The sequence below is a fragment of the Cebidichthys violaceus genome, unplaced genomic scaffold, assembly GCF_023349555.1.
Source record: "Cebidichthys violaceus isolate CVI_PGR_0920_01 unplaced genomic scaffold, fCebVio1.0.p SCAF_95, whole genome shotgun sequence".
Taxonomy (NCBI): Eukaryota; Metazoa; Chordata; class Actinopteri; order Perciformes; family Stichaeidae; genus Cebidichthys; species Cebidichthys violaceus.
The window spans coordinates 177,501-407,500 of NW_027176981.1; the positions used below are offsets into that span (position 1 = coordinate 177,501).

At 42.5% G+C, this 230,000-nt stretch overlaps 7 protein-coding genes, 1 long non-coding RNA gene and 1 pseudogene across 9 annotated transcripts; 4 read left to right on the forward strand and 5 right to left on the reverse strand.

Moving 5' to 3' along the window:
* Positions 1–12,351: 12,351 nt before the first annotated feature.
* On the reverse strand, positions 12,352–86,484 carry LOC137868054 (ras-related protein Rab-26). Its single transcript, XM_068704565.1, has 9 exons — positions 85,799–86,484; positions 83,757–83,867; positions 54,578–54,619; positions 52,371–52,437; positions 41,576–41,628; positions 19,830–19,895; positions 18,816–18,872; positions 18,028–18,104; positions 12,352–14,958 (listed from the first exon to the last, which is right to left on the reverse strand). The coding sequence occupies exons 1-9, from the start codon at positions 85,973–85,975 to the stop codon at positions 14,856–14,858; spliced, it is 753 nt and encodes a 250-aa protein (XP_068560666.1). The 5' UTR covers positions 85,976–86,484; the 3' UTR covers positions 12,352–14,855.
* On the forward strand, positions 25,380–27,251 carry LOC137868055 (uncharacterized). The gene is made up of 2 exons (XR_011102199.1): positions 25,380–25,831; positions 26,651–27,251. It is a non-coding gene; the product is annotated as an uncharacterized lncRNA (long non-coding RNA).
* A 3,062-nt stretch (positions 86,485–89,546) lies between the features above and the next one.
* On the reverse strand, positions 89,547–113,781 carry lmf1 (lipase maturation factor 1). Of its 2 annotated transcripts, XM_068704555.1 has the most exons (11): positions 113,570–113,781; positions 112,460–112,769; positions 111,699–111,709; positions 107,705–107,853; positions 100,125–100,190; positions 96,574–96,741; positions 95,958–96,138; positions 93,943–94,096; positions 92,699–92,882; positions 92,078–92,190; positions 89,547–91,618 (listed from the first exon to the last, which is right to left on the reverse strand). In XM_068704555.1, exons 1-11 carry the CDS (start codon positions 113,778–113,780, stop codon positions 91,432–91,434), a joined length of 1,734 nt encoding a protein of 577 aa, XP_068560656.1. In that variant the 5' UTR covers position 113,781; the 3' UTR covers positions 89,547–91,431. The 2 variants fall into 2 exon arrangements, with proteins under 2 accessions (XP_068560656.1, XP_068560657.1); XM_068704556.1 differs by lacking the exons at positions 111,699–111,709; positions 112,460–112,769; positions 113,570–113,781 and adding an exon at positions 111,610–111,682.
* Positions 113,782–114,594: 813 nt separating this feature from the next.
* sox8a (SRY-box transcription factor 8a) lies at positions 114,595–117,484 on the forward strand. The gene is made up of 3 exons (XM_068704557.1): positions 114,595–115,117; positions 115,570–115,835; positions 115,950–117,484. Exons 1-3 carry the CDS (start codon positions 114,732–114,734, stop codon positions 116,675–116,677), a joined length of 1,380 nt encoding a protein of 459 aa, XP_068560658.1. The 5' UTR covers positions 114,595–114,731; the 3' UTR covers positions 116,678–117,484.
* A 3,118-nt stretch (positions 117,485–120,602) lies between these two features.
* Positions 120,603–140,791, reverse strand: LOC137868044 (arf-GAP with dual PH domain-containing protein 1). Its single transcript, XM_068704553.1, has 11 exons — positions 140,480–140,791; positions 130,585–130,712; positions 127,447–127,538; positions 125,225–125,307; positions 123,303–123,415; positions 123,055–123,201; positions 121,674–121,755; positions 121,485–121,549; positions 121,262–121,333; positions 120,937–121,165; positions 120,603–120,728 (listed from the first exon to the last, which is right to left on the reverse strand). Exons 1-11 carry the CDS (start codon positions 140,568–140,570, stop codon positions 120,700–120,702), a joined length of 1,131 nt encoding a protein of 376 aa, XP_068560654.1. The 5' UTR covers positions 140,571–140,791; the 3' UTR covers positions 120,603–120,699.
* Positions 140,792–142,915: 2,124 nt separating this feature from the next.
* Positions 142,916–143,844, forward strand: cox19 (cytochrome c oxidase assembly factor COX19). Its single transcript, XM_068704567.1, has 3 exons — positions 142,916–143,096; positions 143,269–143,380; positions 143,474–143,844. The coding sequence occupies exons 1-3, from the start codon at positions 143,015–143,017 to the stop codon at positions 143,565–143,567; spliced, it is 288 nt and encodes a 95-aa protein (XP_068560668.1). The 5' UTR covers positions 142,916–143,014; the 3' UTR covers positions 143,568–143,844.
* Positions 143,845–148,343: 4,499 nt separating this feature from the next.
* LOC137868046 (RNA-binding protein with serine-rich domain 1-like) lies at positions 148,344–152,197 on the reverse strand. The gene is made up of 7 exons (XM_068704554.1): positions 152,126–152,197; positions 151,134–151,280; positions 150,812–150,976; positions 150,535–150,637; positions 149,810–149,963; positions 149,567–149,708; positions 148,344–149,218 (listed from the first exon to the last, which is right to left on the reverse strand). Coding segments are annotated over exons 1-7 (813 nt in total). The 5' UTR covers positions 152,128–152,197; the 3' UTR covers positions 148,344–149,118.
* A 35-nt stretch (positions 152,198–152,232) lies between these two features.
* LOC137868045 (solute carrier family 2, facilitated glucose transporter member 11 pseudogene) lies at positions 152,233–155,910 on the forward strand (annotated as a pseudogene).
* Positions 155,911–186,054: 30,144 nt separating this feature from the next.
* LOC137868059 (transmembrane protein 100-like) lies at positions 186,055–187,865 on the reverse strand. Its single transcript, XM_068704571.1, has 2 exons — positions 187,788–187,865; positions 186,055–187,618 (listed from the first exon to the last, which is right to left on the reverse strand). Exon 2 carries the CDS (start codon positions 187,421–187,423, stop codon positions 186,959–186,961), a length of 465 nt encoding a protein of 154 aa, XP_068560672.1. The 5' UTR covers positions 187,424–187,618; positions 187,788–187,865; the 3' UTR covers positions 186,055–186,958.
* Between the last annotated feature and the right edge of the window lie 42,135 nt (positions 187,866–230,000).

Genomic DNA, 230,000 nt, shown 5'->3' on the forward strand with positions numbered 1-230,000 from the left:
GGTCGCTGACGATACATTTTAAAATTGGCCAGAATTTCTGCCAGATCTCTTGTTGTTTGGCGTTCAGTTTGAGGGGGTTGGTGTCATTGCCTATTGGCTGTTCGACAATTGGATGGATATCTGGCATGGTCTCGCAGTTTGAACAGTTCTGTAATTTTTTTACACGACTGCAGTCATAATATCTGCATCTTCCCTGCCATCTACTGTTCCAAAGCAGGCACGAAGTGACGCTTTCCAATCTAATAAGGGGTTCATATTGTGAGCATAAAAGTTTGAACCATGAAACCAACACAATTTATTAAACTACCGTTATCACAAGGCAAACAATGGAGTGTGCAGATCAGCAAAGTCAGTGACGGAAGCAGTGTATGTTTGGCATGTGTGCTGTGGAAGTGCAAAACCAAAAGAAGGGTAATGCAGGATGAACGTCAAGCTGTGAGAAGATGAGAGAGTCAACGAGCACCAGCTTTGTAATCTGGAAGGCCCAGGTGAGCTTAATCAAGCTGACGACCCTCCCTTGTCAGCCAACTGCCTGCTGATGGTGGTGAGGACAGCCTCCAAGACAGTGGGAGGGGCTTGACAACACACATATACATACAAAACACACACACACACACACACACACACACACACACACACACACACACACACATGTCAAAATAAATAAATTAAAAGTCATAGTTTTGGATGTCAAAAATAAGTTATAGAAACCCAAAAAAGACTAAGCATAGTGTGACAACAAAGTATAGTTTGAATAAAAAGTCATAAAATAGTCATTGTGTTGTGAGTCTAAAATGTCTAAAAAGTAATATTTAAGTATGTCACAAATATCCTAAAACAGCTATGGTGAGGTATGCCAAAAAAGTCATAGTTTAGTATGTCAAAAAAGTTGAGTATTTTATCTCAAATAAAGTTGTAATCAAAGCCAAAAAAGTCATGGTTTAGTATGTTAAAGAAATATGTAAAAAGTCATGGCATAGAATGTTGAAAAATAATTTTAAAAAGCCATAGTTTTGTTTGTCAAAAATGCAGAGTAAAGTAATTCAAAAAAAGTTTTAATTTAGGAAATCAAAAAAAAATCATAGAATAGCATGCAGAATTTTTTTTATTAAAAGTCATAGTCATGTCAAAAAATGTCATGTTTCAGTATGTCCTAAAAGTCCTAAAAAAAAGTCATAGCATAGTATAGTGAAAAATGCTCAAAAATTCATAGTATAGCATTTACGAAAACGTAAAAAAGTAATAAACTGGATAGTGAGTAAAAATAAAGGTCAAAATATAGTACTTCGAAAACGTGAAATTTTAAATATTATACCATGACTTTTAATAACTTTATCTACACACTATACTTTGACTTTCATGACCTACTTTTAGACATACTATTTAATGTTTGACATGCTTTTTTTAATCAAGACTGACAATCTGTCAGATTTGACACCACTTGTCTTAGCTTGGAGTCGTTAGGCCTCTATCATTCTACCTTGGAGTTTTTTCTTCACCTCTTCCGTGGATATTTCCAGGGGTACGTTTGAAATCACTGTGACGACATTCCTGTTATGTGCGCCGTTATCTTTCTACCATCAAGGTAAACTAATTACAGAATCCCTTCTTGCTAGAATAGAATCCTTCTATTACTAAGCAATTTGGTATGCTTTAGTTTTCCAATTTCCTTCTCTGTTGCTTTAGTCAATTGGACTGGATGGATTTATCATTACTGAGTGTACAACAACTTTCTGTTGCTCATGAACTTTCTGTTGCTCATGATTCCTTTGTAATTTGGTCTACTCTTATAGGCCGTATAAGAGTACGAGTAGTATAAGAGCTCTCCTCAACTACTTCCTTCAGACCGTGACTGTTTCCTTGTAAATTTTGTTTGGCTAAACTCCTTCTCTGAAGGCCACTTGTCTCCGTCAGAACCATCACCCATTGCTACACTCTCACGATACAGCTTGCTTTCCAAGAACTTGTGTGACACATCTAATGATAATGAGAACCTCATATTCATTCCAAAGTGTAATAAAAAGTTGGTGTATTCTCAGGAATTCAAACCGGCAACTTTCTAACAAACTATCAACTAAATCAGACTGAATTTGTGATGCCTTTGAGCTTGTGTTGTTCATATTTTCATGTGGGACAACTTCCCAAATGCACCTCTGGGAATTCATCTAAAAGGTCATTGGTGAAGTAAAAGGCCCCAGGGGACTGATGAGATTCTAGTCTGCATGCCGTGCATGTCTGCAAACAGCAATTTATTCCAGTCTGTGACTCATATTCCAACACAGTCCCGAGGCTATATGTCCACATCGAACTAAAGCTGCATTGTGAGTGACGAATGCACCTAACTTGCCCGTGCACGGCTGTAAGACATTGCTCCATACTGGATGGATCAGCTGAGTCTTTCTTCTGGGCTAACTTTAGCTGCTTAGTCGTGAGGCTGTCGGTGGTGTGGCTGTTTTTTTACTTGGCTTTTGGAAAGCAGGTAGAGAGGGCTCTAAAGTTGTGCTAATTCCTGTTGGAAAATACCTCAAATCCACAATTTCGACTGGATTCATTGAGTAAATGAGCAAAACTACAGAGGTAACTATGAGAGCATGTGGTGCCAATTCAGACTTTTGTTTGGACAATTGCACTGCCTTCATGTTTGTATGTTAGTCTAAAGCTCTGTACGGCTATATTTTCAGTTCAATGATAAATAGCACAATGCTAAGATGTGACAATGTTAACATGCAGATCTTAGTGATTACCATGTTCACTATCTTTGTTTGGTGTGTTAGCATGCTAACATGAGCACATAACACAAAGAAAATAACACAACAAAGGATGAAAAATAGCTGATCTGGTTCATAATGACAAAGGCTGTGAATTAATTAAAATATACTGAGATGGGCGAAGACAACCAACTTTGTTCTCACCACAAAGCAACGGGAAAAAAAACATTAGCACATCTATTCAGTTTTTTTTTTTGTTACATTTATCCCAGTAGATGCACCAGCAATCATTCCTCTACCTTCTCCCTCATCAGCTTCGGACAAAGATGCATCATGACTCCACAGTCATCATGGGACCAAATCGACTTGCAAATGCAGACAATGGATTCAGTCCTCATCAATCGCAGGGCTAAAAATACTGTCCATTAAAATCATGTCCCATCATCTCTGTACTTACAGAGTGCGCTTTCCCTTTTGAAATGACTGCGGGATTGAGACCCCACAATGGCACAATCACTCTCAAACCTGCTGCCACAGTCATGCTACCCTCCTTTTAAAGCAGCTAAGTAATTTCTGAGGTCACTAGATGGTTGCGAACACCAACCTGATTGTTCCGGGGGTCACAACTTGAAGTGGTTGAGAACCACTGCTTTAAAGTAGCAGCAGAGACTGCACACCGTAAAAAACGAACCCAAACAGTCCAAGCATCTGTTAGACACAGAAGGCTTGCTGAATCCCTCTTTCCATGGCAGATTTTTTTATATTGGATTACAGCTTCATTCAACCTTCTCTCGTCAATCACCAATGCAACCCCGTACACATACACAGATACACACTTATCTGAAAGTGAGGTAACTTGCGTCCATAAATCCTCAATGGGGAAATACCAACACTCGACCAGCCAATGGTGTGACTTCATCGCTCAGTCAGTAAATCAGGAACAGACTTTTGCGTTTATGGGGCTGGCCTTGCTTGCTGCGGTCCAGCCAAAAAAGAAAGGCTAAAATCAAATGTGGAGAATTACCTGCACTTGCAGACTTAACTGACTTGTATTCATAAGGTCTAGAGTGCAAAGAGCTGTACTCAGCAGGGGCTTTTTTGCTTTTTGCTGAATTTTTCTACACATGAATTTGTCACATATTGTATATATTTAGTTAGATATTCTAAGATGGATTACACGGTCAAGATTAATGTCATTGGTCATATTTATGGCATCCTTATTGCGAATTTAGTGCATTTCAATGCCCAGTGCCCTTACAGACCTGATACGATGACAGTAAGCACTTCCAACACATCACACTAAAAAAGACAAAACGGGCCCAGTCCATAGGACTAACTGTGGAAATATCTGGATTCAGCCACATTATAAGTTAATTGGATAAATGTAAGCTATACCTGTTTATAGCATGGCTTTGTCTAAGTCAAAGTCAATATTTTCTTACAATCATTCTTATCTAGTTCTTATTTACATTATAAAAACTGGATAATGGACTCAAAGATGGCGCTGATCCATTCAAAAAGAAATTGCTCGCGCAGTGTATATGCCGAAAAAAGGTAGCTTTCTGTCTTTTCCGCCATGCGTGGCCTTCCGTAAATGCGAGATTTTATAATGGGATGACGGGTTGAAATTCATAATACAGTCACATCTGAGTCTGTTTGTCCTGTCAGCAGTTCTCCAAACGATTATGCAATACCACAGTTGTGCAGCCTTGTAACCACAATATGCCTTTCAACTATCGGACAGCTAGCTTGCTAGCTCGCCCCCATCCGGTCATAACCAGTTAGGACAGTTTATTGAAGAGACATACCATCAACTGTCTCATTGCAGTCTGCAAACCATGTATCCTCTGCTCATTAGTGTGTGCTCTGAGCAGGGTTGTTTGAAATCGGATTGTGCAACATAGCTAATGAGCAATGAAAGCATCCTCTGTTATGGACAATGTGATTTCTTGTTCCTCATAGATCACCACTGTCACAACAGTTTGCTTAAGCCAAGAGTGCAAGTGGATTTTGACAGTTGCCTTGCTGGTTAGCAAATGTAGCAGTGTTTGTGTATATAATGTAACAAATGAAAGGTCATCATTTGTGTGTTTTGTGTTATCAGTGGCTCAGTGTCTCGTGGATAGAGGCAGCGGTTGGGAGGGAGGAAAGTTTGTGTCACACTAACATGTTTTCCTCTTGCCTGCATTTTTATCTCTCACCTTGCTCTCCATGCACGCCCTGCCCCCCCAACAGTCCTTGTGTTAAATGTGAATGAACACAGTACAGTAGATACACGCGGCCCATCCTGACTACTCCACAGGAAAGCAAACAAACCGGGCAGAGCCTGTGTGTGTAATGTGTGTGTTGCAGTGGGAGGTTCTCCTCACTGTTTGTTGACGTTCTTCAGCTGAGTGGAAAGGAAGCTTATCTTAATGGGACTGCATTGCTGGAAGGCCAGTCGTCTCCACAACATAAATATGGGAAACCCATGTCATATACTGTAAAACAATGACAGAGCAAGGACTTATCATATTCTATCCATTACATTTCATAGATCAAATTGTAATTTAACTAGTAATATATTTGTACAGCTATCTCTGTTATCTTTGTGCCTCGTTTATTCCAACAGTCTGTTTGTTCTATGAATGCAGTCCACTCAGTTCCCGTCCAGTACAATCTAATCCAATCAATCCCAGACAGGACCAATCATTTACAATCCAATATAGTCCAATCCAGTCCAGCCTCATCCATTCTGGCCCACTGTAGTCCTCTTATCAAACCCAACCCAATCACAGTCCTGTAAAATGTAGTTCTTCCAGGTCTAGACCAATCTAGTACAATTCATCACAATCTAGTCCAAACCAGTCCAGTTCAGTCCATCCCACTCTAATACAATCAAGTGAAATCACGCCCAGTTAATTTCCAGTGCAATGCAATCGAGTCTGATCCAATCCAGTCCAATTCAGTGCAGTCTAGTATTCAAGTCTAATCAAACATTATGTCCTGTTCATTTTGGTCTGTTCCAATCTAACCAAATCGGGTCAAGTCCATAGCAGGCCAATCCGGTCTATTCAAATCCATTCCAATCAGGTCCAGTCCAATCTAACCCAATCTACTGACCCAGTCCACTTTAATCTAGTTAAAATCAGTCTGGTCCACTCCAATCCAGTCCAGTCCAGTTGATCCCTGGTCCAATCAAATTCAATACAGTCTATAGTGTAGTCCAGTCCAGTCTCATTCATCCCAAACCAGTTCAGTCAAATCCAGTCGACTCCTGTGCAGATCATTCTTCCAATCCAGTACGACCTAATCCAATCCAGTCTAGTTCAGTGCCCTCCATTCCAATCTAACTTATAACATGATGTGACATGACCCAGTGAGGTTACAGACATGATAGATACAGCAAATAAATGACACCGTAAAAAATGATATATAATGTGGAAATATGCCTTGGAAATTCATCTGTAGTGCACACAATTGCAGTCTATGCACTACAGACGGCCCCTGGCACATTGTGATATGACTTAAAGCACTGTTAGGACATTGTAAAGATAATAACAACAATGAAAATGAACCTGGGCGGTCGCTAGCTTAATCCTCACCGCATGCAGTGCCTTTTATTAATGTAACATCAGACGGTAATCATGCTGCTGACTTCACTGTCTGCCATTGCAACAAGGTCCAGTGACTCAGGAGCAGACAGACAGTAGACACGGACACAGACAACGACAGCAACAAACCCAAAAAAAGAACAAAAAGACCACCATCCTCCTCATTACTCATTCTCTGTTCACTGTCTCGTCCTATAAATAGCCCAGATCTTTGTCTGGTGGAGATACATGTAGTGTTACTGCTCCAGGCTACTTCACATACTGTGAGCAGGGCTCTTTCAAAACAGCACAGCTTGGTTGCTATGCGAGTGTGCACAGTTAGTACGGAGCACTTAAAGGAGCTGTATTTAAGATTCTGAACATTACTGTAGCATCAAACAACTTTTGTCTGTGTAAAGATATAAGGGAGTAATGTCTACCTGAGTAAAGGATGAAGTCATCTCATAGGATGAAGTCATCTCATATCACACATAGATCCATCTATGTGTTGATATGTGCATCTACGAGCTTCTCTTTGCTATGTTGACTTATAGCCGGGGAGGCCCTGCTCTGCACTGCTCTCATACAGCGTTTAAAGATGACAACGCCGTCCAGACCGACAGCGTCGTGGCGGACGCAGATCCCCCACCCTCCAGTTCCCCTTCGAGGAAACACTGTTCGCTCTCTCAACACTTTTGGCGTAGTTTGTGCTGTTAGCGCCATTAACAATATAAACCCGTGGCTCACTGTCGCCATGTTGAGAGCCGTTGAGAGGCAATCGAGAATGCTCCCAATCTCAGATATTGCACCTTTAATTAAGAAAAAAAACGTAGAACACCTTCTTGACAACCTGAAGCCAACAGGTCTTGATGTTCTCTTGCTCACCTGTATGACATTTGTTTGTGCCGGACTGTGTTGACCGTGGTCCTCCTCCTCCTCCTCCGAGGAATCAGCATTTCTACACACACACACACACACACACACACACACACACGCACCACATGGCTTTGTTTGGGGTTCCTGGTCCCTTTAGTGCAATAGAGTGGACTGCTTGGCAACTCATGATGGATGAGACTACAGGAGAGCCATCAGGGTTATGGTGCCCTCAGGTCGGGTTAATGGCACATTTAACAGATGGCCCTAAGTCATATGAGGGCCTCTGTTAGGCACTATGACCCTCTATTATTTACTTATTCACACCATTGCACACATTTACACATATTCGCGCAGCATGGTCACTCCTGGACTCATTCTCTGTCTCCTGCTTGCCTCTCTGTTTCTGTGGATGGAAATAAAAAAATAAAAAAGTGGAGCATTTATGTTCTCATGATTAGGCTCCATATACGAATAACTCTTATAATAACTTTTAGACAATAAAAACGTACAATAAACCAAGACCCTCAGGAGGAATACAGTGTGGAAGTACTTCACACAAGGCAGGGAACCAGGGGGAAAATATTTGCTTTGACCCCTATCCAACCCATAGAATGGACCAACCACTATATTCCTATGCTGGAGTAATGGTACCTGCCCCCAGGCTCCCTTTGTGTCAGTTTGATTGTGATAATTTAATTAATCACAGCATTATCTATGAAAATGCACCTAGTGAGCACAATATGAATGAAGGTAATCAAACTCTCAAAACTAGATATTGTGACAAGGTCGGTCCACAACAATGATCCCCAATCTTTAGATTATGACACCTTAAAAAGAAGCCACGTCTACACGTGACCCCTCATCATTACTTAAGCGTGACGTAACATCACCTCCTCGATTGTATAAATTACGTGGCCAGGAGAGTAGCTAATGCAAGATATTGTATGGTAATGGTGCAAATTATATAACCCACTTGCAATAATTAAAATGACCGTCAGGCTAATTCAGAGCAAATTGATGTAAAGCTTTTAGTACGTGCAGAGATGGCAAATAGTGGTGCGGCTGGAACGCATGAAAATGTGACAGCAGACGTGTGGGGGGAGAAAAACTGCATATATAAGCAGATGAGACTGGGAGCGTACCAACGCTGTTTAGTAGTTCAGAAATGTTTCCTTCACAACATGGTCCTAACACAAACACCAGAGACAGGATGTAACTTAATCACACTGTAGGATCCATTTAGCTGTTAAAAATGTAAAATACAAAGTTGCAGTCCCTTCCTTGTTCAGGAAATCTTTTCTCTTCTCCTGATTTCTTACATCAGTTCAGTCTTTAGTGAACAACACAGCAGTGAGCAACAAGTGCTGCCTGTGGCTCCATAGCAAATCTGTGGTACAAGTCTGACCCCTGTTGAGCATAGAAGGCATTGCAGCTTGACCCAGTTTGACTGCAGAGGGCCACTGTTGATCTGATCACAGCGGTGGAAGAAGTATTCTGATCTTTTACATAAGTTAAAGTACTAATTACAAATATTTAAAGTATTAAATGTAAAATTACTCAGTGAACACAGAAAGTCTTCACTTTTGAGGAGCTGGAAACGGGACATTTTATCACATGAAAAATGACTGGCTAACTATTTAGCTGCACTTGTTCTATGTATTGTTGAGTGGCGTAATTTATGATTATATTTGAGGAACTCTTTTTATGTTTTATGTGCAAAAATCTTCATCAAAGATAGTGGTAACACAAAATTGAAACTTACATTGTAACTACAGCTGTCAGATAAATGTAGTTGTAGTGGAGAAGAAGTACAATATATAAGTATGAATTGGCATGAAAAGAGTACCTCAGATGTGTACTTAAGCACAGTAAATGTACCCTGTTAGAGCTACCACCACTGCCTGACCATCAGTGTGAAAACTTAATTTCTGTGTTGCATTGTGGAAGACCAATATTGATGTGTGATCGTATGAGATTGTGATTAATTAAGAAACACTAGAGGTATATGTGAGGTCCGTAACAGCTTGGGAACTGTGGCTGAGGAAATGAATGATCAATCGGTCACACTTGAAATACTTTCAAGCTTTGTCGAGTTGCAGCGCGGTTGCCATAGAAGATCAGGTCAGCGTGCCTGCTACTCATCTCTAATTAAAGTCATTGTTCCATGACCCAATGTGTGACAACACTAATTCAGGTCAGGCCCACCTTCTAATGAGTGCCACTGAATGTCGTATACAGGAGAGAGAGAGAGAGAGAGAGAGAGAGAGAGAGAGAGAGAGCGAGAGAGAGAGAGAGAGAGGGGGGAGATGTTTGTGGGCGTCATTGTCATACTGTACCAGGCTGGGACGTTTTAAGGAAATTGGAATAACTATTAGTCAGAGTCTGAGTCAGAGACCCGTCGATCACGTAAGCATGGAAAAGTATGTTCCCCTCGCAGCGAGGGACACATTAACACATTAACAGAAAGAGAACACTAGATTGAGCAAAAGTGGACAGGAACGCTATTAAGATGAATTATGTGTTCGTCTTCACCATCAAGTGGTGGACAAATTGGTCTAACCTGAAAGCCTGAAGAAAATTAACCTCATTCAAATTGCTGTGTTAACAGTGTAGAAAACTGAGCTCAAGACAAGACTCCTAATAGTTGGTTAGTGGAGGTTCTTGGAGCATCTCAAAGCACATTGAAGGATCCTAAAATCCTAATCTATCTTAATGAACATGGAATCAATTTGTACTCATTTCAAATGATATAATATTATGGCGTTATTCATCTGAGCTTGCAGATTTCTCCGAAATCAGAACTAAATTGTTCATAGCATGTTGTGCGTAACATGCAACAACAGTGCAGTATGCATACACAGAACACACGTCTATGTTTACCAACTGCAACATTGCTGCAAAGAGGACTACACTATCAAATGGGGACATGGTAGATACTTTTTGAATAGTCATTTGTGTCTGATATGGTTTTATTAACAAAGAAAATTCAGTTAAAATACACACATTTGGTTTGATTAAACTGTTTGAATTCACTGAGTACTTTCATGTCAGTGAAGTGGATCATATAGTTGTTTTTTTTTAATGTATTCAAATTAATTTCAGGACCATGCCTCTCATCATGAGGGGTCAGTATTAGATATTATGAGGTCATAATTAGTGGGATTAATTAAAATGAGCCATGTATTTGCATTGTTATTTACAGTAGTAATATTATTTTTTTAAATACATGCAAAAGCTTTGGTGTGTTTTGCAAGAATGTCCGTGCTGCTAGCGTGGCTGAAAACATTGTATACTGAGATTCTCATGTTGGGTCTGCAGTCCCCACTGATTAAAACTTCACGATTCTTTTCAGTGCGAAAATGTACAAAATAAATAAAAAAATAAATAAATAAAATAAAATAATATATATATATATATATATATATATATCTAAAAAGCTATTTTGACTTCCTGCAGCAGGTCATGATGTTCTCTTGCTCACCTATGACATTTGTTTGTCATAGTCATACTGTGTTGACCTGCTGTTGGTCCTTCTCCTCTTCCTCTTCCTCCTCCTCCTCTTCCTCTTCCTCCCCCTTCACTTTGTTCTGCCTTGTTACAGAACGTCATGGTGGATTAGGTATTGACCGTTGAAGAGAGGCTCTCAGGTTAAAATGTTCCTGCACTTGCATTGTGTTCTGTCTGAGTTGGAAAAAAAACGTTATTTTTTAATTTTTTTTGAAACTCCCAATGTTCCACACCCACACTGTTACACACCATGCCCCGAGGTTAGTTCGGCCTGGCCTCACAGTCTCCACTCTCCCTCCCACCTGCTTGCATAATGAAGTTTCAGGTATCATAAACATTTTACTGGCTGCTTCACAGGATGAAGTAACACTTAAATAGCAGAAGACTGAACAGTTAATTACACATTTACCACATTTCAACTGACACTTCATTCCTTTTCAGCAGCCTTTGAGGTATATACTTTGCTTTATTCCAGAGGTCGAAACTAACTATCAAGTCAATGAAGATATATACAATAGAGCTGCTACTTAAAGGAGTCGTTTTTTTAGGATTAAAGGGGATCGTCTGGCAGAAATGGAATATAATTTTGTATATATTCAGTTGGTTGCAATATGCAACCTCACCACTAGATGCCAATAAATCCTACAAACTGGTCCTTTAAATAAGCACAGCAAAAAGCCTTTAATGCACCATGGTGCACTCTGCATCGTTTAACAACATAAGAAAAAGCAACCCTATATTTCTATGAGACCTGGCTTCATAGAACGATTTCAGGGTTTGTACACATTTCTTTCTTTCTCTTTAGGTGTGATTCATTCTTAATCTCAACCCTTGCTTAGCTTGTCTCTTTAAATTACGTCCAAGACATTCTCAGACCTAATACAAAAAATGGAAATCTCCACATGGATGAAACACTGAGATGTGGACTTTTATTAATCAACGATGCAACAGCGACCATTAAGAGCAGAGGTAGTAAAACGGGACATAAATGTGTACATTGTTTTTTATTGTGCATAGACAAATGTTTTGTTCAGACATCAGCTGGTAGAGTGTTTTTTGTTTTGAGTAATTTTGGCTGAACAGGACTGTATTGGTCTTTTGTTCGGCACGCTGTCTTCATGTGTTCCGGTCACTTGCTTTGGTTATAAATAACTAAACATGTGTGGTAATTAAAGTTTATATGTCCAGTGTACTGTACATCCATGAAGCCATGAAACTGTAAATAAAGAAAAGTAGAGACACATTTAACTTCTTCCTATATTTTTAATATACCAACCTGTATTCAAGCCACAAGATTCTTGTCCCAGTGCTGATGGTAAGACTTGCTGACCAGTAGAAGCCACTCTTCTGGTCTCTGATGATCCGGAGTGCAGTCGGTGTTACGGTGTGTCCAACAAAAGGGGGGCCTTCAAAGAGTTCCAGGTTAAGTCTATTCCGGACCTGAGACCATTAAGGGGGTACCAGAGCTTGGAAAAAAAAGAAAAGAAGGTGAAGGGAGCAAAACGGGTCATGTGTTGAGAGTGTGTGTAGCCGTAAAAGCAACACAAACCGGATTAAATGTTCCAAGGCAATGTAACGAGATGGCGCTACATCAAACCTATCAAACCAGCCACTGTCCATGTAGTAATAACAGGACTCTGCCACAAGGCGGCGGTGTAGATCTGCAGGCAAGAACAACTCATTCACTGTAGATTTGATTCTTTATTTGTGAACACTGGAGATTGATACAATACAAATCATTTCAGTGAAGATACAGTATACAGATAACAAGTTTACACTGAATCAATGACTACTGATTCATACTGAAAATCTATTGTAAAATCTGGATATCAAGATGAAGTGTAGCCACTTATTGAAAGCAAATGTATTTGTATTTATAGTATTTCATGGTACAATTCATATTTTCAACATGGGCAGAATGAAACCATCTGTGATAAAACATTTCACAAAAAAAGAAAAAGATAACAATGACCGTGGAATGCCATAGTTCAGCAAAGAGCCAATAACAATTGGTACATCTCTACGCAACAACAGGTAAGCTATTACAAAACCCCAGGAGGGAAAAACAAGTGAGAAAGAGGTTCAGTCAAACCTTCCTCTAGGATTCACAAATTCTAAACACTTCTACGAGATTCACTTTTTTACATTTTCTGATCATGATTGAACTGTACAAGACTGGCACTTTGCATATGGGTTGTGTTCATGTTCATTTTATCTTGCTTGGACATTTTTAAGCATTGAAATTAAGCCTGGCGAAATAGAGAAAAAAAAAAACATGTTTTGTTTAACATTAACATTTATACAATATTCTGTATAGTTGAAAATTCAAAGTATATGTACAAAAAGTGGAGGATAAGAGATCTTATATAGAACCTCTATCTCAAACCAGCATTATTCAACTCAGTCCACTTACTAGCTTTATCTGCAGCTTTCAGCCACATCTCACGGTCTTCATCTGAGGATGGAGTAGATCTGTTGAATATTTAATAAACCAATATTGTCAAGTCATGTTTAAGCTGACCGAGTCGATCCCGACTTCATCAGAAGGTCGACCCCATGTGCTGATGAAGAGACTGAGATGTGACAAAAAGCTTAAATCCCAGTTAAAACCAGATTTTACATGTACCCTGTTGCTTTGTGTCACAAAAACGATGTTATTTGTCTCTTGCACTTTTCTTTCCTTTTCTCAAGAATGACCATGCTGGGAGTGATTTCTTTGAAAGAGTAGCACTCTCCTCTTGCAATGAAGCATGTAACTGATTTCACCCCAAATCTGTCAGCCGCATTGGATATTATCAGCCGATTAAATGGCCGCTAACAGTTGTCATAAGGAGCATAGATGTAAGGTGGTATTGCCCTCCTCTACGTCCTAATTGGCTCAGCAGGATGTTATCATCGATTGTAAACTGGATTACCGGAGGTTCATAATTGTTTGGTGGTCGTAGTGATTATGACGGGAGCAAAGGAGACGGTCAGCCGTCGTATAAAGAGCAGCAAAGTCTGCTTATTGAGAGGAGGTCGGTGTGGAGGGATGGGTCAAACAAACACAGGACTTTCACCCAGGAGTGTTTGTGTCCCGTGTGAAGCTAAAAGTCAACACATTTTATTTTACATAACATGTGTAATAAACGTAACATACTACGTACTTATCTTACGTATATTACTTTAGTTACATCACCACAATACTTATTTTAACCCAAACCATGACCTTTTCCTAAACCTTAAGCAGTTTTGTTGAATCTAACTACATACTTTTGTTTCAATTCACATTGTTAACCACATGTTAAAAACTGCTACCATCTCACAACGTGCACGTAGTTGCAGTTTTCCCCATTTAACCCTGTCTGAAGCATTATATTGGAGGTGATAACAGCTGGTAATGGCGGTTTAATGGGCTGATAACATTCAAAAAGGGTGAATCGAAACAAGTAACCCTGTAGAACTTAGAGTAGAGTCCGTCTGTTTGCTGATGATCTAGGTTTTTTATTTTTTATTTCGTCTAAAATTACAGAGGGAGGTTCTTAATGTTAAAATGCTTCACAGAACAATCTGCGTATAAAAGGTAAAGAGCTCAAAATAAATTCCACACATTAGTATAATGACAGTCATGACCCCAAAAACAGTTATCGTGTGATATCCTGTGCACAACGGCACACAGTGCCATTTGGCAGCTTACATTAGGTGCAATGTTGTATCTGTACAAATACGTTCATTAGATCCATTCATTTCTATTTACTGTCAGATTGATTTGATATTCAACATATTTGTGTCTGTATTCTTCTGTTTCAACAAGACAGGCATTTACAAACTACAAAGCTTCAGGGCACCAAATTAAATTTACATTTAAAATATGTACATCACACTCACGAATAAAATGGATTGACCGAGCTATGCAGTAGACATACAAACATAGCCGTACGAGTGTGTCCGTGTGTGTACATGGATGTGTATGTGCAAGCATGTATGGGAGTTATATTACATTCACAGTTGCAGAGGATAGGTGGGTTGGGAGAGAGAGAGCATACTGGCCATATCACCACTGATAGAAATATCACACTGAGAATTGCATGATAATTCCCAGACACATCGGATTAATTACTACTTTAATGGAATGTACCCATTCTCTCTCTCTCTGTCACACACACACACACACACACACACACACACACGCCAACAGGCATAAGGATATGGTCTACGAGCGGCAGCAGCCGGCAGTCCTCATTTCTTTGTCGACGTACTGCTGCAGCTGAAACTTTGGCTCATCGGGCTCCTTCATGGTCCTGTGCTTCAGTTCTCTGAGAGAGAGGGAGACAGTGGAAACATGAGGCTGCGCTAACTGCTACTGATAGGTGGCAGAGCTGTTTTCAGATCGCTCGTGGTTTTCCTCATTACAAAAATATCACAGTTTCCCCCATTGGTGAACGCGGCAGTCAAATACCCCCAAACAGAACGTGAAAATACAAATTTTTCCATTAATTTCAGCTCTTTGAAACTTGATCGAGATACTTACTTTATCAGTTTGTGTCAGTCGGTACTATTTCAAAACTGTGTTTGGTGCACATTGTTGATGAATTCAAGGAGGGCCTGACACGACCATCTGATTTTACAGTTGGGTGCTTGTAGCAAGAGGAAATATGTCTGAATTATGCTGTCTTTACAGTAAAGATCCCAAAATGTATTTTATACATTTTTTTCCACAATTAGTTTGACATTTTAGAAAATACAGTGATTGTCCAAAGTAAGATAAGACGATGTTTATGACTCTCATATCAGTCCGATAGATATGAAGCAACAGCCAGAGGGAAAACTCAATGTTCCGGTCTTAATTAGCTCATTAGCTCAACAGAATGGTGACCTTTTGACCTCTGTATAGAACATTAATCGAGAAACCTGGATTATCTTTCACCGTAAAAAAACTAAAAATCAAAGCAACAAAAACAAGTGAGGAAGAAAAAAAATGCTTTTACAAAGAACAATTAAAGCATGATGCTTATGTCACAGTAGTCAATTAATGAATAGTGTGACGATGGACCATTGTTGTTGACAAGCATCATTATCACGGTTTCCAGGTGACTCATTTTTTTTTTTACCCATTTTTTTAGGCTTTTAGTTAGCATAAAACACTTGTGTGTATTATGCAAATAAAGCACTCACAAAGTGAAATGGACTAAAGCACGATGGGGTGGGAGAGTGACGGATGAGAGGGGATGGAGAAGTTTGGAGCGATCAGGCAAAAAAGAGGAGGATGCAAAAACTGAAAAGGTGTTAAGATGAGGACGGCAAGGAGAACAGAGCTGGTCTCATTTTCAGTATCTGCATGGTGCAGTGTGCCAGACTGTCATGCTATTCTTGGCAACACCCCACAATGCCAGCCTGTTGCCATAACGAGGCTATGAATGTAAAACAACTCCCACACAAACTGTCCGACATCACACATTTAACTGAGACACAGAGTTAAAATAGCATCCTCATTATAAAGAAACATGAGATGGAAATAATGGAAGAAACTATCGGATGTCTTGTTGTCAATATAAACTTTAGGTTTTGATAATTATCTTATTATAACAGCTGGATTTATCATTTCTGTCTCTTTGAATGCATAAGATAACATGGCTGCAGGGAAGGAATACAAATGTACATTGCGTAAAAGAAAAATCTAAAATCTTAATAACCCTCCTGTCCCCTATCATTACCGGACCGGACTTTCATACGTTGTTGGTATTGCAAAAGTCTTCCATCTGCACCTGTCCACCATTAGCGATGCAGATGAACATAAAAGACCTCAAATAACTTCACACAAAATGCGTCGCCTGTTCAGAAATCCCTGGGTTAGTTAGAGCAACACTGCAGCAGAAGTTCAGCTGATCAGACCTCTAAAAACGGCCTCATCCGTGCAGCTGACAGAGCCATTGTTCTGTACTCTGTGGTTTATGGAGTTTACCTGCTTTAGCATTTATGTGTTCCACTATATATATATATATATATATATATATATATATATATATATATATATATATATATATATATATATATATATATATATATATATATATATATATATATATATATATATATATATATAACTCAAGACAGAGGGCATTGTCCTTTCTTTAACAGTTAAAGGCATTAGGCCGATGTTCTCACCAAGAGAAGTTCTAAGAGCTAAAAGTTTTACTACACGAGGGGTTTGGGTGGGTTGTTTGACACATGCACTATTTAAAAATGATGCGTTCACAGGAAATAACTTGGTAAAGTTTCGGTTTGTGGTTAAGATAATTAAGTAACCACTTCTAATAACTTTACTTACGTAACTTAAAATAAGGCAAGGTTGCCTTTTGTTTTCACACGGGACTCGAAAAGGGTCTCCTGAGTGAAAGTCCTGTTTATGATCGTATATCACGTCACATGACTTCCTCCTTTACTCACACCATAACTACCGGACCTAGAGCACCATAGTTTGACAGGTAGGGTCACTGACCGAGCTGCCGCTAACGAGTTGGCATTGAGAACGGATTATTGGAAGTTCATCATTATTATTAAAATGTACTTTTCTCCACATCATGTCTAGAGCAGCAATTCATTCTGATATCAGTTTAATATTAGTTTAATATCAGTGTTCAGGAAAAAAGGAGAGCAGGTTCACAAAAATGCAACACATTCATGCACCTACTTAAAACGTATGCAGTATAATTTCTGCTGAACAGCGACCACAGGTGACATTTGAACCATCCCACTTACTGTTGATAGAAGTTTCCCATTCTCAAAACGTCACATTTTCCTATTCTAGCACGGCACAATTGTAACGATGGTTTCCACTCAAAAATATATTTTTTAAACAATGTACTTTTTGATTTCACATCAAAGTAAACAAAAGCAGGATTCTCTTGGGTAACAGATGGATTTTGTCTGCCGAAATGACAACTGTTGCTATCAGCTTCAGCTAGCTACCGTGAGATAATGGCAACGGTGAAAGCAAAGGCAGGAAACAGACCCCTGTCTGGTGAGCTACAGCGTGATAACTTTGTGTTTTACTTTTGTGATAAAACCATTGAAATGTTTATCTGTGACGTGCTAAAAGTAGAGGATTGTCACAGTGATATCTATCTCATGTTTGCTAAACCTGGTATTGCATTAGCCAACATGAGCTACTGGTCCGACCACGTATTGAACTGAGGAGGCGTGTGTTTTAATGCTTTAACATTTGGAGGCTTGTCGCCTATACTGTTCGTGCAACACCAGAGCTATTGAACGACGGGGGCCAGTACTGTTCTAGTTTTCATCACTTAGGAACTTTTGAGAGTTTGTGCGCTCTGCCATTGTGTGTTCCTTCATGCTGTGGTGTTTTGTGTTTGTGTGTGACTCACTTGGCCACTGCAGTGAAGGCCAGCTCCACATTCAGTCCAGATTTAGCACTCGTCTCCATGAAGGGCACTCCAAACTCCTGCACAGAGAAACATCTGTTATTAGGGATGTGTGTGTGTGTGTGTGTGTGTGTGTGTGAGAGAGAGAGTGTGAGTTCCATGATGTGGACTTGGCACCCTTTGTGTCTGACGCCGAAAGAAAAATTAGGTTTTAGATTAACTTAGGTTTAGGTCGATACCAATAATTCAACAATCATTTTGATGGGTGCTGATGTTTCTGGCTTTGAAAAACAAATGTTCTGCCCTCTTTGTTGTAACTTGTAAGTTAGTGTAGTCGATGAAAGATGCTCCCAGGTATAGCAATCTCATTATGTCTGAGTGTGTGTGTGTGTGTGTGTGTGTGTGTGTGTGTATGCATGTCAATATTCCCGCTGTGTGTGTCTCCACCTTGACAGCTGCAGTGCTTTTCCCACTTCTCTTCATGTTTACTCTACCACGCCTCTCAGAGCTTATCTGAGCGAAACATGGCGTGGAAAATTAAGTCAGCAAGCCACCGTCATTTATTCCAAACAATAACAACATTATGTGCCTCCATGAATACGTAATTGCACACTCTGATCAAAACACAGCAGCTACATGGGGGGGGGGGGGTTTAGAGTCCACGTGGCTGCGTGGGCAGAGCACAGCATGTCTTTTATACTCGCTACATGTGTCAAATTGAATGTGAATGTGTGTGTGTGTGTGTGTGTGTGTGTGTGTGTGTGTGTGTGTGTGTGTACTAGGAAGCTCACCTTTGCCAGTTTCTCTCCCTCCTCTCGCTTCACCATCCTGTCATGCGTGGAGTCGACCTGGAAAACGATTTTGTTGAAAAGTTTGTTGTCCATGTTTGACATATACATGTGTATCATTACTTTGTGTTATTTACTATTTTTTGTTATATTTTCACGACCATCTCTCCTGAAAACAAAATTCAGAATTTGGAGAAAAATGTCAAAGAAATAAGATGTATAAGACATTGACTGCATTAAATACTTATTTTGGTTCACTTGGATGCAGAGCAGCTTCGTAACAAGCAAAAAATACTACAGCTGACATTTTATCGCTTTACAAAACTGCTATGACTAACGTGCAAACAGTTGCCTCATTTACAATTTTAACAAACACAGAAACATTTGGAGTTGTATTTCTGGCTACCTGAAAAATGTAGGTTCATTTACTCTTTCTTCAGCTTGGTTTTGGTCTCCACCAACTCCTGAGAGAAATACCTGGCTCAATAGCTTTAGCTAGCTTTTTAGCTAAACACTCCACAGTGTTCAGCAACTAGTTACATTCATTTGGCACTGGGCGGGTTGAGTATACTGAATTAATCAGAGCTTTTGCACTGAAAACAGCTGCCTCCTGAGGCCACAACCAAAGTGGATGAGAGCGGTGAGAGTGAATCAAAACAGCGCAGTCAAAAACTAAAAGCTAAAAGATGCTAAGAGTGGAACTGTAGAGCTGTGTGATAAATCTCTTTGGCTGGGCACTGTTTGCATTACACATAGCCATTTGATATATTGTTAACATAAAATGCCATATATTATATATTATAGATAATTTGAAGTTACTGTCACTTCTCCAACAGGATCCGTTGAAATGACCAGTAACAACTCCAAAGTGATTTTGAACATCTCTTTCCCTCCTTCCAGACACAACCATAAATCCACTCCAGCTCCCGCCATACCTCCCTCCATGATCCTCCCCTTCCCTCCCTCTATTGAGTCCATCTGTCCATCCATATCCCAGTGTTGGCAACAGGGTCTCACCTTGTTGCCCAGCAGCATGACGACCACGTCCTGCTGAGCGTACTCATGGATCTCTGTCAGCCATGCCTGGAGACGGAAAGAGGGCACAGAGTGGTGAAGCGATCCAAAGCGAGAAGTGAAAAAAAAGAGAGGAGATAGACATGATACGAGGGAGGGATTGGAAAAAGTGTTGAGAGAGGAGATGGATGGATCCGCAGAGATGGAGAGAGGGAGAAAGACAAAAGATACATTTATTGTTCACTGGCTGCAGTTCATCTTGTTCATCTACTCCAGATCCCCTCTTCATCGTTCTTCTCTCCTCCTGCATCTCTAACCATCCGTCTTCTTCCAATTACAGTGTCTTGGCTCTCCATTACCTGGCTTTGTTAAAAAGCACTTCATGTCTCTGGGGGTCTTCAATGCTCTGATACTCTAACTCACGCTCACTCTCCTCAGAGATTTAGTTCACTTTGCATTGAGACAAAGAGCGTTTCAATTCCACTTTCACACAACGGTTTCGCGAACTTTCGAAATGCGGCGGGAGCAGCTAAGAAACCGACTTACACAAGGTGACGAATGTAGCTGAAATAAGGAGAGTGAGAAATGGTTGCAGTCCATCCAGATCTGATTAGTATTGGACAGGTCAGTCTTAACTGTCAGATGATATTTCATCTAATTTCATCAAATATTCCAGCACACTGATTAAAGTTAATACAATGATGAGGGGCTCTGTGTGTATGTGGGATCAACAGAAGTAGATGTGGCATTTCTGTGAGGCCTTGATGGACGTATATTATACATAATTTGGATTAAAAAAAAATGCATTTACCATTTGGGAGATTCCCAAAGGGGGTTCTGCGTCCGTCAGACGGTCTGAAGGGGACACTTCCATATCAGCAGAGCAAGAACTTACTGCTGTCCATTATATTATTGCCAGTTGAATAGGATTGTAGTTTTTTTTTCTTGAAATATTATGACTGTATTCTCATTAAATCACAACTTTATTCTCGTAACATTACTTTTTCCCTCAAAATAATACGACTTCCCAGAGATATGTGGGAAATGTGTGTGAAGTTTGGAACATGAGCAGAAACACAATCTTGCTGAAACACATATGGGCTTTTAAATAAATGAATACAAATCAATTATGTATCATTTAGGCGGACTTGCGCGGCGGCCTATGTTTAAAAACGTATTTGTGATACTTCAAAAACAATCATAACGCGGGAGAAAATATGTTGCCCAAATCACATTGACGATGCAATTTCGTTGTCCGGGAACGTAATGTTTAGGAGACCGTGAAAAAAGATAAAATAACTTTCCACCATTGTGCAATGTCAAATTACAGTCTACAACTTCAAGTGTTAAAGCCTCCAACGTGGAACACTAAAACTCTTCACCCTAATCCAGACTAATAAAATCCATTCATATCAGCATTTGCTAAATAGTTAAAGAGACAAAAAGTGGAAAAACCTTCTGGTTTCGACCAGAAACAGGATTTACTCATATGTAGCTCCGCTCACCCCAGAATACGAAACAGGTAGCTTATCATTGTGGTTGTGTCTCGTCATGATGACCATGAGCCATTATTAGAAAAGGATTGTTAATGCAGGCTGCACTAATTTGCATTGAAGCCGAGAAGCTTCCCTACTTTCATGTCTCTAATAAACCCAGATGATTATGGAAATCATTTCAGTGATGGTAATTACTGTCCCTTAACATTCTCTGAGCAGATACTGTATTGTGTGAGTGTACTTTTGTGTGTGATGAAATCTAAATCTGATCTTGCTTTCAACCGTTATACGTGGAAAATCCTGAAAAGTTTTTTTGGGCAGTGAAATGAATTTTCAGATAGTGAAGATACTAAATAATGAGCCACGAAGGATCACAGGATTTGTATTAACTTTCCAGCCTGCCTGTTTTTTTTTTTGGTTCATGCGATATCGTAACGGACATAGATTCCGCTGCTAAGCCTGGATAAGAGTGAGAAGAAGATGGAGGTAGGTGTAATGAAATGAAATGGAGAGCTTATGCAACAGAAAGGTTGTGTCAGAGCACCGCTTATGTTCGAGGGAGGAGAACAGGAAGGTTATGACAGAACACAATGGGACATTTCATCAGTATTGCAGTTGTATATAAAAAAGACATCCAAATGTGTAAGTTTTTGTCTAAGATCGTGGGAAGCACTTTCTAAAAGAGCGAACTGAATTGAAAAGATCCCAGTATGGTTTTTTTTAACAGTGATGTGGTCTACAGAAGAAATGTAACCCAACCGTAGAGAGGGCCAGCTGGGCAGACAGATGCTGTTAACATGTCAAGCATCAATAAGCACATATTGATCGCTTCGTACCGGCGGTTTGGGGGGGGGGGTAGAGGTAAATATATTTCATTGGTATCGAGTGAAACAGCGAGAGAATGGCGAGGCCTTTCTCACACGCACTGTGTGCACACACAGTTCCTCCTGCCTCCCTCCATCTCACTGCGAGTGTATCATCGGGCAAATAATACTCGGATCAGCTGTAATCCCTCTTCTCGTCTGCAGGTTTACGTAACTCCCTTACAGTACTCCCTCCCCGGGGGTTTACATCGCTTCATTACACAGAGATTAATGTACCGGAGCCCTCACCTAGAAGCCCCGACTCTCGGCAACACGCCAACCTGCCAATTACTCACACAGGCCTCGAAAGATCTCGGCAGCCTGTGGGTGGATTACGGGGAAGTGAAAGCGGGAGTGCGGCTTCTGCTCCCCAAAGTGATCAAACTTCAAAAGGCTCGCTGTTGACGCGGAGCGTTAGAAGTCATGCGGTGTGTGGGAGCACGGCAGGAGGACACGTGTAATGTGTTGGTCCGCATGTGACGGCTTTTGACACGCAGTCAGATTACCAGCCTTGGTGCAGCTTCTGATTGACACTTTGACTTTGTGTACAAAGGGAGACAGACGGGGGAGACAGAATGTTACGGCCATGGGTTTCTAAAGGGCCTATTGCTGAGTCATGATGAGTTTTGCTGGGTGCTTACTTTTTAGCCGTCAGAAAACAACTCAGAAATGTGACATAAGTGCAACCTAATGCCAAGAGAAAAAGAGTCCCATCAAACCTATTACAACCTACACCAGAGGTCACCAGGAAATGTCACGCCCTAATTTGCATAGTTGCTACAGTTCTCCGAACTTTGTGGGTGTCTTCAAAAACAGATCAGCCCCCTGTTTAAATAAAGTTTCAACATGAAGAAGTTCATGTCATGAGGGTGGGCCGCCAATTCAGGATTTAAAAAGAGATTTTGCAATTTCAGTGACCAAGCTGGTATTAATACCAAAAACATGTTCTCATCATTAAGCTGCTATGGCCCTTTATCTTTCAAAAATATTCTCATGACACACAGCACTGACTTTTAGGTCATCTGTGTTTTGGCAGCACTCACATCCAAACACATGGCCTTCTGCACCCTACATTAAGGGTTAAGTATGCTATTACCAGCGGACTGTTCACACGGAAGTAAACCTAAAGCAATGCGTCTTCTCTGCATCACATGACTGTGTCGATCACCACGTCACTGGCCCTCTACTACCGTTTAATAAAAATGTATCCTCACAAATCACAATCAACATCTTCCACTTAATGTAATAACAATATAAAGAGCCGCAATGCATTTTGGGGGAGGTTGAGTATTTCCAGGAAACTCACGTCACATATTCTTGCCAACACATCCAGGCTTTTCCAACACGCTGATCTTTAGCAGGTATCGTGTTTACCTCGTTAACCGTCTTAGCTTAGCGTGCTAGCCTGCTAACTTTGCTAAATAGCACCAAACAAAACGTACAGCTGAGGCTGATGGGAGAGTTAGTTTTGCAAGTATCTGGACGTGGAAGTGTGAACAAATGTCTGTACCACAGTTCACTCAAAACCACAAATGTCAACCTAATGGTCACGCTGCTCTTACTTCATGCAGTTGTGAAAACAGCTGTTAATCAATCAACCTTGACTAGTGTGTGTGCACGTGTGCGTGTGCATCTGCGCGCGCGTGTGTGTGTGTGTGTGTGTGTGTGTGTGTGTGTGTGTGTGTGTGTGTGTGTGTGTGTGTGTGTGTGTGTGTGTGTGTGTGTGTGGATTTTCTTCTGGGTGTTGGTTTGAGGAAGCTGTGGTCAGATGGTAGTAGGTCCCTGGGTGGGGAAATACAGAGAGAGAGTGATATTAACAAAGAGATGTGAGAAAGAAATTAGTCCCGTTTGGATGAGAAGTAAGATCTACACAGCTCTGCAGGTAAACAATGTTTTACATCTTTATAATCACATTGTAAACATGTCAGTGTTCATTCCTCTGTGTTTAGATAATCATTTGAGGCTTTTAAAGTACTACGTTTTAAGATACCGATTGTGTTCAGAGTTTATGTTCAGTTATTTGGATAGAATGTTTATTGGTGTTTGCAACACAGTTGTAGTTTAATCGAACCAACTTTATTCATCATTTTAAGCAAGACTGTAATTGTTGCCAGGAGTATCCCTCAAGTAAAAAGCAGAATTCATGGTTAGCATTAAAATTGAATATTAAAAAAATGCAATGCTGCAAAAGCTTGACTTGGTCTGGAATGCTGACCTCATCCTTTTCTGTTGTGAAAGTTAGCAAACTTGAAGCTGTATATGTGGCTGTATAAAGAACACAACTGAGTTATTTGTTACAGTTATGATAGCATAGCACAATAGATGAATAACTATATAAATGTCATAAATACCTTTTCATATTCAAACAGGTGGTTTTCAGTTGATCAACAACATCCTTTTATAAATCCACACTGCGGCTAATATCTCTTGGTTGTGAAACTTAATGTGAGAAGTCGAGATGGCCGTTTTCTGTTCCTCTTTTTAAAACTGAAACATCCCGACCCTCCCTCCGTCCTCTCATGTTCTACGTGTTTGACTCCACAGGGTTATTTATGCTCGCCAGACCCGACCAACACTTCAAGGAAGATGAATAAACGCTCCGTTGCTATTAACGGCGGTGCTAGCCCAGCCTGCGCCAATGGCAGCAACGCTCAGTGTGGCCAGCTGAGTGAAAAAGTGTCCGAAGTTAATCACGTGAGCCTCAGTGCACAGAACAGAGACTGCAAGAACAGACAAGGACCGGGACATTTCACAACACGCAGCCAGGAGCCCAGAGAGCGCTCTTCCTCAACAACCTCCGTCTCTAACGTGACGCCACGTTCTCATCAGCGCCGGTGGTCACATGACTTTGGCAAGTGTGGGACCTCGTCCGTCATAACTGTGAAGAAGGTCAAGAAGGAACCGCAGCCTCCTCAGCGCGGAGTGTCTCTCCTCCGACCCCACGCTGCACCCCATCATTCATTCAAACGCTACTCTTGCCCCCCCATCGGGGTCTTCGGCTCATCCTCCTCTTCCTCGTCGTCCTCCACTTCTTCCTGCTCCTCTCCTCCTCCTGTTCAGACATCTGTCATCACCGGCCACGACCCTCTAGGTTGGAAGCTGCGTCCCAAGTCCAGCTCCACGTCCCCCCGGGCTCGCACCAACAGGCTGTCTCTGCAGATTCCCCTCCCAGTCGTCCCTGAACCCGAATGTAGTCCTGCTACTAACTCACGATCAGTCGACGCTGCTAATCCGGACACTCCTCATGAAAACAAACCCCCTCTTAGACCCAAACCACCCCGTCGCCGCCACTCCGACTCCTCGGCCTTCCTCGGGTCCCTGGCGACCCCTATGCCTGTGGTGACCCTCGAGGAGCTCCGTGACGTGCACCTCCACCCGCTCACCCTTTTGGACGAGTCCGACGACGTCTTCGGCGGGGTGGACGAAGAGGGGGCGGGGGTGGCCGCTCGGCCGCGCAAAATTCCACCACCGGTTCCAGAAAAAACGTCCATGGCAAGACGAATAGCACAACTGATGTCTCATTCACACCAACGTCGTGGGCCTTTTACAGCTAATGAGGAAATCATTTACAGCAGTGTTATAAAGCCAAAAGACAGACGTTCACACCAGACTGAAGACCACAGCGGCCTGAATGCTAGAATCACTGGTAAGCACTAAAATCTCCAAATCCACTGCTATGTGAAGAAGAATGCAATATGGACACAAAGGCAGAATTGAACATGCAGACTGTGTCCATGGGTGATTTTAAAAAGTTAGGATCCAACGGTGTTGAGCACGGACATCCTCCTTGGAAGCAATATTTAGTTTCAACACCAACATGGAGAATAACTGAACCGGTTGTAAAATATCACTGTACAGTAGGAATGATAACAGTATAAGACATATGCTGCAGGGATGGTGACTGATGGGATCAACTGGAATAATTTCCATACTTGAACGTAGAGGCTTGCTCTTCTTTTGTTCAATATTAATGAAGCATTCATTTTCAATTATTTTAATCAGGTTCAGCCACAGGATTAGAGTAGAAGAGAAGGAACAAGAAATGTAAAAGAATAAATAAAGATCATCCTCCAACGAGGAGGGCGGAGGTGGGGAAATCACATCTTTCAAAGTGCTTTCCATTTAAACTGTTTTCTTCCAGCTCCAGCTCAGATACCCCTTATGACACCATCAGCTGTTCTTTAGAAAGTTCAGGCCATGGATGACATTATACAGCTACTAGTAGTACTAGTAGTACTCCTCATGCTGGTGCAGATACAGATACGTGTTTATGACAATTATGTTGTACTCTAGATGAAGATGATGCACAACACATTGTCTTCAAAGTTTGCAGAAGATCTAATTGTAGATGCCCGGGTGCCTTTCACCCTGATTTACTTTCGATTGATTTCCTTTATCGTGTGCTGAGAGGAGAAGAGGGGCGTTACAATGCCGGTCAATAGTAACAGCATTGTCTGTGTTTCAGCAGGACTGAGTGTGGATACCAGCTGCGACAGGGAGAGGTCAACGCCACGCTTCCCTGGCTGAGGAGACTTCTTCAACCTCCAACACCCCTAACTACAGGAGCAGTTGTTCAGATTACAGTCCATGCACTGTATGTCCTGGGGTTGGCACATCATGGTCCAACTCAAGAGTATGAGATTGCTGGAGTGAGAGACACTTTTGAAGGCGCCTTCTCACACAGATGACTATTATTACGTCAGCACTGCGTGATGCTTAACCTTTCCGCCATACAGTCCTGTGAGATAATTGTAAATATTTGGGGAACAGCTCTCTGTTGGGGGAATATTAGTTTGTTCTTTGTGTGAGTATTGCTTTTAGGCAAATGACGTTCGCTTCCCATACAACTAAACTGCATTCTCAGTTAGGCTGCGAAGGAAAAAAATGTTCTCCCGAATTACAGTTTTAAACACGTGATTACCGTTAATAATTTAAACAAACCAAAAATGCAACAAAACTACTTGGTTATGTTTAGTAAAAGATCATGGTTTGGCTTTAAAAGTATGTTTGCTACGTAACTTGAGTTATGTGCGGTACGTAAAACCTTTAAAGTAAGTTGATGTTGACTTTTGGTTTCACAGTTTTTCATTATTGTTAGTTGAATGCAATATCATCAATAGAGCTTTTAAATACATTACTTTGGTCTCTATAAGGTATGAATGTTATTTGACGTTATTTGTGATATTTTACAGATGATTTAACCTAAAATGATTGGAGCCATGTGAGTGTAGAAATAGGATTACTGTTGTTTATAAAGTTTGTGAAGGATTTATGCTTCTTTTCTTTGTTTTTATCAGCAATTCCCACGGTCTGATGTCTCTGACACTCTGCCTCCAGATGAATTTCTTCTTGCTATGCTCCAGTTCAGGCTTGGCAGGCCCTTACTTACAATACAATTTTGCCTGACAGATGCAAAAACACACACTCACAATGTGCCGCAGCAAAATCGAACTTGCTAGTGGCTGCAATGTGACTGGAATAGTAGGCGGACTACACACAGGTGCAAAGTGCTGAGAATCTTGCTGCTTATCTACACAGTCAAATAAACAGAAAAATGGGCTCAAAAAGCTTAAAGTTTACACAGACCGTCAAATCACAAAGGAACAGCTGCTTACTGGGAAATCGCTGGGATAATTGCAAAAAAAAACCACGTCTGTTATCACTGTGAAAATACTGGTCACAACTACAAACAACAACAGTCTTATAAATGCCAAGTAAAGCCCTTCAGACACATGGTGTTTTTACAGCAACAGTGAAATTTGCAATTAAAACCATTTAGAGGACCCAAAAGACAATATGAAAACACAAGACATTGGCCTAAATCCAAGAAGTAGCAGCCAAAGGCCAACACTTGTTTTTTACCTCTTGTTTCCTCTGCCCAGGTTTGCAGACTTACAGTGTATTCACATTATCGACGCCTTACATAAGAATAAATTAAAACACAACTAAATGTTGCAAGAAACTGTCCCGACGCTGCTGTCACAGAGGCGTAGCACCCACCCTCGGGTTTCCCCTCAGGTAAACACCATCAGCTCAGTCAGCACGGTTGCCGTAGTTTGCGCTATTAGCGCTGTTAGCACCGTTAGCTGGGAGCCGCCGGCTCAGCCGTTGCGAGGCAATAGAAATGCTCCCAATCTTGTATATTGCACCTTATAAACTTTATAAACTATTTTACTTTGTACACATGCAAACATAAAATCTGACTTTTTGTGGTCATGGTAAGACAAGTTTATAATTAAGCAAATATGGAAATAAATACATTTTCCATGAAGTAATATTTACTTTGACTTAAAAATCTCAAACTCAGGCCAAGAAAGCATTACATTACTATTACATCATCATAGTTATTTTTTTGTATTTTGAGCAAGAAAGGGGTAGGATATAACTCAAAGTCCACTTACTATTTTTTTTTCAGAGCTTATAACGGTGCCTCGAACCAAAACAAGATTTTACTAATGCAACCTAATTAGATTATATCAACCTAACGAAAATAACATCTTTCACAGTGAAATATTTAGTCATATTTCAGCACGATATAGTGCAAAGAAATCTATAAGTGTTCTAATATAAATGAATGGTAAAAAAAGATGCAGACGGAGAAGTTTGGATGCAGTCAGTTGTGTGAATCTGGGTTTGGTCCGCTGAGATGAGCTGCTGGGTGTCGAGCCGAGCGGAGAGAGATCTGCGGTGCAGGCTGGAAGCAACGCTGCAGGCAGGTGAGTGGTGGGACTACGGCACAGATCATCATTCACATACATAATAACACATGCAGAGACCCCACACCCATACACACACTCTGTAGCAAACCCTGCTCATGCAGATCTGAAGCTGCTGCATCTCAAAGGGGAATCATTCCACAAAATATCTATTGCTTTCAGTCAAAACTAGCTCACTAACTCAAGTCTGAACACTACTTTCAACTGTGGTAAGACCTATTTATGTCCAACAGCGACTGGGAAATTAACTCTTACTGTCAAGAAGGGACGGCAGCTCTACACTCATTGCAATAAGACAAATACAATGAAGAGGAGCCTGGTTACATGAGGGTCATTACAGAATCCCTCTGGCAAAACACACAGTACAATCACACCTACAGTTAGTTGCCTTTGCTTCAAATACGGGATGGAAAACCCAACCGACTTTGCGTCGTTGTATTTGCTTTGTATCCGACCATCAGAGTTTTACTATTCATTTCTTCTTCTGTGGTGACTTCTATCGGGACTTAACCTGATCCGCCACATGGTTCGTTACACAGAACCATCTGAGAGGCCGTGATTGGAAACTGTTTGGAAAAGGGCAGGCGCTTTCACAAAACACTTGGCAGGTGATTATATGAACCATCTGCCAACCAAACTCTTGCCCAGGCCCAGAAATGCTCTCCAGTTCTGAAATAACTGATGCAGCATCTATGCTAACCTCTTCAGGAGACGGTCACCTCTCCGTGGCGTCTCACACGCACCGAAGCCAGGCCCGTAGCTGCCTGTAGCTCCTCACAGGACGTCGATTGGTCCGTGCTCTGGCTCACTGGACACAACGACAAAGCCTGGCAAAGATTTCCGTGCGATCTCGTGACATTGAGAGAATCCAGCTGCCGTGCAACATAAAACGAGACTGCTCTCACCAAAACAAATGGCAGAATTCAATTGTTTAGGTTATCCTGACAAGTGTGCTGTGACATTTACATTTAACGACGGAAGCCAAATGTGACTCCCAAGGTGCATTGCTGTAGGAATCATCCAATCACTGATTCTGAAATTATTTTTGTGTGTACGTGATGTGCGGAGAAGTTGGTAGTTGAGCTTTGCACAACTTTGTGATTGGGCATCTCCAATGCAATGATGAATGCAACGGCAACACACACACACACACACACACACACACACACACACACACACACACACACACACACAAACTGCATCTCAAACAGCATTGCATCATTTGATGCCCTTCGTCAAAATCCAGTAGCTGGGATGTGCCAATCCAACGAGTGACTGTAACAAAAGCGCTGCTATTCTGAGATAGTGACATGTCAAAACTGGGAAAGTAGGACGGTGGTGTATGTTGACGCTGCCAGCATGTGGCCATACATACAAAAGGCGACAGTTTTTGGATTATGGATGTATTCAGAGAACTGGATGAAGCGTTACAAGATGGAGCTCCATTCATTCCAATATAAGATGCTCACTGGATGCATTTGGCAACAAAAAAAGAACGAGGGCCTTTCAGCGGGCTCCTGCGGAGCACTGGAGTCCACCTTTGGCTTATTCAGTTGAGAGCATGCTCATTAGAGACTTCCTCTCACTGAGATGACTGACTTCCTGCTGGCTCCCCTCACACATGAATAACTATACTGATACAGATACTGTTATAAATTTGTCAGAATCTATTGGATAGATTATATTCTGATAAATTCTTTCAGGGTGTTTGTGATGCTCAGGAAGGTGTTTTCATGGTTTCATGTTTTTTTGTGTCCTTCTTTTAGTGATGATTGTGTATGGTACACAATCATCACCTACAAAAAGACAAAACACAATTTGTGTGGAACAATGATGAAACGCCTCTAACCAATGGCACCAGTGCTGTTAATGTAACCAGGAGGTTGTAGTTGTTCTGCTTCAGGAAATGTTGAAGATGCACATCCCGGAAGTCCAAACCAACTAAAGACAGTGATCGGATATCCTGGATCGGTACCAGCGCCAATACTGACCTCATTAACTGGAGCAGGTATCGGCCAGATGTGACTGATTTCCTGGTGACGGTCATTACTTCAACACAATTTTATAACCTTGTACAAGAACACATTTGAACCAGCACGAAAAGAAAAGTTGGTGAACAAACAGCTCCGCTTACAGTTATGTGTAGTTATGAGCTTGTGATCCTTCACATATAAATGATCAGTTGTACACAGTGAGCTGTACTGAGTGTAGGTTTCAGGAAAGACCATAGACTGCATATAAGAAGTGGACGTAGTCATCGTGACGTCACCCATTGGTTTGTGTGTTTTGAAGCCTTGACTTCGGCGATTTCCCCTTCACTATCTGGTATACCGGCCGTCGCCACGTTGTTTTTTTCGCAACCAAAAAACAGAAGTTACCATATTTTGAATGCAGAAGAGTGACGTAGAGACGCCGTGTACGTCTCTGGTAGCGGCAGTGACCTGTCAATCACAGAAAACCCGCCCTAAAGCATTCTCCTCTTTATGGTCTATTTGACTCTAAATGGATCATAACTTACAAAATGAACATCATGCTGTGTTGAAGACGACTTGAAACTAGAGATTGAGACCATAAACTCATGTTCACAATGTTTACTGAGGTAATAAATAAAAGTGAGAAGTAGAGTCATTTTCTCATAGACTTCTATTCAATCAGACTTTATTTTGCAACCAGAGAAGGCGCCCCCTGCTGGTCAGTAGAGAGAATATAAGTTGCCACCAGGGAATGACATAGCGGGCTGGGTAAACACCTTTATTCACACTTGGTGGGAATAAACCTCAGATATACAGCAAGCTTTCCCTCAAACCGAGAGATTAATATCTAAAGCTTGAAGTATAAAAAAGTAGCACTATTCTCAAGTGGGATGCACTCCGCCTCTGAGGAGGAACAAGGAGAGGAAGATGAAAAGGCAGAGAAGAAGAGATCGTTCCCTACATCAGAGCGAGGCAGAACAGACTGACACTTATTAGCCTGCTGCACTCTCAGTCTCGGTGTGTGCGGTTTGTGTGTGTGTGTGTGTGTGTGTGTGTGTGTGTGCGTGTGATAACGTCAAGTTTTGTGTTAAAGTGTGCAAAGTGTCCAAGTTAGTGGAACGTGTGCGTTAGAGAATTTACATGCGTGTGTTACGTGTCGCGGTTAAAACAAGCTACATTTAGCTTCATTACATGAAACCAGACTCCTAAACACTCCACAGAATCTCAATCATCTTCAGTATGAAACCCTCAGGCCAGAACTACAATATTAACATTTCCCTTAAACGAGTACGTCTTTTGTTCTATGAAGTTATGAAGCGTGTGGGAGCCTCAATAACAATACCGTAAAAAGTACTGTAAACAAACTTCACAACAGCCTGCAAGACTTTACTCTGGTAACAGAAAATATCCTCTTTGTGGTGGCTGCATATCTAGAGGTGTCTGAATCTGCTTCTTCATAATTAGATAGCATGTTTCACTACATATGAGGATAAAATAATGTGTCACCTGTATACAAATATGATACAACATCCTGATGAAAATGTGCGTTCAGCTTAATATATGAAAATATACATCATTTAGGGTGTACCACACGTGCGCATATCAGTAGTGTTGTGAGTTGGATTACGTGTGATAGCTGGCATGCTGATGTGAGGATCACTGTGTGAGTCACAGTTTAGGGAAGGGGTGTCAAAGTGCCAGAACCGGTTCGCCAAAATGGAGTGTGAAAATTGCATTATTTTACAATACAATACAATACACTGCTATTTGTCCACTGGATTTCGTGCTGTCCTAATAACAGCAGCAGGCCCTGTGTTTGATACGCTCTGATAGATCCAACTGGCTCACCTACAGGCTAGCGCAGGCTACTGTTGATGCAGAACAATGGACCAGTTCCTATTTCTTCACAGAGGTAATTGGGAGGCCGGTGTGCTTGGTGTCCTTTCAGTGCTCAAACAATACAACATTCTGTGCTACTGTCAGACTCATGGCAAAAAAAAAAAAATACAGGAACTTGCAAGGATAACTGAGGACAGAGCTGATGAATGACTTGTTGGCAGGTTTGAGGAAACAGCAGCCTGTTTTTAATCGTAGCCGAGAGATCAGCGAGACATCTCAGGCCGTTCATCATCTGTTTTTTTCTAATGGATTGTTCATTAATTGGGAACGTTTTCAGAATGTAATTGTACTTCTTTACACTAAAAGAAAGGGGGATCAATTTGTAGTTGTTTGATAACTGCTCCGGCCCACTTTAGATAAAATTGGGCTGTATTTGGCCCAAATAAAATGATTTTGACACCCTTGGTTTAGGGCAATATTACATGCACGAGTGTGAATGTGTGTGGACTCTTTTCAGGTCCTTAACATACTGCAATAACTTAACTACAGATGGAGCCATTAAAGTTTCTGACAAATCCCCCGAAAGGCTTAATAACCAATTAGCATCCAACAAGCACAAATCACATCCTAATCTCCTGCTCCTCGTCTTCTACATATTCATGAGACACTCGTCGGCCCTTTTAAGCCTGTTTTCTCACTCATGTCTGATAAGCGGTGGCCGACGCTGGGAACGATTTGAAGTAAACTGGCTAGAAATGAAAAAGAAATGCTGTCGCTAAAGCCGTTAAGAGAGAGAAGAAAAAAAAGTAGCTTGGATTTTGGATTTAGAGTCTTGACAGAAGGGAGAAAGCATGACAAATAAACAGCGGGAGAAGAATAAAGTGAGACAAAGTGTGAGGGCTGGCGGGATGTCGCGTGGTAGATGGAAAAAATATAACAAACTCGTGAATCTGTGTGAGTCAAAAAGAGAGAGTGACAGAAAGGCAGAGAGAGGAGGGAGCTGGAAGGACAAACATTCTTTGATTTAATTCAATAAACGGGCCGAGAGCTGGAGAGTGTTTTTTTAAATTGCTTTTCGTTGTTCGCCCCAAATCTTTTTTGGTGTCCCTGCAGCTCAATTAGGCAAACTGGTACTGAGATTCCCCCCCTATGTTAGTATTAGAGAAGCTGTGCTGTAAAATTATTGTTTTTCTTCTTTTATTTTGGGAAGCCAGTCCCCCCCAGTCTAATTTACTGTGATTCATGTTAAAAGTTTGTGTCCCATGTGAAACCAAGGCAACATTGACTTAATAACAACAGTTATCAGAATCAGGAATTTGGCTCGGTGATTGGTGCATGACAATAAAAGTGCAATAATATCAGACACAATTTAAAAATAAAAATATGAAATATGAAACGTAACAAGCGTAGCTGTTTTACGAAACAAACATTTATTTTAACCCAAAACCATGACCTTTTCCTAAGCCTAACCAAGAAGTAGTAGTTTTTTGGCATAAGTAAACCTTGAAAACTAAGGATTTCTACGTTGGAAGTATATTTTGCATGTAATGAGCAAAATCTAATCAGATCATCCATGAGTCCAATGGGGACGTTTGTGCCAAATTGGACGAAATTTGGACAAGGCGTCCCGAGATATCACATGATTGGGATGAAGTTGAGGACACAGTGACTTTGACCTTTGAAATCTGATCAGTTCATCCTTAAGTCCAGGTGGACAATTATGTCAAATTTAAAGAAATTTGATCAAGGTATTCCTGAGATATCACGTTCACGAGAATGAACTGGATGCCGAGGTAACATTGACTTTTGTCTTTCACCACCTTAATCTAATCACAGAATGGACAGGATGGACGGACCGGGTGACACACTTGTCATATTTAGCATAATAATTATTGAATAATGGGGAAAAAAAAAAAAACGTGTTTTGTGAGGTCACAGTGATCTTGACCTTTGACCACCAAAATCAGTTATTCTAATCAGTTCAGTTGACTTGGATCTAAATCTAATCAGGGAATGGACAGAATGGACAGGATGGACGGGATGGACAGGATGGACGGACAAACAACCCAAAAACATAATGCCTTTGTCGCTGAATCTTACTCAAGATGTGGTCAGACTGCTTTACTTTATCTGCGCAAATCTTACCACAGCTATGCCGCTGTGTGGTGGTTTGCCACGGCTCCACATGTTGACACTTGTTTTTCCTCATTATCATCATTACAAAAGCGAGATCTGCCCGTTACTGCCTTATCTTTGATTGATGTAAATATTTTTCAGGAGAACATTGGCTGTAAAACATGCAGAGGGGTTTTGCAGTATATTTTCACGACCTGAGTTGCAAGAACACGTGGCAAATGCAACCGATTACACGAAAAGATACAAATCTCCACTGATCATATTTGAACAAGGAGGCTGTTCAAATATGATCAGAACAGTCTGTTCTATCGCTCTCCCCCTCTAAATATTCAGCTGGCCATGCGCCAGCTGACCTCGAGTGTACATCAAATTGATTTTTACTTTACTTGTTGTGGGAATCTTTTGAACAACAAAGACTCCCTGCTGTGAAAAGGCCGTCAGTAATGTAATGATTTAATGATTTTCCTCTGTGGCCTCTGCTCCCAAGCGTGCTGGTCGATACCAATAAAACCTGTGTGTGTGTGTGTGTGTGTGTGTGTGTGTGTGTGTGTGTGTGTGAGTGAGTGAGTGAGTGTGTGTCTGTGAGTGCAGCCAAAGCAGCAGCTGTAAAGCCCTGATATGAGGTTCTTCTGGATTCAACTGTGTTTAAAAGGCACCATGCTCCTGACACTATATTTACATGCATGCAATAATACATACAAAATGAATATTGCAACATGGGGGAAAAAAATATCCAGATACTGTACTGCGCTTTCTTTTTTTATTTTTGGGGTCATTGGGCAAGAATTCCGTAGCAACCTTTCAGCATATTGTACTTCAAGTGGTCTGAGAGAACGCTATACTGCTGCACCTCCTCTTCACGCTGGTTTTAAGCTTTGGAAATTGTAGCCCGTGATCTAGACGTTTGTCCCTTCAGATGGCGGAAGCGTGATTCAAAGGCGGAATGTCCTGCGGGAGATGTTGAAGAGAGTCTGACAATATCGGCGAATCATTTTTTTTTTAGCTCATGGCTATGGTTGGCTGAAGGCTAAACTATTAGCAACATTTTTTCTCTTCCTGTCTAATAGTTTTGCCCTATGCGTGAGCTCACCACTGCGGCACAGCTATGACGGCTACGGTTAGCAAAACATTGTCTCTCTGACTCGTATGTACGAGGAGCTGTACTTTTAAATGCTTTTTATCTAAACTTTTTTTGCCTTTTCCAGAACACAGCCTACCCTAGCGTACCACTTGAAATACAGTTTGCTGAAAGCTTATTATGACATTTTTGGCCAGTTAAAAAAAAAAATACCCTAGCCTTAATTTGAATCCGACCATTATGGGTGCCACAATGGAAGACAATCAAGGTCTAATCAAAAATGTTGTCCATGATGGTGGAAGTGATTGCCGTACTGGTGCTAAAAACATAAAAAAAAGAATCATTAACCAGTTGTCATGACAACCACAAAAACACAAAACTTTGAACAGCATGTCCCTGACCAATGAGGAACCCGAAGGTTGTTACAGATTGAAGAAGCATGCAGGGCATTATGTTTTACTACAGTAATGATAGAGGTTCATGAGGTGTGTGTGTGTCTGTGCATGTGTGTGTGTGTGTGTGTGTGTGTGTGTGTGTGTGTGTGTGTGTGTGTGTGTGTGTGTGTGTGTGTGCGTGTGTGTGCATTGTATGTGCATCTGGAATGCTCTTGTAGCCTTGAAACGTTTCCAGCGTGCTTCTCTATAGATACAGTTGTCTTTGTTTCTTTCCTGTGACGGGACAACATACAGTAACTGTCACATGAAGAGAAGCAGAGACGGAGACCTGATCCCCTTAAGCCCTTTATGTATTGTATTGAACGGAACTAATTCATTCTCTTTACTGCCAGCAATGTTGCAAATTGATCGGGACACAAATGGGGCAAAATGAAAATAGATTTTTTTGTGCTGTTAAAAAGGCCAAACAAGACGCGTATCCAATCTCCCTCTGTGTGGAAGCAGCCGTTGCGTTACTCTCGAAAGATTCAGTTCCAACCTAATGAAATTCTCATTGTGGCCACGTCGTAGTGACTCAGGGCTTATTCATACGTAAGACCCACATGTTCAATTAGCAGCACATTTACGAAAGAAGGTACACGCCTGAACGGGGAATTAAGAAGCCAACTGCAGGATGATTGTGGACTGTTTTTGTTCCCGCCACAGTTTTACGACGACGATCCACATTTATCAGAATCCCTGCGAAGGTACTGGTTTTAAAAAAAAAAAAAAATGTTAAGCAAAGAAAAAAACTGGACTAGTGCGAAGAAACATGGAGGCAGAGAAAAGGGGCAGATAGAAAGCAGCAGTGGCCGTGGTCACGGTCACAGATGGTATGGGCAGTGAAGAGAAAGGTGAAAGAGCAAAAGAAACACATTGGAGGCAGAAGAAGAGAGGGATGAGTGATGGAAAGCACTGGGCACAGTGTCTCCATCTCTTTATCATCCAAATGCTCTCCGGCCTTCAGCCCCGAGGCTCTGCTGCTAATGGATTTACACTGTGGGAGACATCAGTGTGTGCAGATATAGTGTGCTGCAAGAGCCTTGAATGCACATGTACACGGAGAGAACTGTGTGTGCCACATGTATAGCCTCTACACCAGGAGTCACTAATAGGCAGACCACCGTACGGGGATGGACCCAGACGCCGTTGCATCCGGACCTGGATTCATAGCCGATAGAATTAGAGAATTATTGAATTTTAACGGACGGCTTATGTTTTAACCGGCACTCTTTCAGCGGTCCAGGAAGCACTGACCAAATGTATGCGTTATAAATCACCTCACGTGATGCTACTCAGCCAATCAAAAATGTGCATCGTGACTCGATTGAGCTAAACACACACAGGGAGAGACTGTACGAGAGGCAGGACAGTCGGAGAAATTATTTCACATGGCGTGGTGCAAAAAGAGAAATGTGGACAGCGAGACCAGAGCCTTTAACAAAGAATGGACAGACTCTTAAATGTCCATTCTTCCCATGGACGGTTCTAAGCCAGTATGTCTCATGTGTTCAGAGACCGTGACGATTATTTGCAGTGGCGATGTGAACCGCCGCTACGAGACAAAGTACAAGTCCTTCGAGCAAACGTACCCACTCACATCCGAAATGAAGACACAGATGAACAATCTAAGAGCCCAGAATCCAAACCATTAATACACATAAACATTTTCAAAAGTGTTCTGTTATGTTGCCTATTTTTAAATGCGTCCAACATAAACATTTATTTATGAGTATTTATTATGTATAATTCATACAGTTCAAGACCTTTTTTAATGAGGAATTTCTCTCTAACGGGACCTCGTTGAATTTGAATTGAATATCCCTGCTCGACACCTATCTGGGTTAAAGCTCAAATGGGTCATTTGCAGCCCTTTGGATTTTATTCCATGTCTGTTTGGTAGCTTTCACGTTTGCTTTCTGTTTATTTAGATGTGACAGCTGGTGGAAGAATTCATTAAGGTGTGTGTGTGTGTGTGTGTGTGTGTGTGTGTGTGTGTGTGTTTGCACATAGTAGGCCTGCTCGATCTGCCCTTCAGTTGTAATTAGAATTGAAGCACTGTATACATGTAGAGGATATGATAAATACTATAAATGACAAAGACAAATGATCAAAGGGACATTGGAGGGGAAAAATCATGTTGGATAAAGGAAGATTTATTATTTGAGCCCAAATTCTGATATTTGAGACGTGAAGTAATACACAGGCAATACACAGAGTACGGAGAGTGCTGTTGCTTCATGAATTCAAATTAAGCAAAAAAATCGATGAGCGAACCGTGTGCGTGCCACAGGTACATGCTCCACCTATACATCACCTCATTTAGTTCCATCCCCAGTTCCAGCTTGAACACGTTTTCTGATTCAAAACCACTCTTCTGTTCCTGTTCTCTGATTGCTCCAACAATACCTGGCAGTGTGATAGGAGATGCTGCTGTGGGATTTTAGCAGAGACCCATGACCTGATTGTGCCATTTGTGGCTGTGGGACAAAGCGAGTCGTCCTCTTTTAGACTCATTCCATACAGAGAAGCAGCCAGCTCAAAATACTGGAAAACAATACAGTTTAGTGCATCCAGGACACGGACCCATTTTTGAAATGATATGCATTTAAAGAGGAGGTCATAGGACAATTTGGTGTTCCACCCAGTACCGTGACAGATTTGTTATTATAAGGCTGTTATTTTATATATATTTTAACATTAGTAGCAATACAGAAAGGCGTTTGAGCAATGGAGCAAGCAGAGCAAATGCATTCCCATTATTCAACTTTTGGGAGTTATAGTTTTGCTACCTTACTTTCTGTCTTTTTAAAAATATGCTTCTGACTGTCAATCTGCACTTGACAGTTCACAAAGGTAAGAAACATGATACTAATTGCATCATGGACTGAAAATAGAACATAGGAAAAGATAGGCTAGCGTGTGTTGAATGAACCTGCCTCGCACGCTGATTCCAGCCAAACATTAAATTAGCTATATCGGAACCAATTTGCCAAGCCAGCCTAACAAACGTTAGCTCGCTAAACGGACAGGGTTCGGCTGAAGAAATAGGACATTCACAAAGATATCAAAGAGTCGGCTCTTTTCAGTGCACTCAACCAGTCTGGACTAGCGCAGGTGGCTGTTTCTTGACTTAATCCAAGAAGTTGCCTGGTGTAGAAATGTAGGAAATTTGTTTTAAATTACGAATCATGGATCTTTCCAAATTTGCTCACACATTTTGAACAAAATCATGCATCCGTTTCTAAGGTGGGAGGCTAAAAGTTAAGGTTGATCCATAAATATTACCAGATGGAAGAGAAATTACTGACACAATATGAGTCCTAAAAAATGAGGTTGAAAAAAATACAGACTTTGTTGCTTTGTGTCGGAAAAATGAAGATTCAACTTTTTCACCCATTGATGGTTTAAGATGAAAGGTTGGACTCGGTAGAGAATATCTTAAAAGGTTGGTGGTAACACTATATGTTCTGGATTTATGGTCATATTTTCTTGTCTTGTGCACTGTCTTGATCCTGAAAGTAATTTAATACGCCGCTGACTGAAAACAACCCTAGACACCAACTTGATGAGGGTAAAACAGCGTAATATGTTTGGTGTAATGGGGAAGAGTTGTGCAACACACACACAGTCTCCAGATGTAAATGCATGAAACCTGACAGGCGGCTATGGAGCCATTCCTCTCCTTTATGTGTGAGAAACGCACTCTTGTAATGGCCACATTCTGCCTTTAACTTCACTCTGCGTTAATCAAAGGAGAGTAAAGCACAGATAAGGGACGAGGGGAGAGGCACCAAATGGGGCAGGAGATGGCCGCAAAATCACAGTAGGAGCAGAGACATGCTGCGACTATAAAGAGATGGCTCCATTTGAGGAAAAAGTGAGCTCTAATCTATAATCATTTGTTGCCACTGGGGTCATCGTTCATCATCTGAACCCTGCTGCGAGTACGAGCACAGGGGGACCTCTACGCATCACGTTGAGAACTTTTGTATTCAACTGCACCAGGAAGAAAAGACTTTCAGTGAGCACTATCCCAACTTGTGCAAAATAATTTATGTTTCTGCTTTGTTTACATGAGGGGGAATCATTCGACATTATACAGCATTGGATTGATGGTCTTGTTGTCCAAAGAATTACACTAACCTACAATTTGTGTCAGACAACATGCGTCTACAGAGCTCTCAAACAGGCAGCACCATTCACCCGCACCGTCATCTACATATTAGAGGGGCAATGAATGAGTATGTAGCACTAGGTATCATTGAAATTCTTCCTTCAGTGATTGCAAGCACCCATGAATCATTGCACCCTCTCAATTCAGGCAACCAGATAATGCATTGCTGGTATAAAGAGTGAAAATAGTCCTGAACATTGTTAATATACAGAATAGCCACTACATTCAATTTTCCGCCTCTTATCTGGATAGTCCAGACAAGAGATGCACGGATACTGACCCAAACAGCTGGATCGGGTGTCAGTGACAATGGGCCGATCTGGTAATGGACTGCTAAAAAATGATCCCAGGCAAACCGCTTATTAATTTAACGCCGGTATCAGACTGGTACTCTGTATTGGCCGATACTCAAAGCCCAGGTATCAGGACTGAAAGAGCTGACTCGGTGTACATCCCCAGCCAAGACATCCCTCTCCCCAGCAACGTCTTCCAGCTCTTCCTCTGGGATCCCAAGGTTTAGCCAAACCAGATGATACATATAATCCCTCCAGCGCACCCTTATCACATGTGTGGACCACCTCAACTTGCTCCTCTAAATGCAAAGGAAGAAGTGTTTTTTTTTTCCAAGCTCCAGGGGTGAGCCCAGCCACACTAGGGAGGAAACTCATTTTGGCTGCTCGATCACTGCCCAAAGCTCATGATCATATAGGTGAGAGTCGGAAAGTAGATTGATTCCCTTGAGTTTAACGATCTGGTCCAACGCGTACATTACTGCTAACTCACAAACCCATCTGTCAACCTCATGCTCCATTTTACTCTCACACATGGAGAAGACACCAATACTTTAACTCCTTGACTTGGGGCAGGGACTCCTGGACACCCGAAGGTGTGGTATGAATTAATCAACATTAAATAGCTGCCAATTTTTTTTCCAGAAACCACTTTTTGGGAACAAAAACTAACAGCAGTTCTATCAAAGAAGGGGCGAAAGGGGGGATAAGTGGTGAACAGACAAGTCTGAGTGTGGTTGTTCTTACCCGGATGTTGTCGAAGGATGCTTTGTTGGTGACGTCATAGAGGAGGAGGAGAGCTGAGGAAAGAGAGACGTAAAAACATTAGCAATGTTCCTGTACCTGACTGTTAACTGTTCCAACCACAATCAGTGATCTGATTTAGAGAGTCATTAGCAACCGATGATAGAATGCACATGTGGAACATGCTGGCCTTTATCAATCCATACTTTACATATTCCCGAATAGCCAAACACTGGCAATATCATAAAGCTTGACGAAGAGGGAGAAGAGCGTGAGGACATGAGAATGAAATGAAAACATGTAAGTGAACATGGCTCAAGGTTGTGATGAATCATGGCATCGCACAACATAACAAGTGAAGGCTCCTTGTATTCTCATTCCAATTATCTTTCACAGCATCATTTGCTTTTCATCCTTAGCCACACAGCTTTTTGTTAAATAAAATGCTCTGTAATTCTGTCTTTCATCTCTGCCAGAGTTGGTCACAAGCAGCAAACCTGTGAAGCCATTTTTTTTCAGTCTCCTTGTAGTTATATGAAAAGCTTTTGATTCAGCGACAGTTATCTATTGGCAATGACAAACAACAAATTGCATTGATAGCTGATGTTATTTCACGCCTACAGCATCAATGTCGCCTACACAGTAAAGATAGCTACATGACAGGACAATAATCAACAAAATTAAAGAAGCCTCTTAGGTCAGTTTTCTCTAACATAATTTTTTTTATGAGATTTTGCTTTGTTATGTTGTTATGTTAGTTACTCAGGGTAAATACTGCAGTACAGGGAGTGTGATGTCAAGCCCTTTCCCATGTTCCATTATGCTCTACAATGCAAGAAAGCAAGGTCAGTACCCCCATAAAAGCAAAAGATACTAGGAACTATGATCTCAAAATTGGAAATCTGCAGAAGAAATCTTCAAAATTAAAAAACAAAAGATTTTGTGCGATGCAAAGTTAGGCCATAGGCGACTGTCCTCACCAGAAAAACGACAGGATCGTCATTGATTCAAAGACATATGGATTGTATCACATAATTTAATCACAATGGACAGCTTTTTAAAGAAAAATTGGATCAAAATCTGGTGTGCTATGCTAAAAGTGGCAAATGTAGCCCCAAGCTGCAAGCCTTAAGAGTAGAGATGAAGACCTACCGAGGTTTGGTTAAACATCTAAATGCATTCTGTCTCCTGCCAAACGTCAGCATTGGTTTCTTTGAACCATTACCATGACCTTTCCCTATGTGTAAGTAGCTGAAGATACTCAATGGGCATGGTTGTGAGATTGTTTTGTCAACTGTTGTTTCAAAGTTCAAGGATGGACTTTCACTTTTGAAGTCCTTCAAGTGCTCAGACGACCGAGTTTCTACGATTCCATGACAAATGGGCAAATATATGCTGATCCGATAGAAAGCTCTGGAACAACTACTGCATGGATCTTGTGTGAAGACTGTTGAGGTAGTTTCGGTTGCTTAAACCGAACCTTAACACTGAGGTGGAAATCCGATGAATCTTTGCTGTAATGCTACATATTAGGGTTTTGGAAGGCACAAACGTTTTGTGATGTATATATGTGGGCTTGTCTTTTAGTGCATATTCAGATCCTGGTGCAGCCCCAAGATTTATTTACATTGTAAGACACATGTATCCTATCTCTGCCGAGCACTGTGGGTATTTTGATGCCGATTTAAAGCTTGTGGAGCATTGGGGAATGTTCGGATTATTTCATGCCAGAACAAAACATTTTTGCTCAGAACTGGGCCACTCTTTAGTAGCAAATTTGCAAAAAATGATGTAAATTTGTTAAATAAATCAAAAGCACGACATGTCGTGTTGTTTGACCTTTGAAAGAAAAACTGCTAGCTGAGCAAAGTGCTGAGCACTACCATTGAACACAGCATTAGTATCACACATTAACCACCCATGTGAATTCTAATTACCTCCAAGCGCACCACGCTGCCAAGCGGAATAATATCACCTCAGGTGTTTTTCAGCACAAGCTGGAGAGTGTGCATCATAAAGCTCTGTCAGACAGAAAAACTCATTACACTTACGAGGGCAATTGTAACTCATTTTCTCAGCTGGATCAACTTTAACTTGGGATGATTAGCCTAAGCTAATTACATCCATGGCACCATCTTCTCCTTTACTTACATCACTCCCCGTCCTCATTCCAACACAGTTTTCTAACCCCTATGTATACTTCCTCTTCCCTCTTGGTCCTCTCCACCCCTCAACTGTGGCCGCATTTTCACCAATCTATTTTGGATTAAGCCCTCCATTTGTTTGTTTCTTCCAGCCAGACAAGTCCGTGAAGGGTGTTTAATGAGTTCTTATCACCGTGAGCGTGGCCCGGCTGTGTCAAACTGAGAAAACACATTGAGTAAAGAAAAAGAGACAGAGGGAGGGAGGGAGAGCGAGAGAGGACCTGCCCCATGAGTTCATTTCCTCTCACGTGGCTCTTGTGTTTATCAGCCACCAGAAAATCTGAGTAAACCACAAGGAGTTGCTGTCTTTTCACCCTTCCCTAATCCAATTACGTCGCACAAGACAGACAATGCTTTGGAACTTTTTCACAGCAGTAGAGACGCAGAGGGCTTCGTCATTGCAGGCAGTTGCATTGTGGTTGCAAAGCAGAACGTACAGGACTGACAGACAGTACTTTGAAAGAGGGAGGAAGTCAAGCCCAAGGGCAGAGGGAGAGACAGGAAAATATAGAAGGCGGTGATGGTGAGAGAAGGACTGCAGGTGATACAGACAGGCAGAGACAAAAAGGTGAGTAGCATTAACCGTGCAAAGGCAGATAGACATATTGATGGATCGGACCTTTTAACCTCACCGAGAAACGAGAGACGAGACCATCATGACAAAAAAATATGCTAATGAAAGAGGCTGACGGAGAATATAAAGTGCATTCCTCTAGAATTTAGTATGAATGGCTATTTTAAGAAGAACAAAAGTTTAATATACTGTATGATAAGCAAAGGCGACAGAACCAAACCGCTTAAGACCAGGTTGTTCTCAAAATGTAATCTTTGGTAGGTAACAGTGGAGAAACCACCGTAAAGTAGATTATAAAAAAATATCAAACCCAAAACCCAGCCCAGTGTTGCCAACTCTGTTCCAATGAAAGTAGCTAGCAGCACTAGCTCAAAAAAGTCGCTAAATCGAGTGACAAAGCGGCCAAGTAGGAAACACCCGTCACTTTCGGCCTGCCTCCAAAGCCACACCCCCAAAATTATCATTAAAAACGTAAACATATCAATATGAACGTAAACAACGAACATGACTATTGTTAGTACTCACAGATGTCAAGCAAGCCTCTTGTGGTGATGTGCAATGAGTGCACAGGCAGAATAAGCGCAGGCAGTCAGGTAGGTAGACAGGTAGGATGGTCGTCCAATCAGGCATCCAATCATGTCATTCGGCCCAAATGATTGGCCGTTGTGTTTACATGCGTGTTTTGTTTCCCTAGATTTTTTTTATATTTCTTTCACATTCAAATGTTTCAATAATTAAAAGAGTATTACTCTTTGAAAGGTTGTACTTGCATTATTATTATATTATATCATTTATTGTATCAGATGCAACAAATGGTATTAAAATGATAGTAACATTGTTTATCGCAATTAACAAAAGTAGTTATCATGGGCAGTTACTGAAGATGTTATTTATATTTTTGTTTGATACTGTGTTTTATGCTCCATGTTCCTGGAAACAGAACAACTAAACTTTCAACCCACATGTAACCCGCCGGCACACCAATACTACACACACTGACGCCTACAGGATTTGACTTTGTGAGCCACTACTCCCTTGACGATCACAGTAGCTGCAGGAAACTCTGAGCAGGAAGGGTTGCAGCTTGATGGAGTGAAGTGGTCCATAAAGAGCGCTGCCATCCATCACCTCTAGGATGATAATCTGTGTAAATAATCACTGGCTGACCTTGGCTGCTCTGCTTCCCATCAATGTAAGTCAAATAAATAACATGACAGGCAGGCATAAACATACAAATATTAAATACACATAGGCCTGCAAAACACCTTGGGTTTTGTGACTTTAGGTTTTACAACACACAGCACCGCATCAGCCAGTTTCTACTTTATATGATGGGCTGACACAGCATGGAGAGACTGGAAAAACAGCGAGCGAGAGGGAGTGATGGCATGCATCCTTAACCAACGGAGTATTACAGGCAAAAACAATGTCACAGATTAACAAGAAAGCACACAAAATGTGGAATATAGTTATATAGTTCTTTCCATGGTATTTTAGTTATTTTCGCGGCTTTAAATTTCTATTTTGCTAGATCTCCAGGGTGAAAAATCACTTTCATGTCTGTTCGCTACATATGAGGCCAAGTGATGGTTATCTTAGCTTAATAGCATAAAGACTGAGAACAGGGGGAAAGAGATAGCTGGGCTCTGACTAAAATCAGCACTTCTGAAGCTCACTAATTTATATGCCCTGTGTGGTTTGTTAAAAACCGAAGTGTAAAAAGGACATGTTCTAATTTTATGGAGGGTTATGAGAGGCACTATTTCTTAGCCGGGCGCAGTGACCTCCTGGAGTGTTGTCATCACCTTGACGTTGTCAAGTAACCGGCACTGGAGACTCTAAGCCAGCCAGGAACAACTGTAAACAATTTTTATTTTTTATTTTTCACAGTTAACACTGACTTTGGGAAATTATTTTTCGGGATGGTCGTGAAAAAAGTCTGGAGGCTTGTCGTCAAATATAGTTCGTAAAATCGAAATCAGAGGGTCAAAATTGCAATCGCTGCATCTCTTATGCCAGCATGGAACTCCCTGTAAAAAAGACATAGCTTGCAGTTTTTACACAGGCATTTTTGAAATGGAGCCAGGGTAGCCGCTTCCCCCTGATTCTATTATTTGTGCTACTCAATGTGAATCACCTGCTGGCACCTTCATATTTAGCATGCACTAGTACCTTTCATAAAAAATAAGTATATTTCCCAAAATGTCTATGGCTAACTAATCCTTAAAGTACATTTAGCTGACAATATTTATGTACTTTTACTTCAGTAAAACATTAAATGCAGTACTTTTACTTGTATGTCTTATTGGTAGCATTCCTACTGTAAGTTACTGCAGTTCGTCACAGTATTTTTCAGTAAAGCATATGAGTGCTTCTTCTGCAGTTTGAGAGAAGTTCCCTATTGTGACAAAAAGTTTAAAGGTGACTTTTGTAGATCGACTCACATGGGCATTAAAACTGCTGCCAGAATACTTCTATCACCTTGCAAACAGCAACTAAGTACCAAAAGTCCCTCATCTGCTCCATTAGTGCCTTGAAAATTAAAAACACACCTTGCTCCACAGTACATCTACTAATGAAAACCCAGTGTTTGTGTGTGTGATATCTGACTGATGAGTTTCACTTCATCCCTTCAGGCAAGTTGCTGCCCCAGCATTGATGTCACTGTATGACAAAACAAGGGCGAGCATCTGAAATTGCCACCGGCGTCCCCCTCCTTCCATCACCTTCATTATTCCTGTGACAGCTCCAGCAGCAGTTGTCATTTCTACCTGCAGGGTTCCACTCTACGGCCTCCATCTTAGAAAGGGGCGGCTCAATCGCGGCAACAAGCGATTACTAAATTCACGAGGCGTAGTGACAGCTTAATGTTTGAAGCCAGTCCTTTTTGGATAAACGTTAAAGAGAAATGAACAGGTAAAGCAAGCGGAACATGATAGCTGGATCAATATTTGGAGGTGATTAAGTGAGAAGGATATTATACTGTATAGACAATTGGCTCAATGGGGAGTAGAAGCAGGGAGATGCATTAGCGTGCACAAACACCTCCTTTTCAGCTTCCTCTCAGCTCACTTCACACAGACGCCAGAGAATAAAGCCTAAAAAATGCCTTTGACTCTGACCTTGCACGTCCGTTTTAATATGCAGGAAGCTAGAAAGGCGCGTGTGTCTGTGTGCGCAGGAAAAAGACACAGAGAGAGCTCGATGACGGATCGCACAGCTCACGGCTAGTGGAGCAATACCTCCCAATGTTTTGTTTCCAACCCCTGTTCTCCATCCATCTCCCTTTTCCTCTTCCCTCCATCTCTTCTTTTCCATCACTTTCCCTCACCCCTCCGCTCAGCTCTCCTCTGCCGCTGTCCATCCTCCCGCCTCAGATGGGACAGGCTTCGCCCCCACAATCCGCCGCCGCCGCCGCCAATTGAGGCCTCCAGTCGCTCATTAGTGATAAAAGTACTGACCCAAGAAGATGGAATAGAGGGAATAAAAGATGATGCAGGCAGCATGGGATGGGGCAGAGCAGAGCGGCGACGTAATGAGGTAATGACACTGATTCGATATGCAGTTGATGTAGTCGTTGTGAGACCCGCAGTCGCCGTTTGTCACTGCTTTTCTATCTTCTCGTGTCCTTTGCTCATTTCCGCCATGTCGGTGGCTTTGTGGGGCTCAGAGTCGACAACAGGTCGAAGCAAGTGCTGAGTAGCTATTTTCAAGTGTGAAGAACCAGGAGACAGCACAAGTATTACCAGCTCCTGGTGATCGGTTTGAAATTGACTATGGGTCTAACAAGGATTTGGGACCACAGTTCCCAGAGTGCTTTGCAGAATGTTATCAGGATGTATGATTGCCATGGATTCCGTGAGCTGTGGGCTAAATGTGACCTATATTAATTCATATCGTTGCAATCTACACACCATGTATTCTGCGTGCAGCGGACCGTGAAGCCAGTACCACGACGGTTCAGCATGAATACGCAAACCGTTACAGCCTTGTACGATACCCACGAGTCTAGCAAAACGACATGGGAGCTGTAGTTGTAGAATCACTTTTGATTGTTGTTTTGTCTCGGTCTAGAATATTTGGACATCAATAATCACCAACTTAATTGCCACTGACATTTATCAGGTAGGGTGACTTTTCTATGCACCTGCCTAACTTGAAAAACAACACTTCATTTATAGTTTCACTTTGATGAAATTAATGAGCGGTTCAAATCCCCACTTGGCTTAGAATATAGACAGAAAACCTCAAGGAATACCGCCCATTTTTCAGAAAGAGGATAAAAGAAACCCTCTGTGAGGATATCCGCTGAGTTACAGACGCTGGTGGAACTGAAGCTAGGGGAGAGGGAGTCGGACGCCGACTCCGATGGAGGCCATTAATAGGGAAACAAAGCAGCCAAAGCTCCTCGTTCTGAGCAACCCTTTTAATCCTATATACCACCATTTGAAGCATTAAGGCAGCCATTACTCGTGCCGTGAAATGTATTAACTCTATCATTCTGTTTCTTAACATCGATCATGTTTTTGTATTTCCTGCGATAAGGTAATGGTAAAAGGACATTAGAGGAGTTCAAGCTGAAAGGTCCATCATTTGAACATGTGGTATATCTATGTCAGAAAGTGACTGATCTCACAGAGGGAATGGTAAAGACAGGCTGTTCACTTGGTGATTCCTTAGAAATAAAACAGTTTCAAAACTATACTTTAAGGAACACGTTAAGTAGCACATCATTTGTCATGAAGGATAAGTGCATGAAGGGGCTGGATTAAAGCTGCTCACTCTCTTCTTTTACCTGAGAGTGCTCTTGACAACCTTGAATTCAATTATCCTTTAATTCTTCTGTACTTTTTATAGGCTGCAGCCTTCTATTGAGGCCAAATGCCACTTCATTACAGGGCGAGCTTCCATTGAAAGCTCTATAATGATTTCTCTCTACCCTATAATGTCTCCTGCTCTCTTTCTCTATACGTTGGGGGATTTGTCCTGCAGTTGCTTTTTTTTGTTTTTGGCTTCCAGCCTCAGCCAGCCTGGAGAGCTAAAGACAGGTGGTTTGCATGTTTGAACGCGTTTCATTTCGTGATTTGATAAATTAAATTTAGCTTTCATAACATTTCCTTCATCTTTTACCTTGTCTCACTCAATCTCTCAATATCCTCTCTCTTATTTTACATCTCTGTCCCTCCCTTTCCCGTCTGTCCCCTTCATTACCCGTCTCCCCCACTGGGTCTGCTTTTCCTCTTTTTTAACATCCTGTGGTTTGGCTCCATGCTGTTGGAATGGCAAACTGTCAGCTCCACTGGGGAATGGGGGGGTTCTGGACCTTCATGGCACCCTGTACACCAGATGGGCCAACAACCAGCTCATTTGCATTCACTGTCTGGATCGTCTTGCTTTCTCATTAAGGTTTGATGACAGCAGAGATTGGGCCCAAAGCGGAATAAAATAAGCAATAGCTGGTTACGGGCAAAGTATTTGGGATATCATTAAATGTTTTTTACATTAATTGTACGTTTCAGAGTCACATTCTCACTCCCAACTCCTAAAATACCAACGCTTGGTCAGCTGCCCCTCTAGCGTCGGCCTTGGACGAGGCAGGGACAACGGGGCAGTTTCCACTCGTCACATGCATAGTGTCTTTTCAAAATAAACTTCACAGGAAGTTAGGTTTAGGAAAAAGAGCGTGGTTGACGTTAACTTGACGAACGACTCATGTGACTCACAACACAACCGACTCGCGCGACATTAATGTCACTTAATGTTCCTTGTAGTTTCGCATGTGACCCTGAGCGGACTATCTCTCTCTTTATAATCTGAGCGTCGTAATGACGTTGGTCATCCCTCACTGAACAGGAAAACTGAGTGTCTGCACAATGTATGACCTAATTAGGTCAAAGTTAACTCGGTGTAGAAACTTTGATGAACATTTACAACAAACAGCGTGGATAGTCATTTTGACATTTGCATTGGTTTTGAACTTTTGTCTTACCACTCGTGTGATTGACTTCTCCTGCTTGCCCCCTCATGACTTTGTTTTAGCATTCTCACATCTGAGCGATTAACAGGTTGTGTTAAGTTGCAATATTACTATATTAATAACAAGATAAAGATTTGAGGAATCTGGAATTGCCAAGAAACTTGTCCAAACATGTCTCTTTGCTGCCAGACTTTCTGCACTGCGGTGTTTTTATCATATTCGCTCTCTGCATCAGATGATTCATGCCAGGTATGACTTATGAAATATGCTGTGATGCTGGGTTTACATCCGCCTCCAACCGAGAGAAACAGCCCGCTAAGCAGACATGTATTCATAAGAAAGGACTATGAGTTATGACTCATTTGAAGAATATGCTTTTTTAGCTTGATTCGTGACATCACCGGCAGTCTGGAGACGTTCCTGTTGCTGGCAGGCTGCTCATTTGACATTGTCATTGAGACTTGTGGACACTTTTTCGGCTTAGCACCTTATGCGCTCAGATCTTTTTCTCGACTAATAGCAGATGGCGGTGGAGCTGTTCGGTGGCAGAAAACTTGGGCTACAGGGAGGGGCTCCTGAGAAATATCTGCCACTGAGAGAACGGAGAGTACGCGCTCGGCTAGTGTTTCATGTGGAGATGAAAAAGAATGATAAATACCAAGAAAAATTTGAATCTACATAATTAGTGAGGGAAAAACTGCACCGTGCCACACACTGATCGCATATGGATTAATGAATAATTTACTAATAATAACTACAAACTTTAACCTCCTTACAAGTATTTAAATGATGAATCTTTCGCAGTGTTTGTGTCCAAAATGGATGTGTCATGCTTTGGAATATAGATTTAATGTTGAGGCACGGCAATCGTTTAGTCTTTTTTCAAGACATCGGACTCGCTCACTTCTACCTGTCGATGCTGAGAAACGCGCCAGAGCCCTCTGACTGTTGGATCTTTACATTTCAATGTCAGTCACGGAAAAACCCATCCATTAGTTCACAGGAATTGACTGCTTTCGTGACAGCTGCATTCAGGCTGCTTCTTCTCCCCTGGTCCTGCCCGTCAGACCGAATGGGCTTTATTTAAAAGTCAGTAACAGACGGACAAATCGGAGCTGGTTCGGGGCTCCCTGGGTGCCTTGTTAAAGATCAGCGAGGGTAAACTGTTGACGGAACGGACCAGGCAACTGGCCAGCTATACTCTCACACACACACACACACACACACACACACACACACACACACACTGCAGTTACAGATAACATGAAAACACATGTGATTCTATACATGTGCATACCCGTTTAAACACAAACCTGTACACACACATGCAGACACACACACTCATAAATAAAGATTAAACCACCCGTTACGATTCTATTTTGTATGCAGCCGAATGTTTTTCGTGTTTGAGATAATACGTGTACAGCAGCATGTGTGTGTGTGTGTGTGTGTGTGTGTGTGTGTGTGTTCCACAACACCTGCTCATTGAGGTTGGCCCTGAGGCACACTGCTATCTGTACTCAGCGGGGTTGTTTTGTGATATTGCTGCTGCGCACACACACACACACACACACACACACACACACACGCACACACACACACACACACACACACACACACACACACACACGGGAATAGCTCATAGCTGTACCCCCCCCCCCCCCCCCCGCTGTGTGAGAGGCAGGCTCATTTTCCCACCCAGTGGTTAGCCTTTCTCGCTTAAGGGAACCTGCACTTCACAGAGCCTCTGGCAAATGCCTGCACACACACACACACACACACACACACACACACACACACACACACACACACCAGTCCATCAAATCAGTTGCAACTTGGGTGTATATTTTGCTATCCCAACACCCAACAGGAAAGAGGCAGCAACAGTGAGACTGTCGATGTCAATCACACGTCTGAAGTAAACAAGGGATGTGAGACATAAGTCAGAGCAGCTTGGCTGTGTCAGGACGAAACAGAGAGTAGAGGGGAGGATGTCAGTCACAATCAAAGAGGCTCATAGAAACCAAGACGGAGGAATCCTACCGTTAGCGTCGCGGTAGTAAGCGTGTGTGACACTTCGGAAACGCTCCTGTCCAGCAGTGTCCCAAATCTAAAAAGGAAAAACAAGAGGACATCTTCATCATCATCATCAACATCAGTCACCATGACATTGAGCATGTCTCTGTGAACCAGCTTTTATTTGATTTGCTACAACGGCATTGCTTTTTTTATTCTTATAGATTGTGTTTTGGGTTAAACGGAGTACGTTTGTTACGTAGTTAAGAAGGCTACGTTAGGTACGCAGTAACGTTTACGTAGGCCTAATGACAATAAGAGGGTATACTGGCGTATTTTATGTCGTAGAACTAAATGTTGAAATCTTTGTGTTAGCCAAAGACCTTCAGGCATAAACCCAAAACCAATTAAAGTTGCCGTATTGGATTTGATGAGTTTGAAGTGAGAACGGGCTGGCTAAAGAGGTGTGTATGGAGACTGAGTTTGAGTGACTTGGCATTTAACATGGATGGTGTTGCCTTTTTTTAGCCTTTCAAAAATAAAAAAAAAGGCGAGAAACCAACAGCGTGAGGAAAAGATTTGACAGTGTGTGTTGAACATACGGTACACAATGTAAGAATGTAAGCTAAGCAGCCAAACAGAATCGCATTGGACCAAAACAACACTCTGACCTTACATTTTTCCTTGTCGTACTTACAATGCTGCAACTAACACCTGTGCTTTGTATTTCATTATTATTTTACAGAGGCCGATTCATAACAAAGATAATGACACTGACAATGATCACTGGATGTTTAAAAGGCATTTACGTTTTTTTTTGACCCCCCCATTATATTCCTTTATGCTACACCCTGTTGGATCTTTGGTACACCGTCTCTGTCATTGTTTTGATGTCATTGATTATTTCTCTCTCCCTTCCCCTTTCTCACAGGGTCTTTGTCACGTTTTTCATTTAAATTCAGGTAATTTGTTCTAATCTGAGAAATATTTAAGATAGAATAACTATATTCAACTTTACAAAGAATCAAATCATCCTAAGAGAATGCATCCTAAAACAAAGTCAGGAACAATGGAAAAAAAATGGCCAGCAAATGGTTAAGAGGACATTTTCCAAAAGAAATGCAGATGCTGCGGTGCTGATGCAGATTCATTTATCACCACGTACAGCTCTGCAGGTCTCCTCAGCTCTACGGACATTTTGAGCATCTTTGAGCTCATTGTTTTGGTTTCACGGCCCTCAACTTTCATATTTTGACTCTTTGACGCCCTTATTGGTTTCCAGATGAAGCAGGCAAACTGAAAATGTTCAGCTAAATCCACAGTGTGCTAGCTGTCCTGTTAGTGATTATCTGGTGAACATAGTGGAGCATTTAGCAATGAAAGAAACAAATATATCCCATAGGAGTTGGTGGAGACCAAAAGCAGAGCTAACAGAAGAGGAAATATTAGACTTTCAGACGTCACGTGGCCAGAAACTAATGTTTATTATCCGTGATTACCTGCAAAAATGTTGTGTAATGTGTAAACAATTATTTAAATAAAATCACGGGTACAGGCACAGGTAAATATTTACAGTACTATATGAATAGTGGCAGAGGTTGAGAACACAAATAAGTTTGTGTGCGGGTGGGTGCGGGTTGGCAAAACTGGACCTGTGCAGGACTCTGCTGTAATTTTTGAATTTAATTTCTGTTACACAATTTCTAAGAAGTTAAAAAATGTGCCTGCAACTTTCATTAAACCCGTTCCTGGGAAATCACCTGAAATATCACATTCGACAGATATGACTGACGGATGAACACAGATCCATTAAAGATGAGGAAGATGGAGGGAGCGAGAGCATGAGCATTGTGTAATTGACGTGAAAAACTCATCAGACAGTATCTAATGCTGTTTTTGAACGACAAAGATTCACCGGCATCTCTCTCTGTCTCTTGCTGATAACTTGCAGGGCTGGTAATCTGATGGAAAGTCTGTTATTCCCTCTCGTGTCTTCAGTCAGGCAGAGCAGCGGGCTAATTGACTGATAGAGATTAACTCAGGCCTCATTAAGTCATCGTTTCCTTTGTCTTCGCCCTCCCACAGGAGGCAGTGAAGATGTATGGGAGGTATGTGTGCCATGGGAAACAGTCGCTGGTGATTTGTTTTTAAAAAAAGAACGAACAAGTATCATAACTTTGACTAAATGAAAGCCGATGAAGACAAAAAGATTCGAAGAGATGTATTGTTCTTACCTGCAGTTTGACCTTCACAGCATCAATGCTCATTACTTTATTCTGAAAGAAAAAAGAAAACATAATTAAAAAAACTTTTGAAAGAACAGAAAAGTGATAAAGACACTTGACACAGATGATTAAAATCAGCTATTCAAAACATTACAGATGCATCAGAACCAGATTAAATAGCGATGCTTTCAATGGCTGCCGACGGGGAACACTTTTTTCTAAAGGAAATAGAGTTTGGAAAGGATATAGCTTACTATCTAGGGTTCTATGCAAATGAACACGCACACGCACACACACACACACACGCACACGCACACGCACACACACACACACACACACACACACACACACACACCTTTTGTTTTGAGGAAGACCTTTGTTTCAGGGAGTTGCATCATTTACCAACACCGTAGCTGCCAAGCAGTTAAGCATAGTGCGCGCACACACACACACACACACACACACACACACACACACACACACACACACACACACACACACACACACACAAAATAGCTTTCCAATACCTCTGTGATATCTTTTCATGGGGAAAATAATTGGTCGTATGGATCTTTTCAAAATGACACCAACTTGACGGTCACCAGTTGCAGCAGCTCCTGCATTAATATGAATCTATTTTACTAAAGAGAGAACAGATTTAACTTTGCCATCTATCATTTCACGGCATGTGATGCAATTGGCAAACAAGATTGATGAGCACAAAGCCTCGGTCAGGACCCGGTGGGAATATCAACAGCCCTGTGTTTCACAGAGAGACAGGTTTAAACATGTGTGTCTCTGCATTTTAAACGTGTCTTGTTACCCTGCTGTGAAATCCAACGCACATCACTGTCCATTAATGGCTTGCTGGGATGCTATTGCTGCCTGCGTCTCTGCCTTGATGAGGATGATGATCCCTGGACACATTATAAATTTGCTTTATCCTGACAGTCATCCGATATCTGCCTCTCAGGATGAAGCAGAACAGGATGGCAGAATTTCTGCATGCAGATGCTAAGGCTGCATACACTCTAGTGTTCCTTGGAGGATTAGACCAGAGATTTGCAGTTCAGTCACATGCTCTGAGGTCTCTGTTGGGCAGAGGAGGAAGATCTCAGGGGAGCTGCATAAGCAGAATCTATGATAACACCCGCCACCAGGGCACTTTCCTCTATTGGTTGTTTTAACATGCACAAACTATAAAGACACATTCTTTAAATCTAAAGTACACGATATCCCGCAGACTGTAAATAAGAAGTGGATGTAGTCACAGTGACGTCAACCACTGGTTTGTGGACTGCTGTTTTGAGGTCTCCAGTTTGGCATTTTGGCAGGCGCCATCTTAGTTTTTGGTTGTCACCAATCTTCGCTTTTTGCAACTAGAGGTGACACAAGAAGGTGGAACTCAGTACAACCGAACGCTGAATGAAGACATTTCTAGGCAACCAAAATGTTACAGTCAACTTTTAAGAACTGAAAGCACACTGTGAAAGGGTTAAAGTTGTAAGACGAAAACACCGACAACTCTGACTTGTCAATCACAAAGTAGCCCCGTCCTAAAGCATAACCGGTTTTATGATCTATTTTACATTAAATGGGGCCAAAATGTACCAAATGAACATCATGCTGTATTGAAGAAGACTTGAAACTAGATATTGAGACCATAAACTCATGTTTACAATGTTTACTGAGGGAATAAATCAAGTGAGAAGTAGAGTCATTTTACCATAGACTTCGTTTGGCAACCAGAGGAGTCGCCCCCTGGTCAGTAGAAAGAATGCAAGTGTAGGTCACTTCCGCAATGGCCTCCCTTTTCAGACCTGGAAGTTGCCCACTGTGTTATCCACACTCAAATGACTCAACAGTTTAAAACTTCTGCATGTTTGTCCCTCCCTGGACGGTTTAGCATTTTCTCTTAGAGTTGAGTGTATAGTCCATTACTGTCCAGCCCCCCTGCGACCCTGAATAAGATAAGTGGTTACAGATAATGGATGGATGGAAGGAAGTCTTTTTTTTCTCTAAGTGAAGGACCCGTTACAACAAGAAAGATGGACGTGACATGAATAGAAGTTTATAGTTCACTCTCTCCAAAAGCGAAGGTTGGCCAGACAACTGCATCAAAATCCCAGATGAAAACCTTTTGGGGTCTGGAGAGAAACAGATTAGTCGGTGGCAAAAAAACACCTGATCTGTTGGCCCACACTCAGCAGAGAAATTTAAGTTATGATTGCTTTTCACTCTCAGTTGAAAAATACTTTTTTTTTTTTTTTTTTAAATTGAGGTGGCATCTCCTCTCAAACCCAACTAACCACAGTGGGCAGGTTGGCAGGTCAGACAAAATGAAGACCTCAGCATGAAAGAAAGTAAGTGACCTCATGATAGAAAGCGGCTGAATATAGTAGAAGGAGGGTACAGTAGGAGGCAGTCAACGTTAAAAAGCATGTCAACATACTCGCACGTAACACGCTAAATTGCATTCCATCAAACTGAATTGAATAAGTGCCGGCTAGGTTGAAGGGGACTATATTAAAATTGAGTAACAAATCACAGGCTGGAGCAACTCTGCAGGCAAGTGGCTCAGCACAGTGTACGTGTGAAAATAAGGCAATCACAAGAGCAAATAAAGCCTAAATTATTTGATCACTCTGTTGAATGATGCATCACTTGCATCAAAAGTTCCTTTTGGTTTGCATCCAGTTCTCTGCCTTAAAGTCAAATTGTAGATCCAGAGGCTGTGTTGGTGGGTTTGAAGCCTTGAGCAATTGGCCCAATCGCAGACGACGTACTTTCCCTCATTCTTAATGCATTTCATCCATATTGCATGGGGCACAGTGAATTATAGTTGGTTTACCTTACAAATGGGAAACACTTAACATCTTCGAAGAAGCATTTGCTGCATGTTTACTGCACTACAAGCCTTGAAAGAGCAACTGCCCCAAGGGCAGCCTCTGGAAACAAACTGTTGTATGCCCATAGAAGCTCAGGAGAAGTCCTTTATGATGGCGGTTGAGAGAGGGTTACAGATTATATTGTTAATTACAGTAGCAATCTGAGACACTCCCTCATTTCTGAGCAGCTCACTAAAGTACATGTTATTACATGTAAGAAGGATGGTTCCATCAATGCCTCCGAAAAATGTCTTTTCTAGCCTAACCCAGCACCAAAACTCAAGAGTTGCGATGCATAACCTTTTTTTAATTTCTCTTTAAGCCTATAGCCTATAATCCTTGGGTTGCTTTCAGACAGACAACAGCCCTGCTTGAAAATCACAGTCACTCCGCCATGGCTGCTGAGTGCAAAGGGTTAGATAAAAAAAAACAGGAGACTCTCTTCCCAAGCAGAAGACGGTATCAATTGTTCTAGCAAGTGCCCCAAAATGGCATTCAAGTGACAAAGCCCTCAAGCAGCCGTTGGAATCATGAGTGGACAAAATATTGGACTTCAACACGGGAAACCTGGTTGGTTTTATTTTCTAGCAGACCACCAACGCTGGTTTGTGTAATCATGACCACGCTCGTCTTTAAACCTTATTAACCAAGCACAATTCCAGGCGGATCACTTCGTAACGTGAACGGCATATTTCTACTAAATACAATATCTGCCGCCGTCGTCAGTTGCAAAATACTTCCTCATTAAATTGTAAACTGCTCTGAAGTGTTTTTGCATTTGATAAACCTTTGAACTCATGACCTGCCTGGACTTACTAGATCATTTTACATCTCACCGGTACCAACTTTTTTTCCGTTTTTTTATTACAGGGCTGTTTTGTAGTCTGAACTGAGTGCTTGAATTCCCTTTCACCAACCAAGTACAAGGCCATGACCATGGGTCAGACCAAAACTGCAGGCCACCAATCTTGCAGTCTCTTCACCAATGGGGCCAGGAGGTTAAGGCCACTTAGTCTTAGCCTTGCTGACCTCATAGTGAGCCACAAACAGGCCCTCACAACATCCCATGTCTGACTGTCTCCCAAAGAGAGAAGATGTGTCCGGTAGAAGTGTCTGAACAGAGCACAGGTCAGGAAAAAGACCCGCTTAACACCCTGAACTACCACCAAGGAAGCATTGCTCACAGCCGGCACATTGTGCAACAGACATTTCCTGGGTTTAACTGTGCCAATTCTTCATTGGGAAACTTTTTGGGATCTGACACAATAATTTCTTTTTTTTCATATAACTAGAAATAATAGCCACGTTGTACATTACTCATATGTGTAATGAAAAAAGAGGAAGCTGAAGTTGAAAAAGAAATTAAACACTGGGTGAGATTTACAGGTGAAGCCATTTCAAATCCATTTGCTATTCAGCTGCTAGGAGCGGATATTTCAGGGCCATTATAAGTAACCAGAAATGGTTATTCTGACTCACTGGTAGTTTGTTGAATTATGTCGTTTTTTTTGGGTTCTTTTTATGTAGGAGTCAACTGAGATGTCTGTGTTAACGTCTGATGGAAGCAGGACTAACAGGGGTCGATGATGGAGTGCTACAGCGACACAAAAGTGTTACTAGTGTTGTACTTTACACCGGAGTAAAGATGTTAGCGGCACTGTGTGTAGGCTGGGTGTTTATATAACTGTGAGTCCACAACACCATCCGGCAGAATGTTTCAGCTTTGATGTGAAATCTGTCAGCTCTCTGTGATGAGCAGATCTAGATAGGAGAAGGCTTTATGTAGAAATTAAAAAATTACAGGAAATAATGATCCATGTGTTAAATTCTTCTCGTTATACTTGAGGAGATAAGAGACATAAGAGATCAAGCCTCCTCATATGATTTGTGTTGTCTTCAAAAAAAAATGTAAAAGTCCTGTTTGATATAGACAACCTGTAAATAAAGTTTGATTTGACTTACAACACCATAAACCGTTACACCTAAAAATAATAGTGATCTCCAGCTTAATGTGGCATTTACACTGAATCTAAAGGCTCATACTGTGTTGCTGACCTGGAAAAACAAACAAGAGGCTGGGCATTTATTTTACATACAAGGACACATATGTGAACCAACACACCTGTACTCATGTAGACATAAACCCACACACACAAAACAAAGATGTGGGCGTCTCAGAGCAGGATTTCCAGTCCTAAATAGCCCAAATGTGTTTATTAGCCCAGGAAATGACTCTTATTGTATCTCTGCTGATATAAAAAAGTAGTCCTAACCTGTTAGAAGTTACAAAGACATGGTGTTTTTGTTGCAGTATTGTCGATTGTGTGTCATTACCAACAATTTGGCGAGTGAGAGTCAATCTTTGATAATTCTTAATGTGCCTCGGAGAACGCAGAGATCTATCAATTTCCACAAGCTGCCTTTAGATAAATCATAGTTTAAATATTTATCCGTTGCTGTAAGTACTGATGGCAGAGTGAAAATAGTGGAGAGATATTTTGTTAGCCATGGCAGTGAATGGCTCTAGGAATGGTAATGTCTGTCTTCTGGCTCAGACTGAAATATGTCAACAAATTTGATGGGTTGCATTGAAATTTCGTACACCAATTCATGGTCCCCAGAGGGTGAATGTATCAACTTTGCTGATTCCCTGACTTTTACTTTAGTGCCATCATCAGGTCAAAATGCACAGATGCGGCACTATTTTAAAACTACGTGAGTGGTCATAAGACCCTACCGAGGGGTTACTTATTATTACCGTAATCCTTGTAATATTTGGGGAGGGGATTTCATTTTGTATTGCTGGTGAAAGTTACAGGAGCTCTATATGATGCGTGATATGAAATATAATAAACACCATAATCATATTTTAGTCATCATCCCCAACATCCCCCTGCATTTTTTTAAATCTTTGTCTGTTTGTGTTGGATTTAGTGAAACGTGATCTGCATATACAGCTGTTTAAATCACATAAATGTGCCGCTGTAGATGTCTTTTGAACTTATAAACTGTATCTACATTGATTGATCAAGGGTCCCAGTCTCCCAACAGGCAGATACACTCGCTATATGGCGCGGGAAAATGAAATCAATGAATCAACAAGCCTACATACCAACACTAGATTTCTTCTAATGGAGCCGACATGAAAACTATTTCGGTTCAGAAAATTTCTGCTGTCAAGTCAATCTGGTGAAGGCAAGTTAGCCAACAGAGACAGAGATAATTGGACAGCTCACGTCTCGCTTTGTGAAGTAGTCTCATGGCAGTTAATGTACAGTGTAGGTTACAGTTTGTCCATGAATAAACACTGCAGCTCCTGAGCACCAAGTGTTCCCAAAAAATCAATACAGCTAGAGACCTGCATAATTGAATGCAGCAGAGTCAAACTTATTTTTTATGGCCAATTGAGTTGCTTGCCAGTTTTAAGTTAAAGCCTGCTGTGCAAATATATCATTATGATATGTAATCTATTTATTAAAAAGCAAGTCACTTTCCTTATTTGCCTATATACATAAAACAAACACATTCAAAAGTGGCACCTTTTTCTGCAAATACAATATTTCAAACGCAGCTGTCAAAAAAGCATCATCTCATTTTCTGCTCTGCGGCTTTGAGTGTCTTAAAACAGGGATGTCACCCTCTTTCCAAGGAATAGTCCCGAGCCATGAGAGTAAGTGTAAAGGTCTTCATAAATAACTCTTATGTCAGCCCGAGTTTAATTTTCAGCACAAATACTGAGATGTTGGATAAATCCGGGCCCAGGTCCCACCATCTTTGTTCAGTGCTTCTGAAAATGGTGGAATTCCATCTTTGCATGCACAAACAACTCACACACTTTTCATCAAGAGGAAGTTAAAATTCAAACTTTTATGTTGACAAATCATCCTCATTGTGAAGACTCATACCTCCAGCTGGATTTAGCAGACAGACATTCCTGCCCTCTTACTATTGCCCACTCATATAAGCAGCAACCTGCATTGCTGCTCGATAAATGGTTTTTCAATAACCCGATGCTCCAATTCCATCTCATTTTCTCTCTTATCCCCACTCTTTTTCTCATTGTACCCTCGACCTCTTCACTTACTTCGTCTGTTTTTACTCTCCCTCTCATTTCGATCCCCTTAAATTAATGACGAGGTCTGCCAGAGCTGCTCAATAACCAAAGCAATAAAAGTAGAGACCAGCGGAGAGAAGGACCTCTGAGTTAAAACTAAATAATACAAAATTCAAAACGCATTAAAAGGTTGAAAATAAAGAGATTACTGTGCACGATTTTGAGAGCTTCTATCCATTTTTCTCCCCATCTACAATATCTACAGCCATCTGTTACACCAGAAAACTACAGTCTTCCAGGGTCATTTTTGGAAGAACATCCACATAACTCAGATGATAACAAGCTGACAAAAACACAGAGAGTTAAGTGTGAGCTCAAGGATGACTGCGGTCCAGCCTACACACCTTGAACCACATCCAAATTAGATTACACTAATGTGGGTCAAAGCAAGCCAGCTCATTACAATAAAAAGGATTCATTGAGGATTGTAGCTCATTGAGTTGTCGCCTCAATTTAAGCCTTTCTGAGGTGCTTGTACTATACTTGATTATGCCTATTTTACGCTAATTTAGTTCCAATTTACTACATTTCAGAGGCAATTATTAAACTCTTTACTCCACTTCTTTTATTTAAAAGCTACATACTAACTAGTTGATCATTTTACAGGTCTTACAAATTATATGATAAGCTTATAAAATAGAATGCACTGTTACAAATTAGGGCTGCATGGTGTTGTAGTAGCTCAGTACCTCATAGTAAAAGGGTTTGATTCCCGGGCTGGACGTGCTCTTCTCTGTGGAGTTTGCATGTTCTCCCCGTGTCAGCGTGGGTTTTCTCTGGATTCTCCGGCTTCCTCCCAAAGAATAATTGATGACTCTAAATTGCCTGTAGGTGTGACTGGGAGCGTGAATGGTTGTCTGTCTCCATCTGTCAGCCCAGCGAAAGTCTGGCGACCTGTCCAGTGTGAACCCTGCCTTCACCCAATGTCAGCTGGGAGCTGGAACCGCGCTGATCACAGCAAGCATGAAACAGGTTTATGCCCTGCAAACTTCAAACCAGTTGGAGGAGCACAACACAAATTCTGAAAACTAGTCGGGCCCAAAGCCACCATGCAGAAACTCTATCGTGCAGTGTTGGTTTAAATGTCTTCTGAACGCTGCACACATTTCCCTTTGGCACTTCGTCCCAAAAATTAAATAACAAGCTTCAATCGGGAGCTGAGGAAATCAATGCTGAAAGCTGACACAAAAAGGTCTTAAGTCATAATTTCGAAGGTGTGTGTGTGTTAGCTGATAAGCATGGAGGCAGTTAAGTGGAAGATCGTGGAATGACAGACTGACCTTTTTTTGTGTGTGCGGTGCAGAGTAGACACCCACACACTGCATCGCACACGAGCACACACACACACAAACACAAATGTACGTGCAAACGACAGTAAGGAAGACCGACGCACACATATTCGGCGACAGCCACACATACTGAACAATTATTAATTAAAACACAAAGACAAAAGCGCTTGACAGTTACAGGGACACAAAGACAACACACACACACACACACACACACACACACACACAGGCAAAGAATAAACACACATACCACATTACTGCGACGTCCACATTTCCACGCTGTCCTCTGTTAAATAAAGGTTAACAAGCAACAAAAAAATATCTTTAAAAAAAATAAACTACACTTAATGTTGAGCTATTGACAAATGACCATCGATATTCATCAGCAGCCTCAAGCATCAGACAGCTCTAAGCTAACTGTCAATCAAGCTGCCTCACCAGCACTTACTTTGAATACATATGGATAATCAGGACCCATAAGAAGTCATCCAAATAAAAAATAAAAAAGGGAAAAACCTGAAACTCTGTTGATAATGTCATACATACACACGTTTTACCATATGATGTTATTATCATATCCATTGCATGCTTTGTATAACAGTAAAGGGAGACATTGGAACAGTTGCTGCTACAGTATCCGCCCTTTGACGTAGTCTCTATTAAAAGTCAAGTAAAACCATATCAAAATAATGACACCAGCAAAAACTATCATGACTGTAGCATGGCTTTCCCACTCGACCGCGTTCATTTGTTTGCCCTGACATTAAAAGAACTGCTGTAAAATTGAATTCATCCATTTTGAGAACTCTCTGCTATTATTTCCACAACAGAGTGCAGTGAGGTTTGAACACCAGAAATATCAACAACCGACGGAGTAATATCAGTTGACTCGCTGGTATTGATCGACCATTACAAATGCTGCACTAATGCTGTGGCATTGTGTGTATCGGCCTTTCTGACACATCAGATGTGCCACAACCAAGTGCGCTAAAGTGTTACAACAACAAAGACCAACACAAGGAGCGACGACGGAGAAACATCTTGAGGTCAGGAGCAGTGTGGCAGATTTATGCGACACCTTGTCCACACTGGCTTCATAGCGAAACAGCTCATCGGCACCTGGAGTCTTGCCGTCACAGTGAGGTTGCCAGGCAACTAGAGGAGACTCCACAAAGTGGCTGTGCCAGGCCAAGAAATAGTCCCGCACACAACCCCTGTTAAACTACAGCGTATCATTTTTACACATTGGTTTTTGTACAGATTGAATAAAATGAGATATGGCGTGTTCATTAGTGAGCTTCAGAGGTGCTGGTATGTGGATTTTATTACTTTTGGACGAAGGTACAGGAGGCTAGCTGTTTCTACTCTGCATGCTAAGCTAAGCTAACCAACTGCTGGCTCCAGCTTTATATTTACCTTACAAACATGATACTAGTATCTATTTTCTCATTTTACTCTCGGCAAGTAAGTGAACAAGAGTAATTCCCAAAATGTTGAACCATTCTTTTAAGTCCTCTATCAGCATCTACATTGGCTGCGTTCATCCACAGTAGTACTGTGCACTAGAAGCAGCTCCCACACCCCAATGCAAACTGATGTTGACTGTTGACAGTCAGAAATACCAAAATAAGTGAAAAAACAAAAAGGCTAGAACCAAAGAATTTTGTCCTTTTGTTTTAAAAATGACTTAAAAGAAGAATGGCTTTCAGAATTTTTTGCAGATATATTTTCTTTATTTAAAACCTGACAGGCCATCTGCCTTTTCATGTTTCCTGCCCTCGCTGATTACTTTTTAGCAATGTTGCTACGTTGCAAGATCTGTGCAATTAACGCACAATGTAATTAGTACTGATGGGAATAGGTTCCAAAGCATGAAAATAAAAGCCCTAAGTTGTAATAAACCCACCCATGTTATTTATATATTCAAATTCACTCAAAATAATCATAAACTCTAATAAGCAAAGCCAGAGGGTTAGAACTTCAACGTTGAGCTGTCAAATAAATATTTAGCGTAGAAAAACAACCAGGTGCTTTTCTGGCGAAGCAGCAGATCTGACAAACTTTACAGACACAAAAAAAAGTGTCAGCATTTGGCTTCTAGTTGCTGTTAATTTCTCCCTTCATGGCTTCTACTTCACAGGAGGGAGGTAAACAGTGAAACTGCCAGCAAGCTCCATCAAAAAGCTTTTAAGACACACAAACACCTACACATTACCCATGCATATCTCAACAGTACACTGTCTAATTAGTGCTGAATTAATGAGAGTTAATTATTTAGGCATGCTGGCTCTTCAAGTTTTGGGGAAGGAAATGAAGGCTCAGGGCTCAGGCAAATTAAGAGAAAACCTTGAGTGGTTCAACCAAAGATAAATACAGAAACTACTGTAGGCACTTGTGTGACACTGATGGATGTCCTCTATAGGGGTTACTGAAATCAAAAGTTCAGAAATAAAAGGAAATAAAAGAAAGTCATTTCCTCTCGCTGGCCTTGGGATCAAATAAAGCATTGTAGCATGAACACCCACTTTTCCCCTCCGTCAAAGAAGCTGGCCCTGCACCAAAATATTGTTAATGAAGGACCTATTTAACTGTCGGGAGCAAAATGAAATCAATGAATCTCTGGTTTCTTACACACTGTAATAAGCATAATACACCCTGCTGATTTTGATTAGGATCTCTGTTCTCTTAATTGCTTAATAATCGCAACAAAGCTCATAAAATTATATTATTACCTTATCGTTATGCGCCACCAGTTCTTTGCCGATTCAAACACAAATGGTACAACTTTCACTCAGAAGTTACGACTGCAATCAGAGGCATCAGACTACACACCAGAGGTGCAACTCAGTATGGCAAGTAGCAAAGTATTCCTACTTAGAAAAATACAAAAGTATTAGAAAAGTCTTTAAATACTCAAAAAACAGCATTCATTTACTTTTTTATTGGCCACTTGGAGGCAGGGAAACAAGCTACAAACACAAAAATTACCATCACCTCATGAAGTGTTCACAAACAGTCACCTCCTGTGTTCACAACTCCAGAATATACAGACCAACATGAGCACTCATGGGTTTATGTTTAATATCTGCTTTTAGCTTTGTTTTGGTCTCCACCAACTGCTAAGGGAAATATGTGACTCTTTAGCTGCTAAATGCTCCACTGTGTTCACCAGTGAGTTGCTAACTTTGTCTGTTTATGGATTGCTGGACAGGTAATGTACAATGGGTTTATCAGAGACTTTTGGAGGGGATTGATGAGCCAAATCAGTAAAAATGCGGGATAAAAAAAACAATAGGCTTAAAGATGCTAAAAAGCTCAGTACAGCTGAGAGGAACCATGAGTGATAATTCACTCTTATAACTTTGACAGAACTCTTACAAATATTATTTTGGTCTATTAATATTATCAAAAACATTGCCAAGTGCAGCTTTGATGTAGCTTTAACAAATTAAGAGTGCATTGATTCATATCAAATGCCGTAAGCAAAACAATAGACAAAACACGAAACAGGCTATTTGATATAATTTAGAGGTGAAAGGTGAGATGGAAGATAATTGGCAAGTGCAGGCAAGGACACTAATGACGCCTACATGTCCACAGTGGAAAGGAATACCAATTGTTTGCATGTTTCAGTAATACCTTCTACGTACCATTCTCTGCCCTTAGAATAACGTTCAGAGAAACGATATCACCTGAAAGGCACACATATAAATGTATTTGTCTTCTGGTTTATCATTAACCGGAAGATTGTGTATAGCAGTGCAACAAATGACTAGAATCAAATTAGTTCTGTATACAGCTAAAAGGCCTTGCTGTTGAGATGTTTTTGAGCCGCACTCTCAGAGATCATCTATTGGTAAATATTACTGTCAGGTATTTGAATGCTATTTTTTCTTGGCCTTCCAGTAGATTTAGTTGTGGTCTGAAGGTGGCGCACTTTTCTTCTCAACTTCGTGTTTACTGCTGCTCATGAGAACCATTCACGTCGGTCCAGACTGAAATAACGCAACAAATATTGGATGAATTTTAGCATTTAGCTCAAAAATAGCACTGTACACTTCCACTTTGTGATGACATCTAGCTCTTGTTTCCTATGGAGCATAAAGGCAAAATACCTTGGACAAAAGAGTCTACGGAATGGACACAATTATAGCTTTACTAAAATGGCTAACGTGACTGTAGACTCTTAGACTTGTTGGAAGGTTAGCTTACCTGAATAGACTGAATAGTGTATAGAAAAGAACACGTGAAGGTTTTAAACTCCAAGGATAACTTAAAATGAAAGCTATGGCAGCCAAGTGAGTGGTACATTTGTATAATCACTGTAGATTAAACAGAGCATTTATCAACTGTCTGTTGTCCAAATTGACAGACAAAAAGGCTGGTCCAATAGGCTACAAATCAATAGCCACTAACACAGTAAAACAACACACTTAACCCATGTATACACACATTATGCCTTCCCAGACCAAGCCCTATTCTCCTCCACCCCTCCTCCTCTCCACTCATGTTACAGTGGTTTGGCAGAGAATGGTTTACACCCTGCAACTGGCAATAAGACCAGCTAATCCTGGATTTGTCACCCTCAGTGGCTCTCTTACTTCCCCACTTGTTCTCTTTCTCCATCTACTTCTTTCCTGTTTTTGTATTTTCATAACCTCCAGCTTCCCTTTCAAAACTCCATCTTCTCTGCTCAGCTCCCTTTTCTCCCTCCTTCTCCCTCCTTCCCTAGATTCGTGTTACCTCATGCTGTGCTTCGGCCTGACCTCTGTGATATCTCTGTGACATCTTTAGACTTGTGTTCCTGTTTGCAAATCAAACTCATGAGACAAGACCCTCACCTTACCGTCTTCTTCATCCTTCACTTCCCATTTAACAATCCTTACGCTGACTATTCCCTCTGTGGACTAGCACAGCTCTTCCTAGTATGAGATAGTTCTCTCTGTCTGTCTCCGAGAAGTCTGGCTTACGGGTTGATAGCTACAGACCCATGGGGGCTCTCTCCTTCTCTTTGCCTCTTTGTCTCACTGTCAAAACTCTCAGCAAAGATTTAAAGATCGGGGGCAGCCAACCAAGCCGAATTTGACTTGTCCACTTTAAAGCGTGTCTTCTCTTTCCATCTCTGGAGAGAGCATTAACATTGCCCTAACCTCTGCTTGTACACAGGTTCCCAGTGGAAATCGCTCCCTGCTGCGGTGAAAAAGGGAAGTAAATCATGATATCCCATCCATGCTAATTGTATTAGCAAGCACTATTTTATGCGCCTTCATTACAACAATTATGGTAATAGCAAAGTCAATTCAAAGGCAAAGAGCGATACGTTTTTGTGCTTTGTGATGAGCTGCATGACTGTCATTTCTATGATCACACCATTCTTGGTAGTATCCTGTATGCGTTTTCCCATATCATAGGAGCACTGCAAACACAACACTGAAACACCGAAAGTTGATATTTGCAGAGAATAACATTTATTTTGTGGTTGTGTTTCTGTCCACCTCGCAAATGAGTCCAATATTCACCCTCGTTTTATCTCTATTTTGGTCTCCACCAACTCCTGAGGGAAATATCTTATTTTTAAGCACGGTACAAGGGAGCTATGGGGGCCCTGCTCCCCTGAGAGAGTCTTGAGCTCCCCAGAAAAGCCTCATTTGAGAAATTAAAGGCAAGCTCTCAAATATTGTTACTTTTTATGTATCCGATGTCTGGTCTGTTCAACAAAGTAACGCAAAAATATTGATTGTCCGCCGTGCATTGTCATTCTCATTATTTCTTGGCAGAGAGTGTTTTAAAAATAGCATTGCAATGGTGAATGATATTTGTTACTTTGTTGTCCAAGGCTAAGTATTCTCCTTATAAATTATAATGTATTGAAAGGTTTTTATTTTAGGACATAGGTGGGTTCCTTGATGTATGTGCATGCATGTGTACAGTACCCTCCCAGCCCCACCCCAAACTAGAGCTCCCCAAAAGTCATGGTTTAATAAAAAAAAGCTGCTCTTAAGCTTCTAAATGCTCTAACATGTTGTGCAGCTAGTTTCAATTTTCGTCGGTCTGCAGGTTAGCGATAAGTCAGTTTATCTGAGCTTTTTGCTGGAAAACAGTAAAGCTGCAGGCTGTAAAACCAAAACAATGGGCTGAATGACGCTTAAACGCTCCATGAGCTGAGAGGAACTGCAGCCAGTTGTCAATTATCTCGGGGTTCTTTACCGCAGACAACACCTTTCACATTACACTGGCATTTTTTCCCTACTGTTATCATTAACATTTGTGCATCTTTAAAATTACAATGTATGCTTGAACCATATAGTGTGCCAAGCTCATCCCCAAAGAATATATCTGGGATATTCTTTTCTCCAAGGTACTATAAGATGCTTGGCTCTCAGTCTGGGCATTAGAATAGACTCAATACAACCCCTTATTTTAGTGTACAGCATGTAATGCCCTTGTAAACCATTCAATCCTTGCCAAGACATGATAATATAATCCAAACAATAGGCTGGGAATCCTATTAGGGCATGTCGCACTCTGCCAATAAGTCTTACTGGGCTTTAAAACTTCTTCTTAAGCCCAAGTGTTATCTCTCTCCGTATTTAAAGGACACGGTGTGAAAGCGCTTTTAGTATTCTAGGAGCACTGTGTGATAGTACAGCGATGCGTTGAGGCTTTGATATTGTTAGGTAAAGTGGGTAGGGGTTGACAGCTTGATAAATAGTCACTGTGCATCTCTGCGTTCTGACGAAGATGAGGGAGTTTTCTAAAGGCTGCTGTTTTCTAGATGCAGTCCTGTTTGCTTGTATGTGTAGGAGGGAAAGTGCTTGCGCCAGATAATCAAAAGCTGGAGAGTGAATGAGATTTTACCAAGTAGTACATCTTGGCGGTTGTCCCATTACTTCATCCTCGCTCTTCATCGCCTTTATTTTCTTGGAGACCAGAGTTCGATTATTGTGATTACTGAGCAGTGCCGACATTTGTCATCGCAGTTTCGGAAGATGGAAGAAGCAAAGGATGGAACGGGAGAGAGAGAGAGAGAGAGAGAAAGAGATACAGCTTAAAAGGCTGAAAGTGTATATAGAGAGGAAAATGGGTTGAAGGAAGTGAAGATATGAAAGGGCAGAGGATGGAAACGGTGTCTTGGGCATCAGAAAATCTTTATTCTGAATGTGCAGTCGTGCAGTTCATTGCTTTCTTGAGTACAGTATGTGCCACTGACCCCCCCCGCTCTGCTGTTCATCCCTCACGCTCCAGGGTCAGTGATAGACAGTGTTGCGCTGTGATAAAGGAGTTGCCAGAATAGCATTACACACATGCACACTTTGAGTTGATCTTGAAATGTGTTTCTTTTTTAAATAGCACTTCAATGTTATTTGAAAAGCTACAAGGGTTTCTGAAGTCTCGATTGAGGAGTTCACCAAGGAACCTCCCGAGGTCCTTCAACAATAGTTCAAACAAGCTCTTTGAGCTTTTATTTCAGACTGTCCGTTCTGTCCTTAATCACTAATGCGGGATGACCTTACTGTGTGCCTATACTTATGTGGTTTCATTCAATTTGTGTTGATATAGATAGGGTAAGGATAGGCGGATAGTTCAAGGAAAAGTGAGACATTTCTTAAGTGAAATTAGTCAAATCGCTAACCTAAATCATTTAATACTCAAAATGATATGCATTGTGATGAACTGTGTTTATAGTGTCAGACAAGCTCAACATTTCAATAAAATGTTCTCCTTTCGTTTGTTTGTAATTAAATTGTGCTCAAAATCATAACTGTGGTTTACATACTTTTGTAAAATGACGACGCAAAATGTTCACATGATCTCAATAGGATTCTACTAAAAGTCAAGAAATCATAATTAGGGCTGCAATTTTACAATTATTTTCTTTATCATAATTGCATTATGTTAGTTGGATAAGTGTTCAAAGGTCAGAAAAAAACTGGTAATGTCTTCAAATAAATTGCTTTGTCTAATTAATACTCCAAAACTCAAATACCAGTACAATACATTTTGAAGTGATTAGCAAAATAGATTGGGATGAACTTTCCCACAAACCAAATAATCATGCATTTGTTTCCCCACCTATGCTAATATCAAACTGTGGCCCAGACTTATTTTTTAAGTATATTTTGGCTGAAATAGTACTACAGATGGTGCTCAGAAGGATAGAAACTAAATTCAAGGTGAAATAAAATAAATGCCATGGTGAAAAGGTGACAAGAATTGCTAAAATTCTGGTCGTTTCAACTGTGTATATTTGGACAATACTCCTCATATCTTCACTGAGGCACAGTGTTACTTCCACTCTACTATCATATTCTAAAAAGATTTTTCACATGAGTAACATAAATTGAAGGGTAAAATGGCGCTGTTGTCACCGAGAAACAGAGATTTGCAGAGAGCACTGACAGAGTTCTGTGTTGGATTAGCCTTGAAATAGCTACAACACAGAGCAGAACTATTTTCGGCAGCATGTTGATGAGCTTGTCAGAGCTTTGAGCTCCAGTCCTCATTGTTCAGTCAAAAATACCTTTTCCTCTTCCTCCTGAGCGCTGTGGTTCCACTCATCCACAGCTGTGAAGACGTACCTGCATTTGTTACATGTGAGGTCTGTACAATTTTGTTTACAAGACCATGTTAAAATTTAAGGTTACAATGCTTTTTTTTTTCTCCTTAACACAACAGTAGTTGATCTCTATGTTGTGAGACTAGTTTTGATCATATTATAAAGAAGAGGATATTGTTATATAATACCCAACCAGTCTTATTATGTGATAGAGAAAGAGGCAATAATGTCTCGTCATCCTTCCAACATGCAGTTCTCATCCTTTTAGTCAATGTCAACTACTCTTCAAATATTCCGTGAGAGGCTATTTCCTGCTCCCTGATGCTTTAATTTTAGGATCATAACCCTTAAGAACGTCATATCCTGACGTGGAGCTCCTGGTTACAAGAAATTAATCAGCTTGGTGAATAACAGCTTGAAATTCAATTAAAAAGTGAAATTGTAATAAAGCCATAAATTCCCAGAATGCTACAACAACATTGATGTAAGCAACGCTACCAAGACCAGTCCAGAAACATGGACGCCGTCTCATTTACCATGCTTTGTGGGCGTGGCCGTTTTGCTGCCTCATCGCCATTCATATCTATACAACCAATGTGTTTATGACTAGATTGTTTACTTTTCACAATGGTGGAAGAAGTATTTATGTCTTTTATTAAAGTAAAAGTGATACCACGGTGTACAAGTACTCTGTTACAAGCAAAAGTCTTGCATTCAAAACATTATTTCATAAAAAGTACAAATGTATTAGCATCAAAGTATACTGAAAGTACCAAAAGTAAAAGTAGTCCTTTTGCAGAATGTCCCATTTCAAAATACGATATATTATTCAGAAGTTTTGATGCATTTATGTGTTTGTTACTATGTTGCACATACTAAAGGTGGAGCTGTTTTAAAGTTATGTACTTAATAGTAACTATACACTTAATAATACATCATAGTTTGTTCGCTGATTTAAATTCAGTATTTTGCAGGAATGACTAAAATATGAAATCAGTTTCCTACAAATGTATTCCCTTTTGATCTTTGTGTATACTTGTTTGTGTGTGTGTGTGTGTGTGTGTGTGTGTGTGTGTGTGTGTGTGTGAAATTAAAATGAAACCTGAGCCAGCTTCAGAATCACCTTCACATTAAAAAATGGAAATACAACTCCACTGCCGTCTTCAGCCGTGATTTGTGAATATCACTGTAGTGGGATTAGAGTTGATTCATTAGGGCTGGCTGAGGGTTGAATACATTATTTCCACAGGAGACGCCTCGCAGGAGCATGAATTGATCACCTCGGTACCCCATCACCCTACCGCCACATTAATTATAGGATTAAATATGAAGGAGTTTGATCTATGACATGATAAGGGCGGGAGTGAGTGACAACACACACACAATCGTTTCCTCTCGCTCTTTATTTAAATAAAAACAGTATATAAATAATACATATTGGTTTTGGTATTCCCTGTCTCACTAAAAGCACTTAATTGTGGTGACTTTCAATCCAAGTGCAACATATTTTGTGTCCAATTAATCAAACACTCTGAGCACGACACAATAAAGTTGGCTGATTGATGAAACCGCATTCCTGCTTTTCTTAATTTGAACGCCTGAAACATCTGTTTTTGCAAGTTTATGAATATGCATGATTGTTATGTGCCGATTCCAGCTTTCGGGTCTGCTGCTGTGGTCTGCGTACTTTTACTTTCGGGGTCAGTCAAGGTAATCCTCTAAATCTGTTGTGGCCTCATGAAAGGTCAAATTGTCTGTTGGGTCCTCTGAATTCAGGATCAGTGTAAGCTGTTCTTCCCCTGGATGTTCCCCTATCTTGTTTCAACACAAATTTAACTGCACAAAACACAAAAACACCAAACTGGACTACAACTGGCAACCTTCCAGCCACCAGCTTTTACCCAGAATACAATAGTGCTTACAGCTCAGGGCAGGGTTCTCTCTACATCATAATGGTAAAACATGATGTGTAAAGGTTCACTTGGCACCCAAATGTTGGTGAAAAGGAATTGCGAGTCGTGTTTTCCAACAGCAGCGTGCAGGATTTTCTTCATTCATGCAGCATTATAATTCAACAGGAAATATTTCAATATTAACCATATCTATCTATACTTTCACCTGAAGTGTTTCATCCACACAGTGGTACACGTCTTATTCCTGTGATTTAGATATGTATTGCTGTCTTTCTTTTCTGCTGTTTTGACTTGTTTGAAAACGCAGCATGAAATACAGTTAATGTAAATATCGCCCTATTTTTTTATGTGGTAAAACCTCATTAAAAGCACACAAATTTCTGTCCGAAATGTTGAACTATTGCTTATTTTGTGATGGGAGATTTCTTTGCTAGGGCTGATTTTGGCTGTTTTTCTACAGTTTGTGATTCCGTCTTCCTTGTGTGCTTTTGTTAGCCTGTAGTTTGCACATCTAATGTGACCAGATTAGGGATTTATTTTTATTCTTTGGGGAATTGGTAGGAAATGTGATACAATTTGCCTTCCTCGTGTCCCTGGAGGCCTCAGTAACTTACGTCCCAAATATTGTGGGACAGCTCGAAGTGTTACGTCTGTGTAAATAATTTGTTGGAACCAAATGAAAAGTATTGTAGTGTGAAGCTGCATGCCGGTGTTTCCAAGCGGCAAATCCAGACGAGCTCAACCCAGATGGAGAGAACAAGAGTGAATACAGCTGTGTTGTGATTCCTCATTACGGTGACAAATTACAGACCGAGACAAATTCTTTCCTCACAGCTTCGAATGAAGGAGTTTGTTAACAACAACCTCTTTTCTGTCCATCCATCTTTCACTAATTCACTCACACACTAAAGGAAAGACAAGTTCACGCACGGAAACATCATCTGTCAACTTTGAGCGGAGCGAGAGTCAGACGACACGCCGTTGTTGTTAAATTGGAAAGCAATTCTTTTGATTTATTTCCCATCACGGCCTCCTTACTTTAAAATTTCTAATTATAAATGTCATCTTCACCGGTGACGACAGTAACCTGAGGGGCAGCGGCAGACTCCTCAAAGTTAAATTCAGATTTATTTATAAAAACACATTAGAACGACTTGATCAAAGAGCGTACGAAGCCGATACAAATAGAAACTCACAGGTGCATGAGAGACCGCCAGTTGCCAGTTTGGATCCATGCAGTTGCAGAGAAAAAGTGTCTGGGGAAAGTGAGTGAGCAGTGTGGCCCTCTGCTGCAACAATTCAACAGTTGTGGTGCGCTTTAGCAAGGCATGCATGTGTGTAATTGAATTGGGAAGCTACCAGATGTGCATTTGTTTTCTTCTGACTCTATGAGGAGGAAGCAAGATGATTCTCATAATGACACATACAGTGCTGTGAAAAAGTATTTGCCCCCTTCCTGGTTTCTTATTGTTTTGCATGTTTGTCACAGTTAAATGTGTCAGATCATCAAACTAATTTTGATATTAGACAAAGATAACCCGAGTAAATACAAAATGCAGTTTTTAGATGATGATTTAATTTATTAAGGGAGAAAAGCTATCCAAACCTACTTTGCCCTGTGTGAAAAAGTAATTGCCCCCTAAACCCAATAACTGGTTTTGCCGCCCTTGGCAGCAACAATTGCAATCAAGCGTTTGCGATAACTGACAATGAGTCTTTCATGTCACTGTGGAAGAATTTTGGCCCACTGTTATTTGCAGAATTGTTTTAATTCAGCCACATTGGATGGTTTTTGAGCATAAACAGCTTGTTTAAGCTCACGCCACAGCATCTCAATCAGATTTAAGTCCAGACTTTGACTAGGCCACTCCAGAACCTTCGTTTTGCTTTTTTTGAGCCATTCAGAGGTGGACTTGCTGGTGTGTTTTGGATCATTGTTCTGCTGCATAACCCAAGTGTGCTTGAGTTTGAGGTCACGAACTGATGGCTCGACATTCTCCTTCAGGATCTTCTGGTAGAGAGCAGAATTCATGGTTCCATCAATTATGGAAAGTTGTCCAGGTCCTGCAGCTGCAAAGCAGCCCCAGACCATCACACCACCACCACCATGTGTGACTGTTGCTATGATGTTGTTTTTATGAAATGCTGTGTCAGTTTTACGCCAGATGTAACGTGACGCACACCTTCCAAAAAGTTAAACTTTTGTCTTGTCAGTCCACAGAATATTTGCCCAAAAGTCTTGGGGATCATCAAGATGCTTTTTGGCAAATGTGAGACGAGCCTTTGTGTTCTTTTTGGTTAGCAGTGGCTTTCGCCTTGGAACTCTCCCATGGGTGCTATTTGTGCCCAGTCTCTTTCTTATTGTTGAATCACGAACACTGACCCTGAGGCGAGTGAGGCCTGCAGTTCTTTAGATGTTGTTCTGGGGTCTGATTCATGTCAATTACTTTGTCTCTCATCTGTTCTTGAATTTCTTTAGATGGAGGCATGATGTGTTGCTTTTAGAGATCTTTCAGCCTACTTCACTTTGTCAGACAGGTTCTATTTAAGTGATTTCTTGATTCAACAGGTCTGGCAGTAATCAGGCCTGGGTGTGGCTAGTGAAATTGAACTCAGCTTTCCAAAAAAAAATCACAGTTGATTCATGATTTATCAAGGGGGGGCAATTACTTTTTCACACAGGGCCAAGTAGGTTTGGATAGCTTTTCTTGGCTCATCTTAAACGTACTTCACTAGACTGGTTTAAGGCTGCGTTGAGGTTTTTTTTTTTTTTTAAGTAACTGAGTAAACAGTTACTATAGTTACTCAACATGTTATGGAGGCGTAGCACAACTGACTAACTTTTGGTAAGTATTGGCCAATTAATGAGCTACAGGTGTTCCAAACTATCCTCACTGTATCGGCCATAAAACTCCCCCATCGGACGACCTCTCCTGTAACCTCACTGGACGCTTCCTGCTCAGCAGTAAACAGCAGACCGATAAAATGAAGCTGGAGAACATTTATATTTAGATATTTCCTTCAGCTGGACACAAACACAACTCCAAATGAATGCTGGAATTGCAAATGTCTGTTGGATGTGGGAATAGCGTGTGTGGCATTGGGCGAATCCAATTTCCCCAATTTCCTCCCCAGAAATCTAAATTTTGTCTATTCACCATTAAAAGTCTTCACATCTTTCTTTTGCACATTTTCTATGTTTATTTAAATGTTGAAATGTGTTTCATGTAAATTCTATCTTCCTGCATGGCTGCTTGAAAGCCGTATTGATAAAGCCAGGAATATAACTCTGGTGAAGAAATTCTACAACATCTTTATTTTATTTTATTTCTGGCCGAAAACTTTCTTTATTATCTACTCAACACCTCACTATGTGCAATTCATGTTGTTCACTAACTATCCCAGCATGTTGTCATAGACAGAAATCTGCTCTCCATGTGAACTCTTTAGCGGCGCACTGATCAACACTTTAACCCTGACTTGCTCCTGTGGAGATGTTCTGTCGGCCTTCAGCGGAGGACTGTGATTGAACTGGAATGCTCCCAAATTCTGGGCGCACTGAACGGAGAGAGTGTGAAGCAAAGCGATGGATGAGCCCAAACCTGCCCTTAACGAACACCGGCACAAAAACCCATCTGTAAATTCGGCACCAAAAGCAGATTTCGGTCACGTCTCGATCTGTGTTCTGCAACGCCAACCAAACACCCCCCCCCCGACCCCGGCTGAGGATGTCAGCCAACCCTGAAGCTTCGAGAAAAGCCTGAAAGCCATCTGCCAGGCCGAACCAGCAGAATCTGGTAGAAGCTGTTTCCACGCAGTCGTTGCTTTGCATCGTTGTCATGGCTACTGCTCCATAACAACAGTCTCCTGGGAACCCAACAAGCACTTGAGGAGTTGTGTGATGAAAAAAGGGAAAAAACTGTAAATACCAAGCAGACCAACACCTGCCTCCGTGTGTGTGCGCTTTTCGTCAAATGTGTGTGTCTGTCGCCCGGTCTTCAGGTCCACTTCACTGCTAACAAACCCGCATCATATTACATAACCCTGCAGCAAAGATGATTAGGAATGAAGGGAAAGGGAAGTGGAATGATGGGTTATGTAGAGAAAATGTGGCTTTGACTTTGAACTGTTCCTGGTGTTGTTTTTCCCGTGGCGGCCTATTAGCATGAGTGTGTTTCATCATTTTGCTTATTCATGAATACTGAAGTGCATCTGCATATGGCTGATTTTCAGCCGACACCGCAAGAGTGGAGCGAGCAGTGTGGTGCAGACCGGCGGGAGGCTTTCTGACAGCCGTGATGCCGACGATCCATTCTGTGCTTTTATTGTTTGTTTGGTGGTTTTTAAGTGACGCTTGACATCTCAATTTAGAGCATTTTGATGGGTTTTTTGGTCATTTGCGTCAAGTTCAATTGAAGGTAAATGATGATGGATTAAAAACTCCACCTCCACCAACACTGAACACTTCTTCAACTTCCAATGCAACTTTTGAATGTCGTGATTACATTTCATTATTGCTATTATTAAGTAAGAGCATTTCCACTGTGTCCCGGTGCGTGTGTGTGTGTGTGTGTGTGTGTGTGTGTGTGTGTGTGTGTGTGTGTGTGTGTGAATTAGAGATCCAATCTGTGTCTGTTTGAGTGTGGATGTCCGTGGCAGTGCTTGCATGATGTAGACTAACTTCCATGTAGTGGGCAGGAAAAAAAAATTGCCTTTGGGGAGTACCTGTACATCGTTACCATGGCAGCCAATGTTGTCCAGTGAGGTCAGCGGTAAATTACAAAGCGTACAGACGTTTTGAAAGAAATCATTTGATTTGCCTGCAATCTGACTACACAGCTACAGTCATTCCCGGGACAATTAAGATTCACAGCCCCAATAAAAAAATAAAAGTGTTCCAGGATCGATGGACGACATCTGGGAGCCTGAAGAGCCACGGAGGGACTGCAATCATCATCATCATCATCATCATCATCATCATCATCATCAGTCCTCTGCTGACTGATTGGGGTCTGTCGATCAGCATACGAAGGCCGCCCCATTCTAACAGGCCTAGTACACTTCGTATGCTTGCATCAAAATGTGTAGAATTACAGATGTACATGTGTGTAGGTACAGGTTGGCACAATGATTCCTGTTGATGTGTTGGGGCCGTGAGGGAAAAAGTGATCCAAGCAGGAAGCTTGGATCACTCAAATTAACTGATTTAATTATTAAGACCATGGCTTGCATCAGCAGGATCGTCAGCTCTAAAATGAACACATTTCCCATGAACACACTGTTGCTTCATGTTCCTTGCAACATTTTAACAGTAAGGATGCACTGGGGCCAGCAGCCAGACTACTCAAGGAGCTACGGGAACAATTTGGATAACAACTACAACAACAACAACAACAACAACAACAACAACGGGCAATTAAATTCACCGCCTTTCACAATCAATAAGCTACTAAACTAAACCTGTAGACCTCAAATTAATCATTGTCTTGTGAGAAATGTGACGATTTCTGATCATTTCCAGAGCAGCTTGTACTGCTGGTTCTTCCTCTTTGTCTTTACCGAAGAGGATAAACATGTTGAGAGTGATTTCTTTATTATCCGCTCGCTCCTTCCGCCATCTGGCATCGCACTGAAAAGTTTAGCTCCATTTGCTCTGGAGGAATAACTAGTTTTGTGCCATAAAGCAAAACAGCCTATTTTTCTCCAAATCTAAATTGCACCATAAAGGCTGACTATGCAATGTGTGCTAATTTACTGATGTTTAAAACCAACAAGCTGAACCTTTAACTCATCCCGCTAATGCTAATGAGCCATGTTATTGCAGGAATTTGAAACAACAAAAAATAAATATTCTGAGTGAGGATGTTTTCCCTTTTCCCAAAGCTGTTACTCCTGACAGAGGTCATAACACACACACACACACACACACACACACACACACACACACACACACAAAAAAAACACATCCTCAAACCGAGCCCAGTGTCAATTAGTTTTAAAGGGCGGTGAGGGTGGTCAATATGATCCTCCCGTCATGCTCTGACCGGACACACACACACACACACACACACACACACACACACACACACACACACACACACACACACACACACACACACACACACACACACACACACACACACACACACACACACACACACACACACACACACCATGTGCGTCAGTGCGAGCCATTTGTTTAATGATCAAGCGGCCCGGTGCTGTGCTGCATCACTTCCAGCGGAGTGAATAGGTGATGAAAGGGAAATGAGAGGTAGCACAGATAATTAAATGCACACGCATGCGTCACGGACAGTGGGGACGAGAAGCAGAAACACACCCCGCTATTCAAATGAGGTGGAGACTCACCAGAGATTCTCACAAACTTCTCAAAGGGATGGACTGGAAAGTTTGATTTCTGACTCATTTCGTTCCGTCAGGAGAAATATAAATAGATGAACAAAAGCAAGCTGAAGTTAAGTTGAACTCTTCCCCAAGAAATGTTGTTATCAAGTGTAAAATATCACACTGCTGCACATTCCCAACGTTGCGAAAGACGCAGGTTCTTAATGCCGCAGCCAAATCAACTCATAGCTAAAGAGCAGCATATTGCTGCAGATATTTTTCAGCATTTCTGTCCCAGTATATATCTGCTGCTATCTTTAAAAAAAAAAAATTTAACATCAGCGCCCTACAGATACAACAGCTCCGGCAATTTAGTTTGACACCATATCCACACTGTGAGAAATCAGGCTGGAGGTGCGTTTATTTCCTACAAAGCCAAACAGTTGGGTAATCCGGTCGATGTGTGAACGGATAACAAGCTTGTTTTGTTCCACTACTGATATGATTTTCTACTTTAGAACTTTTAGTCAGAACTTTGTAGCTTTAGCTTCTCACACTGCCGACAAAAGTACATATGAAAACTACTGACCAAGCAATTCAACAACACAGAGAAGAGTAAGCGGAGACTGTCCAGACAAAACAAAGGTTCTACGTACATCCTGATGTTCTCTACGACTCTGCCTCTGCTTGATGTTTAACTTTGTGACATGTTATCTACATGAACATTGCACTTCTTTCTTCCATTTTAAATCAAGCTCAAAGATACACTGTGTGGGCTGCAGGCTACAAATGCACTGCCAAAAACATCTTTTTATAGAATTTACTTTTGGGTTATTTGCCCTCTGGTCAAGCGCCCATGAAGCTGGTTGCAGCTGGTCAACGTTTCCATCACACGTCGTGGTGGGTAACATAAAAAAGAATTCATAAAAACCAAACTATATCATTATTACAAAACAAAGGCGATACTGAAGTGTTTACCGTGCAGATCGTTTTCATGTCTACGTGTATGATGTCCTGATCGTATGTTAAGCGAGCTGACGAAGCAGACCGATTTCAAAAGACTGCGACAGCGTTCTGCAGTCTCAATGGCCCAAGAGTTTCTAAAAATAAAACTCTTTCAACCAACAGATCTGTTGCACAGTGCTCCAGACATTAAAAAAGATATGTGCAAAAGCAGGAGATTAAAGAGAAGCCAGCTTGAGGAAGCACAGTGTGTGTGTGTGTGTGTGTGTGTGTGTGTGTGTGTGTGTGTGTGTGTGTGTGTGTGTGTGTGTGTGTGTGTGTGTGTTCTCTCGCATATCTATCTTTTTTAAAAACCTTGTTATGTTTTAAACCTTTTAGATCTGCAGACTGAATGTTAAGCTAAAACCAGGAGATGGTTAGCTTAGCTTAGTATAAAGACCTTGAAAGTTCACTAATTAACACACTATGGGCCCAGCTTAGCTTTTTTTTTCATGCCAAGCTAAATTTACAGTATAATGGCTCTAGTTTCATATCTATCATGCAGACATGAAAGTGGCATGAATACCCGAAAGTGTATGGCGCAAAATATTAAGGGACTGCATTGACTCAAAAAGAGTCCTTACAAGTATAGAAGTACAAATGTGTGTATGTGAGCGCTGACGTAATTGTACACTGGAAAATAGAGAAAACGACAAAGAAAATGTGGGATGGCCGTTATGTATGGTGTGGCTGTGAAATGACCAAATAAATTATTCATCGCAAAAATCTGCTCATAGTGTCACCTTTCAGTATTGCACCAGGGAACACGGTCCCATGGTGTACCGTAGGAGTGATAATGAGGCCAGAAACAAGACAAAGCAGCCCCGCATTACACCAACAGCTTCCAACACATTTAATGAAGCAGCATTTCACAGAGACTTCCACTGAGCTTTGTCAGGCGAACAATAAAGTCTTTTGATCCCGATGTCTGTAAAAGATTTTGGATGTGCATGCTCAATATACTCCGTTTAATGACCAGTTCTCCACGCAAAAGGTTTGCAAAAACGTTCCTCGCAGATTAAAGATATTTTTACTATTTGTTTTACGTTGATTGCCTATGAAAAGACTCTTCTGAATTCTTTAGTGAATAGCGGTGTGGTCCTGTTAAGGGAGCACGCCGCGGAGCTTCCTATTTGTTCTACGGGTGTCAATCAACACACGTCCCGCTGGGCTGCATCAACAGTATGTTTTCAGAGTTAATATCCTGGAGTTTGACCACTTTTTACTCTTCACTTGTTCTACAGTGAGTCGTTGTGGATGCCTCCACAAAGGTCTTCCCAAACAGCTTTGGCAGATTCTGCAGTTATAGCGAACTTGCTTGAAGCCACCAGAAAGCAGAAGTCTGAATAGGGTCACTGCTTCTGGTCCACTGCTGTGACACTTAAAGTAAAGCTGTTTTGGGTTTGTTTTTTTTACCGCCACTATAACCCTCGTTGGAATTTCCCCATAGGGCACAATAGGCAGAGAGTGGGTTAGCCATTGGGAGTAAACGAAGGATTAGAGCGTCAATAAATAACCTCACTTTAAATTACCTTTTTAATTTAGCTTAATTCAGTTAAAAATGTGTCGCGTCCCATTGGGGAGATCTGGGGTCGCCGGCAGGGTTTAAACACCTCACAAGTCACCTCCTTATAAGCGTGGAGACAAAGGAACGGAGCCGGCTTATAGACTTTTAAAGCTTGTTTGTTACATTGTCTTATTAGAGTATAGAAGCCCCCTGTTGGCCTCACTTAATCTTTATGGCTCACGGAACATGGAGCTTGAGGAGGAGCGATACTCGCCATCAAAATTATCATTTTGATTTAGTATCTCCAAAACAAAAGTGCAAAAAGTGTATCTATACTAATATAAGCTGCAAATGTTTGTATATCTGGCTAACTAGCTTACTACCTACAGCTAGAGCTGGACGATATATGGCTTATGAATAATATTTTGATATGCTTAGGATAGGCCTCGACATACGATATACACTGCTCAAAAAAAAAAAAAAAAATGAAGGGAACACTTAATCATGACAGTATAACACCAAGTAAATTAAACCTCTGGGATTTCAATTCGTCCATCAATTTCACCCGCTTTGATGCAAAATGAAAGCGACAACAGGTGGACAGGAGAGGCAACAGCAAGACATCCCCCAAAAAAAGGAATGGTTTTCAGGTGGTGGCCACAGACCATTTCTCTCTCTCTTATCCTTCCTGCAGCTCGTGAGAGAACACAGCTCGTATGTGACATTTTTGGAGGGCTTTCATTTTGAAATTCCACATCAGAATGTCCTGCTATTGTCTGAATGATGCTCTGAGGAGGTCTGCTACCATTTTAAATTGAAATTGTTCTCTGGACATCTTTCCCATTAAGTTTGATCGACTATTCATACGATCCTTGATTTTCTTTTCTCTCTGTAATACAGTTTGCAGGCCGTATTTTCTTGTTGAATTATCTTCTTTATTGTTTAATATGTATTCAATGTGTTTATGTATTTATTATTGACAGACTGACTATTGAATGATTGTGAGATTGCCTATCACCTTCCTTGTTCCGCAAAACAACATGGGGGGTTAGTTTGACCGACAGTACGGTTTCCAAACTCAACACATACAGTACAAACTCTTTCTGTCTCCGATCCCTCCAGAGACAAAAACACACTCCACACACACGTCACACACACTTGCTCACTTACTTTTGTGCCCGAGACACGATTTGTACTCTGTGTTCGTGATAGAGTCCCTTACTACATCCAGCGTAGAACAAGCCACAATACAGCGAGTATGCTCGATATATCACCCACCCCTACCTACAGCAGTGACAGCCAGTGTTACAGCGGGGCGTCCTAAAATGATGCTGCTCCACGTCTGCATGTACGCTAGCGTACTCGGATGACACTCTGACACATTCGCGTGTTTGATTCCTTTACACTTGGACAGATTGGGACACACCCCTACACCCTAATGTTGTACTTTGTACACGTTTCCTCTGACCGTGTGTGTGTATGTGTGTGTGTGTGTGTGTGTGTGTGTGTGTGTGTGTGTGTGTGTGTGTGTGTGTGTGTGTGTGTGTGTGTGTGTGTGTGTGTGTGTCCTTACCCTGAAGTCAATGCCCACAGTGGAGATGAAGCTCCCGGCTAGAAAGGCTCCATCTTTGAAGCGAACCAGCAGGCAGGTCTTCCCAACACCTGAATCCCCCACCAGCATCACCTGAGACACCGACAGACAGACAGACAGACAGGATAGGAGGAGAATGACTCGGATGTTACAAGTCAAAGTCCTGGGTGTGTGCGTGTGTGTGTGTAAGTGTGGGTATTTGACATAGAGGGAAGGACGCAGCTCAGGTGAGAACTTATCTACAAATACACAGGAGTGTTAAGGAAACTCAACACACACACACACACACACACACACACACACACACACACACACACACACACACACACACACACACACACACACACACACACACACACACACATATAAACACACTCCCCAAACTCCCATCTACAGAGGAAACAGAGCGTCACACTCAGTGCAGTGGGAGAGAGCAGATTGTACAGACCAATGGGACAGAGAGGGAGAGAGAGGCGGGACCCGGAGTTTGTTTGCTTTCCATTCTTCTGCCATCAGACAACACAACACTCTGTTCTCTGTTGTGCCATTCGATACGTCGGGAGTATCTATCTATTGCATCAATATACTCTGGTATGGAGGTTTAATGGGTTTGACTTGCCGTGAGCAGAGGTGGCACCTGTGACACGGAGCAGTGATTTTGGCAGACCTGTCATACCGGAGCAGTTGTTAATCAGGGTGCAGAATTAACACCAGCTGCCACCCACATGATGAAAGTTTTGATTTGCATATGCTCGATGCAGATTATCATTAGTTATTATTTAACATGTCCATCTGACACTTTTTATTATACTCTGTGTTGCTGCTCTACAGCCAAAAGGGCTGCAACTAATGATTATTTTCATCATCAGTTCATTTGTTGATTATTTGTTCAATTTCAATAAAAAAAAAAAAGTGAAACTGCAAGTAAATATCTGGCAGTTTTGGATCATTAAAAGACCTGTTTCACTGGTAGCCACACTATGATTTTATAAAATCCCTGCAGAGACATAAAGTCTGTATTATTATTTTTTGCATCCTACCAAGTAAAGGATTACTTTTATTTATGATAATTTTCATTTATATATACATTTTAAGTCATGAAAGTGTATTTGTTTGGTAAAAAAAAAAAAAAAAAATGAAATTGGCTGGTGCATTTTGGGAGTGTGGAGAATCAGCCAGATGTTTTGTCCCCATGTCCACTGCTACAAAACCAAAAAGCACAAAACAGCCCACCTCCTGTGCTGCTGGTAATTGATCTCATACATAACAGAAACCCCTCTGCACCATCTCATTGTGTTATTGCACTGGATTATAGCTGTGGCGCACTTAATGTTCCTGTTGGACAATCAAGCTGCGGTTCCCAAACTTTTGCATCTGCAGGGACCAGAGTGGAGACACAGTGGATATACCTTACTGTGTTCTACAGTTTTGAGACCGAACATGGGACAAAACAATGTGCTTTATCATTCATGTTGGGACTGTGCCATCGGTGGGAAATAATGGTGAAATTATACACATAGTACTGCACAGGCACATTTATGGAAGTGAAAGCAGAAAGGAAAAGCTACACATAATTAAGAATAAAAAACATGTTGGTTAAGTCCCATTAAATACATATCAAAGTCACAATATAAGACAAAATGATGAAATAATGAGTCCAATTTGAATTCAGTGTAACACAACTATATTATAAGATACTTAAGTCCAAACTAACTTTCTCAGTCAAAATCATGACACCTGTTCAAAATGTTGACATACTATGAGCACGCTTTTTTTATTATCATCATCACATCAAACTTTTCATGGAACTCGGTAATTTCTTTTCTTTTAGTCTCATGGAAACGACGCTGCAAAAATAAGTAGAACTTTAAATTCGAACTAACTGGGATTCGACTTAAAGGCGTGAATTGAAAGGGTTGTTGTCATTGGCCGCTTCCAACTTATCACCTGCGGTTCATTTACTAATTGATTGCTTGATTGAACGCACGCTCGCAGAACCTCTCACTTAAACCCGAGCTGCTCACCTTGAAGGCGACGTCGTAAAACTCTCCGCTGTTGCTGATGGACGGTCTGCTGGGATAAACCAGTCCGGAAGACGGAGAGGCGGCGGCGGCCAGACCTTTCCCCGTCCTCCCGCTGCCCGGCGACGCCTTAGGGCTCCTGGAGCTCCCTTTGCCTTTCACTGCCTTCTTCCTGGACATGGCTCCGACAACCTGTTCGGCTCCGATGGGAGAGTGAGGAGGAGAGTTCGAAACGCACGAGACGTTCTCAAAACACCTTTCCTTTTTGGAGTTGGGGTCGAGACGAAATAAGTTCACCTGTGCGTCAAAATCATGACTGTGCGTAAAGCGTAAATTGGAGACGGTTTAACGGACAAATACTGGCTTTAACTCGAAACAGCTGTTGTCCCGGCGGTGCAGCTGGATGACTATAAATCTGGTTCACAATGTAAACAGCTCTCACTCCTCCCTCTCTCGTATTGTCATGTTGGGAGCGCATATGCAGGCATGGTTGTTTCAGTGCGTTTATAGGGAAAATCCACCCTAAAACGGAAATATTATACTTTTACAACAATGTTGGACATCAGTTCATACCAAAACAATGCTGTTTCTCTTAGCTGGAAATAAGAACAGTCCTCAACTGATGTGATATTTGTGATGCCACAGTTTTGATGATACTCAACGATTGGTAGACAGTAAATATGTATCTAATTATTCTAAATCCAAATAAATAGCTGACAATCTCCATGTTTCAAAATGTACTGTCTGGCGTCTGGTATGTAGATCCCATCACTGCCCAAATATATTATGTAAAAGCTGAGTTATGCAGTATAACAGAAAACTATTTAATTTCTAGTTTTAGGGTGTATTTTTCTTTTAAAGGCGCAAGTCTGTGTGGCAGCTTGTAAAGGGAAACTTCACATTTTATCCAGACATTTTGAAATATAATGCTGCATTACTTTCTAGTCCTCAATATCCAGACTGCTCCCTCTGCCTTCTGGGTAACGGCGCACAAGTACAGCAGGCGTTCAGCAGGCAGGCGTGCTGTAAAATGAGGGCCTTAAAGATGAATGAGCGTGTTTTCACAGTGTGGCCAGCAGGTGCATGCTTTTCTAGTCTTCAGACCACTCTACATGCTTCCAACACTACATGCCATTCACACGCAGCAATTTGGGGTTAAGTGTCTTGCCCCAAGGACACATCGACATGGCTTTAAGGAGCTGGGGATCGAACCGCCATTCTTCTGATTGAGGGACAACCCGCTCTGCCTTCCAGTCACAGTTGACCCATGAAGCATTTGGGATTCAGAGTTGCTCTCAAAAGCATTCGTTGTCTCAGTGGCTTTAGGTAATGTGAATGATGCCCAAGTCAGTGAAGGTAGATGTGTTGTGGATAGGCATGGTCCCATTAACGTCACACAGGACCTGAGGACTGTAGGAAAGTACTGATAGGCTGGGTGGCATCAAAATATTAGCATATATTTAAGTAGGTGTCCACATTTATTTCTGTTAAAACAAACATGTCCAGCAATGAGTCACACACTTGTGTATGAAAGGAGCACAGAGTTATCACCTGACAGTTCTCATCAGCATCTTTTTGGCTCATTGTTGGTTTTCCTGCATGCAACATTTGCATTTTGGTTCACCCTCACCGCCGTCATCGGGCAACTGTTCTTACTGTGAAGATGTAGGTGTCCAGAAACAGAAACATGACTGCCAAGTGAATGAAGCCTCATTACGGAATTTAAGGCATTAGCTAATACATTACATTACGTCCATTTAGCAGACGCTTTTATCCAAAGCGACTTACAATTCAGTATTTATCTACATACCGTAGTCGCAGCTACGGGAGCAATTTTGGGGTTAAGTGTCTTGCTCAAGGACACAGTGACATGAGACTAGCTGAAGCTGGGGACTAGCTAGCTAGCTGAAGCTGGGGATCGAACCACCGACCCTCTGATTGAGAGGCGGCCCTGCTCTCCACTTAGCCACGGTCACCCCCCACGGTCACCCCCCCTAAGCTAGTACCTCCACACTGCAAAGGCTGGAGGTACTGAGCCAACAGTGCCGACAGAGTGTTTACAGAGCAAATAGCTGTTTGCTGCTATATATCATTACCTCTGGAAAGAAGACTGTTCACTGAGACGTTCGCTGCATCAACATAAAAAGGGGAACATACTGTATTTCAGTGTTGCGTTTGCTGTCTCCAAGTGGCCAAAAAAGTTTGTTATTGCAGGTTTAAGGGGGGGAAAAAAAACATCTTCATTTAGAGCCCAACCTCTTGTGGAAGGCGCTGACTTTACATTTTAAAAGAAAAGTCATTTTTCCCATTAATGTCAATCCAATCTAATGGAGCCGGCATCTAGTGGTCATTAAAGGATCTGCGTAAGTCGACTCTGCAACAAGTTGAGGAGGTTGCAGCTTGTTGGCGCGGTAGCAGAGAGAGCCGAGTGTCAACGAAAACTAACCGTTTTGGGTTTACCATCAGTGATTAATGTCTTGGTCATGAATTTAGAGCAAAAAATGTGTGTCCAAGAGAAAGCCTGCTCTCTGTATCGACCAGATTGTGTGAAAACACCACATGAGTCACTCCGTATGTTTAAGGAGCTCTTAATCTTTCAGCTTGCAAACAGTCATTGTCCTGCATCCACTGTGACGATGCATACTATATACAGCATTTTACGCAACCACGAACAGAGGCGCTGGTGACTCACTGGAGCGTCTTCTTCTGCAACAATCCCCCTTTAGATAGAAGCCTCCACACCTGAGAGCTGCCCTGTACAACCAGTAGCCATTGGGCGGCTGACTGACTTGGCGATGGCTGTGATCAAACCAGTCTTTGAGCACTGCTGCCGCCGCCACTTTTAATATTATATCAGAGGACAACAGGGAAAACAGTGATCTGGTGTGCGTGATCTGTAAGTCAATCATCAAAGTCACACGAAAGCTGCGAAAAAGCGATTCTGCGAGGAAGATCTATTTGCAAGTCCGAAGGCGGGGAGCACAACAAACGGGACGCAGAGACGTTTGATGAGGAGGCTATTAAAAAAAAGCACACGCTGTGAGAGCGCTGCATCGTCGAAACACGAATCCACCACTGATAACAATAATAATAGTGATCGTTTATTTACCCTTCAAATCATTTTTCACTTCATATAATCACGGAGCCCTAGAGTTCAATATTGAATAAATAAACAACACATTAAGAAATAATCATATATATGTATGTGTGTGTGTGTGTGTGTGTGTGTGTGTGTGTGTGTGTGTGTGTGTGTGTGTGTGTGTGGGATTTGGCGACATCGATCGGTGAGGTTGCACATTGCAACCAATGGAAACTTCTCCCGTGTGGCTGATGTGAAAACGCAAATGGCCCTCTCTAGAGGCAGTGTTTGGTTTGTCCATTCTGGGCTACTGTAGAAACATGGCGGTGCAACATGGCGGATTCCATGACCATGAGCCGCTCCATAGGTAGATAAATGCGGCTTGTTCTAAAGTAACGAAAACAAAGATTCTTATTTTCAGGTGATACCACACTATAGAAAACATATGTATTAAAATGGTATTCCATTTCTGCCAATAGATCCCTACTAAATGCTACACGCGGCTCCTTTGTGAATTCATTAATTAATAATTGTGAGGTTGCTGTTGCACAAGGCACGTGTCAGGAAGTGGAAGTACATCCACATTTAAGCTGCACCGCATGTTTCAGGCAACTCTTTGGAAATATCTTCATCAGGTGGGTAGAATCAAAAGACAAAAACAGGCTCAATAAATATCTTCAAAATATGTTTCAATTTATTTGCAGACACATAATTTGAGTATTTTTGTTGTCAGGGACAGATATATATATATATATATATATGGTTTTGCTGGGTAAAATGTTGGCCTAACGGACAGAAGGGACGTCCTCCACTCAAAAACAACACCAGACTCAGTGCAGGTGGGTTAACGTTGAGGAACAATGATGAATGCGGGAGTGAACCACAAAGCCCAGACAGATGAATGAGCTGGAGAACGGCACCATCCAGTGTCCTCCTACCGTCACTAGAACTCCATGTTAATGAAAACATTTTGTACACATTCTTTTTCTTTTATTTTGAATTTTTGATGGGTTTTTATTTTTATAATCAACTCAAACCTTCTCATTTAAATTAGCTTTATTGTCACCTGCTTTCATACACTTCTGCCTAGGAGCTGAAGGCCGAAAGTCTTCTGATTATATTTCATCTAAATATCATTACTTGTGGCGATGATTAGAGATTGGTTGGTATAAATAATGCTGGTGAGACAAATTCCCTTTGAAAAGCCATTTCAGAGACAATTGATAAATATCTGGATGTCAACAGCCTGTCGGGCATCAGAAAGCTCAAAGATATGGAAATTTGATTTTGAGCAAAAATTCTGCAAGAAAGAGAGCGAGAGGCACAGCAATATCATCATCTATAAAACATAAATGATATATGACGATGACAGTGCTAGATGCGGGAAGAACAACAGATTTTGCAGCTGTTTTCTACAGCCTGTACGGAGCAATTTATTGCTTCAATCAATAACCTTTTTTTTGCATTTGAGTATACTAGTGTCTACTAGTGAAATCTGATTCACCTCTGATTCAAATGATCCCTTTATGATCCAGCTTGAGATGCGAGGATAAAGTCCCACTTATTGAACTAAATACACCCTCAATTGCAACTTCTCTCAACTTGGAAGATGACGTCCAAAACTCATAACTACGATAGCTCAGATTAGTGTAAACCCAGATGTAAACAGTCAGCGAGGGTAAACACATCCTAAAGGGGAGCAAGCAGACAAAAAAACAAAAACAAACAGAAGAGGACGGGAATCATGAAAAGACGAGCACACAAGAATAGAGGCAGGATGCTACAGCTGCAGTGGCACAACGGACAATGTGTCAAAGGAAGAGGGGCCAGTGTATAAACACAGTGGGGCTGATGAGGGACAGGTGAGGCTTGATGTGAGGAAAAGGGCGGAAAAGACAGAGTGCACCTGGTCGTCGGGTGAAGAAAGTCGACGCCTGGAGAACAGTTTTCCTCCAATTTAGCGTTGCACTGCTAAAAACACAGCAGACTCATGAAAACTAGAGATCTTTTCTTCTTTGTTCCACACGTTCTGTCACCTCATTGAATATATTTGGTGGGCGTGTTGTGCTAGCAGCGGCTAATGTAGCCTTGTCTAAACGCTCAGCTGAGCTGGTCAATGCGAGGTGACACAGAAACAGTCCCGAAATGTTCAGCCCTGTTCAAAACATTCTGTCAAAACATGACACTCCTCATCGGAGGGGAAAGGTTGAAGGGAAATCACAATTTAAATGTAAGCAGTTTTAATGTCGAAACGTTAGTGAAGTCACATTCAATACTCACATTGTTTTGTGAGATTCAAGGGGCGGTACTCATTTGTGATTCATAGATTCACTCCTTTCACGAAACCTTGAAAAGCGTCACAGTGTTTGAGTAAATATCAGGTTTTATGAAGCAGTTCTTCATGACATATTTCAATGTGGAAAAAAACACCTGATGGCATCCTTGGTCCTTTGAGCCTCTGTCCCACACCACTGAATCTGACCTCTCTCTCCAACCTCAACCACTGCAGACCTCAGGTCCCCCCCCCCCTTTGATTCTGTAGTCGGCCGTCATGGCTCTAGCTCCTGCCTGGCGCTATGTGTGGGTGGGGCCAGCTCCGGGACTGGAAGTAGCCCCTTAGTCCTTCCAGGTCCACGGGAGGGAAGTAGGCTCCGATGCGTTTCCTCAGCCACCACTTCCCCTCAGCCGCGCTGGTGCTGCCCGGCTTGCTGAACTTGTACCTGAAATGTTCCCCTCGAACCCACCTGAAGAAGAGGAGGACATGGAAAGGAGGGTCGTCCCGTGAGACAAAAAGGCATTGCAACTGTCAGCATCTGGTCTCATTAAAGTCATTTTCCTCTCAGGGCAAAGTATGACACTTATTAATATGTGTAACTATAGGTATACAGTATATTGTCCAAACAGGTTCATCTACATATTTCAGTTTTTGTATTTGAGCAAAAGAACAACTATGTGCTCATTGCTTCACTAGAGGGCGCTATAGCACAGAGAATACTAACTCATGAGCAGTATGGGTTTTTCATTTGATTGCTGCCAACATTTAACAACAGGTAGCAACCAGAGCTTGATCATAAATTGGACAAATGTGTGCCTGGGCGAGGTTGATATGGACATGAAGTGCTTTATGCTCATAGAAATCCCTCACGCTGTACGACGACCCTGCAGACGGATCTTTTCCCTGCGACTGTGTGCTCTGGGTTTACCTGGGAGTTTCTCTGCCTTGGAAGGGGTTGCGGTCGAGCAGCGAGAGGACGGCGCTGTCGTTGGACAGCAGACGTCCCGCTATGTGGATCACCCACTCACTCTGCTCGTAGGTCTGCACGGAAACACGGAGACAAGGTGTTAAAGGAAAGGACGAGGAAATGAGCCAAAGAGAAGGAGACGCAGGGTGTGAAAGAGACGGACATGTGGATTTAAGGAGGCAGGGAGAGACGGAGGGTGTGGTAAGAGTCTCTGAGGCAAAAGAATAAAGAATAAGACCAGAAGGTAAGAAACACAGATAGAGACTGACTATACCGAAAGTCACCTTATTTTTAGTACATGACACTACTGCCCCCTTGTGGCTTGACACGCTTAATGCCACATAGGAGAATAAACCAGCTAAACTCAGTCCTCTATTCGTGTTTTTTATCCTAGTTAACTTCATATTATCAGAGGCGACAGGGTGTTTTTTTAAATGGAAATCTTACATCTAAAAAGGTACTGATTAATGGCATCCGTTTTGGCACTAATATCAGCCAAAACCCATGTTCACGCCAAGTGAATCTGTTTTTTTAGGCTGGTGGTACACTTCACTACGCACATCAACTCCCTCAGTGTCTCACCTGGAAGGCAGCAAACCACATGAGCCAGTCCAGCCGGTAGTGGTACGGTGATATGAGGCATGGCCGCCGGTAAACGTCCCCCGGCTTACACAGGAACTGGTACTCCTCCCACAGCGCCTCAGGGTCCTTGGGGTCCCGGCTCAGAGTGCCCTGGAAAATCACCTCGGTACGCTCCTTGGTGATGCTGGACAGAGTTTGGGGAGGAATTAGGTGAAAGTGAGTACGCTGATTTGTAAAACAACACTAAATGCTTCACAAACCGAGGGGAAGAGGCTAGAAGGCTGCAGAGTGGATGTGAACGTATGCAAGACTGCAGACATGAAGGACACCATTTAAAAGTGCAGATCCCTTAACGGGCACAGATTTTGAAATCTTGTGTAAAAGGAAGTGTGTAATGGCAGCAGGAATGTGGCATAATCACATTTTTAGACAGGTTCTGACCATAATAGTTAAAAAATATATATATTTTCTGCTACACAGACGACACTCGACCATAGCTTCAAGTTTCACAAAGCCAAATGGTTTTTTTTCTGTTTACCCGAATCATAAAAAGCTAACTATTTGGTTTGTCATAACAGCGAGGTGTTTGGATTATCTGGGACTTTACTTTATGGAAAGACACCGAGGACAAAATGTCCTTCCTCCTCATTGTGGTGGAGTTACAGCAGGACTCTGATAGACAGACACCTGAAACCTCTGCAAATAAAAACTAAACTTTTTTGCAAAGATGGGCCTTCATTTAGCGGCTGCAGCAACTCCAATTCAGCCATCGCAAGACCAATGCGCTGGTGGTCTGATCTCCATCCTCAGAGCCGCAGTTTGCTGCATCCCCACCCCCCCCCACGCTAATTATTCTTAGCGTGTGTGTGTGTGTGTGTGTGTGTGTGTGTGTGTGTGTGGGGGGGGGGGATTCTGAGATATTATTCTCTTCAATTCAGAGAAACAAGATAACCATGAAAAACGTTCTTAGAATAATGAGATAATCTCGCTAATCCAGAATCCATTAAATTAACTTTGAATGTTTCAGTTTCAATGATTAAGCCAACAGGAATGACGGAGGAAGAACCTTTGACCTTATATATAACAGTAGCCAATAACTTTCTCGATGAACACGTGTGAGTATAAATGTGAGCCTTCAAACCTTTAACCCACCTTAAGGTTTTACATTTAGACATTCATTTCAGCTGCTGTTCAAGCTGATCCAACGATACCGTGTCCAACCTCATGACCTGAGCGCCCCGTACCTGCCAAAGGCCCCGTAGGTGTTGACGATGCGCAGCGGGTCAAAGGAGGTGTTCATCACCTGCCTGGAACTCAACAGGTTCATCACCACGGGAATGCTCAGGCAGCCAATCAGAACGCCCAAAGAGATGTTCACCATCCGGCGTATCAACATACCTGTAATGCATACAGTATGTACACACACGCACGCACGCACGCACGCACGCACGCACACACACACACACACACACACACACACACACACACACACACACACACACACACACACACACACACACACACACAAAGAGTGGAATAGCATGAATTAATGGGAAAACTGCAACATTAGTCATCATACTCTGTCTAGACACTGCTCTTAGACAAATTGAACAAAATTGCAGGTCTTGTTTTGCCTGAAGAAGGTACTACAGCATTTTGTTTACTTGTTACATTTTGTAGACTATTGGAGAAATATTGCATCTCACGTTTGCAGTCCACGATTTTAAAATGAGACTGAGGGGCTCAGGGGAAAGACAGCAATTACAGCTTACATCAAGGCAACATGTTTGTTAGTGTCTGGCTGGTTTGTGTGCATGTGAACAGAATTAGTGCTATTAAGCGTGTAAGTCTGTGCGTGATGTAAAAGTGATGACTTCAACACTTCCTTGGTGGAAGAGGTTTGAGCTGTTGGATCACGGGACGGCTGGTATTGACAAACGTTGGCCGAGTCCGTGAGTTTCCTACCACCTGTGTCTGCCTGCTTATCCCACGCATGTTAAAGACATCAGCATAATCACACTGAAACCTTTTGCAAAATGGTCAAAATGATTAAAACATGCTCACGCACCAGGTAGAAGCCTATTTTATATTCAACGTCCTACAACAAAGCAAAGACACTCCTGGGTCCAATGAGACCAATTAGAGAGGGCTGTTGCTTTCACCACATTTTGAGCAGTCTGTATTGTAAAAATGTTAGCCACATACCATTCAATTCCTGTAAACCATATGGCTTCTCAGCTGTCCAGTAGCTAATCCCTTTTCTTCCCATAATTCCCAGTTTCTTCCATAATTCCCTTCCTCCTGTATCCATTAGCCTCGACTGTTAGAGTCTCTGGACCCATTGTGTGTAGTCAAGTTTAAAAAAAAAAAAAAAAAAAAGTAGTATGTGCAAATATGTTTTATTTTGCAATACCATAGAGTATATGACTCATATGATTTCTGGCTCTGGGGTTGTATGAGGTACTTGTCCATAATCAGTGTATTACTACAGTAGGTGACGGTCAGCACACCCTAGTTTGGAGAAACTGACAGGAGTACCAGGACGGGAGAAAAACCATGTACTGCTGTGTATGGGGGCAGTCGCGAAATATATTCTAACCACCTAAAAAAAGAAAAAACTATTTCAGTTTAAGTCTATATTTAGAATATTCACACCACTTCACCTTGCCGTCAGACAGTTCTTCCGATGAGGAAGCTGTTATCTATGCTCTCTTCAAAGCCAGTAGCCTCCTTTGACAAAAAAACAGTCATTTTACCTCGCAGAACATGGAAGTTACTACCGCTGCCTCGATCGGTTAGTTAGGTTGTGTTATTGTGGGACTTTGGTGAATCTCAACCTAACCCTTGAAAACACCAAAGTCAAACAATAACACAGTAACTCACTCACCGATCGAGGCAGCGGTACACCAGCAAACATGTCTGTTTTTGTCAAAGGAGTCTGGTGGCTTTGAACAGAGCAAAGGGCTGTCTGATGGCAAGGTAAAGTAGGGATTCTAAATATAGCATACACCTAAACTGATATTGACTTTTTTTTTTAGCTGGCTAAAATATGTTTCACTGGAACAGCACATTGCTTAGCATACGTGCTAGTGGAAGAGTGACACGATCCCACTTCAAAACCACCTGAACTATCCCTTTAAATGGCCACTTTGCTTAGTGAATTACTCTCACACTAATAACATTTAGGAGTCCTAAAGCTAGGACTGACATGACTTTATTTTGTCTCTCTATTTTTGGCCTCAGGTTGTTTTGTGAGTACCTTTGGTGGGTTTGGGGGTGCGTCCAGCTGAAGCCTCGTTCTGCAACTCGAGCACTGCCTTCTTGGCTCCACCTCGAGAGTAAAACAAGAAGCCCAGCGATGCGTCATCAAAACAGGCCAGACTGGGAACAATGGTCAGCCAGTTAAGGAAACTGAGGTTCCCACTCGCTATCAGAACCACCTATAGCACAAGAGACAAGGCCGAGTGGAAAGACACACAGGTGGTACAGAAAACATCAGAACAGAATAACTGTAGGATTCATTACACTGCATCACTTTAGCATTATGAGGCAAGTTAAGTACTGACTTATTTTGAGCCATGCAAAATCAACGACAGCAACATGAGCTCTGACACCCACTGCATATGATGCGCACATTAGCACAGCAATAATAAAGAAAAAAAAATGTAATAGAACACCTCCTTCCTTTAAATCAGCCAGTAAACATGTTTAATGTATTAACATTTAATGGCATGACTGGTCCAAAAGCAAGAACTAAGACGTCCAAAAGGCAGAGAGAGAAAAACTCTAAATTCAAAGTCTGGCTCTGTAGAAATACAGGCTTTCCCTCACAAGACGCCGTCATTGACGGAGAGTTGGTGAAAAGTGTGAGTTACCTGGAACAGGATCTGGACTGCTCCGTTGAAAATGCGCATCCGCCTTCCCAAGAAGGTGAAGAACGGGAAGATGAGTTCGATGAGGTGGTTGGAGATCGTCTCGAAACGATGAAACCACCACGGGGAGTGATGCAGGTAGTAGGACATGGGGTTGGGAACTGGCTGGGTCTGAAAGACGGAGGGAAAGAGAATGAAAAAGTAGGACAGTCAGAGGAGAAAAACCTGAAACCCAGACTATCTTTAAGCTTCTGATGATGCCAGAGATGGCGCTTTGTCAGGAAATGAGGGTTTGACAATATCATGTCCTTCAATCCTCCGTGGGTTTTAGTTCCATGCATTTATGCATAAAAGTTTAAAACCTGTACCAAACATTTTATTAAACGTAGACTTCTTCCACTGCCTTAAAAAAAAAAAAAAATTCTCAGCTTTACTTTGGCGATAAAATATTGCCTGAGCCCAGGATGGAGAGAGGAAACATTTCCATCTCTAAATATAGGTGGAACTTTATGTAAATGAAGGCAACCCCACCTAAACACACCTACACACACACACAAAACAGTTGCACAGAGCTGTGCAGTGTTCGTGTGCGTATGATTAAGTGTGTGTGTGAGAGGTGGTCACACGCAAACCGTGTAATAGCTGGACATGCAAATAGTGTCAGGTGAGGTGGTGAAAAATAAATACGGCACAGAAATAGGTGGTGTGGAAAAGAAAACAAGACACTGGCACACTAGTCTGTACTCTAATTGTTTTTTTATGGAATGGAAGAAAAAGAAATGGCGAGGTGGAGGGGGGGTTATTTAACCTGTAGCTCACCGAACCACCCCTGGAAATCCAAGGGCAAGCAGCCCGCAACCTCAGGCGACCACACAACCCCCACCTGGCCCGCGAGCTAGCTGCGCTACAACAAACAAGCCCAAGCAAACAAAACGCCGCCTGTACCGAAACACACCCAACGCAGGAGGGGATCTGAAAGAGAGCAGTGTGTCAGAGGGGGGTTAATAACGCCTCACCTGGCGCCAGCGGCTTCCGGCACTCCGTGTGTGTGTGTGTGTGTGTGTGTGTGTGTGTGTGCCTGTAAATCTTCATTACCCCCAAGGCCGTTGACAGTTGAGGTTGGAGAAACTGACCCAGCATGGAATAAGGTCCATCATGAAATACGATTTGTCAGGCGACAACATTTTTCTAAACGCACTACATTTCTTTACATTTCAAACACCTGCCAGCAGGTAAATTCGTAGTTGAGCTGAAGCCACGTTCTGTAGCTTTAGGATGTAAATGTGGCCAAGCACGGCAATTCAAGGATGAGGGTAAATGCTGAAAAGGTAGTAATTGACTTTTGTAAAGCGGACATGCTAATCTGCTGAATGTGTAATAAAGGGCAAATGTTTGCCTACTTGTCCACGCAAAACCCTGTAGACACCTACTGCTATATAGCTGGATTACAAGTAGAACAGACATACACAAGGACACAATAAAGCACGGCACAAATGAATTGATTTTAAGTGTAAAGAGAGTGCACGCACAAACACACACACACACACACACACACACACACACACACACACACACACACACACACACACACACATATAAATCACAGTAGAGTACATTGACAGCCACACCATACTGATTTACATGTGAAAATATCCAGCTTACGTTTTGACGTTACACATGATTCTCCTCATTTAACTGCATCAAGTACACATGCTGACCACTAACCACTGCTGCTCCTGTGCTCCATTTTAAACATGAACGACATAGACAACACAGTTAGGTCTTTGGTTTCTTTTAGCCATTGGAATTTGGAACGAATGCATCAGCGAATTGTTCAGTTACGTTTTGTTTTTTTGTGTAAACTTTCACTGAAAGATTCCTTCACCACCGCATAAGTACAGTGGGTCGCTGTGCCTTTAAGAAGTGCAGTCATTTAGGCTGGTTTCAGAGAGGACTTTTAATATCCTCAGACATTCATAGTGCCCAGAGGATGAACCCCACGGACTTTGGTGATCAAAGTCACTGACTTTTTCTAGCGACACCATGAGGTTGACATTTTTGTGTTTTTATGTCTCGACAAGTACAGGATGGTTGAAATTTGCGACAGATATTCAAGTTCAGGAAAATCTAGAGGATAAACCTTCCATCGAGCGCCATCATCAAATTTCTGTTCATCCAATACTTTGGTTCATGACCAAATACCTGCAAAGCTAAGCAGAAAGTATCAGATTGTTTTGCTTATAACATAGTTGCTCGGCCCTCCATCATATTCTGGCTCCCTAAATTGACACTCGGGTCATAAAATTGTTGAGAAACCCCAGTTTATAATCCCGTAAAACTAAGCAACGGTACTGACTTTGTGACTCACTATCATAATCTACATATTGCACAGCGGTGACTCTGCATATACAGAGAGCAACCAAAGAATGAATTGGCCAGTTCAGTCCATTTCATTTGATTAATTATCAGAGAGGACAGAGACCGTTTGGTATTTTACAAGAAATAGAGATAATGGATTCAAGTAGAGGATAAAATATCCCTCCACATATTCAATTTTACAACCCCCTTGGGTTGACAACCATTTCGTGATTTCCATGGAATTAGCAACGCTAAAACTGTTTCAATTGGAGGGAGGATGAATTGCAGCAGATTTACAATGCAGTGTAGCAGCAAACCAAACAAATGGAAAGGCAGAAACCCTGACTGCAACAGTTCATATACGAGGCGTGTCTTTCCCCGATTCCCTTCTTTAAGTAATCCAAGTTTCCATAATCTACAGCGGCACCAGATATCCAGACCCAAAAGAGCCATTGTATTGCAGTCCATCCTCCATGCCCAATGAATTTCAGACTGTGCGAGTATCTACACTGCAGAGCGTAGACAGCGTATTCTTGTCTGTGGTAATTACAGAAGCCGGGCCGCCTGCCTCTGCGGCTCCGTAACACGGAGCAGTGGGATTTGCACAACGTCGCGGTCCGCATACGAGGCCGTTTTATTGAAACCCACGACAGCGTGGTTACTGTAATGTGTTGCCCTGGTGTGGTTAGCCTGATGCGAGTTCATTTCCGTCTCGCCATCATCGAGGAGACACAGCCGTGGCACGATGTGTTTTGCATAGCTGGATCTGGACTTAAGACGTTGTGATTGTCAATGAAAACAAAGCTTTTGGGAAATTTCGAGAATCATCTTGTAAGTTATTTAGGAATCTTTGGTGCTCATGGCTCATCGATGTCTGGTATTTACTGCACTGCATTTCCCAATTTTCTGGCAGCAGCTGTTTTCAATGTAAAAAGTGCAGATAAACCCACTGACCACTACCTCGCCTAACTGCTGAGTAAGAAACTGTCAAATGAACATAGTGGAACAACTACAAATTTGGTTTCCTTTTCCATGGAAAGCACAAAAGTTCTTTCAGGTTTCTCTTAGTAAAGTCTGAACAGCTGACGATCAGGTTGGTCAGTTTAATCAGTTTATAGCTGCAGATCGAGAACGGTCATCTGCTTCACGTACTGCATTTGGCTGGCTAACATGATGGCGTGACACAGTGCACGCACCTCGTAGTGGTAGTCCATGCAGGTGAGGTCTCTCCAGCATTTGTCGCCTCGGATTTTGATGAGACCCTGAAAAAGACAGAAATCATACAAACAGTTAATGGTTCACGAGTTCTGTTGTAAAGCACGTCAAATAAGCGACCGTCAACAGTCCATTAGAAGATCAGATTGCATTCACTCAAATCCCACAATTTCCTGAAACGATCCAAAAGGAATAAAACCTGATTGGGATTTGACTTCCCTTAGGTGGTGCATACATGAAAAGGTACAGCAGCTATAAATGCATTGACCTCTCCTAATTAATACCCAGCTATGCGCTTGCACCGTTAGCCAAGACGGATAAGATGGAGGAGGCATGGTCATCGGTAGATAGGAATCTATAATCCATGTAGACAACCACATCAAAGATGAACACATTCACTTAATTAAGAGGACATGAAGTAAAAGGAAGGAAGAAGTGAGCTGCAGTGTGGTGCGGGTGACTGTGCAGTTAGTGCTCATTTAAATGAGACGTTCAGGACCACTGTGCATTGACTGTTTGCTAGGAGACCGACTGTAGTTACAGGTTGAGTACTAATCATATGTACATTTTAGTTTACTTCACTTGGGTCTTGAGCTTCAGCATTCATTCAAAGACAAACTGAAACATGCACTTCAGAACTTGGAAGTTGTGAATTTGTTTTTTTTGTATCGAGGGCACCAGTGCGACAACCAACTTCCAGGCTGGCCTACAGAAATACGTCATCTCTGCACAACTCTTTTCCCTTCTAAAGCGCGACAGCCAATGAGGAAACTCCATCTCTCACTCAGACCTTTGCGTTCATAGGGCTGGCCTCACCTTGCTGCAGTCCAGCAAAAAAAGTAGGTTCCATAGCATGTACACTTTCTGCAACAATCCCACAATGCAGTGCATCACATCTTATATTTGTGTTAAAATAACACAATGATGTGGATTCATTCGTATGCCCTGTACATGAGTGAGCGTCTATATGCTTAAATATATATCCTTACATCTAGGGAGTAGTGAACGAGTGAAGGGTGACTCCAGGGTACTTGTGAGCTGATGTAGGTCAGGGCCTAATCATGCACAACATCAACAATTTTTCAGTCAACATTCTTGCATTTAGAAATGAAATACAATCTGATAATAGCTGACAATGGGATTCTGCAAATGCAAGACGTCTGCTCGTTCTCACTTCATGAATCTAGCAGCCCTTATCAGTGATGGACAGTCTGCCTTAAAGACCAAATCTGCAAGAACAAATTGAATCAGCTTGCTGTCTGAACACATCATGAGGTGCTCTGGCCTTCAGCACTCAGTAGCACTCTGTCCCACTGACAGAGAGGCAATAAGCACTAAATAATCTGACTGTACAGGGTGTTAAGAACTGAACACTTTCTAAAAATCTGAAGTATCGTGCAAAACAAAAGTAGCTCCAGGCCTGTCTTCATTTTGGGGACTTGAAGGAAATCACTAACTGAGGTAAATGACACAGGTAATCACCCCCCCACACTAACACTTAAAACACATTCATCACATCATTTATTTGGAAACACCAAATGTGTCCTCAGCTCCAAGCCTGTTTTTCACCAAATGAACTAAATAAAGCTATCCAGGACACGAGACCATCAATATTGACACATCAGGCGGCCGCATGGAATGCAGAATAAATCATCCGCTAACTCCTGCTAACCAGATTTAGAAAAACCATTTCACTCTGATTACGAGCTCGGCTGTTGACTGCAGCTGCTGGCCGTCGAGATGAAGCGGCCGTAGATGTTCCTGATAATCTAATCGAGTCATGAGACCGTGAAATGTCAACAATTACAAGCTGACACACCTCTGACATGAACAGAGCCCAGAGCTCTGGGGGGGAAGGATACTGATGGAGATTTAGCAAATGTCCAGCAAGAACGCTGAGATTTAATGAAGAGAGTAACAAATACTTTGAAATATATACAACTCGGCTGCTAAAAGAAAAAAGAAAAAGGTAAATTCTCAATGTACATCACTGAAAGAGGCCAATCCTTATGAATTAGGAGACACAAAAAGGTCAAAGAACCTTGACAGATTGCTACCCATTACAGGCATTGATCCCGTGTTTGGGTTAGCGCCTAAATCTTCAATTTACAGATGTGTGTACAGGACCTTCAGATCTACGAGCCAAATGAAAACTAAGCAACCATCCGGACAGAGATAAGCTGGCTAACGTTATGGCAACGGAATGCTAACACAGCGTTGGCCAATCACGCATAATAAATCTCCCGTTATCCAGCAAAGAGAAACCCATAACGTTGAGTTTAGTGTGTTTTAGCATTTTTCAGCTCATTGTTTTGGTTTTGCGACCCACAACTTCATTGTTTTTTCTTCATTCTCACAGCTCTCATCTGCGTTTTCAGCCAAAGAGAACAGCTGTTATCGGCAAAAACACGAATGCTAATGTTTCTTCATCTCAGATGGGTAAGAAAATAAGCAACCGTTTCAACCTTAACGGTGATAATACGTCAAAGTTGTGTTTGCAGCTTGTTTCTGTTGCACCCAAGTGGCCACAAAATCAGTTGGTTTAGTTACTTCAGATTAACTGTAATCATTTCAGATCATTTGATGTATTTTTTTTGTTTTATTTCATACAGACGCTTAAGGTTTAGGAAATCTATTTTGATTTTGTATTTGAAAACATAGGAGAGGAAGACAAATGGAGGAAGGAAAAAAGGTTTTCCTCAAGGTTGTATCCTGTTCACTCCGGTTTTAGTATTACAGATAACTCTTCTTTGAACATTTGAAAGTAGAATAAAATTAGAGCAACCACAAAACAAAACTCTTATCAGTTATTTACCAGACTGTTCCTTGTAAGTTATCATAGGTTAAAGAGAGGAACACTTGTGTCGCAGCAGTAAAGCAGCACCACAGGACCTCATCATCAACTACACTTGTACCTCAAAGTCACAGTCACCCCAGATATTTATCATATTAGTCAAGACACACCGGTCCATTCCAGTGGGCCAGTTGTCTGCCAACACCCCGGACGAGTTAGTACGCCAGCAACACCCGAAATCCCAAAACCAATCCAATCCGCACTAACAAAACACATTCTCACGCTTACTTTAATCCCAGTTAACACCCCGAACTCCACACCTAGCGTGGCATTTCCGACTGATGGAGTGTTTAATGCAGATGTTCCTGCCAGCAGTGAAATGTGCAATCCAATTCAAAATCTCAGCGCCAGCACTTTAAAACAGGAAGCTCGTAAACATTAGCAGAAAACCAGAGAAGCTAATCATTTAACCGTTTCTTCACAAGAAATGTCCTCAGGCAACTCATTCTGTGATTAGGTAAAACATCAAGAAGCCCATATTCACAGGCTTTATTATCTATTAAACAACATGATTCATCTAATAGGTTTTCATGAATGAAATGACAGCAGTGTGATGCTCAAACAGTCACAGCGGTAACCACTAAACACTGTAGAAACACCCAACTATAGCCTGCTTGCTAACAAAGGTGTGAAACAGCGCAGCAAGTCTAGCAGCCCCCCCAACACACACACACACACACACACACACACACACACACACACACACACACACACACACACACACACACACACACACACACACACACACACACACACTGCCATCTTTGTGCTAAGCTAAAACAATGCTAACCACGTTCTGGACATATCTTTGTACTAGACGAACAAAGATTAAATTGATAGTGCCTTCTTATGTGATCATGAAAAAGCATACAAGCATATTTCCTTAAGTGTTTTCTCCTAGCGAATGCTATGCTATCAGTAAACGGCTAGCAAGTACAATTAGGTGATTTGTTTGAATTCAATTAGCCTGTTTTAAATCTTTTGGCGGCATGTTAGAAATGAAGCCCAGGTAAATATGCTGCGTTCCATTTGAAATTGACAACATTTCAACTGGAAAACCACCTGAAGTGGGATTTCCGACTCGGATGAACCCTACCAACGGCTAAACGAATCAACAGTATAAAAGCTACAGTATTTTGCTGTTGATTAGCACTTTTGTCTTACTTGCATCTCATTAGATGAGTCAGTACAGTACTGTCCAACTTCTTTCTGCGGACATGTTGCTACGGTGTTTGTGTCAACTCAACAGTACAACTGCGTTAGTATCAACTGTTATTGCTAACAATGGCTAACCTGGCTGGAGCAAACCCCATAAACTTTTACGACTTGTTGTAGCTACTGGAACGCAGTCGACTCACATGTGAAGTCATTCCCAACAGGTAAATGGAATGCAGCAAAAGATTACAATGGGTACAAAGAAATGCTTCCATTATTGTATTTGTTAGGGCTTTACTGGGACAATTAATTCACTGTAGCACTGAGAAGAGAGGCTAGAGAGGCTACCGGCCTTTAATATGATGAAGAACTTCAGTGACATGGACAGATGTTGAGAGGCTGGGGAGCCTGAAAACAAGCACACTAAAATGTATCACCCCAGCACAATAATTAAATAGTGGAACCACATCTTAAAGGGTCATTGCTACATTGACGTCCAATGAAAGCTCAAGCTAATTTATTTATTATTTAAAAAGGAAATTAAAAAGGTCTATAGGGCTGTATATCCACCTTCACTACTTTCCCGCTCTGCCCTTATGTAAACATGACTAATCACATTTCAGAATATTTACTGTAAGCCACCACACCACAGTCCTATAAGACCACATTAGCTACACTTTTTCGTAGTTTATCGCCCGATTACCCGCACAGGCTGATGATGCAAACAAGCTGCCGCAGCACAAATCAAGCCAGCTGCACTTGTCCCAACACAAGTCACATGATATACGAACACATTCAGCTATACTAATGGGGACACCAAAAAAGGCAATTCATCTAATCAAATACTTCTATGTGAAGACTCTTGTTTAGCATAACATATGGTCAGCAGACACTTTTTTTCTATTTTTGCAGCCACATGTTGGAAATTATTATGTTTGGGCAACCTGCTGTGCCAATACGGTGGGTGTGTGTGTGTGTGTGTGTGTGTGGGTGTGTGTGTGTGTGTGTGTGAAGTTCTGTTCTGGTGAGCCAATTAATTCTCGTATGAGGTGGTGCTTTATCTAGCTTAGCAGAGTTTATTATCAAAGGTAACCAAGGAAACACAAGCGTTTGATTCCTTTGATATTAATGGGATACTTTTCCACGACAATATCTCATTAATGTATATTTTTAGGATTTGTGTTGAATTATTGCAACAGCTGGTTCAAAGAATAATAAGGGGAAGATGTGACTAAAAGCATATGAGCCCATCCCAAGTATTAATATAAGCTACCAATCGTAATGCATTTTGAAAATATGGATGTGACAGATACCACCATGACAGCATGTACCATGACGACAGAAAAAAGGAGCATCACTTCAAACATTAGAGATCAAAACCATGTAACCAGAGTGTGACAATCTTCGACATTTCTAAGTTACGCTATGAAAATGAAAAGAAACGCTCAACAAACGCGATGGGTGGGCTCATACACAGAATCTACCACTGGGTTCCTGTGAGGGGAGGGGTCCTTTGGATTGTGCGCTGAGCCGTGTCGTCCTCACAAGCAGAAACTGTGTAGCGGTGACAGCAGTGGTGAACCACGGGCTGTCACACAGATAAAGGACTGTGACCAGGGTGGATCAAACACTGAGGGGCTGCTGCGCTGCTACACGAGGACACTGTGACGGAGGCTCAGCTCTTCCTGGTCGCCTACAAACTTGAGCCCTCCCACCGAATCGTCCTGCAATCTGGAATGGATTTGTATATGCAAAATGCTATTCCTAGGAATGTTCGTTACACATTTAAGTTTTCACAAAAGAAATGTAGCCGAGTAGTTCCCTGTGACATATTTGTTTCCTTTGTTTATTGTGTGACGTCTGGATTTGATTTCCTGACAAACTTTCAGAGTTCTGGATGTCTGACATTCTTGCCAGCACTTGAAGCATTGTTACAAATTAGGTGGGAAAAATGAAAATCTCATTGTGGAAATCCCGCCTAAATCTAATCATCTGATCCTATTGGGCTGAAAGTTATCCGTTTTCTGCATATTTTAAAATATGTCATGGTGATCAACACTTTCTGTTACCGTCACTGGAGGAGATGAACCCATTCAAACATTCAAAAATCTAAAATAAACACAAGCAGAACTTAAAATTCAATTCAATTCAAATTAGGAAACAAGTAAGATAGTAGCCATGTGTGATGAACAGATAAAGTGAATGTTATGCACAAACAGTGGACATACTGCGTGAACTAGGACTACAACAAACGATTATTTTGTATGGTCGACTATTCTCTCAATTAATACAGTGTAGTATTTAAATATAAGTTAGATAATTCATAATTTCCTAGAGCCCAAGGTGATATATCTGGTTTTGGCTGACAAACAACATCATTAAATTTACTGTAATGCAAGACATGAAAAAGCTGCCTGTTTTGACATTTAAGAAGCTGGTGTGTGTGTATATATATATACATATACATATACATATATATATATATATATATATATATATATATATATACATATACATATACATATATATATATATATATATACTGTTACTGTCTAATTGAGTTTGAAGCTTCTAATTGTAAATAAACATACATTCATATGTGGACATGTAGAGTTCCGTTCCAAAATCTGCTGAATATTTCTGGGAACAAAAGTACTATGTTATGAGCCAAAAACTCATTCGGTTCATAATTTGTATCAACTCAACGTTTCCTTCCACCCTTTGCAACATAAATGCAGTCCAGCATACCATAGACGAGGTGACTTCAGTACTAAACTCACTAAACTAAACTCTCACTGACTTTGCATCTTGCTGACTGAAATTCGCTCTCTACAGTCAAACAGGGCTGAGGTGGTTCCCCTTGTGTTTCAGCTCTCTTCGTGGTCCTTGTAGGAAAAACCCTGCTGGATTTGTGGCGACTGCAGTGATTGGCAGATCAAACCCAGTCGGTGGTCTAAAATTCACCATGGAGACTGTCAAACAACCAGACATGTTGTTTAGCCGACCATATATTTGGGTTGGATTTCTAAATACTGGCAGTGTTTTGTAGCAAAGCACTGCTCCAAAAGAAACGATCTGAAGTCAGGAGGACAAACACTGAAATGCCCAAGGGAATTAAACTGTTGCAAACTGGCTTTATTTCTCCATGTTGGCTTGCTGGATGTATTCAGGTATGTGTTTGTGCACGTGCGAGTGTGTGTGTGTTTGTGCGCATGCGAGTGTGTGCGTGTGCGTGTGTGTAAAGTACATGCCTTTCTGTTTAGACTGGACTATTATTAATGTCTGTGCAGGGTCTCCCCACAGGAAATGTGTTAGTCGAGGTGCTGGTGGCAGTGAATGGGTTTTAGGAATAAGACATGTTCTGAGTCAACTCCAATCAATTATGTCTTACTGTGTTTGACAAGTTAAACGGCTGCTTTGAGAAGTTCTACGCAAAAAAAAAAAAAAAAAAAAAAATCAAAAAATGATATCACTGCATCAAAACAGTGTCTCTTGTTTCGGTCCGAGAGATGCAGCGTACCTGTGAATGTAACTGTAAAGGGCTTTACTCACAGCTCCCAGCATGATGCGAGCGATGAGCCATCTGAAGGTCCAGATGCAGATGAGGGAGGGGGGGCAGCGGCGGGGGACCTGGGACAGAGTCCACACCGGACACAGGAAAATGGCCAGAAATCCCGTCTCCAACAGCTGGCTCTCCCAACCTGGAAAAATAATCAGGGCATCATTTGTAAAAAAAAATTAAAAATTCCTACGAAACAAACAAATGATGTTTAATGCTATTAACTGCACACAGAACACTCAAGCTAAACCACACACATGATTTCATACATTATACATACATTTTGGCTAGGAGTTGTTTGTAGCTCAAAGCAGAATATGATACACTGTAAGTAAACAGGTTGATTCTATGGTAAACAGTGGTGGGCCGGCTTTTTTTTTTACACAGCACACTTTGCTTGGAGCTGCTTAAAACTGCTAATCATTACAAACGTGGTACTAGCGTATGTTAACATTATTGGCTTAGCCCTAAATGCTCATGTCAGTAGGATAATGTGCTTGCAATGACAATGCACACGCTGATGTTTAGCAGGTATGATAGAAGCATGCTAGCGTTTGCTAATGAGATGGCGCTGGACCCACGTCGTTAGGATACATCCTGTAGAAACAATGAATGTCCGTACAAGATTTTGCGCGGATCCATCTAGTAGATGTGGAGATATTTCATATGATAGCTGAACTCTTTGACCTGCTGGTGGGGCTACATGAAAGGTCAGGGATCACCAGAACCAGTAGGCTTCATCCTCTGGGGACCATGAATGTCTGTATAGAGATCCACTGCCATCTTTAAAACAGTTGCTGAAATATTTCAGTCTGAACCAAAAGTGTTGGACCAACGGAGCAACGTTGCCATTCCTACGGCCATGCTGCTAGCTTGGCAAGAAATCACACGAAAAGTGATGAGCAGAATGGAAAGTTTGAAATCTGCAGTTTGATTACATACCGAGCAAACTTAATCTACTGATGACGACCATGTTATATGGTCAAAAGCCCCAGAAGACATTATGGGTACCTTGTGTAAAGATTATTTAACTTGCACAATTTCTGTCAAGCATGAGACCAATGTCCCTTACAGCAAAACAAACATGTCCTCTGGTTTTTAGTCTAGACTTGGAAACAATTGCTGGAGCTTAAGTCTGCAGACTTAAAGCTGCACTGTCAGCTACAGGGCGATAATAGGTCCAAAAGAAAACAGGGAGTGAGAGTGGAAGACAGTGAGAGTGAGAGAAAAAGAGAAGAAAAAAAAAAAGACATTTTTTAAAAAGAGACACAGAAGCCACAATCCCCAACCACAGACATTGGCCTGGCGTCTCTGACTACAAAGTGTCATTAGCCAATCACAGAGCTGCCACTGACCTCGCCACTTATCTGGGCCGGAGCCCTACGTACCACCTCCCATTTATACTTTCTTAAGTCTTTCCTTTCTGACCCCCCCCCCCCCCCTCTTTATTATTGCGTTCATGAGAGTTTATTGGGTTCGCTGTGTAAATAGACACTGGCCTGCACATCAGTAACGCAGCGTTCTGTCAGCGACTGCATTTTAACCAAAGAACTGGCTGTGAACTATTTGGGGAACAATCATAAGAAAGCTGAGTGTGTCAGAAGCATGAGTATAAAGCACATTCATGCTGTGATTGAACTGTTTTTGCTTTTATTGTTTAAGGTTCATTCCCAATAAAATCATACAATCCTTCTTGAATTAAATAATAGGATGGGGTAGATTTACTTTATACACATATATACACACACACACACACACACACACACACACACACACACACATATATATATACACACACACACACATATATATATACATATATATACACACACACACACACACACACACACACACACACACACACACACACACACACACACACACACACACACACACACACACACACACACACACACACACACACACACACACACACACACACACACACACACACACACACACACATATATACATATACATATATACATATACATATACACAGTTGTGGTCAAAAGTTTACATACACTAAAGAACATAATGTCATGGCTCTCTTGAGTTTCCAGTTATTTCTACAACTCTGATTTTTCTCTGATAGAGTGATTGGAACTGATACTTCTCTGTCACAAAAAACATTCATGAAGTTTGGTTCTTTCATGACTTTATTATGGGTTAACAGAAAAAGTGATCAAATCTGCTGGGTCAAAAATATACATACAGCAGTGCTAATATTTGGTTACATGTCCCTTGGCCATTTTCACTTCAATTAGGCGCTTTTGGTAGCCATCCACAAGCTTCTGGCAAGCTTCTCGTTGAATCTTTGACCACTCCTCTTGACAGAATTGGTGCAGTTCAGTTAAATTTCATAGCTTTCTGACATGGACTTGTTTCTTCAGCATTATCCACATGTTCTCAATGGGATTTAAGTCAGGACTTTGGGAAGGCCATTCTAAAACCCTAATTCTAGCCTGATTTAGCCATTCCATTACCACTTTTGATGTGTGTTTGGGGTCATTGTCCTGTTGGAACACCCAACTGCGCCCAAGACCCAACCTTCGGGCTGATGATTTTAGGTTATCCTGAAGAATTTGAAGGTAATCTTCCTTCTTCATTATCCCATTTACTCTCTGTAAAGCACCAGTTTCATTGGCAGCAAAACAGCCCCACAGCATAAAACTACCACCACCGTGCTTGACGGTAGGCATGGTGTTCTTGGGGTTAAAGGCCTCACCTTTTCTCCTCCAAACATATTGCTGGGCATTGTGGCCAAACAGCTCGATTTTTGTTTCGTCTGACCACAGAACTTTCCTCCAGAAGGTCTTATCTTTGTCCATGTGATCAGCGGCAAACTTCAGTCGAGCCTTAAGGTGCCGCTTTTGGAGCAAGGGCTTCCTTCTTGCACGGCAGCCTCTCAGTCCATGGAGATGCAAAACACGCTTGACTGTGGACACTGACACCTGTGTTCCAGCAGCTTCTAATTCTTGGCAGATCTGCTTTTTGGTGGTTCTCGGTTGACTCTTCACCCTCCTGACCAATTTTCTCTCAGCAGCAGGTGATAGCTTGCGTTTTCTTCCTGATCGTGGCAGTGACAAAACAGTGCCATGCACTTTATACTTACAAACAATTGTTTGCACTGTTGCTCTTGGGACCTGCAGCTGCTTTGAAATGGCTCCAAGTGACTTTCCTGACTTGTTCAAGTCAATGATTCGCTTTTTCAGATCCATGCTGAGCTCCTTTGACTTTCCCATTGTAGCGTTTGTGGGCGTTTGTATCCAATGAGCCCTATTTAAATGGCCTCAGAGAAGTCACCAGCTGTAGTCACTCATAATCACTCACAAGAAGTTAAGAGGCCATGCTATGAAGCTCATTTCATTGACACAACTTTCTAAGTCACCAAAATTGCTAATTCATGTTGCTGTATGTATATTTTTGACCCAGCAGATTTTGTCACTTTTTCTGTTAACCCATAATAAAGTCATGAAAGAACCAAACTTCATGAATGTTTTTTGTGACAAAGAAGTATCTGTTCCAATCACTCTATCAGAGAAAAATCAGAGTTGTAGAAATAACTGGAAACTCAAGAGAGCCATGACATTATGTTCTTTACAAGTGTATGTAAACTTTTGACCACAACTGTGTGTATATATATATATATATATATATATATACATATACATATACATATATATATATATATATATATATATATATATGTGTGTATATATATATATATATATATATATATATATATATATATGTATATGTGTGTATATATATATATTTTTTTTTGTATATGTGTGTATATATGTATGTATATATATATATTTTTTTTTTTTTTTATAAATACACACACACGTTTCTATAGACACACTAAAATTATTTCCAAACCGGAGTGTCTCACATAAATGCTTTCCCTTAGTTTCACGACTTCTATTTGATGTAGAGGAAGAAAGGAAGCGGTCCTGGATTTTGTCCGTGTTGTTCACTTACCGAAGGAGTACCTAGAAAAAGAAGAAAACAAAAGGACACGGCAATATTAAAAAAAAAACAATCTGACATTATATAACCTAATAAAGTTATTATGGTAAGCCAATCCTCTCAAGAATATTCTCATTTCTTTGTGGGAATTAAATGATATGTGTTTTTCCCAGTAACGTGGGCAGAAGACTCTTGACAAAAGGGTGAGCGTGGTCACACATAATATTTATGGTCAGGGCATCAAAGCAAAAGTGTCTGCCACAAATGAACACTTTGATGCACTCCTTGATGCAACAAACTAACGAGCTGGAATGGAATATCTAGAAAGAACTCAAGTTGACAAAACTGAAGATTATTTTCTTTACTTATTTATATTTTGGCCACTTTCGGCCACAAGCATAAAATGCCTGTTTACACATCTAACAGTCAGACACGAAATAAGCATCAATTTGGAGTCGTGTCTCCGTCCACCTGATGAATGCAAGTCCAATATATACTCTCTCTTTTTAGCTCCGTTTTTGGTCTCCACCAACTCTGGCTTTTTACCAGCTAAATGCTACAGGCGCTGACTTGAGCGGTTAGTGCGCAGTAGGTTTATTAGAGCTTTATTAAGAGAAAAATAATTAATGTGCAACATTTAAAGACTTTAAATGGGTTTTTAAAAGCTGAATCTGGCCATTTTATTTAGCAAAATTGTATACATGGAGTTCTTGTTACACAGTTTGTCCTCCACATATAATCCCAGTTGATGTTTGTGTACGTCCCAGACTCACCACAGCTGTCCCACGCTGACCAGGGAGTGGTAGAGCACCCACAGCGTGACCATGACCACCATGTTGGCCATTCCCGTCACGAGGACGAAGGCTGACAGCGCCATCCCCCCCAGGGCGATGCCATCCAGGTTGGCATCCATGTCGCTCCAGTCTAAGAGCCAGAGGACGGAGGGCGTGTAGGCGAAGGCCGCCGGGCCTATCTTTCCTCCCACGTAGCGCTTCACACTGTTCAGGTAGCTCTTGCAGGACATTAGGCCGCGCTCGCCTATCAGCTGCTTGTTCTGGTTGTACGCGACGCTGAACGCCACCACTGCAGAGAAGAGAGGAGACAGAGGAGACAGAGGAGGTTTACCCATGCAAAACATAACTGATCCTTATAGGTCATGGAAACAGGGGGCTGCTGGGATTCCTGAACAGGAAGTTCATTTGCTCTGAGCATTGAGGTGGTTTGCCCAGAAACGTAAAGACCCCAGGTGACCTATCGCTCAGGGGCCCCCGGGCAATATTGATTGAGGGCAGACTGCAGGAAAAACCTTGGAAACCGTGGAGGGATTTGCATCTTCCAGCTGAACAGGGGCCACCGGAATACCCCAAACGAGGAGCTGGAGGAATGCTAGCATCCTCACACTATTTATTGTAGATTAAAATGCAGGACTTCTGCACTGGGGTTTTACTACTTTACCTAAAAAAAAAAAAAAATGTAAAGTCTATTGAATTGCTAATGAAACACTTCCATCACTAAATCTCCTGTGGTAATTAACACTTGTTAAGCCCTAAGTGTCACTAACTTACACTAAACAGATTCAGAGATGTTTTTCTCCATAATACATGCTGCACTTTTAACAGTTCACAACATTGGGACAGGTGACAGCTAACTGGAGCCCAACTTGAGGAGCTGAAAGCGGAGAGTCGCGTTAAAGCTTCAAATGAAGATAGTAAGACACCAGCACACTAAAAGGAGAATACGAGCAAAGAGCTAGCTAACTAGCTTACTAGTTAACTAGCTAGCTATAACTAAAATAAGGACTCCGCATCTCTTGTGGACCTTAGCGGAAAGGACTCACTGCTACTGAGCGCCTCACCAGTAACGCTAAACGTCAACGTGCTTACAGTAAATAAAGGCGACGGAGCGCAGCAGCACGACACGAGTGAGCCAGTAAGTCCCGGTCTGTAACGGACGGGGTCCCTTTTCATCCTCCGTGTCCTCGCTGCCGTCCGCTCCATGCTCCTCGCTGCTGTCGGCACACTTTGACTCCGTCTTTCTGCTGTCAACACGTCTCTTCCTCACGGAGCTCTCCCAAGTGCCACCGGTGGCCGCCATGTTTGCGTGGCTCCACTGTCACGTGACTACTACAACTCGGAAGTGCGTTATTATTAATAATAATAATAATAATAATAATAATCATGATAATAATTTAAAGATAATAAAATCATCATTATTACTATTAGTATTATTAGCATGTCTTGGAATTTAAATAATAACTGAATAAATAAGATAAAGAATAAAGAAAAACGTTCGGGGTGTATGTCTGTTGTATTAATATAAATAAATAATATAATAATAACAGGCAGTGACAGGATTTTAATGTTAGACTTGCTCAGGATGGAGCTAATTTAAAGTACTTATTTATACTGTTGCAGTGTCAATGTATGATACATTGTGAGATCATCTTTTGTATATAAGAAATTCAATAAATAAATAAATGTATACTAACTATATAGCCCTACGTATATTTAGAAGCATAATGTATATTATGTGTATCTTACATGTAGTGAGGTAGGCCTAGAAGTGTTTATCATAAAATAACATAAAATTGTTTATTATGTATTGTTTATACTTAAGCAAAATACTAAACTTCTGTCTCTGAACGTGGAGAAATCAAACCCAGGTCTAACTGCTGCTATCTGAACCACCATACAATTTTGTTTTACATTTCAATGTAATATTTACTCTCAAACAAATCTGCCTCCTCCTGCTCCGTTATAGCAAACTAGGAGGAACTGTGGTTGTAAAATTTTGCAAAAGCCAATGGGACACGAGGGGTGGAGAGATGCACGTGGGCTAGAAAAGAAAGTACTAAACGGGAAATATATATTGGTCAAACTCTGCCCGGCTGTGGCGGAGGACGCAGAGGGGAATAGTTCAAGACGAGAGATTTGGGATATATCGTGATTTCGGGGTCTGCAGTCTTCCTGCGGAGCCGTGCGCATTTACGCACTTGGAGAGTCCCTCGGGGAATCGAGCCACCAAGCAACGATTTACCCGCCAAGAATGACGGAAGAGAGCAGGTCCTTCGCAGACCATCCCTGCAGTCCAGCAGGCAGCGACAGCTCCGTGTCCCGGCATGGAGCGGATTCAGAGTCGCCGACCTCTCCGGCGCGCCCGCCCGGAATTACGCCCAAAACGGAGAGCGGCGCGGAGGCTGAGCGCTTCCCCGCCTGTATCCGCGACGCCGTGTCGCAAGTGCTGAAGGGTTACGACTGGTCGCTCCTACCGGTGCCCTCTTATGGGGAGAGAGGGCTGAAGAGCAAACCCCGCGTGAAACGGCCGATGAACGCGTTCATGGTTTGGGCGCAGGCGGCGCGGAGGAAGCTGGCGGACCAGTATCCTCACCTGCACAACGCGGAGCTCAGCAAGACGCTGGGCAAACTGTGGCGGTGGGTCCTGAATCTACACCACAGAGTCTCAACTTCAACAACAGAGCACTTAGTATTCCATGCATGTAACTGTATTAATGAAGGTATTAAGCATTGAAATGATCCCACTAATTTGCCGACATTTTGGACAACTGCTATAAAAAAAAAAAGAATGAGAAAGTATACTTGTAAAAAGTGATGCAGAATTAGCACACAGGCATAGTGTGTGTGTTTTTTAATGAAAATAAAAATTAAAAAAACATAGTTTGCACTGAAAACGTGTAAAACTGTATGTGAGTATAATTAGTTAAGTGCCCTTTAAGTATCAAAAGTAACAGTACTCATAATACAGAAAAAAGACCCACGTGATATACTACATCCTATTTTTGGATTATGGACTGTATTGCATATGGCCTCTGCACTTGCTGGTGTTTAAAAGGACCTTTTAATAATCCGATGACTCTCTTCCTCAGACTCCTTTCTGAAACAGAGAAGCGTCCCTTCGTTGAGGAGGCCGAGAGGCTGAGGATGCAGCACAAGAAAGACTATCCGGACTACAAGTACCAGCCTCGGAGACGCAAGACCACCAAACCCGGGCAGGGGGACGGTAGACCCGGACTGGTCCAGCAGCAGCAGCAGCAGCAGCAGCAGCAGCAGGGCCTGTTTAAGACAGAATCAGGGGGGGGCAGGCTGGCTGGCACGGGGGAAGTGCACCATCATTACCAACCAGACAGGACAGGTTAGATGACTAACCTTAAAAGTGCATGTGTTGCCACTTATTTAATTTGTTTTATACTTTTATTGCTTCAGTATGGAAATATTGATTGGTGCTTCCTTTGGTTTTGGTTTCCAGGTCAGTCTCATGGACCTCCAACACCTCCCACCACCCCTAAAACCGACCTCCACATGGGGAACAAACAGGAGGGCCTGCGGCCCGTGGACAGCAGCTCCGGCTCCGCCCCCCCCTCCGGCCGCCAGAACATTGACTTCAGCAACGTGGACATCTCAGAGCTCAGCACCGACGTCATCAGCACCATCGGTGGATTCGACGTGCACGAGTTCGACCAGTACCTCCCCCCCAACAGCCACGGCTCCACTCTTCTGACCCCGCCAGACGGCGGCCACGGACACGGCAACCCCCCGCCGGGATCCTTCATCCACTCCCACTCCCACAGCATCCCCACTTGGACACCCAAGAGTGGGACTTCCACTGGGACGCCGCCATCGTCCTCGTCCGGCCAAAAACTTCAGATTAAAACCGAGCAGATGAGCCCGGGTCACTACAGCAGCTCCTCCTCCTCCACTCCGCCGCCGCCACAACCCAAGTACACGTCCCTCAGCTCCTCCGCTTCCCCCTCCTCATCCTCCACCAACCAATCTGACTACACCGACCTCCAGAGCTCCAGTATCTACAGCGCCTTCTCCGGGTACCCTGCCAGTCTGTATCAGTACCCGTACTTTCACTCCTCTCGCAGGCCTTATTCCGCACCTCTTATCAACAGCCTGGCCTTGGCGCCGCCTCCACACAGTCCTCCCTCTGGCTGGGAGCAGCCTATCTACACAACACTCAGCAGGCCTTGAAGAGGAGGAACCCCCCCCCCCCCCCCTCAAGTGTTTGGTTATATGGACAAAAACTTTAATGACTGCTCAGATCGGGGCAGAACAGTAGCCCGCTTTAATGACTTTGAAGAGATTTGATGACTTAAAAGAGTTCATTCCTGAAGGTTTTGAGTGCGGATTTCTGAAGGACAGCGTTGATATCTGTTGGACCAAAGCATTCATATTGTGCATCAATATATTTGTTACATTTGTTCATTTCCATGGAAAGCAATTCATGAGATTAACAAAGATTCTCTTTTCTGAGTGAAAAAGGACTGAGGCGTGACGTTTAAAACCTGCACTGGACACAAAAACGTTCCATCTGAACTCCACACTAATGAGATTTTGGTATGTGAGCAGCACCCATTCAAGACGGGGCGTTTCACGATTAGTAGCAGTTTTTTCCACCGAAAGAGCACAAGTGTTTCTTTGCCCTCACCTTCACATCGATGGGGTTCAAAGCCAACTGTGTTGCATTTTGACTGAATCTGAATGTGTTCCTTTTATTTTTTTCCTTTTAATGGGCAGAATTATGTAAAGGGGTCTGCATTATTCTGTGAGGATTTCTCAGCCAGCAGGAAAGTGTGTTGTATTGAACCGTATAGAGGCCGAGGGATTGCGTCTTCTTCTCAGCAATGTTGGGTATCTGATAAAAAAAAAATGTAACAAAAAGATTGCAATTGTTTGAAATTTTGGGAAACACACTTATATACGCTATTTGTGCCTATAGTTAGATGGGAAGCTTGATACCACTCAGGCAGCATGTGATAATTCTCTGTGGGTTCATCACTACAAGCGACCCCTTTTCACATTGTCATTTGATACGTTATTAAAAAAAATACAAATTATAGCCGCTTTAAGCTCTCTAATTTATCCATATATATATAAAAAAAAACGGTGCTGTGTTATTTCTAAGCCGGATTTAGCGATTTAGTCTTAATCTGAACCTAAACCCAAGTCTAAATCCTCTTTGGATGTAAAATGGAACTCATGTACAACCTCTCAAACACGTTGCTGGTATTATGTGATCATGTTGTACGGCTTACCCATCCCGGTTATATATCGGAAAATTGTAGCTCTCAACATTACAGGGGCGCTAAAATAAAGGAATGCACGGGTCAAGAGTCCCACCACTCGGCAGACAGTACGCGTTTCAAATCGGACGTTCCTGCTCTTGCCGCCGACCTGTCCCTCTCTCCTGCTGCATTACCAGTTGGTTTCCAATCCAGCAGCTGCTCCTGCTGGGTTTCCTGTGCGGAGATTAGCTAATTTCACAGTCGCAGCGCCGGTCGGGGATGTCGGTCTGCGGGGGCCCTGACGGGACGGGACAGCTGGATTGGGGTTTCCACGCACCGTATCAAGAAATGCTCCGTTGATTTATTATACAGAAAGAAGAAGAAAAAAAACAGCGTTGACTCGTTGGCATGAATCCCGTCGGACTGTTTTTAAATGTATCTGAAGGGTTTACGCTCTAATAACTCATAATAGCGTGTAATCCCCAAATGGTTCGAACATAGAACCATTTGGTTCTATGCCCCCCCCCCCTCCAAATAGAATGAGGCAGCAGCTTTACTATTCATGAATGTTTGCTACACGTGCCGGCACCTCACCGACCGTATTATCTTCAGGACAAACAAGGTGGCTGCTGTCCCAACCGCTTTTAAAACACTTCCTGTGTGGGTCCCCCACCTGCCTGCTGCAGCTCAGTGCCTCGCTGTCTGGGCAGACAACCTGGTTGCCAACGTCAACAAGCAGGGCCAGACAGAGGCAACATTGACTTTCCGCGCAATTCCGTGAGGCCCCCAGAGCCAGCGTGTGGAAGTTTGTGTAAGAGTGGCGAGATCATCAGGTGACATTTTACACCAGCAGACCAGTTCACACTCCCCACACGTGGTGATGTCGTTTAGCAGGTGACTGATGAGCGCCATCTGCTGGGACATAGAATAAGTGCACACAGTTGGGCCTTTACAGAAAAAACACAGGAGTGCTGCACGTTATGCAATTTTGCTTTGAGGACTTTTATTATTTATTCACGTCTTTTTTTTCTTAAAATTAAAAATAATAATAATAGTTTAACATGTTGGGAACTTCATCTATATCCTTCCTTTTTCTGGGTTTGATTAGAAGATCAATCCCACTCCCAAATAGCTTAGCATAGCATAGGTTATATGCCTACCAGCGCCTCTAAAGTTCATTAAATAAGACATATCATGGAGAGTACAACAGCATATGTGCGTGGATGAAAAGGTGTATAAAGACTCCAGAAGATAATTGAAGTCTTGATGCTTGATGACTAAAAGTTGTTTTTTAAAAAAGACAAGAACCTGGTGGCTTGAAATCAGGAAGAAGTGACCTTACCAGACCTGCTCCTCATCTCAGCTTGAGGCTTGTACTATACTTGCATAACTACACCTGATCCTCTGTCTGCGGTTGAGTTGCATTGTGGGTAATGCGGGTACCAGGCTTTGACAGGGAAGAAGAATGTGTGGAAAAAGACAGACGATATCTCTGATTCTGCTGCATGGATTATAATACTTCTTGATTTTTTTTCATTATTGTCCATTGTGAGTCAGACAACGTTAAAGGAGCTATTTTTACTGCAGACATGAATGTGACGTCTACTCCTCATCAAACCACAATGCCTTATTAACTAATCCTGTCACCTGTCTGTGTTGTCTGGTGAGAGAACTCCCATTTTGAAGTAACAGAAGAGCTCCACCTGCTGGATAAATGGACGTAACTGCACTTTCATTACAGAGTTTAAACTTTAAAGGATCAACTTTAGTGTTCAAATGAACTCGAGGGCCAAAATTATGAAAATTAGACCCAAATTGTAAATCACCCGAATAATCAACCTACCTGGAGTTAAAAAGTATCACATTTGTACAGTACGGAGCCCTAAAGGTGACACCGATATGCAGAAAAATCAGACTCCACATGCCGCTTGATTTCAGGTTCATCTGTATTCATGTTAAGATGTTCATGATGAAACAAACCGCCACTGTGATTCGAGGGTCAACACAACAATGTGTCTTTAAAAACAAGATGGAAAGAAAAACAGTTGTAGAGTAGAAGTGTTGTATAAATTACAATCCTGTCACATTACAATCCTTTTAAAGCAGCGATAACTGTCGACGGTACAAATAAATAAGAGAACAGCTGTCAAGATTGAGTTAAAGAACCCTGCCCGGATGCAGATCAGCCACCTCCAGCTACGTTAACAGCTACGGTGATCACTGAGAGTTTGTGTCTGTCTGTCTGTCTGTCTGTCTGTGTGTGTGTGTGTGGTTTTTTTTTGTTTATGCATATTTGTTGTTAACAGCACTTTGTAGGTTTCAGGTTATAACAGGGTCTCAGTGCCAGAGGTTCAAATCTCACAGCGTCCTCAACAAAAAACATCACGATTCCACACACACACACACACACACACACACACACACACACACACCCACACACACACATATACACGGTAAGCCACTGTAATCAAAACTGTACATTCAATAAATTAACAATGCATCGTCTTTGTTAAGCGACCAGTGAAATGACTCTAGAATACATAATTACATTAGATTACAGGAAGAATGAACCATTCACAAGACAAAATCTGAGAAAGAGGGGGGGGGGGGGGGGGGGGTTGTTGCAGGGAAAGGGTCCACATGGCAGAGGTAAAGGTAGGGTGATAATGTATAGCACAAAGGTTAGGTAGGCGCAATAGTGATGACATCATCTACCCTTTGGCCTCCTATCGCCGGCGTCTCAACCACACGATGGGCCCTCGGTCCCGTTAGAGTTCAAGTTCTCCACACATAGATAGGCTCCAGTCCCTCCGTCTCTTCCTCTTCATCATCTTTTCTCATCCCCAAATCCCCTGTCCCCGTAAAAACCCCACCCCCACCCGCACCCCACCCCCTCCAGCCATGGTGTCTGCTCACACACTGGGGTTGTTGTCTCGGGTCTGAGTGAGACTGGGCCGGTCCAGCTGAGTTGTGGTCGTCCTGCGGTCTTCAAGGCTTGTGTTTGAAATGGGCCTCCACTGCAAAGACACACAGAATAAATATGTTATGGCGTACAGAGCAAGAGACAAATGTGTTGTTGGGGGAGCAACACTGGAATCAAAGTTGTCTTAAAGTGTGGAAAGCGTTCGCTGTTTCCACTCAAGAAACATTTCGTGAATCCCAACATGTGGTTTGAAATAACTGCCCACTCGTTTTAAAGCAGGAGGAATCGCAAACGCTCCGCACCTGCGTATTCCTGCGGCCTCATTGGTCGATTGATGACCCTCTGGAAGGCGGCTATCCAATCCCGTTGCTCGGCCTCGGTCTCGCAGGCGAACAGGAACTTCCTGTCCGGCGTGACGATGGTGATGCCGTGGTTCCAGTGGTGGCCCTGTGTGGAGGAGGGCAGGCCGGACAGGACGGTGTAGCTGTTCTCCTTGCTGCCAATGAACACCTCGCCCCGGGCGAAGGCGTCCTGGGAGACAGACAGACAAAGGGTGAACGGGACGTCCTGTGGACAGACCAGGCGATCAGTCGGAGCTAAAACAGGACGGATGAGGTCTCGTCTTACCAGAGGGTCTTTGAAATACATGAGTCTCCTGTCGTCCATCGTGAACCACCTCTTCTTGAAGCCCTCTGTGTGCTGCGGCAGAGCAACAGAGACATTCAGGGAGTCAGTGTCACCAAAATGAAGCCTTACCATTTTTAAACCTATGAATGGCTTAGCTTTTAACAGCTCAAATAAATGTATCTCCAGTTATTCAAAGTCTTGAGGGGTTGCAGGCAGCACACACCTTTGGTCCTGTTTTCTCCATGAATCCTTCCTTCATGAAGTTTCGGGTCAGTTTGGGCACCAGCTGGAGGAGAAAAGACAGAAGACATGAAGAATCACATGAAATAAAAGCATGCACGTCATATGAAACACAGTGATGCGTCGTGATCACCATTAACAATTACTCTCCTTCACAACAAATCCTCACCTCCCTCGTCGCTCGCTCCGGGGAAGGCCACCTGTAGGTAGTGGAACCTGGCCGCTCTGATAGCGTTGAACCAGTCGACCATCTCCTGCACGAAACAAACACAGCCTCAGTGGCAACGTGTGCTGCTTGAAAGCACGCAGTTTCTTTCCACGTTAGGCGCTTTGGGCTCAGAAAAAAGTCATCCTGATGTTATTTTTTCTTTTTCTCTCCCTATGCCAGTGAAGGCAGCAGCGAGGTGTAGTCAAAGACATCTGTGCTGTGTGGATGCTGCAGAGCTGTCGATAACTCCACCACAGAAGAAGAGTCACAGTGACACTGAACAAACCCAGTGAACTCTCTCTCTGTCACAGCCTGCAGTAATGCTACTCCACCAGCAGGGGTCCACTCACTCTCCTCTTTCATCTTCTCTGTTTTTTCTCTCTTTCTCATTTTATACTGTATATGTACTGTATATTTAAACTGTTTATGAAATCTATTCAAAAACCGAAATGAACGAGTGGGTAGTTATTGTAAAGGCTCAGAACATCTGTCTCTATTCCCCATCGTTAGCACTAAATGATCCTTTCCAGGAAACTTTCCAGGAAATGATATGGCAATTATGGGTGATACAAGTGTTGCATTAGTGTTTGCAAATAATTCAAAGGTTTGCTGCTGAACCCCCCCCCCCCCCCCCCCCCCCACACACTAAAACTAGGTCGATATGTACTGCGCTGACATTTGGCCTCATCATTCCCCACTTTGAAGGACCAAGCTGAGCACAGCAGGGAGTGGGAAGGTACACTCGAACCCTACAGGTGGGATGTGGGGCTTTTCTCATGAATAAATTCAAATCCAGCTAAGAAAACAAAAGCCACAATAATGCAACAAAACCTGCAAAAACATATTTCACGTTAGACGATACGGTGCGGTCTGAATGAAGCAGGACTGCGACACATTTTCTGTCGTGTTCTGCTATGATCTAAAAATGAAACAGTGCCAATGAAGGTTAAAGTGCTGAGTCTCAGCTTTAAGGCTGTTTGAGGTCACTCACATCCACACTGGTGTACACTGCAGCAGTCGCAGCCTCTTTTTTTATTTATTTTTTTCCCTCCCCAAAGCCCTCCAATTTGTGAACAGTAAGTCAGTTCTCACCCTCCTCCCTGAATGTGGATGTGGACGCCTTTGAATTAAAGCTGAATGTCAGCGGTTCACCCCGGGAGTCATTGTCTCGGAGCCAAAACAACACAAACTCTGTCACTACCCAAACACTTTGTGACATTTCCAAGTCCAAGTGTGAATAGCGAAGCATGCATGTTGTACTACTTACCCTGTATTAGTGTACAGTACTGAAATGAACAAGTAGCGTTGTTGTTGTTGTTGTTGTTGTTGTGCTTGAACGGTGTACCTTAGCATCACTGTGGTAGACGAAGATGTTCCTTGTGCTGTTGTCTTTCAGGTAGGTGATCTGCAGGCCGCAGGGGTTGCCAATCTTGGCCGGTTGGAAGGTGGCGTTGAGGGTCTCGATCTTCATCAGCGCCTTGGGATCCCTGGCCTAGGTGGAGGGAGACACGGACAACAAACAGGACTCATTACCCTGTGCCTTGATGGTTTTTCAAACAACACTTTTAATATTAGCGGCATCGTCCAGCTCACGTCCTGCTTGTTGAAGTATTTCAGAGCCCCCTCCCTCTCCGACAGGATGAACTTTCGGCTGAGGAACTGACCGTTGTCTCTTCCTCGCTTCCATAGAAACCCCTCTCTGTACCCTGGGCAGAGAGAGAGGGAAGAAAAAAAGAAAAAGAAAGTGTTTGAGGTTCGGAGGAGAGATTAAACAGAGGAGGCGTCTGTAGCGGTAACGGTGAGGTGTTGTGACTGGTTTGCGGTGAGATGAAACTTCGGTTAAGCACAAATCAAATATTGTTTGAAATCGCATTTAGAAGACGGGGGAGAAAAAGGGAGACGGGGGAGACAGAAAACACACAAACAGACAAAAGAGGGACGACTTTAGCAGGAGATGTAGCGTGAGACAGCAAACAGAGAGATGTTATTTGTGTCCAAAGAACATCCTTTTCCATGTTAATGATGCGTTGTTCTATTCATAGCATGTGATGCCATCTATTTTTGGTAACAACCTCGGCCCACACTGCCTTCTTTTCTGTCTTCTCCCTTCTATTTCTGACGTGTTGTCTTTCTAATCCGCATCTATTTTTGGGGCTTAAATGGGCGGAAGATGTCTCAGCATAATCAGGTGACCGATATACATTTTAGCCATCTGACTGGTGATCGCACCGCTGACATAAAAAGAAGTGCAACTGAAAGTGCTGAGTGTGGGATGAGAGAGGAGTTCACTTTTCCTCCGAATGATTGTGTAGAAAAGAATTCAATAATACGTTTTTAAGAGAGATTTCCCATGTGTGTAAAAGAGGAAGCGGTGGATAAGGGCAGCGTATATCAAGTAACAGGCTCTTACAAAGTATCATAATACTTGTTTCTTTCCTCTACTGCAACATTCTCCATATTAAATGCCCGCTGCCATTGATTACCTCTCCTCTGTCTTCTCGCCCTCTGCATTCCGCTCCTTGTCTGTGTATGTGTGTGTGTGTGTGTGTGTGTGTGTGTGTGTGTGTGTGTGTGTGTGTGTGTGTGTGTGTGTGTGTCTTTGCGGCTGTGACTTTCTGACATGAAACGTTCCCCTACACTGGCATTACCTCATCGATCAATATCCCTCCTTGTCCCCACCCTCTCCTCCTTCCCCGACACTCGTCTTTTTTTTCTTCCTCCTATCCTTTGCATACCGGATCAATATTAACATTGGCTGCGGTGGAGGCCATGTTACTGCCAACAGTCAATCTCAGCCCCACACACACACACACACACACACACACACACACTGATGCCATGGACCCCGTAATGAGTAATGAAGAAAGGATGAATGCAGAAATAGAGATGACAGAATGACTCATATTATTGCACTCTGTCTGCATGTGTGTGTGTGTGTGTGTGTGTGTGTGTGTGTGTGTGTGTGTGTGTGTGTGTGCACGGTTCTCCACCGTAACAATAAGCGAATGAGGTCACTTTGAGCCAATCACATAGCTCCGTCTTCAACAGCGTGAAATGTATAGTTGACACAGAGACACACACACATCCACCCTACACAAAAATACTGCAAACCAATCCAAACACACACACACACACACACACACACACACACACACACACACACACCTCTTCTCTGGCAGTGACAATTACAGTGTCATGAATTCCAGCGAGTGGCATCCACTGGGAAATGTTTGTCCGAGGTGTTTTCAAGGTTCTGCTTATCGAACGGTAAAAAACGCAAGATTGGCACGACAACAGACCCTCCAATTTGTATCCTTGTATTAAAAGAAACTCTGTCTACTAGTGTGCTTGCGCAAGCATGAAACCTAGCAAACTATTCCTTCATAGTGTTTTTACAAAGAGGAGACCATTAATTATTATTCCAGTAGCGTGGCCGTGTCGTATTTCCATCAGAGTGGACCCTGATGAGGGTCTTCACAGGTGTAGTAATGCGACACATGTCGGTATGCGGGTACCTGCAGAGTAAGGCTCCTGTTTTTCGATGAACTCAAACTCATTCCTCTCGTACTTGGCTCTGATCCACTGCTCCCTCAGCATCCTGGAGACAGAAAAAGACACAAAAAACACTTCAGTTCACACTCACAGTTCACACTCACTAACTGTCCTGTCCTACACACGTGAATCCTTTTCTACACAGTATTACTTTTTACTACACAGAAATGACACAACAGAAGTGTTACCCTAGCTTTGAGTCAATAAACGTTTGTATTGTGATTTTTCTCTATTGTTACTTTAAGTCCCGGTTGTAAGCGAATAATAGAATAATACTGGACCTCATGGTCTCCAACACTCTGTTTCCACAGTTTATACCAAAGCTGCATGTAAAGGAAGCCATCTCAGTTGTAAACAGTCTTCTTCCTCTTCAGTTCGGCGTGAGGAGAAACAAAAATGGCAACACTCGGCACATCACCATGCCAACAAGCTCTCTCATCCCGTTTCTTTCTCTACCTCTCTCCACCTTTCAGTCTCCAAAACAACCGGTCCATCAGCATGAGGAGGTAAAGCGCCATGCTCTTAGTGGATATCTCTTTGAATGACACCTTCTGGTGACACCGGATTGGACAACCCCCCCCCCCTCCCCTGAGTCGACTACTCAGGGGAGTCGAATGAGTGAACGCGAACAGACAACCATGGCACCGACCATGGCAGCTTTCTCTCACTCTACCAGTCTTAGTTCTGTTTGTGTCTATTTTAATCAGATTCTGTTGAAAGGGAGGCAAACGCATGAGAGAGACGGATGGACGAAGCCCAAAATGTCCAAGACAATCTGTGTCACTACCTCAGCATACACAACCAAAGAGTAGGAAAAGTTATATGTGTAAAATAAAATGTTTTGTTGGTTCAGAAAAAGTCTGTACTATTCAGCGGAACTGTGATTCAAAGTTGCAAAGCAATAAAACACAAAAAACGGGGGAGTGTGAATACTTTTTATAGGCGCTTTAGAGGAAGAGGAAGTTTTTAAAGTGATATGCACAGTGAGCGGTACTGTTTAATATATCTTCATTTACAGAAACAACCCACCGCACAACATGGTGTACATCGATTTAGCACTAATCAGCATGCAGTGTAGCCGCCTCTGCATTCAGCATTTTCTTTTTCAGATAGGACCGTGGAGCTCAACAATGGCCAATTATATAAAGAAATGAGACTTTAAATCTGCACTTATTAATATCTTTGAATAATAAATCAAATGACTGTGTGACGCATGAAAGGGGTTGCTGCTTGTAACGTGTCCGCGGTTAATTAACACCCGACTGTTGAAGAAAAGTTTCTTTCAGGTCCAATTCTGTGGCTGGTTCAGATGAGTTTTATTCACTGCGCAGTGGAGACAGAAGTTCACAACAAAGCTGTAGAATTCTCTCTGAACCAGCCACAGAATTGGACCTGAAAGAAACTTTCCTTTAACAGATGTTATCTAGTAAGAACTGGATACTGGACTCAAAGATGGCGCCCAGTGAACTGAATGAAAAAAGCCCATAGACGTCACATTGAGATGTCACACAGCTTTTCTGACCTCTGGGGAGAGTTTTACAAATATAAAACCACCATAACTTTAAAATGTATGTTACAGCTTTACAGACATCTCTTTTATAGTGGTCGTCTATGCTGAAAATGTTTGGGGATATTTTCGTCGACGGCTCCGTATACATTTGACTTGTCATAAACCAAGAGCACAGGTGTTACTTATAACATTAACGACGGCTCCATCCTCTTCCATCATTCATTTTATTGTTTGCACCTGTGCTTTTCATACTATGAAGCAAGTGTCAAGCTGTCTTTCATTAAAAAAGGCACTCATGCGGGTTAGCTTGAGCCAGCTAGCTCCTGTTAGCAATACCAACCTAAACCTTTCTCTCTCTTTACTATTTATAGAGGAACCAGTTGTCAAAATATAAGTGAACTTACAAGTCACCTTTGATATTTTGTCCAATAAAGGTTGTATTACACATTGACACACAACCTATAAGTGACACTGGTGCCATTATTGAAGCTCAGTAGAGAACTGACTGTAGTCTTTAACACTGCTTAAGCCAGCCTAGCAAAGTGTTATCTGTTAGCTAATTAGTAGGCTAATTCAGCTAGCACATATCTTCTCCTTTCAGACAACAGCTTGTATAGATATCATACTGGCTGCACCTTGTGTTTGAAAGTCACGACTGAGAGAACTCGCTCTTACTTGCAGTCAGTGTGTGTTGGTCTGTAGTAGAAAGCAGGAACCTTCTGCTCGTACTTGGCCTTGGCTGCATTGTTTCCTGTAGCAGCCACCAACTGAAAAGGAGACAGAACACAACACAACCTGGTCATTTAACACTAAATACAATTCAATAGAATATACAGTAGTTTCCACAATGCTGCATTTATCATGTCCAGGGTGACCAATTTTATCTAACAGCATATAGCACACAGTTTAAAAGGTGTTTTATTCTGAAAAAACATCTACCATACCAGCCATAACAGTTTTTAGTGGATCTACACTGCAGAGATATAATAGTTGTGATAAAAGCCTACATGTTTCCAATTTTACAGACAGTGTGCAATTTTAATAACACATAATATGTCTCCTTTACTTGTCAATTGGATTACAAAATAAAATCAGATCAAATAAAAGGAACACCAATATCTTTGCTGCCTTAGGACGTTATAAAATAGAAATTGTAAAATTAAATACCAACACTTTTTACAGCAGACATTTCAAGGAAATAAACCCTGGAGAATGGTGACAACAAAACTGCAAATGTGCTTAAGCATAGACAATATTAGGTATGACTGAACTTCTTCAGATATGGGATTAACTGTGGAATTGGCTACACTGCATTGGGATGCGTTTGCCTTCTTCCCTCGTTCTCTCCAATGTGTGTTTCATCCAGGGATAATCCCTGAGCCCAATCCAGCTGGCTGAATCCCCCAACCCACCTCTCTTATCCTCTGAGGGGTGGTGGGAAGTGATTCAGCACTGTGGCACTTTATTGTGAAGGTCAAATAGCAGCAGAAAAATTCAACCGAACCACAAACCTCTCGAGAAAAAATGTGATGCATCTGACGCCTCTTATGTGACATTTAGAACATGATATCAATGTCATCAAAGCAAAAGATCAGGCTCCATTTCATATTCAGTTCTGCTTTATACGGTATGCTTTCTCTTTGTGTAAAGGGCTATTCCAGCCTGAGAGATGCTTGCAACAGAGCATTACGTTCAGTTACCGTTCAACAAAATAACCAAATATTCACGATGACTTTTTTAATTTGCATGGCAACAAACAAATGGGCCCACGAAAGTCAAGATTTTTCCTCCCTCATATAAAACAGAAGAGCCGGGGCCTCATTAATCAAAACATGCCCACCTTCACACAATAACAATGATAAATCTCATATGCTCTTCAGCCATACTCTTGTCCACACCAACATAAGGAAACGGCCCCAGGAGAATAATAATGAAGTGAATACGGCCGTGGCTGTTTGACTTAAGCGTCTCCTCTGATTGTGGATGTGCAGCTCCGGTAGCCTGAACAACAAAAGCCTACAATTACAGCAGGGGCAATTTAACACAAAGCCTTCCCTGTTTTGTTTTTTTTCCTACACTGCAATCAAATCTAGTCGTCCAATCAACTAATACTCTTGTGTTTTGGTTTTATATTTAAACGCCCACCACTTCATAGTATTGCTCTTACATTTTAACCTCATACCTCGCTCTCCCCTGACGTCAAATCCCGCGTTTACATCCCAATTATTGTCCTCCCACATCTCCACCCTCCTGTTTTAGCTCACGACTCATGCCAGCATCGCCTCCCCTAAAGTCCTTTTTGTGGCGTTAAAGTGCTGACATGAACCACTCGAGGGACGACTTCGCTCTTCCGCATCAAAGCACGAGCAACAGTTTGGACTACAGCCTTTTATTCTCGTATTTATTTGTGCGGCTTTGCACACAGAGTCGTATTTCTTGCTGATGTATTTGTGAAGGGTGCATCTTTTGCTCGGCACACAACAGCTCAGCTTCTTTTTTACACACCCAAGGAAAGTGTAAACAGTCTCACTCATGGAATGGTACTTCGTTGATCCTCCCTCCAAAGGGAGGTCAGAGGTCGGCTGAAGAGCAACGATCTTAAGCTGATTTTTATTTATTTTTTGAACTGATTTGTACTGTGCTATAATAATGCTTCGGCTCTAAAAATCCCCCTGCCTTTAAATCAGCAACATGTTTCCTCACCCTGATTCACATTGTTAAGAAAATGTCCTCTGACTAGTTTGTTTCCATAGAAACAAAAAAAAACAATGCTACGGTTTACAGACTCTGTTACCATGGACTCAATTGAGAAACTGTCTAACTGCTCAGGCAGCAGCAGTGTGTTTCAATGCCGTGATCATGTCACGTGAGTCACATCGTCTGACTAGCTGGGCACAAAGCCTCCTGTACGACACTCAAACCTGCGCAGTGGGTAAACCAGCAGGCTCGTAAGGTACTTGACAGGAAGCTAAAACACCAATCACCATTGTTACCGCCGCAGAAATCACAATTTACTGAGCTGGGAAAATCTCATCAAATTTAAAGACGCTTGTCTTGTTCATAAGATGCAGTCCGCCAACACATCAGAGACTGTGACACATGTTGTTCACTTAAATTTAGTATCAAATCAGGGTTAAAAGACAATCAAGTGTGTGACGCTGTAATCCATTCAAATAACCTGAAGTGTGCCTTGTTGTATGTTTTATTTATTGCTGTCCTTGTTTTAAAGTATTTCATGATTTTTGTTTTTTAGGAAATGTGCTTTGATGTATAATGCTTTTCCTGTTTCAATGTATTTCATGCATCTTTCGTAGCAGTCGACTGGCACAGTTACAGAAACGTTTTATTAATGTGCACCGTCCCTCTAACTTGATGATGAAAGATTAAATTTAAAAAACACTAAATATGCAATCTTACGTTGAACGTAGCGGGATTTAAACACAGTCAGAATGCAGACTTCAGAATTTTGAGACAAGAACCACTCATTCTTAAAGGAACAGTTCCAACATTTTGGGAAATGTAATATGAGATTCTTGGGAGTCCATAACTGGTTGCCAGGCAACTGGTCTCACCCATAAACTGTACACACAGACTATGGTCCTCAACCAAGAAACGGTCTGACACAAAAACTTTTGTTTGGATTAAAAAGACTACGTATAATGTGTTATCTGCTGGTAAGCAGATTTAGGGTAAAACACTTGTTTAACTTGAGATTTGTAATGCTTTAAGCTTAACGAATTTGGACAAAGAGAAGGGGGAAGTGCTGTTTTTAAGATATGCTTTTGGATAGCACATTTGCAACCACTGCCTTACCTCCACATCGCTGGCGTCCCACGTGTCCTGGACAGACTTGACCCTGCTGATGTGGGGGATGCTCCGGTGAAGGAGTGAGCAGGCCTGGCAAACAAACACACCCAAAGTCAGCGACGCCCAGTCCGGCTCTGCAGGAGAGTGAGAGAGAGAGAGAGAGAGAGAGAGAGAGAGAGAGAGAGAGAGAGAGAGAGAGAGAGAGAGAGAGAGAGAGAGCATGGAGGTGTAGGGAGGGGAAGTGAGGTTGAGGAGCAAGAGAGAGAGAGAGAGAGAGAGACAGAGAGAGAGAGAGAGAGAGAGAGAGAGAGAGAGAGAGAGAGGGGAGGAAATGAAATCGGGCAAAGCGGTACAGAAGGACGACAGAGAGGAAGGCGGTGGGGTTGGGGACAGATAAAGGAGGAGGGGTGAGAAAATCTTGTCATAAAAGCGCCGCAACAAAGAGAACACCAGCTCAAGGTTCAGGCTGTAAATACTGAAAGTGCTGATGCCGGCACTGTTAAGCGACAATAGGAGCAAAGTAAATGAAGCAAATATTACAAGAGTATCCCTCATAAAAGGAGAGCAGGGCACCGAAATGGGATTTTGGGGAAATCCTATTTAGCTTACCGACAGGAAACAGACCGCCTGAGATCTGATCAGAACTCAGCCGAGGTAGTTATCAGGTTAGATACATCACCAGACTCCGAAATACACACTCATCCATGCAGACGCACTCACAGTTGTTTGTCCAATTGCCCGCATGCAATAGCTTTAATGGAGACAACAGAAAAGAACAAAACCATCCTGAAGCGCACTCACACAAACACACCGTATGCTTTATGCCAACTTGAGACTAAACGCACCCTTCGACTACAGCTCTACAGGCTCATCAGCAGTCAGAGAGAGCATGTGCAAAAAAGAAGAAAAAAATTCTGTGGCACAGCAGCCGCAGCATCAGCAGCATCCGTGGGTGTTCAGCAAAGGTACATTTGAGTCACCGTATCGCACGCAGACTCTGATTCTGTCTGTGCAAGTGAAGCTGGCAAAGCCAGGGACGCAGAGTGTCAGAGAGGGTGACGGAGAGACAAAGACAGGGTGTAGTGAGAGCTAAGTGTCGGGAAATGAGGGGGAGAGAGAGAGAGGGGGAGAGAGAGAGAGGGGGAGATAGAGAGAGAGAGAGAGAGTGTGAGAGAGTGAGTGAGTGAGTGAGTGAGAGAGTGAGTGAGTGAGTGAGTGAGTGAGTGAGTGAGTGAGTGAGTGAGTGAGAGAGAGAGAGAGAGTAAATGAGTGAGAGAGAGAGAGAGAGAGATATGCAGATTTGGAATTTTGCACTGAAAAAAAAATCGTATTGGTGGAAATTAAAGCTCAGTGGGAAAATAAAAAGAAGCATTTTATGTAAATGTAATATTTAATGGCTTTTGGACACTTGGTTGGATGTAAAATTGCACTCTGGGAAGTTGTGACCATTCTGTGACATTTCTGTGACATTTCTGTGACATTTTATGAACTGAAAACTTAAATCAGTTCAATAAACAAATAATTAACGTATTCATCCATCACATGCAACCTGATTAATAACCATATAAATGAGTTCATCATATGGCATTAATGATGTTGGAAAGTACAAGGCTGCAAGAGGTCGATCTGCAGGAGGATGATCAAGGGCAAAGGATCAAAACAGCTTCCTATTAAGTCGTATATCGGATCACTTTGCTGCCACTTATGCATTTTCACTGCCAATTCATCTGTTGGTAAGAGTTCCAGAGTCCAAGTAGACATCTTGACATTTTTGGTTTTGTCTGATCAAACATCAAAACCCAAAGATCATCAATTTGATTTAACGTAAAATGGAGAAAAACAGTAAATCTTCACATTTTAGGACGTTGAAAGCAGTGACAGTTTGGTATTTTTTGCCACGCTAGCGCTGTGACTTGACGGCAATGTCATTTGGTCAGTCGGCCCACTGCTTCACGTCAGACTGAAATATCTCAGCAACTGTTGGACAGATTGGCATTAAATTTGGCAGAGGCCAACTGACTGCAGTGATCTCCTGACTTTGCATCTGTGTCAAAGTCATCCAGTGAAATATCTCAACATCTACAAGAAAGACCCCTGTGTGGAAGCAAAGCCTCACGGAGCTGCTAGCGTGACTAAACACCCTGAGGCGTGTTGCTGAATGAATCCCAAACGATTAATCGATTATCAAAACTGTCGCTGATGAAATTTCTGTGGATGTCCTTATCAGTGGATTGCTTCAGCACACATAGAAACGTTAACGTCTTCTTTAGTTTTTTGGTTCACAAGCATGACATTCATTCGAGCCTTGTCAATGCTGCATAGAGGGCTGCAAGGATGACATCGCAAAAAAAGCTAACGTTAGGCTATAGACAAACTACACTACGGGTCTACACAACGTATCCTCATACGATTCCTATGATATCTTACAGAAAAGTTAAGTTGAATTTTTTGTGTGTTTTCCTACGAAGGTCCGGTCACAAGTGTCAATCATTACATGCACACAGTCTTTTCAAAATAAACTTCCATCCTCACAGGAAACAACTTAGTTAGGTTGAGGCAACAAAACGACTTAGTTAGTTTGAGGAAAAGGTTTTTTTTTTGCCTGATGTTATGCCAGCCAATAGCTAGACTTATATATTTTTGGAATCAAAAGCTAAGATAAACATTTTTGATAAGAATCCCTTTAAATGCAGATATTTAGGAGTTGTGGCAAAGACGGACTTTTACAATGTATCAGGCAGGCTCCATCCGGGATGTTGGAATATGTGTGTGTGTGTGTATATTAGCACGTGTTAGCATGCATAGTGTATGCGTGGCTCAAGCGGCTGAGAGCAGCATGTCGTCAACGAGCAGCACTCAGAAGTCGCCACATTCTCTCTCTGCAGCTGCCATTTCTCAAGGAGGCCCTCCTCAGCGCGGTGAATACATGTGCATGCACGGCGAGAGTGTGTGTGATACTCATGGGAATCATTTGAGAGTCAAAGGAGAGGGGGGGGGGGTGGAGAAAAGCGAGGAGATGGAGAGCAGCAAGGGGAGAGGAGATGAGGAGGCGATGGAGGAGGAGAGGTAGGAGGCACGGAGGAAGGGAAGGGAGGAAGAGTGCGGGCTCTTTATTGAGCAGAGAGATGATGTGAGCGCAAAAGATCCCCCAGGGGCGTTGCTGGCATCTACGATAATCTTCCTTCGATTTACCTCTCTTAACCCATGACACCTCTGCAAATGTTTTTTTTTTATTATAAATGTCAACTCATCTTTTAATCATCCTGGCTTGCGATCAAGCACAAAGCGCCGGGGATGGCGCTTTGATGCGAACAAATCAAACCACTTGCTTTTTTTTTTTTTATTTGTTACATCTCATTATTTCTTTTTTTGCCAGCAACACAAACGCACACGCGCAAATACACACCTACACACAACCCTGCTGACACAAAAACACACAACCAGACATTCGGCGGTTAGGTCATCGCTGTCTGAGTCAGGCCTTATGGAGAAGCAGACAGCACTCATGGAGATTACTGTGGCCGCATGACTGACTAACCACACACACACACACACACACACACACACACACACACACACACACACACACACACACACACACACACACACAGGGTTCCCTCTACATGTTCATAGGAGATGTTTCGCAACAGGATTGCTGGGAACAACAGATGCACAGTCGTCATAGTGAACAGCAGGTGGAGAACTCCTGATGTAGTGTGACTCCGCTGTTTTGTTTCGCGGTGCATATGCTGTTTGTTAAAGAGCTGCTGTTGCTGCGTCTCCGAGGAACTGTTGAGGGGAACAAAATGAATTTAAAAAAGTTTCGCGGCTCGTTTGTCGGAGAGACAACAGAGCTTTTGATTCCGACCGCATAAGGTTGAAGAAAGAAGGCCCTCTGGCATTACTGCAGGGCAGATGCTGGATAAATGAATGACGGGGAAGGGGGGGGGGGGTTGATACAATGGCAGCCCCTGTGCCTTGGAGCAATCGCTGGCACTTTTCTTTTTCATTCGTATGTCTGGACGTGTACACGTCGGGCTGACGGTGGCTGCTTCACGGTGGGGGTTAATGACGAGACAGTGGGGGCCAGCAGAGGTTGTGACCCTCTCATGTCTCAGCTAAACCCCTGAGGGCACTAGCGCAGGCTATTGTTTTCTGCAACAGTGCTCGTATATTACTCAACTTTTGTTTAACTTCAGCGTGGCTCTGGCTGTGTTAAAAAAACTGAGAAAATGCCAAAGGCTTTCGCGAGAAAATCATCAAGGTTCTTCCTCATTACCAAAGGCTGAGTTTTCATATATTTGCAACATTAAATACTGTACACAACACACAGGATTCCACTTGAACCTGTTGAATAGTGTCTGTGTGTGTATAGCTTCAGTTCATGTTATGTCACTTGCTACCACGGAGAGAGAGATAGGTGAGAATGGGTTCTCACGGTGTTTTCCTAATTGATTTCCTGTGTTGCTAGCGTGGTGTGTGCATGTTTTCCTCTTGATTCCCGTTCACACAGCTGTATAACATCTGAGTTATGCTTCAAGTGTCTTGCATATTCATGTTACACCCTGACACAGACGCACTGTAATGAGAACTCAGAGTGCTTTGGATTTACTTTTGCTAAATTTGCATATCATGCCTGCAATCCTCGACTCTGAACAGCCTGTTTTGTTTGTTAAGTGTAATTTAAAAAGAAAACAAATCCTTTTTTTTCACCCTCAGTGGTCTCGTTTGTACCTTCCTTCAAACTCTGGTCACTACCGCAGCTCCTTCCCCCTCCTCCACCTCCGATTTAACCGAACCCTGGAGCGTTTCGTCGGGTTGTACGGTTCGTTATGCTGGTGTGAAAGCTGGTTACGGATCAACAACTGAACAAAGACCACTTAAAAAGGTGGGTCTCGGTCTGCTTTAAAGCGGACTTTGGTGCGGCGCGTCTGTGGTGTGAAAGCAAACAAGCTAACCCCAGGATTTTATGACAGCAGATTTCAAAAGCTAACCTACTAATAAATCCATCTGCTGATCATGAAATCTGTTCCGGGAGGGATTAAGATGTCAAAAGCTGTTTAAACCGCTGTGCTTGAATCCTATTATGTCAGTACAGTAAGTCCATTAGAAAGTGTGTGACAGCGATTCCACACGCCTCGTGTGCGTGTCCATGTGTTCCCCAATGTTTGCATCTGAGTGAGCACAGTGTACAGTCCTGTGTCATTACTCATCATTACATGCAGCTAATTTGCAGTCTCATGGTACTCGTAATACTTCAGTCGTTTCTTCGTGAGCTCTGCGACACTGATTTGAATGGAATTTGATTTCCCCACGTGGGTCCTGATGATGCAGGATGACAATCGGTAAAACGGTTCAACCCAGTCCGTACAACTTCATGTTTGAACTGAAATACAACAATGTATCATGTGTTCCCTTGGTCCAGACCAAATGAACCCAACTACTGGTGTGACCTCCTTCCTTCCTTAAAAGTGAAGCATTTGATAAGATCTTCCCCCTTTTCTTTTTGTAAGCTGCGGTATTCGTGAGGCATCGCTGTTTTCATTTAGCTTCATTCTATCAAATACTGTACATCACAGATGATAACAGCTCATCCATACACTTGAGTATCCATCCCTCAAGAGCCTGCAGTGGACCTAACATTGTCTTGTTTTTACAGAATAAATATCACCTCTTATGCGGATGATACTCAGTTTTACGACAGTCAGTCCAACTGATTGGTCAACGCTAGCTAACTTAGAAGCCTCTTGGATGACAAATGTTATGGATGAAGATACACCAGAAATGCTAATCTTAAAATAAACAAAGGTCCATCTCCATCTGTTGTAATTTCTCTGACTTGAATACCCCTTTAAAAAAAGGTTTGATTACCACTGAGATTCTCCAGTTTGTCACCAACTTTAAGGGCAACTTCCTGGTGGTGAACTGGGTGCATACGGCTCCACGTAAAACGGCTACTTCAGGATTCTCTGTTCCCTCGATTCAATCTAGCTTGAATCGTGTGCACGACTTCCTTTCACTGAACTGGCATCTGCGAGAATAAACCCTATGCATATCGAGGGGGAAAAATGATGTGGGAACGCAACCTGCCACACTTTAAACAGGACAACGTGATCATACCTCTGCCTTCTACAGCGGGATGGGAGGGCAACTTGAAGAAGTTGCCTCGGGAAAACGTACAGTAGCATATTTCACAACATTATTCACGAAAGGTATCACGGGGATTTGAGCATGAGGTGCATCCATCAATTTACTGCATGGGGAGGTCACAAAGGTTGAATACTGTAGGTGTGCTATGGCTGAGAAACACATATTCCTACAAATGTAAGTTGACAGTGAATATTCATAAAGACTAAATAAAACAAGACAAAACATCTATGTACAGACAGGAGCCTCAGAAAAAAAAGTCTCAATTTGCGTGAGACAAACACATTACCGATGCTACAAATGACGAGGGCTATTTTTTTATTTATTAAGACACTGAGTTACAATGGGAAAAGGCAGCATTTTTTCTGTTTTCTCATACTTTCCTCCAAAAAAACCAATTGAAAAACAGTTTGGAAAGCCATGAACAGGCTGCCATATAGGAGCCTATACCTCCTCTTATCTCATCATAGCTCCTGCTGTTTCTGCTGATCGACAAACACCTTCTTCACACCTCAGAGGATATGCTGAGGCTTCTCTCCGGAGGGAATCGCTCGTTCGCGTGTCCTTAGCGAAGGGCAGAACTACAACGCTGCTGAGCTACGGAGAAAACCCTGACGTATAAGCTCCCGGCTCCTGGCTCTGAGCGGTCTCATCTGAGCACACCAGCAGAGAAAAAGATAGGGGGATAAAAAAAAAACGCAAAGGTAAGGAAGGGCAGAGTAAGAATGACTAAGCATGGGGGGAAAAAAGAAAAAAAACACAAGCTGTGTTGCCACTTTGTGTGTCTTCAGACCAATTACTGCAGGGTTTCTGTCCGGTTAATGGATGTTGTGTCTGTGATGGGAAGATTGAACAAGGGTGAGGGAGGACAGCCAGGTCACTGTTGATGATGTGATAGTCTGTCTTTGCTCTGGAAGCCTGCAGATTCACATGCAATAGTGTAAAATGCAATGTGTCTGAGTTGTGACATTAAAAAGTGTTTTCGCAGTTACCTAGTAGGCTCATCAGTAGAAAGTATACATAAGTCTGCACTAAGGGTTCCACCCTGCTTCACTGTCCTCCTTACATCTTCCTAAGTATCCTTAGCTCACACCTACTCTAGCACACTGCATGTTTGCCAATTTACTTTTGCTGTGTTCAGATGGCATGTGGTGTTTTGAGCTGTAATGAAACTGTGATGTTTTTCTGAAAAAGTCACTGAGATAAGGTCCTGTCCCCGCCTGGGACACGGAGCCGCCGAGCCAACATCAATAATTCATATCTTGACCGGCATGACGAGATGTGAATTATGAGCCTGGGAATGCCTGGTCTGGTAGCAGAGGGCTGGAGAAAGGTTGCGTTTGGTTGATGAATCGCCTATCCTGACGCTTTTCATCTGTGCAAATATGGATGAAAGCAGCTGTTGGATTCAACCAAAGTTATACTGTAACTATTGGCCACCAAGCACTTGTTGACGGATAAGAGAGCATGAGTCACTTCATTAGCTGAGATTTACCTAGCTGTGATCACTCACCGGTCAGTTACCAGCTTAACTGACTATCCCACAGCTGCTGCACACCACAGGACATCTGTCCCACCTTTGCTTCACCAGGGCTAAATTTGATTATGTAATAATTGTAAAGGGGAAAACGTCACACCGGCCCCGCACAAACTGATGAATATTCAGAGCCCATGTTTCCTCTAGGCTCTTTGGATCGTTGCAGAACAGCTTAGGTCAAATAAAAGGCCATATGGGTATCGGTAATTATGCCAATTTTACCCCAACAAGGCCATGCATGTCCGTAGCTGTCTCTGCGAGGCTGTACTAAAGCACAGTGGTGCTTTTAGCTAAATGCCAACGCTAGCAAAGCAACATGCTCACAGATTTAACATGCCGGTGTTTAGCGTGTGTAATGGTTACCATGTTCACCAAACTTAGTTTAGTGTCTTAGCATGCTATATTTGTTAAAGGTGCTCAATACAAAATTTAGGGCATATCTATTGCCTCCAAACGGCTCTCAACGTGGCGACGGCTCGCAGCTAACGGTGCTAACAGCGCTAAGAGTGCAAACTACGCCGAAAGTGCCGACAGACACACACAGAGAGAGAGAGCTACTTCATTCTCTGCTCAGGTAGACATCACTCCCCCTATATCTTTAGATTACAAATTGTTGTTTGCTGCCATATGAATGCTGTGAATATTGTGTAGAGAAGCTTTAATTAGCATTAAAAACAAAGTACAGCTGGCGTTGATGGGAGTGTCATCAGTTTACAGCTTTTGGGTCACAAATGTATTGGTTTATTTTGACCTGATGATAGTGCTGGAGGAAAAATGAAAGGATCACCGAGATTATAATTCAACCTGTGAGGACCATGAATATCTGTACCAAATGTCATGGCAATCCATCCAATCGTTGTTGACTGTTAACTGCTGGTGGTGCTGGAGGAAAAGGCGATCACCAAAATTCGTAGGATTCATCCTCTGGGAACCATGAATGTCGAACAAGTTCCATGGCAATTTATGATGCAATAATTCTGGAGATATTTCAGACCAAGTGTGAATGACCTGGCTATAGGTTGAACTGCGTTGTGTAAATTGATGGTACCGACAACCAAAAGGCCATATGAAAATTTCAGATGCTTTAAAGCTACTTGTCAACACACACACACACACACACACACACACACACACACACACACACAGCACCCACCATAATGAACGCCATTTTTCTCTGCTTATTTCACGACGAGATAACATCCTCTGTACAAAATGAAATCCCTCTTCAAGTGTCCTCCGCTCAGAACAATGCTATCTAATTCCGCGAGGGCGCCTCCAGCTCCAGAAGCTGCTCCCAAACAGCCAGTCCTCAGAGGAGCCGTAACCAGGGCCAAGGAACAGGCATCCTGGGCGGGCTCGGCTCCAAGCGCTGGGCGCACGGCCCGGACTGGAGCCTCTGTGGCCACTCACTGGTTTATTGCCATTTTTCAGTGAGAAGAAAAAGGAGGGGAGAGAGGGTATTTGAGGGGAGGCGCACAGGGAGAGGATAAAGAGAGGGAGAGAGAGAGAGAGAAAGGATGGAGAAATGAAGAAAGGGATGAAGCTGCTTAATGGAGAATAACATAGCCCTGATTAAAATTTAAATAAAATAGGGCCATTTAAATGAAAAACAAACATGCACACACCGATAATTAGTGAGCAGGCTGCTTGGTGTTGCTGACAGTGTAGAACATGATGACAACAGACCACAACACCAGTAAACACACACACACACACACACACACACAATAGCTGTGGAGGGGAAAGTTGACGTGTCTGTGCACACCCTCACACACAATGACAGCCACACATACACACACACACACACACACACACACACACACACACACAATGACAGTCACACAGCCACACACACACACACACACACACACACACACACACACACACACACACACAACATGAGTGTTTTATGTGCTTATGGCTCTGACTGAAGTCCAGAGTCCAGTCTCTTAAAGGCCTTATTATACCTGCAAAAAAAATGGGTGTAGATGTGTCCTGCCAGGCCAAAGAAATAATTTCTGGACCAAATTTCACTGAGGCGTGTTTGGGTTTTTGGAGCACCGGTTGTACCCCCACCCCCCCACCCCTTGAACACAGCATCTTACACGCATTAGAGCAACTGCGGCTGCATGCACCGGCTTACACCGGGACCACTGGCTCGACTCGGTTCGGCTCTCCACGGCGGGGTTCGGGTTGGGAGGGGGGGGGGTTGCCTACCTGGATTGCCGCAGTCCGCGCACGTTCCGTTCCCCGGTCTCGCCAGCACGTCTTGCAGGAGCCGGTTGTTCCCCTCCGGTTCCAGCGACATGGTGGGTGTTTATCCGTCCAGCCTCGCCGCGGTGAGAAGAAGCCCGACCAAAAACATCCGCTGCTGGAGTCCGACGGACAGACAGACAGACAGACCGACTGTTCGGTCACCTGTCACCTCCAATCTGAAGTGGAGAGGGAAGACAGGACGAGACTGGAAGATCCGAGCCGGTGCGCTCTCTCTCTCTCTCTCTCTCTCTCTCTCTCTGAGTCTCACTGACTGCATAATAATCAAGCCTTTACGTTTCCATCACCTCCTCCCCGTCTCGTCTTCCCTCCTCTCCGCCCCTCATATCTTATGAAAGTGAGACATCCAGCGGTGGACTACCAGAGCACATTTAATTACACCTATCTCTTTTGAAATCCACATTGATTATAGTTGATTTATACAATAAATCGTTTGGAGATGATGCACAACAGGAACAAATATATGAGAGGTATTAGATTTAAATATGAAAAAATGTAATAAATGAATGAATGATGAAATGAATTAACTAAGTAGGAAAACTAAACTAAACAGTCGTGCAAAAGATCGCCAACAGCGGCAACAGCAGTGTAGCGGTGTTATAGTCATTTGAAGGAAGATTTGGCTAGAGGTGGTTTATTGTAGAGTGTTATAGCAGAGGGCAGGAACGTTCTCCTGTATCTGTCCTTATGACATGTCCCTGCAGTAGGTGGTGGAGAGGGTGATTATCCAATATGGATAATAGTTTCTTCAGTGTCCTCCTCTCCACCACCTGTCTTGTTTGCAGCCAGTGATGGAGCCGGCCTTCTTAACCAGTTTGTTAAGTCTGGTGGTGTCTCCGGCTCCAATGCTGCTCCCCCAGTAGACTACGGAGAAGTACAGTGCACAACAACAGACTGATAGAACATCTCCAACATCTTGCTGCACACGTTGAAGGATCCAAGTTTCCTCAAGAAAAAGAGTCGACTCATCCCCTTCTTGTACACAGCGTTGATGTTGGCCTTCCAGTTCAGTCTGCTGTTGATGGAGACACCCAGGTACTTGTACTCCTCCACCATGTCCACATCCTCTCCCAGAACTCTCAGCGGAAGTCAGTGGTGTATCAGGTGAACAGGAAGGGAGACAGAACAGTTCCCTGCGGGGCTCCAGTATCACTGACCACCGTGTCAGACAGCACACGGCCCAGTCGGACAAACTGTGGTCTGCCTGTGAGGTAGTCAGTGCTCCAGAAGACGGTGGATGCGTTAACCCCCACCACCCGCAGCTTCTCAATCAGTAGCACTGGTTGGATGGTGTTGAATGCACTGGAGAAATCAAAGAAAGTGATTCTCACAGAGCCACCGGTTCCATCCAGGTGCGACTGAGCTCGCTGCAGCAGGTAGATGATGGCGTCGTCCACTCCCACGTGAGGCTGGTATGAAAATTGCAGAGGGTCCAGTGATGATTTCACCTGCGGTCGGAGGTGGGCCAAGACCAGCCTCTCCAGCACCTTCGTCACATGGGATGTGAGGGCAACTGGTCGGTAGTCATTGAGGCCAGATGGTGTCGGCTTTTTTGGTACAGGAACCAGGCACGACGTCTTCCACAGCACCGGGACTTCCTCCTGCTTCCAAAACAACAACAATAAAGCAGAATAAAGCATTATAGAGAGTGAATATTGCACTTTATTTGACTTAATTAATTTTTTATTTAGGGGTTTTCAACTACAGGTTTTCAATTCATGGGAAGCCTTTTCACATTCTTAGAGTACCATATTGTGTATTATATTATATGTTGTATTATAAAAAGGTATATTGTACAGGAGTATTCTCTATTTCTATGCTTTACAGACTATTTATTTAATCTGGTATGTTCCATATCAGTGTACGCCAGTTTATACGATTATTTTTCTAATATTATAATTATTATTACTATTTATAACCATCATAATCAAAACAATCCTAATCATAATCATCAAAAATAAAACCAGAAAAAGTCATTCATAGAATGTTTTACTTATTATAGGCTATGAGTTCACATTTATTTTGTAGGCATATTTCTCGAGACAGTATTGAGATCCTTTTTTTTTTTTTATCTTTGGGCCATGTTGTGTCATATAGTGTATTGTTAACAGGCTTTCCTTGAATTTACGGGGTTATTATTTATTTTTCTGGACTTTGTGGTTCTCTCTCATCAGAATATTTCATCATTCAGCCCAATATCACTGATAACAAATGTGTCTGAATGGGCTTTTTTAAAATTATTAGTCTATCAATAAAAAAAGTAAACCCAACTTTGTTAATATTTAGATAAGTTATGGATGCATTTGGATTTAGTCGAAAATTGAATCGACTGCTGATGTCTGAGGCGAACAGAAACGTCATATTTACGCGACAACAGGGTCACGCAGCTGTGTCGCTGCGGACTTCGTATTTGGAGTACTTTACAGACGACTAGCAGCTTCTTCTTTATTTTAAAAGAAAAACAAACATAAAAACAACATGTCTACCGCCATGAATTTCGGGTCGAAGAGTTTTAAACCTCGGGCTCCCGATAAAGGCGCGTTCCCTCTGGACCATTTCGGTAAGCTAGGACACGGTCCTGTTTGTTGTCTAGGTTCCTCTTGCTTCTGTCTTCCTTCTACCCAGAGCTCTTTGATATACATTAGCTAGTCGTTGTTTTTTACATTTTAATCTAGAGATATCTTGCTCCATGTCGAGGAATAAAACGTCTAACGCCATGTGCCTTATTCCAGGAGAGTGTAAAGCCTTTAAGGAGACCTTTATGAAATGCCTGAAAGACAACAACTTCGACAACTCCCTGTGCCGCCTGCAGTCCAAGGACTACCTGGAATGCCGCATGGACAAGTGAGAAGCTCGTGCACCTCCTAATAATCCTCATGTCTGCTGACTCGATGCAGTTAAACACTAATGTGTTGCTGTCTTGTGTGTTTTCTCCAGTCAGCTGATGGCCAAGGAGCCTCTGACCAAACTGGGTTTCAAGGACATGATGGATCCTCCTCCCAGCCAAGCAGACGGAGACCCTAAACCCTGACCTGCTCCTCCACCACAGCCGTTGTTTGGGGGGGAAAAAACAAATACTGAAGGATGGTGTTGCTGTGAACTCAACGTACCGGAGCATTTGTTGTTCCTAAAATGGCAACACGAGTCCTACAAAAGCAGATTAAGGGCAAAGACTGAGACGAGTGAAGCTGAGACGAATGACTCCAGAGACTTTGAGAACGTGGGCTAGCAGGAGGACTGCTAGTGGTTTTTATATTGAGGTCTTAGTTTGTCACAGAGAACAAACTATCAGTCCTACATGTGTGTATATAAGATGTAATATATATATATATATATATATATATATATATATATATATATATATGGAGATGCTATTTTGGCATGTCAATAAATGTTTTGTATTTGAACTAAAGTGACTCATGTGATGCAGTCAAAATGAGGACACCTGCTGGTAGAGTTATTCCATGATGATCAGTTAGGATACAAGTGGTCTTATTTTAATGTCTGCATTAAAGACATAAGTGAAATAAGAAATCAATAAAAACAAAACACATTTTTTTTTATATCAGAATCTCTTTCATTTATTTAGCTGTGAGCAAGAAAGTATCCAATCAAATGTGATAGAGTATTTAAACCACACATTTAAATCTCTTGTAACATGCCACACTATAGAAGCTAAAGATGTAAAAATAAACTTTCATTTCACTAAAACTTTAAGGATTATACATAAAACTGTACGCTGAAACCGAGTCTACAACTTAAAAAAGACAGTACTTGAACATCTGTAATCTTAAAAGTAATGCTGTCAGACAAATGTAGCGCAGTAAAAAGTACAATGCTTGCCTCTGAGATGTAGTAAAAGGTTCCATACAACTCTGTGATATTCAAGTGCCTTTAAATGACTCACTGGAAGGCCCTTCAATGTGTCAAATTTGGCATGCATATGACTGGTAACATCTATTTTGTTTGGTAAATCCTACAAAATATCCAAAACCAATATTGTGCTGGTCTGTCTCTTAATATTATTTTTCAAAGTATTTTCCTCAAAGAGCTGGGCGCTGCAGATTTTAGGAAACATTGTTCAAACTGGAGGATATTGCGGTTTTGTCGGGGACTATTTTCAGCTGAAAACTCAAAATAAAGATGTGATGAAGGAACAAGCTGTGCCTTATGTGTTTTAAATTAATTTTTTTTAGGAAACAAAGGAGTTATTTGCCACACAGGAATATGCTTTGTCAGGGTTTGGCTACACAGGAAATACTTGTTAGTAGGATGAATTCACTGTTGGTCTTTTCATGGGAGTCACTCCTCATAAGAACAATACAGAATACCACCAGACCTGTCCTTGAAGGCACGATACGATAAAAAAAAAAGGCCTCTTATTGTACTGAACATGTTAAAACTGCCGCAAAATCATATTTATAGTTAGTATCTTGATGTGAATTAAAAACAATGGACATTTTTCTCACATTTCCAAAAAAATAAATTCGGTAAATGTGAGGCTTTATGAGTAAACGTCGTGATGCAACATCTTCATTGTGCCTGTAGGATGTAGCAACATATCCCTTTCTGTGGAGAAAACAGGTTAATATCAGGTTAATATGGGAAAATGAAAGGTCCAACATTTAAAGAGTGTTTCTTACCACATTTGATTTTCCTAAAAATGTCACTAAGAGTGTTGTTATTGTGAGAATATGGAGTATGGGACAAATTTAAAAAAGATACACAAACACAAAAAAAAAATCACCACCAAGATTTGCTCATTACTTATTTTGAACCCTTTCCGTTGTGACATTTTGTTGAACTGAAAGTGTGTCTTCCAAACTTACTCTTTGTAACCTTTGGAATCTCCTGCTGAGCCACTTGGCTTCTGGATCCACGCAGTAGGGCGTTTGGTTCACGGTGGTAAAACTGTGGAGTAGCAAAGACAAATTAGACACAGAAACAATTCAATATTTGTTTGAAAATAATTGCTCCTGGTCACAGATACCTCCAACTTGTTCTTCGGTTAGAGTTTCATTTGACTGACCTTTGATGTTGCCTCCTAGTGACTGTAGTATAAGTGAGCGCTAACCCTAACCCTGCTGAAACTATCCTGCTGTTTGTTTGGGAAGGTAACCTATAGAAGGCCTATCGGATATTTTCTCCAAAAAGCGACCAACCACGCGCTTAACGCTGACATGAAATGAGGCTTGTGTTAGAATGAGTACTCTTCCTTACATGAATGCGTGCACTCCACAGTGAGAAGCAGTGTTTTCTTTCTGTTCAAAGCAGGAAACAAAAGCTTCATTAATGTGGGCCGTTGAGACCTCCGAACAGCAGGGGGGATGGATAATTCCTGAACTTCTGGGCCAAGACTTGTAACACTGAGGACGGCCTAAAAAAACACACAGAAAAACATTAATAACATTGTCAATATTATGAGGAAGAACATATTCTGAGGAAGAACACAAATCTGGGAAGTGTACTGACCGAATGACGGCTTGGATTCAATCTCCTCCCTTTGACTCATAGTCTCTGTGGTCCTCAGTTGGAATAGCTGTGTTGCAGCTGTAAAGATATGGACTTCCATTGGATTTTGGAGTATCACAGAAAATAAGCTCTGTGGATACTCGCATGCTTTGCTCAGCAAGATAATCTTCACAAGAGTAAACACAAAAGACAGAGCTAAAAAGCTAACGCTACGACTACAGCGCTAAAGGCGGACTAGTGTTTGGCTTGATGACGTTTAGCCTTTTGTTATCAACCGTCATGTTTAAGACACATAAAAGCTTCAAAATTCATGGGCGTGGTATTTAGTTTCAGAAAGTTAACATTTGTCTTCCTCCAAAGTGGAGCGTGACAGAAACAGTTTGAGAACCAGTGTGTTGAAGGGTCCTGCAGCCCTCTGTTTGCCCCACACAGACAGTGTTCTGTCTGTACAAACAATACTTCTAAATTAGCTAGCTCAGCAAGCTAGCCCGGGATTAGTTCCCCCCAGTAAAAGTTGAAACATTTTCCATACACACATACATTTGTGTCTTTTCATTAACTTTGTATGCCTCTAAACCTAATATATCATTCTGTTTGAACACACAACTTCCTCCATGATTGAGCTTTCTTGTTTTCCCTCCAGCTACATCAGAAAGCCCTTTTCTTGTTGTCTGTGTATCTCATCTTATGTTGAGTGTGGAAACATTTGCTCTGTTCTAAAGTCCTGTGCAGACTTGAATCCACATCTGTTTTTTTAATTTGCCTCAAAATTTGGTGGATAACAAACCAAAAATCCATTTTGCAAAGAAATCATAACATTTAGTATTGCCAGTGCTGAGATACATACTGTCACTGTATGAAAATAAAAATTTTTTTTTTTTACATTATACAATTTCATATGATCTCGTTCTCCATTTAAATTAGGTGAGATGAACATGACAGTTGAGAGTGATGAACCCTCTCGTTCTTCTTCAATCTGTGCTTACACACATGCTATTTCACACTCCGCTTGCTATTCTCAGCTGCCATGAAAAGACTCTATTAGTAGTCACTAGTAAAGCCACACTCACCTTGTTCGGGGAGAATCAGCAACACAGTTAAATACACGAGACACCCTTTGTAAAAAGGCATCCTGGGTTCCTGGTGTCACTCTGTAGGGAGACGTAGTAGTAGTAGTCGTAGCAGTGGTGGTGAATAATGGAGCCTGATATCAGGAAACTCACTGAACAAACATCTGTTGAATCATGTGTCTGAGGAGGCGGAGTGTTTGTCGTAGATGTGTGCTCAGGGACAGCTGCAGGGACGGGTGGCCTAAACATCTGGATTTGCTGTTGGAGGGCCGACCTGCTGTTTTCCCTGAACCGACTGACATGTTTATCTGCTGCTGCCACAGAGCAGCAGCAGGCCAGGCAAACACCACAGTCCTTCTACAGAGACTTCCCTTTTGTTACTGAGTCACTAGGGAGAGTTCCACGCAGGAAGTTGAATGGTTCAAACTGAAGTCAGACTTTTATTTTTTCAGAGCTTCTGTATCGCTCAGTCTTCTGTTTTTGGACCAGCAGTAGTTATAAAGGTAGTAGCAGCCGTACAGGCAGTCATATCAGTGCCTGTAGCTTCACCGGCAGCATAGCTGCAATGTGTTTGTTATGAGACGTGTTGGGGCTACTCTTCAAATATAATGAAACAAATACATGTTAGTCACAATTCTGCATTATTTTGCAGAGTTAAATGAGACGCAAATTGTTACAGCACATAACTTCCTCCAAAACCTCAACTGGCTTTTTCAACATTTAGATTTTTGGAAGGATTAAACTAATTAGATATGACACGGTGAGCATTAGAGGCGCTGGCAGACCTATTCTTGAACTTTGGACACGTGGGGATAAACACGCTTGCTGTTCTTTATGCTAAGCTACGCTAATCAGTTCCAGTTCCATAATGAATACAGACACGAGAGTGGTATGCAAATGAGCAAAGAGAGTTAGATCCTTCAGCACTTTAGTGTAGTTTGCACTGTTAGCTGCAAGCCGCTGGCTTACACATCACCAGGAAATATGTGTGTGTATATATATATATATATATATATAAATAAATAAATAATATTGTTTTTGCCAGATCTGTCCTGTATTTCTCATTATTTCTGGTATGTCTTATCAGGATTAGACGATTTCTACTGTATTCGGATTGCTGGGAATGAGTATTTCTACATTCGGGGGAAGAGGCGTGGCACACTGATGTTTCCCTGCAATGCCAAACACACTCATGCTCCTCCCTAAAAAGATAAAAGGTTTGACATACTGAATTGAATAATGGTGTAATGTAGTTGAGTCACTGACAGATTTTTTTTTTTTTTTTTTACAGTCCAAAACATGAATTTTATTGTCACTCCATTAGCCAGCTACACAAAACAAGATTCAAGGGAAAAACTAAAACCACAAATGTCTACATCAGAAGGTCACAGTGTGACACAATAAAAGAATCAGTTGGAAAAAGAGCTGAAATCCTGACGAGCCAGTAATAACGCAACTACCCTCCGACCTCATTTTACCGACAATGAAATGATGACTGTGTGTCATTTTCAGATTTCTAATGGCGCAGACACATGGTGCTAACTGGTACTTCACTCGTATAGCTGCCCTTATAGTTGACTATGAGAAGTAATGCTGGAGAATCACTCACAAATAAACAGGAGGGTTAGAGAAGGGACGGTTCTAAAAACACAGTACTGATTTAAACCAAAATTATGACCAGTAGCACCATTTAACATCTGAAATGTAGTAATAGTATTTTATTACACTAGACAGAGCTAAGTGTGAACTTCTGGGCCGGTGGATTTCAGAGAATACAGATTGCCATAAATGTCCTGCAGGATGCTTTTAAGACGGGTTCAGCGATGGGAACAGACACCGTCCACAATCTGAGCACGGTAGATGATTTCCTCCATGCTGACATGAGGTCACTATATGACGGTGGGCTACCATCCAATGATTGTGGCGTCCATGCTCTCGTCATGAAATGGTTCATGATTAACCACGTGTCACACCGAGGACACAGCAGAGGAGCAGATCCAGTGAGGGGGGAGGAGGAGGAGGGGGGAGTTTCCTTTTTCACTAGCGGGAGGAGTTGGAACTAGAGCGTGAGCGGTGCCGGCGGCGGCCGGGCGAACGAGACCTGCGACGAACCGGAGAGCGACGCCGTGGAGACCGAGACCTGGGGGAGAGAGAGAGAGAGAGGGGGAGACAGAAAGACAGAGGCAGAGAGAGAGAGAGAGGGAAAGAGAGAGAGAGAGAGAGAGGGCGGGAGGCAGAAAGAGAGAGGCAGAGAGAGAGAGAGAGAGAGAGAGAAGAGGAAGAGTGATGGTGAAAGACAGAGAATGACCAAAAAGAACATGAAGGGGAAAAAAAAGCAAAAAATAACACATTTGACAAATATTAAAGCCTGAATGTCATAGCAACAAACACTAAGCGTAGCGCGTTACAAAACACAGCAGCAGTTAAGGGATAATCTGCGTCATTTGTTTCCATAAACAAGCACTGCTGCTCATCACATGGCGCTCACCTCCTCCTCATACGAGGGGGCGTGCGTCGCCACATTGGCGGCGGCGGGGGCATCCTGCGGGGGGGCGACAGCCTGCGGGGGGGCGGGCGCACCGTGGGAGACAGCACACCTGTGACTGTGATCTCCTGACCGTCGATCTGGCCTGGAAGAGAAACATTATTTTGAGACATTTGAGAAAAAGAGTCTCATCTCCATTGCTTTACACAACCAGTCCAGCTGTGCTCCTCCTCCACATCCTCCTACCTCCGTCCATGTGTTTCAGGGCCTTCTCCGCCTCCTCGGGGCTCTCGAACTCCACGTAGGCGTAGCCTTTGGACAGGTGGGGGTGGACGCGGTTCATGGGCATGTCGATCATCTTGATCTTGCCGTACGTGGAGAAGATCTCCTGGATGTGTTCCTTCGGGAAAAAAAAAGGCACGACAAGAGAGCGCTTTGAGACGCGTCACATCTGGACACAGTTACACGAACAGGATCCTCATTCTGGAGTCCGGAGCACTTCATGAAGGGACTTCATACCATATGAGGACGGCTTGAAGAGCCAAGCAGCCAGATGTTCCAGATATCTTAAATATTGTCCGCTGAGGTTGATAAGAATAATTACGAGCATGCTTAATAATGTGTTATAACCAGATGAACTTTGGACTTATGGAGTCCCTCTATCTCCCTACTCTTACACTCTGTCACTAATTGTTTCCCTGTTGGCTCACTTCCACAACACTGACTTAATGCTTAGCTCCTGCAAACTTAAAAAGTTAATGAGGAAGTGAAGTTACTGCAACCTCATAAAGCTAATTATTCAAAAAGTCACCTTGATTTTTTAAATTATGCATGAGGAAAAACACAGTTTCCTAACACTAGATATGTATTCGGGGCTTGTTGTTGCCTTTCATATGCGCTGCCTTTTGCCCCGATGCAATAAAAGCCGACATGGATCAGGTGAAGACTTCAAAAGGTCTCAAAGGTTTCACCTTGATGACGTTTCTGGTCAGCCGGCCGAGGTAGACCTTGGTGGGTTTGGGTGTGGGGCTCCTGCGCCGCCGGTCCCTGTCATCCTTCTTTGCTGATTTTGACCTAGAGGGACATTTATATTTCAGTTACTACTGTAGTCGTTAATGAAATAACATCAGTGTTCCCTGTCTGCAGCGTGAGAGATTCATGCAGTCATCAGTTATACAGAAAAAATACAAGATTCACAAATTGCTTATTTAAAAAAAAAAAAACCCAACAAAGTGACTTATTCCTTACTTTGAGCGGGAGCGCCGCCTGTTGTTGTGGCGCTGGCGGCTGGGGCTCGGTGAGGAGGACGAGGAGGAGGAAGAGGAGCGGGAGCTGGATGAGCCCGAGTGGCTGGAGGCCGACGAGCTGGAGCCACTGGAGGAGCCTGAGCTGGAGCCTGAGCTGCTGCTGGAGCTGAGCAAGAGCAGATTTGAGGTTAGGACAGCTGAAACAATTTATAAGTTATAATAACTTCAGCTGTTTATGCTCCCTTGTCTCAAAGTAAACGAGAACATTAAACTCTCGCTTGAGCTTCAGTCAAAGTCAGAACAAAAAAAATACAGCCTCTGACCTGCTGCTCCCACTGGAAGCACCGCGCCGCGTGCGGTTCTTGTCTCGGCCCCGGTCTTTGTCGGCGCCTTCTTTCGGGGCTCCTGACTTGTCCTTCCCTCGCTGCTTACTCTTGTCGTCCTCCTTCCTCTTTGTTGGGGATGGCGCCCTGTTGGAGGAGAAGAAAGCAAAACAAACAAAGTCAGGAATTAAGGCTTTTGCAGCAGACAAGACTGACGTTTTGACAACATGCACAACTGTTGTTTTGAATCTGGTGGTTGTATTAGTACGTTATCTTATCTCACATTTTAGTGCATAGGTCTCTGTGTGCAGCAGTAATACCGCAACAACATCTGCACTTTGAAAAATTGGGGAATTAATTTCAGAATGTTTACATGTGTGCTTTCTCATACAATGTGGGTTTAATTTAAAAAAGATATGTCGGAAGAGGTTGCAGATGGAATTTAAGGTATTTGAGTACAAGTTATTAATGTCAGAGTCCATTGCAGCTTTAAACTGCTAAATAAAATTAAAAATGTCATTACACTCGGTGCAACCCGCCGTTTTAGATAATTCAGCTCAATATTTGACCGTTCGTTTTACTCATGCCATGTCCCATGAATAAATCCATACGGGAGATGGAACGTCAACGCATCACTTTGAACGGAAAATACAGTAAAGGAATAAATCATTTCTAAAATACAGCTGTGCATTTTCTTCGTGTGGTTCCTCTAAAGACAAATGCTACATGATTACTATTAATCCACTCGGAGCGGAAACATAACGTTACGTTATATCGGCGATTACCGTAAGCTCACCAAACACTTGCCCCCGTTAGCATTAGCTAGTGAGCTAATATTGTCTTATTATATGGCGCTGCTATTCAAACACAAATGATACAAAACACATATATTTAACTTGGTACGACTTGTCGATATTATTACGTTGCTATTTATTGGCCATGCATACAAGTTTTTTACAAGGAAGCATCGTGAACTAGTAGCGTTTACTCACATATTTTAGCCTACCCGCCACTCGCGTTAGTAATAGTCGCATAGAGATGACGTTGAAAGCTCAGGCCGATGTAAACCAATCAAAACACAGTCCGTGAACACGCAGATAAAGGATCGCATGAATATTTTTGCCCTCAAAACGGGCTGACAGGATAATATTTTCTCTTTCGGCAAATTGTGTTGACCTTGTTATATCTATGTAATGCTTTAAGGCAATAGTGAACGCGGTAACACTGCTGTAATATTACCGTTCGAACTTTATCCTCGGAATGGGATAACATAAAGTGAAACCGGCTTTTACAAGACAACGTGAGTTCCGCTCCTCAACGCTTCTAACCGCACTGCAGCAATAACGTTAGCTTATTAACAGAACAACCAAGACGCCTTCTACACCCCGTAAATTATTAAGCAAGAACGTTATTTATTACGCTATGTTGAAGCTATTAAGAGCTAACTGCAGTGCTTAAATGCCGTAGGGACAGGGAGGAAAAGGGCACGCGCGTTTGTGTTTACTCAGCAAGGACAGCGGGTCTTCAGATGAACTCCTCGTGCGAGCCAGAGGAAACCTGCCAACTCTCCGGCGAGCCAGAGGAAACCCGTCAACTCTCCGGCGAGCCAGAGGAAACCTGCAAACTCTCCGGCGAGCCAGAGGAAAACGGCAAACCCTCGGGCGGTACCGGGACCCTCGCTTTGACCGTCTGCTCCGCCGCCATCGGAGGCACCTTCCAGTATGGCTACAACATCTCAATCATCAATGCGCCCACCAGCTACATCCAGAGCTTCATCAACGAGACCTACACGGAGCGCTGGGGCACCGTCCTGGAGGCCCCTCAGGTGACCCTGGTGTGGACCCTCATCGTGTCGGCCTTCTCGCTGGGCGGCTGGCTCGGGGCCCTGCTGGCGGGGCCCTTGTCGGTCCGCTTCGGCAGGAAGAACTCGCTGCTCCTGAACAATTTTTTCCTTTTCATTGGCGCCGTGCTCGTGCTGACGTCCAGGGTGGCGAGGTCGTTCGAGATGATCCTCGTGGCTCGCTTCCTGGTCGGGGTGAACTCGGGCGTCAGCATGAACGTCCAGCCCATGTACTTCGGGGAGAGCGCCCCCAAACACCAGCGGGGCGCCGTGGCCTTTTCCTCCGCCGTGTTCACCGCGTTCGGGATCTTCCTGGGTCAGGTCGTGGGACTCACCGAGCTCTTGGGCTCCGAGCCTCTTTGGCCCTACCTGCTGGCTAGCAACGCGTTGCCAGGGTTGATCCAGCTGGTCACCTTGCCCTGGTTCCCCGAAAGCCCCAGGTACCTTCTCATCGACCGGGGAGACAAGGAGGCGTGTATTCGGGCCCTCGGAAGGCTCCGCGGTGGCAAGGCCCCCGCCTTGGAGATAGAGGAGATGCTGCAGGAGCAGGAGCAGCAAAAATCAAAGTCTGGATCCGTGGCCTCCGCCAAAACGCCCTGGTCTCTGTTTAAGGATCCTAACCTGCGATCCCAGCTCAGAACCGTCATGGTTGCCAGCAGTGCCATGATGCTCTGCGGCAACGACTCCATCTACTTCTACGCTTACTACATCTTCCTCGCGGCAGGGATCCCTCCAGAGAAAATCCAATACATCACCATCGGCACGGGGGCGTCGGAGCTGACCGCTTCGATACTGAGCAACCTGCTGATCGAGCGGGTGGGCCGCAGGTACCTTCTCGTGGGAGGGTACGGCCTGATGTCTTGCTGGTCCGTGGTCTTCACCGTGGCTCTCATCCTCCAGAGCCGCGGGGTGGCCGGGATGGCCTACGTCAGCATGGCGTGCGTGTTCGCCTACATCCTCAGCTTCGGTTTGGGCCCCGCCGGGGTGACGGGGATCTTGCCGGCGGAGATCTTCGACCAGACGGCCCGGCCTGCAGCGTACATGGTGGCCGGCTCGTGCATGTGGATCAGCCTGTTCCTGGTGGGGATGCTGTTCCCCTTCATCGTCAAGTACCTGGGGAGCTACTGCTTCCTGCCCTTCTTGGCCGTGTGTCTGGTGTCCGCCGTGTTCCTGGGGCTCACCCTGCCGGAGACGAAGGGCAAGACGTTGGCCGAGATCACCGCGGAGTTCGACGGGAAGAACGGCGTGAAGAAGAAGAAGAAGGAGGAGGAGGAGGAGGAGGAGGAGGAGGAGGAGGAGGAGGGGGGGGGGGCACACATGCAGGTGGATGAGCCCTTCAGGGAGCACTACCAGCTGGGTAAAGCCTGCTCCTTCACCAGCCTGCAAGACCATGACCCCGATCAACCCTGAAGAATGGGGACTGTGATCAGAAATGAAAAGGCAGTGCCTTGTGTCGCCTCTCTATGCACTTTTGGTGTTAAACAGATTTACTCCATAGGTGAAATCCCAAGTGTCCTATTTACGAAAAATTATCTCTGTTTAATTTAATTCTGTTTTCTTGAGCTAAGTCGACGAGAAGCAGAGGAAGCTGCTGTTTCACAGACTGGCCCTCTGTTAATCATCGCCGACGGTGTGGCCACACAGAAACGTTTATTGCTGCTCTCTATAGAGGAGGACACCATCTTTCCTCCACTAGAAGGCTCTTTCGTAGCGTAGCAGCGCAACTGGAGCTGAATAACGAGCTCAGCGAGAGTAGCGTGCTGATTTAAAGGATCGCTCGGTCTCCAGGGAGTCTCCCTCTCATTCAGAATGCCTTAACCGAATTAAAGAGGAACATTCCCAGATCTTAACTAAACAATTCACTTCTTAATAATACCTCAACCATTTGTTTCCCCTCATACACACGACTTCATGCCAAAGTTTTGATTGTCATTATTTGAGAATGTGAGATAAGACTTTGTTCAAGCGCCGCGTGGCCCCAATATCAACGAAGCGGTAGAGCCGGCGATCATTTTTGAATTGTCTGTCTTTAAGGATTACCCACTCTTAATTCTGCATGTGTGCAGTGGGGAGATAACTGTGCTTGTTTATTGTGTGATCTGATTATACGCTCTGTTTTGTTGACGTGTCTGTCCAGTCCAGTGATCCACGCTCGTTACATTTGAATGTTTTAGTGAGTATTGCCTCTGTCGAGCTCTGCTCAGTTAATTCCACAGGACTTCAAGCCTCTGTCATGTGCGTTTCTGTCCTTATTTATGCATCACCTGAACTGTACGAGTTTGTCTTTCCTATAAGTGTCACTAACAGCATGGTCCTAGTTTAACCTCGTGAAACGTTTGCTGTGTATTTATGAATGCAGCTCTGCCAAACGGCCAGTAGATGTCGCCATCGTCCCCGCTCCTCACTTTCTCCTCCTCCTCCTCCTCATTGCTCGAATGTGAAGCTGTGTAATATGGACTCACAGATGTAACACCCGAACCCAAGATGACACTTTTAAATTCAACAGCTGTTAGCTCACAGCCCTTCTGTTGACCATCTGTCACAGCCTCTATGTCTTCTCTTTTTTTAAATTATTTTGTAAACTGAATCAAGATGCTGCACATATTTAATATTTAATATTCAAGGTGCTTCTACTAAAGATTATTTTTATTCCTCTCTTATTCCCTGAAAAACTGCTCCTTTCTTGCTGGATGTCAGTATTAACCGACTGCTGTAGCACTCTGGAATCTTTTGCACTGTCCCAAATGAAATGTATGACGCTGTTGTTCCAAAGCATGTGATGACAATCCTCCATGATAATAATAATAAGGATTCTGTAAAAAAAAAAATCTTCCTTTTTATTTTGTAGGAAAATATATTTTGCACATTGCGATTATTTATTCAATGTAAAAAAAACAACAACTGTACGTATACAGCAATGAAAATAAAAATTACAGTGCTGACCCACACCGCCGCCTCATTCAGTTAGGTTGACTGATTCAGCTGCTTTCTTAATTACATATAATCACATTAGTTCGCTCCTCTGCGCTTTAATCCAGCTGCTCCCTCTCACTCCTATTAAAGCTGTTTATTTATGGAACACCTCCCTCACAGTTCAAAGAAAGCCGTTTCACTGGACTCTTATCGCAGAATTGAGTAATGTCTCCACGCTGTCTGAAACTAGACGACAGGAAGATGGGATTCGTATTTAAGCGCGTGTTTCGACAAGTGCAGGTTGTGTGTGTGTGTGTGTGTGTGTGTGTGTGTGTGTGTGTGTGTGTGTGTGTGTGTGTGTGTGAGAGACAGAATCACTGTAAAAACACTAGCAATCAGAGCTAGAAGTGTTTCTGTTAATCAACAGCAGGTAACGTCTGACTATTTCTTCTCTCAACTTGGCCGTTTGAAGGTGTTGAAAGAGATTCTATGAGCTCCACGTCTTCTCCTGGACGGACAAAGGTAATGTTGAAACACGTCCACCATCGGCGGTTAAATTGTGAACACACATTGGCTGCTGATTCCAGGCTGTGTTCTTCATCACAGTTAATGGTTGTAGTGTAAGTCGTAAGAACATTCAGGGTCTCACATCCAATAAAAACAATGACTCATCTTTCTAACCAGAGGAGGGGGGGGGCGCAACGTGACATTTATTACTCTCTCGCTAAGTATGGGAAATCTCTGGGCCCAGTGGCAGGTCTCACAGTTGGGTTACAGTTGGACATTGATCATACTGTTATTCATGTTAAGTGAGAAGATCCGTCCCCACTCTCATCGCCGTCTGATAAATAGGAAGCTAGCCAAGCATAGCGGCTAGAGACAAAGACACAGCTGGTCTGGCTCCGTCCAAAAGGAAGACGATCGGCCCAAAGCTCCACGGTAATGCAATAACAATAAAAGATTGCAGACTTGACAAGGAATTGCTGACCTATTTTCAATACACTGTACCACTGCGTAGTCTTCCGTTGCTCGGCCTGCTACGCCATTTTACAAATGTGCTAAAACCTCGATTAAGTTCACCGACTTCAGCGGGATGCTGTTTCTCAACAGGTCAGATGGAGGTCGGACTTGTATCAGTCTGGAGGAGCGGTTGCTCATTTACTCCCAATCTGAAGAATCATTTGCAGTGCGACCATGTGGAGCGGGCACAGCTCTTGGCACCCGTCCATTGAGGGTTTTACCCTCTTCACTGACACTCCATCCCCATCTGACCCAAAAGTGTTTCTCCAAAAAAAAACTGCTTCTTTGAATGTCCCTTCCGATCAGTGAATTTCAGAGAAAACGGATCCGGAACTGGTCGAAGTGGTCGTTTAATCTGTGACATTTGACGTTTAAATTGACATTTAAGTCGCACATAGGCCTGTAGGCTCTTTAGAGATGGATGAATGCTTTTGGGAAAGTGTTGGCAGACAACACTGTGTCACATTTGACAGACAGCTTGATCTGAAGTTCATACATTTTACATGAGTTCAGTCACTTTCAGCTTCTTTAATGTATTAAAGCCCCGTCTCTCTGCTCCCAACGTTACTGCTCCCAAGTGGTGCTTCAGCGCCTTTTGGAGGTGAATGTGGGCTCGGAGAAGTGGTTGGTAAAAGGTTTTGTTCTTTTTTTTCTTTCCTCATATGCAGAGTGCGGGTTTCCTTTGGCAACCAGAAGTATGGTGCAGAAAAACTGGAGGAGTTAGGAGCCTTACCTTAAATTTGCACTTCCTGTTCTATGAAGATAAGCGAGGGATGTTGCCAAGGAAATTGAGAAATTGAGCTGTAACATGATTACATGGGCCCAAAAAAAAGAAAAGAAAAAGCACTGCAGAGCGACAGAAAACAATATAAGATGTCTCTCCGCCTCTTGAGTTTTGTGCATGCGCCCACACAATAGTCTGAATAATAAAAGCTGTCTAGGTCTCTGTATGTGCTTTCCTAACAAAACAGGCGGATGACGCTGCTATCATGAAGCACAGAGCGGGTCACAGTGGACTTTCCACAGAGCATCATCATCATCATCATCACCATCATCACCGCCATCGTCTTCGACGCAGGCTGGCCTGCCCCTCTGATGGGAGCAGAGAGCATCTTTATTAGGGTTTGAGCATTTGTCTTGTGAAGGGTGGAAACGTGCACTTCTCCATCGCATGTATTTAACAGCTGCCATCAGCTTTTATTTCAAACTGGGCACGGTTCGATCGGCGTTGTCCACCATGATGGATAAGCTAAAGTTTATTGTTAGCGCAGAGCAAATTCCATTAGTTTATTACTTTAATTGTTCCTGGATTTGCTGAGATTCAGTGCCACATGATGCTCTAGGACGGTGCTATTTCCTTCCCAGAATGATTAAAAAACTAAATGTACTCATGCATTTTGGTTTAAAAGGAAAATCCACCATGACATTTTTTTCCCCGTCAAATAGATTTATTTGATTATTTCCATTCTGTCCAAGAGTGAAATGATGAGATCCAAATTGGTCTTCACTTTTAAAGCTGCTCTACTCCTTTTTTAAATATCTTAATGGATGAAATAATTAGGTGAAATGGGTAACTGGTAGTAGCGAACGCACAGACAATTATCCCCCGACTCGGCAGTTCCTCTCAGTTTTCGCTTCTTTCCGCTCATTATTTTGGTTGACAGTCCTCAACTGTACTGTTTCAGTTCGGTCTATAGAACCTACCAGCTGCAGCAGGCATTTTAGAGAAGAAGACCAAAAATAAAATAAACATGTCTGTATTACCTGTCCAACTCCAAACAGCAGACACGCAAAAGTTAGCAACTAGCTGTTGAACATGTTGAGTATTAGTGGAACTTAAAAGCCAGGTATTTTCCTCAGGAGTTGACCGTACAGAGCGAAGACAGTCAATGTTGGACGTTTGTCGGGTGGACAGACACCAAACTCCAAATAAACGCCAGAGCTGCTCCGTGTCTGCGAGGATGTGTAGTGTGTTTTGTTTTCGGCTTGTTTCACAAGGCGTACCAGGCGTACTGGTGAGGCGTGTGGCCGGGGAGGCTGTTTCCATCAACTGTTTTCCCGTCTTTATGCTAAGCTAGGCTAACAACATATTGACTCCGGTCTGTACTTTACGCACAAGAGACAAGAGTTTGACGTGGATCTTCTCATCTCACTCTTGGAAAGAAAGCATATTTTGCAGAATGCCGAGCTACTCCTTTAATCACTAAGACAACCACCGTTAATAAATACGGCTTATCCAAATCCAAAATGCAAAGAAATGCAAAGAAATGTCCTTTGCTTCCAAAATCACAGCCTCATCATGACTGTATTGTTTTTTTTGTTCTTTGCATTTCTGAGCTTGTTGTTCTGAATGGTGATTGTATTTAATGTTCTAGGGGTGGGGGTTGTGTGGTGTGGCTCTGCTGCTCTTCTACCGGTCCGATAACCATCCTGCCAGGAACTCTGGGATGTGACAGTAAGCCAGCCGGGGGCAGCTTCTGTTTTTAGACCCTCGTCCCTCTGTGTGCTGTGAATGTCAAACACTGAATGTTTAAAGTAATCAATGAAATTGATTTGCGCTGCAGCTGCCTGTAGGAATCGTTCTGTTGTTTTGTTACTTCTTGTTTTTGTGATGTATGTTAAACAAGGCTTGCAGATAAAATCTGATCATAAAGCCCAATGATGTCAAAGCTACGCTAAGTATGTTAGCCAAGTGTGCAAATCATGTTTTAGTTTTTTGCATCAAAATGTCTACCTTTTACGATGTCATTGCCTGGGCTGTGCCTTAAACATGACAACGATTCGTGCGGATTGATTGTAAGCAGTTCTTACGGTTGTCTCAGTACAATCTCTGTGAACCCATCGGCTGCCGGTGTGCTCGAACCTGATTAATACTCCTCAGACAACAAACGGAAACTAGAATTATCCGATGCTAAAATGTTGTCCCGTCGTCCACAGATTCTGCCTTCATGTCGAGATATATTTATAGAAACAAGTCCCAGTATAGCCCTGTCTGACAATCTGTGCCTCCATTACTACCTGTTGAAAGTATGTCAATCTAAGCTGCCTCGACACGATAATGTTGGATGAGGTTTCACTGAAGATAATGGATTTCATATCCCCCTGGCAGAGTGAGTATCTTTGATTTAAATGTCAGTTAGTTTAATCATGCAAGAGGCTGAACTGCCATGAGATTTAGAGTGTTTATAAAACTGCCCAAAGCCATGTCTGAGGTGTCTAGATGAAGGATTTTAGTGGACGCCTGCCAGCCAATGAAAAGGCAAGTATGTTCAATAATACGGACATACATATGTTTTAGGGGTGAACTGGAAGCTACTTGGCTCCTTCTAGTGGCAAGTCTTTTAAATGTAAATTTTAAGATAAAAATCAGTACTGCTTTATTAAATAAGTATGCATAAAGTTTGAAACTGGATCATGCACACCACCTAACCTCTAAGGAACTGTGTGTGTGTGTGTGTGTGTGTGTTAGAGAGAGAGAGAGAGAGAGAGAGAGAGAGAGAGAGAGAGAGAGTGTGTGTGTGTGTGTGTGTGTGAGTGAGTGAGTGAGTGAGTGAGTGAGTGAGTGAGTGAGTGAGTGAGAGAGAGAGATATCAGGTATCACTCAGGGACTTTAGGGAAAACAAAAATCTTATTGAAAACCTTGATATCCTGATGGCCATATTGACCTCTGATAAGATGACAAAAAGAAAATTAAGATGAATGAGGAAACAGTGTTACAAAAAAAACAAGCAAAAAAAACCCAGCCCATTTTCCTAAATGTCACCTGTAGATGAATACTTTGCAGGGCAGGTAAATCGACACTCACTCACTCTCACAACATGACTGAGCAATGGGGGGGGGGGGCAGAGTAATTCAGGGGACATGATTGATGCTGTGCAATCATGGAGAAGGCAGGTACAGCATGGATGCAGCTCCCTAGGGCAGCTCCCCCTGCAGGTTCCTCTGGGTATCACGACAGGGTGATGGAGAAAAATCACCTCATCTCTCTCTCTCTCTCTCTCTCATCGCCGCTCACTGGGAGAGAATGCCTTTAGCGGCGAATGAGAGCCGTTGCAAACATAATGAGGCTCATGGCGAGCACTCTAACAGCAGATTTCTATTCAATTTGGCCATAGCTGTCATCAGCTCAATGTAATGGAGAGTCGGCTCCGTCTGTACAGAGTGAGAAAGATGTTTGCTGGTGGACCCAAATGTGTTCGTCTCTGCTTTGGAATTGCAAACGCGGAGCGGTGATATTACAGCCCTGTATCATGGCAGGTCGTGACCAGGTACACAAATTGTTTTTTTTTTGTTGTCACTCAGGATGAAAACAACACCAATGGAAAATCTGTTACGATCCTTTTTCGTGGCGGACACTCAAATGAAATGCATCCATGTGACCATGCAACAGTCAGATCAAGTGACGTAGTATCAAATATTGTTAAAGATCATAAATATATCGGGCGAGAGGAGAGGTGGATGGGTCCAACAAATAGGACCTCCAAACACGATAGTGGTGTTCGACACCGTGTTGTGGTTTTGTTGCCTAAACCTAATGTCCGTGAAGGTTTTCCTAACCCTAACTAGCCAACAGGAACAGCTACAGAATTAGTCATCACATGACATCATCGCCACAGCATCTCTCTGCCAGTCAGCATAATGAGCTGCTTTTCAAAATCAAATCAAATCTAAGCTGTATCGGCACAATAATGTCGGATGAGGTTTCCTGGAAGATAATGGATTTTATATCCCCCCGGCAGTGTGAGTGTGTTTGCTTTAAATGTGTTTAAATCCTTTTTCATGGTGGACACACAAATGAAACGCATCCATGTGACTATGCAACAGTCAGATCAAGTGACGTAGAATCAAATATCGAGAAAGACCATTAATGGCAGTTAGGAGGAGTGTTCTGTGTAAAACTCTCACGACGAAAGCAACAGTTCAAAGACATGCATTGTTACGCAAATTAATCGCACAAATCCAACAAGAACCCCAGTGTGTAAAGGCTTTACAATTATCTCCACTACAATACAATAACAATGATGTGTCTTTATTTTAAGTGATCTTCATAAACAATTTTTTCAGTTTGGGATACGCAGCTTTAGCCTCAGTTAGCGAGATACCATGTATGTGGCCATGTTTGTATTCAAAACCCCTTTTACAAGATTATTGTTTTGTAGCGAGACCGCTGGAAATGTTCAAAAGTCAGCTGAAAAAAAGCTTTTTTAACTCACAAAGCTAACATTAGCTTAACTCACTAGCTAACTAAAGCTGCTATAAATCTGGTAGCGACAGCTGAATGCCAGCTGGAGATGAGAAGCTTTTTTTTCTTGCTCTGTTGGATATCCGAGACCTGCTGTTTCAAAAAAGTACTAAAATAACTCTAAACTGCATATGCTGTGAAAAAACAAGGGGGTTGGTTGAGCAAATGGAATGAATTAAATCAATTTGTCAGATATATTGAAGGATTAAATATTCCTTCATAAACCCATTGGATTATTTTGAACATGAAGCTGAAGACAGGAAAGCAGCTGATTTTCTTACCTTGTAAAAGGTTACATTATTTTCATAGGAGAGCAACGTGATGGGAAAAAGGTGTTACGATTTAGTACAGACAGATCTGTAAATGACTTTAGGTGTACAGCACAGTGGCATTTTTCAATGTGAAGTTTCAATCAAGGTTTTGTCACATTGATTTTCTGTAATCTGTTTTCGGTGTCAGGAAAAAGCAATCCCACCGGAAATGTAACTATTATCATCGGAAACACAATCATTCTTCACCGTCATCATTTCCATAACACAAAATGATCTACAACGAGGAATAAATGGGATGGACGGCGTTCATTTGTAATTCCACACAGAACCTCGGCAGCACTGAACTTCAGAACCAATGACAATCTATCACCAGCAGCAACAAATATATTTCAGAATGTGAGCTTGCCAGTTTAGTGTAAAGAGTAAAAAAGTCAACACATGTGACCTAATGTTTTGACTTCATGAGCTCCACATCAGTTGTAGCGAGGATGCTAACTCTTTGCTTGGGTTATGTAGCTTATCTTATGTAGCCATCAAGTATGAATTTCAGACCCCTTTTGGCAGGATTTTTATTTTAAAACGAGCCAACTGGAAATCCTAAAGGTGAATTATACCAGATTGGGGGCATTTCGGTTGCTTGTCAACACGGTGACGGCTGAGCCGGCGGCTTGCAGCTAACAGCGCTAACGGCACAAATCACGGCAAACGGGCTGACAGAGAAAACAGCGTTTACCTGAGGGGGAACCGGAGGGAGGGCGCTTCGCCAACGTCGCTGTCGGTCGGGACGATGCTATGAGCTGTAACTGCCAGATGAGATTAGTGCAGAGCGGCGGCCGTGACATTCACATGCATTCACATGCACGGCACGGCCGGAGTAGCTGGGATAACAACACACCGAAAAGGAGAGTAAATATGGAATATGGCCAACGCTTGACCATACATTTGATAATGCTGTGTACAACATACCTTACGTATTTTGTGGTATTAAAAGACTCTCTTCCCAGAACTAAAACTTTTAAATCCCATTTTCTCACCATGATGATTGCTACCCGGTTATCAAATTACTTCACTGCAATGTGCAGCTCTAATTGTCATATATGATAATATCATCAATGCAAAACATCTAATCAGAAAGAAATGAAATGCGTAGGAGCAGGCAATATAGCTAATCAGGGCTCATTGAGGTTGGATTTGGTTTCTGTTTATTACTGTGAAAGCAAGAAAGAAATACTTGTGATTAGTTTCCCAGCAGTGCTGGCTCACTGCTTTTAATTTTCATAAATTGGAAAATATTCAGAGAGGACCGCTGATGGCTTGTTAGAAGTTACAGTGACTTGAAAATCGTATATTACTTGTTTTGAACCACTGAGGTAATGTTCATACAAAAGCTGTCTTCAACACTTTCAACAAGCTTTTGGGTGGGTTTTAAAGTGGCATAGTGTTTCACTCCTATTTTCACTTATCCCAGTCCACTTATCCCATCCTATTTTCACTTATCCCACTATGTCCATATCCCAGACAGCCTGTCCGGCTGTCTGGGATATGGACAAGCAGGCTTGCCAAGCATACATAATAAAGGACGGGAGCACAGGAGCTCGGACACTGCATAGATTCCTTTTATTACCAGCCGTGACAGCCTGTGACTGGCAATGTTTTCACCTTGTGTGTCATGTGTGAGTAACCATGACAAAATGTGGTTCTGGAGACGCCTACTTTAGTGGGATCTTGCCACACAGTCAGGCGTACTTTGCTGTGGACAGATTTTGTCAATGAGACAGCGTCACAGCCGTGCGAGATGCAGTCACAAAACTTCACAGGTGTGTAGCTGAGATCAAAATGATGGCTGACGATGGATGTGGTCTGAGCAAAGGTGTCAAAAGTATAGAGGGGCAGGGAGGAGCCATTGTCCACTTGACGCTCAAGGCACAATTTGAAAAATCATGGTCTCTAGTTTTTTTTATTTCATTATTACGCAGATTTCTAGAGGAAATGACAATAATGTAAACACAAGTAGAGGGTGTATGGGATGTGTATTGATATCCAAATTTGGTATGGAATTTAAAAAAAACTAGAGACCATCCTGCCCCCCACATTACCTCCGACCACCTTTCTCAGACCACACTCTTTTTCAAACTAAATCCTTCATTTTAATCTCAACCACACAGCTTTAAAGTTTCCTGACTGCATCTTGGACAGCTGCGACGCTATCGCGGTGACAAAAAAGTCCCCAGACAGACAGAAATATAAACACCTGGCAAAGTCCTCAAAGCGGTTTCCGTGGTAGTTCCCCCTACAGCAGGTGTCTCCAGGACCATATTTTCCTGGAGCGAAAACAACACCGACAGGTAATTACTGTCGGGTATATAATTAAAGCACAATGTAGCTTGATTACATGTAGTATGATACAAGTGAAGAGAAGTGATCTCACTGGAACCTAAACTAGTAAAAATATGTTTGTTGGAAACCTTGTTTTACAGTCTTTTAAAAAATGTAATACAATGGGTAATGAAGCATTGTATAAATGTCTCACTTCATAGAATTTGTATTAATTTGACACGTTGTATCCTGTCTTTGCTCCTCTACATACCCTGTTGCTCTTTCCATCGACCCTCACTGTCTGCAGAAAAAGCCAGGCGTCGGCTAGCTTTGTGGCTGTTGCCCTTGTGTTACCCTTCACTGACCAGTCGCCGGCCATCTGGCCCCTTCACCGTTGGTATGCATTAACAGTGACCTCAAGCGCTGAGTCATTCTGCAGCCTTTTGAAAGCGTTTATCCTGCGTGGACAGACCACCAGACTTGGGGAGCGGATGGTAAAACGAGCAAAGGGAGGGCTTGACAGAGCAGGCGAAGCGAGGAGGAGTGGGAGGCTGGGGGGGAAGACCGGGGGAGTGGGGGGAGAAAAGACGGATGAGGGCAAGACCGGGGATGAGAAATTAGCCTGTTCCGTTGGGCATCGATGTAGAAACCAGGGAGAGGAGGAGACAGCCGAGGGAGGGGGGGGGGGGGGGGGGGGGGACAGGAGTCCTGGGATGAGTCACCAGAAAGCCCTTCATTATCTTCAATCTGCAATGTCATCCTTTAGCTTCTCCGCAGAGGCAGTTGGATATTTCATAGAAATGATGGAAAAGGGAATTCTTTTTATGAGCAGAAAAAGGTGCAGCTGTCAGGGTGTAGTGCATCTGAGGACACAGATAAACAACAGTCACGCTTCAGTGCAGCAGGGCAAATACAGCAGGAAAACAAATCCAACCTAATCACAGTGTGGGAGGGGATTTTAATTCAGAATAACTTCATTACAGTTACAAACACTATTACAAAGGTGTGGCAATTAGGGTCGAATCAACAATTTGCAGCATTTAGTCAGTCAAGTCAGGGACGCCTGGGTCAAGGAATTGACCAATTGTAGCAGATGTTTATGCAGCTAGACTTGTCAGAAAAGGCTCTGCTCTTTGAGGGAGCTCTTTAAAGAATCTTAATCAGCAACTGGGATTTTTGCTAAGAGAGTTAATTGCCCGTTGAGAAAGACATACATAAACTAAATACCAAAAACATAGCACATAAGGAGGCGTATAAGGTGGTGCGTGAACGCACAAAGTTAATTAGAAAGATCAGGTTATAATGGCCATATTGGACACCTGTATGAATATGATTGAACATGACTAGTCAGCCAGTCCAATATTCGAGGCATGTCATCCATATTTGACGATTCTGCAGCTGCTGGAGGATGGGCATGTATAATTTACGATTTCATGCGGGAGACATGATTCAGCGTCCTGCTACATACCTGCAGTTAATGTTCATATGTGTTCATGGACATTCTCATCTGGCCATCGTGTTGAGTCATAGACTATATTGAAGAGGTGGACGTCGTAGCCAACATGACGTCCATCCGTTGGTTTGTAGAATAGTGTTTTGTTTGGCCGTCGCCATCTTGTTTTACTCAAACAAGAAGTGACCATATTTGGACAAGAGGGTGGAGCTGGGGAAGAGCATGGCCGTGCGGGGCCAGGTACCGTTAGAAAAAGCAAATGATAAGTTACCGGATAACTCTAGCACTAGCTAGCTTGGTTAGCAAAGGGCCAAATTCACATCAACTGTCTGGAAAATTGGGAAGCTAATTTTAGTTAGCAAAAAACAAAACATACTTGCCGAAAAAATGGACAGCCGACTCCTTAAGAGTGTCTGTTTGTAGCTGACAACCAAACCATATGCTGGTTTAAGGTTCTAAATGGGACCATAATTTATTAAATGAACAATATGCTGTATTGAAGAGACTTGAAACTAGTGATTGGGACCATAAACTCATGTTTAATGAGATATTTAATATCATATATTATATTTCAATATAAAATCAGACTTATTTTTGCAACTAGAGGAGGTGCCTCCCTGCTGGCTATAAGAAAGAATTCATAATATATACAATTATAAGAAGTTTAAGGCACCTCGATCTGCATTGGCTTCACTTTTCAGAACCAGAGGTTGCCACCTGGGTTGTATCAGCCAATGTAACTTGACTTCATTGCTCTGCCTAAACTAACACATTGCACTATGTATAAATTGGAAAGACAGAGATTTGTGATTAAGAGTAACTGCTAGAAAGAGGCCAATACGTGTCCAAACTGCAGGTGTATCCATCCAAAAGCAACAAAAAGAAAAATGACTTTCTAACAGGTGTAGGGCAACATGCGGTTTATTTTGATGTGTGCTAATGGAAAAACAGCTTGACAGCATTGACAACCGGGGCTTGGTGCGACCTGACGAGCCAATGAATAACACCCGGCAGAAGCAGAAAATATCTCAAACCATGGTGTGTGTGCTTTTGTTGAAAATAACATTCTGACAAAAATAGACCATCTCCAAACCAATCCTGTTGGTGGTCTAACGAGCTGAGTCCTTTGAATTTCCTTTTCAATATGAAACGGGAGAGCAAGAGAAAACAGGACAAAGACAGACCGTTGATGTATTTTACTAAATCAATAACACGCCTAGAGGGATTATTATTTATTTTTTTTACAGTGAGACTGATTCAAAAACTGTGTATTCTGAAAGAGAAGGTCCGTCAGCGTTCCGGGGCTGATATACTGAACAGAGCAGCATTTGTTTGGCTCAACACAAATTATCTCTGGCAACGAGTGGTTTGAAAACCAAAGCAGACACACTGCATGGGAGAGCTTATAAGAGGCAGGTGAGCTTGATGTGCTGATTGCAGACAGGTGAGTGTGGAAGGGAGACCACGCCCACGCCGGCACACACAGGCCGTGCTCGAAATTACATACTAACATAGTATTCACACGAAATATGACATAGTGTGTAGCACGTTCACGTAAAATGCTTTAAATGTAGTAAAGGTATTTACTACATTAGCCAGAATTTCTGTGTATGAGGTTGTGAGCTTACTGCACATGCACAACTGCCCCACGATGCATTGCGTATGGGCACCTTGAGACCAGCTGTCAGTGTTTTAAGCTTTTATATTGAGTTTAATATGTTTTCATGCAAGAAAGTAAGCATTTAGGTATCCAATATGTGGGTCAGTTCGTCCCAAAAAAAACGGTTGTTTTGGAAATTTGCTGTGATCATTATTTAGAGATGTGACGGAGCCACTGGCAGGGTGCCTTGAAACCGGCCCGGCCGTCGCTTGAGCCTACTTCAGTGTGAACAGTCTGCTGGTAAAATCATATTTAGAATAGAGAGAGAAACGCGAAGGGGAAACACTAGGGAAATGCAGGGCTGTTTAGTTTAGGTTATTAACTGGATCCCCATTAGCTGACGCCTTAGCGGCCGCTAATCTTCCTGGGGTCCACAGGCTGTAACATCTACGAGTGAAATCTCACAGTCATTTGATCCATTGTTCATACAAACATGCTGATTAGTGCAAGTTTAAGACTCCTGATTCTTTGTTTTCCCGTTGATATTTTTGACAGGGACAATGCTCATTGATCCACAGTAACTCCGACCTGTAAAGACAGAGTTAGCCTAAAGGGTACATTTCTAGCTGTTGCCTCAGGCCATTTTTGCTTCATTGGCTACACACACTATATAGTACGTGGACACCCCTGTATTTGGTCTAGGTATGTGTGTTTTTTGTGTGATTTAGGCCACTTCATTTCAACGAAGGGAAATTGTAAACCTACAGCGTACAATGATATTTTAGACAATAGTGTTCTTCCAACAATTCGACGAAGGCTCTTTCCTCCTTTAACTTGGCAATGTCCCTGAGAACTAAAGTAGGCCCAGACTGTGTGGAGGAACCTTGACTGGCCTGCATAGTTCCACTCCATCTGTCAATTATTAAAAAAATATTGACCTTTTTAAAATGTTAATGATGAAATGATGCACTCTATTCAAATTTCTGTGTGGTCTTTTTTTTTAAGCATTCAAAATGCATACAGTACACCTGTGGCCAAAAGTTTTGAGAATGACACAAATATTAATTTTCACAAAGTCTGCTGCCTCAGTTTTTATGATGGCGATTTGCAAATACTCCAGAATGTTATGTTATGTTATGAAGAGTGATCAGATGAATTGCTAGTAACCTAAATCAACCATTTATCGGATCATCAAGAACTTCAAGGAGAGAGGTTAAAAATTGTTGTGAAGAAGGCTTCAGGGCGCCCAACAAGTCAAGCAAGCGCCAGGACCGTCTCCTAAAGTTGATTCAGCTGCAGGATCGGGGCACCACCAGTGCAGAGCTTGCTCAGGAATGTCAGCAGGCAGGTGTTGCATCTACAGGCACAGTGAGGCGAGGACTTTTGGAGGATGGCCTGGTGTCAAGAAGGGCAGCAAAGAAGCCACTTCTCTCCAGGAACAACATCAGGGACAGACTGATATTCTGCTAAAGGTACAGGGATTGGACTGCTGAGGACTGGGGTTAAGTCATTTTCTCTGATGAATCTCCTTTCCGATTGTTTGGGGCATCTGGAAAAAAGCTTGCCCGGAGAAAAAAAATAAACAGTCCTGTGTGATGCCAACAGTGAAGCATCCTGAGACCATCCATGTGTGGGGTTGCTTCTCAGCCAAGGGAGGGGGGTCACTCACAATTTTGCCCAAGAACACAGCCACGAATAAAGAACGGTACCAAAACATCCTCCGAGAGCAAGTTCTCGTCAACGCTGCAAATATTGACTCTTTGCATAAACTTAATGTAATTGTCAAAAAAGCCTTTGACACCTAAGAAATACTTGTAATTATACTGAAGTATAATTACAATCAAGTAAGTGTACAGATTTAAGCAGTTCACTAGTTTGGAGCTAGCCATCTGAGCCATGTATGAATCCTGAATTAATCTTGATTTAATGGATTACATGAGGAAGATGAAGTTTATAATTATTAGGTGAATTGGGTGTATTCATTATTTATACTGGAGCAGTATTAGTGTTTCTCCACACAGAATACATACAGTACTTCCCTTCAAGTTTTGAAGCAAATATCGCTCTTTCTACGGATGTCATACTGTCTAAAGAAAAAATGAATGCACTTTGAAATAATGCACAACATTGTGGCCATAATGGGAGCTTTTATCTGATAGAAGCACAAATTACCTTTTTTGTGGATAAGACGCCCTTTAACTACAAAGGTTGTTTTTCAGCAAGTGCATTTCTGTCAGTTTTGCTTTTTTCTCATCAAAGGACTTTCTTTGTGTGTATGAAAAGGCATCGACGTATAGTGCTATCAAAGTTCATCTTTCCCAGACTCTGTCCATTTTGCTGCCTCTTTGTTCACATCAAATAGCCTGGACAGAAAACCAACAAGTGGTGCAAATGTATTGCTTGTGAAATGGCTTTAAAGAACAGATTTCTCTTTTTAAGTGACACATTTTGTATACGTATGTATTTCTTTGGAGGTCTCTTTTGAGAGGTCAGGGAGAGTGAACGCCACCAGGCATTTATTTTGCTCAGAAGTGTTGGGACTGTGCCTACAAACATTGTTTTCTTGGCAGACAGATGGACAAAATCCCGGAGAGGCAGTGAGATCTGTCAGCGCTCACCTGCAGCCGAAAGCTCCAGGCTTTTAACAGATAGGGAAACACAAACCAGAGGGATGACGCTCATCACATCCCGTGCAGCTATTTACATTTCTAGATCCCTTCTCTCCCTCTCTTTTTTTTTTTACACTTCAACCGATATGATGAATTAATATGACATCAGGAAAGTGACGTGCAGCAAAAGACTTCTGTGAAGGAGAAAACCCCCCACCATGCAGCCCAATTTGTCCATCAGCTGGTCGCATATATGAGTCATCAATAGCGGAAATTTCCCCGTGTGTATGTCTCTCTCCGTAACTCTCACACGGACAGATTCAAACAGGTTGTGTGTTTTTTCTCTTTAATTTGCTTTGATCCTAGGAGAAATTCTTTCCCAAAGTCAATTGCACAGAGACATACAGACAAGATGAGAAAGTTAATAATTGAGGGAAGCTGCGGCTGCGATGGGCAGCTAAGAAAAAAATTGACCTGCGACTTTTTCTGTATCTTTCTGTTTGTGTGTATGGAGCAAATGTCCTAACAAGGATATAAATAGGAACATATGGATATTTTGAAGGTACACCTGTTCAGACAGTCTAGTTAAACATGAAAACCAGGGTTCAGGGGTAAGACTAGTTCTGAATTAGGGTAAGGGTTAAAAGACATATGTCATTTGACTTGCAGTGTTAAATTCACCGCAACTCATTGTACAGCTATTGCAATGCTAGATTTGCTCTCTTCTTGAGTTTGCCTGAAGGTTTGCAAGACAATGTGCGTGTCAAACATTTTATTTTTGTGTTTTGTGGAGAGCGGTGATGTTTCTTAAAGCTGCTTATATCAATATTTGTATATATAAGATGGATTAAATGACGACATGTGACAACAACATACGACATACAGACAAAGTTAGCGACTTTAGCTGGTGAACATATTGGAGCATTTAGAAGCTAGGGGCCAGATATTTTTCTCAGGATCTCAGGGACCAGAATTGAGACCAAAGAGGGTTAATTGTGGACTTGCATTTGCTAGCTGGCCAGAAATGGGACTAACTAAATGTTATTGTTGCTGTGTGTCTGCTAGCTGGATGTACTCCTGTAAATAGCATTTTAAGCTAGCTGTTTCTCCTTGCTTCCAGTTTATGTTGAGCTAGGCTAAACACATCCTGACTTAAACCAAACCGACTGTCTTAAATTATTAAATATTAAACTTGTGATAGATAAAGTCTTGTGCAACGCAATGTATCATTTTGTAGGCCACCCCAGAAGTTAGCATCACAATGGTTCACCCTACAAAAACCAATGGGATTTTTCCATTGGATTTTTTATTGTTGCAGAAAGTAAGCTCTGTGTTTTATGATACTTTCACGTTCTGTAAAGCAAGATAATCTACACAAATTATCACCACTTTTATGATTTTTGAAGAATAAATGCAGTTGCCAGAAGTAAAAAGTTAACGTTATAAAACTATAAAACAAACTACACCTTGGGCACATGACTTCACGTCACCACCACTAAGCTAAAGGCCGACTACTGTTCAGCGTGATGACGTTTAGTGTCATTTGGCCACTTGTTAGGTTTAGTCTTTTTTACGACGTAAAAGCTACAAAGTTCACGAATGGGGTATTTACTGACATCTTTTTTGTCGTAGAACAAGACGTTAAAATCTCTTCGGCTCGTGTTAACCACAGACCTTATTTCGAGCATCTGACCAAAAATGCATTAAAAAACCCATTGACTTCAAGAGGAAGGAACCGAAAGTGCAAAGATGGTGACTCATTTTCGAGTTTTGTCTCTTATTCCCGCAGCACTTTACTTCAATATAGTCTTGAGGAGGTGCCATCTAGTGGGCATTAGAGAAACAGAAGCCCTCACAAGTGCAGTAACACAAACCTGTGTGTGCGTGTCTTCCCACATGTGAGAGCCTGGGTCGATGACTACCTTGTGGGTTTAGTGAGGAGAGGGATGCACCACTAATGGATGAAACATGAGGGCTGGTAGAGAGAGGGGGGAGAGATGGTGCTTCAGACAGCAGTGAGGCGGATATGTAGGAGAGAGGAGAGGCAGCCTGAAGAGTTGCTGAGCCTGGCTGCATATACATCCATCTTACTGACAAGGAGGCGTGACTAACAGCGCCACCTGCATTCTCTCTCCTTCTCTGTTTAAACCTCACCTGGAATGCCAAGAGGACCATTTGGCTTTGGGTCCTTTGCATTTTATCATGTTATTGAGAATTCCATCCCAAAAAATAAGAGAAACTTTCATATCTTAAGTTAAATCTTCCCAAAACCCTTAAAGGGGTATTGCACTACTATAGCTCAGTTAGAGTACTAACTAATCTGCATCAGCTGTTTCATTTGCTCTCCACAAATGTGGCTCATACAGCAGCTGGCTGTCTTTCCAGTCATATTCATCCTGGTGTGCAGTCTAAAACTCGAAAAAACTGAATACACTCTTGTCAACGCCGCTTGCTGCTGCAGCTCCCCCCTCCTTCTAATGTGTTGAAGCTTGTGGTGCTTTTGATCTAATATTCATGTCTTTGCTATGTCGGTAAATTGGTTCTCCCAGCAGAGTTGTTTCTGTGTGCCCCCTCAAGAGTCTTTTCAGGCCGTTGTATTATTATTTGCCATGAACGGCGAGCTCTGACGTAAATGTCTCTCGCGTTATCTGCAGCTGATCGAACTATGTTTGAACTACGTTTTAGAAGCAATTAGTGGGCCAACACAGCTTGCTAACCAATTTAAACCGTCGAGGAAGTCTTCAGATAAATGATGCTAATACTTCCCATACTAAGCTTAGCTCCTTGGTAAGCTTGCCAGAGCTGTCTCTATTTTACCGATCCACGACTTAAGTGTGTAAAAGTGCGGGCAGGATATCAATGGCGTGTGGGGCAAATGTCAATTCCCACTCAAACCGCTCTTGTTTGCATCTTGGACACGTCTTGCGATGAGTCACACTGGATGAAAGCGTCCGTTAAATGGTACACAGTTATCTTTGATTCCGAGGTGGCTGAATGAAAAGTGACTGTGAAAAACGCCTGAGGGCTGAGTAAGAGATGTGATTCAGCAACGGGTGTAATGAAACCACATAAAGAAGGTTCAAACACCCTCCCATGGGTAACTTCCCACACCTCTCCTCACCATTTAGAAGGGTGATCCTGCCGTGCGCTGTTGATGAGGGCTACTCGGGGTATCGCGGAGAACGGAGGGAGTCAGTGTGGAGGAGGCAGGTGCGTGAGATGGTAGCTGGCAGCCACTTGTCAGTAGAAGATTGCAATAGTGAGAAGCATTGGTGCCTTGTTACTGAAAAAGAGCATGTCTACACAGAACACCAGTCCTGAAATAAATTCATCGAAGAACTGTCTGAACCAAGACTTATTAAAGCAAGTTGGTATCATGATACATCGATAGTGTTGGGAAAATTGTGTTACTCAATTAAAGAATTCATTGCATTTACAGTTACACAACCAGAAAAATAATTAGCTACATTACTTGTCGATTTACTTTTACTACTCAGCAGAGCTCCCACCAAAGGTGCCTTTAAAGAAACCCCACAGCCTCCACACACGTGTCGCATCAGTTGATACATTGTGGTTTGACCGGGGGTTAAAAATAGATTTGGCAGGTGGGGGAACCCCAATCCACATAGAAAGAGTTTTTTAGAAGCATTTTTGACGTCTGTCACTCGCTAGTTTTGCTTCTACTTAATTCAATGTCACAGCATCGTTAGGGGGTCCATCCAGCCTTAATAGTACGGAGCCCCCGTTGTAGCCGACATTAAGACCCCCCCCCCCCTCACACAAAGTGTTGTGAACATATTTACCGTATCTACAATGATTGATTAAAGCTCCCAGTCTGTGAGCTTTCCTGCTTCACTACTCGTTACGTTGGGCGGGGAAATAAAACCAATTAGTCAGTACATGTTACTGTGGAATTCTTCATTTCTGGATCGCTGACGTCTCGCTTAAGTCTCGCTTCCAATTCAGTTAGATCAGCCTGTGTATTGGTGCAGCGGGGAAAAATAACCGCGGGCACTACTTTCTAAGAGAAATGAACTCCTTTGACATTATTATAAATTAAGCTGCCAATCATTTGACTCACTTTAACCCCTGGGGTTAACGAGCAGCCAGCCTCTGTTTCAGAGGTATACGCTAGGTCCGGTTCTACCTGCAGCCCTCCAGAGACTCAGCTGACCCCTAAATGTAGGCTTAAAATGTTAGCAAGCTAGCTAACCAGACCCAACGTTTTATTATAATAATTCTAGAGCTCCCAGGATGTACATTTCTCCTCATTTGTTCGAGGCTAAGTCTGTCAACTGGACACCAACATCAAACTGATATCCATCGTCCATCACAGTTTACTTTGCATTACTGGGATCAGTGACTGTATTTAGTCGAGGAAACCATGCGTGATGCTAATATCCGGGAATGGCCTACAAAAGTATGTCATCCCTTGAGCACTCTATTCCAGGAGTGCAGTTAGTGACAGTGTGGGCTCCATGGTAGCTCTGACAGCTTGAGTAGCAGTGGGAGGGCGGGCCTTAGCAATTACTGGAAATAGCAATCACATTGCAATGCGAGAGCTTTATTGCCCAACACAACACATAAGTGTGTGTGTGTCATAAGCTGGAAACAAGATCTTTACAATCAGACATGCCATAAACACTTGCATGATAAACTGAAGTCAATATCAAAACCATCGATGAATTATGGCGTGGTGTCTCACTGATAATCTTTGATTGGGATTCATTCTTAAATGAAATGAAATCAAATTCTGTTCCTAAATCCCACCTCCATCGTTACCATCACAACCACCACGTTTCCACTTACTTTGCTCACTCTCTGCATATGGACGCCCCATCTGACACATATGCCGGCCAGGCAGACGAGGACCGGAGTGGTAATGACTGTTGATTTCAATTCACACCTTGCTCTCAGCGGCTGTGGGCGGACCAGTGAAGGAGCAGAGAGTGCTGTAGGACCACGAGGAGAGCCATTCCCCCCCCCCGCCGCATGAGATGATGCACAGAGAGCGTAGGTGCAAAAAGAGAAGGGCACTTCATGACAGACAAAGGAAGAAGTACATTGGCTCTACTTGAGTTCTTTCATTATTATTTCTTTTGAAGTGATCTTTTTACACAACTCACATACTTGCCTCCACACATGTTAATAACCAAGGTAGTTTACTTTGCTGGGAAGCCAATGACTTGTACGGTGAAGCTCAGTGATATTTTCATGTCTTTCAGATCAACGTAGTGAAGCTGTTGACTTCTGTCTTCTTCATTTCCTGCAAACATTTAACGTCACACATCCATTTATTAGTTTTATTTTTAGTACCCTGAAGGTTTAATTTCCCACTAAGTGAAAAAGATGGCATGAGGGTAAACCAATTCTTGCAGGAGATGAAGCACAGCTACGCTATAAAGGACACACTTGAGGTGATTAAAAAAAAAAAAAAGCATCTCAAAACAAATTGGACACATTGCTGCAGTAGCTCAGTATAACACTGTATAAAAGGAAGATCAATTTCAACCCCTAGCGCTGTTGTCTTCCTCTCCATTTCTCTTTTCCGGTCTCCTGTGACATTTTACCAGTCAACCCAGGAATGCACATCCAACACACCCACACACGAGCTCGAGTGTGTAAAGGGATCTAAGGCACTTCAAAAGTGCAATTAAAGTAATAAAATGTGACATTTTCATAGAAATATAATGCCTGTTTTCTCTTTTCTGTCATGAGCCATAATCAGACACGTAGCACTCGGGAACTATTTTGAAAAACTTCCCGTAAGATAATGGAGAAGACAAGGGTAAGACAACCACCCCCCGCCACCCCGAGGTAAGAATGTTCTAAATATACAGGCTGAAAAATTACATTTTGGGTGTTTCTTAGGAACAGTGACATGTCCGCCCCCCCCTCTCCACAAGCGATGCTGGCAAGCCTGCAGGGGAACACGCAGCAGAATGTATCATACGTCAGAGAAAGTTTGATCCAAAAAAGTCTCAATGATGCAGTGGATCATTTTTGAAAAGTTTCAAATTCAGACAACGACTCGATTTCTCTTTACTTTTCGTGGGAGGACTTATAACAAAATGTCCTCTTTTTGGTGATTAGAAGATTGACCAAAAAGTACACAAGTCAAAACGATGTATAGCTACTGTATATGCTATTAAAAGGTATTACCCCTTTAATTCCACATTTACAAACATGACTACATCTAGTGTGGTATTTGCACACATTGGCAGCCAGCCTAGTATACAATTCACTCAAAAAACATTTTCTGCCCATATGCAAAGACGTGCATGTGTGTCTCACAGCGCAGATGCAAGCTACCAGGCACTGGCCTCCTCCCGGGAAGGCTGTCTCTTCCGGAGCAAAAGTTGGAACTGCATGTCAGAGGAAGGACACAGCAGGGCAGAGGGGGTTATACCGCGGGAAGAAAAGCGGAAGTGACCAAATACGGAGAGAATGGCCACCTGGCCAGTCAGGGAGATATGTTTTCGTGAATCAGGGGAAGATATAAAAAAGCGAAAGAGTGGGGGAGAGAAGTCTGAATATACAGACGCTATCTTCAGCCACTGACGACAACCTTCCCACTGCAGCCTTATCAACAGATCTTGAAACAGAAAGGCAACAGATGGTCCACATAGGCATACTGTTTGACACAAGCAGACGTCATCACCTCCATCAACGCCCTTACGAGGGAGCGCTGTGGCTCTGTGGGGGCTCATCAGCTGGGGAGGTTCACGAATAGCACTCCTTTTGCACCAATAGTTAGAGACAAAACTGCCTTTGAGCAAGAAATTTAATGAAAAAATCCAACCTCTGATACTTTACCAGACTTGAAACCAAATTGGGCAAATGTTTAACTTCACACAATTGATCGACAAGCTGCTCACATACAAATTCAGCCAAATCAATCAAAGAATGCTTGTTGGTGAAGAAAAACTGACTTTTTACATGAAAAAAAAATAAATTGATTTGCAAGGTGCAAGCAATGTAAAAATAGACCAGTAATCATGAGTGTCATGAGTATGTTCCACTTTCGGGAACATTTGAATTAATATGCACAGCAGCCTCATGAACAAAAACGTGATTACTGGGGAAATGCCAATCAGCTCTATATGATGATAGCTTCATTATTGCTGAGCACTTTCTGTGTTTGCCGGGGCGAACAGCTAATCCATTTCTAATTTGGTGAGTTCGTTGAGGCCATTTAAGGCATGATATCAAATTAACTTGATATTGATTCCGGGAGGGAGGTTTTTTGACATTTCATTCAAGGAAAGCCGGCTGCTTTATATCCATTTACCCTTGAAAAAAGCAATCAAGAGGTGTAAATCCAGTCTTAGGTGCGAAATTCAGATGGTGTTCTTATGCAGAATAGGTAATAGTGACTGTAAAATGACTGTAATGTAATAGTGAGTGGAATGAATAAGCCAGTTTCTTGATCACTGAAAATGCAATGCTAGGGCCACCGAACCAGACCCGAGTCCAAGAGTGTGGTAACTGAGCCCCGACCTGAAAGGCATTGTGTGTTTTTACGTCCAAACACACAGTTACTGTAACTTAAAGCACTGGGGTTGTGTTACCAGGGTGCGCTCATGAATAGTCATTTCAAGCGCAAACTGGACCGTTGGTAAATTTTGAGCGGTGTTGGAATATACTGTTTTTCAGAGCACCACACTCACGGAGCAGCACAGTGTACTCCGGGCACTCTGTCTGAGGAGACGGAGCAGCAGAGTGCCATCCTCAGGGAATGTGTGATAAACAGCAAAAACCACACGTTCACACAGAAAGAATGAAAATGACCTAGCTACATTGCACATACATTTTAGTTTTATTCTTTAGCAATGCACAAAAGAAGAGTGTTAGACCCTGGTCAGGGGGACTATAAATCTTACTACGAAGAGAATTTGCTGTTCTAAAAACCAAAACTGTCTGCTCAGGCTGCTCTGCCGAAAAACAAGACAGATTTGTGATTACAGCAGATGGTCCAGGATGTTTATTCCCCATCATCTCCGTCATTTCTTTGCAATATAGTAGTGCTTTTTTCCACACTGGAATACAAAATATAATGTGTGCCTTTGACAAGAAGAAGTGCATTGTGTTCTCTGGCACTTAGAATTGAGTCCCGAAAAACTTTTGCCATCCTTGTTTCAGACAGCTGTCGGAACAAGTATCGACTATTAAGCCGCGATTATAGTGGTTAAGAGATGGCTGCCATTGTCTTTTGGAGAGGTGCTTCCCTTTTTGACATAGAACAGAAGTGGATTTGTTTTTTCTTTGTTCCTTTACAACAGATAACACGAATAAATTATTGTCGAAAGAAACATTTCTGAATGCTTCTGCTTCAACTTTTACAGCGACCTCACCTTAAAAAAGTAGACAGACAAAATAAATTTAAAAAATGGAACTTTAGTGTACAATCTGCAATGATGGAAGCAAGACATCGGGGCGGATATTCACTCGTTGCACTGAATTATAGAATAAACAAAACAACTCTTATAATTTATTAACGTACAAAGCATTCAATAAATATGCTCTCCTCAAACCCACCAGACTCCAGTCAGACAACAGTCATCAAAACACACTTTATTCAAACTCGACAGAAACAAAATAAAACTCAATCAAAGCCGTCTTGGTTAGTCTTTCCACTGTTCCAGCAATCACCAACTCTGGTTTGGTCGAAATAAACCCTTAATTTGAAGAGTTAGACTTAAAAAAAACAGCCTTTATATTCACTCATACCAGATTCTATTGACAGAAATCATTGTAAAACACACTTCATTCAAACTCGACAGAAACAAAACAAAAGCGTTTGTCTTTGTTTGTCTTTCCACTGTTCCAACGATCACCAACTCCGGTTTGAGATTTTGAAAGAGAGAATGTATAAGGAAACGAGCGGCCATTGCACAGGAGTGCATAATGTTATTGTCTCCATACCCAGTATGCACGTGTTTACATCTTTGTGGCCATCTGTGCTCATTGGTGTGTCACAGCCGGGGAAGAAATAGCCTCAATTGTAGGCAGCGATAAGGAGAAGGCCGCCTTGTAATTGAACTGTCCAGGGTGTGACTGATAGCGTGTGCGTGTGTCCATAGCAGTCTGCGGGGATGATCATTGATTAGTGACTCAGATGTAGGCTCTCTCACGTGGTATGGTCCGCAATTTATTAACTTTTACTACACAACAGTGACACTCTCTCACACACACACACACACACACACACACACACACACACACACACACACACAAACACAGAGACAGATTGAGATGAAGAACCAGATAGGAGATCCCATTTGTAGTGCTGTCAGTCACCATCTGAGCGGGGAACACATGCTCCCCGCATTCAAAAGAAGATTGAGGAGAACAGACCTGCTTAGAAACACGAGAGCTGGCGGGAAAATCCTGGAGATTATGACGATAACACACAGGGACGTAAATGGAGATGAAAGATATTCATGGCTGTCTGTCACTATTTACCTTCATCCAAATTCAAAAAAGAATAAATGGTAAAGCGTGTTTCTACATGTTTCAAATGAAGCAAAAAAAGAAGAAGAAAAAAAAAGCATCTGACAGATGACAGAGGCTTACACATAAAAAATATAGTCATTATTTGTCACCACCTAACCAAGTTCTTCGCCACAGGTGAAGCAAAGGTGTGACTAATAAAAATTAGCTGAATAGCATCTAATTGCTTCTGCTTCAGGGGTTTGGTGTTCATTTGTGCACGCCGGGTCATACTGGGACAGTTCAACAGCGCCATTGTTAATGCTATTAGAGACCCCTGTGCTAATTTAACCCATGGTTAGGTTGGCTTCATCAGTCGGGGTTAACTGGTACTGTCATTCGTAGCAGATGTACTGTGTTACCATTTGGGCACTGACTTAGCACCGATGTGTCCTGTAATGGATGGCGGTACGAATATACAGTGGCTATTTTCTAATAGAAAAATACAGCCTGAGGTCTCTTCTTTGAGCTCGTTAAGGCATTGATTGAAGAAGAAGCTATCAATTCCTATAGGAGGAACAATGGCCCTCAAAGCGGTGTCGGCTTTCCCTTGGGAGTTACGCACGGCTCAGATTTAGCTATTTTCAGCTGTGTGCTCAAATTCTAATCATCTGAACTTTCACCCTGTTTCCTGCTGACCTTTCACCGCGTCCCTTGTTAGAGCCGAGAAACTTGGCTCACCTTTCACCAGATGAAGGTTCTTGCCGTCCTCCAGCCAGTGACCTGGAATTCAATCAAAGGTCCGCCAGCATCAAAGATGTTCCAATCCTCTAAGTGGGCCATGGAGGGGACATGAAGAAAGGAAAGAGGGATAACAGCTGCGACAACCATCCATATTTATGAGTGAGACAAAATGATTGATTATTATTACTATTACGATGTTGTAAAGGCTTTTCGTCTTTCTGTATTTTCTGTTAAAGTGCATCTTTGCTCACTTTGCTCAAGTGTTCAAATATTTGTCATGTACAGTTATACAGTTCTTATCCTAAAGATTACTTCCTGATCACTGAACCTGCATTCTGTGCAAGTTAAACATTCACTTCCAATTAGCGAAGCCAATTTGTTGAGTTTAACGTTGGCGAAGTCGTAGCCTTAACTAACAGCAAAGACGTGTGTGTGGTTGACCCCACTTGGCACTGCCCATGTTCAGCACGTTTATATCGCACTCGATGCGGTAAGATTCCGTTACCGTATTGCCTATTTCTCCCCCTCTAAATGTTTTTGGGAACATATTTTGGCATGGTCGCGGTAATATTGCTTGCATTGGCGCACTTGTGATCCTGCCATAAAGGGTTTAAAGTGTTTACGGGGACAAGTCATTTACAGCAGTTCATCAGAAGGTACCGCTCAGGGGACAGCGAGTGCTTCAGATGAAATGAGCTCTATCAGTGTGAGAGGATCTGAGAGATGGCTTTTGCTTCAACACTCCATTAAAATCGAGTCACTATACACTATACTTTGACAGTCGGCACCGCTGCTGCAGCGATATGTGGTCAGCCTCCAACAGCGCAGTAACGAGCCAAACCTTTGACACGGGACCCGCCCGCGAATAAGTGGCAGCCGAGCAGAAGGAATTCGTGGCCGGCTCATTAACAAAAAAACCTGCTAATGAGATGATTTGTCCACGAGGCTGGCTGCCTACCGCAGCGGAGACAGATGACAAGACGAGAGCAAATGTAAGGGTGAGGGAGGAGGAGAGGGAAGAAGCAATCAGCATGGGAGCACGGAGAGTGATATCTAAAGGTGATTAGAGATCATTTACTGAAGCTTCAGCTCGGTGATCTGTTCAAAACGCAAGTGGGAATCGTGTCTTAAGTTCAATCAGCAGAGACTTCATTCAGAGCCAACAATGCTTTATTGCATGGTGCGCGTTGGTGAAGAGTCCTGGGCATTTAAGACCCCTTCGTGAAGTAGAATTTCAGAAAGGGGTTAGCGATGCCATGGCTAGTTCACAAATATATCATATAGATGTGATGCAGGACGGGAGGTGAACGGGGCAGATGGGAGAACAGGTTGAAAATTGTGACAGCAACATTATGATCTACTTCGGTTAAAAATCTTGTTGGTTTACCTTAAGAGTGAACGGCCACAGTCAGCGGATAGCATAGGAGTCAGAGACAAAGGGACATGTAGAGAGTCTTCCAGACAGAACTTCAGCTAAGCTTCATTGGAGTTATTTAAGCACAAACAGAGAAAAGCTTTCTCACACTGCCGTAAATACTTAATACTTTAAATAGACTAAACCAGTCACAATTACTATCTGTTACTTAATCTCTATATCCCATTTTAATTGAATCAAGCAATTAAAAACTGATTTTTTGGCTTCTTTGGGAGCAACGACAAAATCTAAATCTATGCCAAACTCGATAGCAAACAGTTGCCGATTAGCGCAGCAGATACAGAGCAACATTACAATTTATTATTTCTTATATTATATAAATGTATTAATAATGTATTTGGAGTTGTGTTTGTGTTCACCAGATTAAAATATATTTCATATTTCTCCTTTTAGCTCTGGGTTAAGAAACTAAATATATGGCTTGTTAGCTGCTGAAGTACTCAACTGAGTATCAGCGGCTAACGGTATTTGATTAGTCTGTCGTTTGTTGCTGGGTCGGTGGATTTTTAGAGCATTTTTTTGATGTAAACAGCTGCCTGCTGAAAATGATGCTGATGAGAACGATGAGAATAAAAGAAGTTAACAGCAAATTTGAGGCAGAGCCCTTTACATACAAGCAGTCATGTAATCTATTGTTGATGTAAAACATATTGATGAGTACATACTCAATTGCTCAATGCATACTCAATTTAAAATTTTAGACAATTTAATACAATGTAAATCACAAGAAGTGAATATAAATGGACATGCAATCCTAGCAGTTTGATGTGGGTATGAAACAAAAATCAATTGTATCTTCACTTGGTCTACATATGTCCTGCTATGTAGACCACAACCTACTCACTACAGTGAAAATGCTTGTTGCAATTGGACTGATTTCCCACTTTCACTCTAACACATTTTTCTCTCCACCAGCGGCCCGCCCCTCTCAGTCTGTTTTCCTTGCTTTTTACATCAGCCCTGGTTATTTTTAGCTCCGTCCAGGGGAAGAGGGAGATGTAGAGAGAATGACAACAATCCCTAATAAACGGGTGGATGAGAGGAGGAGGAAGAGGAAGAGGAGAAAGCGTGGGCACATTCAGAATGGGTGCTCATTTGAATATTCATAGAAAACAGCTGCATTCACAAAGGGGCTGAGATGCTGATGAGCACCGATGCATCGGTGGAAATCAATAGAGCCCGCCGCTACCGAGGGTTTTGGATGATAGGCTCGACTAGTAAGTGGAGGATACTAATTAGAAGTTATGTGGGACATGCTAATGTGATGGGGCAGTGACAATACAAGCGAGCGATGATTTGTTCCTGCATGAGTAACAGCAGAAAGGAAATTTTATGCGGTAGTACTGAACAACAGTATTGAAGTTCATCAGTAATCCCATCCTTCTGGACTGGCACTATATATATATATATATATATATATATATATATATATGTATATACATATATATATATATATATATATACATATATATATATATATATATATAGATATATACATATATATATATACCAGGAAAGATTGGAAGAATACATGTTTTTTTAAAACGTTACGTTTCAATGTTAAAACCTGTGAAGCTAACATTAGCAGAGCACGTTAGCACATCATTAACTAGCGTTAGCACTTTGCTACGCTAGCTTCTGAAGGTATACTGAATGTTTAAAAATGCTGGTTTTGCTTTTAATGGTTAATGATCTACCCGGCTTTACAGGAACAGTGTTGTTCCCAAACTGCATGGTCTTTCTTTCCAATTTACCTGCAAACCTAATGATATTCCCATCAGCCATAGCTGTACTTTGTGTTTAACGCTAATTAGCAACTTATACTGCCCTTAGTATTGGATTGCTTAAATGAGCTCAGACTTACAATTATTTTTACTGTTAATGGTCTTTTCATATGTCATTTATGCCGCATATATATATATATATATATATATATATATATATATATATATATATATATATATATAAATGACAGAGGCTACTGCATTTCACATAATACTGAAAATCGACCTTCAAAAGGGCAGAAGCCGCTGTGAAAGATATTTAAATGGTGTTTTTACTGTATGGAAGAAGTCATCTACAGTACCAAATGACGTAACTGATTGACAACCTGTATTTTTATTTTCATTTATTTTTCTGATATGCAATATATAGCTACAAAGATAATGGGACCAGTTGTGGCACGTACTTCCCGTGTTTACTACAGAATGAGTAAAAAGGTCAGTTAGGGCGATATGTTGGTGACACCACTCAGAACAGCTGCTAACCAAACGCTCTGACTGACTTCACTAATGACATTAAATGGCATTTCAGCAGCAATTTCCCAGCATGGTGTAAAGAAACGATAACTGTCGAGCTTGTTTCCAAAACTGACTTTTGTATTTAATCCAGTGCTTCAGCAGTTTACAGTAAACAACAGAAAACGTACACACATTTAAGAGAGACAAAAAAAAATAAACTTCTTGATAAATATATTTGGTATTTCTGGTTAAGGATCCGTATCAAAGTGTGACTTAAGGTATTTTCATGGACACCATAACACTCACACAAACTGAAATTATACTGAAATGTTTTTGCCTCTCTTGGGCTACTCTATTACTGGCACCAGCGGGCCTCCACAGCTTACAATAACTGCACTTTACAGGGAAATATTAACATTGCAAGTAAAAAAGGCACTCAGAGAAAAGCAGGGCCATGCCAATTAACTCAAAGCAAATTGACCACAACCACTTAAGCAACGGATTTGTTTCATTCCAAAACCATAGATATATTTATTTCAAGTTTGGCTAAAAAAATACAATCTTGTGAAAGGTAAAAAACAAAACATGTTTCAATTCTTCAAAATTACTTTAATTAAAACCCATTATGTTCTACACTGTAATGGAAAATATTGGTTTCTTTTATGTGGCTGGTGCCTCATTTTGGAATGAAACACTTACCATTAACACTCACAGCAACACGCTTGAAATCATTACAACCTGAAGGCTATTCGAAGAGAAATAAAAACGGCAGTGTAGGTAACTGCCTCTGATAGATACATACTGTACTGTGTGCCTGAAGTTGCTCTGTCTGCTGGAAATAGACGACACATAAATAGTCTGTACAAGGATGTTCATAAGACACTCACTGTTGAAGGTACATTCAGAAATGAGGCTACACTCTTAAGATAGACACAGTACAGTAGTCATGATATGTCGTTAACAAGAATACACAGTATTTCAGAACAAACGCGTGTGCACACAGGTGAACACATCGACTCTGTGAGGGATCATCTTAGATCCTCTTATGTCTGTGAAAGGACACGGAGGAAAATCAAGGGGATTAAGTGTAGCTTTGGTGTGCACACACACTCACAAAGTCGCAACTCCATGCAAAGAAAATGAATAAAATTGACCAGGTGTGAAGCCAAGTAAACATTTTAGAAATCAATATCATCAATCAGACACAATAACATTGCTACAGCTGACGAGAAGCCGCTGGGTCTTCCTCAACACCACGTCACCTTCTGCAAAAGACCAGACACCATCAAAGTTACCAATGGTGTAACACACTGCTACATTTTGACTCCACAGAGATTTTTTGCTCTTCCTTCGAGGAACAATTTACAAAGAATCGCTAGTTAAACTTCAGAGTCATCTGATGCTATTGTGTGGTGTTCAAGAAAGGACAATATCTAGGACAAAGGCAATAAGACAGGCTTTCACAATAGCTACAGTACCACTCTACCACACAGCTAACCCTAATCCAAGAGGAACTACTGGTCCGTATCCAGCCGCCTCTATAAACAATAGTGTTAATCCATTCCTTGGAGAGCGGGAGAGTGGAGGCCGAAAAGGAAAAGAAGAAAAAACAGGATTTTCCCTCAACATCCTCTGTTTGGCTCGGCAGGAGGCAAGGATCAGAGTAATCAGGCCGTCGTGCGCATTTGTCTTGGTTGGTGTGTGTTCGTTGAAGCGCACCTGTAATGGGATTTCCTCGTCGTACAATGTACAAGTCGTCTGTGACAGGTCCAAGTGTGCTGGGGGGGGGGGGGGGGGGGGGGGAGCAATTTCATGTGCTGCGGGACTGAAAGTACATGCCATTATCACCGAAGCTTAATACTTCTCCGAGTGGCGCTTTCTATCGATTCGGCACAGCCGGATCGTGGTTTTTCTGCCACAAAGCGGTGGTGGCAGGAAGAAAAGAAGTGTTGACCTTTCGTGCCTGATAACACAAAATTGGACCGCACGCAGAAACATAAGGGAGTTGATGTGTAGAGTGAGTCACTGTGGGGGAAATGTGCCGAGCGTGAGGATAAGTGGCGTACGCGCGAAAGGGCACCTCAAATCTAGTACACCTATCTGTGTACCGAGACTGACATCGTTTCTTAAAGACTGTTCCTCTGACGGCTTCTAACGTATGCTGATGCAGATGTTCCTGTCAGGCGTATCTGTTTGTATCTGTCCCACACATGCACACCTCTTTTTCTCTTCATTTGTGTGCCGTCAAGCTGCCGGTAGAGGTCCACAAAGTGTTAGATAACTATTCCTGAGGTGCCTATCTGTCACACATGGAGCAATGATCTGAAGTGTGCTCTGGACTCCGTGATCCACTGGACCCTCAAACAAATCCACGATAAAGAAAGACAACAAAAGAAAAAGGGGGAGTTTAGAGAGTGACGCACACTTGACCCATCTGCTTAGCATGGTGGTGATGCTGCTAAAGCTGGCCTTTTCTGAATACACGTGTCCTTTTGTCGGACTCAACACTGTCTCAAAGTTTCCCTGGCACAATGTTTAAAGTATTACTCAAATCTTCTACCCTCTTCGTCCCTCTGTCCTAGTGCATAGAAGAGAAGCATGGATGCCCCTACATCACATCCTTCTAATTCAGTCCCCTTTCTCATTCAAAAAGTCCAACTTGAACAGCTCCGTTCTGACTAACAAGAATCTTGGAAGTCTGCCCCGCCATCACAAAGTGGCCTGATCGGCAGCGAAGAATCCACCTTCCTTCTTCTTCTTCTTCCTCAGTCTGTGGGCCCTCCAGCAAACGGCTGCCACGAGCAGCATCACGACGCCGGTACACAGCAGCGCCACTGACACCACTTTGGTCTGGAGCAGCGTGTCGTAAGTGAACGTCACCCCGGTGCCCGCCATGCCAATCACCAGGGATATCACGCCAAATGGGAACACGCAGCGGTACCAGGACTTCTCTGTCCCGCCTGTAGCCTGGGCAAGTCTCTCCAGCGTGGGGAGAGTCTCCGGAGGTTTGGCCAGGTCTCTTCCAACACTTCCATGCCCACCTCCGTCTCCGCAGCCATTCAAACCCTGGTTCTGATTCTCGGAGTCCTGGGGCAAGGTGTTGGCCTCGCTGCTGTCGCCGCAGTCCAGGTCCGGGTGAAGGACGGGGGGCTGTCGGCCTGAGGAGCAGCCCATCTCGGAGCTGCTGTCCTTGGGTAACGATGCGGGAAAAGCTGCCTGTTGGCGGCGCTCCTCCCGGCGTGCGTCCAGCGGTTGCTGCTGGCGTTTATGACGCTACAGGCGGGGGTTTCTCTGAGGCTGCTCCCGGTGCCGTCAATGACAGTGAGGTTGCTGCTGTTGTTGTTTCTCTCAGTACTTGCCAGCATGTGCCTGCAGTAGGAGAGATGTAAGGAGAAAACAGAGAGTAGATAAGATGAAAAATAGCAGCAGAGTGGAACATAAAAAAAAGGATGAACATAAAGAGGTGAAAGAGAAAAGCCTCCCCACACACACACAAACACACACACACACACACACACACAAATAAAGATGCACTCACCCTGTATTTTAAGTGTCTATTTGTAGGTGAATGTTTTTAGTGCAGCCTGCCGTCTCCCGAGCTGCTCGTGGTGGCAGCAGCAGCGGCAGTGAGTGTGCGTGTCTGGTGATGTCCGTGGACTATATAATCACAGAGGGTGAGAGGAGGGGCCTGTGGGAAGCGGTAGACAGTGTGCGAGGCTCTGGTTGGATCCCTCGGCGGAGTGTTTTCAGGGAGGAGGGGAAGGGGGTGAGGTTAACTGTTCAGCGGTCTCATTCAGCAGATATTAATTCATTATTTAGTGTGACGAGGAATTTGAGTTGTGCCGTTGGTAGTGCCTCGTTCGGCGTCTGCTGTAGGCTGCAGGAGCAAAATGACGCTGGCAGGAAGCAGAAGAAGATGCAGCAGTGCAACACTCGGCATAACCAACACCGTTGCAGTTTGCATCAGAACATGCGTTCAGCATTGACTTGCCATCGTCCCCTGCTCATGTATGTATATGTATTATTTTGTGAAAAAAAACTTGTTTTTCTTTTTTGCAAGGCTGTGCAAGATTTCCACTTCAGGGAGATGATGGAATATAATTACTGGCAGGTGGAAACTCTATCTCCAAAATATCACCATCACTGGGAAAACGCTCGTCTCCAGCCTGAATGTGGTTCGCAAATGCTCTTTTCTCACAGAGAAGAAGCATGACATGACATAATTAGCGAAAGACTTTAAAAAAGCAGCCAAATTGTGATTCAGCGGTTTTCACAAGGCAAGCAGCGCCATGTGTGGTTCAGGATTTAAGAGAAAACACCCATGCCGCGTTAATTGAAAACGCGGCTCTTCCCATTGAACCTCATCATGTGCGTCATCCGTGTTCCCCTTGCACAAAGACGTGACAGTCAGCCTTGTCACGGTCGCCGTCCTCATCACATTTCCCCCATATATGTCCCCTCGCTGTTCACGCTCCCCCTTTCTCCTCTCAGACAATGACAGTGGGACACATGAGCCAGAGCCACGCATCCCTGGGGACGGCTCGCATCACCAGATACAGAGCCCACAGTGCATCGTGGGTATGTGCGTGCGTGCACGCGTCGACGTACGACGATCTATGTTCTCTACGATTGCCCTGAGGCAATGAAATCCCCCAATCCACAACATCTGTGGAAATTATCCACATCCGATTTTGGCTGATATCTCACAGACACAGCTGCTCGGAGGCAACAGTAATCACTTTGGTTGAGTTAAACCTCAGATGGTGGAGACACAGTTTTCTATGACTGAAGCCCAGTGAAAATGGCAACGGGTAAGAGCAGAATTAGAATCTGGGTTTATTCTGCAACCCCTTTAATGATGATTGCCACAACACAAAGGGCTGTAAGCATTTTTTCTTTGAGTTAAATATATTAAGTAGGGCACATTGGCATCGTTTGTACCTTAACGTTGCCAAAGCCATCGCGTTACTGTTTGTCTGAGGTGTAATTAACAGCATTGATTCTGGTAAAGTTTCATTGAAATGTCCCAATATGCCACGCCAGTCAGCAACCGTGACCACAAGGGCACTGAAACGTACACGCCAGAATGAAACGCTGTCTGTCTGTCTCTGACAGAGCTAAAAGTGTTTACCTGAGGGTGAACCCGGAAGGTGGACGCTCCGCCTCCTCAACGACAATTATATACTCAGTAATTTATATACTGTAATTTAATTTCCTGTTTAAGTTTTGAGATTTTCTTTGCTGCATTAAAACATTTCGTAATTGTAATTAAAGAATTATGAAGCTATTTTTACCAGGTCGCTGGTGTACAATTTATTATTTTCCCGATAGATGACAATTCAGTAAATGTATATTCACGTCTGTATTTGTTCAATTTTGTTTTACAAAGATAGGACAGCAATGTTTAAGTCAAACCTATAGTAGACCTGAGCATAATCCCACATAGGAAACGCCTCATTCCAACTGATGGCGTTAATCAAGGCTGCGCTACGGCACACCTGGTGATGATTGGAACCGTCGTTAATGTCAAGTCCACAGTGAGAGAGGTCTGTGATGGATATTATTATACTTGTATCAACGCTACGGTTCTCCCTCCCCTTGCTATCAAATGACTAGAGTCTGAGTTAAGGGGTCAGTGCCTCAGCGCTATTCAACAGCATGCTAGCTAGCGAAGCAGAACGCACATTGAGTGCCCGAGTTCCTCCCTGTGTACTCACCATGACGATGACAGATTAGCTTATCTCATATTAATGTGGAACCAACACCGTGTATGACATTGGACGGGCCCCTTGGCAATATCCCTTGTTGTTGGATTAAAAGCATCCAAGTTCATCTGAAGGTAAACCAGTAGGGTTTCTTTTTCAGCTCCGCTCGTTGTTGTATGCGTCACAACCTGCAGGTGCTCAACTTTAGAGCCCTGACTCATTTTATTTTTTTATTTTTTTTCATGCTGTGTTTGATTGTGCTAATTAAAGCATTAGCGGCCTCCAATGTTATTACTGCACTCTGGGTTGGTAATCTAATTGTTCAAGTTGGTTTTGAAAATGAGCATCACTATGATTTGGTGAAAGATGTTTTTTTAAGATTTCACTGGTGTACTCCTTGCCATTCGTACATCAGCAGTGAGTTTTTTTTATTGTTATTGGCTATAAGGAGTAGGTTGACGACTTTTTGATGTCACTCGTCTTTATGTCGTCCCATCTGGCCTGAAGCTGAGGTAAGCAGCTTGCATAAAGCATCTGTAGAGAAGCAGCAAAAAGAGCCAGTAGTAAAGCAAAGGCTGAGATAATTTGGAGACATGATCGCTTGTGACAGAACTGGCAGTGAAGGCATTATTGTGCCAAAACCTAGACGTAGCTTAAAGGCTAATTCGGTTTCGTGGGTGTCTTCATTTGTAGAAGAAGGTCATTTCAATAACAGTTAGCAGCCTTAATGGATAGTGTGAGTGCTTCAACACACGTGGTGGGAAAAAAAAAAAAATATGTGGAGTGAGGAGGAGGAGGAGGAGGAGGAAGAGGAGGACCGGATGAGCGCTATAGAAAGATCTTACACGCTACCGGCCGCTGTGCTGCCGTCACACATTCACGCTCGGCAACAATGAGGAGCTTTGTGCCCAAGATAGGCATGCCCAAAAACACACACACACACACACACACACACACACACACGAAACCACCCAGCGCACACACACAGACACAAACGCAGATTCCTTGTGGGTCAATGGAGCTGGTGATTGTTTATCAGGAGGGAGAAATGAACAAAGAGAATAACTCAGTGCAGGAAGTTGAAGCAGCAATTTAGTGTAAGTGCATGAGTGTGTGTCATGCTCATGAATGCGTGGTTGACAGTAGCAATGCACAGTATTTAATAAATGTATTTGTGCAAATGAAGTCGTTTGTGTTCAATTCCGGGCCAGAAAATGAATCACAAGAGTTATGTACTTTATTGTGTCATCAGTCGAGGGACAGCTTTTACAAAATACAATTTTCCATATCGAACAACCTGAGCAGAATAATGCTTTGATAGTCATGACATTACTGCTTAATCAGCATTGTTACAATACTCTGAATACACAGATTAAGGGAATATTTCAGGTAAGGTGTTTTCATGAGGCATAAAAGAGATTAACATGACTTCCCATTTCCTTCTGAAAGGATTCTGGAAGGGGAAAGGAAGGAAAGGTTTGATGGGTAATTAGACAGACTTTTGCTTTACTTTAGCTCTCGAGCCATTGATATCTCACCCAACTTTTTTCTTCTTCATCCACGGCTAGCCATGCTCACCTGAAGGGTGTCACAGGAAATCAGCCTTCCTACGGGATGAGTATTTAGAAAGATGGAAGGGTAGGGCTGCATGTAACATCATTTTGATTACAGACCAATCCATCAGTCTATCGTTACCTGAGGCACCTTTGAATGGGAGGTTTTAGAGGGGAATGGGATGTTGCTGTCAGCTGCATCCCCATTAGGGTGACGCTAATGTGATTTCATCGAACATCCTGCCAAATTACGTCTTTAATAGAGAGCATTAGAAGAAGATTATGGGGTGCCAGAGGCATATGTGTGCGGCGTGAGTGCTTGGACGCTTGTACTGTACACACGTGTGGTTGATTTCTAGTTGGTCACGCCCAGACCAGCAGCTTTCTCTCCTGTCTGCTCTGTTGGGAACAAGCCAGCATACAGTCTGTGCAAACAACCGACTCAGCCATCGCTACATAAAAACATTTGTATATATATATATATTGTTTGTAAATTACACAAAATGCAGACCCCAGGAAGAGTACAGCTACTGCCCTTCTTGCAGTAGCTAATGGGCATCTCAACAATCCAACACACGGACAGGATATTGGTGCGGTGCTGCTGAAGGTGGTCCTTGGCAGGTTGACTGTCGCCTCGCGGTTCATGCTGTCAGGCCCATCTGGCGGCGACCAGCGCCGAACCATGCCCTGTTTCGCTTATGTTGCCACCCACCCACACCCTCAAATACTACGAGGACGCCACCTCTCCACAGTCCCCTTCTTGATCCTCTCGCTTCATGCAGTCGTGTCCCGCTCCTTCTTAACTATGGTACCCCGACGGTGTGGAGGTCATGTATTAAGGAACGGCTTTCTTAACATTGTTTTACTTGAAAGTAACCAGATAACAAATAAAGTAATTTTTTGCATCAAAGGTTCAGTGCACCCAAATTGTTTAGCAACAAATATTCTCACTACTTGCAGTAGTATCTAGGGCTACCATTGAGGACACTGATGGTCATGTTCTTGGTGTTTTCCTGGGAATTTGGAGGGTTTAGCAAATATTTTTAGACTCAATACATTTTAAACAGCATTGATTAATTCTGTTTTTTGGGGTGATTTGGGAGCAGCAGAACAAGCTCTAAACATAGCACTGACATATTGTCACCATATAAAAATGAAAACAGTTACACCCAATCATCCAGCAGACACATTAGCATTCATTTGAAGACGTGTTTTTATCTGGTTCTTTAGCTGTTAAAGGCTCCACTTTGTTTGTCTGTTGTTTGAGGCTGAAAACAGCTGCCTGCTGTGGCTGAACTGTGTTGATGAGAGCGATGTGACCGATCCGAAACAGTAAAGCTGCAGGCCACACCAAAACCATGAGCTGAAAATGCTCCGTAGATCTGAGGGGGGGTAATTCCCTGTAGCCTCATCGCTACGAGCGACACCTTTCACAAACAAGTAAACAATTGGATCCTTGTGTCAGTAAACATATTGATAAGAACTGCTTTAAATTTGACTACCTCGGACAACAAGAAATAAATTGGTGAATAAATAAATAATAATAATATATCATTTTAGCTTTCTAGCAATGTTGAAACAACTGTTCAACATAATGTTGAAAAATCTAATTTACAGAAAATAAAACTCAACTGTTATATGACTAAATCAGGTATGAAAACATAGATATAAACAAATGAATACAAAAATCTAAAATCCCGGCCCCAGCCCTGAATCAAGTATCAGATGGTTTCAGCACAAAAAAAAAATCCATTCACCTTCATTGAATTGGGGTCAAGAAAAATAAGTCTCTTTGAAATATACTGTAGAGGATTAATTTTATAATTTAGATGAACTCGCCTTCAAGCTTAGCAGAAGTAGTAGACCAGTAAATCCCTGGTACTGGGAGTACCACGTTACATGGATACTGCACAGGACCATATCAGAATAGAAATTCACATTTACATCACCATACACAACGTTCTGTAATGTGTTGAAGGCCACCTCCAGAAACCTTAACCGTGAAACAAAGCAAGAAGAGCATCACAGTACAGCCCACACAGTTTAACAAGTGTAGAAACTTAATGGCACCAACGATGATGAAGGCAATATGTTGCATTACCTCTTTCACTTATTTTATGTTACCATCCTTCTATTGTAAGGTTGAGATTCCCTCCACCTCCGCAATCCACATCAATAACTGGAACGCTTTACTTGTAAGACACAAAGTACAAAAAAAAGGGAGAAATTGTAATACATTCAAACTGTATGGTGGAGGTGAAGAATCCCCAAGATGCTTCTTTAAAAACTCACACTAACAAATAATAAGACAATGATGTTAGCACAGACAGAAAATCCCCATACGCAGCGCAAAGATGATCACACCAAATACAAAATAAGATAATAAATTCAAATAGGTAACATAAAATGCCCTGAAGCAGAGAAGATAAAGAAAGGGAGGCTGTTAATGGGAATAGCGTGTTCAGTTTCTACCAGAAGAGAAAAAGATAAGAATGACAACCGTGTGTGGGTGCCTGTGGGTGTCCTGTTACTAAGGAAATCAAAACTTTCAATTAGTTAAAAAGCAAAAAGTCCATATTTGAAGCTGTAGCAGTAGCAACTTCATCTGCAGTGTCAGCTGAGCATGTTTCTGCCGAATCAGGTGGTCAAGTCAACCGTCACAACTGCAGGTGTTATTTATTATTATTGCCAGCAACACCTACACATACCACCTGTGACAGCCAAGAAGGCATGCACGCTGCTTCACAGCAACACTTCCCAGACCCCTTTCTGTCTGACTAATCAGAGGAAATACGTGGTTATAATAAAGTCTTATTCCTATAAACAGCCTCGAAGGGGGAAATTCATCTGCTTTTCATGAACACTAATTATGTTTTGGTCTAAACATGTGTGATTTATGGAGGGTACAGAAGCTGTGGATTAATATCTTTGGAGATGTTAAGATGACTAGTGTTCATTTAAATCAAGCAACATGTCACCTATAGTGCAACCGTATGGCTCACTGATGGGTTTTTAATCGGTATTGGACAACAATTAAGCTCAATGGCACAGAGGAATAAGAAAATATGTCATGCTTTCGTTTCATTCAACCAATCACGTCGTGTTGAACGTACAAAACAGACACAATGGTGGAAAACAACAGGCTCCATAGTCTGAACGATACGACAAACTTTATTACTCCTTTCTATCTTGACAATGGCAGCGCATACGGGATCCACTCCTTTCGTTCTTGCCTTTCACAATAAAAGCCTTAGACATGATCACTACGCCACTGCTTACCAGATGGAATTTATTTTGCTAAAAGTACAGTAGCTTAGGCTGTACAACACTTTACCTCAGACACACTCTGGGTCAATGGGACTCTAGTAATATAATAATAAAAAAGAACACAAATCTGCTTCACCGGGTTGTAATGATGACATTTATATATAACTCATATACAAGCTCTTCAGAGACCACTGTCAAGTTAGTGTTACCTCTCTTTGTTTTAAAGGCCAGTCTTCTGGACAGTGCTATTCACAGAGCGGACTGACAATGCAACCATTTTATCATCAGTATTCGGTATCAGATGGCCACAAGGCAATTACGGTTTGGTTCTGCTGCCTGCATTTGATTAAAGTCGTACTCATTGTTCCATTACGCGTTATCTCGCGGACGTTGAAATGAGAATCGGTGGAGTCAGATGACGCTTAAGCAAAGTAAACAAAGCACACACATATTACACACACTCACAAAGACGTGGTCCCCATGAAATCAGTCCGTCTCTGTTTCTCTCTTGTCACTCACACACTCTGATACACACACACACACACACACACACACTCACTATGACTCATGCAATACTCCTAAGTTTTAAACACGGCTCAGGTCACGACTAAGATAAGGAGAAGCTGTTGGTGTCTTAAGTACAAGTCTGCAGTAGGGACACACACATTGAGAAAGACGCAGTGTGTCCCTCACCACGCACACACAGTGAGAAAACCATCGCCTGGATGCTGATGCTTGTGCTTTGGACTAATTGGCTGGGTTTTCTGTCTTGTTTTCTCGCCTATTTTAGCCTTTTAGGTGACACGTTCACACAGTGCAGTGGCTGAGTGAACTTCATTATCAAAATCACAAACATCACAGCCCAAACCAAGGAGTGTCAGAGCCACAGCGCCCTGAAAGAGCACGCTGTCCTCCTTATTAGAACACCTGATTTGTCATTCAGTTCCTGTAGTGACTTTCTATCAAAAAAAAAATTCAAAAAAAATTCTGAATTCTGTGTTTTACAATTTATGTCTAATCATGTGACAGATGATTATCAATGACTTTGATGGAACATAACATTTCACTTTATTTTTTTAATAAAAGAAAATGATTCAATTCTGGTTTAAAACAAAACATTCAATCCTTTTGTCAAATATCTATACAGACGGCCTCTTCGTCATGACTGTGTGTGTGTGTGTGTGTGTGTGTGTGTGTGTGTGTGTGTGTGTTTGTGTATATGTAGGGCGTTATTATGAATCCCACTGCTTTTCTTGGCTAGGCCCGCCCTGCGTAGTTTCCAAGCGCTAGGATTGGCCAGGCGTCCATGCTGGGAAAGGTACCGGTACCCGGATTTGTTCAAGACCTATGCCCCGATCAGTGAGCTGTCCTGACTGTAAGTCCTTGATGACTGGCGATGACTAACCAATCATCTCTGCCTCAACCAGCTACGCCGGGCAGGTCTTCGTAGTGGGAAACGGGACTCATTATTCGGCATGTGTTGAGGAGCTGAGCCTCGCCCTCTGTGAAACATTGATGCCGAGCAGAGTAACAAGCCCCTAAATGACACAGCTGCATAGTCATTTTTCGGTTTGTTCGGCTTAGGTGCTGTAAAAATGCTTTTAATGGTTGCCTGATTTTCATGAATTGCTTCCCCATTTTGGCAAATTTCACGACATTACACATTTTACAGCTGTTTCAGTTGTTATCATGATATTCTAGGATTCCGTCTGTGGATCGTGGAAATCCGAGGGCCCTAGTGAAGTGGTAAGATATATATTGAATATGGCAGTTTTTAGGATTCACACCTACAGGCTGTTTCCCAACATTCCGAGACTTTGACATAAAAACAAACAGATTGAATCCAGCGAAATCAGGAAGTATTACATGGCAGCCCTCGGGCAAAATGTAATCTGATGTCAGGAACTCAAACAGTGCAGGAGATGAGGAAAACCATCCCTAAACATAACATGATACTCGAATCATTAAGCATGCTGACAGGAATAGAAAGAGAAAGAGAGCAGCACCACTTGCTGGTGTCAGAGGGAAATCTGCAGCTTGACAGTGTGTATAATGTGGGGGTGAGTGTGGGCACACAGATACAGTTAGTGGGTGTTTGGTCCAAAGGTCGCCAGCCAGGAAAATGTGGGTGAGCAACATCTAGAGCTGAGGTGCCCTTGAGCAATGAGGCTCTAAACCAGCTGGCTTTCAACAAGAGACTTGGACTCACTTCCAGCGAGCTATGTGGAGCTTCTGGCGTCAGAAACATTTTCTTGTATCCGAAAGTTGAATGAGAAAAATCATTTTCCGGATGAGCGGGCGAAGAAACATACAATTCATTGTAGTTTCAAGCAGTTAATTGACACAGCGGGACTTAAAATAACTGGATTTTAAAGGTCTTTCAAGCGTTCTCTTGTTCAAAAGAGTAGTCTGAGTAAAAGGGTGCGTTTCTCTCGCCAGGAAAACTGATGCTCTTTGATCATTTCACGTTGAAGGGTCTTCTGTGATGCATATTTTAGCAAACAAAAGTGGGACAGAAGATCAATAAAAATCTAGAAAGTTTGATTGCTGGCAAAGGACAAGACGAGAACAAAAATCCTGCGTCCGATTTCTTTCTGTCCGTCACAGAGCTATAAAATAAAAGCTGTACACCTCAAATGACTAAGAATGTAACTTGTATCTGAGGATGCAATATCCCTTAAACAAAAATGCCAATACCTGCAAATTTGTGTCATATTCAAATAGGCATGTATACTCTCAAGCTCTTCCACTTGAACCGCTGGCAATTTGTCGCACCCCAGCTACATGATGCTGATCTGACGGAACAAGTAGAAACCCCTTCACAACACGGCGGCTGACATGGAGCGATGGCGGGTTATCATTAATGTTGATAATAGGATGGAGCAAGAGAGAGCGAGGGGCTGCAGGTCGGGAGATGAGTCACACTCGCAGTCTGTTGCAGAACAGCTCCGTTTGCATCCGGCTCGTTTCATCCACGCCGTCTTTAAAAGTATGCGACACATATAGTAGTGATAGAGAATCCTCATAGAGCACGAGGAGATGGTTCGCAAACAAGTCGCTCTGAGAAATGACGTGATAAAATGTAAGGCTCATTGTGAGAACAAAACAACACTTGAGGTCGTCAATCAGCTTGTTGTTATGGTGACTCAGTACATGGGATGAAAATGGCCGTGGATTCCAAAACTGGACCACTTTAACGTTGACTTATGTGATGGCAAATCTAATTAGGTGTCTTTGTGGGTGCCTGAGAGGCTCTGCTGCATATTTAGAGCCATAACTACTCTTTTGGACGGAAGCCTATGAAAGAGAGCTATAAACATTAAGCAGCCCAATTTATAAAAAGGCCCATTACACCTTTGATGCCACTTGTTCCATTAAAGGATCACGTCTTACTGTGGTCTGAATGCTTTTCCTTAAATTCTCTGTCACCTCAGACTCACCTGGTTCAGTGCTCATTTTGTTCTGGAAATAGAAATCCACTTAAATATCCATCCATCCATTTCCCTGCTGTGTATTTATTCGGGATGTCTGTCGCTGATCCCAGCATGCACTGGGTGTAGGGCAAAGAAGCAGCCTGGGCTGGTCGACACGCCACAGCAGTACCCAAAATATATATATTTGAAGTGGGAGGGGCCGCTGGTTTCAGAAATGTTTTTTCCCCATTCTGTATTTGTCACAGTCTTGGGTTTCGTTTAGTTGGTTTCCCGTTATATTTTGAATTTCCCTGCCTCTTGTGTCCTGTGTCTCATCACCTGGACCTCCTCAGTGTATTTAAACGCTGTGTGTCCTCTGTCTCAGTGTCGGTTCATCTGTTGTGTCTGTGCTCTGCTTTCATCTACAATGATTCCTGGTATGTTCCCGGCTTTGATCCCTGCCTTGTTCCCTGTTGAGTAGTTTTGTTTTCTTGGACTTTTTGTTTCACATTTTTTGACTCCCTTGCTCTGCAGGTTTTGTTTTGAACATTTTCTTAATAATTAAAGTCTCAATTATTCATCCCTCTGTGCCCCCGTGTCTCTGTGTTTGGGTCCATCCCCAGCTACCATTTTTGCCTTAAACCCTGACAGGATTTCCAGATCAAAAGTTTCTTTGAAGGCACTCAATACAAAATTTAGAGCTTATCTAGTGCCTCCAAGCGGCTCCTAACATGGCGACAGCTGAGTCGCCGACTAGTAACTAACAGCGCTAACAGTGCAAGCAACGGCAATGTAGACAAAGCAGAGAGAAGAGGGAGAGCGACTTCATTCTCTATAATACAATGTGGATAACAATGAAGTCAGAGGTGCATATCAGCAACAGCCAATTCATAGCCAACAAAACACAGTGACATATTTGCTGAAATCATCCAAAAGGACCAGATATTATCAAACAAGTTCATGTTCTGTATTTTTATGGAAACTGATCTGTTTTAAGTTTGTAGTAGTAAGCATCCAGAAAGCCAAAATGGCTGACGCCAAGTGAGTCACATTTGGTCAAGTCCTCCAAGTCAAACTACAAAATACATTTGTCTTTGCAGAAGAACACATAATCTGCAATAGAAGGGGACAGCATTGTTTCCCAGTACCCTCCGAAGCCGTTACAAATCACAAAAGTAAAACCATCTGATGTGAACACTGTGGTTTAAAGCTACAGCTGGTAACTATAATAAAAATAACTTTTTGTCATATTTGCTCAGACTACAGCCTGAGAGTAGTACATGAGACGGATAATCCCTGAAAGAAATCTGGTTCCTTTTAGCGCTCTTAAAGGCATTTGCAGGAGTCTACCACGCCCGTAGAAAATCAACCAATCAGAGCCAAGGAGTCTCCAATACAGCTGTCAGTCACTGCTCGTAAAGCTCGGGAAGTCCGATCAAACTGTCACACCACCGGCACCACTGATCAAATATGAATCAAGATTCTGCATTGTCTATTTTTCACCTCAAATGTTTCATGTAATATATTTTAGTGCACTGTTTAGCTGTAAAATGAGAAAGTGTTGTCCAGCTGGTGGGCGGGGTTCGGCTTTTGTCTTGGCTGTTTTCAACATGGCGGCTGGCTCACAAACTTAAATAAGGTTACGGAACAGTTGTGGTCATAGTTAAAAGAGACAAACAATCATGCACTTTAAAATAAACACAATTATTAAACATTTCCACCAAAAAACACATGCTGTCTTTTTTTCTTTTATTAAAGGATATCATCCACCTGCTTGCAGGACTGATTGCCGGCCTTGTGCAGGGAGGGCACTCTGAAATTGACCCAAATTTGCTGTTCCAAATCCAGGTCAACTGCAGCATGTACAGCTTGCTTATATTTGCTTCCAGAACACAGCAGAACAACTTAAAGAACAAGGTGGCGTCTTCAAAAAGAGCTTATTTTGTCTGCCCAACTGCCCAAAACACAGACATTCAGTTCACTATCGCATAAGACAAAACCAGCAAATCCTCACAACTGAGACGGTAGAACCAGGTAATGTTTACCATTTTTGTGTTTTAAAAAAAAGGACTTAAATGATTTCATAAACGAAAAGAGAAAAGAAAGGAAAGAAGGAACAAAGAAGGAGATTCCAGGTTCCAGTAACTCGGCTCTAACCAAATCCTCGCAGCAGTGCGTCTCTCTGGCTCTGTGTGTTCTGCTTTGTCATGAATTCACAGCCTTCCAATCAGCTAGGAGACACTGTAAGGGATGATGAGGACTAAATACAGCTGAAACCAAGGCGACGTTATCGTGTCAGAGTGAGTGCTGCTGTGATTAAGCCCAATAAACACCACAAGACGCGCTTCTGAAGTTAAAGCAAATTGAGATAGACAGGGACGTGTACTTCTACATAATATGGAGGTTGTATGTAGACTTAACCTGTGTGTATATATAGGCTTAATTCGCCTCACATTCATGAATACATTTGTAAACGACGTTCCGTATGCTGTTCCTGCAATCACTTCATTTCCATTTGAAAATGCCTCCATGAGTGTACATTGCCTATTTAGGAGCAGTTATGCCAATTATGGCGTGGTGTTGGTGCACTCAGCCATGCTGTGCACTGCAGCGGGATAATTAGTAGGTAGCTGAGATGCGGTGTTTTTATTCCCGGTCATCTGCAATTACAAGGTGCAAAGTGTGTGAAGTGAGTCCGTCAGCACAAAGCTCGGCGTCTACACGGTTACAGCAGCCCCGCTTCTCGCTGATGATGATTTAGGACTACATCACCTGTGTGTGAGGCATAATTTACCTTTGTGTAGTGTTAATGTCTCACTTTTCCTTCACGTTGTTTGAATGCTCAGAGCAGTAGTTGGAGAACAAAGGCTTGCTTTTCCAACAGAGGGTGCTAAGTTAAGGTGTTAAGTCCTGCGCAGCATGAAAAACAGCTTTCACAATCAATCCCAGTAAACACAAAAGCCTCCATTGACTTTTGGTCAGGGGTTATTTATGGTCATTTATAATGTTTCACACATCACACCCACAGTTAGAGAGGTTTAATGGAGCATGAGAAATAATTGGGGGAAATTTGAACCTGATGAAAAGAAAACTAAATTGGGTTTGAACCATTAACCTTTACAATCAGACAGACGAAAGCTTTGGTCAATCTGCAGAACATTTGCAGTTTGAATCTTAAACCTGATCAAGTTGATATGGCTAACAAGGTAGCAAAAAGTTATCAAAAAACTTTATTATACATTCAGCGGATACAGAGCAACATTAACATTCATTTGGTGTTTCTGCCGATTTCTCACCACCAAATGGCCTCAACGTGTCAGTTCTCCTTTTAGCTCTGTTTTGAGCTCCACCAACTTCTGGGGGAAATATCTGGCTGTCTATCTTCACCCAACACAGTCTCACAGCAGTTCTTGGAAATAGTCAAGACATGCCATCTATTGGTTTTGTTTTGTAAGGACGCAAATTCTCAAACAACTTCTTTTTTGAGAAAATATTCAATACAAAATGAACAAGGCAAAAAAAAGTTCATGGTTGGACTTAAAATGCCTACATACAGTTAGGTTTAGGTAACAAAACCACCACAACACTTTGACACATGTGGTTTCGAACATCCCAAGTCTCTTATTTGTCATTTCGTCGCTCCTGGCTTGAATTGGAAGTTGTTCTGCTCCGCCATATTGATGGCTGTCCCAAAGCTCTTATTTCTGCTCTGAGGAGCGAAGAGCGAGAATTGAGGATTGAGGATGAGGAGGGATCTCTGAGGAGCCGTGAGTGAGGATGCATGTCAGTGCCCGATCCCTTCCAGCTGCTCGATCGATGTGTGGGAGGGGATTGTTCATCAGTTATGTGATTGGACGCTGCAGCCGATCGGACTGATCTGATATTTCTCAACAGTAATAGTAATAATGATTACTGATGTTTTCTGATTCACCATTTGTTTAAAATATATGTTCATTTATATATCATCAGGTCTGAACAACAAAAATGTTACTCTCTATAATTATCATGTTGTCTCTCACTCTGCTTTGTTTTCCGAGCTTCCTCCCTGTATTTCCTGAAAAATAGTTGCATGTTGGTATGCATCCTTCGTCAATACACCGGTGGCTGCGTTGCCAGAAATTGAGTCTCGCCTCAGTGGGTGCTCGCTAAAATAGGAACAAACAGAGATAGCGAGGGTATAAGGATGGAGTGGGTTGCCTCTGAGGTACAGATTGAGCTGTTTAAGAAAAGCACCCGGCCCAGCTCGCCCACATCCAACATGCTGGCTTTTTATCAGAGAGGAAATGATACCTTTAGGTTTCATTTCTCAGCTGTTACAGCTGCTTCTTATGTCCAGGGAGGCAGCAGGCAGCACTGACAAACACAGGTGGCTTTCCTCAACGGTTTTTCAAAGTCAGTTGAGATAAGTCATATGCCTAATGATGGTTTGGTGGTTACAGGAAGAAACTGGCCCATTGGTGAGCTGACCATGTCCTGAGATAAGAACACTGATATCAGGAGGCTCTTGTGGGTCCAATGTGTGATTTAGAAAGAGAATACCAGCTAAAGAGGAGTAGTCATGGTTTCATATAGTTTCCATGAGAACGGTTTGATAACAACTGGTACTATTTAATTTTCCATTAATCTCCAATATGTCTATTACAGACACAAACACATTCCAAACATTCTACATTAAAATGAACCCAATTTCTAGAGATGTAATGCAGAAATGAGTCAGTAGATGGCACCAGGGCCCATTTCTTCCCCCAAACTTTTGGTTGATTATCACAGCACAGAAGCTTTTATCATCCTAACTTCACCATTTGATTAGTGTGTGTGTGTTGCCACACACCGTTTAGTTGCCACACACCGTTTAGTTGCCACACACCGTCTAGTTACTACACACCGTCTAGTTGCCACACACCGTTTAGTTGCCACACACCGTCTAGTTGCCACACACCGTTTAGTTGCCACACACCGTTTAGTTGCCACACACCGTTTAGTTGCCACACACCGTCTAGTTGCCACACACCGTCTAGTTGCCACACACCGTCTAGTTGCCACACACCGTCTAGTTGCCACACACCGTTTAGTTGCCACACACCGTCTAGTTACCACACACCGTCTAGTTGCCACACACCGTCTAGTTGCCACACACCGTTTAGTTGCCACACACCGTCTAGTTACCACACACCGTTTATTTGCCACACACCGTCTAGTTACCACACACCGTTTATTTGCCACACACCGTCTAGTTACCACACACCGTTTATTTGCCACACACCGTCTAGTTACCACACACCGTTTAGTTGCCACACACCGTCTAGTTACCACACACCGTTTATTTGCCACACACCGTCTAGTTGCCACACACCGTTTAGTTGCCACAGACAGTGGTTAGCCTGAGGTTGCTGAAGCGACAGTGTCTTTTTTGGCATCAGCCCATGCTGTCATGTGGATGTTTTACCTGTGTCTGCAGAGAACTCTCGTGGACGGGTTATCTAAGAACTGCTCAGGGAAGCGGTGTTGCTTCCGTATCTTAATTACCCAAGTAAAAGAGAATCGCTTATTCATTCTCAAACATCGACTTTCAATTAATTGATAAAATCGATTATCGCCCAGCTCTGCTGACACTTTAAAGTCAAAATGTGACAGGCTCTCTCTAGAGCCAGTTCGGTTTGTCCTTTAAAGATAAAGATTAAGAGGTTTTTATTGTCATTGTAGTGATACAACGAAATTTCGTTTGGTAGCCCTCAGCCAGCCAGCAGCAGTGAACAGCAGCAACGATAAACAATATACAAGATAAAAATACACAAAAGGAATAAAAAAACGTTACTAAAGTAATAATAAAATGAAGTGCAAACAGTGCAGTGTAAACTTTTGTTTTGATCGTGCAAACAGAGTATAAAGTGTATCAGTAAAGTTTTCTTTCAGTACATTTCTGGGCTACTGTAGCTCGACCCGTAGATATGAAGGGTCCATTCCCCTATTAAGGGATAATTATACACCTGACATAATTAAAACATAATAAGGAATATTATATATATGTTTTGCAACTTTGGATCCAAGTGACCCAGTGAAGGGAAAAGTCCACAATATTAAAGTTATGGCCGGTTTAATATGGAGGATGATGATCTACGTTTGTGCATAGTTTAATAGTTTAATTATTTCATTTTTTTGTCGTTGAGTCTGACTGTCTGTATAGTTAGCCGTCATGTTATATAGTTGTTTTTGAGGGTAACATTTAGCGTGTAAAAATGTATGAATTAGTTTTGCAACTTTGGATTCCAAGGGACCCCCGAAGAGTTGAGTCCACAATATTCATTATTTAATTGTTATAGCAGGTTCAATATGGAGGATGATGATCGATGTTTGTTTGTTTTTTTGTGTCTGAGTCTGATTGTTTGTATAGTTATCCGTTATGTTATGTTATTATTCTTTTTGAAGGTAACATTTAGCGTGTAACCTGTATTAACTGAAAACAAAATGATTGAAAGAATATTATATTCCATATCTGCCAATAGATCCCCCTTAGTCCTACTCACTGGTCCTTCAGGTAGACGGCATTCCAATTGCTCCCGAAATCTTGCTTGTATAATTTACATACGTCCGCACAATCCATCACCAAATGATGACGATGATGGAACATTACATCTTTCTGTTAACATATTAATGTGTCACAGAGTCACTAAAAATGACAAGCCAGTGATGGACACATATAGTGGGTTCAAGAAACGAGGTCACACGGTAAGACACTCTTTATTTGTAATGTAAAGTATTATCGTTGCAGTGGATGTTGCTTCATCAAATGATCCTTTTTTGCTAAATTAGTCACCATCTACCTTCCCTGGATAGTTTGGCCTCTGCTTTCTCGAGCAACAACTTCCATATTCACAGCACATGGTGGCAGCAGCGCTCCACAAAGAGTTCATTAATACTGTTGGCTGTTGAGCCCTCATTCAGCCCGGAGAGCTTTCAACTAGCCACAAAATAAGCACGTGTTAAAGGGACAGGAGACAAGGCTATAGGACAGCTCTTTTTCCTTTACAACAACCCCTCCGATGGAAACCCTTACACGGAAAAATATTCAAAACACACTTTTTCATTCAGTCATTAGTAAAGCGCTCAGGTATTGCCTCTTTTCTCTCAGTGAAGGTGTGGTTGTTAATAAAAGATAGCATATTTTCAGTTCTGTAACCACAGTCAGTGCGTTCGGCATGAATCTGTCTTTGGTGAACCTACATGATGTTTATTTAGATACCCACAATCCTTTTATTCAGAACACGCCGCCGCAGGCTGCGCTGCTGGGAGAATAAACGGTCGCAGCTGAGAGACGACAGGCCGTGCTTGTGTGTTTATGTGTTTATCTGTTCTTGCTTAATGGAGCCAGAAATGTCTTCATTCAGTCACTGTTTTCATGAATGTATCTTTGATTATTTTCCAGCCAAACCAAAGGGTCTCCCGGTGGCGCTGCACTAAACTGCACCACCTTAGCAACGGCGCTAATGTTGCTAGCAACAGATTGCTTTGTGTCAGGACCAAAACCGTGTTTTGAATCTGGTAGCTGCATGCTGCCGCAGAGCAAATGTCTTTTTTTAATCCGGTCTTGGATGTAAGATCAGTTTGTTATTGTACAGTTTAGTAAATTCAGAGACGCAGGCGATTCCTTTATCGTCCATCTTTTATTTCTCTGCCGCGGCGCAATGCTACCTCACCCGTCAAGGCGCTGTGTTGGCCAATCAAAAACGTGCAAGTGAGGCAAGCTCCTGTTGGATGACTTTGTAACGTGAACATAACATCACTTCTGTTGACCTGGCAAATGTTGCAGCAAAAGATAAAACAGTTGCTGCCATTTTAACTTTCCAGAGTTGTACAATCCTCTCTGCTCTATTCATGCAGCATCTGATGAGTCTTTAAATGAGGGGCGTATCACTCAAACTGGACTTCCTGCACCACAATTCATTGCCTCACCAACACAGCCCCTCGTGTTTCTTTAATACTGCTTTGTGTCTGAAAGCCAACGCTTCAGTTTGACCCAACAAGACGCGTGCAAGATCAGCAGACGTTTAGCAGAGCTTTTAATGTCTGGCTTTGGTCATTCTGAATTATTCTATTTATTAGAATAATAATTATGTTATGTATTGCATGTTCCTGTTGCCTCTCTCCTCTTTGCAATGTTTCTCCTTCCTCCTTTTTTATCTACATGTGATCAGCAATCATTTCGCCCCTCCTCTCCTCTCCTCTCCTCTCCTCTCCTCTCCTCTCCTCTCCTGGGGGTATCTCGTCCTCTCTTCATCCATCCGGAACGTTCCCTGGCTTATGCCCAGTACCCTGCAGCTGGTCCCCATTGAGCCTCCCTGGGACTTTAACCCCCTCATCTCCTCTTCATCCCCTCTTTTTTTTCCTCCTCCCCACCATTACACTCTAAAAAGTAAAAACAAAAAATAAGTTAGGGAGCCATTTTGCTCGTTGTGTTGCAAAATAGTCCACCCCAAAAAATGAGTTAGGGTGGACTTCTTCCACAATGGGTTCATGAACCCACAAGATGAGCCTAAGAACATGAACACACTTCATAAGGAAGCATCTCATTACAAACCTCCAAACATCAGAAGGTTTTGTACGCATCGATTGGTCAAAAGGGAAACCCCCCCCCCCCAAAAAAAAAAACAGTTCATTTGTTTCATAGGAACCTATTTCTATTGTTCCTCTTTCAGGAGTTGAATCCCAGCTGGAGCCCATGTTTTTAGAGTGTAGCGTGAAAAGGAAGTTAAAGAGTCGGAGAGGGGGAAGGTGGAAAGATGTTTCCGATTGAAGAATGTAAGTAATTAACCCTTGTTCCTCTCAAAACAAAAACACTCTCCTGCAGCATGTGTGAGGGAGATTGGTGGGGTGGGGGTGGGGGACGGAGTATGGGGGGGCAAACATACATTAATGCATGTGTCTTCTGTACATCGGGTGTTTTTAGCTCATGAAGCCATTTTATATACACATTAGTGGAATTGTTTGTCATTTTTAAAGCCCCAGTTCGAAAGACTAACATGCGCCCACACACACACACACACACACACACACACACACACACACACACACCCTCATTCTCTGAGCTCCCTTACCACAACAGACTGTGACACCTCCTAATTGGGATGGATGGATTTCATTATGTAGCATCAAGAGAGAGTGAGAGCAGTGATGGAGGGAGGAGAGGGAAAAGAAAATCACATTGTGTTACAATAACAAACATTTCTACAGTCCTCAGCTCCTTGCTCACTTTACACACACACACACACACACACACACACACACAGACACACACAGACATTACACAAGCCGTAGAATGACGTACACATGTTTACAACATGGCCCAACTCACGTTTTATCTCACTTTCAGACGCTACGGGCCCCCAGGGGTCGACCCATGGCTAACAGTAACTCTTTGAATCCCTCATCTCCCTCTCCTATCCCCCCCCCCCCATACACTTGTCCCCTCCCATGTCGCCTCGCAAATGACGCTTCCTCCCCTCGCCACAAATCCTCGCTGCTGGTGTTGCCTTTGCGCTGACTCAATGCGCTAATGACCCTGATAAAGCAGCGAGACGATCATCAAAGGCGCCAAACACAGCCTACTGATGTGTCGCCATTTGGTGACCATTAAAGTGTTTATGTCGATTCTTTTCTCTTTAGAACGATATCTTTGTCAGGCGTAACGTCAAGCCATTTGCTTCAGTGGAATATATGTGAAGGGATGTACTATGCCAAACCACACGCACAGAAAGAAAAGTATTATAGTACACAATGTCAATGTAATATTTTGTGCTTAGTGTAAATGACAAATTTATGGACTTCTGAGGGTTGTTAATTTTTGCTTGAATAGAAGAGGTCGGTAGCATCCCTGTGGTGAATCAAACAACACAGAAATGCAAGCTGTGGAAAGGACTGTAAACATACTGAGGTCAAGCGTCTTTTGTCATGTATTCAGTTAATGGGCCAGTGTGCCGTTTCTTTTGAAACTAAGAATCGTTGTGTTTTCGTTAGTTTAGAATGAGCCCTTCATACCCTTTACGGCGTTCGCTATGTTGCTCCCACAGACTGTATATAAGAAGTGGACGTAGTCATCGTGACGTCACCCATTGGTTTGTGGACTACTGTTATGAAGCCTTGAGTTTGGCAATTTCGCCGTCACCATCTTGGATTATGGCCGTCGCCATCTTGACTTTTTGCAACCAATGAATGAAAGTTACCATATTCGGAATGCGGTGGAGTGACGTAGAGACGCTGTATACGCCTCTGGTAGAGGCAGCGACCTGTCAATCACAGTAAGCCCGCCCTAAAGGATACTCCTCTTTATGGTCTATTTGACTCTAAATGGATCATAATTTACTAAATGAACATCATGCTGTATTGAAGACGACTTGAAACTAGCGATTGAGAACATAAACTCATGTTTACTTAGTTAATAAATCAAGCGAGTCATTTTCGCCATAGACTTCCATGCAATCTGACTTTTTTTTGCAACCAGAGGAGTCACCACCTGCTGGCCAGTAGAGAGAATGCAAGTTTTTATACACTTTCTCATTGGCTTGACTCGGCAGAACCGGCGGTTGCTTCCTGGTTGCACCGCCATGTTTCTAGAGTGGCCTGGAACGGACAAACCAAACACCGGCTCCAGAGAGGGTCTTTCTCCTTTGGACATGGCTTGAAAAGGGAAGAGTGACCGGAGGAGCAATCAGTTGGTTGCAATCTGCAACCTCACCACTAGATGCTACTTAATACACGCCTCCTTTACAGTTTTTTCCTTCATAATTTAAACGCATCTCCACTTTTTGTCCATGGTAGCTATTACCATTTGTAAATTACAATTACAAACAAACAAGGCCTCTCTACATGTCTCATTCATCAAAACATCTTTAAGTGAAACTAGATCAAAGTCAATTCAAATACAAAAACTGAAATTGAAATACCCAAGCTAATAAAATACAAACATAAAAACAGGGCTATCTCAAAGTAACTTAAAAGATATCAAAGAATAAAAAACAACTTCAGAGCGTTTTGTTTTTGTTTAAAGAAGTTTCAGTGAATCAAGTGTTGATTCAGTGGAGCATTTAATGCCTAAAAAGACAGGAGTTGGTGTTCAGACTGGAGCTGAAAGGAATATTGGACATTTATAACAATCAGAAGTGTAAAAGAATGTGTAACCAAGAAACTGTTGACTTTCATAACAACTTTTCATGATGATAAAATGCCACAGTTGTGTTTATAGCTCATTTCTGCTGACCCCACATGGCCACATAATCACTTAATGCAAATTAAAAGCAACTGGGTATTGGAAACGTGGTTTGATGATCTTAAATCTGTCCAATACATTGTAGTTTATGAGGAAGTGTTAGCATGGGGCTAACTGGAGCTAATGATCTACAGGGGACACTGTTACGTTACTGTGTGCTTAGTGAGAGTTATATTCCGGCTAATTGTCAATAAAATGTTTTTTCCCATATTTAATACAGGTGGAGGTTGATCATTAGAAGCAGAAAAGGAAATATATTGTGTTGATAATAGTTGTAAATTATAGTAAAAGTCAAAAAGCCTTCACATCCATCCCGCTCATAGGACTGCTGAGAGGAGTTTGAGCTGTTTTAGCAACTCATGTGTTCATCTGTTCTGAAGCCAACCCAAACACACAGAGAGTATATATAGATGTGTGTACTGAATGTGTCTGTAATGCTTGTGAAGTTGTCCATATGTAGTGTGTAGTAAACATACATTATGTGGAGACGCGTGTGAAGGACCTGTGGCAATGTGTGTGGCGACTAAATAGCACAAAGCATACTTTGGTTGGAACAGAAACAGCAAAGATTTAGGTCTCTAAAACTCAGCTCTCAAATCCCCTCCATCACACACACACACATATAATGTATACACACACACACACACACACACACACACACACACACACACACACACACACACACAGTGTGGGATTAGAGTCCATGGCAGTTGGATCCAGCTTGGGCTTGTTTCCTGCATTGTTAGACATTAGAGAGCGATAAGTCAGTTTGGAGCGCTCAGAGTGGGACGGTCCTCTGCTGTTTGATACCCTCAGCCTTGCATTAACTCTCTCCTGCCACCTGCACTAAATCCAGCACGACGGCTCCAAGCCAAGATGGCAGACTGTATTACTCCTTGCAGCCTTGACAAAGGCCTTTTCACAACAAAGCATATACAGTAAAATAAACATATACAGTACACTGCGTAACAGTTTACCAGAGGGAAGTCAAATTCACTTAGAGCATTTTGGAGACAAAACAAAATAGTGTCCAGTAGGTTAGGCTATACAATCATTTTCCCTAGACAGACTGGCAGATGCTGCTCTCGGTTAACAAGAGTCCGGTTGTTGGAAACCTGCCTGTGCAGATCTATTCGAACCCTCTCTGTTGCAAATTTGCATCACTTTCGTTATGAATAGTTCGGATTTTTCCGGATTGCGGATTTATTTTGGTTTCACACGGGACACGGACGCTGGTCCTCTGAGTAAAGGTCCTGTGTTTGTTTGACCCATCGACCAACATCCCACCAGCCCTTTGAGGACTTTTGCGTTCTTAAATACTACGTCCGTTGCTCTGAGCGTCTCAGTGACGCAGATGGGTTTACATTGGTCTTTACGCTTAAGGGAGCCTTGTGCGTCTGTATCAAGACGCTGAGGGCCACTGACCAAGTGTATTTGACAGGGTGCAACTGAGTCCTACATTATTTTTTTTAATAATTAACACACAGAAATCAAGACTCCAGCCCATGCCGACAGATAAAGTTTGCTATTCTCATTCCAGAGCAGTGTGTTAAAATACAAAAAGAAGTTTGGAAGTAGATCAGATGATGGTCTTTTGCTGAGTTGTTTTAGCCACACCCAGAGGTGTGCGATGATCAGGTTGTGGGAAAGAAATTGAAAACAAAGATGTGACGGATGTGATGAATTCTTTATGCAAAATTCCTGTGCGGTTTGGTGTAACAGAAAAGATAGCGATGAGGGCAAGGCATGTTTGTTACGTTATTCAAGTTACGGACATTAATTCAAATAAATCATAGTTGACTTTTGGTTTCACGACAGTCTCCTGGGTGAGAGTTCAGTGATTGTTGAATATTAGCATGTTTGCAACTGTGTATTAAAACTCCTCTTGTAGTTTTGGTCAACAATGACAAATCCATTCCAATAATTACCAGCAGCCTTGAGTTGTTCAAGCAGAGCTGCAGAGTCAGACTGTAACCTGAAACAAGAGAACAAACCCAGAGATAAGGCGTTTCTAGGTAGAAGGAGACAGATGATCGCCAGCAGTTCCTCATGCTTGGAGAGCCGAGCGTAACCAAATGAACCGCAGTCTGGACTGACGCTCATTTCAAATTCAGCTATTTGTTCATGTCTCCTCAGCTGGTTCGCCTCCGAGACACGTTGACCTTTTGTTTTTCGGGAAGCAGTTGTCCTCAATTTACAAGAAATAGTAGTTCCTTTTCCAAACATGAACACTTAGACTTAGTTTTGTTTTGTAATTTCTGCTTGTGTCCTCATTGCTGACCAACCATAATGAGTGTGTGTTCAGCCTGTTGTCTGCTTGGTCTAGTGTGTAATAAGCTGGGAGCACAGGGAGAGCTCATATAAACACAAGGTGACTAGAGGGGATGATCTGAGCTTGTCTGTACAAACCACAACCTTATCCAAACTACTACATTACACACACACACACACACACACACACACACACACACACACACACAATCACACATCCATGCATATACAGACACACAGACAATGGAATTCCCCTCTCTGCACAAATCTACAAGTTGTGTTGCAAGTGTGCGTGTATGGAGTTTGCATGAGACAGACAGAGAGAGAGACAGTAAATTGAGACGATAAAGAGAAAACAGGAAGAGCTGATAAAGTAACTTTTAAATGTATTATGGGATGTAAAGTATGAGGCTGCAGCATTATAAACGATTAATAACGACCCACAAATGTAAGCTATGTTCAGTGCTAAATAGTTGTAAAGCATTCTGAAGTTCAACCACCTCTACTCTATATTGGCTCAAGATCGTATTGATGATTATTTGTCAAACTAGAGGTGCAACAATACACAGAAGTCACGATTCTGTTAATACCCTGGTTGCGAGTACAGCAAAAAAAAAGAAAAAGCATATTTTTGCTTGCCAATCCTCATGTTGTGATAACCTCAGCAAACTTTGCTAACAGCGGGCGGCTGTTGATATTTAGCTGCCAGTTTGTCAATTCATTTGGCATTAGTCCAAAAAACAATAAACTCCAATTCTCAAATAGAAATATTCACACTTTTTGCTTTGTGTTTTCTCAGTCCCCCATCTCAGTTTTCTTTCTTTCTTTATGTTTTACGAATAAGACACACAAGGGACACAAGGACGTGCACACACTGACCCTTTCCTAGTGTCCCCAGATAACCCATGGTCTCACAAATGCAAAGAAACAGCAACCATATTCATGCTTCCTCTGTTTGATTGTAGTACTGTTGAGGAGGTCAGAATCCACTTGTAGGTCTCCTGTGGTTTCGCTGACTGCCAGCTGTGTCTCTGGAGCAGCATTCCTCTGCTGTATTTTTGTAAAAAGAAAAAAAACGACTCGATGGGACACCTTTTTTTTTAATGTCTGTGTGTGTGTGTGTGTGTGTGTGTGTGTGTGTGTGTGTGTGTGTGTGTGTGTGTGTGTGTGTGTGTGTGTGAGATCATCAGGGCTGGTTTCATAGTACCCTAATCCCTTGAATATGAAAACTATAGTGGAGAAATTTCACTTGACTGTAGAAACATTTTTGAAAATATTGTTAGTTTGCAGCATTTGGTTTAGCCGATATGCAGTGACATCTCTTACATTAGTTCGTAGTGTGAGGAAAAGAAAAGATTTGATGTAGATCTGTCTAAGATCTGTCCAATGAGGCATGGACATCCGAAGACCATTACATCGTACAGACGGGTCCTTTCTTAAACTTCTAATGGATTATAGTGTTGGAAGAAATGAGAACTGAACTGTCTTCATCTGTATGCTTTAAAAGAAACCATCTGCTACAGTGGCATTTTTGTTTCGCAAGCGTTAACCTGAGTCAGTGAAGAAGGTTCAGGTCATATCCCACCATGGAGGTTCCTTTCCCTTTCTTCTGACTCAAGACTCATCTCTCTCTGATCTCCGTATGCCTTGGCAAATCTTCAAAGCTTCACCCTGGCACATAGCCGCTATCTCTTCTATTCCTGGGATGAAAAGGACAAAAAAAAAAAAAAAAACTCTTACCCAGCGAGCATCCTGGAAAGCTCTGGAAATGCTCCTGCTCTCATTTCTTGTCTTTGAAGTGCTCACTTCCTGTCTACAGCCTACGGCAGAGAAATGCTATAAGACAATGTGAAAATGCTGGTCAATGGGCTCTTTCATTCGGCGTATTAGGACATAAACATACAGCAAGTTTTTTTACATCTTTGTTGCGATCTATCGCAGCGATCAAAGAGCCCCTTCAACTGACAGGTTTTTCCTTGCTTTCAAATAGCTTTGAGGTTGAAGTCGAAACAGAAGACGACACACAAGCAACACTCCATGTTATGTTTCCCCATACCGTAGAAGAACATGGTTATAGTGTCTCTAATGGCACTGATATGTCTCTAAAGGGATATCCTGAACAGGACACGGCGCTGCTTTATTCCTGCTCTACATTCTCAGTGCGCGGGGCGGGGAGCGCGGGGTGCGCTAGCTAGCTAGCTAACGCTAATTCTTGTCTCATTTGTGGTCTGATGAGCAAAGCATAGCATCAGTACTTCCATGTAACGTAATTGGGTGACCGTGGCTAAGTGGAGAGCAGAGGATTGGCGGTTCGATCCCCGGCTCCTGCTCCGCTAGTCTCATTCAATGTGTCCTTGAGGAAGACACTTAACCCCAAATTGCTCCCGTAGCTGTGCCTACAGTGTATAGATAGATACTGAATTGTAAGTCGCTTTGGATAAAAGCTGATTAAATGACTGTAATGTAATGTAATGTAATTACTTCTTTGAAAAGACACAACGAATGAAATGACAGCAGACAACAAACTAAGATGAGCTTTATTGATAAAGCTCAGCGACACGGTTCAGCAAGCTAGCTAGCTTAGTTAGGGTGGAGTTTGTACAAATTACTTCTGTTAAAATAAACAATTACTTTGCAATTATTCTGCACCTTTTATTCCAGATGCACCGATACTAACATTGGTTATGGGACCTACAATTACTCAAATGACCACGACTGTTGCTGGTGCTGAGGCGTTAAAGTCTGATTCGTGATTCCAAAGAATCTTCCCTATGTCAGTCTGTCGACAGTCCATTTGGTATGAGTGTGAAATCTGCATTTTCTATGTACCACTGCAATGGGAATAGATGAGTTTTCTGAAAACATGCCTATTAAAGGCAAACTAATTTACATGTTGAACTCAGGAGTGATGAGCTAACATGACTCAGCTTTTGTGCTCTTTAAAAGATCATATCAGTCTTAGATAAAACATTTAATAAACTGCCACTTAGTGTACAATACGTGACTTCAGCTGAAACATTTCTCAACTGTATTATAACTGTACATTAAAGAGGTAAAAACGAGGGTAACATGCATCTTTGAAAACAAGATAAAAGGCAACATAAAAACAAGGGCGGCTTTTATTGTGTAATAGACTTGCCGTGGCCAAAGCAGTGCAAAAATAGAAACAAAATTTGATCCACCGGTGTTACGCAACTGGTTATGGGTAGAGGACTCTTGACATGTGTTATTATGTTTTGTAAGGCTGCCATCTCCAGGCAGCGTGTTTTGCTGCTGTTGAGTTTGACGTCAGAAGGAGAAGGAAGGAGAAAAGGAGAGCGAGAGAAAAAAAAAGAGACCTCATATTTCACAGAGATCCAGATCCATTAGAGAAAACTAATAACTGCATGAAACAAGATACCGCCTCTCTCAAGTTCTCGCTTTCAATCTTCCTTTCTGTCACTCTCTCTGTCTTTGCCCTGTGTTTGTACAAGCTAATGTTGATACTTTATGTGTATGTGTGTGAATGTGTGTGCATTCATATGTGTCTTGCCTCTAGAATATGAATTAGCTAATTTATCAGCCCCAATGCCTCATGCGAGCTTTTCAAGCTGTATATTGCGTGTATGAAGGCTGTGATCAGTCACAAGTGGATTGACACACACACACACACACACACACACACACACACACACACACACACACACACACACACACACACACACACACACACTCATTTTATTCTAGGTATCAGACCCCTACAAATAGTTGTCAAGGACAGTAGCCAAGGCTAGACAGCAATTCTTCCTCCGGACCCCATGCACAGCGGTCTCTTTGCTGATACAATGGCTGTATTGTTACAAGACACCAGCCAGATGCGAGCATGGAATGTCTGCATATAATAATAATAATAATAATAATAATAATAATAATAATAATGAACTTTATTCATATAACACCTCTCTAAACACAGTAAATCAGTGCTTTTTATAGTGTAAAAAAACCAGAGAAAAATATGGGTAAATAATGCTAAAATATGAAGAATAAAAATATAATTCATACAATTAAAAATTAAGAAAAAAGAGAAATGGATATAACTAAAATGGTTGCATATGGAGTGACAGGTGTAACAGTACAGAAAAAACCTCTTCTACAACTCACTGTCTGCCTTCTCTCCATCTATTTTTTAATCACTCGTCAATCCTCTTTTTTATAACTCACTGGACGTAACTCTCTCGCTGCGCACGCATGTGAACGCCCACCAAACACTGCTGCATGGACGCATAAACACAGCTTTTTCTTTCATTGTTTGCATAGACCAGCGAGTTCCTAGCCTGTGAAGTCATATGGACATTGAGATTACGGGCCCCCATAGGCTCACCCATAGCTAATATCACACACAGTTTGAGTTGGGGATTTGACCTCCCCACTCTTTAAGGCTGCTGTGTATTTGATAATGAAAAATAATAGAGGGAGTGATGCACATAGAGAGGCAGCATGTACAAAAATGTCATTAGTGCCTTCCCCATATTGGCCAAAGTGTAGTCCACTGGTCTTAAATAAACATGTAATAATAATTACTTCAGCTCCAAGGCGAGAGAGTTCCTATTTTACTCACATCGCCTGCCCTTCGCCTTCTCTCTCCTCTCGCTCAGCCCAAATCCATTGTGGTCAGATGAATATGTCCTTATTACACAAACCCACCCCAACACCCCCACCCTGCAACAAGACATATTTGTCCATCATAAAGTGCCGCATTAATAACCCATCACACTTTCCCAACGCTGTATATTTGTCTTAGCCTTTGCCTGGTGGGCAAGCAAAACAAACAGGCCACTGCGGTGGATCGCGCGGCGCGGGAGAACAGAGAATGCGGCCCCGGGTATGTTCGATATGCCACGAGCGGTTTGTTTTGAGTTGTGAGATTTGGAGTGGTAAAGTGAATTGATGGATTCCTTGGCCAGCTTTTTAGGGTCCAAGTGGCTTTGCTCCCCAGATATTATCCATGAAGGGAAAGTTAACTCAAAACTTTTTTGATTCGGTGTGATATTCAACAAAAAAACAATCTGTAGGAATTATGCAGGACATATAATGTAAGGAAAAATGCAAGCCTAGGGAATTTTACCGTGACAAAGCTAGTGTTAGCGCTGCTAAGCTCGATGTTGCTGATGGGACACGCGTCAAGGTTAGAGCCTGGGTAGAGAGTGGCCGGATGAGGTTGAGAGCATTTAGATTCTTAAGGCATGGTTGACCGCCATCACGTGGGCCTCAAATTCACGTCACTTTCATTTACTTTCATCATATCAATTGTCAAAATTCACAAACTCAAAACTTGTACTTTTTGCACAAGCAATGACCTCACCCTTGTTTGTCATAATATTGTTAAGTGGGTGGAAATAACTGTGGTTTATTGGTCACTGTGGAGGACCAACATGATGATGACAAATGTCGTTTTCTGTCTTGATTTCAAAAATAGCATTTGCTCAATATACAGTATGACTTAAATATTGTGACAACTAAATAATGTCAGGTAGTACACAAAGTACGATCAGATACTCCGTACAAATGTCTGTTGCATCTGTCCGTCTCAATCGCCGTACATTATTTCTTCTATTAATTATTTTGGGCTATACAAATGAAAATGACCGGATACGAATTGACTTTTGGCTTGTGTGTTCGGGGTGACTGAATGTTTTCTAACTTTACCTGCCACATAGAATACTTTACTCTGTACGCCTTTTGTAAATAAGTATCATTCATTGGTATTACAACTTGTATGCAGCAGCAATTCACTACGATACACTGCACTGAAACATTTCAGAGAGACAAAGTACATTAGAGCAGTTTGTGAAAACGTTGGTGTATCAATCTGAGTCCTCCCGTTTGTTCTCGTCTAGAAATACTTAGATAATGAGTGATTGCAGCCTCCCTCGTCTCATCGCCAATGGTCAATAAGGTAACCATTGGTCCAAACTCACCACGCATTTCCTGCTCTGTCCCAGGAGGAATCTCTGAGGGAACGGGCAGCATTCTGCACGCTCCATCCCATCCAGTCACACTTTCCCTGCTGCCCTAGGATTCAAACTGGCAACCTCCCTGTCACAAACGTCTCCCTCCACGTCTCCAACATGCCATTGCCTCATATTTTCATTTGGTGGGTGATAGTCCTCCGACGCTGTGGCGCGAGGAGTTTGGAATACTAACATATCATTACTGGTCCATTGGGAGAGACTTGAAAAGATTAATGATCCTTTCAGTCAATATAGGGAGTTACGGCTGCTGCCGTTGTCGTGGTAACAGGCTACAGTTGAGCGTAGGTGGGTAAACAGTGTGGTTAGTGTTTTTGGATATGTGCAACACGGATCCCACAGTGTGTGTGTGTGCGTGCATGTGTTTGTAATGAATTTGTATGTGTTGAGTGCACGCACACATTAGTAGGATGACTTAGTGTGTTTGTGCTTGTGCATTAGTATGTGTGTGCAAGTGGGGAATGTGTCTATATTTGTGTAATGTGCACGTTTGCATACAATATACGTGTTCTGATTGTGGTGTGTGTGTGTGTGTGTGTGTGTGTGTGTGTGTGTGTGTGTGTGTGTGTGTTCTGCTCCCTGGTTTTCCTCTCCCCTCAGGCCCTCCGGCTCTTGTCAGATAACGCTTTTCCCACAACTCCCCAGCTTCCTGGAATCTCATTCATCTCAATGAAACTGCAGCAAAGGACGTTTTCACCTGTCGACGTGTCCCGATCGCACACGCCACACACACAGTAAGACTTCTCACAAAGAGTGCAAGAAGAAAGGCGGACGATATAAGTTGCACTCCTATGATACCATGGATCTTGACGTTGTAACACGACTTGCAAAGCGAGAGGCTCGCCAGTGCATCGCAGACACATTCCAGATATCCAGTGTGCTAAATATCCAGACCTGTCGGGGAGTCTGCCAGGGAGCCAATGAAATCCAGAGACACGGGCTGAGGGCCGGTCGCCTGTAAATATGGGGACTTTACTGTAATTTGTAACACAGACCAAACTTGTTCTTTCATCTATAGGGTGTTGAATGTGTGCATGAATAAACACGTATTACAGAGACTAATCTACATAAATAGTCAGGAACATGTGTGCTGACGACAACATCAGCAAGCATGACACGCCATGTCAATTCTCGTGTGTTTTCGTGACAAAATGCAGTTTGGAGATCTCATCTTTTCACAATATTGTTGGCTTTTTAAATAAAATGTCGGACGGCTCACCAATGCAGTGCTGTTTAGCAGCCAACTTGTCCTAGAATGCACCATGCAGGAGCTCCGACGAAAAGCTAAAGGCTTTTTACCGTGATGGATGACTTAGCAAGCAAGTGCAGATCTCTTTATACCTGTTGTGAAATAAATGGAGACCATGTGGCCAAACCAAATACACACTCCTCACTCCCTGGAATCTGTGGGGGGGATTTAGTCCTATTTGTTATACTGTTTTAGTAATACGACATGACAAGTGAAGCAACTACAACAGATGAGAGCTGAGGAGAAGATCCTCCTCCTTTCCTTGCCTGTGCAGTGACGCAGTCAGTAAAGCTGTTTCTTGATACACTGTTAACACTAGTAAAGGGGTACTTCAGTGATTTAATATTGAGAGACATTTCTCAACCAGTTTTGACAGGCTGACCAGTGTGTCATGTTTAAGAAGTGGCCCCTTTAAATTTGAAAAATATCAGTTTTTGGATTTATCTTTTTTCTGGTCCAAATAAGGCAAAAGCTTGCGACACAAAATAGTGAACAGTGAACATATTTTTACCAAACCAGATGGAAGTGTCATTTAAGGCCCACCTGCTGCAGGACTGCACCATGCTGGCAATGCTGAATGCTCCTAAATAGAGGAAAATATTTATTCTTTTTCCCGTTGGGAATGAAAAGTGTCCTTATAAAAACCTCAAAGTGCCAGAAATCCAAAGTTGAGTCCAAGTTAAAGCTAAGTTGAATCCTTCATTTGTTGTTGGAAATATCACTGATAGGCTTTGAGTGCACATGAACGTCAAAACTGGCAAATGAGCTGGAAAAGTTTTAGCCTGTTGATTGATGGTAAAATTATGTATTTTTTAATAGTTTTGATTTATATACTGTAAAAAAAAATGGTCACTGATGTTGCTTTATGGCATGACTGAAACTGCTACATTTACACAGCGCTTACACCGAACAGAGATGAAAATAAGAGCAGGAGGGAAAAGTAGCAAAAAACTGAAAGTTTACAGTTTTTAATGAATGCTTGAAAACAGTAAACACGGTGACATTAAAGGAGGGAAGTAAATCACAAAAAAAGAAAAGAAACTGATGAAAACCATGTCTGACATATCTCTCATATCTTGCTCCTTCTCGTCTTGTCCTCCCTCTCTCTGTTCGTTCCACCATAAACAGCGCTAATGCTAACGGAGTAGCCCTTAAGCTTGCCTGCAGGGTCTGTCCCCATGGCAACAGGGCCAAACACACAGCCCTGACAAAACCGCTAATATATAGCAGAGGAGGCTTCTCAGCTGTCGGGCTGCGGCGCACGCACACACACACACACACACACACACACACACACACACACACACACACACACACACACACACACACACACACACACTCTTTGCTCACACAAACACACACATGCGCACACACTATTGAGCAAGCCTGTTAAATAGACAATAGAGCAACATGGAAAGTGAATTCATGTGGCATGCTGTGTGTGAGTTTGTGCGTGAGCCTTACAGTACGGAGAAGGAGGGGACACATCTGCATTTCACACACACACACACACACACACACACACACACACACACACACACACACACACACACACACACACACACACACACACACGTGTTTTGTGTGTACACAGCATGTTCCAAAACGTGTGTGAGAGAAAGCGCCTGTGCATTTTCTTTCTTGTATACGACGTGTCCATATGTGCATCTGTTTGTGTCTGTTTATGTGTGTGTGTGTGTGTGTGTGTGTGTGCGACCAGATGGTTCCATTTAACCCTTTCCTTTGAATGTGACACCGTTTAACCTGTGGGCCGCTGCGCTGAGACTCCAGTTCACACCACATTTCCTGTTCGCTCAGCTGCATCTGGATGCAAATGTACCAACACACACACACACACACACACACACACACACACACACACACATACACACACACACACACACACACACACACACACACACACACACACACACACACACACACACACACACACATTAATCAGTGTTATTACCCTTGACTCAGCTACATCTGGAGATACAAATGCAAACACTATCAGCACACTAGTAACACACTGCCATGTGCATGATGTGCCCACACACACTAATCTAAAATAAAGACAGTCAGTATGTCATATTAGTTTACCCCTAAAGTTTGTTATATTGTGATACTTGTGCATATCAGTCATCGGGCAGAGATGATGAATGACTTTGCTTTATTTCGAAAATGTTTTTTGAATGAGAACACAACGTGATAAACTGCAGTTGACAAGAATAATAATGGAAACTCATGGAAATGCATCAAAAAGAGCGTCCCAGCTCTATCAATTACTGTTTGACTTAAGTAAGTCACCATAGAAGTCTGCCGCTCCACCGATACGACCATACAGTAGTTGAGACCCAGCAGCACATTTAAAACTTATTTTAGTATTTGTGTTATTGTGTTTTTGAAATAGGAGGTCCACAACGCCACAGGAGCAGCATCGGGAGTCCCTCACTCACATCAAAAAAACATCTGAAAAAGCCATTCTCCGCTGCGTCTTGTTATTGTGCTCTTGTGCGTTTGTTTTCGTCATCACCTCACACCTCACACCTCTGACGGTTAGGAGGAGGCCCGGTGTCTGAGCTGTCAGCGAGAGGACAACCCGTCAGCACCTTTTCAAAGAAAGATTGTCATGTTTCCACCCTCCCTCCTCCTCTTCCACTGTATCAATCTTCTGTTACCTTTCTTGACAGGTGCCAGCAGCAAAGTATTTCAATGAGTGGCTCTTTGGGGCAATCTGTCACCACGGTCGTTGTTGCATCACTGCACCACCGGTACCGATGTCACGGTTGTTGTTGTCAGTCGTCACGGTGAAGTTAAAGTAGTCAGCTTCAGCTGGCATTTAACCAAGAGTTATGGGCGTTAATAAGTCAGAGAGGTTTTGATCAACAGGTTGCTGATGCTATCAGGCAAACCTTCTGCGCAAACAATAAAAAAAAAAGTCTGAAGATTCCGTTGGCTGTGCTGCAGCAACTCCCTGGTATGGAGGTGTAAACAGATCAAATATCTCTGTCTACAATAAGGTTTTGGATTGTGCCGTCTTTGGCTGTAGAGTCATGGTTACTGTTTGAAAAAAAGCAAGATTCTGATGTTCCTGGAGCCGGTTTGAGGCGTCAAATTCCCAATCCGATTTCTTTCTGTCGCGATGGAAGCTCATGAAAAAGCAAGCGATCAGCAACCAAGAGAAAGTTTAAAAAGGCTTCGAGATGGAGACGGACAGAGTCACAGCTCGTAAAGTCATGCTTTGTTTTTAGGTCTGTTTGGCTCAGTAGTTATTTCCACTGGGATGGCCTGATGCTCGACTGGGAATACTAATTGGGACAATGTAGATGGAGAAACAAAGGGGGGGAATAGAGAAATACTGGATATAAGAGAGAGAAGACTGGGAGTTCATCAAGTGCACCAAGTATACTTAATCTAAAGAAAATCCATCTAGTTATTGAGATATTTCATCCAAAACCACAAATGTAAACCACATGGTTGTAATAAAGGAAAAGAGGGGGGAAGTCATTAGGATTCATTCTCTGGGGACCATGAATACCTGTCCCAAATTGTAATGCTGTAGTTGTTGAGATCAAAATGGTGGACAGATGGATATCCATAGAACCACTCCTCTAGCATGGCTAAAGACAGAATGAAGTAATTAGAATAAATGAATTGGCTGGAGTGATGGCTGTTGCATTAGATTATAAGCATATTTATATGCTTATTCTCACTTCATTACTCTCCATTCGTGTTGTTGTCAGCATATGGTTGACATCCTTTGGTTGGGAAATCACCCCTCTCTGCTATGGTGCTGGTCTGGCTCCTTAGTCCGATGTCTGGTGTTTTTATCACTGTGATATGAAGGGCATTCCACGGGCATGCTGTAATCTGCTGCCTTGTTGAGAGAAGCAGCAGGGTTCAAAGCGCGGGACCTCGTCATCATGTGAGATGGTCACAGATGCGGATCTGCTTTATTCGGTGCAAACCGAGGCGAAGACTCATCCACTCGAGTTGCAAATGTTGCAGCTTCAGTGAGAAAAATTGGAAAAAGTAAATGGTGTGTTGCTTTCGAAATCCCAGACTAGTTGGGAAAACGTGTCGGTACATCCCAGCAATGTAAACGTTAAAGGCTCAACTGTAAGTCAGCATCAGTATCTCATCATTTGTCCCCATTGCTTAACACCGCCGTGGGCCAAAACATATGTTTGTGTGGCCCGGTCAACTGGCCCCGTTGCACTGAAGATGTTCTGAAATCACCGGCATGATGATTTGTCGAAGTTAGTCTCAGCATTAAGTGAGACATCGAGGCAGTAAAAGTCACAGGGCTTAAAATTCTTTTTATGGATTTGCTTGGAAATAACTACCACCCCCCCTCCACATTTCCAACCGGTTTTATGTCCTCCATTAACGTCAAGTGCGAAACAAAGAATCCCAAACGGAAACTGCATTTGAAGAAGCAAATCTTTCGACACTCCAAATAACTCACACCAGCTACACTTCAAGTGCAATTCTTGTTGACGTCAGCCGTAATTCTGTTATTGCTGCGATGAAGTATTTTGGCGGATCACTTCTTTAAGAAAACAACTGGGATTTAGTGAGAAGTTCTCCGAGGAAAAAAAATGAGAGCTTTTCTCCGGGTCCTCCAAGAAAAGTCCCTTCAATCAAGCTGCAGAAAATAAATGCCCCCCACAGTGTCTCTCTTTCTGTCTCTCCCTCATGCATTGTTCTCCCATTGATTTGACTTTCTCTTTACAAACCTCTCTATCATCAGTATGGATCTGGAGTTACAGGGAGTTATGAATTATACCTGTCTGTGGTTTAACTCTCCACATAGAGTACACTAACTAAGCACCTCAACACTCCTCTCTACAACCCAGAGAGGCCAGGCCAAAGCTTCCTGCAAAGAAATTGTAATTCCTAAAATTTCAACCAAAGGACTATAGAATGTTTGGGTGTGCAATATGGTGTTGAGTGCTCTTGACATGTGCTTCCTAAGGAGGGACAAAACAACAACAGCGCTACGAATCTAACGTCAAACAACAGGTCTGGCTGGTTGTGTTTGACTGCAGTCTCGGGAGAAAGAGATGACAGCAACCAGGAAAGGTGAGGGAGACGTTAGAATAAACCTAAATGAGTGTATACTATGTACAACTTTTACTATTTTCATATCAGTTGGGATTTTCATGTGTTGTGGTATGAATGCAGTTTCAGAGGCATTTACGTTCTGCCAAGAAACTCTTCGTAGCCAGAAACAGAAAATAACATGATACTGGCAGAAAAATCCAAATTTCAAGAAATTGAATATCGGAAAAGAATACCCTTCATCTGCAACTGTAATTCAATAATAAGTGTGGTAGTCTCTGCCTTCAGAAAGTCCTATCCATTGAAACTTCACAGATGCTGGATACATGTGTAGGAGGACAACAATGGCTGCTGCTGGACATGATGTTGCATTTATGGTCAGTCTGTGACTTGTGCTGTCCGCACAGTGGGTGTAGACCGTAATTAGTGATGTATTAATGTGTATGTGAATGAGTGTCTGGATTGTTTCGGGCCCGCGCTTTGGTTTCAAGTCAAATTTCAAGGACAGAATAACGAGCGAGAGGGAAACCAGCGTGACTCATATCCACCGCTCTGTCGTCCTCAGTGCTCTGCATCACGCAGCAATTATTCTCTCTCTTATTCTCTTTACATCTGAAGGATCTCACGGGCCACTAGTGCGCCCTCCACAAACCACCAATTCAGTTTTTATGGGCTTATTAGGTGCAATGCAAAGTTGTTACATTTTGAAAGGATTATAGCTCCATTACAATGTGTTGACAATGAAATGAATTGCTTTCTTTAAAAGTGGCTATAATTGTTATTTTATTAATAACAATGTCAATGACAATGTGAAATATCAATGCGCAAGAAGTTGCTAGTAGCGACGACCCTTTAGAGAGACATCACTTGAGTCTGCGGCTTTACAGATTGTTTACACGATTGTTCAGCAGTGCGACCCACAACGTTAGAGTCCGGTTCACTCTCACCGCTCTCACTGTGCCGTTCTGAGGTTCTGATCAACCCGCTCCACACTACTGCTCAGCACCAAACGGCGGGTCGTGGACTAGCTGGTGAACATTGTGGAGCAGAGACCAAAAAAAGAAGGAAACAAACGTTTGATTTACATTCACCAAGTGGCCAGAAAAATCACTTTAAATGCTAATGTTGCTTCGTAAGTGCTGGATGTGTAAAGAAGCTGCCAGCCCTTGCACCAAGCTAACGTGTCCCACTGCACAGAGATGAATAATCAACCCTCCCCTCTAACAAGCCCACCCCAAAAAAATGCTACAGTGGAGAACTGCAATGCAATTACTTTACACTATGTGATACTATGAAATAAAAGTGAGTTTTTCAGTATTTCTCCCCAACACCATTAGCTACACCTGTTTTTGTCAATAATTCAAAGTCTGCTGTGGTGTTTTTCTGCATTATAGCTGCTCTATATCTCCTGTCACTGATACTGACTTTGACTTTATTCCCACCAGCCACCGTCACTCTAGTTAACTGTAAAACTGTTAATGTGGGGGAAGTCCCTGCCGCCTCTTAATCACTGACTGGGTTATGAGCTCACTCTGTGTTTGCATACTTTTGGAGTACATGCGGCAGTTAGCCGGCTGTTGTCTCACTGACAACGAGATAAAAGGCCAAGATACAGACACGCAGTTGTAGCGTGGCTAATAAGTATTTATATTCAGTAACAGTTTGCTGATTTTTGGGAAACGACATTTGGCCCCGCTGTAGCTGAGTCTGTGAGTTTGTTTTGAGAACCTCAGCTGATAGGTCATCAGCAGAAAAGCTGTGTGTCTTTTATACATATAAATGTTTACCTTTTTTTTTTTTTTTTTACCATCAGCAGAATTTGTCCTAAGCTTGCCTGGCTGTCTGTGCGCTACAGCTCACGCTCTCACGGTTCTCCCGGTCCTGTCTCTGTCTTTTTTTGCTGATGCGCCAATTCCCGCTCTGTAATGTATGGTAAACTTATGGCAGGCTATAGATTCTTGGTAGACTGAAGCTGGTTTATATCACATCACTGTATCCGTTAGTCGTATTGTCTCATTGTCAGAACAGTAGGATATTACATGAGAAACTGTGGCGGCGCTCCACGGCACCGCTGAATCATGAGTCTTGGTGCTGATTGCTTTATGTGTTGGATGGATGACGTGCAGAAACTGTGACCGTCTGCTGCTGGCTTTCACCAGTACCAGCCAGTACCCTGCTGGTGGGTAATGCTTTTTTATGTGTGTGTGATGTCCTCTAATATGCACACTTTAGGACCAAATGTTCTCGTAATGTGCACAGGCTAAATATATTGGATTTATACATTTCTCCGGAGGCAAAAATTAAGTCACTGCTCAAGTCAATCGTCAGTAGACCGAAACACAAGAGCCACAGTGTTTTGCTGTGGGACTTAATGGGCTTATTGGGTAAGGTAATGGGTAGGGAGGAGCTCAATATACAACCATCCAGGGCTGTACACGGGCATTTACTGGCCCAGTTATAAAAGGACCCCCCACCTCCCATTGTGACATCTACATATGTCTTGTTTTGTCTGCTGTTTCTGCGCTACCTGTCTAGCATCAAACGGCACACAGACAAAGTAGAGACCAGCTGGTGAACATACTGACGGAGCCAAGGAGCCAGATATGTACAGTTGTGGTCAAAAGTTTACATACACTTGTAAAGAACATAATGTCATGGCTCTCTTGAGTTTCCCCGTTATTTCTACAACTCAGATTTTTCTCTGATAGAGTGATTGGAACAGATACTTCTTTGTCACAAAAAACATTCATGAAGTTTGGTTCTTTCATGACTTTATTATGGGTTAACAGAAAAAGTGATCAAATCTGCTGGGTCAAAAATATACATACAGCAGTGCTAATATTTGGTTACATGTCCCTTGGCCATTTTCACTTCAATTAGGCGCTTTTGGTAGCCATCCACAAGCTTCTGGCAAGCTTCTCGTTGAATCTTTGACCACTCCTCTTGACAGAATTGGTGCAGTTCAGTTAAATTTGATGGCTTTCTGACATGGACTTGTTTCTTCAGCATTGTCCACATGTTCTCAATGGGATTTAAGTCAGGACTTTGGGAAGGCCATTCTAAAACCCTAATTCTAGCCTGATTTAGCCATTCCATTACCACTTTTGATGTGCGTTTGGGGTCATTGTCCTGTTGGAACACCCAACTGCGCCCAAGACCCAACCTTCGGGCTGATGATTTTAGGTTATCCTGAAGAATTTGAAGGTAATCCTCCTTCTTCATTATCCCATTTACTCTCTGTAAAGCACCAGTTCCATTGGCAGCAAAACAGCCCCACAGCATAAAACTACCACCACCATGCTTGACGGTAGGCATGGTGTTCTTGGGGTTAAAGGCCTCACCTTTTCTCCTCCAAACATATTGCTGGGCATTGTGGCCAAACAGCTTGATTTTTGTTTCGTCTGACCACAGAACTTTCCTCCAGAAGGTCTTATCTTTGTCCATGTGATCAGCAGCAAACTTCAGTCGAGCCTTAAGGTGCCGCTTTTGGAGCAAGGGCTTCCTTCTTGCACGGCAGCCTCTCAGTCCATGGAGATGCAAAACACGCTTGACTGTGGACACTGACACCTGTGTTCCAGCAGCTTCTAATTCTTGGCAGATCTGCTTTTTGGTGGTTCTCGGTTGACTCTTCACCCTCCTGACCAATTTTCTCTCAGCAGCAGGTGATAGCTTGCGTTTTCTTCCTGATGGTGGCAGTGACAAAACAGTGCCATGCACTTTATACTTACAAACAACTGTTTGCACTGTTGCTCTTGGGACCTGCAGCTGCTTTGAAATGGCTCCAAGTGACTTTCCTGACTTGTTCAAGTCAATGATTCGCTTTTTCAGATCCATGCTGAGCTCCTTTGACTTTCCCATTGTAGTGTTTGTGGGCGTTTGTATCCAATAAGCCCTATTTAAATGGCCTCAGAGAAGTCACCAGCTGTAGTCACTCATAATCACTCACAAGAAGTTAAGAGGCCATGCTATGAAGCTCATTTCATTGACACAACTTTCCAAAACAACTCTGTATGTTTGTTTAGTGAAACAAGTCAGTGACTCTTCATCTTTGTCCATCTGTAGGCACGAGTTTGTGTGTTTTATGGGTAAATGTGCCTGTACGTGTACAGTATGTGCAGAATTTGGCGATTGTTTAGGTGTGTGTGTGTGTGTGACTAATCAAGCTCTAGGGTAAGTTCGGTCAGGAAGATATACTCTTGCATGCCTTTGCCCGTAGTTTATTTGTCATACATCAGCCATTCTTTCCTCACGCATGCTCACTCATTATTTCCTTGCTGTCATTGCTCGGGGCTGTCAATCATGCTATCAGCTGCTTAGATCAGCTGGTCTCCTTTATCCAATAGCACAACGAAACAATGACATTGCTAGCTGTTAAAGTCCAACGGCCAAAGACTCAGTCAAGACTTTATCATCACATATCATCTGTTAATAATAAACAATAAATAAATCAAGTTCCTTGTTGTGGAGCCAAAACCTAAAGCACACGGCGCAGAAGAACTCATTAATGGCGGACCTAACTGCGTTAAGTCATGTGTGTCGGCGCACACCTTGTTGTGCTTTTGCTCGTATGCAGTGTCTGCAATGCACGCTTGTGTTCATGTGTTTTAGGTGTTTGTTTTGCACGATAGGAACGAGGATCACGTGTGTTTGTGTGTTTTCAGTGTGTGGTGTGTGTGCGTGTGTGTAGACAGAAGTCCCGCCAGGCCTAGTCACCTGTCACTTCTGTGTATTCGCTGTATGTGGGAATGCGCCAGTGGAAAAAGGCCTCACTATTTTAATGCTGCTTATTTCCCAGCACCTCACACCGGTCTTTTCCTCTCTCTGCTTTGGCATGAGACTGAGGAAAACCCTCTGTGTATGTGTTTGTGTGTGTGTGTATGTGTGTGTGTGTGTGTGTGTGTGTGTGTGTGTATGTGTGCGTACGCCCTCGCACCTCGTCACCTCTGATGCTGCAGCGGGAAGCCCTCATTGCCAGGAGAACCCCAGACTGGCAGGCATACCGAACGCCTACGCACACACACACACACACATGCACATGCACGCACATGCCTGTGCGCACTACCACATGCTTTTACACACACACGTGAGCTGCACATTAAGTAGCGCAGACGTACACAAGCACGCACATATTTGAACATATATAACACACACACAGGCCTCTCCCTTTCCACACACTTGTGTTAAACCTTTCCATTATTTTACTGCTTCTTCTGTAACAGTGGCAGTGAAGGCCGTGTCCACACTCCAATGTAAACAGTAGGACTCGAGCGCGACGCCCGACCCTCGACCTGAGAGTCTTATTGCAATCGGAGGACCAGGTGGGGAATCGGACGCCAGCCGACAATAAAAAATAAATCAAGATTAGCGTTTCCAACAGTAATAGCGGCCTGTACCACTCAACTTGTTAAATATTCCCAATGCTCATTGGAACTTATTCATCAGTATTTCCCACTGTGGAAAACATTGGAAGATGCTGAGGTGCCAGACCCAAATCCTGCACCCAAAATGAAATGAAAATGAAAATGGCAATGAAAATCTGAATTCCTCTAACCTTTCTTTATCTGGGTTAGGGTTAGGTGAATAAGATATTCAACAGGCAATGTCTCAAAACAAGTCCCTATCAGACTCAATTGTTACTTGGTAGGTGATCGTGTCTTATGTTAAGCGTTATGAGACATTTTCACTTGCAGTTAGACGAAGATAATATGTAAGATTTCACATTTTTGCAACGTGGCATCCAGCGGTGCCGTTGCAACCAACTGAATACCCAACAGATCCCAATGAATCCTACACACTGGTCTGGAAAAACTTGTCAATGTTTCCACTGCTCCGAAGTGACCAACCGAATCTACTATTGCAGGTTTAGGTATAGAGAATTAAAACTGTTACTTGGTCCAAAACGGTTAATAAAAAAGTTACACTTGATAGTAGCTCCAGATGGCAGTCAGAGGTAATTGA

Coding starts and splice junctions, on each gene's coding strand:
- lmf1 (XM_068704555.1), bottom strand. CDS start 113,780: ATGGCGGCCACCGGTGGCACTTGGGAGAGCTCCGTGAGGAAGAGACGT. Junction 92,191..92,698: donor TGTGGTTTGCTGCCTTCCAG/GTGAGACACTGA, acceptor GTTTCCGTGCAG/ACCTACGAGCAGAGTGAGTG. Junction 91,619..92,077: donor CAAGGCAGAGAAACTCCCAG/GTAAACCCAGAG, acceptor CCTCTTCTTCAG/GTGGGTTCGAGGGGAACATT.
- LOC137868044 (XM_068704553.1), bottom strand. CDS start 140,570: ATGTCGCTGGAACCGGAGGGGAACAACCGGCTCCTGCAAGACGTGCTG. Junction 125,308..127,446: donor CCAACACACACTGACTGCAA/GTAAGAGCGAGT, acceptor TTCTGTCTCCAG/GATGCTGAGGGAGCAGTGGA. Junction 123,416..125,224: donor ACAGGAGCCTTACTCTGCAG/GTACCCGCATAC, acceptor CTCTCTGCCCAG/GGTACAGAGAGGGGTTTCTA.
- LOC137868054 (XM_068704565.1), bottom strand. CDS start 85,975: ATGTCCAGGAAGAAGGCAGTGAAAGGCAAAGGGAGCTCCAGGAGCCCT. Junction 41,629..52,370: donor TTACTACCGCGACGCTAACG/GTAGGATTCCTC, acceptor CTCTTTCCTCAG/CTCTCCTCCTCCTCTATGAC. Junction 18,105..18,815: donor AGGGAGAGAAACTGGCAAAG/GTGAGCTTCCTA, acceptor TTCTCTGTGCAG/GAGTTTGGAGTGCCCTTCAT.
- LOC137868059 (XM_068704571.1), bottom strand. CDS start 187,423: ATGGGCTGCTCCTCAGGCCGACAGCCCCCCGTCCTTCACCCGGACCTG.
- cox19 (XM_068704567.1), top strand. CDS start 143,015: ATGTCTACCGCCATGAATTTCGGGTCGAAGAGTTTTAAACCTCGGGCT. Junction 143,097..143,268: donor GTTCCCTCTGGACCATTTCG/GTAAGCTAGGAC, acceptor GCCTTATTCCAG/GAGAGTGTAAAGCCTTTAAG. Junction 143,381..143,473: donor CTGGAATGCCGCATGGACAA/GTGAGAAGCTCG, acceptor TGTTTTCTCCAG/TCAGCTGATGGCCAAGGAGC.
- sox8a (XM_068704557.1), top strand. CDS start 114,732: ATGACGGAAGAGAGCAGGTCCTTCGCAGACCATCCCTGCAGTCCAGCA. Junction 115,118..115,569: donor ACGCTGGGCAAACTGTGGCG/GTGGGTCCTGAA, acceptor TCTCTTCCTCAG/ACTCCTTTCTGAAACAGAGA. Junction 115,836..115,949: donor TTACCAACCAGACAGGACAG/GTTAGATGACTA, acceptor TTTGGTTTCCAG/GTCAGTCTCATGGACCTCCA.
- LOC137868046 (XM_068704554.1), bottom strand. Junction 150,977..151,133: donor GCTTCCAGTGGGAGCAGCAG/GTCAGAGGCTGT, acceptor GCTCTTGCTCAG/CTCCAGCAGCAGCTCAGGCT. Junction 149,219..149,566: donor CCCCCTCGTATGAGGAGGAG/GTGAGCGCCATG, acceptor TCTCTCCCCCAG/GTCTCGGTCTCCACGGCGTC.